The sequence below is a fragment of the Acomys minous genome (genome assembly GCF_964271855.1).
Source record: "Acomys minous genome assembly, chromosome: 3".
Lineage (NCBI taxonomy): Eukaryota > Metazoa > Chordata > Mammalia > Rodentia > Muridae > Acomys > Acomys minous.
The window spans coordinates 116742419-117030776 of NC_140485.1; the positions used below are offsets into that span (position 1 = coordinate 116742419).

A 288358-nucleotide genomic window follows, 5' to 3' on the forward strand; every position below is an offset into this window, starting at 1 on the left:
CAGGCTGGCTGTAAACATGGAAGCTGGAGCAAGATTGCATAGTGTAATACTAAAAGACTTAGCTTGAGAAAAGAATTCAAAAGAGAATTGAAAAGTAAATATAATGAACTTCTCTCTCCCAGAAATCCCTTCACCTCAGAAGCTGCCAGGAAAGAGAGCCCCAGAGAGTATGGCCCCGCCCACCTATTTCTTCAATTTAATGAACTAGTAGAACCTTAAAGTCTGATCGGTCTACACAAAATTACTCGGCGAGTATTTATTCATTGTAGACAACCAGCAGCACAGAGCTTTAGATTTCTGTTTATCCTCATTTGTTCTAGTAGTCTGTCATTCGTAGACAGTGGTCAACCTTGTTCCTATTGAGGCTGGCCTTTAAAACTTCATTCTTCCAGAGCTCAAAGGATTTGGCTTAGGAGCTAAGGAGGAACAATTGAGTGACTGTAGTTTTGGAGACCTGGGTGTGCTTCCAGCTGGAGTTCAAAGGTACACTACCAGGGTGCTCAAGAGGGTTGCTGTGGAATTAGTTCTCCAAATACCCAGCCCTCTGTTTTCTTTTCTTTTGGAGAGTAGTGCTGGGTGGGATGTAACATGCTAGTTTGCTTTTGAGTCTTAAAAAAAAAATCTGTTCTTACTAAAATGATGGTATTATTTTTCCCCTTAAGGTTGCTTTCCAATGAAATTAAGATAAAAATTGTGTTTGGGATTTTGTGCTGCAAGAGTGTTTTGTTTGTTTAATTTGACTTATACAAGACTGCTTGCCAAAAAGAGTGCTATACACAACTGAAAAATAAACACCAAATGCTAACTGTGGCTGTGCCTAACCCCAGAGGCACAGAGCAAGCGCAGGGAACAGCTTGTAAGTATATCTTACATTCTCACTGTTTTTTTTTCCTAAGCCACCTCCTCCCCAATATCTTTAAAAAGAAAAACCAAAAAAAAAAAAAAAAAAAAAAACCAAAAAACAAAAAACAAAAAACAAACAAAAAAACCCGTTTATAGCTATTCTAATGCTGGTGCAGAAGAGAACCTGCAAGCTTCTGGAGTTCTCCCTGAATTCGGCAACAGGTGTCTATCTGACCTTGGGATTCTTTTTTGTTTTCTCTCAGGTCCTCTGGGTGCCTGGCATCTTCTACTCATCCAGCCTTGTCCTCCTAGTCCTCCAATCCTTGCCCTCCAGAGCTCAGCTGCAAGGACCCGCTGGGCCAGTCCTTACTGTTGTCATGGTGTTACCGAGGCCTCATATGAAGAGAGAAAAGGGAAGAAAGGAAAACAGGACAAGTAAGTAACTGGTAACTGGTACAATCTTTTAGAGAAGACTTTTTTTCCTCCAAAAGTTATATTTATAAGTTGTATTTCCCCCAAGTGAAATAGATATAAAACCCTCCACAAAAGATTCCAATTTTTAATAGATCCTTCGAATATATATATATATATTGGAAAGAAGTTGAATAATGGATGAAGGAACAATATCTAAAAAGTTACTTGTAAAGCTGCTGAGAGAGCTGGCAAACGTGCTTGCCGCTAAGCCTAAAGATCTGAGTTCAGTCCCTGGGGCTGACAGGGTGGGCAAGAGGACTGACTCCTGGGAGTTTCCCTCTTTTCCTCCATATACTTTCATTGGCACACTGGCTGCCACACACATACTAAATATGAAAATAATAAAAAAAATTCTTAAATTAACTAAACCTTCCTCAACATTTCTTTCCTGTAGTAGAAAGAGAATGCCTAAAAATATATTTTGGGAAAACTGGGTGTGGGGTTGGGGATCACCTAGTAATACAATGCTTTAAACCATCATTTCTTAAACTTATGTGAGATAATTTTAGATAGTATAGGAAAAAAATCTACTATTTCTACATTATAAATTTATTTATAGGGTTGTCTTCTCTTCTTTGGTTTCCACTTAGAGTGACAATAGAAAGTTTTCCTTTTCAAATAAACTTATTTAATAAAAATAGATACAAAATGACAAACATACACCTATAACCATATTGTGATTAAATATTTATTGACTACTATAATGCAGGGTACATGTCAATAATCATAGAATTGTTTAATAGATGCTAGAAAAGGCTTTGTTTGAGCGAACAACATACAGGACTTTGCCTTGGCAACAGTAACCTTAAAACTCAAGATTCCTGTTCAACCTCGCACAAAGGTGGACTGAACACAGGGCAGTTTATTTACTCCTAGATGGCATCTGTGTAACATATGCATATGTAAGTACTGTTATTAGGAGATCAAGTAAAAAGTTGAGTGGTTAATATTATCAAATAATTCTGAGGTTTCCGAGGGATAACTTCACAAATATATTTTTAGGAAAATGTATACGAAGTTAGGAGGAGGAAAAGTAATTGCAAAAGCCATTGTGCTGAAAGTTTAGTTTAGAAGAGAGCAAGGAAGCACACAACCTCTTCCCCCCCCCAATAATTTATTAAAACATCAAATTTTATTTAATTATGAACCTTCCCATATGTTTAAAACATAAAGCCAGTATATGAAGTTTTATACCAAAAAGAACTAGAGCCTTTGTGCCTTTTGAGGAGAATGCTAAATACACAACCCTTCTTAGTTCTTACATAGAATTTGCTGTGTTCATGTGTGCATACAGACTCGTATGTATGCACTGTTTTAAAAAGAATCACCGTTTTCCTGACCACCACAGCTACTAAAAGTATCACAGAGGCTGAAAAGTATGGATTGTCTCAAGAACGGGTTGAATCTCAGCTTTGTCATGGGGAACCAAGCTGCCAAAACAAACAAACAAACAAACAAACAACAAACCACTTTGAGCTATGGGTTGGAGACAATTGAATTAAGGAGGTTTTCTTGTTGCTGTTGTCCCCAGAGTGGTACTTCTCTGTGCTTAATTGGTAAGTCTGTTCAAACCCGGGACTGTGCTTTGGATGTGGCAGCCCAGGCCCCCAACCTATCACCACTAGAAACCTTTCCACCCAGAGGACTAGAAAAGGGGGACATTCTGCCTGACAGCTCAAGCTCTCAGAAACTGATCTGCTGGAGGGCCAGGCCAATGAGCGAGCAGAGGGAAAGGTGACCTCCATCAGCTTAAATCTGAGGCCGAATCTTTCCCATATCCTGCCCATCCTTGCAGACAAAGCCCCACTCATTAAGAACAAGTATTCAGAGTGGCTTTTCCTTTTGCCCTCGGACAAGGCTCCTGCTAGTAACCTAAAACCCAAGCTCAAGCGAAGGATGGAATTTGTTTCTGAAAACTTTTCAGAATATAATTTAGTTGATAAAAATGTTAAAACTAAATTTTCCGGGGGAGGGGTAGTTTTTCATCTCTAAGGCCACACCTAAGGCAGCAGCGTAGGGGGGGGTTCTTGAACCATGAACTTTGTGGCTAGAGGCCGGCCACTGCTTGGTTTGTCTTGGGGGGGGGGAATTATTTCAATTTTTTCTGGCCTTGTCTATCTTTTATATAGGCTTAATTGTTCTTGGGAAATTAATCAAACCAACACACGTGAACCATTAAGTGACCACTACAAGGACTGACAGTAAATTCGAAGTCGCAGGACAGATGTTGCTGAAATAGATGGTGGGTTTTAGGAAAGGAGTCTCTCTGTGGGGGTGAAATTTGGGGATTCTCTTTGCTTTGAGGCAGGAGTGTGACGTTTAGATTTGTCTGTGTAGAACGAAATCCTACATAGGTACGTAAGGCACAAACAGAAGGCATGGGCTAGAAATGTCATTTCAGCAATGTGCCCTGAGCAGCTCTGACTGGCCCTTGGAAGTCAATTCATTCCTGTCTGACCTTTGGGCGCCTGGGAGGGGTGCCTATAGCTGCACCCAGCGCTGGAAAGGGCCCAGGCACTTCCCAGGGCTGCCTATCTGCACACTGGTAACTCTTTCATCGCTTACATCTCCACCGAAAAAGCTATTCCCACAGCCCAGAGAAAGCTCCCGGCGCTGGTGTTGGTTGGTGTTTAACTGTTAGAAGAAGGCAAGAGTCTCTTTTGCCTCCTACCTTGGGGTAAGTGACAAGAAGTCCGACTGAGGGGACAGGGTAGCAGGAAAGCCATAGCTAAGTCAGGGGACTGCAGCCTAGTAGCAGGTGGGGACTGGGGAGCGCAGCGGCGGGCTGGTCCCTTCAGCCTAGAGGCCTCGGCTGCTTGCGCCAAGCGGGGTGGGGGCGGGGTGGGGCGGCGCAGAGGGCGCGGAGATTACCGCGGCGCCACCAGAGACGCGCAAGGCCCGAGAGCCCCGGAGGTCCCCCCACGCGAGACAGAAGAAAAAACAAACCGATGACACCAGGCAGTTTCCCGAGGTCGAATAAAAAGAAAGAGCTTCTACACTCGCCACGGTCCCTTGCTCTTCCGGAGGCCTGCCCGGAGGCCCCCAGCGGCCACCCTAGCCCAAAGACGCAGGCAGCGACGTCCCCTCTGCCACTAGGCTCCAGCTCCGCGCGCAACTGAGAGGCTGTCTGAGGCGCGGCGCACGCACCAGGCGGCTCCCGGCTTGGGCGCAAAACTTCCATCGAGTCGGTGCCCTAGAGCTGGGAAGGAGCTGGGGGGACCTGCGGAGAGACGCCGGGCGACGCGGGGCGCGCGCTTTCTCTTTTCTTCTACTTTCCCTGCCGCTCGGCAGCCAGGACTTTTGGCTCCGCTCCTTTCGTCCTCCCCCCCTCCTCTCAGCCGGCTCCCCCACCCCGCCCTGTTTCTTCCCCACTTGTGTAAGCTATTTGTTAGGGGGTGGCCGAAAGGGATGTCCTGTTTTCACCAGAGACACAGCGCGAAGGGAAAACTTAGACACTGGAAGGAGCGAGACTAAATACCCAGATCGGACCTGCGGATCAGGGACTGGGACAGACAATTGAACTTCTGGAGCCCAAGGCGGTCCAGGCCGCCAGAGGTTAGTGTCTTCCTCTCTTCATCCAACCGGGTTCCTGAAGTCCGAAGCGGTTCCAGATTTGGACGACCCTCAAACTGTCCCCTAGAAAGTGCTACCGACTTTGTAGTGCCTTGTGGGGAGCTCTAGGGATGAAAGGCGCGCGCCGGGAGAGTGTGCGAGCCCAGGAGTTCTCCCAGGGTGACCCGAGACTGGTGTCCCAAGGCTAGGGCCGCTAGGACCTCAGTGGAGCGCTCCTCCAAGGAAGACCCTCAGCGACCCTAAGGTCCTCAGTCAACCCTCTTGTCTCCTGCTGGGCGGCTGAGCAGAGGGAGCGGGACCCGGAGGAGTCTGGCCGTATCAGGGGTGAGGATCCTACCTGCCTGCATCCCGCCCCTGTGTCTCCCGGGAGCCTGCACCAGACTTTTCCCACTTCCACCGGGTGACATTTAGTTCTTTGTAATGACCGGTTACACGGAGTAAGGGTGCTACCCCCAGAGTCCCCCTAGAGGGCTGTGGGCGCCTGGATGTGAGAGGAGGCCGGTGCGCGTGCACTCAGGGGCTGAGCTCTGGTCCCCAGGTACGGGTCTAAATAGCGGCCACACTTTAATAGTTCTATGTGGCGTGGACGAATGTCTCCAGCAGTGTGCCAGGGTCTGTGAAATTAGAGGCGCCTTGTCAGAGGAGTCGCGTTCATTGGCTCCAGGGGAGGATGCGGTGGAGCGATTCTAACTTCTCCAAACCAGAGGCACCGGCTGGGGAGAGCAGGTTTCTCTCAGATCTCTCTCCCCGGTCTGGAGAGGCCTTGGGACGCCAAATGCTTGTAGCCTAGTGAACAGGGAGCCAGAGAGCATGAGCCTGTTTCATTTTGCACGACAAAACCTTTAATTTTATTTTTCTGTTGGCATTTTTCTTTTCTTTCTTTCTTTCTTTCTTTCTTTCTTTTTTTTCCTCTTTGTATTCGAGATTCAGAGTGACTATGAGAAGAACTGGGGAGTTTTTGGCTGAGTCCAGTGGCTGAGCGGTGGCAAACCAAGAGGGTGACGTTTGGGCTTTTTTGTTGTTGTTATTGTTGTTTGTTTTTTTGTTTTTCTTTTTTCTTTTTTTGTAACCTTCTCCTTGTTTGAGATGTTAGCGCCTTGTTTCGCTGGCACCCATCTTTCAAGTTCCAGGGAGGCTGAGGGGCGTTGCGATTTGAGTGGCCACCTCCTCCACTGGATAGCACAGGATGATTCCGGAAGCCTCCTGAGCCAGAGGGCCCCCAGGAAGGTGCGCATCCGCGCAGGGGACAACCTAGGTGGCGGTTAGCTCCAGGAGTGTGTGTGTGTGTTTTGGTTTCCGTGCAGCTCCACGTGGGGCACCTCCGTGTGCGTGTGTGTTGTGTACTTGATCTGTGAGGAGGTAACTGGAGTCTCGTGTTCAAACCCAGTGGGCCCTTGGCCATTAATTTGCTTTCCTGGCTGTCATTACAGACACTTCCAAAATCTGATACCTAAAGAGATCCAACAGGTTGGGTTTCACATTAAGAGCCCATACTTAACAGTTTTCTTTCTCCCTTACCCCCTTTGGCTCCGCACTCTGGGACCAACGTAATTGTTGGAGCGAAATACATCTTCTCGAATATGGCATTTTGTTGCTCTTCTCTTAGCGACCGCCTTTTTGCACCTTCGGGCGTTTGTCAGTTTCAGCGTGAGCTCCTGGGGGACATAGGTGGGAGTCTTTAGGAGCCTTTAGCAACCACGGGCTCCCATCAACAACTTCTGAAGTTTCATTTACCCCTGGGTGACTGACAGCATTGAAAGTGGACCGTGACTTTTTTGTTTGTTGAGTTCTTCTCTTTTAATTTAATTTATGTTTTTTAAAAACGACTTCTCCAAGACAAGACTTGTATTTGATACAATTCCCCGGCAAAGTTTGATATTTAAGAAGAAACAGTGCCTACTTTTTTTTGGTATTTTTTTTTAATAACATGGGGGGTTTTTTGTTTGTTTATTTTTTGTTTGGTTTGTATTGTTTTGCTTTTTGTTTTTTGTTTTTGTTTTGTTTTGTTTTGTTTTTGTCAAGTTTATAGCTGAGAAACAAAAAGAGGCCGAGGGGAGAGAATTTTAAAACAAAAATAATTTGAAGCACTTTACTATGAATTTAAAGAGATTTACATTCAAAGACATTTACATTTAAACAATTATCTCAAGAAATAGAAAAGCTACAGCAACACCAGGCAGACTGTTTTGCAGTAATACCCAACACAGATAGAAGTTCCCCACTTTTACAAACAGTAGAAATAGTTTGCTCCACCTGATTAAAGGCTGTAGGTAATTCAAAGGCAAACATTTTTTGGTGATGTCTGCACATGAATGTTAAAAAACAAACAAACAAACAACAAACAAGCAAACCTTTTACAGTAACAGCTTTGGCCATAACATAGTTGAACCGGCTTGAAACTTCAGAGTCTAAGTAAGGACTGAGGACTAGTCTTTATCCTAACCACTAAATGAGAACCCGATAAAAGCTGGTTTTCGAAAGAAACGCCTGTTCGCCTTTGTGAAGTAGGTGAAAATAAATACCCTTTCATGTTTTAAGACCACCTCATCAAAGGGAATTTCACAGTTATAAAGGAAAAAGTGTATTTAATTTTTCCCCTTTTATTAGTGTTTATTTCATTGAACATCACAAATTTTAACTTTTCATAACTCCCAGTATGGGTGTTTGTAAGTAGCATAGTGTTAGCTAACACAGTCAAAAGAAAAAAGCTTCAAAACCCTATAACTTGTGTAAAAATAAGTTGATTTGAGAACAGTTTTATTCTCATTAAGGAATACAGACATGGACGCTTAGGCATTTTCTAGAAGCTGAATGAAAAAAGTCTTTGTGGAAAAGTTTCTTTTTGAAGACAGATTTTCAGATGGGTGGTTTGCAAGTTTAGTATTTCTTAAATCTCTCTGGGTTAAAAAAAAAAAGCATATTCTCCATCACTAAATTGTCTTTTATTTATATTGTGATTTATGGTGTAAATAAATTTCACATGGCAATGTGAGGTACAGTGTCCAGTTTCATGTTTTCAGTCACTGATGCAAGTTCTGCATGGCTGAGGCCATGTCTAAAAATATATTTATGTGGCTTGGTACTTCATTTGTTAAATGTGATGAACCCAGAGTTAAATTGTGTAGAGATTTTGAAAGGGTAAGATGATAGAAAATTCATGGCTGTTGATAGGAAAGTTAGAGTTTTGGAAAAATATAGTCTAAACTTTTAGATAATAAAATTAAGCCTTTCTCCCTTCTCCCCCCCTCCCCCACTTATTTGCAGTGGGAGTCCACAGGTTTTATGTGGAATTACAGAAGAAAGTTAACGCCTTTTGAGATCCGGTGAAGTGCTATGTAATTTAAGAATGCAAGCATTTATTATGCTTTTACATTATCTTTTGTGTGTAAACTTTAGAATACTCAACGTTCAGTAAAAACAGCCCCCCAACCCCACCCCACCCCCTTACAGGGAGTTTATTCACCATAGTTCTGTACTGCAGCTGCTGATCATATTTCACGGAGCTGTTAAAGCACTTAAAACCTAAAATTAGGTACTGTCTGGTTGTAAATATTTCAGATCACTCATTTGAGAAACAAACAGAAAAGCCCCGTTATCAAAATATGGGGTCCTATCACAGGAGAGCCCCCGGGCAAACCTTTACCAAACCCCTAGTTATTTTCTTGGTGGGAATACAACCCTGACAGTTTCTTTTTCCGAATGGGTATTAACCTCCCATATTCTCAACTCTTGCACAGTGCGTGCGCCTCAGTAGAGTATCTTAAACTAATTGTGTTGAGAAGTACAGTTGGGGATTTTGTTACAATGGTTACTGGGTGCAGGAAATCAACACCACTCGAAATGGGAGGCAGTGGTGGGTACCTGCTCCTCTCATGGAATTTTCCTGGTGAGCTTAGCCATGACAACGTGTTCTTTCAGGCATTTGCCCTCCAGATGGGTTAGGTGCAGAGGTGTCTTTAGCTGCTCCTGTGTTCCATGCCGCAGCATTTCACGGCTTGGCGTGTTTGAGTGCGAGGGACCTGAATATTCATTAAATTGTGCACCGGAGCCAAGCTTGGCGACAGTTAGCCTGAACTTGAGTGGAAGAAAATAAACAAGAGCCACATATTCAAAAGTATCACAGGCCACTCTGCTGGCTTTAAGGGGCCTGAAGACTTTGTAAACATTACCACCGTCACTTAATATTGCTCTGGCACGGACATTAGCGTATGCCCTGGTGATGCATCCCTTTCCTCTGAACTTCCTGTGGATTGTTCTTACTCTGTCCATGTGTTTGCTGCGGAGGGGTGCAAGGAAGTAAAAATGAACATGCCCCTGTCCCTACTCTCACTTCTCTTTTCCTGAAAAACAGATGAAACTGAATAATTAAAAACAAAACAAAACACAAAACAGAAGCCATTTTGACCCATCCAGCTCACATTTATAAAGAGCTCGAAGGCAGTTTTCAAAGAGTCGCCTCTAAGTCTCAAGTAACCTTTTCTGTCATTGGAAGGTGCTAATTGATCTTAACACTGACCTAATAGTACAGTTTGATATTTGAAACCTTTCAGTACTGGTTTGGCCTTTTTTCTCACTCTTCAATTTTAGTACATGATCGATTAAAAAAGACACCCTATAAAGATATCAGAAAAACTTTTCAGTATGAAACATTTACATAAAATATGTTCGCGATTTAAAATGTTTGAGCCATTTTACTTTAACAAGCTTTTGGACAGACAGTGGAAGAAAGAACCATGTTGTCCTATTAGTAAATTTGGGTCATTATCTGAGAAGCAGTTTTATTGGGTTATAAGACAATGTCTGTCATCACATTCGAGTATTTTCAAACCAAAGTCTCATTACAACCGTACAAAGTAGATACCATGAGGATTTATATCTAAGATTGCATTTTCTTAAGTACATTTATGCCTTTAAGGTGTGCTTTTAAATAAAAGCAGTCTTCTCAGAATGGTTGCCTGATAACTCTCAGCTCAAGTCAACACCCTATGGGCTCAAGTGACCTTCCTGCTGGCCTATCAAGCAGCAATATGGGATCTAGTTCATGCAAAGTAAGTGGGTCTCGCTGCTCTTAACCTTCCGGCTGCGATGTGAACCAATGATGACGATGCTCTTATTAGTCCCGTCTTATCTGTGAAAAAGGCTGAGATCCAGCTTTACAGCAGCAGAGTGGTGGCAAGATCTTAACATCTCTGTCCAACCCTTCTCCTTCGGCATCAGGCTAGGCAGTTGCTCCCACCAGTTCTGTGTGGGAATCTTGCCAGAAGGGGTATGATGACATTCGTTATTCGTTACCTAAGAGGAGCTAGATCTTAGGAAATTAAGGTTAACTGTTTATTGCACCTGTGATGTCATAGAGCACCTGTGACGTCATAGATAATGTTGTTCAAGACAGTCCATAATAATGTACTAAAGTGAAACAAATTTAAATGCCCATGCATTATCTTTTTATTTATGTGTGTGTGTGTGTGTGTGTGTGTGTGTGTGTGTGTGTGTGTGTGTGAAGACAACTCATGGGAGTTGGGTCTTGGTGGTAACTGTCTTTACTCACTGAGCAATCTCACCAGCCCCTTAAGTGCCCATGTAAGGAAACAGCACGTGGTTGGCCCAAATGGGGTATGGTGGTAGTAAGCACCGACCCTGTGAAACCTTGGGGGACATTTTGCAGTCATCAAGACTTCATGGCCATAATTCCTTTTTTTGCTTTTCAAGCTTTAGGCCTTCAGTTTTGATGTTACCAGTTTTTGTTGTCGTTGTTGTTGATGTTGTCCATTTGTTTGTTTTTGTTTTGTTTTTCTGCTTTGCTCTTTTTTCAAGCTTGCAAGCTGATTAAGAATCAGTCTTCACCTTTATATTAAGTCAATTCACTAGGAACAAAGTGCCTAAGAGTATGCAATGGGTTCCTAGAGGAAGGCTTAAGTGGCAAAAGACCCAGGCATATTTCAGAAACACTTTCAATTTATATGGCTATTATACTTTACATGTGTAAATTTTCTCTCCAGGTGAACATTTTTCCCTATTAGTACCTTTTTTAAAACTTTAATTTTTTTTTTTGTAGGAAGTCAGTGGCTCTCCCTGTTATGTGTTTATCTGTTTAGCAAGAGGCCTCATTTATTCAAATGAGAGATGTCAGGGCTCTGTGTGACTCAGGAATGCTTAGCCTCAGACTTACTGACCACACTTATCTTTTAATGTTAGGGCCTCTGCAATTCTCTACAAGAAACTTCAGGTATATGAAAATAACTGAGACAATGACAAGTCTTTTAATGACACTTGAGAGTACCTGTTCTCGCATCTATACAGTGTGTCATCATTACAGATTGGTGGTGTGAGCCTCTAGTTACAGCCCCTGGAGAGGCTGAGGCAGGAGGATCACAGGAACTAAGGTTTGACCTCATGAATTGGGGCTTTGGCCTGGGGGCATGTTAAGAGACCCCGTGTCAACAAATAAGCAAGCACAGAGGCTCTCACGTGCCACACGGATGTAGATCCACCATAGTGTTCAGCGAAGGCTCTGTTCCCTGAACTACAGCTAAGCTGTTGTATTTGCTCCTCACCGACTGCACTTCATTTCAACTCTGAGAACATAAAAGTGAGTGCAAACATCGAATGTTCTCCACATGTGCTTTCTTGCCTTGCTGAGGCAGAACACGAACCTAGGTACCTCTGTGTGGGCTCTCCTGGCACATTTCTTCTTTAAAGGCTTTCTGAAGAAATGCCATCCCTGGGCTAAATTGATTTTTCATGTAAATTATTGCTACTGTCTCTGTTATTCTTTCCCCCAGGTTCTTTATAAAACTAGAGGGGCATTTCTCCCAAAAGACTCCAATTAAATCATAGAAGTTTACATTCATATGCTATTAAGTTTAAGTCTGTTCACGAAAGGGGCAGCATCAGGGTTGAAATTCCATCTTTAATCAACTAGGTGTAGCTCACACTGAGGAGGCCTAATCTGCACAAGGTCAGATATACAATTCGCAGACCTCTGCATACTCCCAAAGGAGTGATCTTTTCATTACATTTCACCCCTGGCTTTGAAATCCCTAATGTTCTAAGATTTGAAAAGACCCCAGTGTTGTGATTAAGAGGTTGGCTATTTCTAATGCAATGTTCCCAGCACGCTGAGAAGCAGTAATGACTTGGAAAGCCTACAGGCCTCTTCTTTAGCTAATCCTCTCCCCCAAGCTTTTGGATCCAAATGCAAATGTCTATTCATATGTGGGTATTACTTAGGAAATTTTAGACAAATTTAATCACAATGTGGGTAAGTCACATTTCAAATTTCCTTCTACAAGTCTGCCTGTAAGCTCAGACTGGGCTTCGGGTAGGCAACTAAGAATGTACTGGGGACATATCTCAAAAGAGGAGCTGAGTTAGACCATCTCCGGAATCCAAATGAGAAAATGCAGTGTGGTGTGGGGTGGTGGCACGCGTCTGTGATGTCAGTGTGATCTCACCTGTCTCAGGCAGGTAGATCCACAGATGACAGGTGACTCCCTGGAGGCTTGCTAGCCAACCAGCCTAGACTATTTGGCAAGCTCCAGGCCAATGGGAGAGACCATGACTTAAAAGAATGCATGGTGGATAGTACCTAAGGAATGACTGTCCTTTGGCTTTCATACATGTGCATCAACAAATGAACTTGTACCTGCATGCACTGGAACATGTCGTACACACAAACTAAAACTGCAGTAAACTTGAGAGGTTTTTTTTTTTTTACATGAACGTTAGGGGTTAAGATAATGGTAATGTTTTGTTTTGATTGAATCAAAAGAACTTTAATTTAGCTGTATTTTATATCATTAGTTGCTGCCTTTAATTATTAAAGGCTTTCTTAACAGAAGTTTTGTTCCTAGGAAATGCTTATTCAGTGCTTTTAATTATTAGTACTACTGAAGACGTGAAAAATTACCATGAGACAAAGAGGCCCAACTGCCTATACTCCACATTGTTTTGAAGACATCGAGCTTTGGGTGTCTTGCATACTTGTTTTCACATCTTTCTCTGGAGACAGTTAGACACTGTAAGCAACTCAACAGGTTCAAACCTTGGTCATTCATGTCAGTACCTGATGGACACTCGTTCTCTATGGACATGGCCACAGTATTGTCATAATAAGATGCCATTGTAATTATGACATCTTAACACTTCTCTCGGAAGACAGTTCTGTACCATGCATCATCATATTCCTCAAATATTCACATTGGCTTACAACTATATTCAAGTCTTGTCTATAGTTGCATTTCTGTACAAAACTTTGTTGCCTCCAAGGCAGGCTCTAGAATTCCCTACGGGATCTTCAGTGTCCTTCATACTTACAATTCTGACCAGATCACCATGTTCCTCTTATCAAGAAGCACTCACAAGACACTTCTTCTCCAGCCACAGGGGGAGCTGCGTTTCTCAAATGCATTTTGGTCATTCCCTCTTTATCTCTTTGGGCATGTGGTCCAACTTCACAGTATCTTTTCTTTGCCTTCACAACTTCCTTTTCCATTTCTTTCTCAAGATTTGAAATGCAAAGTACTAACTACCTCCTTCAGAGCCCAGGTTGGATAGGTCTTTTTCATTCCCCCCCAAAGCACACACTTTCTACCTTTAGCACAGCACTTAGCACGTTGACTGGAAGAACACTGCTGTGTAAATCCTACTCCAGACGATAGCTGGCTGGAAGGTTTAGCTGTTCACTTCTCTATCACCAGCTATGGTGCACCGTTTGACAAAAAAGTCCGTGCTCACTAAACTTTCCTTTGAGTGAATGACTAAAGACACTGTGTATGAGAGCAATGGGACTGAAAGTTGACATCCATCACTGCCATGAGGCTGGTTGCAGTGGAAAAGAAGCATTGCATGGTTGGAAAACTTCAGAGAGACCTCAGGGATTTAAGATATTAACCCAGTAAAATTGGAGCCATGAATCCATATCAAGACCCAGACTCTCTCTCTCTCTCTCCCCATGATATATATTACATGTGTACATAAGTGTGCACATATCTATGCATGTGAATCAATGTGCACACACATGCATGTGTGAGCATGTGTATGTGCCTGTGTGTGTGTGTTGGGGGGGTTGTGCACATTTTCTTTTTACCAAAGTATCGTTAACTCTATGCTTTCATGGGTAAGAGAAAGATTCTGAAAACCTCTGGAGGTGTGGGCATTTTGTAGAAATGTGAGGGATCCAATTCCTAATCAGAATGGGGCCACAGCAGTGGCGGTTTGGGTCCAAACACTAGCTCTTACAAACAGGCATCAGAAAAGCTAGTTCACACTTCATGTGATTTAGGTTGGTTCCTTGTGTGTCATAGAGCATACTGCAGGAGGGTGTTTGTTTGTTTGTTAATAAGAATTCTGTCAGTCCACCTATGTAGCCCATTAAGAACGATGTCTTATGTGAGTAGACTGATTTTGGTTCTACTGTTTGGTAGAATACCCTCAAGTGATACAGGTAATTAGAGTTCAAGGGTTTTTCTTTTGAAACCTCACATTGTGACCCATAATTCGCCTCTAATTATAAAACTTGAGCCTTCCAGGGTCACTTTGGTAAATCCGTGGCTGTATGCAGAGGCCTAGCTCTCTAGGCAGGCATCAGACCTTCTCAAAATGCAGCTTGACTAGCTATATTGTGTTATATTTCTTTTATAAAACATTTAAATTACAATTATCTTGTTATGCTTGGACTTGCATTAATGTAGTTCTTCAACTGAGCTAAGCAATTATAAATACACCATACAATGATACTGTTATTTTATGGCTAACACTTGTGCCCCCACTTGCTTTCTGAAGCCCAGAGGTTTGTTTGATTATAAGTGAAGATGAAAATTTTCAAACATTCATAGACATGATGAACTCCATGTAAAATAAAATAAAATAAAAAAACCTTTAGCTATTGCTATGATTCTTACCTCACCTCCGACAGCTAGAAATTATCAACACCCCTACTTTTAGAATTTACCACTTGGTCATTGAGTTGAGATATGACAGACAGCAAGATGAAACGGAAGCAAAAATGGGGAGTTAAATGGCTGACTCTCAAGGTGCAGTACCTGACCCATACAAATGTGGTACCATGGATTCATTTCCCGACGTTTAAATCTTAGTTTCTCAATCTCTGATTACAGGGCCTGGGACAGGGGCACTTGTTCAGGGGGTGTTCTTTTGACCATGGTAGAATGTTCAGTAATGCTCTGCTTTTACATAGTAGATTCCAGGAGACTCTGCCTCCTGCATGACCGCAGTCTCCAGACACTATCTAGTATGCTCCAGTAGAAAGGAATTGCTCTCAGTTGAGAGCACACAGCCCATGCAGCTCTTCGTATCTCTTGATATTGTGACAGATGCCCAAAATTCTATCGAAGAGGATTGTTCTACTCTCAGTCAAGTGTGGAGAGTCCTAATTCCTTCCTCCTGAGTTTAAACACAAATGCAAACAATTCTCATTGGTCTGTGTTGATAGATGCATTTCACACACAGAGGATTTACAGATAAGCTCAGGCAGGTTGAGAATCACAGTGGTGTTTCCTTTTTCTGTGTTTGTGTGGGAAGAAAGGCAGACTTCCTGGGACAATAGTCAGTAAGTAAACATTTATCTGAGCTACCTCTGCTATTTCTTCTTCTCATAGTCACTATTATTCTTCATAGGAGTCTTTTTTCAATTTTCAGTAGTGACAATTATCTAATTACCTATATCATTCTATGAGTAAAAATATTCAGTAAGAAAATTTTACTTTCTTTATTGTAGAGTATCCTAAAGAAAAAAAATTTTTTTTTACTGATAGTACTGTCTAAAATTTAAATACTTGGTGCATTGAACCATTCATTTATTTGTAATGAGAAATTTTCAAATGGGGGCAAGTGTGACTCAACGGTAGAGTCTTGGCCTCTGAAGAATGCTGATGTCACAGGTATATTTACCACTACAGTGAGCAGAAAGAAGTTTTTGAACAAATTTCCTCTTAGCTTTCAGTTGGTACAACGAGTTTGGAAATTTGAATTTAGTAACAATTATACAACTCCGAGGAAAGTAATAACTAACATTATTACATGAAAAAAAAAACCCTGTCTATTGATGTGGAACCAAATCTCGGCTTTTACTGTGCAATTCTGCTGGGCTTCTGTTTAACGTACAGTTTATATGAGACTGGTGTGAGTTGACTGGAAGCTGGGGTATAGTCCGGGAGTTGCTGCCCATGAGCTGTTTAGGTGCAGGAGAAAGATGTTCTAGAAATCACTTCAAATGCAGAAAACAACCTGTGATGTCAAACACAACACGAGGGAGGATGACAGGATCTCCATCTCTGAGCTGAGTGTCTAACTGTGAAACTTTACGGTTGTAAATTCAGGATCACACGCATACTCCTATGAACTCTGAGAGGTAGATGATTACTCTTTTTACCTTATAAATTAGTGGCTGAAAGGGTTCCTGAAGTCCCACAGGACGTGTTGTCTTAAGGGGATTTACTCTCACTGTGTGGGGTCTAAGAGCCATGCCACAAGGACAGAACCAGGCCAACCTAGAGATTGCAAGTGACTCACTAACTGATACTCATGAACAAGCTCATGGAGAAACTCAAGACAAAGAGAGAAGGGGGTAGGAGGAAAGGAGAGGAGGAGAGGGAGAGAGGGAAAGGGGGAGACAGAGAAAGAGCGTGGGATATGTCCTATGGCTTATAATGTAATTTTGGATATAGCTTTAGGGGAGAAAATCATGCAAACTGAGTTCACTTTATGTGGCCAAAACATCTTCCTAAGGGAAGCAGGAGCCTGCAGCATACCTGCGAGCAGGGAGGTGTAGTAGGTGCTGAAAACCCCCAATGCTGATGGGAAGTGGGGGGGGGGATGGGGGATGAGGGATGGGGGATGGGGGGATGGGAGGGTGCAGGGTAGGGGGGTGGGGGGGTGGGGGATGGGACCCATGGGGGTCCTTTTTGGAAGTGTTGGATTGGGAGTGATTTAAGTGAGGGGCTGAAAAGATAAGACTTTCAGTCTGTCAGTCTGCGAGGAGCCTTGTGCAAGGACAGGAAGCACGAAGAAGACACAGCAAACCTCCTGCCCATCCAGGCACTTCGTGCCAGACATTGAACAGGAAACCTGGTAGCCGCTTAGGTACTGGAGAGCAGCCAAAAAACCCAGAGATTGTGTTCTTCCAAATGAGCACTTCCCTGCCTCATAAGTCAGAGAATACCCCGGAGTATTTGAGCCCAGTATCTACTTTCTCAGGCTGGTTCTTCACTCTCTAGTCCTGAAGGTGGTGGGACTTACTTATTCATATATATATATATATATATATATATATATATATATATATATATATATATATATATATATACATATATTTTTGGCATATAATACAAGCAGTCACTTCCGTTTCTCTCCCTGGGCCTTCCTCCCCTATCCCTTACTCCGCTGCCCTCCACTACCCAAACTCCCTTAGCCCACCTATCTGACCAAAAAGAAAAATATGTCATCTGTCAAGGCTTAGCTCAAATATCCCCTCCTAGGGGAAGCCTTCCTTGATGCTTGGGAGGACTGAATTCTTTTTCTGTGTAATACCATAATACTCTGTTTGGGTTATTAATACAACTGCACATTGTGTTGGACTTAACTGAATTCGAATTTGTCTGCTGGAGAAATTCTGAGTCCTCTGATGAGAGACCACATCTTTACCCCTCTGTAGCCCCAACAGTGGAGATACTGACGGCATTTGAAGAGCTGGGCTAGTGTATACAGGCCTTCTAAGAACATATGCGAAGATAGATAGCCACAATTTATGGTTTAGAACATTAATTCTCTATTGCTTCTATTCATGGAGACTATTGGGTACTATTTTAAATTATTTAAAGGTTTTTTTTTTTTAAACCAAAATAGCGCTGTTTTTCTAGTGGGAGGAAAGAAGTTCCTAGCATGAAAGATTTTTATTTGAGGAACCGCAGTGCCCATACTCCTGGTTCCCTCTAGAATCGAACACTGACCTCGCCAGTTGCTTCCTGACAAAACAAAACACACATTATGTTATTTTAAAGGGCAAAAATGCCCAACCTGCAGAACTAAGGGTTTTGTCGGGGAGAAAGCATGCAATTCGGTCAGTGTTTCTGACCTGGAGCCCAGACCTCCCCAATGTGTGAGAAGCCCACGAAGCCCATGGTGAGAGGGATGAGGTCTTTGTTCAGTTGCAGTAGAGGAAGGACCTGGTTCTGTTCAAGTTTCTAGTGGTTTGGGTTTTTAGGGCATTTTCCACATAGAGATGAGTACGATTCTTCAAAACCACAAAGTTGCTTATGTAGGAGGGAAAAAAAGCCCTTCCCACGTCCAAAAATAACATTAAATTAAGACTATTGTTTCCAATAGCCTCAAAAAAAAATTGTGGTTTGATCTCCCTGTCTGAATCATCTCGGATGAAGGTCTGCATCACAGTGACGTGTGGTTGCTCGCTGTCAGAACAGGAGCAGAAGAATGGGTGGAGCCTAACCCTTCCATTTTTCTTAAGATACTTGAGTAAGTGACAGTAAATAAATCTGTAAACAAATGGAGCTAGAATAAATAAATATAGAACCAATGTCTTAGACACCATGTATAATGCTTTGCTTGTGTCTGACACAGAGTCATAGACTGGAGTTAAAACAACTGTGTGTATGTCCAGACTCTGACCCAGAGTTGTACTAGGAACAAGCAGTGACATTAGCAATAGCTGCCCCTGGAACTGAGAGATGGGACAACTGAGGTCACACAGGGCAGACAGTTGGTACCGTACCAGGGTCTTTTTCTTGAAACAATTCATTTGAATAAACTAATGAATGTATTTAATATTCCAGAGCCGGGGGGCGAGGGGAAGGGGGGGAAACCAATGCACAATCCATGCTACCAAAGCAAGTTTCTTTACTGTAGTCAGTATATTAGTTATAGTTGATTTAACATTGAAACAAGACCAAGAAGGGTTACCTGTGAAAAGTAACTGGGAGGGGACAAGGGATAGGGTCCTATGGTCTTGTCTTAGTCTGTGTCCTAGTGCTGTGAAAAGACATGGTCATTATGGCAACTATTATAAATGAAGGCATCTGGGGCTTGCTTACAGCCTCCGAGAGTTAGTTCATTATCACGTGGGAGCACGGCAACACTCAAAGGCAGACATGGTGCTGGAGAAGGAACTAGAGCTCTGTATCTACATCCCCAGGCAGCAGGAAGAGAGAAAGCCACTGGGCCTGGCTTGAGCTCTAAAAAAAACCAGAGCCCATCTCTAATGACATCTGTTCACTGATACGACCACACCTCCTAATCCTTTCAAATAGTTCCATTCCCTGGTGGTCAAGGATTCAAGTCTATGTACCTGCAGGGGGCCATTCTCACTCAAACCACCATCTCTATAGGGCTCACGTTCTTGTTCTTGGTTTGCTAGCTGGTGACATAGGCTTGTCTATTAAATAAAAACTCAGCAGCTGTCGACTTTATGTATTTTGTGTGTGTGTGTGCGTGTGTGTGTGTGTGTGTGTGTGTGTGTGTGTGTGTGTGGACACACAGGGAGAAATCAGCTCAACCTTCTGCATCATTCCACTGTGGCTAACCACCTTGGTTTTTGAGGCAGGGTCTCTCACTGAGACACATTGTGAACTTGTCACTGTCTCCTCAGAGCTGAGGTTGTAGGTGTCTGCCACCATCATGGTCATGTTTGTCTTTTTATGTTGATGCCACGATCAGAGATTCTGAGACTTAGGTAGCAAGCACTTTACTTATGAAGTTAGGACATTGACATTTGATTTGTGCATTTTGTTGTGTATGATATATATATATACACACACATATACACACATACACATGTATATGTATACACACACATATATATGTATACACATACACACACACACACACACACACACACACACACACACACTTTTATGTACTGGGATTAAATCCAGGCCTTGTACATGCTTCATGGGCACACTCAGTGTGCTGAATTCCAGCCTGTACCTCTGTGTGCACTTAGCAAATTAACCTATGGTTAAATAGATAAGCGTGGATCAGTAGGTGAAGGTGGATGTACATTTTGCATAGAGATTGACAAGAGGCTGTGTCGGAAGGCTATCGTGCCTGCCTTGCATTCCCTGGGAAGAACCTGGAGTCTTCCTCAGAAGACGCAACTGTTGCAAATATTTATATATTGCTTAACAAGTATGTTTACAGAAGTGGATTCTTTGAAATGAACATGCTCATTGGAAAAAGATTAGGACGAATAAGCTTATTAACCATTCACACAAAAATATGCATAGTAGGTATAATTGCTAACATAAAAATGTTTATATTTGGCTGCATAAATACCCATTGCTTATATTTACATTTCTTAAACTAATTGGTAAGAAATAAACATAGCAGTGTATGTCATACCACAGTTTATATTGAACACTGCATTTATCAGAATATTTAGAGTTGTCTCTGAGTGATATGAGTGGTGAGAATTTATGAGGAATTATATATTATTGTTCTATTTATAGCCTATTTAGACACAGTCGAAAGCACCATATGTATAATTTTTTGCTTTATCTTATAAATATGTAGATATGACAGAAAAGTGACATTTCCTCATTCTGAGTGTGTTAATAATATTAGTATATATGAAACTATCAACCACATTGTATTGGTTAATTTGTGAATCTGAAAAGGCAATCTTTTCCTATTAAAGTTAAACTAATGCATCCAAATATGAAAAACTGCTGCTTACTCTTGGCTATCAGAATACAATCAATATACAAAGTTAAAAGTGATACATGTTAATGTGTTCCTTGTGGTCACATGCTTATGTTAGCTTCTTTATAATCAGACAATTTATTTTCCACAGCTCTGATTAAGATTATAGTTGGCTTTCAGTGGTTATCTAGTGCCTTTAAAGATCCATCCAGCTCAGAGTAGCTAACGTATTCCTCCAGCGTTGGAAAAATATGGCTATCAATTTTTGTGTTTTTTCTTTCCTGCAGAATTTCCTGTTATTCTAAGGGATTCACTAGGACTTATGCACATAAAACTGAAAGTTATAGTCCTGTAGGGAGACGGCTCTGAGCCCCCGAGAAGACATGCTCTTGCTAGCTTAAGTACCGTGTGTATGTAGAATGGCTAACATTTTCCTCCCAAGAAATTTCATGTATGCAGTTAAAACACTCTTAAATTGATTAAGGATTTGTTATATATTTCCAGCAGCACTCAAGAGTACTTTTATGGTTATAAGAGTGGAGTGCATTAGAATGCCAGAAACCAGCGAATACGCTGGAGGCCCTCAAAACCGTGCCCAACATTCCTGCCTCTACCATATAAACATGTGGGGTAGCCTGGAAAAACAAAACAATTCTCTTTGCTCCAAGGTAGGAGCAGCCTATGAAGATAGGATTTTCACTGTCTTGAATATTAATTTGATACTTTCTCTGTCAGAAGTGATTTTTATTATTACTTAGTGAATGGGACGGAAGGGCTATAAATATGACTGCTATTTGTTTCTCGAGTAAAGTATTATTTTACATTGATCCAAGCCGTTACCTTTATAACAACTATTGCAGTATTTGGCCTATTAATCAGAGAAGCTAAAGAGCATTTTATAAATGTTGAATCAAAACTCTCTCCACAGCGAGAGAATTAAATTTCAAGCAATATACTCCTTTTTATGGGGTGAGAAAATGAAGTAAGAAGAAATTACAAGATTTTCCTAAGGCTGTACATTGAGTCATGGCAAATAGAAATGCATGCTTCTGTTTGCCTCATTCAATCTGAAACTCCTTAAAATGATCCATTTCCTGGCCTTCTCTTGAGTAGTTCCCCCCTATTTAGTAATTCATCCATCTATTCGTCCATCTACCCACCCATCCATCCATTCACACATACATTTAAAAAGAATCAGTGTTTTTGTAAGATTTCGGTTCCAAACTCCAGCATAAAACCTAAAATATTTGTATCTTCTGTATTGTTTCTTGAAAAGAATTGTTCAAGTATGGGACTTATTAATGGCCGTCATCGGCAGCCCTAAGCCTTTCTCTGTCACAGATACAGACTGGCCAAGTGCCTGAGCTACAATTTAACAGCAGTGGTCCAGGGTAGGTGTGCAGGGAAGTGCCGACCTGGAGATACCAGGACTCATGCAGAGCGTGGAAGGGCTAGTGTCCCCACCACTAAGACCAGGTGCCTTTCGAGGGTTGATCTAACAAACAGGGAGATAATTATTGCAGTTCTCACTCTAAGTTATCCTCACTTACTTTGATAGAATACCAAAATGCCATTGGTTGTGATAATATTGAATATGTACACCATTTCCTTGTTTTTGTTGATTCCCTAGCTGCCCTTCTCTGTTCCCTCTCCCCTTTCCTTCTTTCTGGTCTCCCTCTTTCCAAGTTATGTCCCTTATACACTCTTCTTCCCCGTCTCTGTCTCTCTGTCTCTTTCTCTATGGTTTTACATAAAACGGAAAAAATGTGACTTTTGGTTTTTCTCATTTTTGCTTCTCACACTAAAAAATAAAATTCACGAAAAATTCACTTACTGTCATCTTTTTTTACTACCATTTTAACCTATATTTTCCAGGCTTTCTTTGTCTTTCCCCTTTCATTCATACAAGTTGGAAGCTCTTGTTAGAGCAAGATTTCTATTTCTGTGGCTCTTTACCTCTCCACTTCTCTATTTCCCTATGGAAACTGCCATCAAGGAACTTTAATAACATCCCAGGAAGACAGGATGTAGCAACTGGTGACACAGACGCCTCTAACCCATGCTCCAAGGTACTACAGATGTGAGCATCATTTTTCTACAGACAGGGAGGCAGGGGCAGCATCTGCTGCTTGCTTTCTTGTTCTTTTAGTGGCTCCTGTTTAAGGACCCTTACAGCTCTTTCTTTGGAAAATTCCTCTTCCAGGAGTTTGTTGGATCAAGGGCCATCTGTAACCCTGGAAATTCAATCCACAGATTGTTTAAAATCAGCCTTAGCTTACTCTAGTGTGAGGCAAACCAAACCTTACTGTAGTTTAAGCATGAATATCATTTTTTGTCTTTAAGTTTCCTAAGGAACAATTTAGTCTTATGTGAACTAATTAACCTGGTTACCAACTAACTAACTAACTAACTAACTAGCTAGCCAACTAACCAACCACCTAACAAGCCAAAGAAGCATTCTTACTGCTTTGAAAATTTATTGTTATTTCAACCAATTAGTTTGCTTTCGTGTACTTGTTTAAGTATAAATGTGATGCTTGGGCATACATTCCTGTTGACCTATATCCGTACAATATCAGTTTATAATTGAGTGACCTAAAAATAATGATGTACTATGGCCTAGTTCATACCTACCTTTTATTTAATGCATTTCCTAGGCAATTGTGTTTTCGTGGTTGACTGGATTTGCCGTGATTCCTGTTGGGAACCAAATATTTTAAGAATTTCATTAAAGATGTGGTCTGGTTAAGTAGGGGTATGTAAGGAAAGCATGATTTAGGGGCGGCGTGGGTGAGAGTAGGCTTTTAATATCTCTCAGCCTGCCAAGCCTGTGAAGGCAAGATTTGGCTTTGTGATTGGTGGCTCTGGTGGACAGAGCAGAGAGTGGAAGCTCTGACAAGTGTGTTTTACACTAAAACATAAAGGATCCACTGAAACCCAGGATGGAGAGGAGGAGGTGGCTTTGCTCCCTGAAGCTACAACATTTTCTGTATTATATATATATATAGATCTATATGTTTGTCCTGTAAACAAGTACTTTTACTCCCCAAACAAAAAGCGAGGATTGAACTGTCCCAATCACTACAATACTATCTTTTCTCTGTCGGGATTAACTATTTCTGTGGGGATATACCATGGCCAAAGCAATTTGAAGGAAGTCAGGTCAGGAACTTAAGCAGTGCAGAAATCTACAGGCAGGGGCTGACGGCAGAGGCCATGGAGGCCAGGCTTACTGATGCACTTCCCATGGGTTGCTCAGCCTCATTTCTTATTGAATCAGGACCACCAGCCCAGCGATGGCTCCTCCCACAATGGGCAGGGCCGTCACATCAATCACGAGCTAATGATGGTCCTAATATGCTTTATTGAGTTCACTCTACAGTTTGAAATCTGGGTGATGACTACTTTCCTGCTGCATATGTTTGTGTCTGGGGTGAGTTTTAGTTGATTTCTTTTAGAATCCTTTCTGTCCTGTGGGCCAGTTTTGCTCTTGTTTCTACACAGTCGTAAGGTCTTAGCCCTCTTGGTCAGTCTCGGTTTCATTTCTCCAGCATGGAGTTTTTCATGTCATGAAGCACAACTTTAGAATTAACATTCACGTAAGGCTGAGGAGCTTCCGATGATCCCTCTCACGTGTTCTCTTTTTTCCCCTCCTCAAAGGCTGCCTTACAGGATCAACTCCCATGCTGAGCCTGAGGGAGTCTGAGTTTTTCTAGCCTTCTTTCAGTCAAAGTAGCAAGGTTTTCACACACTTGTTTCAAAGCATCTCTCTTGCCTAAGCTGGCCTGATTATCTCTATGAAAAGATAATGACTTGACAAAGTGTAAACATAAACACGTTATGTCCTTCCTCAGTTTGACCTCACTATCGCGACATGCGCACCCCTTAGTAGTCATACCTGACTTTCACTTACATTCCAGAGCTTTCTGTGTCCTATTGATTTCCTTCTCATGTCTTCTCCTTATCCAGTCTCCTCTCAGCTGAGGCGTCATTCTGGGTTCCCTTGGCAAGCTCATCTGCAATACCACAAATCAAAATGTAACAGTAGTTAATCATTTTCTCTCTTTCACATTCATTCTATTATTGACCATTTCACCATTTCGTCCTTAAAGAAATCCACTTACAGTTTGAATTTATGTAGAATGACAAAGTTAAAATGATGGGGAGGCCTGATGGCACTACCAAGAAGAGACTTGATACTCTATGAGCATATACAGGGGGAGGAGGTCCCCCTGGGTCATAGTCATAGGGGAAGGGAGTAAGGGGAAAATGGGAGGGAGGGAGGAATGGGAGGATACAAGGGATGGTTTAACAATTGAGATTTAATATGAATAAATTAATAAAATATATTTAAAAAATGCAGGCAATGAACCTAGACCCCCTGTTCAGATCTAGCCAATGGAAAGCACATTCTCCAAGGTTGTAAGGAGAGCAGGGACTGACTCTGACACGAACTCTGGTGCCTCCAATTTGATCACTTCCCCTTGGTGGGGAGGCCCAGTGGGCACACAGAGGAAGGGGAAGCAGGCTATCTAGATGAGACCGGTAATCATATGGTGGGGGAGGGTTATTCTTAATAATGGGAAGAAAATGTAAATTCTTAGCCTCGCTACATAGTTGGTGCTTTACAGAACAACTTGAACAGTAAAGAGAATTGAACTGAAGACTATGAGGACGGCCAAGGAAACCCTAGGAAGATCGGTGATAGGGTCCAGTGACAAAAACGTCCAGCTGCTCATGGTGCCAGGATCTCTCCAGCCCCACTCTTATTCTGCTTTGTAAGTGGACTCCTTCTGTCCCTCCCTTCAGATCAGTATTTTTCACACAACTCTAGAAAGCTCCCAAGGTCCACATTTTGCCATGGAAAGAGGACTAGCTTGATATTCTCAAAGGTTCGTGTCCTTAGCAAGATGTGTCGTCAGATACAACTCATTTGGTGCAACAGGATAAGCCCTGGGGAAAAGCCTCGACTTATTAATGTGAATATCGGTCTATGTAAGGCACATACAGTATGGATATATAATATACTCCCATGTGAGCAGCTCTTAATTCCTGGTTTATTTTCTTCATTTGAGCCACAGTCTCTCCGGCCTCAGATTTGCAATTTCTCGCTTCAGCTTCCTTAATGCTGAGACTTCAGGTATGTATCGCCATGCCTGGCTATGAAATTCAAATACTTTCCCCCAAAATATGTTTCTGGACTTTTGCATGCAGCTTGAAAATCTAAGTGAAAAACCACAGATGAGCCGTTCTTGACGTCATAATGTAATTGAGGGGTGTTTTCCTTTGACCCGGGCAACTGTATAAGTACAAAAGATTCGTCAGAATGCCACTTACATCACAGGGCCTGGGTCAGACATGATGCCTCATCCATGCATGTAACTGCATCCCAGTGTCTCAGCCAAGCTGCAGCAGAAGTGTGGGTATCTTGTGGCCTAAATCTCCTCCTAAGGCTGAGTTAGGAGTGGAACACGGCTAAGGAAATCAAGGCTCCTTCTTTCCCCTCTGTTTTCCTAGAGTGAGGGGCACACATCGCCTCGTCTGTGTTTGCATTGTCCAAGATGTTCTGCCTGTATAGCTCTGACTTTGGTTTCTGGACGTGGTCCCTAGGGAGAAAGCGCACAAGACCCGTGGGCATCCTTCGAGGGGCCTTTTGGCAGAGCGGTCATTTGAGATCAATTCCGACACAGATGCAAATGGGACCAATGAAGGAGTAATGATTTGTCTGCAGGGTAGAGTCAAGTTCTAAAGAGGTTTCAGAGAGTAAAAAGGAGACAGCCATTGTAGAACTGTCACTCTGGCTGTGTGTGACCTGTGATGATCAGAAAACAGGAGCGGGGACAAGCTGCTTCTCTTGTCGAGGCATGTGTCTATCGTGTGTCATCTCTTCCCATGGTTGAGGGGAGAGAAGGCAGTAGAGGGATGGAGCAAACCCTGGGATGGATGCTGAGGTCTCGGTGATTCCTTGAATGTAAAAAGGACTATGCAGGGGAGTCAGGGGCACAGCCTCTCGGTGCCTGGCTTCCTTGCTGGTGAAATGCAGTCCCACCTGTGTGCACACTCTGGTGGTGCACGGTTCCCGGTGTGTGGTTCTCGTTTTTGGTGCCCGGGTCCTGGTGTGTAGTTCCTGTTCTCGCCCCATCCCTTGCAGAGATGTTCATCTTCCTTCTAGCTGGGCCATCTGGTCCTGACTGGAGAGCAGCAGATGAGGGAAATTGCCCTCATTCATTAGGGCCGAAAGCCCCCTGATCTCTACCGTCTGGACCACCCTGCGTTGTCTTAAATGCGTCTTAGAATTCCTAATATCACACACACATATAAGCATATATCAGACTATGTGTTTGAATTAGAATGATCACTGATTTTTTTACTCTAATTTTTTTACTTTTTTTATTAATTTATTCTTGTTACATCTCAATGGTTATCCTATCCCTTGTATCCTCCCATTCTTCCCTCCCTCCCATTTTCCCCTTATTCCCCTCCCCTATGACTGTTCCTGAGGGGGATTACCTCCCCCTGTATATGTTCATAGGGTATCAAGTCTCTTCTTAGTAACCTGCTGTCCTTCCTCTGAGTGCCACCAGGTCTCCCCCTCATTCCATTGACCAGGGAAAATGGTCAAATATGAGGCACCAGAGTATGTGAGAAAGTCGTATCCCACTCTCCACTCAAGTGTGGAGACTGTTCTGACCATTGGCTAGATCTGGGTAGGGGTTTAAAGTTTACCGCCTGTATTGTCCTTGGCTGGTGCCTTAGTTTGGGTGGGACCCCTGGGCCCAAATCTGCCTATCATAATGTTCTACTTGTAGGTTTCTAGAACCCTCTGGATCCTTCTACTTTGCTATTCTCCCATGCTTCTCTAATCCAGAGTCTCAATGGGATGTCCTCCCCTCTGTCCCAGTTTCCTGGTAAGTGAAGGCTTTCATGGGACAAAATTTGCTCAACCATGTTCATAGCAGCCTTATTCATAATAGCCAGATCATGGAAACAGCCTAAGTGTCCCTCAGTAGAAGAATAGATAAAGAAACTGTGGTACATATACACTATGGAATACTACTCAGCTATTAAAAACAAGGAATTCCCGAAATCTGTGGACAAATGGATTGAGCTAGAAATGATCATAATGAGTGAGTTAAACCAGAAGCAGAAAGACTCAAATGGTATATACTCACTTATATCTGCATACTCTAATTTTTAAGACGGAAGAATATATAGGTCACTTCTACATAAGAGCTTAGGAAGATGATTTGATGAGTTCTCTGTAACTACAGGAGAAATAACCCCACACAGAGCTGGCTGCTGCCATTCTGTCTAAAATTCACCTTTCTGGAGGACTGGCCTGCCTTAGAACAGATACCCAGATTCTTCCCTCATTAAGTAGCACAGGGTTACTGTAAGCCCTCGATTTTATGTCTTTATTATATGTTTATTCTTTTTTTTTACTTGATCCGAGGAGTGTTCTCATCTTTTTCCTCATATATTTGTGAAAACTAAATGTTAAAGGATTTAGTGTAACAGCCATTGCTAAATTATGATGTAAAACAATCCTGTGCCTGCAATTAGCCAGGGGAGTTCAGCATGGTTCAATAATACAAAGTCACTGGGCTCGTAACATTTTAGGGCCCCAAGTGAGTTTGGTAAAGAACAAAAATTATGTTAGCATTAAAACTCAAGCAAAGTAACGATTAATCTCAATTTCAAGGAAATCTAAAGCAAGGCACTTTGCTGTGACATGGAACACTGACACAAGTAACTCCCCAGTGGAACACTAAGTAGATTCTAAACTGGTGGTTAACCAAATTAAATAAATAAATAAATAAATAAATAAATTAATTAATTAATTAAATAAAATATAAAATAAACCAGGAAGTTTTTGTTTAGTTCTCCAGTGAACCCGTATCTGTTCTGAAGTCTTAGCTTTAATTTTGCTCAAGATAGTCACATGGCCTGCACTAGTGGTTCTCTGGAAGATAGCTGTTTCTTGGCCAGTCATACCGCTCTCAGTTTACTCTACAGGTGGCCTCTCTGGCTATGTAGCCTTTATGCATTCTGATCACATATGTAAAGTAAGTTTGTATGGTAATTGGACATGTGTTATGGTGAAGTTTTGTGTTTAAAAGATATGCCTACATGCCTACATCCCAAACCAGAAGTCTGCGAGTGTTACGTTCTTTAGAGTTCAGATGTTTGTAGATCTAGCCAAGTGAAGATGTACTCTTAATGTGTTCAGAAGGTTCCTGATCCTATGACTGGTGTACTTGTACAGGACAATTTGGATACACACATAACACACACACACACACTCACTCACTCACTCACTCACATACCACACCCACGGACAATGAAAGAGAGAGGCAAGGAGAGCATCGCATGAAGTAGACCCAGGGTTGTTGTATCTGTAAACCACAAAATGGCAAGGAATGTTGAAAGTACCAGCAGAAGCCAGGGGTGGAGGTTTATTTGTTTTCCTTTTTTTTTTTTTTCCACTACCGCCTCCAGAGGGACCATAGATCTGCCTTGGTTTAGGGCTTTTGGTTCATAGAATGTTTCAGAATAAATTTCTAAGTTACCCAACTCCTAGAAATTTTGACACAACAGGCTTGTTTGGAAATAAATGCATTTAACTGGCATCAGTGGTAACTTCCCTGATAGTACTTCTTATGAATAGGACAGACGAGTAGGGAATTGTCTACTGATTTCCAATACTGACCTTTATGAATAGTTAAACCATTCTGCTTAGTAAATAATCTTTCTTTCAATATTTCTGTTTTATTGCCCTAACACAAACCAAGCTACCCAGACAACTGGGGTGAGACAGAGTCTTCCCCAAAGAGCCATGTATATGATAATAACCTTTCACCGCCAGCTGTTTCCTCCCTCTCCTTCCCTGCATCATCAGCTACCTCCTGAGGGCTGCATTTGTCATTCCTGCAGTCAACACATGGAACAGTGAGCTAGTGAGCTAGTCGCCCTGTGTAATGCAGAGGAGGACAAGCCTTGCCTCCCCCTACAGAAACTACTCTAGCATCAAAAGTTAACGTTAGAATGAGCCACGGAGGCTTTGGAGAGCCTATTTATAACATTCAGCTTTCACTGTGTTCTATAGTTAAAGCCATTTTTTTTAAAAGCATTACTGGGTCTTATATATTCATTCAAGAGAAGAAAGATGAGAACTTGGAGGAGTATTTGGCTTTTTTTGTATTATCTTATATTGCTACTATTATAAAAATCTGCTTGTATTTTGGGACCTAAAGGCATATTTCTGCTTGGCCAAGAAAAAAGTATCATACGGTGGGGTATAAAGACTAATTTTACCTTCTGAGTAATTAACGGATTGTGTCGCTGTAGTTTATGGAATACTTCTCTTACTTATCTCTCTTAAAATAATTACTTTCCTAGTCTTTTTAAAACTGTGTCTTTTGACACATACTAGCTTCCTGTGGTCCTTCTGAGCCTCAGTATCATGCTTTGTAGAAGAGATAGTTTAGCCGCAGTTTCTAATTCTAAAAGCAACAATAGTAAAACACATTGTACTTTCCAGTTTGTATTATATAATAATGATTAATGTGGTTCACCCCCTTTTTTTGTCTAAGAAAAATAGTGTATTCATTATTTTTAACAACCTGTGTCTCCAAAGTTGTCCTCAGACATTTTTCTTTAGCTGAAAGACATCTGAGGAGCTATTCACATAGATCAGTTTCACTATTTTTTTTTTACAAGATCATTCTTTATGTATGATATGGAAATAAACTAATGTCCCACTTCTTTCTTTAAAATGCTCACCTACATCCTACGTACTGCCAACTATCTTGCTAAATCTTTGTGTGTGTCGATGAGTCTGAACATGAGTACAAATAATCCTTTTCTTTTCTATTTCTATCCTTTTTGTTTTAGATAGTCAATTTTGAGTTCACGGACTGCTGCCTCTGTGTGGGAGTGGCAAGAGAAGCCAGAGAGCCACATGGAAGACACCCAGGACCTAAATGAGCAATCAGTAAGTCTTAACTTAACCTCAGTCCTTCTTTGAAAAGAGGTGGTAAGACTAGCCAAATTATTGTTAGAAAGGAACCTATTGTCAGCAGTAAGGCTTCCGGTTGAATATATTTTGTTGATTTTTGAATTGTCTTGTAAGGCCATAAAATAGCTCTCTGGCAGTGTGTGTAGTTCCTGCTGAATGATGACGTCACATTTTGATGTCTCCCTTGATGCTCCATTTGCAGAGTCTGAGGCTGGAGGGCTAGGGGTGTTGAAATCATGCTGTGTGTTTAGACAGTCTGAGCAATTTTATGCGCTTCATCTGTTATGTTTTGTTCCAAGACAGCTGGATGGCTCATATATTGCTGGCTATCGGAGTATAATAGGAGAGAGGATATCACTGGCCAATTGCTCATCTCGTGCATGGAAACCACAGTACTCAAGGGCTCTCCTTATTTCACTAGATTTATCATAGGCCCAAGAATGTGGCAGCTTGGTTACAATCCTATTAAGATTCTGTCTTCCTGTAGGGAGAGGCTTGGTCGGCTTCTCCTCCTGACTCATTGGTAGGGTCTCAAAGACATTAATTCTATATTGTGTGCCACTAGGGGCCTGATTTCTGAAGTCTATCGCCCTGGTTGTTCCACACACAGGCAACTAGTGCGGCCGTAGGGAAAATGATATTTATACCACCAAGAATGCGTTCCATGGAGTAGCTATTTCTCCTTAGCTTGTAAGAGCATGATTGACCTTAAAGTCTAAGGTTTTCCAGGGACAACCAAGGACAAGACACTTGCATACAGCAATGGCACTAAAGAAAAGATGTGTGCAATGCATTCCATGTTAACACAAAAACCAATGTGTGTTGTGGTCAAAAGCTGCTATTCTAAACTGATTTCATTTGTTTTCTAGCAGATAATTAAGATATATACATCAACGTTCTAGAGTCCGCATTTAGAGGACACCTTAGTACGACTTTATTACATAACTGTAGCACTACTCACTTCCTGTGTCATCATCACAAGGAACGCATGGTGAGCAGTCACAGTGCTGTGATGCTTGAAACTGACCAGTAGACAGGGGAGTCTTAAAAACTGATTTCATGGACAAAGCTGACAATGACAGGCAAAGGCTTTAAAACAACTTCCAAAAGTAGAACTCGGGCAAGTAGGTTCCAGTCATCATGATGGCTGCCTCTCTCCTACACGCCTTTGTATGATTGGTGCCTTTTGCTGGGATCATATGTCTGTGAGTGAGACCGTGTGCCTTAATGTCAACAGTGAAATGGTTATGTCATCTGAGGGCTGTGATATGTCCTTTGTTCTAACACTCTGAGATTCACTTAAAAATCTCTCCCTCTCTCTCTCTCTCTCTCTCTCTCTCTCTCTCTCTCTCTCTCTTCTTTCTTGACTCACCAGTTATTCTATGGAATACATCCAAATGAGAAGGATTATGTACTTTATTTTCTAATACATCTTCAATTAAAAAAAATGTAATGTGATTATATCATTTTCCCACTTCCCTTCTTCTAACTCCTCCCATGTACCACCTTACTCTTTCTAAAACCCATTACTTTTTCCTGTAATTGTTAATATATATGTAATTGTATGTATTAGTACATATCTATTCTTAAACATATAAATGTAACAGAGTGTCTGCTTTAATGCAGTTAAAGTTAAGGAGGACATGTAGTCACACTTAATGTAAGGCTGAGGTGTCACTCACAGTCTAGATCACCTTTGACAAGACAGTGGCCAGCACTTGTGAATTGTGTTTCTAAATCCTTCCAGTGATATTTCATGGTTGAAATATTGCTTTGGTTTAAGTTCTTGGTGATGTATCTGTGCAGCCAAGTGCGAGCCAAGTATCTCAGTGATGTCTGCGGCTCTGGTATGACCTGTTTGCTTCTAATACATAGACTGCCTTACTCATCTCAAAAGTGTGCAGATTTGGGCTTCTCATGGCATTGTGTCTGGGGGTGGGGGTGAGGATCTTTCTCCAAGTCCATGACTTTCTTCCTCATCTAGCTATATCTGACAGCGAGACATTTTATATTGTGTCATCCATCATTATGGGCAAAAACAAAACAAAACAAAACACCCCAAAATCTAAGACTTGCCCCCTTTAAAATAAAAATAATTATTGATATTTTAATTAAATCATTAAATAACTTTAAATCTTGGGGATTGCATTAATTTCTCAAAACTTTTTGAAAAGCATGGTATTTATTGATATATAGAATGAATGGGATGGAATTACAAGTCATAAGGTGGAAATTCCAGGGTGTGGATACAATTGTTAGCGTGATTCACGCCGCCTGCACGCGCCATCCAGGGCTTTGCACACGTTCTTCTTGATCTTCACCATAGCCTCGCACTATTAATCTAAAGGCTGATTACACAGATGAAGACATTGCACAGAAACTGTCAAGGTCAAGCAGCAGTTAAGGACCCAGATTTAGAACTGAACGTGCATTCATCTCACTCTAAAACCTTTAAAGGCTTTTTCATTATGCAGTATTGTATTGGTAGTCAAAGGCTTGGGCTGTAGGGCCAGACATCACTGGCAAATACAGTATAGACATTGAGAAATCACTTGAACTCATTCTCATCTGAAGAGTTGGGGGAATGATAAATGCATGTTGCATGATGTGCCGGTGTGTGTGCTCCACCAAGTATCCGTTAGGATTAGTGCCTGTTCTGAGGATGGCTCAGTCAGTAAAAGGTCTACTGAACAGATGAGGGCCAGAGTTCTGAGTCCCAGCACACAGATTAAAAGCTCGATGTGGTAGCTTGCATTGATAACTCTGGTGCCATCTCTCCGGCATCTAAACACACTGTTCTTGATAACTGTGAAAGCTGTGAGTTTAGTTCATATTTAGGAATGCTTCCCTTGATAATGTGAGCTAATCGTATTCCTGGAATTCAAATAAAGAATGGACAGCTTGTAGCATTTTCTATAACACCTGTAAGGTCATTGCACACTAAGCTGTATGTGTAGGCATTCTGTAATGATGGAGTGAGGTATCGCTGCTGGTTTTATAACACCTGTAAGGTCGTTGCACACTAAGCTATATCGGCGTTGATGGAGTGAGGCATCGCTGCTGATTTTATAACACCTGTAGGGTCATTGCACACTGAGCTGTATGTGTAGGTGTTCTGTAATGGTGGAGTGGGGTATCGCTGCTGGTTTTATAACACCTGTAAGGTCATTGCACACTAAGCTGTATAGGCATTGATGGAATGGGGTATCACTGCTGATTTTATAACACCTGTAGGGTCATTACACACTTAGCTGTATAGGCATTGATGGAATGGGGTATCACTGCTGGTTTTATAACACCTGTAGGGTCATTACACACTTAGCTGTATAGGCATTGATGGAATGGGGTATCACTGCTGATTTTATAACACCTGTAGGGTCATTACACACTTAGCTGTATAGGCATTGATGGAATGGGGCATCGCTGCTGGTTTTATAACACCTGTAGGGTCATTGCACACTGAGCTGTATGTGTAGGCCTTCTGTAATGATGGAGTGGGGCATCGCTGCTGGTTCTTCCCCCCTTTCGTCTCATTCATTCAAACTAATGTGATAAAGTCTGGCTTGAATTTATGATATAACACAAAATGCTTTGAATGAATAGACTGTTCTTTATTTCAAGCCTATAACTTGATCATCCAAAATCAACTTTAAATACTATAGGTTACACAATGGCATATCAGTGGGTACTAGTGAAATCAGGTGAGTAAGTTATAGTTCACTGTAGAATTACTTCTTTAAATGTTATATACCCAGGGCCTCAGCATTCCTGTCTACCTCAATGTGGTCACTAGCTCAGTCCACTCTCATGTTAGGAGCATATTTTATTAAATACTGCTTTTGAAACTTTTAACATTTATTGTTTATGATTTTTTTTCACAAATACCAAACTGGAAATCAAACAGAGATTTTAATAGCGTGACATTTTTCCACATTTGGAAAGCCATCCTTAGGAGAACCTACTGTCAGCGGATATCCTTATGCCCAAATTGAGGTTGCTCTCATCAATTGAAATAGGTGCCTTGAAGTAGGTATTAAGAAAATCAGTTGGATTACAGTTTAGTTAAATGTCAATCAAATGTATTAAATATGGGTCTAGGAGAGAAGTGTAAATTACACCTTTTTATCATTATAATCACTATAATTATAATAAAATTATAATCATGAACCAATTGCATAGTCTTCATCGGTAAATGCTTTAATGAGCAGCTCTAAGACTGTGAAGTGTATGGAATTAAGTAAAATTCAACGGTCTCCACAAATAAGTATTTATGGATCATGTGCTGATGTCTAGGAAGCATGTTCAACTTTAAATGAAAAGATAATGCCACAGAATTTCTACCTTGCCACACAGTTGAGTATCACACAAGTTCGTGTGCTATTGTGTCGGTCTCCGTTCTGTAGTTGTTTTAAAGTGGATTTGGACAGTTAACAATTAATTTATTAAGTTATTATTTATGGAGTACTTGGTAAACAAATCTAAAAAACATTACAGTTCCTGCAATTTGTTGTATTCTGGTGTAGGGTAAACCATTAAGCAAAGTATGCAGGGAATAATAATGTAAGGGGAAAAAAATCCAAATAGGTCAAGAAGGAATGCAAGAAGTGCTTAAGGGGCAGATTGGGTAGGTGAAGGGCTGCCATAGTTTAGGGAAAGAGTCAGAAAAGTCTAACTGAGCAGATGTCATGTGAAGACCCAAAGGGAATGAAGGAACTCGTCATGTGGACATCTGGGGCAAGGGGTTTGGGTTAGAGGGATCAGCAATAGGAAATCTTCAGGGTAATAGTTGCCTGGCACTTGGGATGAAGGCCAACCAGTGCTGCTGGGGTGATAGACAAGGGCAGTGAGGGGCCATAGAGATTACTTCCACGGCAGTGTGGAGGTGCTTCCGGTTGTTCCAGGAAGGTCAGCATCAGTCTAGTGGCATCTAAAGCCGTGGGATGATCTTGAGCTCAAGGATTCCTTCTTGAGTAATTATCAAGAAATGGGAAAGTTTACTGTGATGAATGTGATGTAACCTGTTGGAAAAAAATATGGCAAAGGGAATAATTCACTGATAAAACAAGCTAACATTCTTTGAGCAGCACCATGCTAAGAACTTTTAAGGCCACGCTATGACACAATTTTTTTTTTTAAAAGATGACCCTGGATTTTGGTACAAAATTGAGTTACCAGAAGAGCATTAGAGGTGGTGAGTAGTGCTTGAGTCAGAAACTGTTGTAAGGACAAGAATAAGGTGACCTCTTGCTGATGCGTTGGTCACACACTGTTGGAAAAAGAAGGGAGTCATGGATGATTTCTTTGTCCTGAGTCCTGAGAGGGACATGACTGACACTGACTGAGATGTGATGCCCTGAAGGGACTAGTCTGGAGTGGAGATCAGGAGCTGCATCCACCTCAGACACAATGCTATTTTCACTAACCTTGTTCTACAGTCTTCTTTCCTCGGCTGTCAGTCTGTACACGCCAGTCTTCTTCCACTAGGACCAGACCACATAACACGTTCTGCTCTGAAATAGAGGAGCACGGGGTATTGGTGTCATCTCCAGGCTGAGACTGTGAAAGCTCCTACATAGTCTTGTGGTTCATCTGTGCTCCTAATTCACAGCCTGTGGGGGTTTGTATATCAGTTATTATTCTTGTCAGGTAGTTACATTATGATTCATAACAGTAGCAGCAAAACTACAGCTATGAAGTAACTTTATGGTTGGGAGTCACCACAAAATAAGGAACTGCATTAAAGGGCATTAGAAAGCTTGAGAGCCATTATGAGTGAGGAAGAATCTGGATTGCCAAGGCACTGCATGGGGGAAAGAGTCTCATTAAGCTGATGGAGTCATGAGGAAGTCTCCTTGCTGTTAGCCATAAAGAAGAGATGTTGGTTGGTCATATACTACCATGTGGACCTCAAATAAGGAGGCTAGACTGCACGTACAGAGTTGGGGGGGCTTCAGGGTATCAGGAGCAATTAGAGAAAGGAAGTTGATGGAAGCCAGCAAAAGAATTAAGTCTAGAGAAGAAAAGCTAAACGGATGAAATCATCAGTTACTTCAAATGTAAGGATAGTGGAGATGGCATTATATACAAAATATAAGATAATTGCTCAGACCTACTGCACAAACTCATAAGACTGAATTGTTCCACGAGAATATGTTTCCACATGTATTGACTTTTGTTTGTTGTGCTTCCTTCCAATATTTGTAGTAACCACATACCCAGGTTTTAGTTACTGGGCTCATCTATATCTCAGTGTAGGGAGGAGCGGTGTAGGCATACATTTATGAACACGTGCTGATACATCATTCAGTTCAAAATTTCCATCAAAGTAACCAGAACCATAAAATATCTAGGCCGAACTATTTCTTGTCAGAGTTATCATTTCTTATTAACTACATCTGTCCATGTGATATCTAGACTTTCTGTCTTGGCAAAGAATTGGCCACAGCAGCATGGTCCTTGACTTTCCTCATATTTGAGCTGGTTAGCTCTGTTGTGGGGTGGCAGCGGAGGGACGGTCTTGTACAAGGTATGATTCCTAGCAGCATCTCTGATATATACCCACTAGATGTCAGTAGCAGCCCCTTCCTTCTTTTTGTGACAATTAAAAAAAAAAAAAGGTTTTGAGACATTACCAAATGTCTTCTGCAAAGGGAGGGGGTATCAAGGACCATGATCTGTAGCACTCCTCACTTCAAGGAGTTACTTATTTATAATCTTGAATGTAGTATCTAAAATACTACATCGAGTTAGATTTCTTGACCTTTTAATATACCATGTTGTAAAACATCTTTGAGGGACCTAGGATGGGGAGGCAAAGATGTAAAAACAGACTAGAAGAAAAGCAAACAAAGTGTTTTAACAGTGGTGGATTAGAATCCACTGTGCCCTGTCCGACCACCAGGAAACTCCTCTGCAGGAACACATCACATCTGGAACTCAGACAAGAACACATTGTATCTGCGATTCAGTCAGGAACACACTGTATCTGTGTTTCAGCGAACACATTCTGACATCTCCAGGAGCTCTTCAAATGGTGGTATATCTTATATTGGCCACAAACATGGGGGAATGAATACATATCAGAGGTACAAACAGAAGGGGGTAAGGGTTTTGTTTTGTTTTGTTTTTAATCAGTCCAGGATGGACTGGGATTTCCAAATTAGAAGTTCTGGGAGTATGAAGATGTGGGGAATGGGAAGTACAGTGGAGAAGCAGAGACAGACTAAAAAGAACTTTAAAGTCAAACTGATGTTCCTGGGCAGCCATCCTGATGCTCTTACTGTACAACATACCGAGATATATTAGATGATGTCACCTTCTGTCTCTGCATTGACAACTCAGACATGATTATATCAGTTTTGAGTAAGAAAACAATATAGTATTTTTAGGAAAATTAAGTTATTCATAGGAATGTAAATGAAGAATGGCAGGTTTTGTTGTAGGGTTGCTTCTATGGAGAAATAAAGTCTAGGGAAATGGCAGGAAATGAGATTAAACCTAGAAGGCTATCAGACTTATGAGACAGGAGTAGGAGGGTAACTTAGGGAGTCTTAAAGCTGTTTATGCATGAACTCAAATGACCTGAACTGGGGAGGGGGGCAGGGAGGTCACTCTTAAAGATTTTCCCTAAAGGAAAAGATCATATGTAGTAGTTTTGATTTTATAATCATAGTTTCTATATGAACTAACAATTTGGGCTGAAATATGAAGTCGGCCATGTATATCAATTTAATACACAAATATATTGTGATAGAACCTTAATAGAAGCAGAGAGCAGACTACTATCCGTGTTCTGGTAGTCTATGGTATGAAGTAATGACCTGACAATGGAAAAAGACAAAGATTAGGGGGAGGAGCTTGAAGAGGAAGCAGTGCTGAACTTGGTACCTAACTGGACTGGGTTACTAGAAGAACGTGTAGGTATAGAAGTGGACACAGAAAAGAATTGTTATGAAGTTTAAGTCTCTGGAGATGCCATAAACAGAGTTCAGGAATGGGAGTCAGTGACATAAGGAAAGAGATAGGTGTGTTGGAGTATAAGTTTTCCCAGAAGATGTCGAACTATCAACTAGTGGAACTCTGTTGGGCCACGTCAGGGTGCCCGTAGGAAGCAGAACAGTCCTTTGTTTCAGGGATGCTTCTGAGAAGGACCAGTGTGTAAGACAAGGACAGAAGAAGGAACACAGGCATAGGAGACTTGCACACTAATGAAGGAGCAGAGCACATGAACTGGGAGAGACTGAGATGTGCTGATGGAAAACAAGATAACTAGTGGGACAGAAGTTCCCAGAGCCATAGACCAAGAGAACTTTCTGGAAGCATGGCTCCTACTGTATGTTTGAAGAGGTCAAACAGATGGTGACTGAGAAAGAGACTTTTTCACAAGTTGATTGACAGGTCAGCGGTGGCATTTCAGAATGAAGTCCCATTAGAGATGTGGCCAGAAGGCACATGGAGGAGAATAAGGAAGTAAGAGAGAGCTTGGAAGCTTAAAGAGAAGCAGGGTAGCAATTTAATGGAGACCTGTGTAGAACTGATAACAAGGCTTGAGAAGCGATCCAGATCCATCCACGGACAATGTAATCAGGTTATTGCCTAAGGGGAACGAGTCTTGATGAAGAACAGAAAGAAGACAAGGTTTTTCACACTCTGACTCTGGGAATGTTCACCCAAGCATCCTCAAGAATTCCAAGGCCCTTTCCCATGTGGCACTAGTATTTCAGCAATGCCGAAGCCACGTACATCTGTTCATACAAGGTCAGGGAGTGCATGGGAGCAGGGTAGCACCGAGGGCTTAAGTAGTATAAAGAGGATTTGCAATAGCCATTGTCTAAACATGGTAGGCGATTTGAAACCCAGCACATAAATAATTCAGGTGTTTTCAGCTTCAGCAAAATCATGTCGTTGGAATCATGTGCGTTGGAATCGAAAGGTTTATGTATTTGTTTTTCATTGAAATCACAAGAAAAGAGAAGGACAGCTACTGAATAGTGAAAACATTGTTGTCACCAGAAGGAGCTGCTTGTGTGATATTTGGTGGACATCAACATCGATAACAAAGGCGACTGTTTTATTGATGTAACTGAATCAAGTTTGATGGAAGTATGCCATATGCTACTTGACGTAGACTTACAAGGTGCTCTTCTTACAGCAGTTAAAATGGACGGGGTTGGGGAGGCAGCCTCAGAAAGGTAAACTTGTTGCAGAGCATGTGTTAACTTCCTTGGCAGGAGTTAAGATAGCAGAGTGGAAGAAGGTTAGGGAAGAAAAACAAACAAACTAGGGTTGAAAAAGAGATCAAACATCAACTGCTTCTCCTGCTTGGCTTCCATTTAGCCTCAGCTGCAGCAGGCCTACATGAACAGTCGTACACCTAGGGTCTGAGCCCCAGACACCCACGCTGACTTTTATGTTGCATGCAGTAGCTGCCATGGTCTTTATCAGTTTTATAAGTAAATGTGCACATAACACATGCAAGTACATGAACTTGTTTACTCACCACCATTTTGATCACGTGGGCATCGTTGCTGCCCCCTAGACTCCAATCCAGAGGGCCATCTTGCTTGCAAGAAAGGTAGAATTTGAACCTAAGAAGTCTTGCTCAAGAGATGGTAGTCTCCAAGCACTACAGAGCTGCATGGAGGACGCTTCCTTATCTTTTAATTTCCCAATCCCAAACTGCCTTTAACAAAAGATCTTTAGCAACGTTATACATATTTTATATAGAAGATGGAAAATATTAGATCTGAATTCATTTTTTTCCTTATTTAACCTTTTCTTCAATTCATAGATTTGTCATACCAGAAGCCGTGTGAAAAAGGCAAAATGAGGACAGCGTGAGATAGATCATGTTTACTTCTCAATTTACTGGTTAAATAAAAAGATATTAGGCAGAATTTAGAGTACACAGCAGTTTTTCTACAAGATGGAAGGTTCAAAAGCACCCTCTCCTTTCTTTTGCAACACAGTTCTTGCACGGTTTATCTCCCTCTCTTCTTTCCACACTCGCGAGGGCTGGAGCTCTCGTTGCATAGGCCAAAGGGGTCGATTACCTTCTCCAAATTTTGTATTCTACAGAGGCAAGTTAGACAGACAGTGTCTTTGCTCCCTATCATATCCACAGCAGCAAGGTTCCTTGATCGACTTCAACACCCATGCAAAGTATCGAACAGTGGTTTGGCTTAGGCTTTCTTGATATTTGGATAAGGCCCTGTAAAACACACAGACAAACTCCTGCTTCATATAAAGGCTTATTAAATTATTATATTTGAACTCTAGCTGAAATTGGCAGCTCAGGGTCATTTAAAAACACTAAAAAGGTGTGAAGCATCCTCCTTGGTGTGAAGCGTCCTCCTTGGTGTGAAGCATCCTACTTGGTGTGAAGCATCCTACTTTATGTGTTTGGTTTCCCCCCTAGTTATTATTTACTGCTCAATCAGCATTAGCAGTAGACAAATAATTTGGCTGCTAAGTTACACTAGTATAGAATTTCAAAGGACCTTATTAGAGAGAGATGTAATTTCATCCTCTGGACCTTTTATGTAACAGAGTGTGTATTTGGGTCACTTCATTTTGACCCGGATTTAAACAATACATTTAAATTGTGAACAGGAAGTTAAAATATTTACTCAACAAAAATTTGAAAATTTAGTGTGATTGCTTTTGAAGTTGCCAAGGATGTCTTTATACTTCATAGCGCTACACTCTTATTTTAGATGACTATCCTATGAATAGACCCAACAATTCTGAATCTGTAGGTTTATTTTAAAAACTCATGTAAAATATATACATTTCATAACTAATGCATTTAATTGGTGTTTAACAATAATATCTTTGTAAAATTGGTATATATGTATATGATTTTACACGTTGCTTAACTATAATGCCATAGTTGAGGGATGATGTTCACTAGAGAAAATGTAGAATAGATGTTATGTGGTAACAATGCTTGAAGTATTAATATTATCCAGTGAGGAAGACAAATTTTAATATCATAAAATGTGCAGCTCTGGGAGCACATGCAGTGTTCTGTAGAGCCAGAGGAGGCACCCCACATGAGACTCTGTTTTAGGAAGATATAAGTAATTTTCTTCTAATTTCCCAGTCAAATCCATAAATATGAGTGTGGGCAAAGGAGAAGGAGGAAAAATAAAAGAGAAGATTGCTTTAGAATGAAGGACTAGTGTATCAGAGATGATTGGCCATGTGTAGTACACTAGGAATCACAAACCGGAAGATGTATGGAGTAGCCTGCCAGGTCAGATCTGAGAGGGTTGTATGTGCTATAGAAAGGAACATTGAACTCATGTTGTAAGACACCGTAACACAGCAGTCAAGTGTATGTTCTAGAGTGTGGGTTTTGTTCTCGCCTTTTCATTTCTATGAAATTCTACTGCCTCCTATTTTTCTCACATGTAAAGTGGAGACATGCCTTTCCTTGATTGGCATGGTATGCAACTATATGATAAAGACCTTTATCCAAGACAGAGAAAATAATATTTCATTCTCAGTTAACATATTACCCCAAAACAGCTATAGAAGGAAAGATAATTATCTCTTGGCAGATAACTTTTAGCACGTGCATTCTCAGTGCAGCCTCTTTGAAATTCTTCTTAGCAGTCTACTGTGCTGGCTATGGTTATACAGTGTCCATTCGTACCACCAGGGTACTTGAGCACATCCAAGATTGTAGCATCAGTAAATAGAAACCAGGGCTGTAGTTTTCCATTAGACTTCCCTTTATATATTTACTCAGGTAGATTATTCCAAAGAATAAATATGTAAGAAAATAAACATAAAGAGGACATATCTCCACTACATAGGCCTATCATCATTTGAAACCTTTTTAAGGAATAGCAACTTTTCTCACAGTTATGATATGGTGTATGTGTGTATGTGTGTGTGTGTGCACGTGTGTGTTCTAAACTGTATTAATGATGTTAAAAGATTCTATCATACTTGTTGACCCTTTTCCCTATTATGTAGAAAGTGCATTTATATTATACCATTATTGTCACAAATTACAAGAACAGGGATTAGAGCAAAGATATGTTAAATGATTATCTTAGTTAACTAGCAGTTTAAGTGAGAATACGATGGTTTGGCTCTGGAAGTCATGCTCTTATGGGGTGGAGTGCACAAGGTTGTCACAGGATGAGAAAGAAGAAGAAGAAGAAAAAGAAGAAGAAGAAGAAGAAGAAGAAGAAGAAGAAGAAGAAGAAGAAGAAGAAGAAGAAGCAGAGGGAGAGGGAGAGGGAGTAGAGAAGGAGGAGGAGGAGGCAACAACAACAACAACGATGTGATGGAAGGACTTTAGAGACCAGCTCCTCACTTTGTATGTGATAGAACTGGTAAGCAGAATAACTTTCTGTAGCCAGTAACTGGTAGAGCCAGTGCTACAATAGATGTCCTTCATGTTCATTACCCTGTGCAGCCTTAGTTTGATGAGCTCTTTGTCCCATTTGAAAGTTTGTTCCCCTGTGGGGGGGACATTTTTTTTATTCTCTCCAGATTTCTGAGCAACTGAATATTTTAACATGGTGACTTGTTAAAAAATTTATATTAAATTATCATATTCAGATTATGAATTATATTCTTACTCTTTGCTCTCCAAATTCTCTTCCCCTTTCTTCTCAGTAACACAGTGTTATGGCCATTGACACATCTTACAATGTTTAACACATAGACTGATGTATTTATTTAAATAGTTATTTATATTTAAACAGTTATCCCTATAAGCCAAATATAAGGGATAAACTGTCTCATTTATAACTCACTTGAACTTGTCATAAAAGTACTGGACTTGATGAGGATTCTCAGTAGAGTCTTGAGAAGGAAAATAAGCATCATGTGTCATTAATCCGTGCTTTGCAATCACTGTAACAAAGCAGAGGATGATTTATGTACAAAGAAAATATGTTTTATTATTTTCCTAGTAGGACATTTATTGCATACACAGTAAGTGTTAGAACCCAAACAAATATACAGTTGGGACATTGCATTTAAATTACCTTCTGTCATGTACTATATAAGCCAACAATAGTTTGAAGTGTATTTAAGCCACCATCTGGGACAAAGCGAAAGCTGTTCCAAGACCCAGCGCATGATGAATGTGAGCTGAGTCTCCATAGGAGCCTCCAGCACATCTCTCATCTCTGCATCCTGAATCACTTCTTCCACGCTTGGAAAGAATTCCAACATCCGTCCTAGCTCCCTGAGGTTTTGAGTGTTTTTTATAGATCGTGACATTCATCCTGGCTGCACAAAGAGCTAAACCAATGAAGTTAAACAGTGTTGTGTTCAGGTTTCCTTTCAGTCTTGGGAGATAAAGTTCAGAGTTCCCTAAAAGCATCAGCAGAATGTGTCATGTGCTGTGCTGGTTCTTAGTGGGAGTCCGCGGCTAAGCACAGCCACCTCTCCTTTGGAATTGACTTGTGTTCACTAAGAATAGACTGGGAATGTCACTAGGCTCTTCAGCCTAGTGCCCCTAACCTTCTATGAGTCAGAGGCAGGTCAATCCTCTACATAGCCTAGCTGGAGGGATGGCTAGGTAGGCAAAGGGCTTGTCTTACAAAGGAAAGAACTTGAGTTTGATTGCCAGCCTTCATGCAAACAACTGGCTGCGGGGGGTGGGGATGGGGGTGGGGGGTGGGGGGTGGGGGGGGGCTGGGACATGCATCTGGGATCCCAGCAGGAAGCTGCTGGGGAGCTAGTCCCAGATCCCCATAAGAAACCGGTTTCAGATCTCAAGGGAGAAGGCTCTTGAAGAATGACACCCAAAGTTGACTTTGGGCACAAGCACACCCAGCCACCCATACATGCTGAAAAAAATTCCAGCCAGTCTTGAATCGTTATGTGGGTTCACTTGATTTCACTGTTTGGCTAGACTTTTCTCCTTTTGCCACCGTGCTTGCACCATTCCTACACAATAACAATACAGCAGTAAGTAGTAGCTAATGAGCCATTTCTACAAGCCAGGCATCATCCCAAGCACTAGCTATAAACTATCCCACCAATTTACACTTACAGCAATAATCTCAGGAGAGAGACATCCCTACGGTCACCACTTTTGCTTACTAGGGAATGCAGTACTACACAGAGTGTGTGTAAGTCTTCCCAGTGCTCATGGCTATGAAAACTTTATCTCCTTTAATAGGCGGTAACTCTGAGACCAAGGAGAGGAAGGAAGCCATTTAAGTCATAGATGCAGCATGGGAAAGCAGGCATTGAATTTAGATTTTCTGACTCGGAGTTCAATACTTTACATAAATGCATGGTGTTTTATCTTAAAAAACTCCTTGTCTCTCTGTATAAGTTCCACACTGCTTCTAAAATGCTCAAAACAAATTTAATATATCATTTAAAAGGTCCTTTATTGAGTTTTGGCTTCAGAATATTTTACTTAAATTGAATCAGAGGAGATCTAAGACTGTAGTTATGAATATAATTTTTGTAGTTAATAGATTTTTTATGGTTGGACTGAAATATTATGTTTACTTTTAAAAATAAAATATATAAAACCCCACAAAACTATTTTTAAATATTGTCTTTAAAGAGACTTAAGTATACATTTTTCTATAGCTTCAACTTAATATTTTTGCTTGACCAGAACAATACATTGTTTTATAAGATATGATAGTCCTCAACTTGTAGAAAGTAAAGGTGTTTAAGTTGAGAGTTCACAAGACACTATCACAGCTTTAGGAGAGAAAAATCATTATCTTAGAGCTTAAGCAGAATAAGAAAATGGACATATAGCAATTCTGAAATGTATATATTTTAGGCTGATGAAAGCCTCAAAACTAAACTGCTTAGTGAACTAAAATTACTTATTCTCTTAAAATATTTAAAAATCTTTACTTAGACCCTTATAGCTTCTTGTATTCACCTTTAAATGTAATGAGAATATAGACTTTTTGTTGTAAAGCCTTGTAAACATTTTCCAACAAATCTTTGTTTCATGTTTTGATTGATAGTACTATTTACAAAAATGCTCAGGAATGGTTCCTAATAATTTGGTATAAACCACACCTTCTGGCTCACCCCTTCAATAGATGGCCAATAAAACCGTGCATGACGTTTAGATAATGTACCCACGTCAATGTTTATTTTGGAGCTAGATCTTTTCCAGGCTGACATTTGCCAATCTTGGGGGTTGTCTACAAGGAAGGCAAGTAAACTTTTCTCTTGGAATGGCGAGCTTAGTCACAGTCACTGTGGTGGGTGCACTGTCTTCCTGAAAGCTGTGTAGTATTCACTTAGGTTCCAAGGTATGTGCACTACTAGTGAAGAGAGAAGCAGACGGACGGGTCTGTGGGCAGCGTGAGTGGAGAAGATCAGGAAAGCCCTGAGGACTGGCTGGTTAGCTTGTTTTAAACAATCTTCTCTCTGTGAGAATCATCTGGAATGGCCAAGGGAGTATTGTATTCACATCATTTCCTCTGGAGTGATACAGCCTGGATGAATAGCTAAAAGATACTTACCCACCAGCTTAGTGGGAAAAGCTAGCATGGAAGCACTGTGCTGCATTTGGATTAAAAATTGCTTCATAAGTTGCAGAAAAAAAAAGATGGCTCAGTGTTTAAGAGCACATGATGCTCTTGTAGAGGACGTATTGGCTCACAATTGTCTACAACTTTACTTATAGGGGATTGATGCCCTCTTCTGGTCTCTGAGGGCACTGCATGCACACAGTGCACATACAAACATGCAGATAAACATAAATTAAAAATAAAATAGTTAAAATTGCTTGATAAAATCTTTAGTAATTTCTACCTCCAAAAAAAAATCACCTCACTTTTAGCAACATATTAGCTGATCACTGGGATTTCACATTCTATTTACCATCTCACTCTGCTTTGGAAGCAGTTTAACTTCTACATATATGTATGTTAAATTCCATACATATGCAATTATTTCAAATATAAATAATTATATAATTATCTCCTACAAATGTTATTTTATCATATATTTTTGCCCTCATACAGCCATCAGTTCTCATTGTAAAGTAAAAATATCATACAAATATCCTATGCTTCACATGAAAAATTATTAACTATCCCATGGTAACTTTGGGGGTTCTTATGGGCCAAGATTTTGGTAATAGTATTTCTATAGATTTTTAGACTTCAATGACTCTACAGACTATTTGCAATAGTCCTAGGACATGACTAAATATGATAAGCCCTGAAAATATTATTTTGTGAGACCAGTAAAGGGTTTACTAGTGGATTCCATGGTAAATCCTAATAAAGATGTGTTTGAATAATCACATATTACAACAAAATCATTGGCTACATTGTCTAATGTTTAGCCAAATCTAAATGAAAAATATATTCAAGAATATTAATTATTAATTTAATGCTCAACATCCTTAGTCATAAGGGAAATGCAAATCAAAATGACTTTAAGATTCTATCCAATACCCTTCAGACTGGCTAAGATCAAAAACTCAAGTGATAGCACATGCTGGCGAGGATGTGGAGAAAGGGGAACACTCCTCCATTGCTGGTGGGGGTGCAAACTTATATTGATTTTTCAAAATCATATTTTTATTATTATTTTAAAGAAGCTACTATATTTTTATCTTTTGAATTTTTCTTTTTATTAAATTTCTATAATGTATACTGTTTTTTAATTCAGTTTTTAGGATATTTTCTTTTGATACATTTTGACATGTAGTAAAGCTCTTTTTTCTATTATACCTTTTACTCTATAATTTTTGAAAATTATTTAAATTTTTAGTTTTTAATTGAAAATTTTTATTCATAAAATGTATTCTGGTTGTGGTTCACCTTCCCCATCTCCTGCCATCTCCTGTCATTTCCTCCCATTTCCTTCCCAGCAATCTAACTCTAACCTCTTTCTCTATTACTTTAGGAGACAGGCAAGTAAAATAAACAATCCAGAAGAAAAGAAACAAAAACAATAAAAATACAATAAACACACACACAAACACACACAAAACTGAAAAACATAATATACAAGCAAAGACAAAAAAGTCAGACAAAAAATATACCCCCAAAGCAATATGGCACCAAAAATCCACAAAAAGACCATCCTTGAGTTTGTGTCCCATTGGCCATCTCCTGCTGTCCATGGGGCCTGCCATGAAGCACGGTTTAGATACCCAGAAAGAATCCATTGCATAGAACTCTCTGTGTTTCCTGTCTGTGTGTTATCCTCTTTCTTGTTTCAGTCACAGTACCCTCTTCTTCCTTCTTATGTGTTCTTTACAATTTTTATTAAAGGACTGCACTCTCAGAGTATGGTTTTAATTCAGGCACTACAACAAAGTTATGCCATTTTAGGAAAATTTATAGAAATGCTGTTCGGTGTGTTATGTGAATAAGACAGACTCACATAAGCACCACATTATTTTGAGACAGAGTTTCTCTCTGTAGCCTTGGCTGTCCTGGACTCACTTTGTAGACCAGGTTGGCCTCAAATTCATAGCAGTCCACCTTCCTCTGTCTCCCTAGTGCTGGGATTAAAGGCATGCACCAGCACGCCTGACTATACCCCATTTTAAAAAATCACATTCAGAACTCAGAACATGGGCTTAAAAACGAATACACGAAAGTAGAAGAGGGAGGGCCCCAGTGGGGGAGAAAGGAGGGGACAAAAGATTTAGTGAAAGTATGATCAAAGTATACTATATACATGTGTAAAAATAGCATGACAAGTTCTATTATTTTGTAAAACAAATGCACAATAATAAAATGCTTGAATATTAACATAGAACAATATGACTTTCTTATATACTTCTACGGCATCACATATAACCACACACTTTTGTGTTTACTTTGCATCTCCTTGTGGAGTAGGGCTATCTGGGGTTATATATAGAGTTATTTATTTTTAAAAAATCCCCAATATTTGAAGATTACTATTTTTCTCTTGATTCATTTTAATGTTTTTGTTTATTTTTAAATGGCACATAAACATGATCATTGTACACAGTATGGTGGCACCATCTGATGTTTCCATAAGTGTGTACATCTTGTACCATTTAAACCAGTGCGAACAGAGCTACCTCTTGAAATAGTTACCATTTCTTTATGATGAGCAATTGCGCAGCTTTTCTTCTAGCTTTTTGTATACACAGTAGATGCTGCTTGGGACCCTCAACTCCCCATGCAGTAGCTCCCCCGAGTGCCTTCCTCCTAACAACTGTTAGAATCCACTCTCCCCATCCCCACTTCCTCCTAGTCTCACCTCCATTTTTTTACCTATTAGCTTTTCATGCTTTAAAACTCTTCCCATAACTCATGCATATCATGTTTTATTCGATCTTTCTTTTTCTTTTTCGAGACAGGGTTTTTCCTCTGTAGCCTAGGCTGTCCTGGATTTGCTTTGTAGATCAGGCTGGCCTCGAACTCACAGCGGATCCACCTGTCTCTGCCTCTGGAGTGCTGGAATTAAAGGAGCACACCACCACCACCACCCGGCTTATTCCTCCTTTCTTAAAGACAAAGGTCCCACTCTGGATGCATGTGTGTGAGAGAGTATGAGGGTGAAAGAACTTGGGGGCAGCTTTTCTTTTTGGGAGCTGGAAATTCTCCCATTCTCGTATGGTAAGAAGTTATCCTCAGCCTCGGGAGATGGGGCGAGTGTCCCAGGATAAGCGTCTTCCTGCGAGGCCTTGGGAGACTGCCTTCCAGGCTACTCCTATTCTCCGGTAGCCTTCAGGTAACTATGTGAAAAGTAGAAACTGTGTCTCTGGTCATCATATATGCCTCACTTCGGTTCATATTTAAAAATTGCTGCTATTATTTTAGATGAAAAAAACCCTTAGGTTGAAGAAATGTTCCTTTATCTTTGTATTCTGGTTGCTCTATGGTATATATTCTGGCTTTAAAAAAAAACAGATGCAAATTGGGATAATTTAATTAGTCATAAATCTTTCTGGGACTAATTTTTGCTGTTCAATTGGAAAAAATCCAACTAATTTAAGTATCCAAATGCAAAATTCTGTAACCAAAATTCAGTTAGTCAGATACATTTGGCTTTCAACAATTTATTTTTATGCTATAATTTTGAGCTCTGTTTTCCATTGTTTGTTACAAAAAGGTCTGCAATAACCCTGGCTTCTTCCCCTTTAACAGCTGCTAGTTTGGGGCACTGCTTGCTATGCTCTTCACCCATTTAATTATTTTATTCTAAGCCTATTGAGGAATCAGCTTAGCAGATGTAGAACATTATATTAGAATTATACCTATTGCATGAATATATAGGCTCTTTGGGGGCTGACGGCAAGCTATGGAGGAACAGTTGTTTATTCCTGTTGAGTTGACCTCGTCATGGTTTTTGTAAGATAATTAGAAACCAATGCCAAAAAGAAAATGTAAGTAAATTCTCCAGTGCTTTCCACGGAGATCTATCTTCCTGGGGTCATACTTTTCTAAGTCAGGCTATGTTAGAATGCTTATTGTTCACCCTTCAAAATAATTTTTATAAAAGAAAAAACCTACTAAACCTTACTGAGTTCGAGGCCAGCCTAGTTTACAAAGTGAGTCCAGGACAGCCAAGGCTGCACAGAAAAACCCTGTCTCAGAAAAGAAAAGAAAAGAAAAGAAAAAAGAAAGAAAGAAAGAAGGGAGGGAGGGAGGGGAGACAGAGAGATGAAGGAAGGAAGGAGGGAGGGAGGGAGGGAGGGAGGGAGGGAAGGAAGGAGGAAAGGAAGGGAGAGAGGGATGGAAGGAAGGAAGATGTTTTTGGGAAGGACAAGGGCTTGCTATGTAGCCAAGGCTTGCCTCAAACTTTTGACAATCCTGCCTCAGCCTTCCTAGTCCTGGAAATACAGGCATGGGCCACACTGTGCATGAATTAACATCACTCTTTTGAGCAAAGGAAAGCTTATAAGGTTTTGTGATACTATCGAGTGGTGCTTTTGAGTGCGGTGCGTGGTTAGAGTGACGGAAGCATACATTTGGCAAATTATTCATCTGTTACAAATTACTCATGACTTCTGAGTTGAATTTCAAAAACTGAAAGATAATTTGAGTATTATCTATTTAATGCCAAGCTTTGGAAAACACACACGACATGAGTGTGGGTAGCAATACTCACGTCTATGTGTGATTGTGTGCTTGGGGAGTGATACTGGGGTGTCATGCACAAACATTATTGACATCCCCTGAAAGCACTTTGAGAATTTCTAATTTCTGCTGTTGATTTTTAATTTGTGGACTTTAGGAGGACTATTTAAATTTGTACTTAGAACAAACCTAAAGACAAATTTCCATTTGTAGAAAAAATGGGACCATCTCTGGCATCAATTTTACTTTTAGGCTAGCCATACTAACTCCTTCCATTGGTATGCATGCCAAATTTAACTATTGTTGGTGTCATTTTCATGAAAACTTGTATACGTACATGTCTACTTTTATTATTCTTTACAAAGAGGAATAATTTTCCTACATAATAATAAAATGCTAAGCTATTTATTTTCTTTTTAACCTCTGGGAACAGTAATATAAAGCTGCATTCTTCATGGAAACCACATTTTCAACTAAACTTAACAGCAATAGAAGTACCATATTAATAAATGCTAATGTTAAAAATGGTTAATTTTTATTTCTATTTTATTGTCTTCACCATGTTTAACTGTTAAACATTTTAAGCCCATAAAATGTTTTATAGGAAAGTATAAAATACTCCATAGCTCTTTCCTTTTGGTAGTTGGCGGTAGGAACTTCCCCAACCATTGGAAATTTCTAGCCGAAGTTGGACTTTACAGTGAACCAACCTCAAAGTCCCCCTGTTTTCCTTCCTTGTCCATTACAGTGTGTAATTTGGGCTGGCGACCGACTTATTCATAGAACTTTAAAGATCATTCTATATAAACGATGGCATCTCGCTAACTACTCCCAGCAAAAACCACATGTTTAAACTGAGGGAAAACTTAATCCCATGGAGAGGAGGTGGCTCATTGGAGAACGAGGTGGGTGGGACACTTCAAAACAATACTGATCTATGATCCCCAGGTCCTTTAGGCTTTCAGTTTCAAGGCCACTAAGCTATGTTTGGCCAAAGCCGCTCAGGATAGCTGCAGGTTGGTGACTGTAACAGCCTGTTTTTTGTTTCTAGAACATTTTCCTAGCACTTGTAACTCGTTAAGTGTCTTCCAGGATAGTTTTCCCCTCTTAGGACAACTTCAACCTTCAGGTACAGTACTCCTCCAGTTACACACATACTTTGTTTTTTAGTTGAGAAATTATACAGAAGTAATAATTTTATGGAAAAATGCTGGCCCAGAATAAATTTTGCTGTGAGATTTTGAAGTTCAGAACATTTGCCAAATTCTCCCTAAAAACGGTAAAAGAGCAGGGATGCAAAATACATGTAACTGATAGAAAAGAGGAGGAAATATTTTAAAAAAATGTTGAACATAGCAGCAATAAAGGTGACTAAAGTGGATTCATGGGGCTTTGAAACAGAAGGACTGAGGCCGGGCGAGGTGGCACACGCCTTTAATGCCAGCACTCGGGAGGCAGAAGCAGGCAGATCGCTGTCAGTTCAAGGCCAGCCTGGTCTACAAAGTGAGTCCAGGACAGCCAAGGCTACACAGGGAAACCCTGTTTCGAAAAACCAAAAATAAATAAATTAATTAATAGAAACAAAAGGATTGAGCACCAGCAGGAAACATGTGGAATTGGGATGTGTTGAAAAATCTGCTCCCAGTAACCTGGACTGATTCACACTCTTTTGTTTTGTTCTTGTTTTTCTTTTTTGTTTTTAGTTTTTAGTTTTTTTGTTTTTTGAGACATGGTTCCTCTGTGTAGCCCTGGCTGTCCTGGAACTCACTCTGTAGACCAGGCTGGCCTTGAACTCAGAGATCTGCCTGCCTGCCTCCCAAGTGCTGGGATTAAAGATATGTGCCATGACCACATGTGTTTTTCATTTACTGATGTTTGGATTTTCCCTACTGAAAAGATGTTTTACATAGCAGAACTTCATATTGCGGTACAGTAGTGACCAGAATGGGGGCATAGTGTTTTTACAAATGGCAACAACAGATGTGACAAAAGCTGTGAAGTTCATCAGGACACACCATGACAAACACACCTTCCTTCTCCTGGGGATCATGAGAACACCAGCAAGGCTGATGTCCCTGTATGGGCGAATATGGGTTTTTATTACAATGGGAGCCTTTTCTACTTCTCACTTCAGTGATTCTCTTTTAAAGGTTGGTGGCTTTCTTTTCTCCTTAGCAGAATGTTACTAGCCATGTAGACTTAGTTGGAGATTCATTGGATATTCTAAATATGTACTGATAATCATAGAAAACTGTGATTCATTCAATGGCTCCCTTAAGCCCTCAGGGATGGAATTCATGAGCTGCCTCTCCATTGTGATGATGACTATCTGAGAGAATCAGTTTATAAAGAGAACTTCGTTGTTTGGGATCACACCAGGGAAGGTGCAATCTACAGCTATTGGACTAGTTGCTTTGAGTCTTTGGTGGCACTTCTGTCAGACATGCAAGACAGGATAAGACAAGGCCATTCTCCTCATGGTTATGGCTGCAAAATGAATGAACAGACCAGGGTTTCACAGTCTTTTTTAGTTTAAATCCCCAATGAGAAGAAGACTCGCTATTGGGCTCTAACTCAAAGTCTCCTCGATGACAGAACCAATCTGGTGCTTCTAATACATGGTCCTTTGGGGGACACTTAGCTCTAATGCGACATGTGCAATATTCACATGCCATGATTACTTCCCAAGGGGAAAATCTCACAAGCTTTAATAATGAATGGTTCTAGAATTAAATCACTAAACACATTTCAACAAGACTGTTGATCAAAGTAGGTGCATACTAGGATATTTTCTGAATGGCATAAAGACATGCTAGGGCATTTTCTCAATGGTAAACTTGTTTTATGTATGTGTTGAATAGTGGAATTCATGGAAATGACTTGATAATTTAGAAAAGAAATTATGCTCATCACTCCTATCATTTTGTTGTTACTTTCCATTGACTTTAAAAAAAAACCTTGCTACCTTTGGCACTTACTTAAAGATGGTTTCATATTAAATTTTTTACTCATTCTACACTAAGAGGCTCATGAAGTGTCCATCTATCTATTTTCCTTTTAAACTGTCTGGTCCAGGCTTTCTTTGCCTTGTGTATGTTCATGTAGTGATTTTCCCCCCACTAGTTGCCAACTGCCTTTGGATGTTCTCGATGTCTCTTGAGGCAGTAGGCATCAGCCTTTTCTCTGTGTCCTTGTGGCTCACATAGTGTTCTGCTTTGGCCTGTGTTGAACTATAAGATTACTTTATTTATTTTAGATCATACAGTATAGGCATAAGGTTATTGTGCAATTCAAATGCTGGTTTCTGTGTCTCCTATATCTGTTTGTAATCCTTGTTCTGAGAATCTCCTGCCTCAATGTTGTGTAAGCACTGCCCCTGACATGGCAATAAAGCATCTTATAGCCGATCACTGAGCAGGGGAGAGAATAGGGCTGGACTTCCTGTTAGCCAGAGGAGGAGGAATTAGTCGAGAAAGTAGGGTATTGAGCCACAGGCAGATGTCCAGGCAGGACCAGGAGAGAGAGAGTGAGAGAGAGTGAGAGTGAGAGAGAGAGAGAGAGAGAGAGAGAGAGAGAGAGAGAGAGAGAGAGAGCTCAGCAAGGAAAGCTACAAATTCCAAGTATCTCTGGGATGTCAGCTGGAGGGAAGCCAAATTAGCTTAGATGGTTAAGAATAGAGCAATAACTGCTCAGTTCTTCTGCTGTAAAGCTTGTTAAAATAATATAAAAAAAGTCTCAATTATTTGTATGACAGCTGGGTTAAGAGAGACACTGAAAAACAAACACAGTTATATAAAAATAACTCTAACAATATAAACCCATGTAAATTGTTTGGTTGTTTTGAATAAGAAAGAAAATGATAGGCAGAAATTGAAGTGAGAGAGATTGAGATTCCACAAGGTAGTGCCATCATCCTTAAACAGCTCTTCCAAATTAAAATGCTCCATTCATTCCCTAAGGCCAGCCAAAGATCAAAGGCTTTAGAGAGTTAAGAAATAAAACACCTACAGGCAATTCATTTACACACACACACACACACACACACACACACACACACACACACACACACGTCGCACAATTGCCAAATAGCAGGTGTCTGCCAGCCTTCATGGTTCTCCATAGAATTTCAGTCCCATTTGAGGACAGGATTATAATGGCCCATACAGACAGATGCTCAAAGATGACTTGAGTTTCAAGACTAGCTTTGACCAAACTGTGTTTGTCATAGCAAACTCATCCATCGCGTCTCTCAGGCCAGCAATGAGAGCAACGGACCTTCCACACCCTCTCTTTCTACCTCCCTCCCCCCTCCCCCAGCCCTCTCTCTGTCGCTTTCCGCTCCCCCCTCCCCGACAGAAATATATAATACCAGTAATGTCTATTTGGTTTACCACTGGAATTATTCAAACAGTTCAATTCTACAGTTATTATTTGTTTGTTTCTCCTTTAATTTGGTAAATGTGCTTGGATTGACAAATACATAAATCACTGCGAAATGCTGCATTAGGTTTCGGGGTAAAACTACTCCTCAGTACATGAAATGAAAGAGAGATGTGTTTCCCCTTCATATAGTCGTTTCCTTCCTCTGGGGAAGCGCCCAGTAGACTGCTGTGGATGCGTCTGAATGTCCACACCATCATTTTCAGTCTTACCCTCAATTCTCTAACAGCCATTCATCCATCCGCAGCAAGTACACACACACTATTATTTTAGGATGAGTCTCAGAGCATGCGTTTGTACACTGTGTTTGTTGTTCAGGAGGGGGATGTTTTGGTGATTTGCCAGCAGCAGACGTCATTGTGGCACCTAAACATTCCTATTTACTCCTGCCCTTCCTACTTGATGCAGTGTGTGCTTGCTTTATTCTATTTCTGTTCGTTTTGTACTTTCATCCATATTCCTCTTAGTTCAACAAATCCTTTCATCACCCCAAGCCTGCTCAGCCAATCCAATCGTCTCGGCAGTTGTGATGCCAATGAGACATGCCGTACAGCAGGACGCGCTAGATGTCACCATTGCACGCCCTTTTCGTCATACTTGTGATATTTGCACTCAGGTTTATTTTAACCTAACATTTCCCCGCTAAGTTATTCCAACTTGGAGTCTCCCTACAAGTCATAAAGTGGGGTTCCTTTTTCTTCTTTAGCTTAATTCAGGATTTTATGCCATTATGCTGTACTAATGTGATCACTCGAACATATAATGTTTCCGAAACTTTTATAAACAAGTGGAGTTCCATCCAAGGAGAGCGTCTACACACAAGAAGTCACATTTACAGCATTCCACGGAATGGCCTATGCAGAGGTGACGCACAGGCCATCACGGTATCTAGTCCATCTCTGGCATGCATGGCGAGCTTCATATGTGCAGGATAAAAACCCACCCCCTCCCTTGGCCTCTCCCGTCAGAGTTCAGAGTCAGAGAGCCTCGCCTCTTTTCGCTGTAGTTCTTGTCTCAGAGTTCTTAGCTGTGCACGCTGAGGATGTACGTGGGGACGCTGGGGTCTGTATCAGGGCACTGCTCAGATAGCAAGTCAAACCCTGAGGAGTTCACCAGCAGGGGTTCTGCCTCTGAGATGAAAACCACCAGTCAGAATGTGGATGCGAGCAGACTTCATGTGCGTCCAGGCGAAGGGAAGTCTCACGATTGCATGGGTGTTGTTTCTGAACTTCCGTTTTGCTGCGCATGCAGGATGCTGATAGTGGGCTGGCTTAGAGGCTTCTCGGTGGGGCTTCCCCCTGGCTAGGGAGAGTGGTCCTTCTTAGGAAAGTTAATGCTTCTTGATTTGAACTGTGTGCTTGCATATCGGCATTTTTGTACTGGATTTCTTACGGTGGGTGGTAGATGATTATTCCTTTTTGAATGCCCATGTTCTCATTCGCTTAGTATGTTTTAATGGTTTTGCTTTAAGGCTGTATCTTATAGGAAAAATAAGTATTGCTTATGTTTGCTTCATGGTAAAGTTTACTTACTAAGATTATGTTAAGGGGCTGGAGAGATGACTCAGAGGTTAGGAGCACTAGCTGCTCTTCCAGAGGTCCTGAGTTCAGTTCCCAGCAACCACATGGTGGCTCACATCCATCTATGGTGTAATCTAATGCCCTCTTCTGGCTCTCAGGTGTAAATGCAGGCAGAGCACTGTATACATAATAATAAATAGATAAATCTTTAAAGAAAAAAATCAGAGAAATGAATGCAAATACTTAAAAAAGATTATGTTACTTTGAATTTTCTGTTAGTATCCTACGTTCTCTTCTTTCTAATATACTGTGGTAGCTTTATTCCAAATACAGGCATATTTGTACACATGTGCACAAGGTTTACATTTTTAAATAAAACTTTTGATGAATATTTAACTGTTATGTGTATTGGAGGTGGGGTGGGTGGAGCTAGCCATTGGTTTTCTAGCTCAAGTTGCTGTATCACTTATTAGTTGAACTGAAACATGTCTGAGACTGAAATGTTGAAACATTTCATACATACAGTGCCTTAGAAATGACTACCCTCTTCCTAATGAAGGCAAAACATTTGGGATTCAGACCATAGAATCCTCCCACGGATATCCTTACCCAAGGCTACAGAACAGCTTGTTCTGCAAGAAACATTACTGTTACATAAATGTAAAAAATTTAAGGTCTGAAAATTTGGTGTGGAAGGCTGCTGGTAACTGTAGGTTGTCTGTTATCTGAAGCTCATGTCATTTCTGAATTTATTCAATAGATACATATGATTTCTTCAAAAATATGTATGGAATTATATCTCCTGGCTGAAGAGTCTATTTCCCAATAAACAGAGGGGAATGTTGGCAGTAGGGTGTGTGTGAATGTGTAGACTTACATTGGATGGTAAGACTTTCTCTAAGTTACTGTAGTGAGTTGCAATTCGCAGTGTATTGTGTAAACAGACACCCAGGAGAAATTCCCAGCTGTTGTGTCTGTAAACATTGAGTGACCAATGACAAGTGACCAGTGACAAGAGTGTTCTTCTGGTTCTTTTACTTTGAATTAAAGCATAGAGCAGAAAAGGATCATAGTGTACAAGTATATTTTAACTTTATAGGTTCTCTGTGTGCCACACATGCTGCTACTGAGGAGAACCTGTTACCAAACTGGAGAGGTGGCTCAGAGGTTAAGAGCTCTGGCTGCTTTTCCAGAGGTCCTGAGTTCCCAGCAACCACATAGTGGCTCACCACTATCTATAATGAGATCTGGTGCCCTCTTCTGATATGCAGAATAAAATGTAGTCAGAGCACTGTATACATAACATATAAATTAAACTAAAAAAAAGAATCTGTTACCTTTAAGGGCTTATGATTATAACCTCATGGCAAGTTTTTCACCATATACTTCATTGTACACATATGAATACATATATATTAATACAAAATCCACATGTGTGTCTGTCTGTTTCTCTATGTGTGTATATATGTGTCTGTGTGTGTCTCTCTCTGAGTGTGTGTGTGTGGGGGGGGGGTGAATAAAATTCACCTTACTTCTTAATTTCTTTCTTTTAGAATAAGATTAGGCCAACATGTTAATCAGATAGAAAACCATATCATCTTTGTTTTGTTAGAGAGTTTCAGTTATTTAAAAAGTGCAAGTAATTAAGCCATTAAGAATTAACATCCCTCTTAGAAGAGTTAGGAGAGTTAGAGCTGTGGGAGTGTTGCCTAGGTTTCTGAGTTTGAATTTCAGTGAATGTGACAGGCAGCTGTTGGTTGTTTCAATATTTTTTTTAAGTAAGAGAGAGTAGGTTGGCATCTTAGTTTCAATTAAAGGCAGGAAACTACATAAACTTCAGGTATCTAAACATTGTATTAGTTTCTGTTTCTTACATAAGTTGGAATTATTTGTGCCAGTAAAAATCAGAGGAAGGACAGCAGGTTACCAAGAAGAGACTTGATACCCTATGAGCATATACAGGGGGAGGTAATCCCCCTCAGGAACAGTCATAGGGGAGGGGAATAAGGGGAAAATGGGAGGGAGGGAAGAATGGGAGGATACAAGGGATGGGATAACCATTGAGATGTAACAAGAATAAGTTAATATAAAAAAAAAGAAAAAGAGAAAAAATAAACAAACTAAAATACTTCTAAAAATATGCTTATATATATGTATATGTGTGTACACGTGTGTGTGCATGTGTGTGTGCATGTGTGTGTAATATATATATATATAATAACATAATAGCAGATAGTTCAGTTCCAACAGAACTAAGGATCTTTGTGCACTGCACATGTGTATGAGGAGAAGGAACAGGAGTGAGTGTCTGTCATGGATATTGTTAAAACTTCATTTCCCAATGATAGTTTTAGCATGCGGGTGCACGCGAGAGCAAGGAAGCACTCCCCAGTGGTGCTTCTGTAATCTTACAGTGGTAGGCAGCTCCCACACATTGCAGGGTCCACCTCGGCAGAGACTCAGTGAGGAGAACACGGCATTCCTAATATAACCCTCACAAGTTAATTGAGTACTATATAGAAATCTGAGCGGTCACTCTTGTTTACCACAAAATAAAATAATTTTTTGAAGCAAAAACTCACCTTCCATTAAATTTTCAAAAAGTTCATCTTTATTTAAATAAGTTTACAGATTATTGATTCTTCCTATGAAGATTAAACCTTCATGGTTTTAAAGACAATTGAAAAACAAGCTACCGGTCAGGCCAAACATAGGGCATGTTGACTGTCCACTACTCTCAGAGCTCCAGTCCTGTAGCGTCATGGTGACCACAGCTTCTGACACTGGAAGGAAATAGACAAAGTTTAAAGCATTTGAAAATCCTCAATTCCTATTGTCTTCCCCGACACTGTGTTCAATAAGAAGGGTGATGAAAATGCCATCACTTGATTGCCCCCACTTTACATTTTAAAGTATGCCCAGTTTCAAAAGATCTTCTTTCTGACAGAATATATGGTTATAGTTATTATTTGTTTTATGAATTACTTTTTCTCTGTCAGCACAGTAAATCTATGTAATTATTCAATGTGCCTCAAGTGTTAGGAAAATGAGGTATTAGGAAAGTAAAACATTTGAAAATAATAGCAGACAGTTCCTGATACACGGGAGTTCCCAGCAGTGTATCTCAGACCCAGGGTTAAGTCCTTACGAGATGCACACTCCTTAAATGGGGATTTATAATAACATAATAGAAATGTTTTCATCAGAAATCAGACAACATCTCCCCCAAAATTAAATTGCCAAACCACACCTCCCTTTTCACACTTTCCTAGTTTTTCTTGGAAACACACTCCACATATTTCAGGCATGATTTCTACAGAACAGTCTAGTCTCCTAAAGCAATCAGTACGTGTTCTGAACGCCAAATTAGCTCAGGAGGGAAAAGGTTCATTGTGGCACGTGGAGATCCCCATGTGGGCAGGCGGAGTGTGGTCAGTGCTGCATCACTGTTCAGGTGAGTGGACTGTGAAGAAAGGTTTAATATTCTAAAAAGAGGATTGGTAATATGTGGGAAAAGGTAAAGATAACGTTGGAGTATTAAAAACATGGATCTATCAGGTGGGTGAAGGTAGCACATGCCTTTAACCCCAGCTGTGTGGAGGCTGAAGCAGGTGAATATCTGAGCTCAAGGCCAACCTGGCTTACAGGGCGAGTTCCAAGACAGCCATGGCTACACACAGAAACCATGTTTCAAAAAAGCCAAAATAAATAAATAATAAAATGAAGTTAAGTAATAATAAATCTGTCATCTCTCATCTACCTATCTATCATCTGTCTGTCTGCATGTCTGTCTGTCTATCTGAAGAAGTGGACTGTTGTGGACCATTCAATATTATCAAAGTTCCTATTGTTTATACCCTCAATTCTGTGATCTGGCCAAGTTGGTTTCACTGGGTAATAGTTGTAGGTTGTATCTTTTCTAACATTGCCATTGAAATCTTTCACTATTACACTTATTTTTACATAAGCGTTTACATCTAGAATGATTGCTATCTCTTGGGTAGGAGTCAGCTGCCTTTATCTGGAATGGGCCGGACGGTGGGAGTTTGTGCTGTAGACTCTTAGTTGCAGTTACTCAGCTCTGTGGGAGGAAAGCGCCTACCTGCAGGATGGCTGTGGGTGAATGTGCCTTCGGATACCTGTCACTTCAGCACAGGTGGGCTTTAGTGCAGATCCTCCTGCAGTGTTCTCTCCTAGGAGGCGTTGGTCTCCTGGGCACTTCTACTGTAGTGTAGAGCCTGCATGTCGGGTGGACTGCCATTGCCTCCTGTGATTCATAGATCCACCTCTGGGAAGAATTGGACAAGCTCTTGCTTGGTTTTCCTGAATGATAATTCTGCTTCCAGAGTGTGTTTTAAAATGCTTCTCTGATTCGGTGAATGACCATGCGTGAGACTGGCAATGCTTTGGCTTTCATATGGAACATCTGTAAGGCAGAGACCAAGTGATAATGCTCACTGATTCCAAAATGACTGCACACAGACGGCATTCTGCGCATGTGACCAGAGCACTCCATGCCTTGAGGCCAGGTCACAGACCCTTGCTGCTGCAGTCTGGGTAGTAGAGGGTAGACCAGTAGGACGGGGAAATATGAAGATTTGGGCCCAGGGGTCCCGCTCAAACTAAGGCACCAGCCAAGGACAATACAGGCTGTAAACTTTAAACCCCTACCCAGATCTAGCCAATGGTCAGAACATTTTCCACAGTAGAGTAGAGAGTTGGATATGACTTTTTCATGTACTCTGGTGCCTCATATTTGACCATTTTCCCTGGAGGGGGAGACCTGGTGGCACTCAGAGGAAGGACAGCAGGTTACCAAGAAGAGACTTGATACCCTATGAGCATATACAGGGGGAGGTAATCCCCCTCAGGATCTGTCATAGGGGAGGGGAATAAGGGGAAAATGGGAAGGAGGGAAGAATGGGAGGATACAAGGGATAGGATAACCATTGAGATGTAACAAGAATAAATTAATAAAAAGAAAAGAAAAAAAAAGAGAAAGAAATCCTGGAAACTGAGGACAGTATCCTCACTTCCCAGTGGGTCACCCTGCCTGGTGGGCTTCTGGGAAGTCAGGATCACTCACTAAGCCAACCTAATCTTCTGGGTGAACTGTCTTGGGGAAGGCAGCTGTTTACCAAAAATATCAAGGGATCCAACTTACTAACACCAAGGCCCAGGACTTAGTAGTAGGAAGATGATTGAGTCTTATTGTACCCAGTTTTCTCATGATAGCTTAGTGACGCTAAAAGTAACCACTGACAGACAGAGTACATTATTTAAGGACTAGAAGAGATAATACGGGTTAGGCATTTCGAACAGTTAAAATACCATTTAGAGTCACATAGATATAGGGTGTTAATGCTGGCTTTAACATTTACGAGCTATCCAGCAGCGAGCATATTAATTAAACTCATTCAGTAGCCTTTCGCTCTTCATGAGGGTAAATGTTACCTGTTCTGTAGGATTCATCCAGATAAGTGTAGTCAGCCTTCTAACTTATGCTTTCTACTCATGAATGAGAAACACCCACTATCATTCTCTGGAGAGAGACACCTGATATAAATGACCAGGCTGCTGCTAGGAAGAAAACACACAGAGAATTAAAACATTTTTTATGACATATCATTTATTTAGATTTTCAGTTGTCATCTAGACCAATATTATAAAATATAATCACTAATTAAACACGGTTAAGTGTTTTCTTTGCACAAATAGCTAAGAAACGTTAGAAAGTGTATATGGAGCTGTCCTTCAGAGTCCCACTGCCTGGGCTGGAGAGACGGATCAACAGTCGCATGTTTGCTACTCTTCCAGGGGGTCTGAGTTTGATTACCAGTACCCATGTTGGGTGACTCACAGTCACATGGAACTCCAGTGCCAGTGCACCCAGTGGCCACTTCTAGCCTCTGTAGGCACCTCCACATGTGTGCCATATGCATGCACATGCTCAAGCACACATGTGCATGCCATTGCACACACATAAGAGAGACAAGCACACAAATGGTTTTTTTTAAAGACCCGATACTTGTGAGTCTTCAAATCCTGGAGGTGGCTTGTTTTCTCAATCCCCAGAGTTTAAGAATGTACTATGTTGTCACAGGTGAACATCTGGCTTGAAGATATAAGCGCTCCGTTCGGCGTTAACTTCCAAAACATGGAAATGTGAGTCAGTTCTACACAGAGGGCTTCTGGGTGCAAAGGGATGCTCCCCCCTCCCAACATCCTGACACTATCCTGTGCATCGTCTTCCTTTCCTTGTCTAAGCCTTTTAAGTGCATTTAGTGAGAAGCTCATGTTAGGACTTGGAGTGACACGGTTGAGTTCTGGAGGCCTTTTGCTTGTGCTCTAACTTACCTGAGTGTCCGTGGTTGGACCAGCCAGAGCACGATGACTACCTCTGTGCTTACAACATCCAAACCTTTCAGTGTTGTCAGGCGGTTCCCCCTTTCCACCTCACGTCCACCTTCCTCATCAATAAGACACATCCTACGACTCGTGTTACAACAGCAGACCCATCCAGCCGGTTGAGTTTCAAAGCCCTTGAGTAGCTGCTAAGAAAATTTCACTAATATTGGGAAGGAGTGAAAAAGTGACACTTTATAATAATTTGTGAAAGAATAACATCACATTGCAGGTAGAATTTGGAGTGGACAATTCCCCTCCCCTGTCCCCCAGTCTATTGATATCTCTTTCATCTCTTTCAACCTAAAATAATGTAAATGCTCTTGAGTTGAGAATGCACAGGCTGTGCACACCAGTTGATGGGAATCGCTCAAGGGCAGCCAGTCTTCACTGGGTTATTAACCAGTTATTTCTATGGGTCATGTGCTCCCATGGTTTTATCTTTTTACGTCTTTGTGTCTGGTTACAAAACTGCTATGAGCTCTTTTTGGTAGACTGAAATGTCATGGTGCTTGCTACTTCTCAAAAGTCCTGGGTTTTCAATTAATTTATCAATTTTCTTCCTCTAGTGAATGCTTTGAAAATGTAGCCACTAAGTCTAGTTTAATTATCACCAGATTCATAAACAAGTAAGCAGAAAATACAAATTCTAATACACTGTCTGGGTCTTCACTCTGTTTAAGACCATCACCATAGTAATAGAAACCTGTTTATGAATTACCATATTATAGACATGAATTATATATATATATATATATATATATATATATATATATATATACACACACACACACAACATATATGTATATACATATACATACACACACACACACACACACACATATATATATATATATATATATACACATATATATGTATCTATATAATGTTTTCAAGACAGGGTTTACTTGTGTATCCTGGCTGTCCTGGAACTCACAGAGATATGGCCACCTCTGCCTCCTGCTAAATTAGTTATTGAAGTGAATGATTATTGTAGCGAAGGACCTGGGTTTGATTCTCAGCACCCACAAGAAGGTTCACCAGCTCCCAAGCACCAGTGCATGTGGTGCACAGACACATACGAAGGCAAAACACTCATCCACATAAAATAATAAAAATAAATAAATAAAAAGGGTGTCCACTTACTAGAGGTTTTACAGGGAAGTCAGACACTGGGTAAGGAGGCAAAGTAAATGTTTTCAAAGTTTTTCTAGCTCTGAGATGCTGTGACTCTGATTTTTCCCGCAGGTGAGGCAGCCAAATGCAGTATGTGTATGCTATGATGGGACCAAGTGCTTTGTGGTCAGTCACAGGTTATCTTCCTGGGTCAGAGTGATTAAGTTTTAGGGATTCATAAGTAGAACAATGCTTTTATTTTAATAAATAAAGAAGATTATTATTATTTTATTTAAACTTCACTTCTTCCCGTATCTCACATAAAGTAAATTAGAGGGAAAAGTTCAGAACTTAACTCCAAGACAGATTTTAGTGTGAAGCACCCTGGGTGGATGGGGGGACCTGAATCACTAAGAAAAGAGTAAGAGTCATTCTTATGATCTTTGTATGTAACAACTGCTGGAAAGGAATCAGTCTTGTCAGAAACCATGGCTTACATAAACAAGCACACAAGCTGTCAATGGTGTAGCTCCGGGGTGGAGTGTTTATCTGCCATCTACAAAGCCCTAGGTTCAAATCCCAGCACCAGAAACACAACAAGACAAAACCAGTCAAACAAACATATAAAAAGGTACTTACCTTTATTATTATTATTATTATTATTATTATTATTATTATTATTATTATTATTATTAATTTATTTACCCATAAACACAGAGAAACCCTGTCTCAAAAAAACAAAACAAAAAAGAAAAAAAAGTAAATAAATAAATGTCTTCTTGAGCATTTTTATCTCTGAGAGTCCAGTGGAAGGTAAACAAGACATGACTCTCCTGTGCAGTATAGGAGCGAAGCACTTAGTATTAGAACCTGAGGCTTAGGAGGCCTTTCAGGAAAAAAAGAAAGAAAGAAAGAAAGAAAGGAAATGGCGGGGGTGGGGGGGGGGCGGGGTGAGCAGGCGGTGGGGTGCGGGGAACCTTTACTTAGGAGGCTTTCCAAGTTATTTCACGCAAACAAATCAAGCAAAATTCCCAAGTTCTATTTGTAATGCTACTTGGCTCGTTTGCAGAGTTGAACTTATTTGAACCAGAAACAATGTTGTAATTACAATATCCTTTCTCTTTCCTTTGGAGTTTCAACTTTAATTCTCAGATCCCTTGATATGCTTATTCTATAAAATTCATAGGCTCCTTGAGTCAAAATTTCCACTAACCAACCCTCCCACACCTTTTAACGAAACAGTTAACAAACTGGAGAGCCTGAATTTCCACCAAAGACTTGTGAAAATATCAGAAATCTGGGGCAAGTGTGACTTTGGGGAAGGTTAATGCATAGTTGTGAGATCGATAGCATTTATTATCAGCAGAATGGCAGGAGCCAATAAATAATTCACTCTCTCGAGGCCCCACTGATACCCAGCAAAGCCTCGTGTCATCATCGGCATTATTTAAAAGATGGCATGGAAGGTAGCATCTGGGAGCCAGTTCCTCATTTAATTAAATTATCATGTAATGAAATCTTCAGTAATGAGATTAATTTTAATTATTCATCGGGAGTTGACATGGGCACAGGCCGCATGAATAACACATGAGCACTTTGGCTGCTCGTCTCTGAGGAAGGACCCACTTCACCGCCACAGCGCCTCTTCACTGAGTCCTCACAGTGCGGTCAGTCGCCCAAGAAGCTGGCCTGATTTTCACTTCGAGCTGGCTAGTCCCTGCGGATTCAAATTCCAAACCTGTACGTTCTTAGCACATTCGTCGGTTTTGAATTGAAGCAGTTTCCAGTTTTTAAAATACTTGAAAGGTGACAAAGATAAAAAAAGATGTTCATAGAGCAATTTAGGGGCTATTTCTTCTTGAAATACATCAAAATTTATAAACGACTAAAAGTGGTAACTACTCACACATTGCTATCGGCCTGAATTGTGAAGCTAGGTTTGGATATGGGTGATTTACTGACAGAAATTTATAACACCAGGGTGTCTGCTCCCAGCCATGTCGACCCAGGTCCTGACAGACAAGACAAGGTGGGTTATCAGATTTACCCACAATGCACTGGGCCTTCTGTAGTACCTCGCAGTATCAGCCAGGCAACTGAAGCTAAGCCACAGCAGCCTCCTGATGATGCCGGCTCTTGACTCCTTTTCCCTAAATGACATAGTTAGAAGTCGTCTGAATCCTGTTCTTTGGAAAACAAACAAGTCTTAAAGAGAAAAACAAACTCTAGTTGATTATTTCAGCCTCTTGGATACAGCTTGTTTGTGGACTCCTCGTTCTATCCCCACTGACAGGGTGAGCCAGGCGAAGCTCGAAGAAGTTCTTCCCTACTTTACCTGTGCTTCATTCTCACACCTGCGATCCTCTCCCCCCTCCTCCTTGCAACCCTTTCATCCCTGCTCTCCTCACCCCTGGCCGGCCTCCCATTTCTTTCTACCTCTCACCCTCCTGCCTCTCCCCTCTCATCTGACTGGCATCTTTGTGTCCCTGTACTATTATTTTAGTCACCCGAAGGGGCTGGGGCTTTTGTTTGTTTGTTTGTTTGTTTGCTGTTTTTAAATCTCCGTTCATTACTTCACCTGGATGCCTGTGGTCATGCTCGTGGTCTTAGCTGGAGGCTGCTTCCTCTCAGGAGCCTCGCAGAATCCTCCCTGACTCTTTTCACTTGTAACACTATCTCATGGCATCTTTTTGAGCTTATGCTGCATTGTGTTAAATCATCTTAGGCCTTCTCCGTATTCACAGCGACCTTCTCTTTCTTCCTTTTCTTTCTTTCTTTCTTTCTTTCTTTTTTGTTTTGGTTTTGGTTTGGTTTTTTGAGACAGGATTATCTCTGTGTAGCCTTGGCTGTCCTAGACTCACTTTGTAGACCAGACTGGCCTCGAACTCACAGCCACTCGCCTGTCTCTGCCTCCCAAGTGCTGGGATTAGCCACCAAGTCCAGCCTGGCCTTCTCTTTCTTTTCTGTACTTCACCCAAGTATTAATTAACTCGATGGTGGTTTTCTGTGCTGACTAGTTTCTCATTCCTGTTGCACTGGAGGCATGGAAAAGGCAAAACGCATTTTGGGAGCCCAGCACAGTGCCGAGGACATATTGCCAAGATGATCTGACCAATGAGCAAGCGCAGCAGAAATGGGATTCTTAGCCTCCTTAGTCTGTCACACACTAGAACGATCCAGCCGAAAGGCCCTCTTCAGTAATAAGGAAATTTGAAATAGGGGAGCTAACTCCCTTATGGGCTTGGCCCCGGGTGGATTTAAACACCAGAACAGGAACCAAAATATATAAATTAAACATTTCACTTTAATTCTGTATACTGGCCATTCTGATGTCTAGAAAATGATAAAAGTAGATACAAGTCTTACATGATCAACAAATATCTGCTTTATTAAAAGCGTTCAATATTTTTAGAAAATTGGATATTTAGGCATTGTGTGAAAACTAAGGTATAGGTAGTCTTTTATACTTGTGTTTTTTCCCTTTTCACTGCCTGTGTTAGCAAGAACATTTAGTATTTTGGATAGCACTGGTGTATAGATGAAGGAGAGGACAGTTGTAGACAGATCACATTCTAAACATCTCATTCTGTAGAGTTATAGGTTTTTGTGTGCTCAGGCGTAGTGGTTCACACCTATAATACCAGCACTCAGAAGCCTGCAGTAGGTGGCTAACTACAAGTTCAAAGCCAGTCTGAGCTATGTATGAGTTTCAGACCAGCCTGAAGTACAGTGCAAGAGCCTGAATTAAAAAAAAAAACTAATTAACAAACTTAAGATAACCAAGTTAACTTTGTTTTCTGAAGAAAAAAAACCCATTACTTTGTTGTTAATAATCTTACCAGTGGTTTAGCCACATGTGGTGGCACATGCCTTTAATCTCAGACCTCAGGAGGCATTGGCAGGCACATCTCTGTGAGTTCAAGGTCAGCCTGGTCTACAATGTAAGTTCCAGGTCAGCCAAGGCTACACAGAGAAATCCTGTCTCAAAAAACAAAACAAACAAAACAAAACAAAAAAGAAAAAGAAAAAGAAGATTCTTACTGGTAGGAATATCTATCTATCTATCTATCTATCTATCTATCTATCTAGTGTGTGTGCCTTGGGATGTGCTCCTGTTTTAACTAATTACCACTGGACTCTAGTAAGTTTCCAAGACTTTGCTGGTTTATATGTTTGTCGTTTGGTTGGATTTTTGTACATAGTTGTTTTTCCCCCAAGTACTTTCATTCTACATTTGACACTATTCACTATGTTTTTTTTTGTTTATTTCTCAGTCACCCTAATGTATGCTAGAAGCTCTGTCTTATAATACATATAATACATTATATGTGTGTGTGTGCATCTTTTAATTGGCAGTATTTCTTCTCTTTCTCTCAGCCTTGATCACTTAGTGTTATTGATAAGATAGACCCCAAAACACTGAGCTCCAAGTTCTCTAGCCTAGTGGGCTGTTTCAGTGAGCCCCAATCCGCTGGTTTGTGGGGAATGTGAATCTCAAACTGTTTTAGAGTATGAGATGTGTAAGACAGCACACATGTGAGTTTATAGATGCACAAGCTGAACTCGCAGCATCTTTTACTGTGCTTGCACAAGACTGAGTTGTCACTGATGTACCCCAAGGCGACACAGAGAAGGACCTCACATAACAGTGACCTCGCACCTCTTGTGTGTGTAAGAGGAGCGATCCAAGCTTTTAATGTTTTGCAGCCCAGGATGGAAAATTTCTTTCAACCGAATCGGTTCATGTGCAGGTTGGTAGCAAAGTGTGGCTCTCAAAGCGGAAACTGTGCTGTGAGTACTCTTGACGGGCACCTGGAAGTCACATTGGTCTGCCTGGATGCATTTTTCTATTGACCTCAGTCCAGTTGGCATGGGCACCAGGGCTGACCATTTTAGCACAAACTAGAAGTCGTATTGCGTTTCAGTAGTTTTCCTACATGAGGCTGCCTGTGTTTGCCAGTTCACCCAGCTGATCCTGCCTGGTGAGGACAAAACCAAACCGAAAGCTACTCATCGTCACTAAGTTCTTTGTAAAGTGAATGTGCTCTTTCATCCGTGATCACCCTGTCAAACCCACCTTAGGTCCTCTGGAGGTCTTAGTGAGTATACAAACATATAACTATTACAGGAGGTGCCCATTTAAAACATCTTGTGGTCTGTTTCTATTTGACTTGGGGATTTGCTCCTTTGCTGAAATGTTGCAACATAGCCAGCATAAGAGCCACATGTAGCTCAGCCAATAAGCAATAAGCGTTAGCTACATGGGGCATGAGAACGTCGTGCAGGCTCCAATTGTTCATTTAAATGCAGCTGTTTTTATAGATGCTGCATGTTTGCTATAATGTAGAATGCCTTATTTCACAAACAAACAAACAAAAACAAAAACAAAGGAAAGGAAAATTATATTCAGACCTGGATGAAGACTTGGTAGGACGGTTGGCCATTTTTGTGTTAAGTTCTTTTCCTTTGTGTCCTTTATTTTGAATGACTGTAAAATAAAATGGTTATTTGAACTGCTAGAAAACTGATGGGAAAAAAAACATACCAGTGAAAACTCAGCAGTGAGCATTTGTGTGCCTTGGGTTATGTTTCTGCTTTAGCGAATTATGATTGGACTCAATGATAAGTTTTCAAGACTTTGCTTGGTAGTTTGTATGTATGTTTGTTGTCTGGTTAGTCTTTGTACATGTTTATTTTTCCAAGTGCTTTTATTCTGCATTGGGCACTATTTACTATGTATTCTTCTTATTCATAAAGTCACAGTACTGTATGCTAGAAACTGTGTCTGGTAAAGAAGCAAACGATTTTATTCTCATTTCCAGTCAAGATGGGGGCAGAGCAAAAACCATGCAAACAAGTATAAAATCCAACCATCTTAAGTTCTACAATGTTGGGTACGTAACCCTGCTCTGAGGGCCTGTTTGAGAGAAGACAATAACTGATGGGCAGAGCAGAGGGAAGACTATCCCAGGTAGCATATGTTTTCCATAGGGGTAGGAAGCATGCATTGGCAGTATGACCCTGCGAGCAAAGAAAGGCATTGTGTGTGTGATGAGGCTTTCCAGGTCAGGGGGACCTCACCAAGGGGCTCCTGTAGGCCTCCATAGGAAGTCTTTAAAGCACTAAAGTGAGACTATTCGAGTGAGACTCACATCCGGAGAAAGTGACTCTGGCTGCTTCCCAGTGCAACTGATTAACGGGGGGTAGAAAATAATGATTGCGGTTCATGGTAACTGTTGGAAGAAATGCAAATCTGTACATGTACAAAGATGCTCATGGCTAGAGTGGCATCCGAGTCAGTTTCTGCAACCATGGAGATATCTGAGAGAGGCGGTGTGCAGACAGAAGAGGAGCCTTAGAGCCTACGCTTCGGAAGTCTCGGGTCACTGTGTGGGGCCCTGCTGCAGTTTGTGACAGGAGCGTGTGGCATGTCAGAAGTGCTCGCCCCTTTCCTAGAAGTGAAAGTGAGGTGAGGAAGGTGCTGGAGTCTTTTCTTTCACCTTCATGGCATACTTCCAATTGTTCAAGGTCGTCCCAATAGGCTTCATCTTGTAAGGGCTCCGCTACCTCCTCCCAGTGTCACCAAGCTATTTGGTGACCAGATATTTACAGACATTAGACAGACACAAAAGACACGAAGTTTAGCAGGCAGAGTGGAGGAAACCTTGCTTTAACATGAAAATGCCAGTTATTCTAAATAGAGGAAATGATGGGTCCGTAAGATAGCAGACGATGGCATAAATAACAGATACTGAAACCATTAAGTAAATATTTATTGGAAAGAGTTCTCATTGGTTCCTAAGTTGCTAAAACTTCAGCCTGAATACTATTTCCTAATGAGAAAGTAAAATAAAATATAATTTTAAGTGGTAGGAACTGGAAGTCACCACTTTAACTTAGTGATTAATCTTTACAATTAAACTTTACAAATTGTAGGAAACCCTGGAGCAGCAGGCTTGAGATGTAACATGAAGCCAAATACCAAACCTCACATAAAAACTAATTATGCAGAAAAATGAATATTCTATTTAACCTGCCAGAACCCAGCTCTAGATTAATAAGATGATATGAAAACTGGAGAGGGAAATAAATAACACCAATAGGTGGGTCCTGGACAAGAATTCTGGCCTAGTTGTTTCTAAAGTTTGGTATCACAGAGAAAAAGCTCAGGAAGCCATTCGGTATTAAAAGGGATTGAAGAAGCATAACAGTGAAATATCTTGTGGAAATCTTGATCGTATTTTGGCTTTACAAAGCTCTGTGAAAGTCGTTCTTTTGACATGTGGGATGCTGGGTAAATAACAGTTTTACATGTTGTATGATGAAGCTATTCTTGTGGCGTGGCATGTTTAAGACGAAACATGATGCATACGGCATTCTTCCAAATGACTTAACAACAATGGTGATAATGTGAACTACGGTGACATTATCCGCCTCAGCACGTCATTCTCTTCTAGAACCTTCGATCTGCCTCGGTGTCGAGGACACGTGCTAATAATGCCAGTAGTATAAATACGATGTGTGGTAGCTTTGAGACTGTGTGGACCTCCAGTGGGAGCCAAGGGCATGGAGCTGATTGCAGCACTGTGAGCCGCTTGAAATAACCCAGAACAAGGGGATCTGGGACACTACTGAGGATGCTGTTCCAACAATCCTGATATTTGTTAACACGATAGCTTTGTACCGGGTTCAAGGTGATGAGAGACAGGCTAGAGGATGTGAGAAATCAATAATTTATAGGAGGTAAGAAATGATCAGGCCTAATATTAGGCTGTTAATGGGGGTGAGAGAGCAGCATAGGAGTGACTGCTAGGTTTCTGACTGGATAATTAGAATGTTAGTGTCAGACCCAGAGATACAGAGCTCTTTTTTTTTTAACACATTTTTATTGAAAAAATAAATAAGTCATATTACATCTCATTTTCTATCCCATCCCATGCATCTTCCCATTCCTCCCTCCCTCCCACTTTCACCCCAATCCCCCTTCCCTATGACTATGACTCAGGGGGACCTCCTCCCCCTGAATATGGTGCTAGAGTATCAAGTCTCTTCTTGGTAGTCCGCTATCCTTCCTCCGAGTGCCATTGGGCCTCCCCAACAAAGGGACATGGCCAAATATGGGGCACCAGAGATCCTGTGAAAGTCAGTCCCCAGTCTCCACTTAACTGTGGAGAATGTTCTGTCCCTTGGCTAGATCTGGGTAGGGGTTTGATGATGACTGCACGTTTTGTCCTTAGTTGGTGCCTTACATCAAGCAGAAACCCTGGGCTCAGATCCACCCATCATAATGTTCCTCTTGTAGGTTTCTAGGACCCTCTGGATCCACCTACTTCCCTATCCCCTATATTTTTCTCACCTAGAGTCTCAATAGGATGTCCTCACCTCTATCCCACTTTCCTGGTAGGTGCAGACTTTCACCAGTAGACAACTCTGGGGGAAATGACGGAGTTAGTTTTAGATATCTCAGGTTCTGATACATTTACAGAGGCAAATAGAAACGTGTCAGTTGATCATTTTGTGTAATGAACAGTTTATCAGGAAAGAAAAGTAGAAGGAAATATGATGCTATTTCTTTTGCACCAAACCAGCTCTGATTTGATGTATTTCTATTTGTGTTCTTACTTAAGGCGAACAACTACTTTGAAAGTAGGGCCTCACACAAGCTAGATAAAGGCGCCATCTCCATTCCTTATTATTCATTTACCTATTTACTTGCTTATTTATGTATTTATTTATTTTTAATGAGAGACCATCTCTCTGAGCTTCCTTGCCAGCCGGCCTTGAACTTACTCTCATCCTGCCTCAGCAGCTGCCAACTGCTCTCCCTCTCCTCCAGGGTAGCTGGCACTACAGTTCTATGGGACCAAGCACAACTCACTCGCAAAGTTAACTCTTCATTCTGACATGGGCAGGAAGCACATTCCTGCATTGTTTATTCTCTGAGAAGCTTCACCACATTAAATAGCATATGAACTATTTTTTCCCAATTTTCTTCACCTACAAGTGATGGATTTTGTTTTGATTGTTTGTTTGTTTACAATTAGAAGGAGAGTGACATATTTATACTTTGGAGCATTTAATTACTCACCAAGTCACACTATGATATTCCTACTGTAAGTAATAGACACTTATTTTGGAAGTATTTGCAAAATTCCAATGAATGAGGAAAAAAGTCGCTTGAACATCTAGTAGCATGTGGCTCACATCATGTATGCATATCTCAAGCTCAAGTTACATGACTAGCTAGCATGTAATTAAATGGGACAATTACCTTTTAATTATCTGTGAATATTTTACTGTATTCACTAGACAAGAGGTTTCTGGATGGTTAGTTCAACCTTATCTGTGTATGTGTTTATCTGTGTTTTAATGCTCATTCTGTTGAGAAGGCATCTATTTATTTAAACTGACAGAAGTTACCAGAAAGGAAACCTCTTACCTCTTGTTGACAGTGTAGTAGTACAACCATTCCCCCCTGGCTGAAGTTTTACTGATGAACATAATGATTCATCCTTTGAGATATGGCCACAAGCCTTGCTACAGATCATACTTTGGTTTTCCTCTACTTTAATCATGACCCCCAAACAGTTGCCTAGTCAACATTCTGACAGCTCTCCTTGCTGGTGTTTAGTTTAACTAGAGAATGATGAAGAAGTAGCAATTCTATTCCTTGCTAGAGCTCAACAGAGCTTTGTAAATATAGAATATACACACAAACAATATTAAAAATTGCAAAAAAGTGTTATGTGCTGTAAATGGAAGCCCTTAGGAATTGTGCGTGTGTTTTTCTTTTCCTGTAAGACGATATGTAGCCTTTATTTGGCTCTTTTGTAAATTGGTCATTATAGTCACTTTCATTGCTGTCATGGAATATTATGAGGTGCTGAAATTAATGCTGGGGGATGAGAGCAAGGTTCTAGAAGCCTTTGCTAAGGGAGGATCTGTGGGGCAGATGTTCCTGTTGAGAGAAAGGGGATAAGCCAGATGAATGAGAAGAAGCCATGCCAGCTTCTGGAGCATTGTTCTCTGAAAGGGTGACCATCGGGGTTGTGGGTACCTAGTGAAGCTGAGCAGACAGAAGGGTCATCTCTCTGAGGCTAGGGCAGAATGTCCAATGGGAGTGAGGACAGTGGACAGCTGATAGGTACCCTCTACATATGGGCTTTTGTTGAGAGCTGAATAAGTCGATTAATAGCATGCTGTGAAGGTCTGCGTAGGTGTTGTTTGGAGACTAAAGGGGAGACAAACCTGGAGGACCCCAACAGCTAGTAACATGGCATTGACCGCTCAAGGACACGGACCGAGGATGGGTTGCAGAGGTGCGTGAAGCGCATGCAGAAACTGAGTAAATTAGGAAGTCTGTCATGGCTTCAGTTGCCAAGTTGATGCACCAAGAACTTTCCCCCACCAGACTGGGCATTTTCTTGATTGACGTTGAAAGGCCTAGGCCACTGTGGGTGGTGTTGTCCTTGGGCAGGTGGGCCTGAGTTGTATGAGAAGCCAGAGGAACCGAGCCTGTAGGCAGAGCTCCTTTGCGGTCTTCACTTCAGATCTGGCTCCAGGCTCCCGCCTCGATGTTCTTTGATGACAGACCATAACCTGTAAGCCAAATAGTCATCTCCCCAAGTTGCTTTGGCTAGTGTTATGCCACAGCAACAGAAAGCACTAGGACAAAGCCTGAGCCTGGGACTGGCAGAGTTTAGCCACCAGTGGAACTAAGTTAAGGCAGTGGGAAAGATTAAAAGGAAAAGGAAAGTTTTGGGCCCTCATACTAGTAGCGGTCATAGGGGTTAAAAATTATTTCCAATGTGAAAACAATACATGGGATTGATACGCTAGAGAGAGGGTGAGAGGTCACTCCACAGCCCCGCTGTTTGCTGGAGGGGTTGTGATTACAGATAGAGGATCAGAACTGAAAGGAAAGAGAATGTTGTATCACACTTGACAAACTGATTTTCAACCAGTCCTCTGGATCCAATAATTATTTTTCTCCCTCTTTGACCCAATAACTGTGCCAATCAAAGGAAATGTCTAGTCAAGCCATTATCAAAGTCGTACTAAGTACTCTCCTCTCACTCCCATTATATGATTTACTCAGGTAGCATATATAATCACAGCTTCATTTTCTAGAAACTTCCTTGGAAGATTATCTCAAAATCAATCAATCAACCAATCTCTCTCTCTCTCTCTCTCTCTCTCTCTCTCTCTCTCTCTCTCTCTTTCTCTCTCTCTTTCTCTCTCTCTGTTTCTCTCTGTGTGTCTCTGCTTTGCCTGTCTGTCTCTGTCTGTATGTCTCTCTGTCTCTACCTCTGTCTCTCTCCTTCCCTTTCTCTTTTTCTTTCTCTCTAAACTTCCATCCTTTTCTGATTCATTGACGGTATAAGCTGATCTTGATATGAACTCTCCTGCCTCACTTTTCCAAACTTTAGGATTGCAGGTATCATGCAGCAGACTTAGCTCAGGACCTTCTCCTAAAATGTACATATGTTCAAAACCCCTATTTTAATATCCTGAGTTCTTAACATGGTCTATTCTAGAGCATATGCAAATAGGGCAGCCTTCCTAAGTTTTTCACACCACAATAAAGGATTTCTATTTGAAACCTAGTTCACAGCAAGTTGAGCTGTCTCTGCATTGTAGATCCGCCCATGTTTGGAGCAGCCCTCACTCCCCCTAACTGTACTTGATCGGCAGCACAGGCTGGCCCTGTTCTTTCTTACACAGCACCAATTCTTTTCAAATGTTATCACATTGCTCTTGCCTTGTGACTCACCCTGGAAGCCAAGGTCTTTATTGGCCCCACAAGGCAGAACAGCAGGACTTTCACCTCTTCCACTGGTCTTAGCTCTCAGGTCATTTTCTTACTCTTCTCTGCCTCTGCATAACTTTCCTGCTGCTCTTAACTGGGATGCCCACCTCCTGTGTGCATGCAGAATCCTTATGTGTCTGAATTCTGTATAATCTTACAAGAGTCCACCCCTGCCCTCTGGCCTCCTTGCCAGTCACACTTTCTTTATGGTCCCTCAGTGCTATGCGTTTTACTTCTTAACCAATGTTTCTTTTCTAATTCTACAACAAGTGTAAGCACTACCGCATAGTTTCTTATTTGTTCTGTTTGGGTTTTATCTCAGGGTGCCTGCAAAGGGCGTCGAACGTGGTGGGTACCCACAAATAAGAGATTGAAAATGGACAGGTGAATGGCTTTAGCCCTCATAGCAAATTAAATTATCAAGATGAGCAGAAAATTCAGGATTGACACTCGATGTCTCATTTTGGCCAAACCCACCGTTCTTTCTGTTTTACCCTGTGAACCGATCTGAGATGTGTGGATGAAATATCAATAGCAGAGTTTTGTTTTTTAGGAAGTATCCTATTGCAAGAGATTTTAAATCCCAGCTGAATTAGGCTTTATAGATGTCCAAAGGCAAATTGCCTAATAAATTGTAGTTTAAAGGTGTAACATCGAACAGAATTTAGAGGATTCTTTTCTGTGATTTAAACAAAGAACTTTTGCAATAGTTGGATCAAGAAAAAAAATACCGACTCACATACAAGTTAGGGGAGAGGGAGGTTTCTAGATAAGCAGAAGAGAGATTTCCAGTGTTTCTCACCAACTATGTAGCTAATGGGGATGATGGCTTCAAGCCAACTACCACTTAAGGGAAGAAAAAAAACCCATCCAACAAGTGAACTGCTGCAGGACGGATAGCATCCATCGAAATTTGATATCCAAGAGTCTCCCCACGTGAATGAATAAAGTTTTCAATCTGTTTACTTATGGAACATGTCTCCTCCTCATCAAATTCAGGGTTAATTATATGGCAGGATTGGTTTAATGTTATGAAAATTGTCTCAAAGATATCTTCAATGGTGATGTGAAGCATGCAGTGGCGGGAGGGGGGGACCCTAAAGGAGACTACTGCTGTAGCAGCCATGGGCCTGAGCCCCAAATCCAAATCAGAAAACGAGCTGAAATTGAGACCACTCTAATCGGGGACCCATATGTGTTGGTTTTTATCCAGGACAGGGTGAAGTCAGCTACTGATATTATACAACAGTTCGGATCATAGCTGATAGGAATCTAAAAGTGCAGTCTAGCCAGGAGGTAAGTAAGGTAGAAAGGGTGTGCAGGTCCCTAAAGGCCTTCACATAGTCTGGTGTTGTTTTCAGGGTCCAGCCAGGTGGGATGAATGTCAGAAGGACTTTATGCACTGATCTGAGGGACGGAATCACAGCTTGCTCATGAGCAGCAGGGGACCTGCCTCAGCTTTGGCCATTCAATACCCAGATAGGACAATGCATGGGTACATCCATACATCACTTTTCTCTATGTTAAGGTGTCCCCTATAATATATGTTACTCTTAGTATTCTCCTGGGTTTAACTGAGCTTACTGTGTGGAATGATTTGGGCTCAGTGATTCTTTATAATTTTTACATTTGTCTAGAGGGAGCAGTTCCCATGGAAGCATTGGGGGATTTCTGAAAATTTCCTCTGGTACCACAGCCACCTAGTAGCTGGATATGAACTACAACAGCATTGACTTTAATGGTGAAAATTTCCCAGTGCTTCAATGCTTATGTTTATATATATTTGATTCTTTGATATATTTCTTAACAGATCTGCACTGTGAACGTGTAATCTATTCGTATACTAGTTGTATTGATTGCTGTGATTTGATAAAAGAAATTTATATGTAATTCACTCTATATATTATAGAGAAGGGGCAATATGCTGTAATTATGAAAACCTGGACACCAGTGGTTAATTTGAGTTCTTTGATTTATTTTCTTGGTTTCTACTCTGAGGACAGAAAATAAATCGATCTCTGAAATTCTGTACGGATAGTTCTAAAATTCATGCAGGGCTCTTGGAAAATGAGGGGTGGGCTCCCTTTATGAAGAGATTTGTATGAGTTCACCTGAAATAAGAATAATTGCGAGGCAGACCAGCAGAGCAAAATCACGTTCATTAACAGAGATGGTGACCATACATGACCGCTCAGCTGATTCCACTGCAATGGGCCTGTCTCTTCTCTATTTTGTTTGATTAAGATGCTTTTGAAATAACTAGTTCCAATTTATATATCCATTGTTGTTGCAATTAACTTATCCGTAGTGCCCAGTAAGCCAATGACTGATACAATCAGAGTATTTTAGAGCTGCAAACCCTACTCTGGGCAGAATCTAAATTACTACTAATCTCTTAGTAAGCTAAACCAAACTCCTGATTCTATGGCCTCAGAACCTACATATATCCCAATCACCTGCCAATCTGATCCTCCTCCTCCGGCAGCTTCTCTTCCCAACTCTCAAATGTCCAGCCACCAGCTCTTCCCACGCCCTTGGAGGCACCGCCTTTCATGTCCTGTCCCTTCCTTCTGTCCAGCTGATTATCTACACAGCACTTTATTGACAACTGTTGTATCCACTGAAGGCATTCCTCCACAATCCCCCCCCTTTAGTCTAATAACCCCCCCACTCCCCATACTCTCTATCAACCTAAAAACACCTTAACTCCTAAACAATTAAGCTTAATTGTAAACTAAACTATATGTCTTCAACCCCATCAGACACTTGAGAAGGAATAAAACGATTTATCCGAGTAAACAGGAAGTGTAGATTAGCAGCTTCCAAAATTGAAAAAAAAATGACAGTGACACTTTGCTGCTTGAATAGTCACTCAAAACTCTGTCTCTCTAACACAATGGAGCATCATCTTCAGCCTTCTGGCCCAATATATCTGACAGACATATTTGTGAAGCAGGACTAAACATTGGTTTAGAGGTTTGTCATGTCTGGTTTAAAAAAAAAAAGTGAGTTTTTATTCTCAGCATGAGAAGCGGGTACAGAAGATTCCTCACTCAGGGGAAATGGCAGTGGAGGTTGTGGCCCAGAGCATCATAGTAAAATGGAAGGGCTGTGTTGACACTGCGTAAAAGTTAGGCACAACTCCATGCCAAGGGCACTAATCTACAGGTCAGGAGACAAAAGTTTGTCTTGGGTGTTCCGTCTCTATTTGAAATATACTTAAACACATCTTGACCTCATTGACTTCAAGTACCTGTGACAAGAGGTGCCCACCTTCTTGGTTTATGAGGAGAAGTTTATTTTACAGCTAATTCTCAGTGCCTGAGAATTTCACTTTTTCTTCTGTCTGTAACGATTTGTTAGTTGTTTTAATTTAATTCGTTTGGTTCAGATTTCAAGTAGGAATGATAATATATTTGATTTGATTTCACATATGCTTTAATTTTAAGTGGCAGGCCAGTTAGGAAAGAAAACTGCCTTAGACAAATATCATGAAGTTAGAGATTTCACAAATGATGCATATTTCAATATAATGCATTCAAATTTATTTGCAGTATACTTGACTCCACTTGTGGATTTTAATAAATATGCCTCTAAGTGTGTCAAATTGTATCTTTTCCTTTACTTATTTAATCTTCATGTTTATATTTAGTATTGTGTTTATATTATATTATTTTTAACATTTTATTTTCATATTTAAAACATTGTGAAAGATATAACACTTTATGGTACTTATGTAAATAGCTGCTTCATATATCAATCACTAGTTAATAATTACTCAACTAGTAACATATCAAATAATTACTCCAAATATCAATATCATCAGAGCCGAGAGGCTTACTGAAGGAAGGCGGTGATGCCATGTCTTCCTTCTCTCCACATACTATGGTTAAACAGGTGAGTTGTACTTCAGAAAACAATAGTATTTTAAGAAAAGATTAGATAGTTTTTGAAGTTTTTTAATTAGGTATTTTCTTCACTCTTGATACGCTGCTTTCATAATTATGTATTCACAGGACAACTGGTTGCAGCTATGCACCGCTTAAAAGTAAATAATTGCAGCTGAACAGCTTGAGACAAAACAAAAACTACGTAAAATGATCTATGAAAGAAAGAAAAACACTAAGTATGTGTTTTCAGTTTATTTTGAGGTGTTTACTGATTTAGTGGAGGAAAACTTATAGAAATAATAGTACCTTCATCTTACTTATTGTTAGCTTTTAAAACTGAAGGTCTCAATGAACAACCAGGTGAATATTTGTATAGAGTAACTAGACTTTGGGCTCTGGGTCTTAATTTATGTATAGTCATGGGGCCTAGAGCATAAAATTTACATATGATGCAAAGAGGTTTCCTTTTATTTCAGATCTGTATCCTATGGCAATAGATACCTTGTGATATGAAGCCAAATTATGCCCAAAGTATCTCTGCTAACATTGACATTGTAAAGATGAAGACCTGGTTTTTGCTTTGAGAAAGTCATGGTTATCAGAATGACTTTAAGGCATAATTGTAGCTTATAAGTCCCAGAGAGGCTTAGTAAGTAAAGTGCTTGTCACAAGCAAGCATGAAGGCATGAGTTAGGATTCCCAACACCGAAGTAAAGGCCGAGTGTGGTGTAGTGCATGCCTATGATACCAGCGCTATGGGAGTAGAGGCTGGTATATACTAGAGGTTAGCTAAAAAGACTTCCACATTCACTGAGACACCCTATCGCAAAGAATAGAGTAAAAAATAATAAAGACTTGCAACACTGACTGCTGCCCTCCACATAAGCACATACCAAAATAAATTAAACAAACAAATAAATCAGTCATGAAAAGGGCGTCAAAGAGGAATGGATGCCTGGGATTAATGGAAAAGAAGACTTCCCATTACTTTGTATGATATTCTTTATGTGATTTTACTCATCATTTAATGATAGCTTTTTAAAGTTAAACCCACACAAATCGCTGATCATCATGCTGTTTTTTTCCATATTTGGCATTTCTTTCCTGTCTTGATATTTGTGCGCTTTTGGTGTAGATGACATTTGTGTGGTTTAATTTTCTCCTTATGAATGTATAACATTTGTATTTTAGTTTTTTGAGATTCTTGAACAATGATTGTTTTGTATCCCTTTTTCATCTTTTCCCCTTAGTATAATTCTGATGCGTTTCATTCTTTTAAAGATGGGGACCGAAGATTGCTTAGTGGTTAAGAGCATTTACTACTGTTCTAGAGGACCTGAGTTCAGTTCTCAGCACCCACATCAGTGGCTCCCAACTGCCTGTAGCTCCAGGTCCAGTGGATCTAACACTCTCTTCTGTCTTCTGCAGACATGATCATGTAAATTAGGTTATATTTGAGAAAGAGTCCTCCAAGCAACTTTGTAGGCAAAGTATTAGCAAGGAAGCTTTCACTACACATGCATACCATAATACTTTAGTTTAAATAAAAACAACTATTAGGCATGGAGGACTCTCATGTTTTATTTTCTGTTTTACTGTGTTGAACTTCTAGTCTTGATTTGATGACTCATACCTTACCATTTATAAAGCAACGTGCTGTAGAGGAGTTCCTGCTTTACAGACAAACAGTGGCAAGTCGAAAGTAAAAGCAGGGGATTGTGGATGTAGCTCAGCGATGGTGTGCTTGACTATTGTGCACAAGGTCTTAGGTAGATGGATGATGATAGATGATAGAAGATAGATGATAGATTAGATATATGGTATATATGTAGGTAGATAGATAAGAGATAGATGAGATAGATAGATAGATAGATAGATAGATAGATAGATCATAGATTAGATAGATGATAGGTAGACAGACAAATGATAGATATATAGCTAGATGGAGAGAGAGAGAGACAGAGACAGAGAGACAGAGAGAGACAGAACCCAGAAAAAGCACACAGAAGGTTTCTGCAATAGGAAGAGAGGTACATTACAGTACCTTAGCTCAGGGCTAACAGTGTGCTGATGAAGAGAAATATAATGAAGAAGGTGGAAAAAACACAAGACCCTTTTTGAAAGATCAGATTTATATATAATAATTTACCTGAAATAAAATGTACCTGTTACCACTATATTTAATGTGTTTGACAAATGTATACACTCATGTAACTGCCAGAGTAATCAAGATATAGAACATATCCATTCTTTCAGAAAGTTAGCCATTCTTGGCAGCCAGTCTCCTCTCTTTAAACAATGATAGATCTTACTGTAACCATAGATCATTTTTGACTTTTCTAGAAAATCCCCTATGTGCACCTGGGTGTGCTTTCTTTTGTCTGGCTTCTTGCTACCAGCATGATCTTTTGGTGCTACAGTGTATTCTTGTGAGAATCAGTGATTTCTGCATTCATTTGCATAATGCATAATTGTGTGCCTCTAACGCTATTTATGGCCTTACTTTTCTTGAATAGATACTAAAGTTATTGGATCATATGCTTAGTGCATACTTAGCATTTTAGCATCTGCCAAGTTAAGTTTTCAAAATGGCGGTTATCTTTTTACATACCCAGCAATATTGTCTGAATTCCAGATGGTCCACACTCTCGTTAACATTTTGTGTCAACTTGCAGAGTTTTATCTGTGTGTTGCCATTTACGTTGTCATTGCTGACAATGCCTTTTTTTAAAAAATGCTTCAGTTTGTTTTACCTTCAAGTTTCTGATATTTCTACCCCAATGTGCCATATGCTGCGAATCCAATTCATGAATTTATTTTTACAAGTATTATATACTCTCACTTTAGAAATGCCACTTTGTTGTTTGTAAGGATGCATTTAATTTCTTCTCACTTTTGGTCATGGTTTTACTTAAGTTCTAACTTATTTATGATAATTGTTTCAATGTAAATTTCTCCAAATTATATTATCTCTGTTATTTCTAGATCTGTGACTAATAACTAATACTTCATCTAGTTACACTTTCTTTGCATAAGCAGAATCATTTTATGGATGCTGAATATAAATTATTGACAATCTAGATTTTATCATCTTCCCTCATGGACTTTTAAATCTTGTTTTTAAATGCCATTAAGTAATTTTTGAAGTAGTCTAAGCTTTAAAGGTTTGCATTTTTAAGTTAATCAGAGTGATTTTACCATATTCTTTTTTTTTCTAATGCCAGCTTTGAAATAGCTGAGAATATTCAAAACCTCAAGTGAATGTCCCAGAATGTGTGTGTGTGTGTGTGTGTGTGTGTGTGTGTGTGTGTGTGTGTGTGTGTGTATGTGTGTGTGTGTGTGTGTGTGTGTGTGGTGTGTTTTAAACAATCTCATTTCTGTGAATTTACATTGTTTTTTTTTTTCTAGACAGGGTTTCTCTGTGTAGCCTTGACTGTCCTGGACTCACTTTGTAGACCAGGCTGGCCTCGAACTCACAACGATCCGCCTGCCTCTGCCTCCGAGTGCTGGGATTAAAGGCGTGTGCCACCACACCCAGCCTACATTGTTTTTTTTTTTTTAAACTTTTCATTAGTTCTTTATAAATTTCATATCATGCAGCCCAATCCCACTTATCTCCCTCTCCCCTCCTACCCACCCTCCACCAATGCAACCTCCCCGACAACAGAGGAAAAAACCCTATCACTGTGGAAGCTATAGTGCGTCACAGCGTGCCCCTCAGTATACTCTTTTACCTACACTTCTTTGCTTGCAAATGTTCATTGCAATGACTCATTAGTTTGGTAGAAGCCCTCTAGCTTCTGCTGAGACTCCTTTTGGATAGCCTGTTGTTGCCCTGTGTCATGGAGATCTTGCAGTTTTGGATCGGTAGGATTGGCCCCTTCATGCACTCTAGCAATTCTGCAATGGGGTGGATTCAAAGCCCTGGATCTGAGCCTGAGAGGCATCGGAACAGGTCAGCCTGCTGGCTCTCCTGCTCCCACACTCCTTAGGACCATCTCAACTACAACTCCACAACCAGGCCCAGCTCTACCCTGCTGCTCAGGTGAGGTGCAGGGCCTGCTCTCCCAAATGTTGGAGCTGGTGAGGGACATTACCAGTTCTTCCACTCTCACGAACCCAAGGCCATCTCTTTCATCTGCTCTATCTAAATCATGCAGGACAAGGGAGGGAAGAAGGGCGCCCATCCCTCCTCTGTGCCAACACCCAGCACATAAGAGGCAGGACCTGCTCACCTGCAACCCCACAACCAGGGCCAGTCAAAGTGTAAGGCCTGCCTTCCTGGGTGCTGCAGCAGGTGAGAGGTAGGAATAGTTCTCCTGCTTTCATGACCATGCTCCCTAGCTCTCCTGCCTGCCTGCCTGCCTGCCTACCATAGGTGACACAAGGCAAGGATAGGCAAAGTTCAAGCTACCCACATGGCAGACAAGTTTTTAGGCCAGCTCTCCCATTTGCAGACCCTTGGGACCTGCTCACCTGTACCTCTGTCATTAGGGTCAACCCTAGTGTACTGCCCAGGTGAGGTGCAGGTCCTGCTGTCCTGTTCTCATTACTCTGTTGGGGCCAACTCTTCTTCCTGGTGGTTTGGGCCAAAGGAAGAAGAGGTGATCTCTCCAAGAAGCAGGGCCATTTCTTCTACACTCATGCTCATAGGGCTGGCTTATCCACAGCTCTACATCCAGGACCAGCTCTATTATGCTGCCCAGGGGAGGTGCAGAGCCTGCTCTCCCAAGTGCTGCAGCAGGTGAGGAACAGGGACAGCTCTCATGGTCTCAAGACCCCAGAGCCAGTTCTTCCACCTGCTGTAGGCAACAAGTAAAGGGGCCATATTTTATTTGCCCAGGTCTGCACACGATAGAAAAGTGGCATATTTATTTTTAAAATTGCACACAGGGCTAGGATTCAATACCAGGCCTTCATACAAGTGAGACAAACGGCATCTCCAATCCCATGAATTTCCACTCTTTGTGTATGTAGCTTAGTTTTGGACATCTGTATAGTTGAGACCCTGTCAAAATCTCTGACACTCATTTGTCTCCAGCGTCTTTCCCCAGTGCATTCAGCATAACCTTTCAGAGCTATGATAGCTGCATGGCTTCTCAACTCAGGCTCTATAGGTCATGTGTTGCTGCTGACCTACAGTGGCTCCAAGGAAAAATAGGAAGGTCTACATGCTCACATTTTTATTCTTCATTTCTGGATGGCAGTCCTCAGGTGGTTTTTTTTTAAGGTCTTAGAACCACCCTTTCATATATTTGTCTCAGCCTCTCTGTATTTCTTTTTTTTTTTCATTTTTTCTCCTTTACTAATTTATTCTTGTTACATCTCAATGGTTATCCCATCCCTTGTATCCTCCCATTCTTCCCTCCCTCCCATTTTCCCCTTATTCCCCTCCCCTATGACTGTTCCTGAGGGGGATTACCTCCTCCTGTATATGTTCATAGGGTATCAAGTCTCTTCTTGGTAACCTGCTGTCCTTCCTCTGAGTGCCACCAGGTCTCCCCCTCCAGGGGACATGGTCAAAGGTGAGGCACCAGAGTACGTGAGAAAGTCATATCCCACTCTCTACTCTACTGTGGAGAGTGTTCTGTCCATTGGCTAGATCTGGGTAGGAGTTTAAAGTTTACCGCCTGTATTGTCCTTGTCTGGTGCCTTAGTTTGAGCGGGACCCCTGGGCCCAAATCTGCCTATCATAATGTTCTACTTGTAGGCTTCTAGGACCCTCTGGATCCTTCTACTTTGCCATTCTCCCATGCTTCTCTCATCTAGAGTCCCACTAGAATGTCTTCCCCTCTGTCTCAGTTTCCTGGTAAGTGAAGGCTTTCATGGGACATGCCCCTTGGGCTAATATGCAGATATAAGTGAGTATATACCATTTGAGTCTTTCTGCTTCTGGGTTAACTCACTCATTATGATCATTTCTAGCTCAATCCATTTATCCACAAATTTCGGGAATTCCTTGTTTTTAATAGCTGAATAGTATTCCATAGTGTATATGTACCACAGTTTCTTTATCCATTCTTCTATTGAGGGACACTTAGGCTGTTTCCATGTTCTGCCTATTATGAATAAGGCTGCTATGAACATGGTTGAGCTATTCCACTCCTTGGAATATACTCTCTGTATTTTTTTATTTTTAAAAACTGAAAATAAATTTTTTTCATAAAATATATTCTGATCACTTTGAGCTTTCCCCTCAACTGCAACTCCCAGATACTCACCCCCTATACTCAAACCCATCTGCTTGCTTTCTTTCATCAGAAAACAAAGATGAAGGTAACAGCCGAGACAGAAGCCACCGAAGAGAATTCTTAGAAGTCATGATAAGGATGCTAAAGAGTAGCTCCTTACAGTTGATGGCTCCTGACAGGGGTGCAGGTGGGGACGTACTCAGTGTCCTTTAAGGGCCTAGCCACTGACCACAATCCAATGAGTATATGAGTAACACACATTGGATGTTTTTTCTTTTTTTCTTATTATTCTTTGGGGTGGGGTAGGGGTCATGAGGGTTGGAGAAGCATATTTGTGGGAAACCAGGAAGCCAGTGTACTCTGGGTTCATGATGTGAAATTCCCCAAATAATCAATAAAAGTAGTATGAAAATAGAAAAAAAAGATATTTTATTACAGGCAACATTTCTGGTACAAATTCTTCAGCATCAGGAACTGCATGACTGTCCTTTTCTCATAACATTTTATGACGGGCAGTCTGAAATGCTTACAAAAGTGGCAAAAGAACTCCAGTGAGCACGACCTGCATCGTGACCTCTAATCAAAGAGTGGCAGCCTTGTTTGCCTGACAGGCTTTCTTGACCCCTCACCTACCTAAGTTATTTCTAAATAAATTATTGGGAATAATTTAAGAGACTGTACACTGTATATAACTGCCAAAGTATAAAATTTTTAAAAAATAAATAAAGTCTTCCTTATTGTAAAAAAAACAGTTATATCTGTGTTAAAGAAAAAAAAGTAGAGAAACCAGTATTTATGAATCTTTTATTTTTTATTTGATACTTATTCTTGAACAATGGTTTGTTAATCTGTTATTTCAGAAAATTTATAGCGGGTCTAATATTTTAGGGGAACCAAGTACTTTTAAAAATATACACTTTGAATGTGTCTATATTGTGTTACTGCACAGCAGCTTTGAAAGAGGTTAATCATCAGACCAGTTTGTGGACCTTAAGGATTGTCTTGTGCATGTGTGACCTGATTTGGCTAAAACTGATCACACAGCAGAAGCTCACATTCATAGATGCTATGGGTTTACCTGTAATTTCAGGTCCAGGAGGAAATTAATGCTGAATATTTAATGAAAAAGAATATTCTAGAAGTTAAAAGGCAAACATAAGACATCATGGAAAATATGATATAATAATGATATAATAATAAAAACTAATAATTGTTAAAGAATTAATTATACATATTGTCACAAATTCTAATTTGTAGCATTTATTCAACATTTTAAATAAACAGCTAAAATGTTGCATGCATACTTAAAAGTGATGTAACATTTGGAAAATATGGTTTCTTTTCTTTTCCTTTTCTTTCTTTCCTCTTTTTTCTCTATTGTTTTTCAGTGCTGGAGTTGAACTCATGGTATTGTGTATTATAAGCAAAAACACCACAGAGCTATAGTTTCAGCCCTTTGGAATTACCTTAAAAGGACTGTAGACAGCGATAATGTGTATTTTTCTAATATATTAGTGGTATATATGTATTTTTAAATTCCCATTACCAACATCTCATTAGTAAGTTCAAAATGAAAACAAACAGAAAACAATAGACCTATTATTAGCAAACTTAAGTATGTTTAACTTCATGATTGGCTGTAATGAGGAGAGAAACACAACTGCATCTAAAGAGGTGCAGTAGACAGAAGCCTCAAGTGAGAGCCAAGTTTCACAAAAGGAGGAGCTTTGCAAAACAGAATAGAAATTGGAAGGTCAATCAGCCATAGCTAAACCAACAAATTCAATACCTCTAGGAAAGCACCAGATTTCAGTTAAAAACACCACAGTTGACATTTGGGAATAAGTTGTTATCCCAACACCAGTGCTATTTAGGACATGTATCTACAAGTTCATGATAATGAGTCCATAGAATATTATAAATGAAAACATATTAAAAGGCAGTTCCATTGTGGGCAGTAGTTAGATTATTTTGAAGTAAGCTTTACATACCATTTTAAAAGATCATGGCTAGAATTTGCAACGAATATATCAGTTTCTCCTGAAATGGGGAGAATTTTCTAGAATAATGTGTTGGGAGTGCTGTTGCATCATCTCCCATATCAATTTGAAACACGAAAATTTCAACTACTTATTAATCAATATCCCATTTTTAACCTTTTCTCAGAAGGTAGCATTGGCTTATGAATATGCACTTGCTTCTGTGGTGGGTTTCTTTGTGACTTTGTAAAGTGTGTGTGTGTGTGTGTGTGTGTGTGTGTGTGTGTGTGTGTATAAATAAAAGTTCCTTAGTTCTGTTCATTAATACTTAGAGATTCTGCTGCCCAGCCTAAACTTTGGTTCAAGCAAAAATGAAGGAAGCAGCAAGCAAAATTCTGCCATATGTATAGAATCTTGCTCTACATTATCCAACATGCAAAAAATTGTTTCCACAATTTTCTCCATAGGTTCTAAGAAACTTTATCACCAAGTCCTTTAAGAGGTTGTGAAAATGGCAGCTAAGGCAATTTTCAAAAGCCCACATAGGATTCCCTGCTTTGTGACCATCGTTAGATGATACAAGGGATGGGATAACCATTGAGATGTAACAAGAATAAATTAATAAAAAATAAAAAATAAATAAAAATTTCAAAACTTCCACATTTGAAGGACAGGGTCTATAGGATTCCACGGTTTCTATACTTCATGTGTGTAAGTTTGGAGACTATGGGTACAATGCTTTGGTGATCAATTTCCTTTCCCTATTCTCAATCCCATCCATGTGTGCCCATTTCTATCTGTCAGAGTCAAAAGGCCAAAGTTTTTATCAATGAAAAGCCAGGCTTCACATGAATCCTTTAATTGTTATAGAGTTGCTTGCTAGTGAAGGTTTATAAGCCAGAGACATGCAGTACTCACCCCAGTGAAGTGATGAAATGGTGCCTCTCCAGTCCAGTCTTTTCTAGAATCGAAATTACACTGGCATCTAAGCATTTGGTGCTAATTCACTGCATTTTCCCAGTATCTTAATGAAAGTTGGAGGTGTGTAGCAGCATGTTTGCATTATGAAGGGGTAGGTTGTATAGGTTGGCTATCCTGAATGTGAGAAAACAAAACCCATGCTCACTTTAGCACTGGTATTGAGCCCAGCACTATGTCCATAACCAGCAAGCACTCTATGACAAGTCTTCTTGACCCGCAGAATCCAAAACCTTTGAGTGTGACATTATGCCATAAGCAGAAGATTTGACACTCTAAAATATGTGGTTTATGCAAAAAACTAATATTAAAATATACTAAATTCCTATCATGCTATTCATATGAGGTGAATTTGAAACATAAATGTGAATTTCATGTCTAGATTTGGATTCAATTTTTAGAAAAACTTGCATCCAGTAATTCCTAAGTCTTAAAACATGTTTTGCCCCAGATAGTTCAGGTAAGCGAGGTTCAACCTACACATGCTTCCAAAAGCCTAATCCTCAGAGTCTGTGAGCAAGTGTAACCCATTCTTAGTGTGTTGTGTAAGTAGAAACTCCAAACAATAATAATATTTAATAATCAAGGAGAAACATCCCACAAATAAAATAGGTGTACCACCACCACCATCATCATTTGAAACTGTGGGGGTAATGGATGTCACCTTTGAAAAGTTGTAGTGACGATATTAGTCGTAATAGTTACGGTAGAACAAAAAGCAAGGCACTAGCTAATGTCATTAAGTAAGTAAAGTTTTGACATTTTATTGTAATTTTTGTGACATTACAGAATGTCACATAATATGACACCAGTTTTTTACTTGCCAATCCAAAATGTGTACACATTTCCTCTCCCTTATGCTGTTTCTTTTCCACCAAGTCTTTTTATAAGAAATTCCACGAAAAATTAAAACTAAATCCTGAGAGGGCTCTTGGAATGAGAATGGTTTATAAGGAAGAAAGGAACAGAGTTCTGCAATGTATTAAAAGTTATGCCAGGGAAAAAAATAAAGATGTGGAAAGCGTTTCTGTTTATGGAGTTATTTAGCTTCTGTATAAAGTGAGAACACAAATCCATTGAAAACAGATTGAGCTAGGGTGTGTGTGTGTGCATGTGCACACATGTGTACACGTGTGTACATGTGTGTGCATGGTGTGTGAGTGTGATGCTTTGGAGTAAATCTGAAAGCAAGGCTTTTCTCCAGAACTTAGCTTCTTCCTAGAGCCGACCAGCTTCTTCCTAAGACAATACTTCTCGACAGTGAACTAGACAGTGTACCTTTTAGGTCCATTCATGTCCTAAAAAAGATTACAGCAAATTGTTTTGAGCAAAAATATCTTCAATGAAAATTCATTTTTATTCATATAATTGAAAGTTTAAACATTACCTTCAGAGTCTGTAATATTCTGTATATTAAGCACAAACGAGCTTCTTGCTTTGTTTTGAGCTTCATTCTGGTGCATTCCATTAACTAAACATAAATGTTTCAAAAATGCATAAGCATCTGAAATTGCAACCACTTCTGATTCCAGAAGTTTTGAATAAGAGATGCAGTTTCCTTTTAAATTTTGTTTGATAATTTCATTAATAGATAGATACAGATGATATGGAAATAGCACATTTTGGTCCTGGCCTGTTCATCTCTCTTCACTGTTAACTTCCTACCCACTACATCTCCTGTCACCACGTCTCCATCCTGCTTTCATTTTTTTTCCCTTTGGCTTCATTTTTCCCTTTGTAGCTCAAATTTAACCAAGGCTGCTCACTTGGGCATGGGAGCCATCAATGGGAGCACGAGTAACTTGCCAGTGGCTGCATTAATGGAGCCAACCACTCCCCAGCAGCCCTTGCTGTGAGCTTGCTAAGGTTGGCTTGTTCTAAAACTCCCTTTGGTAAGGTCTCTAGAAATAGCACCCACATGCCTACAAAAGCAAAACGGCCAGGGTGTAGAGGGAGAAAAAGGAAAGAGACCTCGGAAGAAACCAACCCTGCCAAGACCTTGACTGTCAATATTTATGATTGAAGATTGAAGTTCATGTGTAGAAAAATATTTTAATATTTTATCAATTTTGGATCTTGATTATTATAAAAAAAGCAATAAAGAGAAAACAAAAGGCATGCTTTTATCAGAAGTAAATTCTCAATGATGTGTCCCAGTGTGTAGTTGCAGACTGGCTTGCTTGGCTCGAGGTGCTGTCCCAACATATCTTAGCTGGGTTTATACAGAAGCTTACTCAAGGATTGTCTAGTCCACCAGAAACCAAAGCACCGCGCACTATGCTCTATGGAGGGAATGGAAGGCATTGGTTATGAGAGCGAGGGATTTGTTTCTAAAGGAAGAACTTCTATAGCATTATGTTACAATTAATTTCTTTTTTTAGCTTATTTATTTATTTATTTATTTATTTATTTATTTATTTATTTAGAGACAGGGTCTCACATAGCTGGGGCCTGCCTCATACTGGCTGTGTAGCCAAGGCTGGCCTTGAACTCCTGATCTTCCCGTTTCCTCCTCACAAGTGTTAGGATTACAGGCATGCACCACCATACCATGACAGATGTAACAGAGCTTTAGTAGAAAAATATATAATAAAAAAAACAGTAAATGCATACCGGACAGTACTCACTAAATCATCTTAAGTATTTATTGTAGTTAATGTGCAGTCATTTGTTTGTTTTTCAGAAAAAAAATAAACCTAAAATTAGGTTAATGATGAAAAGAGTCTTTGAATAGTACAATCAGTTTGTATAAATTGTGATTCTGGACACACATTTTTTTTTTAATTTTTAACTTGTCATTTATTGTAACCTTGTTAAGAATTACTAAAGTGGAACCAGTGTGTGTGTATACTTCCTGGTTTTGTTTTGCTTTCTTTTGTTTTTTTATGTATTTGTGCTTAAGCAGCATTTGTTTCTTTGATTTTTTCCTTTTGTTTTCTTGTTGTTATTTTTGAATTAAGTCTTTCTGTTCTCAGGCATCTTGTTTTAGGCATTTGCTTTGTATTATAACTGGACAGACACCATTTTACATGCCCCCTTTTCTAAATAAAGGCCATGGCAGTTTCATGTCCTAACCAATAAAATGGAAGAAGTTACACTCTTCTCAAAGTGAAGTCTGTTTTACAGATATATAGCAGAATGTTGTTAAAATAGCCAAATAATCATTAGATAAAGAACTTTTCTAGTGTAACCAAACTGATATTTAACACTATTGCAAGGTAATTTTTGATCTGGAGAAATTATTGATATTACCTTCTGTAGTGTCTTAACATTCTTATTTTATACTTTTCAGAACTGACACAAACGCAAACAATTCCATTTCCAGGTCAGGTCAAAGATCTCAACTGCTCCTTAATCAGTGTTTTTCCAAGATCCAGGAACCCACTATGCGGAGGCTGTATTCTGGCTAATGTGCATTTCTTCTTGGTGGTAGTCACACACCAATGGTCTGCCTTTGTGGGCGTTGTTTGTTTTGTAGTTAAAGGAGGGACAAGGCTTAAGAAAATAGTCTTTTATGGTGCATAGATTTTATATGTGGTTAATAATGTCATTTAGATAAAGTGACATTTTAATATTCACGGAGTCATGCCGCTATCATATATTGGGGAAATGGTTATGTAGTACATCTGTCTATGTGTCTGTCTATCCCTACACATTACTGAGCCCTGTTTACATGAGGCAGTGTCAAGTCTTGCTGCCATATAATTTTCCTTTCAATATGGTTTGAATTAAGGCAAATGAACCCCACTATTAACTTCATAGCTGCTGTTGACTTACTGTAAATTTTATTGAAGTTTGTGCTTAAACGCAGCAGAAACCATGTGTCTGAAACTAATTTGAAAGTAAGAAACTACAATGCTCTTACATATTTTTTTTCTTAGCAAAGCCTTCTTTAACTCTGATCTAGAATGCTGGGCTGGCAGGCGCTGGTTTAGATTAAGGGAACCTAAATTTGGAGCTTAAAAATTTTTGGTGACTTCAGAACTTCACTAAACATCTAAATTTCCAAATAGTATCTTTAGTATAACTGAGGTAATATGACAAGGATCAAATAAAAACTAAATAGGTGAATCTGAATAATTTTTTCATCGTTAGGAAATGTATCTGTAGCTACAATTCTGTGTCAACCGCACAATGAAAAGCAGTTACTGGTTTTAACTGGGGCTTCACACACTGCAGCCTTAACCCATTTAACGCACCAAACATGTTGTGTTTTAGTTGAAATGCTGAATTTATAGTTGAGTGCTTCTCAAAAAATTTTTCATATTTGTCTGCTCTGGGGAATATCATTATCTCATGTTTATGCATTTGTTCCTTCAGTTATTAACAAACAATTGTTGAATGCCAGGCACGGCTCCAAGAAGAAAGTTGACAGAATAAAGAGGAGGCCAGGTTTGCACAGAGCCTGTGAATGACAGGTAGGGAGACACTAAACAGGTGAACCACCAAGCAAGTAAGTAACATTCACATTGCCATTGCTAGGAAGGAAACCGAGACGGCATTGAGAGCCGGGGGAAGACTCCTGCAGGGCAAGTGGTCAGGAAAGCAGTTTATACAGAAGTGAAATTTAAGCAGAGATCTCAAGCATAACAGAGACGGTCTCACCCCAAACGTGTCCCAGGCTTTGCAAGGTGAGAAAAGAACACTTCTTGTTTTCAGGGTGCTGGCAGAACTCAGCGTGACTGGAACCCAGCACCCCAGGGAGGGAATGCTCTGGCATCTGGTGCAGAATTCCGAAATTTTTAAAAGCATATTTATCATCTTAGTTTCAATTCTGTTGCTGTGATAAAATATTTTGACTGAAAAAAAATCAACTTAGGGGAGAAAAGGTTTATTTTAGCTCATACTCCGAGGTCACTGTCCAGCACTGTAGGGAAATCAAGGTGTCAGGAACTCGAAACAGATACATCACAGCCACCGCCAAGAACAGAGATAAGTACATTCCTTCTTGAGTCCAGCACTTACCCTGCTCTCACTTTCTCCACTCTTATATAGTCCAACGCCAATGCCCACAGAACAGCGCTGTCAATAGCAGGCTGGGTCTTCTAAAGGCAGGAAACACAACCAGCAGACCCTGTGTAAGCATGCTCAACAGGCCAATCTGTTCGAGACAAGTCACTCACGAGACTTGTCCCAGTAACTGCAGTGTGTTGAGCTGACAGTGAAACTAACATTTGTAACCAACGGAGATGCAAATGACTGGTTTCACGTCCATGGGCCGGGGTGGGGAGTGGCAATCGTGTGGTCCTGAGGACAGATATTGAGGACGAAGGATGACTTGTCCAAGTTCCCCCTGACACTAAGCAAGATAAGAGCCCTAGTCTTGGTCCCCTTGACCTAAGACATCCTCTGACAACATCCAGCCTGCGTGGATGCCCAGAGCTGTCACAGTCAGTTAGCAAGCTGAACCCTAACATAGAGTGGGAGCTTGGGGGTACAGTTGCCCCTGCAGAAAGATCTTATGTATTATTATAGCCGAATCCTGGGCTTTCTGCTCTTGACGGCTCTCTCACTTCTTGTCAATCATTCCCTTGTCTGTTTGTTTTTTTTTTTTTTTAAGAAATTGAAATCAACATATTTTGTTTTCCAAATGTGCATAAATCACCTGTGAAAAAGAGGCCTGTGTACTGCACTGTTGGTATCTTTCCTTGACTGCTTTGTTTTGGCTCTTCAGAAGCTAACCTTGGCCTTTGTGTTCTTCTCCTTGTACGCGAAATGTAAAAGGACCCAATGTTAGATATATAACATGTTTTTGGCATTCTTAATTAGAATTACATATCTCCCAAGATCTTGTTGTCTTAATACAGGAAACAATGATGCGCAATTTTTCTTAGCTATAATATGGATTTTACTTTGAAATGTTTACCTGTGAGATAAAGCATAGTCCGATGAGGGACGTACTATTTGTGAAACTGCTTACATTTAAGGATTTCCTTATGATTTTCTTCAACGGACTGTGAATAGCTTCGGAATGTATTGTTGGTGATGGCAGATAACAGAGCTGTATTGGAAGCCAAGACCTAAAGGAATCATGCTTGCTACATATTTATCCAAACTGAGCTTAACAAATACAATCAGGCCTCTGTCCTCAACTGCAGAAGATGGAAGACACAGTGCCACCACCTTGCAGACGGGGACCATCTAGAGATGATAACACCATCAAGGGCTTGTTTATTCTGCTAGTGACCTTTTTCTCTTAGTATCACAAAGAGAGGTGTAGTGCCCAATACTCACAAGGACGTATTTATGTTTTTAGAACGGGACATCAGTATGAGCAAAGGAAACAAAAAGTTCCCTCACTATCACGGCAGTGTCAAACCATTTGCTTCCATTTAAACAGTGTTCCGTGAGCAAGCCCTGTGTTTTGTGTTAACACTGGGTAGATAAATCCAGCAGCATGGTTGATGGGCCTCGGGGCTGGATTTCCTTTCCTTGCTCTGTTACTGAGGACAATCCACAGCCACGTGATGAGCACTGGTCTCCTCATTTGTCATAATGAGCATTATAAATACCTATTCAGCCTGAGAAAAACAGATGTCTGAGGAGGAGGATGGTGGGAGAAAGACGGTGGCTCTGAGTCCACTCTATGCTAACTACCCCTTCCAGGATTTCTTCAGCAGATCACACAATAGCCATTTTCCAAGCGCACATGACATTTCAGTCTCCGTCGGTGCGATAGATCGCAGCAGGCACAAGTGACTTTTGGCCTACGTCTTGGCGGTTGACTTGGGGAGGTGTCGTGTCTGGGGATGTGTTTCTCTGCTGCAGGCTGCTCTTCACCTCTCACCTGAAGGCCACCTAAATCTCAACCAAGCCAAGAGTTTAGTGGGCCTGAAGATCCTTTTTTTTTTTTTTTTTTTGACTCACAGGTCTAAAGTTTCTGAAAAGGAGATCAGGATGCTCAAAGGACACAGGGAGAATATAGTTTCTTGAGCGTTTTGAGACAGGGCTGTGATATAAAGCGGATAAGGAGACCACCAAACTGTTTGAGGCTGGGATATTATGAGTGAAGCCATGAAAGACCACACCCTCTTCATCTCTTACGTTCCTGCGTGTCTTGTGATGAAGGCGTTGCCTATCTTTTCAAGGATGCTTGTGCAGAGCAGTAAAGATACTGCTTACTTGTGGAATTAAATAGCATGCATGGCCACTGACCATTATAAAATGTATTTGAATTTCCTAACCTCAGTGTTGCTCTAAGAAAGTCCAACACACACACACACACACACACACACACACACACACACACACACACACACACACACAGTCTATATCTATGCCATATCAGCATTGGGAATGCAATCTTGGGAAACATCACAGAAACTGCTGATCTTCTTGCTTCTATTCTTGATGTGTGTAGTAAAGTCCCTGGCTCAGAAATCTTGCACCTCTGCCAACATCTGTGAGATTATGGCTGCCTTAACTGTTAGCTGTGGACAAGCTACAGCCTCAGAGCCATCTCACTTTTTGGAGTTTGGTGACAAAGAAAAGATGCTAATAGATTTTCTGGAAGTGAGAAGCCTAACCACGTGGTCCAGATAATGAGATCTGAGGAAAATCTGTCATCATAAGTGAACATGTGGGACAAATTGTTTGATACATTGGGAAATACAATGTCTATCCACCTTACTGTATTAACAAGGAGGAACAGGAGGTTATGTCCACCTTCCTATACTAACAAGGAAGAACAGACCTGGTACTGCAGCTGTGAGATGTGGATGTAAAGATGAATTCTGGGAGTCTACAGTGAATAAAAATAGTATTGAACATGTAAAACAGTATTAATTATCTAGAGAAGTATGGCATTTCGATGATTTGGGGCACTTAAGGTTTTGGCAACAATCCCACCTCTCCTTAATCTGTTTCATTATTTCAAATTATCACGTGTTTCACCAATATTCGTTGAGTGTGTCAGTCTTAAAATGAAAAGAAGATTAAACAAGTAGCAAATATAACCATTGCACTGATGCCATGTTGTGATTGTTACCTAATGGCATAGTCATGATTTTCTGAAAGTTTATATATAAATAAGTTTCCATATCTTGCATTTATATCATATAGCCATGACATTAATACCTGCTCGAGGAAAAGTGCATTCTTGTGGTTACTATTTAGTTTATATTCACACGATCATTAGGCACTTTATTGTACATGTATCAAATTTCAGTCATTTTCTTCTCTGTCATAATTTCTAATTGCTGTCAAAATTATGTGACTATAGTTTTTTTCTCTGTGCTTTTGCATGATAGTTCTACTGTAATCTCTCAATTTCAAGTACCTTTTCTTAGAATTGTCTAGAGTTATGCCTTATAATTAATTGTGAAGCACTATAAAAGGCCTTGAAGATATTTGATCATTTTTGGAGTGGAAAGTTATCAGGTAATCCAAATAAATAAAAGAGTGTCACAAAGTGGGGAGAACATGAGGTACATGAAATACGTGGGTACCTACAGTATTCTGCAGGTAATGGATGCTGAGTAATGAAGTGGATATAAAGGAGCCATGCCAGGGTCTGTACTAAATGATTTTTTTAAAAAGCAAAAACCATTAAGACTTTGCTCAAACCTAACAGGTATCATAATTGACTAGACTACTTTTACTTTGCATATTACTTTGAAGGAAAGTCCTACATTTGACAAGTGCCAGGGTGACAGGGTGACACTCATCACCTGCAAGTCACTGCCACAGCTGTCAGCAGTTTGTAATTGTTTTACCATTATCTAACGTAGGGCAAACCTTCACCTTCGCTGACAGGATGTGAGTCATTGGCAGATGGAATCCGAAGGACTGTATAATTTGGGGAGATGAGCGTGGCAGTTTCGTACTATAAAATGTAATAGAAAGCGAGCATTTTACCTGTAAGAAGGCCTCACCACTTTAAGCATATCTGGTTTCTTCAGCTGGGGCTCCTTTACAAACTCCCTTGCCCCTACAATCTTATTATAATTAGTGGCATTGATGCATAGTTTTGAACTGAGAGTGATGAGAAAAATATTGTTCAGTGAAACATTTGGGAGATGAAATCTTCAAAAATCTCTTGTTTATGTTGAAAAAACTAAGTAGGCTCCTGTTAGCAGTTGAAACAAAACCCACCATTTTGTAGGAGGGCAACTAACACAGAAAAGAAGTGTCCTTGCAGCACACTCCTGTCACAAAGCGTTAACAAAAATCAAATGCCAATTTTCCTCTTTGTTATCACGGCAGCACGAAGCATGCTACGATGCAAACAGATAAGATTTCACTCCTCATCAGAAAGTTTGTGGTCATTAAGAAGATAAACGGCCAGCGACTCGTTTTCATGCCTTTACTCATAAAGTGTTTGAGTCCACATCCCCTGTGCTCGCCCCTTTCCTCCTCTTCCATGGGGTTAAGGAAGAAAAATGACAACCCTCCCAGCCACCCTTAAAGCACGGACAGCTGACTTTATCCTCCCTAGAGTTTTAGGCATGGTTGAGTGGGTCCCTATTGTACCAGGAACAGACATATTTTGCTCCGGTGAGTGACGCCGGAGCTCATAAATATTCAGCAAATATCGAATGTCTTATAATCCCTTAGGAAAGTAGACGTCTTAAAAAGCACATTCTCCTGGACTTAAAGAAATATAATTTATAGCGCAACACCCAAGAAGTCCTAACTCCTTGAGAAGATTTGGATCTCAGGCATTGTTTTCAGGCTGGGAACAAAGATCTGCCTTCCTCTAGTAGGCTCTCTGGTTACTCCCACAGAACGGACGCTTTTCATGAACTTGAACACAGTCGGTCAGCATGACCGATGTACAAGTGTGGAGGCTGAGGGTGGAAGGTACTCCCTTAGCTTGCCCAGCTCTGTAACTGCAGCAGCAGCAGCAGCAGCAGCAGCAGCAGCAGCAGCAGCAGCAGCAGCAGCATTAGTCTGGAGACAGCACCTACACTCGTCACTGAAGAGCTGTGGTTTCTGTCTCAAGGCCCAGAGTTGAAAGAGGGAGATGCCTTTTATCAGCTCCTCCCTAGAAAATGAGATTCTCTAAAAGTGATACTAATAGATGAAGCCATCGACTCCCTGCCTGGAGGGCATGGAATCACTTAGCACTTAGCTGTAAAGATCAAGACAAGTGAGAGGAAAAGAAATTATCTGAAGATTATGTAAACAGCTTGGAGACAATGATTCCCTCAGTGCCTATAAATGCTGGGCTGTAATTTATGAAGAACTTAGGGACTGGATTTATCTTTATTTTTAGTTACATTTTTTAAAAGGGACGAGTGAGATGCATTTTTAAAGAGATGAGTGGTGAACGTGATGTGTTACTTTCTGCAAAGAAAACAGCGGATCTCGTACACTCTTAGGAAAAGAGGGAAGACCGATGTTCAGGAATAAACTTGTGTAGAATTCAGCTGTTTGCTGATCTGTTTTCATGCCTACTCAAACTTAATGCGTCCCTTCTCTTTTGTAAATACAAACAGGTTTTATCTTAGGAAACTCTTAAATAAAAGGACGACCTTTTACACATAATCCCTAATTGCATGAATCTCTTCTGCATCAAAGCAACATACATTAAGGGTGAATTAAGTGAGAATATAATTATTCTCCCATTTTGTGGCTTGTGTACTAAAGGGGACAGAACTTTTTTTTGTGAGAACTGGTGAGGATAACAAAAGTGAACTCTTACAAGATTTGCCCTCCTTCCAAAAACAAGCTCAAATGTCAATGTAGGTTGGGGCTCTAATTAGTGGCATCCTCACCAGGGTCAACATGCCATAAAATATGCTGCTTTAAGAGAAATTTAGAGTGAAATCTGCTTTTGTTGAAAATGGAATGCAGGGTTTTAATTCTGTCAGATAGGACAACAATGGGCTGTGCATGTGTCAAGTGACAGCCGGTGGACAGAGCCTGGGAGTCAGTCCATCAGGACATGTGGCTTTGTCAAAGTCCCTCTGGATAAATGTTTCACATCAGATCCTATAGGGATCTGAGAGCTGTGAAGAGGTTGGCCTTGGCCAGCAAGTCATCTTATTATACACAGAAGGGCGTGGAAAGCCAGTGGCCTGAGCCAAGTGTGTGGAGTCTCCAGGCCTCTGCCTAGTTAACCTACATTGCGGCACTGTTCAGGGAGCTACCTGATTGTTGTCTCAGGACCATAAACTTCCCGGTGTTCTGTAGTCCTCGGGCCAGGCTTTATTTTTCTGACATTGCAAAATGGAATTTATTGGCTGTTGAACTTCACACACACACACACCTGCACAAAATTCACTTGCAAATACAACTGGAATCTGTTTCAGGTGTTTGGGATTCGAGGTAAGTTGTAGTTAGCTTCTGACAGAAGCATTTATCCGTGCGATTATTCTGGGGGCACAGCTAGACCTCCGTTTAACTGATGGGCATTTCTATTTCAGAGGCAGATTATTATTATTTTTTCTAGTAAAGATGGATATGTTTAGGACAAAGAGGATAGGATAAATTTGTCTAAAAGTTAGGCAAAGAAGTCGATTAGATAAAATTCTTAATCCATCCATGCTTAAAGTAGAAAATATAACGTGTCTTTGTTTACTCCAGAAACTCTAAGAAAGGCAGGAATGGTGGCAGCTGTAATAGGTCTCACCACCACAGTGCAACTGTGACTTAACAGTGGCAGGTTACAAGATTTTAAAATCTATTCCCTGTCATTTATGTTGAGAATGTTTTTTTTTTCTAGGTAATATGTTTTGGAGTCTCGAGAGGAGTTTTGACTTTCATGAGATCTGGGACACGTTCATCTCAATCATTAGCACTTTATAGGCTTAAGGAAATGGATGCTTTCATCCATTTATGATATTTTATTGTGTGCGTTTTTCTGGAACTGCATTGTAAGAACAAGCTTAACTTCTAACATCTTAAAATATTTCATTGGCCTTATTTTTTTTTTAACCTTCATTTGGATATAAACTTCAGCCTGCACGTTGACTTAAGACCTTGATGTAGAAAGTTTTGAGATGCTTTGTCTTGAATCACTGAAACACAACCTTAGGCTTGTAGGCCGCAGATGTGAAGCACACAAACTGCCTGTACGAAAGGGGGAAGAACCAGGTGGATTATCACAATGGAAGGTGTGTTGTTGGTGTTCTTTTTCAGTCTTTCTGTACACAAATACACACACATATACACATGCACATGTGCGCACTCACACATCCACACATATGCATGCGAGCACGCACAGACACATGCACACGCACATGTGCACATACGCACATGTTCACACAGGCAAGCACGTACGCACACACATTAGACATGCATACACACACACATGCACTCCCCCCCCCCTGCATCCACACACCATGAAATATAGTTCAAGAGGAGAAAGTGTCCTCTGCTTCTAAGTATCCATGAAAACTGATTCACTGCCAAAGTCAGAGTGTTTAGGGACCTTACAGGAGAAAGGAAAAATAAATTAGTCAGCGAGTGAGCTTTCACACGTGGTATGCAGCAGGGTCCACTGAGGGGCTCCCACTAAGCCCTGCTGTCTCCTGCTTCTTTCTGAACTGAAGTTGCTGTTTTCAACAAAACAAAACAAAACAAAACAAAAAAACAAAAACTCTGTGACATTATTTTGATTTTCATCTTGTAATCAACATTTTACTTAAAGTGTGCTTATCAAAATGACTGCAAAAAGCAAATACCAACAGCTATCTATAGTATTGTATGGTATAGCGTCCTTGGTCTTTACGTTCTAAGATGGAAAGGGAGAATGAGACCGGCTGATCTCTTATCTGTACTTTGATTTTTGGCTCCCCTCCTCGGCATTCTTTAAAAATGTTCTTGGAATATTTAAAAATTAAATGGCATAACTGTGGAGCAAAGCACCGCCACACAGAAATTTAGAAAGGTACCCCTGTGTGGGCCCAAGGGCAGCCACACCATTTACTTTAGGGAAACGGGGCAGGGCGATTTTTAAAAGCGATGCAGCTGTTGAAGCAATACAAACGCCAGGTGACCCCAGGAGAGTGCAGTGAGGAGAGCAGAGAAATCGCTTTTAGACCCAGGCCTCAGAAAGCCACTTTAATTGAGGTAAAAAAAGAAAGAAAGAAAGAAAGAAAGAAAGAAAGAAAGAAACAATTAAGTCTACCTCGGTCACTTATTAGGCTTTACCTAGAATGAAGCCTTCACAACAGATAGACTCAATATATAATTCTTCTTCTCTGTCACCTTTCAGTCATTCTACTGTGGAGATATGTAGTGCGGTTAGGAGGCGGTGTGTGCCCAAATATTTAGGATCGAAGAATATTTAAGGCATGAAAAATTGTGGCGTGCACTGACTGACTTCACTCCACCTTATCTGACAGCTCCCACAGCTAAAGGGTTTTGCAGGAGGCTGCTTGGTGCTTTGTTGAAGTCACCAGGCTATTGATGTTCCCTTCTTGCACCCTAGTTGTATCTGTGAAATATGTGTGTCACGGAAACTGTTTCCTTTCACTCTTTTTTTTTTTTTCTGGCAGGCAATCCAAATTGTTACTTTAGTTTGATAGAAAAAAAAGGATTCAAACAGAAAACACATCATCTGTGGTTTTAGAGTGTAAATTACACTATCGTCTGTGTTTTATTAGTTCTGTCAATGAAGAATTTCATTTTTTAGATTAGGACCTAGGGAGAAAAGGTTTTTTTTTTTTAAATAACAATTTCCATGCAAGACACATTTAATGAAAAATTACCTTAGAATAGATTCCAAAAAATTAAAACAATTCATAATATTGCAGAAAGTTAGGCTAAAATGTGCCATACTGTAGGTACATGCTTTTTGTGTACTATGAATTTCAATGTAGGAAACACGGTGCTAACAATTAAGATTATTTTTAATAGCTATTTTAATAGATCAAGAACACAAAATTTGAAACCACAGGAGTCTTTTTGTTTGAATCAATACCTTGGAAATCAATGCTTGCATTGCATGTAAATAAATGTATAAATATGCAATTTAATGTTGCCTTTAAGTTTTTGTTTGCATTGTGTCAACTGGTTTTAAATGTTAAAGCGTGTCCTGGTTGCTCTCAGAGTAATGATGTTTACATTTGGTGCATTAAGAGGGCTTTTAAATGTATCATTTGACAATGTAGTTTTTCAAAAACCACACAAGTGAGGAGTGTGGTATGTGTGTGTGTGTGTGTGTGTGTGTGTGTGTGTGTGAGAGAGAGAGAGAGAGAGAGAGAGAGAGAGAGAGAGAGAGAGAGAGAGAGAGAGAGAGAGAGACAGACAGACAGACAGACAGACAGACAGACAGACAGAGAGACAGAGACAGAGACAGAGAGACAGAGAGAGATTTGCATATGGGTTCAACACTGTTATAATTCCCCAATAGGAACCTCCTCTTAGGCAAGTTGCTCACATTGGGAGGGCCAGTTATCAGTTACACACACCAGGCAAGTGATGTCAGGTGAACTACAGCATTCTACACAGTGATTGATAGTTACCCTTCTAAATGTGGTGGCTAATCTGTGCCTGTGGCCAAACTCTCTGAATCTTCATGAGGAAAAGGCGCTGGCTTTGTTAAGTGGTGGAGGGCTGGGTTGTTTGGGGTCCTGTTGTGCTTGGCAGCTCATGATAAATAGGAGTTTTTCTTAACCTTGTGGCCATAACATTCCACTATCTTGAAAAGGGCGTGGCTGGGTAGAAGACATTGCTAAACATTACCGAGTTTTCTCTACTTAGGGGTTGGGGATAAATTGTTTAGATTGTTTTAAAGCATCAGTCCTTAGAAACCATGTTTTCCCTTCCACAGAGGAAAGCCTACTCATAGTGGTGCTGGCATGTAAGAGTGGGGGCATTATTCTTCGCTTGCTCCTCGTGATTGCTCAGGACCATGAGCAATATCACTTCAGTTGCAGCAGAGTCAACCAGTGCGACATCACATTCATTACACAGCACTTGACAGTGTAGGCAGAATGTCCCATTTTGATTCTTTTCTTATGATACCTTTGTACCTTCCTCATGACACAGGACTTCGAAAAATAATGAGTGAACGTTAATCAAAGCCTTAAAAGAAGACAAGAAGCAGGATGGGACATGGATTTGATATTTATTGTGCATATTTGTAAGGAGAAAGCAGGTCCATATAAAAACACTTATCTGCAGTATTTATTATGTAAACTGTTAAAAATGGATGACCCAGACTTGTTTCCAAACTTGGGGGCTGGGGGGTAGGGACAAGGAGGGGGGGCTTTCCCCTGAGCATAGCACAGTGTGTTCAGGCATCTCTTGGTTCCTCTTGTGGACGTTTAAATAGTGAGTCACCTTTGCCCTGCTGGGTGACAAGGAAACAACATAGCACTGGGAGGGGTTGAAATATTTCTACATAAGTCACAGCGCATGTGGTATTTCTGGCAGATGACAAAGAACTAAGGCATAGCCGAGGAGAAAATAGATGTGGTAGGAATTTTTAAAGGCTGATACGGTTTGACATCTGGTTCCACGCTTACGGACAGTACATAAATAATTATGCTTTATTTTCCTGTGGTGTTAAACTAAGTCGTTTTTCAAACACACGCAGCAGCCTTGCAACAAACTCTCAGACAACTGGAACGTTGTTGTGATGGTTGCAGTTGATCGAGAGTTATAGACTGTAGGGCTTTTCCCCCCATTTAAACATAATTTCTCCCCAGTGTGTAATTTTGTCTAACCTCCCTCCCTAAGCCAACGCCTCTGTACAGAGCACCAGAAACAAGTACTGCAGGAGAGAAAAAACTTTCACTCCGTTATTTGTTAGCTTTCTTCCCCCACTGTTTTTTTTTAGGGGGGGGTTGGTTTTGTCTTTTTTTTCTTTTCATGTGTGTGTGTGTGTGTGTTTATATGTATGTGTATGTACCTGTTTGTGTCTATGTGTGTTCATATATGTGGGCACACATGTATGTGCAGTATGCACACACACATATATGTAACACTAGTGTTTCTAAGATTTATACTTCTTTTGTTGAAGGTTGTACTTAGAATATTCAATTGTGTTTTTGATAGAGCACTCAAAGGAAAGCATGTCAGTTTTTCTTTGACTGAAACAGATGCAGACATCCAATTACACACTAGAGATCACTGGCTATTACAATAAATGAGTGGCAATACACAAACTGGCCTTTAGTGGTGCAAGATGGGATTTGGATAAAGCCTGGTAATGAGCTTTCAAACTCCATGAGACAGACTTCAAAGATACATGTGATTAGGGCTCGAGATTTGGGTATCTCTAGAAAAAATATGCTGTATTAAAATATCTTCATATTATGTCATAAATAGATTTTTCAGAGTCTATTTTTAATTGTTATGTCTACCAATCGACAAAGTGGCATTTTCCCCCATGAAATGCCTATCAAATGTCTGTGGCTGTTTTAAAACAAACTTTTCAAAGTTCCTCATAGCAGTCTGTGTTCTGTGTTTTGAGTCATTCAAGATCAAAGAAATGAATGGTGACATTTCCTTTAAAATATCAGGTAGATCTTGTGAAGAAATGCTGACATGTTTCAGGGTTGGCCAGTCAAGATTACACTTCTCTGAGTTAATGCAGGCACAGATCTGGGAGTTCACCAGTCATATGACGTGCTTCCCAAGAAAACTGTGATGCCCAAATGACCATAGGTCATCCCAGGGACATGTGAACATCTGCTAAGCTTTAGGTTAGTATCAATTTGTATTATATTTGGAAATGCACATAGATTTTTTTTCACTGATTTAAGTAAAAGTTGAAAGGCCTTTTGGAAAACACCTATATTGTAAAATTAGGTATTGGTACTTAAATGTGTTGTATCTGTATTCATATTTTCTAATGTTGAATGTACATCTTGAGGCAGGATAAAAATGACATATTTTAATTAATACTTACTAAATTCTATGAATTAGAGGCCAGAGAAGCCCTTCAAACTCGAAAGTTGGTTATCAGTTCTCTAAAGAAAAAACAATTAACAGTAGGTCAATTGATTTAGACTATTAACTGAGAGAACACAGTTCAGCTCTTAAAGGAAGATGGGATAATTGTTAACAAATACTCTAACGTACAACCATCTCACTTTAAAATTTAACTAGCACCAACTTTTTTTTATTACGAATTAAGAAAAAGTCACAAAATCACTGTTTTTATTTCAAGAAATATAACTTTCACTCTTTCAGAACATAAAAACATTAGGGTCATTGCTGTTATGCTGTATTAGGCTACTCTTCAAAAACTTTATTCAACCCAGCCATAAAACATGCATTATAAAGTGTGTGTGTGTGTGTGTGTGTGTGTGTGTGTGTGTGCATGTGTGTGTGTGTGCACGTGTGTGTTTGTGCATGTGTGTGAGCTTGCATGAGTGAGTGTGCAATTTCTGTTTTTACAGTGTCCTCTGTGTATAATTAATTCAGTCAGATTCACACTTAGAGCATTCATATTTGAACTGGAAATGGAAGCAAAGCTTACAAGCTTAAACTGTTGCTGAGAGTAATTTGTATCTTATTCCCTTTTCTTACAAGGAGTTTTGCACTCAACAGTCTACGTTTTCATAGGTTTGGAACAGATTCTCTCCAAGGCCCCCACTTTCTCCCTCCCTGTCCCCTGTGTATCAACAATGTGTGTGTGTGTTCTTCATTAACAACACGCAAGAGTGTCATTTGTGCTTTAATCCCCATGCATGTCAGTGAATAGCTACTGCCTCATACGCCACCCACGAAGGTACAAACAGCAACTTGTCTGTCGTATTGAGAAGCTTTCACTTTTGCCATTTCTGTCTGAGATTTACAGCTGCACAACTGACCTTTAGTTTTCTCTGTAGAAGACGTTATGAGATGTAAGGTTGACTTGAGAGCCCTAAAGTTTGAAAAATGATCTTTCTAAGGTATCGTTTTTCTTTATTTCCAAAGTTATACATTATTGTTAATGTTTCAAGAACTGGAAACAGCAAGATAAAGTAAAAATAACTGTGATAATTGATTCCAGCTTTCTAAAAAAGATAATTAGTGGTGTCAAAAGTTTGTTTTTATTTATTCACTTTCTTAGGAATTGATTTTGCTTTTACTGGAAAGACTGTGAGTGCCTCAATGCACCTAGTGGTTAGAAAATGTGAAGAAAATATTTAGACTTTAAAGTGCTTGTCATAATATAAGACATTCTAGAAATTAGGATTTTTCCTAGCTATTAAAATACTGTTTGTAATATCTAATCTCACATTCTCTACAACTTATTTTATATCATTCTTATGTTATTCGTGTAAATGTATCCTAACATTTCTGAACAGTAAATTGTATTTGAAACAGGAAAATGACTTTATAAATGGTGATTGTCTAGCTAAAATAATATTGGCTGGCTTGGATTTCTCAGGCCAGTTGTTTTCTTTGTTTTCATCTGGGCTCTTGGCCCTGCTGCCATTGTTTCCTTTCTTTATTGCTCACCTGTTCCTCATGCAGCCCTTCCTGCAGACTGCCTGACCTGTGTAGACAGGCTCATGCTTGTCAAGGTTAAGGCTACTCAGCCAAAAACTGAGGCAACCACAACTTAAACTTTCTATGGCTATATGATAAAAGTAAGAGATAAAAAGGGAAAATGCTTTATCAAACCTAATATATTCAAAATATCATCTCATTTACCAACGTAAAAGCTACTGTGATATTTTTACTTTTTTTTCATAACTTAGATTTTTGAAGTCCGGTGTGTTTTTATGCCGAGATGGGTTAGTTCAGTCCAGGATGTGAGTTCTCAGCAGCCCGTGCCATGGGCTGCATGGTTTTGGTGTCCACTCTGCTGAGCTTCTGGGATCCTGTCCATCTCTGTGCATAGAAGGTATCTGGTGTTTCTAAGGCTTTCAATGATGTCTTGCTACATGAACACACTTAGTTAGGGTTTTATTGCTGCAAAGGGACACCATGTGCAAAGCAACTCTTTATAAAAAAAAATGTTTTTCCATTGGGTCTGGCTTACAGTTTCAGAGGTTCAGTACATTAGCATCATGGTTAGAAGCATGGTGGTGTGCAGGAAGATGTGGTGCTGGAGAAGGAGCTGAGAGGTCTACATCTTGATCTGAAGGCAGCTGGAGGAGAGTGTCTTCTGCAGGATGCCAGGAGAAGGCTCTGACTCCATACTGGGTGGAGCCTGAGCATAGCAAACCTCAAAGCCCACCTCCTACCTTGACAGTTTCTTCCAAGAAAGCCACATCTCCTAACAGGCCCTCTCTCTCTCTGGCCAAGCACTGAAACACATGAATCTGTGGAGGCAAAACCTATTCAAACCACCACAGGGAATGTGTTGCTTTTCACACCAGACCTTGGCTGTAATTAACAGGGTAGTGGTGGCAGTATGGTAGATGCTAGAGCTACTCAAGGTAGTTTTCTAAGACTCCTTTCTTCTTCTTTAAGTGGAATTTTGATGTTGCCAGCCCTTGCTTTTTTTTTTTTTAAAGCAGATATTTCGGTAGCCTAATTTAAAAGATGGTCTTAGAGATGGATATGTAGTAAGAAGGAGGAAATACGCTTTTCTTTGGAAAATGGCCCATGGGACTTTAATTCTAATGCGAGCAGTTTGTGACTCAAGGGTGCAGAGTTTCCATTGGATAAGATGAATAGGCACTCAGAGGAGGGACAGCAGGCTACCAAGAAGAGATTGATACCCTATGAGCATATACAGGGGGAGGTAATCCCCCTCAGGAACAGTCATAGGGGAGGGGAATAAGGGGAAAATGGGAGGGAGGGAAGAATGGGAGGATACAAGGGATGGGATAACCATTGAGATGTAATATGAATAAATTAATAAACTATATTAAAAAGATGAATAAGTGCTCAGGTCTGCTGTACAACATAGTGCCTACAGCTAACAATAGTCCGCTATACATGTAAACACTTCCCAAGAAAGAAGATTTAAAGACACGAGTAGGAGGAAAGCTTTTTTTGGAAGTGGTTGACATCTTCATAGTAGAGTATGATGGTGACATCTCAGTTATATTCTTGTCACAGACTCATCAAATTGTCATCATTAAATATGTACATGTCTTTGTATTGAAACAATATCTTGGAAAGAAAGAAAAAAGAAGGAAGGAGTGGAGGGAGGGGGAAAGAGAAGGATGGGAGGGAGGGAGGGAAGGAGGGAGAAAAGAAGGATAATTTGAAAAAATAACAACTTGCAAACGTGGAAGGAGAGGAAAAGCTTGATGTACTTTACTTCTGTTTACCGGCCAGTTAATGTTAGTGCTGGGATTTGGGCAAGTTGTTTAACTGTAATTCAGCTTTTTATTTTATCCTTCCTTTTCTCATTCCTTTTGTATGTATGTATGTATGTATGTATGTATGTATGCATGCATGCATGCATGCATCTCTCTCCATCTACCCATCTATCTACCATCTATCATCCACCTATCAACTATCTATCCATCATCTATTATGTATCAGTCAACTATCAATCATCTATTATCTATCTACTCATTTACTATCATCCACCTATTAACTAACTATCTATATCTATCACCTGTCTATCTATCACCTATCGATTCATCTATCATCTATCTACCTACTTATCTATATCTATCTACTTATCATCTACCTACCTACCTGTCATCTGTCTATGTATCTGCCTAGTTATTAATCTATCTATCTTTCTTTCTTGTTCTTTCATTGGTTACTTAGTTAGTTGAGGTTTGGAGCAAGATTCTTACTACATATGTAGCCCATGCTGCCTCTGAACTTTTGGGTACCCTATGAAAGCCAGTATTTGCACTGAAATTATGACCATGAACTTCAGCTTTATTTCTTGTCCTGCTTGTTTCCATATTGTTTGCAAACAATTCCAAAGTCAGTTGGAAATTCACTGGGGACAGAGGTGGTGCGTTCTATAACAACATGCTTGCTGTCATAATACGTGACTCAGAAGGCACAATCCAAGGAGAAGAGTGAGTCCTAAGCTAGTGAGCTGTGCACTGGACGTCTAATTCCACCATAAAGAAATGTAGTAAACTTTAGTAAACATCTAAGGTTTTTGAAGTTCCATTTAACTTTGTCTCCATTAATTAATAAATAAGATAGAGGCTGGGTATGGCTTAGTGGTGGAACACTTGCCTAGAATGCCCCAAGTTATAGGTTCTGACAATGCAACTGAGAATAAATGAATAAATAAACAAGTAGAAATTAGAAGTCATCATGAAGTAGAAAAGGCTTTAGACTTTGGTACAGCTATAGTTTTCCAAGGACAGATACAATTTTCAGATCACATTAACACTTCAGTCAACTGTGATATTCAGTCAGTTTTGCTCAGAAATGCTGGTACAGAATGTCCTTTCATCACCCCCTTGGCTCCTATTTCAGCTTGGATCTTCACTGTCCTCACTGTTGAGCTGCTGACTCACCTAATGAGCAAGCATCTACTCAGTGTTAAAGGTGCAATGTTGGCAAGGTCAATGGCATCCGTGTATGCATGGAACCTAGACCCTGTGCTCTGGTGGATGGCTTGTTTCTGCCCTTCACCATTCGCTTTGTCCCCTTTCCACCTACCTTCCAGGCCATGCCCATTCCAAATGTATCTCAGACCTCTCAGCAGTCTGCTCTGCCCAAAGGCAAACTTCTAAGTCCTCACCTGTATAGGAGCTTTGTCACGCAATGTGTCTGGCAAACCCTGTGTTAGCAAAGTATCTGCCTTGGGGTGTACAAGCTCATCGTCTGCAGCCTTTAAAGCTCAGTTCAGGGGCCAGGCCCCCTGCTTCTTTTCTCATCTCCTTTTGGCAGAGTTAGTTTGTTCCCTGAGTACCCACAATGCATTTGCTCAATTCTTATACAGTGCTTCCACACCCTAAGGGCTATGTTTCTTTTGCCTGACCATGAGCAGACCTGATACACTATTAATAATCCCTGAGGTGGAAATATAACCCGAAGAATTGTTAAAGAATAGCAAACTCCTTCTTGTAAGTTATAAGCTTGAAAACTGTGTACAAGTTATCTGTCTCATGATTGAGAGTGTGAGTCTCCAGTGATGGGTTCTAAGGCTTCTTCAGTCAGCCCCAGAGTTATGGTCTTGAGGAAAGTGGCGTCCACTTTGGTGTAACTTCTGTGTGTTCATCTGGTACCTCTCTACAGGCTCTGGTAGGGGGAAAGTGTCAATGTAATAGGAAATCGGTATCATGATCTTCTTATGTTTAGTCCTTCTTTTTCTTGGACAATGAAGCTGTCAAACACTTTATGATAAGCTTAAATACCCATTTAGTTTTTAGAAATCAAATTAGCCATTTGTGTTTCAGAAAAAAATAACTTTGTTAACCAAGTGTGTTCTTTGGTAATCTCATATGTGTGTTCTGATTAACTCCCACCCTTTCTTATCTCCACCCTTGACTTTCAACCACCCATTTAGATAGGGAGAAAAGCTGAAAAAAAAAAGTGTCATTCTCCAAGGCATTGTACAGGGGGAGCAATGTTCACTGGGTCTGCACGAGATTGGCCCTGTCAATAGTTGTGGACGGGGACAGGGCTCACAGGTCCCTAACTCTCTCTCTCTCTGCTGATTTATTGTTTACTGATATGTTCTCAGAAAGTGAGTCCTGGTCTTTATTTACACATCCACTTTGAGCCCAGGCTCCAGTGGACAGTTCCACACCCAGTGTCACACAGACAGCCCTGGAAAAGTATTCCTCTTCTTCCTTTCTTCCCGTGTGCATTTTCTCTTCTTAATTATTTTGAAGATGATTCTTCACCTCTTGGTCTCCCGGTGCTGAAGTCACCCAAGAGGACAGTACGACAGTCTCTCAGCTAGTCAGTCTTATTTTCATACAGAGAAAGGAAAACAGAGTAGAATAGAGCTGATCCATTTTGGCTTCCCTGCTAACAAAGACGACTAGGCTGAGAAATGAAGCAGGAGTGTAAGGCTTTGAGTGTTGGAGTTTTAAGTGTTCCTTCTGCGTCATCAGAGGAGGAAGGAACCAGATTGTGAGCTGGAAACCAGCAGTGTACCTTTACAGTCAAATAATGTCTTGTCAAGCAGAGCCATTTATTTCACAACATACACGGCTCAAATGTAAGCACGTTTGGCACTGAGTAGACATTTTCCCCGCTCCAGGCTACACATTTGAAGTTAAAACCCCCATGATTCTGTAGGTTGCACACAAAGCCTTTGAAATGTACATCATAATGCATGACAAGGAAATGTATGTTAGACATTCCTTATATGAACCAAAGAATTTCTGAAGAGTCTTCTGACGCAAGTACAGCATTCTTATAAGACCAGAATAACAAAGCTGGGTGTGGAGGCACCCACCTGCCGTGCCAGCATTTAGCTGGTAGAGACAGGGAGACAGCAAGTTCAAGGTCATCCTCAGCTACATAGCAAGCTCTGAGCCATTTTGGGTTCCGTGAGACTGTGTCTCAAAAGCCATCCCACATGAATCAGGCAGGCATCCATTCTTTAGGTGAAGTGTAAAGGACAACGGATTTATGATTTGCTTTACTTTAGGCGTGAACTGTATACCTCTACATGGAAGTGGATGGCAGACCTCTGGGGGGGGGGGGAATTGCTATTTTCATTCCTCACCTATATTGTGGGTTTAAGAACCTCAAAGTTAATCTGGAGTTTGCGCATGGGACTGCCAACTTGTGTGAAAAGTCCAGGAGCAGTGTTCAAACTTGATTGACATGCCAAGAATGTATAAGATTCTCAGTCAGGATTGAGACGATGGAAAATTAACGTAAGAATGATTTCACTAGCGCCATGTTTATTATTGCATGCTTTGGTCGGAGACAGAAGCCATGTCCAAAATGGTCTCAGAGGGCTGAAAATAGGGAGATTTTGTGTTCCTAACTGGGAGACTTAGTTCTTTGGTTTCTTTGTTCCCAGTTCTTCTGGTCCCTGCCTATTTTAACCAAACATTTTGCATGGTAATGGAACCTGGGAAAGTACATTTGGCAGCCGTTCCTGTGACAATAATGAAATTTGGTACCTAGTGCTGTGCGGTATTGCTGTAAAGTGTAGGGAGTATTTTATAGAGATGTTGGTGAGCAGAGCCGTAGCCACCGTGGATTTAAAGAGCGTGTGACCCTGAGTGAGGAAGCTGTATTTTCATAAGAGAATAACTAGTGTTCTTTTCCTGCAGGTAAAGAAAACGTGCCCAGAATCCGATGTTTCAGAACCTCAGAATTCCAGGTACAGTAATAAAAATCAGTACTTCATTAAGAAAAAAGACAGTTTTTGAAAACTATCAAGTTGTTGTGTTCTACACGTGATATATATCACATATGGAATATATATATATCATATATAGAATTTATATACACATATGTGTGTGATATAGAAAGAATATGCATATCTAGCAATCGACTTGTTAATCACAAAATTATTTTTTAAAAGAGCTTGGTTGAAGTCAGCTTCAAAGAATAATCCAAGCTTCTCTAGCAATACTTCAAAAATTTCCAACAGATATTATTTTGAAAAACTTAATTTTTATTCTAATACTTTCTTATAATGTATTTGTATCCAGAATTATACTTGGCAATGAATAATCATTGACTCTGTTTATTATTAAGCCTTGTACTTTTCTTTCTAATGAAAAGTGACTAGGTTTTGAGAAAACTAACAAATTTAAAAATTTTAAATTAACATTCTGTTTATTGTTTGGGGAAAATGGTAGAAAAGATTAATTGGGATTGTCAAGCCCTTCATGTAGAAGTTTAATGGTATTTAGTTGTTGTGGTTGGGCCAGATGCCCTACAGATTTGTTCTAGCCTATGCATTGTCACTGCTTTCTTTTCAAAATCCAGGATTGAATTTTAAATGGACAAGTAAAAGTATTGCGAGTACATTGGCAATAAAAGCACATGTCCTTAACATGCTAATGGTATGACTTAGTCTATGTCACTATGACTCTGCTTGTTATGACACGGGTAATAGTGTACTGTGACTTTTTTTCTGCATAGAATGGATATAGTGATTTTTCTCAGTATACCAAAGCAATACAGACCTCATTAAACTGCTAAGGCTACCATGTTTTCCTTTTGGAGAGTCAATGCACACCATAGACCATCTGTTTACCACTCAAGTCATTCTTGGATGCTATGATAGTACTTTAATTGAGTCTTCTAAATACTAAGTTATTGTATGTACTATTTTTCTTTAGATAATTTGTGGACCTATGTTATGCCACAGACTTACTTGACATCTGGTCTTTTGTCTTTAAAATTAGTCAAAATAGGATTGATATTTGTTGTGTTTCAAGGCTTTATATGGTAGATGAGTCATCACATTTTTGCCCAAAAAGCAAAGTAATCTAGAATATGTGGGAAGGAGTCTCGAGAATCTGTTCCTGGGGTACTTCCTAATAATTTCACTGCATCTGTGACTAACATAGCTATAACTTATTTTGCAGGAATTATATGTAATTAGATAACTTTTGTAAGCAACCTATGGGAAGGGGGAAAAGTTGGAAAATAACAATGAAATTACCTTTATTATCAACATTTCATGTCAAATATTTTGTACTTAATTCTATTTAGAATCTTTTGACATACAATGTTATCATTAAGTTGAACATTTTAAGTGATCAGAAAGTAATAGCAACAATTTACCCTTGGTTACAAATGGTATCACTGAGTTAGAAAAGGATCACACAAATACAAAGTTTAATGATCTTAGTCCTGGACCGTTCTTTACTATGTGGAAAATACCTGACTGTGTGCCAATGAAACTCAGTGGTAGAAGACTTCTGTGGTAGGCTCAGTGCTCTAGGTTTGAGCCCAACATTAAAAATATATATATAGTAAGGCATAAAAGGAATACTTTTGCTTTTAAGATGAGTAATTACTATTTTGTAAAAGTGCTTAAAATATGTGCTATTATTTAATATTATATACATCTCTGAGTTAAAAGGTGCTTGGCTTCCTTAGAATTCACAATTGTTTGGCATGAGTAGGCTATTTCTTTTCTTTCTTTCTTTTTTTTTTTTTACTCACTTTTTTTTTAAATAGATTTTTATTAATTTATACATATTACATCTCAGTTGTTAGCCCATCTCATTAAATTTATCTATAAAATGGGTAAATAGGGAAATCAGTTTCTATGAACTCTAAGGTTTTTAACAACTGAAAACAAATGAAAGAAACAAATCTTAGTAAAACTTAGAATGTAAAAACCTTCAGGACAACCTAGAGACATTTTCAACTCAGGGGTGCCAGACATTTTATTTATGGCTGCCATTTCTCCTGACTAATCTCTGTCCTGTTGACGCCCAGTGGCCACCAGCTTCCCTTGAAGTCTTAGGAAGTGGGAATGCCCAAACTAGCACCTAGTTAATACAGCAATGAGAGAGAGAGAGAGAGAGAGAGAGAGAGAGAGAGAGAGAGAGAGAGAGAGAGAGACAGACAGACAGACAGACAGACAGACAGAAACGGAGACAGGAGACACACACACACACACACACACACAGAGAGAGAGAGAGAGAGAGAGAGAGAGAGAGAGAGAGAGAGAGAGAGAGAGAGAGGGAGAGAGAGAGGAAGCATTATGTTCAAAGTGTGCTAGTTTCAGGTTAAATTTTAGGGTATAAGATTTGGTAATAGTATTCTGAGGATATCTAAAAGACTTGGAGTCCATATGGAACAAGGTATCACATAAAGTGTGCACTGGGGAAAACACTTCCTGACAACATGTTGCCCTACTTAGAGCCTAAAGCAAATGTACATTCATGTGCTTCGCCTGCTTTACTGAGTGTTTATTTTGGGTTAGTAACAATTAGGATAGATGCACATGGGAAATGTTTTTACAGTGGGGGAAGTAATTAAATTGCATGTGGAGACTTAGGAAGGAGTATTCTTGGAGTGATATATATGTATCAGCGAATTCCTTGTCTTGCTTGGCCTTAACTTCTCTCTTGGAAAGAAGTGCTTTGGCTGCAGATGTAAGTGGTAGATTGGGAAAAGAGAATTTATAAATGCATGCAGCGCAAAGTGAAGCAAACTTGGAATCGGTGTTACGTGTGTGTACCAAGAGCCAGACTTCAGGGACTGCACTTGCTGATTCCTTAAACCATAAACCCGATGTCACAGGGAAAAGAGTAGCATGCACTTCATAGAAAAATGTACGTTCCTTGAATACCTGCCGCTGCCATCTGTGTCGCTCGCTGTGTCCTGGGCACACTGTTCTTCTCCTGTATTCTTTTTTCCTACTTTTTAACCATAAAGTGGGTGCATGGAACAACGAACCTAATTTTTTCCCTCATGTTTCACAGTACTCTATGCTAAGCATCCTACCAGATAGACTATCTTGCAACAAATGGAAACACTATTTTTAAAGCTGTTTTTGCTCTACAGTCACGGTGTCTTCAGTTGTGTAAACTTGTGCCTCTGTTGGGTCTCTTTGAAACGATGTCATTCTTGTTAAATACAATAAGTAGCTCCTAGACTAATGATTATTGTTTAGTTTTTTGTTTTTACCAGATGTTTCCACAAATCTCTTGTTTATAAAGAAAAAACAACAAACAACACCAACAACCCCCAAAACATATTAACAAAAGTCAAAGCCTTCTACTTTCATTCCCTTTTATTCCTGGTGAAGCAAAGGAAATAATTTACCGTGTTATTTAATTGCGTTTGCCTCCAGTGTCTTAGAGGGCCGCCATGTTAAAGCAGCCCCTGTCACATCCTATAGTTCCCTGTTTTGATCTTCTGATCTGCCCCTCTCTGCCCTTTCTATTTTGAGACTCTGACTGGCAGAAGCTTTTTGCCAGGAAGAAGTCAGAGTCATAGGAGGAAATACAATTAAAACAAGGCAATTTTGTGCAGTGATTATTCTGTTATTTAAGATATAGTGGAAAGCTGGGCTGTCAAACGACCTCCAGGAAGAACGTCAGCTGCCTTCCCATGGCACCTTGGTCTCACTCAGTACCATCTCAGAAACCCACTAAAAGGATCAGAGAAGGATCATTAATACCATGTTATAGAGGAAGTGAGAGGAGAAGATATTTGTAGTGTAAAAGAAGGGGTGGAGTCCTCGGGGTCATAATGAGAGTTGATTCTATCCCACTTCATGTGTTAAAGAAATTGTTTGCTTAAAATTTAAAGACTGCCTGAGCTCAGAAAAGACCTTGGCCCCTGTCTGCTTGACCCAGCTCCTTCTAACTGTGTGTTATTGGGAGGAAGGGAAAAATGGACAACGAACTTTAAGGATGTGTTGAAATTCGTTTCAGTTTAGTCGCTATTAAGAAGCCTCAATGAGTTTATTTATTCAAGGGTCATATACTTTTCAAAGTATGTAATTCATCATATATTTAAAAAGATATATATATATTTATTTATTTATTAAACTTCTCACATATTTTTACTACAAGTCTAGCATTTCTCAAATTAATAAAATTATGCACCTACACATTTTCCACTTCACAACTAATTCTGTCTGCTGTTTTCAAATTGTAATTTATGGCAACCCTATTCTTAAAAGTTTCTTAGAACCAAAAAAAAAAAAAATAGTTAACAAAAAGACAGTTATAATGAAAGCACTTATAAACATTTTATTTATTTATCTATTTATTTTACATCCCAACCACAGTTTTTCCTCCCTCCACACCTCTTGCCCCCGCCCACCTCTCATTTTCCCTTGATTGACATCCCCTCCATTTCCTTTTCAGAAAAGAGCAGGCCTCCAAGAGACAACAGCCAGACAGGACAAAACAAGACACAATGAGACCAAGCGAAAGCTCGCATAAATAATTAAGCCATGAAGTTCTACACTTCTTTTTTTTTTTCTAATAAAGCAACTATTTCAGTGTTTCCAGAAACCTTAACTCTTTATATGGATATAATTGCCTACCTAAAAATTAAATGCTATTCTGTTTTCACAGCATGGAAAACGGGGAGGCTTTCATGAAATTGTGGGTAGGATTTATGGTGGGTAGGACTTTTACCATGTCAAACCAGCAGTCCATGTAGCAGTTCAGTCTCTAATATGTATCTAAATTCATTATTGATAGTCTGTGTTTCCTTATGTCTTGATACAGTCACGGTAACCTAAGTTTCTGTCCATAACACAATGCAGCTTTAGAGCCCCCATGCAATCCTGAAACTATTTCCAGGACATTGTTGCATTATTAGAAAACGCTGTTCTTCAGAATCCGGAAAACTCACTAATTAGGAGACAAAGCATTACACCCTTCCCACTTACTTAAGCCGCTTCTTTGACACTGTAAAGCCGACTTCCCTGGAAATGCTAGATGACTGACGGATGGATAGACCCTAAGACTGAGGTTTCATTCTCTTGTGGTTTAGTTAACTCAAGTCACAACACAGCTTAATCCCCTTCTCCCTATCTGGGGAATGTTTTGTCTCATTTCAAAGTCTGACCTCATGTGGATTCCCCTCCATTCTTTTCATTATTTTGGCTGGCATCCGCTGGAGGGTTTTTAATTCATTTTGCCTTTTCTGGCCTGTGTTGACAGATCCTTCCAGGTGTGGATGCAGCTGGAGCCAGAACGAAGATGAATGATGTGTTCCGCCTTGTGGAGCATTGTCCCCATAATAACTAGCATATCTTGACCCTTTGGTCATGGGAGCAAACTGAGCAGATTTCTTAGGAATAAAAAAAGCATCTATTAAATCCCTGGCGTCAATCCTAATTGAAGATTTAAATGTGCTTCAAAACTCAGATTTGTATGTGTCATTTCTTCTTAAATGTCCATGGAAGTGTCTGGTGATTTATCTTCGCAGGCCAGCAGAGTGTAGTACTGGCCTTGTATTTGTTGCCTTCCTTTTAGATTCAACCAGTGGTTCTCAAACTGTGGGTCGTGACCCCTTTGGGGGAGTCAAATGACCCTTTCACAGGAGTCCTGTGATACCATCAGAAAACACAGATACTTGCATTATGACCTGTAACAATAGCAAAATTATAATTATGAAGTAGTGGCTAAGATAATTTTATCATTAGAGGGTCACTATTAACAAGGCACAGCGTTAGGAGAGTCGAGAACCGCTGGACTGAACTCCTAGCGTGGCCTTTCCAAGACTAAATGAGCAGGGTTTATTTCTTGCGAAGTCTTGGATGATTCACTGGTTTTCGGTAAGACTAATCTGTAAACACACTGAAGGAGGAGGTAGTCTACAACTCAAGCCGTATTCTCGGTGTCTCAACTCACATATTGTTGCTTCGTGGTTCTCAGACTCCTGAGTTTTATGCTTAGGGCTTGGTTTTCCTTCCCTTTCTTTCCTTTTCATGTGTATTCTCTAATCAGACTCCAGACACAGCTCAGGAGACCCGCACGCTCTGCTCAGCAGAGACTGCAGTGAAAGCGCCATTGCATACAGCCGAACAGTCCCTCCTGCATGGTGACGAGACTGCAGAGGAGGCTGGAGACCCGGAAATGAGACAGATTGGACAGCTGCCTGGGTCCCTCCTTGTATTAGTTTCTCACCACTCACTGCTCAACACTGCAAATATGAGACAGTTAAAGTAGAAAAGGGGACACTAGAGTTTTGCTTATTCTGTGTTTTGTTTTCTAAGCCAGAGTATAAACTATTTGAGAACTTGAGAACGGGCTGGCTCCTTTAGAAGGTGGATGGCCAGGCGCGAGCCTTTCTGCTCATCTCTCCTCCATGCTCTCTCAGCTGCCTCGGTAGCTCTGTCTGTCTGGGTGCAAGTCACACAACCGGAATAGTGTGAGGAAAAGGCTGGCATGACACTGATCCTGGTTTTATAAGATTTTCCCAGACATTAGAACTTCTTGTTCTTGATGTGCTATACATTTTTAAGGAAATAGAATGCTACCAAAGAGGCAGCAGCATCAACACTCACAAATGTGGCCAATAGAAGCTATGAGCCCATAATCCACCAAGCGTTCAATCTACTCCTTCCCCTCCAGAATGCACAGCCTCCTACTTATCAGACACCCACATCCACATCCTTTACTTTATGTCCTCCAGTTTATGCAAAGGAAGCAGAAGTGGGCAGGTTCTTTTCGGCAAGGTACGACTCTATGACCCATCATCCATTTCGCTAGGATGGAGACATTGCATATGCCAGACATCTGTGGACCGAGCTATACAGAGCAGAGGTTGCTCAAGGCACGTCCTTAAGTGACACGACAGCCAAAGATGAATGTAGGAACTATTTTCTTCCTACATCTTCATCTGTTTCACTTTCTGAATCCACCTACACTGACCGGTTATTATTATAAGCCAGTCTCCTGCTTTAAAAAAAAAAAAACAGTCTGAATGTAAATTACTTTCTCCATTTCCTGTAATTAATCTAGTTATTAGATTGTCTGATTAATGCGCTTCATATTCTGGTTTAAATCATTTGACTCTCTGAAGGTAATTTTGTCAAAATTAATATCAAGGCTTGGACCCTATTTTTCAAACGAACCTTTAAAGACTCCCAGTGTTTGACACAAATACAAAACAGCCAAATTTTTAAATCATGGCAAGCCTTCTTATAGTTATGAGGAGGTCACCCATGGGTTTCTGATCAGGTAATATCATTATTGAATTTGTGCCTGTGGTGACAGATCAGCTGTGGCTCAGATTCTCAGAAGCAGGGATGCCAGCTTGGGAAAGGCAGTAGGTACTAATTTTTTTTTCTGGTTTAGCACATTTTATACATTGAATATGCATGTCTTTTGTCTTGAGACACACACACACACACACACACACACACACACACACACACACACACACACTGAAATCATCAATTTGACCTGAAAGAGGCATGATGAAAGATGGAGACCTCTGGCCTTCTGACAACTTGCATTATTCTCCAGCAGGGAGGAAGTGCCTGCCCTTCCCACGCATTATTAGTGCCTGGTCAGTTGCTGGAGCTAGGAGAGGGCTCTGCTTCTCTTCAGGCGGATTGTTGAACTAGATGAGGTGTCGAGCACCTCTAAGAGAACACCGCGCTGGCTGGGGATCTACTTGGAAAGCTCTGGCCACACCGCAGGCAGGCAGGGCATGGCTGGCACACTAGGAGCCCAGTGTTTAAAGTAGCAAATAGCAGGAGCACCCTACAAAGACCTAGTTCTTGTTTTTCCCACATTTTGAAAATATTTGCTAGGGATTTAATAAATGAGTTGCGGATACTTTTTTTTTTCTTGACTAATTGGTAATAACTTCACAGTAACACTCCATCTATCAAGTGCTATAAAATGGAATTATGCCCCAGCAGGACAGCTCTCTGCCACACCCATTCATATCCTCAACCCCACAGCTCTATTCTGAGTGGAAGGCTTCAGGCTCCACCCACAAGTGCCTCACCCTTTGAAATACTAACACTCTAAAAGTTGCCATGTAGCATAGTTGAGGGCTTAGTAACAATTCCAAAAAGTTGGTTTCTAATGATTCAGAGACGCCGCTCATTGTGTCACCATATAATTATCATATTTCGGTTGTCTTAGTGGCCTGCCGTGCTTTCATTTGCCTTTCAATAATCCAGTGGATGAATGAAGGGTCTGTTCCTGTGTGTAGGAATTTTGATCACCTGATACCTGGTGTGTTTGGATATGCTGACTATGCCAAATAACTGCCTTTGGGGTCTTAAGACTCTCGTAACTAGAATTAAACTAGGTTTTGCCTTAAGACGTTGATTCCTAATGAGAGGATACTCAACCTAACAATAGTTGGGAAGATTCATGTATATAAACTTTGAGTTTTAATGCTTTCATGTTAATGGCAATTAATTTCCACACACTTGGCAACCCCGTTTATCTAACAAACCTGTGCCTTCGTTCAGCATGATGATTCCAATGTGTGTTGCTCACTCTGGCTCCCTCAGTAAAAACTGCACAGGTTGGCATCATCACATCTGACAATTATCTCTAACGCAAGATGAGCCACTGTTGGCTAGACCTTTGCTTCTTAAAATGAACAACATACAAAACGCAGGTGCGCACTAATGACCAACCCTCAAATGTCATGGACTTGCTCAGGGCTGCTCAGGGTTGTAGAACACCTTGTTCTGTCCGCTAGCAGAAATAACTCAAGGGTCTGTCTGGCTCGTTTGGTTGTTTTTAGTTTTGTTGTGGCTTGGTGTTGGGTATTTGGTTAATTCGGGTCAGGAACATAGCATACCAGCTGGCGCATCGTAGGGATCTCGTCGGTTAGCATTATCATAAGGACTGAATAAGCAGCTGGTTTGTGCATTTCGTGGGTGGGAAGAGCCACCTAGATCTTCCTACACGATTCCATCTAGGGTATGTCCCTACGCCCAATAACTAAGGAACTTTCAGTGCTATATGCAAACAAGGTTAACATGGAAAATGGCCTCTAAGTTCTCCACAGAAGTAGGGTCACTCTACAGTCTAGCTCACTCTAACTTACTGTCCTGATCTGTACTTGCTCTCCCTGTGTCCCTTTAGTGAGGCACACTTGATTTTAAAGAGAACAACAGATACAACATTAGGGTCACTGTAGTTAAAGTCATCGTGGCCTTAGCAAACATTCTTAGAGAAAAGTGAAGCGATGGGGCAGTTTGCCCTCTCCGACCATCTTCTTCAGTCCTCGTAGGATAACATTGGTAATAGAGTGTTGTTCTTTTATCTTCAAAACAGGACACCATGGGAAATGTTCCTTAAAACACAGGAATTGGGGTCAACATCATTGTCTATGCCTGCCCTTTACTGCCCAAACCCTGTGGAGATAAGTCAAAGGACATATCATGGATACTGAAAGTTCGGGGGTTCCTGGGTTAGAAGGAATTTTGATAATTTAGCTTTGGAGGGCCCAGGATGAGTCATAGTACTTTGCTGCTCTTAAAGGTGCTCTCCTCTGTGGCCTCTAATAGTTAACTGAGTCATGGATGCTCCAGACACCTGACACTGCAACAAGGCCACCTCGTGAGCTGCAAAGCACGGCCCATCAATACCTCAGAAAAAGCATTCAAGGTCACTGTCCCAGTAACAGCACTTGACTGTGGGTGCTGCTTAGAGAGCCAGTTCCTTCCAGACTGTAATATCTGTCTCTGACCTTGGGAGAAAAATATCGTGAGGTTTCAGAGCCTTCTCCCCCACCCTCCCCACCCCCCGCCCAAACCTATTTATCTAGCATGTTTTCATTCCTTACATTCAGGTGTAATTGATTTGTAGTTGATTTTTACTTCACAGAAAATGTATTTTATTTTATTTATGCAGTAGAAAGTAATGCTTTTTGAGGAATATTGAAAGTAGTTTGCTTTTCAAGTAATTGACAACCTCATGATTTATTGTTTGTTAGTACACTACTCTAAACAGGGTGGGAGAATCTTTGGAACTGGCTTGTGAGTGAGTGAGTGTGTGTGTGTGTGTGTGTGTGTGTGTGTGTGTGTGTGTGTGTGTGTTCAGTGGATTCATGGTGCATTCAGGAAGGCCAGAGGTTGGAGGCCAGAGTTTTGTGTCTAGATGACTCCCCTTAATCACTTTGTTACCTTATGTTTTGAAACAAGGGATCTCAATGGACCCGGAGCTTGCTGTGTTGGCTACAGTGGCTGGCGAGCAAGCCTGCAGGACCCACTTGTCTCTGCCTGCCTGCCCTGGCCTTACATCCATGAGCTACCACGCCCAGTTTCAGAGATTTTGTTGGTGATGGTGATGGTAATGGTGGTAGTGGTGGTTTTGGTTGCTGGGAAACCAAACAATTCTGAACCATTTTCTCTACCATAGAACTGACTTTTATAAAATAAACCCTGTTTATGAGCCAGCTCCCTATCTCCACGTGTTTTACATTATACTTGTTGTCCTCCATGGCCATATATATTGATTGACCACTTAATTAAACAATCAAGTAGAACCTATATTTATTAACTTTTCTGATACCTGTGACCAAGTAGCCAATAAGAAGCAACTTAGGGTGAAAGGTTCTATTTCCTCTCACTAATTGAAAGTGCAATCCATCATGGAAGGGAGGCAGGGTGGCCTGAGCACACTGTGGCCACTCCCATTTTGTCCTGAGTCAGGAAAAGAGAGAGCTGAAGGCTGGTGCTACTTGGCTCACCATCCCCAGCACACGGGATAGCATCACTCACATTCACGATGGGTTTCCCCTCTTCCATTAAACAGGCTCATCTTTCCAGATCCACAACCAGCCCTGTGTCTCCCAGGCGATTCTGAAGTCTAATGAAACACTAATGACGATTAACCAGCACAGTAGAAACTTAATGCTTTCTAGTAAGCAGAGAAGTTAAATTGCAATGAAGAGAGTGGGACAAGAAATCAGCCTTGTCTTCATGCAAGCCAGGAGCCAGTTAAAGCATTGCTTGCTTGTGAACAGGCTTTAAAGCCAGAAACTATGAATTAATTGCATGCACATTGTAGGAAGTACTGAGTCAATTTGCTGGAGGTATTTTGATATTTGTTTTTTTTATTGCTTTCTTACTTTCTCTAAGTAATCTTACCCCTTTTCTTATGGGAGATGAAATTTTATGGACTAGATTTGTATTCGATTGAATTTTCACAGCCAAATTGAAGCTGTTATCAGTTGGTTGGGCCTTGCCTACCGCATAAAGGATGAAGATAGATCTCAGTTTCTTCTTGTTCAGGATGCCTGATGCTTTTCAGCTGTTCCTTTTCTTTCCCTTTATATTTTGATGTTGCTTTGACCCAGTTGACTCTTCTGTTTATTTTGCCAGTAATAACGTTTAGAACCTTTAAGTCTGACATGTGTTTTTTATTTCAAAGTCCTTTTCTAAAAACTCCTGCTTCGCATGTATGCTCTGGGAGGCTGGTTGAAAACCTCAGGAAGAATGAGGATTAATACCGACCAGAATTCCCCTAAAATGGTTGGTGTTTTCTTTGGTAAATGGGTCAGTCTGTAGAATGGGAGAGGCCACTTTTTAAAAACAAGGTTCCTTATGGCTGTATAAAAAAAAATGCATTTCAAAACTGTAGTTAGTAAAATCTGTCCCTAAGGGAACCTGGTGTGTAATGCATGTGGAAGAGAAGCTTGCTAACTGGTGCAAGCTTTGAGAGGACTGAGAGACCGTGGATGACTCCTAAGGCCTGTGGGCAAGCACGAGTGACATCAGTGTAAGCCCAGCACTCTGTGGTCTTGCCTGTCCATCTTCTGTTTAGACCAGTTCCAGCTTACCTCAGCCAGTGCCCACAACAAATAATGCTCTCCTCAGGTCAGCATCAGAGAATAGTCAGCCTGCTTTACTAATGGACACTTTGGACATAATGCATACATGCCCAACTGTTCTTTCTTTGTCAGGCTCAATATTTTCATGCCAAAGCTTTCTTTTATGCTCATAATATATTTAATTTGAAACAAGCATGATTTCGTCCCAGTGAAGCACTGGCAAACCGAAGAAAATTACTTTTGGTAAAATAGTAAATTTAATATATTTGATCCCCTTTCAAAACGAGGGAACTATACCCACTATTATTATTATTATTATCTGGTTAGCCTAAGATGTTGGTGGGTGGTGGTGAAAAGGGAGGCAGGACAAATAGTTAAGGACAGGTTGATACAAGCTGAAGAGGGAAAAACAACTGGAGAGGCCACTTATGTTTTAAATCAAGAATGTGTTTTCAGTGAAAATATTTCTAATGATTCACAGGAGAATGCTGTCAGCGTTGAGTACATCTGCTGGGAATCAGGCTGTCAGTTGTCCTGCACCATTGAATTCTGGCAGGAATTTGTACTCGGACATGAAACAAAGTCCCCATCAACTGACAATACGTTTGTGCTTTCTGCCTTTAAAAGCAGTTTCCTGACTTGTAAAAATGTTAATGGCATTTTTCTTTTATATTCGACAGCATGCCTGTATGAGTTTAGAACAAATTGCTGAAAATAATTTGGACATGCAGGTAATTGTTTGATGTTAGCTTGTAAAATATTGCCATGGTTTCAACACAATTAGTAGGAGAAAATACAAAAAAAAAAAAAAAAAAGAGGTACTGAATACTGACTGGGGCCAGATGAAAAGATCATTAAACAGAAAGTGCTACAAAGATGGGAAGTGGGTCCCACAGTGCTCACGCAAGGCCCTGCTGCTTTCGCGCTTGCTTGGTTCTGAATTTGCACAGCAGAAGGCAGTAGTTTCTCTACTTCTCTTCTACTTCTTGTTTGCTTCTATGTCTTGACCCGAAAGACATCAATCTTTTCTCTCCTCTGTGGGATGCACACTTTAAAATGTGCACGTGCACATACATATGACCTGAAAGTGGAAGCAAGAACTATGTAGGGAGGATGACACCTAAAGAACGAGCGAAAGGACTATGGAAAAGAGGAATGGGGAAATCTACCATTTTCTCTTATGTACAAAATGTATTTTAAGTAATATATACATAATTTTATAACAGGTAGAGGTATATAAGAAAATGCGTGAAAGCAAAAAAAAAAAAAAAAAAAAAAAAAAAGAACCTACTACGGGGATGAAGGGGACCAGAAACAAAGGAAGGAAGGATACACTAACAAAGTCGGTCATGTGAACAGAGTACAATGTGTATATGTATGAAATCCATTAGTTTGTGTGCTAATTTAAAGGGTGCATGTTTCCTGCTCAAAGAAAAGACCTAATACATATTACACATGAAGCATTATGCTATCGATGGATGCTTTGTAGGGGTGAGATTCTCACAGCACATTGGTAGTCCATAGTTATGAAAGAATACGCTGTTCTAGATACAAATTAGAAGGCCATGCCATCCCTCTTGTGAAACATCAGATGTGATTTAGGAGAAGACTTGAAAACAGAGCAGATATTATACCTTGGGCAGTTGAGTGCAATTGCACCCAAGGCTAGGAATATAGTTACTCAAAGTATTATTGGTTCTCTTTCAGCAATGTCATCTTTTAGGTACGTAGATGCTACGTATTCTGGTTTACATTTAAGCTAAATCCGGTTAACATTTGCCCTTTACGCTAAGTGATGGGGGTTTTCTTCCTGGGTTGACACACGTTCTAATTCTTTGCATGACAATCAAAACAACCCAAAGTTATTCATATGTGCAAGTTGGGTTTGAAATCATACTGGAGGACACAGCTTATGTTTTCCTGTTTTGTCCTACAACTCTTTTAGAAAACCATGGAATAAGAAAGTTTAGACACCAAATATCTGAGTTCCACTGACATCCCCTTACCTACTGACTTGGAGTTTTACATTTTGTTTTGGCGTCGTCTTTCATTCCAGAAATCTGGGACCTTCCTCTTCCCTTTCTTTCATGCTTACTGTTTGGTGCATAGCTTGTTTAAGAGAAGGTTGCTCAGTTGGTATGAGGTTGGCTGCACAAACATGAGGATCTGAGTTTACTCCTCCAGGCTTCCTACAGAAAGCCAGGTATGGTGGGCCTGTGGTCCTATCTGGGGGAGCAGGTACAGGTGGATCTCGGTGCTTCCTGGCTTAACACTCCAGCTCAATCAGTGGGCTCCCAGTGCAGTGAGAGACCCCGTCTCAAAAACTAAGGAGGAGGGGGATCTAGGAAGGGACCTGATGTCAATTTCTGGCCTCCACATGCCAGTGCACTCACATGTATGTGTTCATACATATGTGTGTGTCACATGCACACAAACACAATGCACTCACTCACTCACTCACACACTATTCCAAGGGAGAGTCTAGCTAAATCAGGAAGCTTAAAATGCAAATTATTTAGTTATGATAAAAATGTTGATATAAGTACTGAAACAGATTGGTTAACTTTTCTCTGAGGAAACTCACATTAGTGAAACACTATAGAATATATATATATATATATAGTCTGGAATCACAAGTCATTTGCTTGCATTAGTCTAATGATCCAGGGGTGTGTGCTGTCTTTATTCCTGTCACACAGAGCCCGAGGAATCACTGGGCATGGCCTTTATGTGTTAGTTCAGGCAGTAGTAATTAGGGTTCTATTAGGTAAGCCAGAAGGAATAGAATCCAAAACCCGAGAGAACAGAATAAATACACTTGAAATCATAATTAAATCTCATGTTTACAGAGGAGCAAGCAGGGAGATGACAAGGAACAAGATTGGAAACAGCTGGGGACAGGTGGGGATCACAGAATCACTGTTTCTGTTCATTGGGAAGTGGCATGGTGCAGTGCTGAGGAGGGGCATGGCCTCGCAGGCGGGGCAGGAGTGGGACCCTAGCTTCTCCGGCACTAACATGGACCTTGGGCTTTTCTCTCAACCTCTCACTGTCCAGCTCTGGAAAAGAGGTGGAAACAGGCATGTCAGGGGACTCGCTAGCCAACTAGTCTCTCTCCGGCTTCCCTGAGAGGTCTGTTCCTAAAAACTACACTGGGAAACAGTGGAGGAAGATGCGTGCACATACACGGCCATAAGTACACACACAAACACACACACACACACACACACACACACACACTTTTTAATAAAGAACTTAGGAAGAAAATCTAAAGTAAATTCCAAGGACTCTTCTTGGTATTAAGAAATTTAAGGCCGGGCGTGGTGGCACACGCCTTTAATCCCAGCACTCGGGAGGCAGAGGCAGGCGGATCGCTGTGAGTTCGAGGCCAGCCTGGTCTACAAAGCGAGTCTAGGACAGCCAAGGCTACACAGAGAAACCTTGTCTCAAAAAAAACCAAAAAAAAAGAAACCAAAAAAAAAAAAAAAAGAAATTTACTTTTAGTGATTGAACTGCTTTAAAATTATTTATTCAAAGTTGAACACATTTGTATTATATTTCCACAGAGGTTTGATGAGAGCATCTTTTTATAAAATAAAGGGAGCCACATTCTATGTATTACTTCAGAACTTGAAAAAATATGCCTGGTCAATATTTGTTTGGGGGAAATGGATGGGATTTTTATTGTTGTTGTTGTTGTTGTTGTTGTTTGATTAGTTTTCAAGACATGGTTTCTCTGTGTAGCCATGGCTGTCCTGGACTTTGTAGACTAGGCTGGCCTTGAACTTCCAGAGATCTACCTACCTTTGCCTTCCCTGTGTTCCATGGTGCTTGGCTCTGGTCAATATTCTTGACAAAAATGTCTCAGGATTTTAACCCCATGTCTTGGGGCTGATTTCTCTGGGCTTTTGTTTTGTTTTGTTTGTTTTTGCTTTGTTTTGTTTCTTCTATGACTAGCTAAAAAGTGAAAATTAGAAGAAAATACAAAGGAAAAATGTTTGGTTTTCTGTTTTGTTGTATTTTGAAACAGGGTATCCTGTATTCTGGTCGGGCCTTGAACACCTAATCTCCATTTATTGTTTTCCAGTGTTGATTTTAGGGTAAATTCGGATAAGACACTTATTGCTGAACTTCTATGGGTCTTCACTGGCTCAGTCCCTGTCCAGCCAGTCCTTACCATGAGCCCTTTTTGTCCTGTCAGCATGCTCCCTCACACAACACTGTCCACTGTTAACTGGGGTGGGACAGAAGAGGCTCCTAGTTCTTTCTTTCTTTTTTCTTTCTTAAAAACATTTAGAGCTGACTGATTTAATACTATTCATTTGGTATGGCATAGAAAATGTAGATAGAAAACACACGCACCTTTATTACGTAATGTAAAAACCATTAGCAGTTCCAAAGTTCCAACTTCCCAATCTTCAGTCATGGTGAACAGTGTCAATAGCCATCTTAAAAAAAGAATAGAATTTATTTTGATTTTTAACATAAAATAGGTGAGACAGTAATTTCTGGTGTGGTGAGTTACTAGAAGATGTAGTCACGGGCTCACGGCTAACAGAAGTCGTTTTCCTTGAGCTGTGGAACCCTCCCCATTCACAGGTAGCCAATCTTCTCCAGCTATCTTACAAGTCCCTTAGCTCAGTAGGTGTGGAAACAAGGAAGCTCAGTTTCCCATTCCTGCCCTCTGGAAGAGGGAAAAACCTCACTTTGTTCCTCATCTGTGAGCCCAATTCACCCAGAAGCAGTTCCTTCCTCTTGTGGGTGGGAGGCACCTGCCTGCTAGGGTGTCTGCCCTGTGTCCCCCGACTTGGTTGTCTTTATACACTGTGCTAGAATGCTGTGACTTCCGCCTTGCAGGCCGACTTGGAGTTGGTAGCGATGGTGGTTTTCACTGTGTTAGATGGAAACTAGCCATTTTCTGGCACATGAAAGGGTGTTGCTCATCTGTTGCGTGAGAGAATGAATGGATCAGTATCATTTTGGCAATGTCCTTTCCAAACAAAACCCCAAAATGAAAACACCTCTTTGAGTCCAACTGGTTCTCATTGAAATACACTATGTATATAATTGAGAGTGGCCGGGTGTAAGTAGCAAGCAGTGGATTTGTAAGATGCCGAAGACTGTTTACACCCTGCCCCTCCGCCCCGCCCCCCGCCTCTTCATGGCAATGTGACTGGTCCACTGATGCCAACCATCATTCTCAGGAGTTAACTGGCTACTAGCTTATTGTGGCATGCCAGCTCCCTTGACTCACGGCTTTCACAAGCTAATTCAGAAGCGCATAGGATGGTGGTAGAGCACACTGGGAAAATGTTTCCCTGTGGGGGATTTACATTCTGATTAAGAGAAACAAATGGTTACAATGACTGCTGCACTGAACAAGACACTGGGGATGATGAGTGCTATTGACAAAGCTATATCAGGGGAAGAAGCGAGTGTGTGAGAGGCGGGAGGCGCCCACTCTTCATTGCTCAGTCAAGGAAGGGAAATACGAGGTAGAAGAGGGGACGGTTTTGTCTATGCAGACACCAAGGAAAGAGTAAGCAAGAGGAGAGAACAGCGTGTGTGACGGTCCTGAGAGAGCAGATGCTTGCGTTTTAGGAGCTGTGCGGTCAGCTCAAGAGCATCGAGGATGAGAGGGCAGGGCATTTCAAATCTCCTCTGGCTGAGCTAAATGCCACTGAAGGTCTGAGAGGTGAGAATCAACCAGTGTCAATATTTCTAGTAGGTTCGTTTTATTTTTGTGGTGGATGATGCTGTCTTAGTAGAATTTCTAACACAACACTGTCCTTCAGATGTGCTGTCTGGAGCAGTGGACACTGGCTACATTTGGCCAATGAGTCTTAGGCTGATGCAGCCGCAGGTGGCTAGGGTTCACTGTACAGCACAGGACAGAAATAGGAAAAGCTGAGGGGAGGCCAGTGAAGCTCACACCAGCGTCCTCCTAGGTTTTATTTATACACTGTGCCAGCACTCAGACCAAATGGACATTCCTGCTCCTCTTGGTTTGATCAGCTATGTTTTCAAGCAGCCCAGGCCCACCTGCCTAGGTATGACACTGCCCAAGGTCGGTTGGGCCCCCTAGATCCATTAACAATTGAGAAGTGCCCGGCAACATGCGCACAGGCTTATCTGATGGAGACAATTAGCTCAGTTGAGCTTCTCTCTTCCCAGGTGTATACTGATTATTTTATGTCTCACTATCTCCTCATTAATCCATTCATGGTTGTTTACTTATTTTGCCATCTTGGCTATTGTGGATAGTGCCTCGGAGAATGTTAAGATGAAGATTCCTTCATGAAGTCCTGGATTCATCTAGCCTGCAGTGTTTCTCTGCCAGCAGGTGCTCAGCTTCTTGCATGAAACCTGAAAACTACACAGAGATCTAAGAACCAATAAATCCATCAATCCTATTTCACTTACAATTAAACCTGGAGTGAAAAGACATTTCGAAAGATCAAAGTCAAGCTAGTGAAAGTGATTATGATTATTATTTTACTACTTACCAAGGAATTAAAGTTGTTCGTCACTGGAAATGACACAAACCTCCATGCACATGATTAAAACCAGCATTAAACCACTTGACAACTGAACTGAACTCAATCACACACCTACGGGGAGAAGGAACACGGGTCGGATGAAGGTTGTGACTAATTCTCATGTCGTGACTAACACAAGTGACCAGTGGCTGCTAGGCAATGTCACAAAGGTTCTGGTTCTGTAACCAAAGGTGATCGGGAGCTCCTAGAGGCGAATGAGATTGGTAATGTTGAGCTTACATCATTTCAGAATGGTATGCCGCACCTGAAATTAAAAACCAAAGGATCTTCCCTGAATCTCCATCTGGCAGGCGGGAAGTTCATGCAACAACTTGAGCATGTTGGTTCCTGGCTTGACCATGACTTTAGAATGCCTTTGTTATGCAACCTCGTCCATTTTGTCTATAACTAAAATCCCACTAAGAGTCAGTCAGCCTTATCTGAAGATTCTAGAAGTCACACGGCAGTGTTTCTTTTTAAGCCTCACACAAGTCATGCAGGAGGCCGAGGCTGGACAGACAGTCCCTCTGCCATGTAACCAAGAGGGAATTCTCAACAAATACAAACCGTTTCCCAAAGTGGTTATGGAGTTTGCCAAGGAGACAGAAGTCACCCTGGGAGACATGCCTTTCCTACTTCATAAGTGAAATGTTGAGGACATTTCCCCTCAAAAGTCAGAGGAGCGATGACCTAACCACCACACGGAGACCAGTTGTATGCTTACCATATTGTTTACTAATAAATCCCTAGCTTGTTTCATAAAATTCTCATTAGCAGGATCCAAAACACCAACAGCAATGAAAAACACACTGTAAAGCCATGTTTGCTAATTCTGGGGAGGTCTGTGTCATTTCTCAGTCAAAGCTTATCTTAATATCGTTTTCGTGTTTAGTTTTTCACAGAGTCCAATGTGTTCTCTCTCTCCATCAAGTCCTCCAGAGAGCACTAGAGAAAACCAGGTGTTCACAGGAAGCAGCATTTGATTTTCTGGCACTCTTCCCTTTGGAAAGCAAACTTGAACTTCATGACAAATAGTAGTCTAGGAATGTGAGAAACATGGGTTTGATTTCAATAAGAAATACCTTCACAGGGAAAACTAGAAACAAAAAAAAGGAAGGAAGGAAAGAAGGGAAAGAAAAGGGGAAGGAAAATAAGCAAACAAAGAAAGAAAAAGAGAAGGAAGGCAGCAGCTATGTTTGCACCCCACCACCACCCATTTTTTTTTCTGGAAAAAAGTGAAACAAACACTGAAACCTTACATTTATATATAACCTTAAATATATATATATATATATATATATATATATATATATATATATATATATATATATATATATTTAAAGGTCACGCTTTGTTTTACAAATTCCTAGTAGCCTCCACTTAATTGAACCTAGGAAACTAAAGTCATCAGAGTGTAGAAGGGTTTTGATTGCGTTTCATACGAGGAACAGAGGAGTTGGGGGCTGATAAAGAGTCAGGCAAATCTGCTGCTTTCAAAAAGCTGGCTAAACACTGAGGTCTCTAGCAAAAGAAGGATCCAGAATAAGCAAGAGCAAGTCTGTCACTGGCAGCTTGGAACTGTGTCAGATTGTCTCCTTCTATCCCTTCTTCTCCTTGAACATTTAGTCTAGTCTTGTCTCAATCTAGCAACCACTAACACATTCTCAAACAGGACTAAACACTCCACCACATGGAGGATGGAAACCTCCCCTCCAATTAAAAACTGGCCATGCCATTGCTCATCAATGAGCCTTCATCAAAACCTGAGATATCACGTGAGTGAGGAAACTGAATTAGCACCTCAGTGGTGAACTTAAGTAGTCCAGTGTAAGAGCTTGAATTAATGAAGTTCCTAATTATAAAGGAATTACAAAATCCCTTTTCTTTCTAAATGTAAAGAAAGAGCATCTCTATATTCCATTGACATACATGCACATAACATAATAACCCTGTATATAAATTCTACTCAAGAGAAGCAGAGTCCAGCTAACGTTAATGGTCATAGATATAGTATTTCTTTAATATATTCTCTAATTACACCTTAATTTTATATCACTGTCCTTTGCTCTTTATTGTACTTAGAAAAATTAAAAAATTAAGAAATAATTTTTTATTAAATTTAAATAAAACATTAACATTCTGATCATCTTATTGTACATAATGCATTTGTGATCGTGGTCACACCCATGGCTTCCTCTTGGCATATTCTTACTCCTGTTGACCCCTTCTTTGTTCCAACTCAATCGCCACCTGTTGTCATGTCTTTTTTAGTTTTGAAGCTCAATGAATTTAGTTAGGGTTGTTTCCATGAGCATGGTTATGGGATTATTTATGGCAGCATGGGCATTTTACTAGTTGCTGCACCATTGAAGAAAAATATATCTCCTTCTGCAGCCACCATTACAGTCAACAGCTCTTCCAAGATCCGTGAGTCGTGTTCAGTTATTAAGTTACACAACCAGTTAACAGTTCTACATTTGAATAACTATACAGGCTACATAATCTAATTGATGTATATTACCATTTAGCCAAGAGCCAGTAGGAATTTTACAGACTGTAACATCAAATGTGTGATAAACCTTGGAACATTTTTAGTGAAGATAGCCTGTATATCTTAGTGAAGATAGCACATAGTCTGTGCTGTACTCACGCAGAACATTTCCAACACTGACTAAGGTCTTTCCATCCAGTCTTACTGGCTGATCCTTTTTTCACAGGTGTTGGATTATGGCTTTTCTTATACTTTCATCATCACAGATGATTTTGTTTCAACTGAATGCCTCTAGGGTGCAAACAGTTGCCACCTCTTTCAGGAAGTCCCGATATCATTCTCTGCTATAAAATGTCTGCCTGCCTGTGTTCATTTTCTTATCTTGGCCCACAGTAATAGTAACTCTTATTCTCCTGATGTACTTGTCAGGAGCTTCCTAGCTCCTTCTGAACTCTGGCTGGCTGGTTCAACTCAGCTGTTCTGGCTCAAACTCCTCTCCAAGATGACTGATTTCATCTGGCTTCTCTCAGCTTCTGACTTAATTAAGTTCTGCTTGGTCTCAAACTATCTCTGGAAATCTGTTCTAATCTTCTGTCTCCTTCTTATTCCCTCATTTCAACTGCCTCTGCTGACCAGCACTGAACTGCATGAACTCATGAACAAACTCAACTCCACTGTGCTGCACTCAATGCACTGACTCTCACCTGGCTGCCAACTGACTAACCTCAACTACACTGCACTGTCTGCTGCACAGAACTCTCTACTGTACTCAACTCTGCTACTTTCTCTACTGTGCTATCTTCCTACTGAACTCTCTACTATATTCTACTCTTCCCTCTCTCTCTCTCTCTCTCTCTCTCTCTCTCTCTCTCTCTCTCTCTCTCTCTCTCTCTCTCTCCCCCACACACACACCCTACTCTACCACTTCAACTCTACTGTACTTCTCTTAAGTAGCTTCCCTTTCCTGTCTGTTCTCATGAGAGCAGGGCATATCCTATCTCTGACTTACTCTGTCAAATCTTTCTCTGGCTCATCACTTTGTCTGCCCTTGAATTAGACATCACCTTTCAAACATGGGTGCTGCCTTTCACAAACTAACTTTATCTTCATTATTTGGGATTAAAGATGTATCCTAAGGGCGTGTTTGTATTCCAGCCAGAGGGATTAAAGGTGTATGGCGTTTCTGCATTCTTGCTGCATCACACCGGACATAGAAGGTCTTTGGATGTGATTCCTTATGTTGCTTGCAATATAAAAAGTAGCTAGTAATATTTATTATTAAATTCCTGGATTATTATGGTGGTGTTATCTAGCCCACTATCATAATCAATAAAAGACACAAGACACCTGTTTTAATTTAGAATAAGCCTTAAATTACCTGAGGCTGGACAGATATTAACCTCCTAAACTACATCCCATTATCTCCCAGCCCCCATCCCATGCCATTTGCTTTAATTATTTATACCTGTGCTACTTCCCATTTATAATCCCAAAATACTTGCTTATGCTGTATCTGGGCCACTTCTCTCCATGTAGATCCTCAGAGTCAATTCCTCCAGGCACGTGGCTCTTTATATATCCCATCATGACTCTCCTTCCTCCTCCTCCTCCTTCTTCTTCTCTCTCTCTCTCTCTCTCTCTCTCTCTCTCTCTCTCTCTCTCTCTCTCTCTCCACCCAAAATCCTTCTGTCCCCAAAGCCCTTGGACCTTTGCTCCACTCCTCACTTCTGCCCTGCCCAGGTGTAGGCCTTGTTTTCAGCCAATCAGAAATAATTTCTTAGGTATCATTACAAACATCATTTTTAGGGTACATGAGAGTCTGCTTGTGAAAGACAGCAGGCAGAGCTTGGGAGGAAAAATAATTAACATTAGGTTGCATAGCACCAGATCAACCCCCAAACACCTTGCTGGAGAAGCCTTGTTACTGGATTGAAATTTCTCTACAGTCTACGATCTGTTACTTTGTATGTTTGCGTCTTACGTCTCCTGCTACTCTGAAACCTCTTTGAGGCAACAGCTATGTCTAGTAGATTTTAAAGTACCTTCAGTATCTAAGACAGAACTTGGGCCATGCTATGTGTTGAACATTTGCTTGTTAAATTAATGAACAGAAATACCCATTCTGTTTCAACACAGCAAAATAAAATAAAATAAGTAATAACAAGTCACAATGTGCCTCAGGTTGGAGGTACTATATTGTTTTATATGGAAGAATCTACTTATATTTTAATGCAAATAGCATCCTATTATGTTAGACTAGTATTTAGGAAAAGAAATAATCCCCGCACTAAGGAGGCAGAGGTAGGCAGATCACTGTGAGTTCGAGGCCAGCCTAGTCTACAAAGTGAGTCTAGGACAGCCAAGACTACACAGAGAAACCCTGTCTCAGGAAAAAAAAGAAATAAACACTAATAACATAAAATAACACATTGTATTTCAGAAATGAGTTGTTTATTCTTCTTGTAGTGTATTCAGTGGGAAGCTCGTAGAGTTGCAGACTTATTGGCATGCTTATATGAGCATTGGTGTACACTCCTATCCTCTCATTGAAATAATTACAGAAATTGAATCAGCAAAGCTTAGTAGCACTGAAGATACTTGGGCCACATCATACCTATATTTTACCGTCTTCCTAAAAACCAGCTATCTCAGCATGGTTCTGGAATTGAGGTCTGAAGCCTTGCAAATTCTACACAAGCGCCCCACCACTGAGCTGCATCCAAGGCTGTATGGTTTTCAAATACTAGCTATATGTTAAGTCCTAGTTGTGTCGGAAATATTCTAAAGGCCTAACAGCCCTGTGCCTTTTAGCAGCCATTGAAATGACCAAGAAGAAGGAAGCAGAGAATTTTAATATATATTTTACTGTATACATGCGAAGCAACAATGATTTTAGATGTATATAGAAAAATGATATACTCAAAGCAAGTAACATGGTCTTCATTCTGTTTAAGTGCCCTTTTGTCATTGTTTGGGTTGGCTGGTGGATTGAGCACTCACGATTTATATTCTTAGCAAACTCCTAGTATGATACAATATTGTTAGCTATAGTCTTCATGGTGTACATTAGCTCTCTGGACTTATTCATCCTGCATATCCACAGCTATATTCTTTGACACACATTACCTCATCAGCTTCCTGCTCCCCTCTGCTTGCCATTTTTCTACTCTATTTCTAGTCAACACTGTAAAACACGTAAGGGGGATTTTTAGAATAATTTGTCTTTTCTGTGCCCATATCACTTAGCACCATGTCTTCTAGATTCGTGAATATTGCTGTAAATTCAGGATCTCCTTACATTTTAAGACAAAATAACATTTTAATATACGTTAGAATCATTAATATTATCAGGATATAAATTAGAATGCTCTTCAGCCCTTAAAAACATCATATTCTAATATTCGAATATTCTGTTACATAAAACTTGTAGTAGTATTCTGCCTCTCCTTCCTCAGATATGAACCACCATGCCCAGGTTGGTGTTTCTTAAAGACAGAATACTCATTGTGTTTATGCAACTTGATATAAACTTTAGATTTAAACTCAGCATGAAGAGGATAGAGCGAAAACACACCGTCTCAAGAAAGTGTTACTGAATGGGATATATACTTAGTTTATCTAAGGACCATATATAGTTCTCAATGAGTAAGTTTTTTTTTTCTAAGAATTGCAGTTTATATGAATATTTTACAAAGGAAAAGGCACAGTCAGACTCTGAAGGCGTACCCCCTGCCTTTCCTCGCTGAAGTATGATGATGTTAATTCATTCTATCCGTCATGTGCGTCCCCCACTCCCATGAAGGCTCCCTACTTTGCCAGTGTAGGCACAACCCTCTGTTGGCCAGGCTTTCCTCTCGTCCTTGAGCTCCCCCGCAGTTCACTTCAAAGTAGACCTCAGTCCCCCCAATCAGGTGGGTAAATTATTACCCCCAGGTGCTCACTCACCTTTCTCCTTGTTGGATTTTGCCTCCATTGGCTTTAAATCCTGGGGGAAACAGAAGGGTGTTGGAAGGAGATCAAAGTACCCGGGGCTGGAGTTGGAGCCTTAGACACAGAGCTGAGACCTAAGCCCACTCCCCCCGCCCAGCCCCAAAGCCACCTCTCTGCCCTTCTGCCCTTCTCAGGCAACCAGAAGACAGAGTGGGCTCTGTGGTTGGGCTGTATGCTGTGCACTTAGACAAGCTTTATTTATACCTTTACATACAGGCAGCCAAATACTGTTTGATGTCGGTTTCATTTTATAGCGTAATTATAGAAGACAGATGATTTTTGATGGCGAATGCTTGAGCACCTACTTCTGTTCTTTGGAAGGCACTGTGGGAGAAGAGCCTGAGAAGTGAGAGGGGCCTTGTTCCGAGGCAGCATGGGAGTCAGAGAGTGCTACGAGGTCCTGTGGAGCAGGACACAGCTGTTATTCATGTTAGAAGTAATATGAAGTTTCATTTTTTTTAAAGTGAAAATGTGATAGCAGGATGCATTTTTAATCAGTTGTCAATAAAATATTTCATGTTCTTTCCAGAGAATATACATTGATTAGACTAAAAACAGAAACACTCTGCTGAGGGTCAAGCACACTTTGGCCCATCTCCTCATATATTTTGAAATAATACTGAACATATTGGAATTCAGATATGTATATGTATGTAGAGTACTGAACACTAACTTCCTATCCTGAGTTTTATACTGTACAGTATGCTACAGATAATTCACTATAAAATTGAAAATTACATGCATAATATCGTATCACATGGCACTTAATAGTTTATATAATCATTTCCTCACTTAGGGGTACTCCTGGTCCTTTCAAGATCTTCCGTGCAATAAATAATCCACTGAACATATCTATGCACAAGTCTGCTGGCATTACCTATAGTTTTAGAGTGAACTTCTAGAAATATAATCTAGGTCCAAGCTTGTGCCTGCTTTTAAAGCAGGAAGCTGTTCACCCATCTTGTGTCATCTAAATCAAGGAAAAACACAGGAATTTTTGTTTTATGTGCCTCATCATTGAATTTTAATATATATATTTCTTTATTTTGCAAAATAGTGTTTTCATTGCTTTGATATATATAGCCAACATTAAGGATGTTTGAAAAGCCATATTGCTTTACTTAACAAAACAAAACAGACCCTTATTTGGTAATAGAAACTGGTTTGTAGTGTTTAGTTTGCTTGATTTTTAACTTATATATTTGAAGCATAATAACATACAGAAAAGTGTGCCTATCATCAATGTGAACCTTTATGGTTTATCAAAAAGAAACCTGTAACACCCATGTAATGACCCCAAAGAAGACCAGTTCCAAGACCTGCCCCTCATGCTCCCTTCTCCATAGCAAAGAACCTTTAGCCTTGCTTTAGATACAGGTTTGTGTAAGGGACATTTTGTGTGGTGCTAATATTTCCTGTGTCTGGAATCTTTGACGTGCATTGTTACACATTACTGTGCAGGGCGCACAGTGGCTCTGAGGCTGAAGGCAGGCTCATCAAGGGGCCCAGTGTTTTAGCAGCATGCCTTCTCTACAGACCTTCACCCGTCTCCTGTCCAGCGTTTAGCCTTTCAACCTTAGGCTGATAACAGTCTTAAGTCCTGCCTGTTTTTCTTTTCTCATGCTGCTTAGGTGCACCTGTGTGCACCTTGCTTGGCATCTGTTTTAGGGCCCCGAAGGTTGGCCCTGCGTCTCACCATATCCAGGAGCAGCGGGAGGTAAGGCTGGGAGGAACAACTTGAGTGGACAGTGCCCAGCACCTTACTGTCCCAGGTGTTGTCTTCAGGTCACACGTCTCTACCTTGGTTCTTCTCTTCTGCACAGTCACCTGGGAACTTCCACGAGAATTACGTGCCTCCCTGGATTTTCTCTTTGGCTCTCAGGAGTTGCCCTACATTGCTTCTGAGAACCACTGTCTATTCTACTCTGTTTGATCTTATTAGTTATTTGGGGGGTAAAAACATTATCACGTGTGTAGCTATTAGATATGGTTGGCATTTAGGCAAATGTTTCTTCAGTCAAAAGATACCTCAGAAGAGAAGCTAACATTTCTTGACATTTTCCTTTTTTCTTTTTCTTTCTTTCTTTTTTGTTTTGTTTTGTTTTTGTTTTGTTTTGTTTTATTTTATTTTGTTTTGAGACAGGTTTTCTCTGTGTAGTCTTGGCTGTCCAAGACTCATTTTGTAGACAAGGCTGGCCTCGAACTCACAGTGCTCCGCCTGCCTCTGCCTCCTGAGTGCTCTGTGGAGAGCTGCGAGGTGCCGCGCCTTAACATAGCGCAGGCTTCCGCCTTCCGCCATCCAGACGGCGAGCGCTCTCTAAGATAAACAAGTCCTTATATGGCAAAAGGCTGTGCAAGGGTAACTGGTGATCTGATGACGAGCAGTCCTGCTCTGACACGGACCTATGAGGAGGTGGCACCTGGCATGAGCTGATTGGCCCTTGAGTTGTACTTAAGCTTGGCCCTTCCCTTCTTTGGGGCCATTCCCACTGAACTAAATCCTGAGTAAAGATCTTGAGAAGAAGTCTGGTTGTTGGCGTCTTATTTCCGCTGGACGGTGTGGCACCAACAGTGCCGGGATTACAGGCATTTTTTTTTTTCTCTCCAATTTATTTCACTCTGTTTGAAAACCCTTAATACGTGACTTTCAGACGAACAAGAAAGCTCAGAAAAGTGAAGTATCTAATGGAAGCCACAAAGCTAATGACATCCTAGTTCAAGCTCAGCCTTGAGTGCTCTGGAAGCAGCTTCCTCATTGGCACATGGGTTCGTAAACTTCCGACTTCTATCTGTGTTGATAAGCAGAGCTCCAGAGTGAATCGGAGCCTTGGTCCTGACATGGGGCAGGCCATACGTACTTACTGATGTCCTACTTCAAAGCTGTCTAGTAGGTCCATTTGGGTCCAGGAGTAAAGGCCCAACAACTCAGAGTAGCTCAGATGCGTGGCCAATCTATGCCCCCACTCTATGTCGGACATTTTTCTCATTCCTCTCACTTCCTCGTCTTTCCAAGGTTTCCGCCATCCTCACTTTCTCTTGAACTTGCCACATGTATCAGTGCCTTTGCTTTTCAAGGCGTCTTCACAGGCTGAGCTTTCTTTATAGAGTTCTCTTCCCTCTAATCTCCTTGTGGTCCGTTCCTATACCAGATTCAAGCCAAGGTTTTAAGATGTGTGATATTTGCTGAGTCCATCTCTGATACAGTCTTTTTCATAAACATTTGCCATATGACTCTGTAGGATATTATGTCCTCCTTTTTGCACACTGCTATCTCCTTTCCACTCAGAACGGTGACTGGTACTTTGTAGGCGACCAATTGATCTCTCTTATAGTGACTGGTGCTTTGTAGGTGACCAATTGATCTTTCTTTCATTGGTTAACTAATTAATGTTTAGGGCCCTAAGCAAGATGAGGCATCTCTAGAAACTTATAATCAAAGAGGAAGGTGCAGACATACACATAAGATGGTCTGGTGAGGCGATAGGAGACTCTAGAGAAAATCAGTGCCCTTTACTAACTTCTCACATTAACTCAGGGAGTGCTGCAAGGAGAAGGTAAGGCCTTTACTAACTCTTTAATTGGGGTCACTTAGTTAAGGAGGAAAAACAGAGCTTATTCCAGGTAGAATGGGTCTTTGTGCAAATACGGGAGTTAAGAAACAGCAAAGTTGTGTTGTTCTTGTTACATGGAAATGACAAAGCATTGCATATACCTAGAATCGTGTCATAAAGAAGAAGAACTAAATATGTATGAAAATCTGTGCCTACCTTTTTTCATTGCTACTAATGATGCCAATCTTGCTTATTATAATTTTCTTGGCAATAAGCACAGAATAAATACACTTAAGATGAAATTGCTCATTTTAGAATATCCCACTACTCCTCAAAAAAAAAAATGTTGGCGTAAACATAAATGGGAGAATAGGATAAAACATCCATCGTCTCATTCTGGTATTCAGACTGGACTTCATGGAGCTTATGAATGAAGATGTCTGGGGCCAGCTGCCCACTGTACTAATGTCACTCACTGTGGGTAGAAGGACAGATTTGGGCACATGCTTGGCACCAGTTGTCCATGTGGAAAGCTGCAGAGCAATGTGTGACTACATCGCTGTTCCTGTCCTGACCCTTGCATCATTTGACAGAATGGTCTTGACGGGACTTCAACAGTGGTACATTGTGGCATTTTAAAGTTAAATATAAAAATAAATACATTCCAGAGAGAAAGCATCCAGAAATCACTTAGAGTATAACTGCTCAGCTCATATGTGGAATTACTGAAAGACAGAGAATGCAAAAGGTTTGCACAATATTTGAGTGGATTGCAGGCAATCCAAGGCTAAGCTTGGCTCCCACTTCAGTTCCTGTGTCACTTCTCTCCATGAGCTATGTGGTGCCTAGAGAGATTCACAGAGGTGAATTGATTGGCATGCCAATAATCAAATCAGAATCAAGGCTCAGAGAGATTAACCCTTTGCCTAAAATCACAAATTAGTAGGTAGCTGGGACATGGAAACAAGTTCCACGATTAAACCTCCATCTTTTCACTGAGAGGCTTTTTGCCCACAGCATGTGTGCGTAGGGCTTTTTGAACTCTGCTCTGATTTTGAAACTTAGTACGTTGACATGTATTGTAGGCAGTGCATGACACTCCCGCTTACAAAACCAAATACCCCTCATAGTCTCTTCTTTGTTTCCAGGTTGATTTGAATGTTACCGGCTTCTCTCCTGTATTGTGTGTTTGCCAGTTTACATGGCGGTGCTTACAGACGTAGCTCATCCTGGTCTTAGCGCTGCTTCCTGTGAGCTCCTCATCCTTAGCAGCCAGCATGGGTTTTGCTTTGTGAGCCTATCAGAATGCTGCAGAGTCAAGCCTCCCCTTCCAAGGCAGGCTGGAATGCACGATGGGTGGGGGTGTATTGTGAGAGCCTGTCCTTCCACTGTGGCTCAGAGCACCAGCTCACATTTTTTATCATTATTATTTTTTTAACCAGGGGAATGCGACAGCTGCGGCTGATCCGTCATCTTTGTTATGCACATGCTCAGACTGTTAGACGTCACACAAATCTCTTGTCCCCACAATGCCCACCACAGTACCACACACACACTAATTGCTCAAAACTATGCATGCTTAATGGAAGTTATTTTGGGCTTCATATACTGCAGCATTTTTCTCTATAACACTGAACACATGTTACAATGGCAAAAATGACCGGGAGAGAAAACATTTTACTCAACATTGTCCTGTGGTAGTTTTTAATCTTGATCTGGACTTTGCTTGGATATTTTCAACATTCTATGAGCTATATACACATAGGAAATATTAGCTGGGTGTGGTACCACACCCCTGTAATCCCAACACTTAGGGAGGCAAAGGTAGGCAGATCTCTGTGAGTTCAAGGCCAGCCTGGTTTACAAAGGACAGCCAAGGCTACACAGAGAAACCCTGCCTCGAAAAAAATTACTGTTCACATATATGTGGATATATTTTAAGTGCACTAACTGAAAATGCAGTATACCTATAAACTATGTAGAATCTGAAGCACAAATGTGAAGTTATTTTTAAATTAGCATTTTCTGTTTTGAACAGATCATCCAAGAAAATAGTGCTACATAAACTGAGCACAGGCATGTAAACAAGGGTACCAAGTAGATATAAAAGATAAATTGTGAAGAGCTGAACAGATGACATATTGGCCGTTGCACAAGCGTGAGGACCTGAGTTCGGGTGCCCAGCACACAATTCATAATGCGTCACTGTGGCAGCACTCCCTTGCAGCCACCGCATCTTCGGGAGAGCAGGGACAGAAAGCGCAGCGGGGGCTTGCTGGACAGCTAGTGTTCTCAAGTTGATGAGCTCCAGGTTCCCTGAGAGAGCCTACCTCATAAAATACAAGTAATAGAGGAAGGTGTCCAAACTCAACGTCAACCTCACCGTCACATGCACACTCCCACACATGCCCCGGCAGTAAACACACAAGAACAAACATATATTCACACACCACACACAGAGCAGGAAAGCGAGAGAGAGGAGTTATGTCTGTGGATGTATCCCAATGGTATAAAGTTATAGGGTTTCTAACTTTTCCATTGACTGGTTAGAATAATATAAGCATATATTTGAAATGTACTTCAAAAATGAGGAAAACGGTTCACTTGGGAGCAATAATTTCTGAAGAAATAGTCATTTTACCTAGTGTGAATAGAGCTGTGCGGCACTGGCTTGACCTTGTCTCTGGGTTGCTCGCTGTTCCTGTTGGCGTCCATCCATACTCAGGATACTGCTCTCCTCTTTAAAGGGGTAGAGGTTTACCCAAGTGTTTGACTGTTTCTTTTATGAGTTTCTTCAATTCTGAGATGCCGGGTGTGGTTCTGAAAGGCCACAACTCCACAGACTCACGGTGACTGAAGGACAAGGGTTAAAGGAAAGTCCTCTGGTGCAATTTCACTTGTGTGTCATCCAGCTTTGTTCTCTGTGACAGTGAGACATGTAGCTCCCAAAATATTCTGTTTTCCAATAGAAACTTACTTCTCATGCTCAAAATCTTGCACCACAATGTACTGTAACTTTACTTAAGACTCTCTCTTGTCACTTGTCCTTATCTTTCATAGGACGTGGTGATTTTTATCTTTCAGAGGCCCCAGGATACATTTGTCTGCTCATCATTTCTCAGCCTCTATGATATAATCTATATCATCTTTCATGTTTGAGTATTTGACTGATCTTCCTAGCCAAACCGTGAGCTCTCTTGTTGGAAGTGGATTATCAGTTATAAAACTTGCCTCTGATAAAGTAGATTTCAGATAAACATACATAACTGAATGAGGTGCTTTGGTCTTGTATGAAAAAAAATTATGAGATGGGAGATAATATGCAGATAAATCATAGATTGCTACCTCTTTGTGTAAAAGAAGAATCAAACCACAACACGTGAAATTGACTAAACCAAAAGGATTTCTGTCATGTTGAAAGGAAAGCAATATAGCCCAACTATGTCAGCAGCCATGGCAGCGTAAGTAGTTTCAATGTCATATAGGACACACACACACACACACACACACACACACACACACACACACACACACACAAGTTCTTCATCTTGTACCTCTGGTACTTAGCCTAGCACAGAGGGAGGGCTCAAAACATGAAGCCTATGGATGAATGAATGAATGAATGAATTGAAAACTTATAAGATATTTTTAGTGCATTCTAGCTTAGGGCCACACTGAGTTAAGTCCAAAGATGGGAATAGTGTCAGGGTAAACTGTGAGGGTTATGTTTTTGAGGTGGTTTATTACATTGAAGAAGCTTCCAGGATACACCTGGGAAAATAACTTCACATTATAAATCAAAAACAGGGCTGCAATTCTTCTGTTTAGAACATCACCAACACACACACACACACACACACACACACACACACACACACACACACACACACACCAAAAAACAACCTCCCACTAGCCAGGCATAGTGACACACATCTGTAATCCCAGCATCTGGAAGATGGAAGTAGGTGGCTTTTTGTGAATGCAAGACCAGCCTGTTCTACATGGAAAGTTTGGGTTATCCAGGGCTACACAGTGAGCCTGTCTCAAAAAGAAAAAAAAAACCAAACAAACAACAAACACCATAGTATATTAGACAAAACTCTTCCTATACTTAAGACATGTTCCCACCTACTCACCTCTGCGGTAAAGACAGTAAGTAGGCACTCACCATGACCATCCTTGCAGGCAGCTGATCAATGGCACATGTAAAAGCATCCCAGGCAAGTCTAGGTGCTGTAGAAGATGGGCTGCTTTCTGGACAATGCTTTCTTATCTGATTATTGATTTTTTTCCTTTATCACAACTATAACAAATAACAGTATTTTCATGCAATGTACACTTTAATAGTATCTTTCTAAATATACATCTGTCTTCACTCCATCTTCCTTGTTAGGCAGTGCAAGGAGTATTTTCTGAATCTTATGTACAGGAGAAAACTGAAGTGCATACTGGTCCAATTAATGTGTTCATTTAGGAAAAGTGTGGCTGAGGAATAGCACCATGTCCTCCAAGCGTGTTCTTTCTGCATGCCCAGGTGGACTGTAAAATATATTTACTTGATTTATCACTTTGTGCATCTGTGTGTGTGTGTGTGTGTGTGTGTGTGTGTGTGTGTGCATGTGTGTGAAAGTGCCTTTGAAGACCAGAAGAGGGTGGCAGATACCTTACATCTGCAATTACATGCAGTTGTGAGCCACCTGACATGGGTGCTAGGAACCAAACTCCAGTCCTCCAAAAGGGCAGAAGGCACTCTTAACTGTTGAGCCATCTCTCTAGCATATTCTTAACTTTTCTTTTTACTATAACAGTTTTAAAAGAAAAGATACTGATGACCTTGGACAACTTAAGTAAACTCCCTGCCTCCACCCTAGTCAATTTTGACAACCTTGTGGTATCCCTGAAGGTGACCATAAGCTAAAAAGCCTTCTCTATGGTTTGGCTACACTGGAATGACACAAAAACCATTAGAGTTTCTGTTAGTCCTGGAAGGATCCCCAGGGACTAAACCAACTCCCTTTCTGTTGGTTTAGTTTTATCTGAGACGAGTCGGCCCTGCCACAGCTTGGGAGATGGAGTTGGTATGCAGAAGTAGCCACAACTTAATGGCCTTTTCTGCCTCACATTTCTTCTTACTACTATTACTACAGGTTTGTTTGTTTGTTTGCATGAAGAAGATGGGCAGAAACTTCATTCTTATGTTTATCTGTCCTTAGATAGTGCATTTTCCCAGGGAAGACAAGGTAAAACATGCTCATCATACTGGAGCAGACCCATAGGACAGAGATGTCAATCACATAGGAGCAGACCAATAGGACAGAGTGAGATTGCTGCCTTTGCTGCCTGCTTGCCTGTGGATGTGCGAAGCAGTAGTGTCATATAGAAGTGTTATTAATGTTCCGTCCACATGCTGCTTATAGTTGCACCTGGAATCATACCCAGTAGAGCTGTCATTCAAGCTAGCTTACCTCTTCTATCCGTATATTACACAGATGTCAGGAAGAGGTGGTGAGGTGGCCAGCATGTTAATCCAAACATTCCAGGGAATCTAAATAAATCAAGTAGTATCACATTTGGGATAAGGTTTAACGCACGGAGCTCATGACAAGCCATGATGTTTTGGATTTGTTCCATTTGCCTAAAATTGGGTTACAATATGTTTTATTTAACGTGGATTCTTAAGAGCGGCCATGCTATTTATCATTTAGTATTTGGGTGACCCTTCTCAGCTTCTAAGTGACATTGAGAGTAAAAGAATTGCAGAGTCCAGACTTCTCTGAAATGTGGGGATCATATTATGGGATAGGATGGAGCCATGTTTATTGATTCTTTTGCTAAGAGCTAACTGTGAACAAGAACAGGTTCGGCCTATAGGGACAGCTAAGAGCTGAGCCATGTCCACGATAGCTTAAGCAGGATAAAGCTACGGACAGCCACATGCTTTCCCAGTGTTCATAACCTCATAGGTGAGGAATTAAATTAGGAAAGGAAACTGAGCCACCTTGTATTGCCTCTGTGACAAATGAGAAGCTCCCGATTGCTCACGACAGCGAAGTTTAAAGCTCTTGTGTGTGTGCGCAGTGCTAACATTTTTTTTATAATTCTTGTATTTAAAATGAAAAATTAAATCATTTTAGTAAAAATTCTTTTTTACTTTGAAAGGGATAATATCTGTGTTTTTAAAATGTACTCTTTTCTTCTTTTTCTATTATCATATCTCAGATAAGTACATTTGTATATCACTTTCAATCTATTCATAACTTTTCTGTGTTCCTTTTAGATCTTAAATGTAAGTAAGAGAGAGTCTGTGAGAACAATGCTGTGACCCATCCACCTTCTCTGTGGGGAAAAAACATTATCCTGAACTCAAAAGTTCAGGATATTGTCCACATGTGTTAGCATATATTTATCAACTTAGAAACAATATATATTATGTTATGTTCTTATTAAATATTCTTCTGATGATCTTCAAATCAACAAGTCTATAAAATGGTATATATAATTTCACTTTGTGTTTTACCTAATATTACATTCTATACTTTTATTTATATTAAGTCATGTAAACCTACCTATTTTTGTAGCCATCATATAACATTCCACTGTGTTTATGAGTGCTTTTCTAGATGAATATTTAATTTTTAAAAATTCTTCACTTTTACAAATAAACAATGCTAATAGGCTGAATTTTCTGTAGTTTAAACAGAAAGGAGAAATCTAAGGGTTTGGCGTGTGGGATCTGTTCAGCATTTATTATGTAACGCAAGTATCAGCGAGCATTTTGAGTATCAAAACATGTGAGCTCAATTTAAAAAAAGCATTTTCTAAACTAAATATTTCAAACATTTCAATAAGGCGATGTTAACTAGAAACTATACACTTATAAAATATCCCTCTAACCAAGACAAGTGAGCATTCCGTTCTCCCTGTCCTTAGTTCCCTCTCTCCAGAAAGCCAGCCCTTGGAATTTCCCATTCCCTATCTGATTTGCTTAGCCCTTGGCCTTCTGTTCTTCCACAGCAATTATGCTGCTAGGATTAAGTTCCTGATGGTGTGGCTCAGGCAGCAAGTTTTCCATCTCTTTATGCCTACCAACAGATTGCTCCCAATCCCAGGGCAACCTGGATCAGCTGAAGACCAGATCTTAGCCTTTTAGGGGAGTTAGGTGGGTGGGGAAGGATTAAGGAGGGCAAACAGAAAGCAAAGATGCAAGAGCCAGTGGTGAAATGACCCAGACATGCACACTTCTACATTTCTTCTAAGCAAACATTAAGGGTACATTAATTCCCTCTGTTAACTCGGGGCCCAAGACAGTGTCTATCAGAACTGAGATTACTCATGTCTTTCCCTAAGGCCCTCCACTGATCACTGCATCTCCAGACCAAATCACTGTTCTTTCACTGAAAATCTTTCTCCTTTTCTTTTGTTGAATTCTTCCTCTCTGACCATCATGCAAGGTGAATTATTTCTGAAATTCCTTTGTCCACGTCTAATGAGCTTCCAGGCTCTGGCCGTACAGCTTCCTCCACAGTTCCCAGTGCTATGTCTCTGCTTTCATGTAGGCTTTGACCCTGCCTCCTTCGATACCCCAGCAAGCTCTTTTCTCACCTCCTGACTCCACTTTGCCTGCGTTCATCCCCTATGTGTGCTCGACACACGTATTTTCTCAGAATGGTATCACTTTGATCATCGCGTTTAACCTCTTTTTGCTGCACCTGAAATTGTTGAAAATAGGTCTAATTGGGCGTATTTAACACAGGCAGTGACGAGACCAAGTTGACACACGTCTATGCCTCTCAACTCACACTGAACTGAACTCGTTGATTTTGTCACTGAATACAAGATGTGCCCAAGTTCTGTGATGCAGAAATACTTAGGCTTAAAGGAACCTCCTTGAATTATGTTCTCACACACATCCTTGCCATTGAGGGTACCTGTCTTTCCATATCCTAAATCTTTCTCTGGACAGGAAAAACCTCAGAGCTGTTTGAGTTCAGCAATCTAGCGCACCTGTGTTGACTCACATAACCCTCCCCCGGCTCCCCGCCCCCCACCCCCCCGCTCGCCGTAACCAACAGCTTCTTCCTTATGCTATAGTGACCACTCACTGCCCTGGCTCAGTGCTTTTCTAAACACCGTCTTCAATGGCCACGGAAAGCACAGATCCCAGGGTTTTGTACCCTCGGATCCAGTGACAACTAGGATGCCATTACTTAATAGGCGCCCAATAAGCTTTCCGTGCCCAATAAGTTCACACAACTCAAAGCACGATGCTCAGTGAATATGAATTCGTTATGGGTGACTTAACGACTGAGTCATAGTCCTCTAGTCAAAATATGGCTAATGCCTTCCACTTATTTTTAATTCTGTCATCACATTAGTCAAAAAAAAAAAAAAAAACCACTTAGCTTCCCGCTTGAATTGTTGCAGCAGCTTCCTACATCTTATGTCAACGTTGTCTGCGTTTTTTTCAGAACAGCACTCACACAGATTATCTAGATTAGTCTGGTACAAAGCCTTACATTCATTCCACTTCTCTCCTATCATATTCCACGGCCTGGCTTTCAAGAGCTGCAGCTACGCAATGCATCACCGTTAATTATATTTACTCTGCTGAGTGCTGGGGCTCCACGACTTGGTTCTCTTACCAAGCGACAGCCCCGTACCTGTTGATGGACCCCTTCCTTCCCCACACCTCCCCGGGATTATTCTCTGCAATTCCGTGAGGTCAGTCTTTAGATTTCGGGCATTCGAGCCCCTTTTCCTCTCTTCTCCATCTGTCTCAATTCTGTTCCTAATTGTGCCTTGCCGAAGCTGTATAAACAGCAGGAAGCCACAACGGCGGTCAGGGTTTGCTCACCAACATTCATATATGTGAATAATGAGATAACCCAAGGCAAAAGTATTCAAAGCCAATAGCAATTACAATGGGAGCAAATTCAATTTTCTCCCCATCCCCGACACTAAAATACCTGCCTCATAAAGCACAGAAAATGTCTTTTTTTTTTTTTTAATCCAAGGGCCTACATAGTTGGGTATTTGTCAAGCAATCTTTATAACTGCAAGGGGAAAATGCTGTAACATAAAATCATTTGAGAAAAATCTCTCAATTTTAACATCTGCTATGTTTTCAAGGTGGTGTCTTAAATAGATTATGAAATCATCAAACTGCTGTATTAGTTGATTTTAAATGCAGCATCTAAATTCTGAGCTTAAATCAAGTGAAGCTTCTCAGTGCTGTAACCCCAGCCGCCCGAAGCTGGCCCAGGTGGATATGATGAACCCAAGACAAGCCTGGCAAGCGGAGTGAGACTTCGTCTCCACAAACCTGAATTAAGTAATTCATTGACTTTGGGCTGAAGAAAATTTTCTGTGCCCAACAATGAGAATAAAAAAACCCACATAGAATGTTTCTTTATTAATATAGGTTAGAATTAACTTGATAGACTCTAATACAAGTCTAGACAGGTGGAACATAAAAATATGAGAATATCCTAGCTCAAAAATACATGCCAGTTCTAGTTTGGTGCAGCAAGGATACATATATTTGCCAAGGTTGAGACTATGTCTTTCCTAAATCACATGCATATATATGTATATGTATGTATGTGTATGTGTGTGTGTGTGTGTGTGTGTGTGTGTGTGTGTGTGTGTGTGTCACAACCAGGTGACTGGAGCAATGGCTTGCAAATAAGCAAAATGTCTTTTTTTCCAAAAGACCCAGATTCACCTCCCAGCAGAATTGTAGCTCTAGTTGTAGGGGATCTGACCATGTGTGGTGTACAAATATACATGCAGACAAAATATCCATTTACATGGAACAAAATTAAAAAGCTATTAACTCCATGTCACTTTTCCACATCACATAGCTTTGAAATGGAAACATAGAAACTACTTGTAAGATATTTGATTTGGGACCACAGAATACTTATTCCTCTTAGGCTGAGGAGAAGAGAGATCTGGTGAGGGAAGTGACATAGTTTATGTATGAACTTGGGGGAAGAAAATCCTGTAATTACATGGGCAGTGAGATGCAGAGAAGACACAGGAACAAACAGAAAGCGGTGTTTGCTTTGCTTTGTCGGTATGTAGTGAGAGCACCCATTACAGGGTGTGCTCTTAAGGAAAAGTAATGGCTAATACGGATAGTTAGCAAGAATTCACATGTGCTATGATTGGGACAGAAGGGATGGATGCTGTAGAGTTCATTTAGGTAACACCTGTTTTGATGTAGATGAACTGAGTACAGACTGAGGGCTGGAAGGCACACACAGGTTTTTTTTTTTAATTTTCATGTTCAATCTAATAATGCATCTACCTATGAGTGTGTGTGTGTGTGAGAGAGAGAGACAGAGATGATAATGAGGTCAGATGTAAAGGCATGAAATTAGAAGAATCTGAAAAATCCATGCAGGCGACCATTATACAACTGGAGGTAGGAAGACATGGATTTGTGTTCAGAAAAGAGGACTGATAAAAGATAGACTTGGAATTGGCTGGAAAACAAATAACAAGAACAATTCAAAATGAGCTTATGAAAACATAAATACATGTATATTTTCCCCCAAACGGTGCTTCCACTAAGTGAGAAGACTGAATGACTTAGTCTGCAAGATAAGGACATAAAAAGGTCAAGATGACGAGAATGTCCCTCAAGAAGTTTGGAAATTGATGGCCAAAGTTGACGTCAAGAAACCAAGGAAGAACAGCCGTATCACTTGAAAAGTTTTCAAATGCAAGTAATGGAGAAACTGACCCACCTAGCTTTGAACAATGAGTGATTGTTACATATTGCTCACATACCCAGAATTCCAGAGCCCAAGTGGCCTCCAATAGCTGACCCAGGAGCACAGTGATCTCATCAAGGAAACACTCTCCTTTGTCTCCATCCGCCCCGCCCTCCACAGTTTCCACCAGCCTTGTGCCTCTTACTCCTCTCACGAGAGAATGATGACTGACTGGAAATAGAAAGCGGGGCCATGTGCTCCTCATTCACATGTAGCCAAGAGACAGTTTGACAGGGGATGTGCTCGCAGGAGAATGAAGACAAACCCACCCGTCCCCAGTGTACCCCTTAGGTTCCATCGGCACAGACTGAGCTACCTGACGACGATTTCTGAAACATCCATTTAGGACTTAGGAGAAGAATTAGATTTCTGTCTTCTAGAGCTGATACTGGATTAATTTTACAGAAGCGCTGGTCTTTGGTAGTACAAGATGAACGCCTCTACAAACTCAAGATTTTCAAGTGAAAGAAAATGGGAATTGGACGAGGCCGTAACAAGTCAGTGAGGCTCACCGCCTAAGGATTAGATAAACCTAGGAGCCTGCAGTCTGAGAAGTCATTGACATCAACATCTGCAGGCGGTAAAGGGAGAAGTCAGAGAAAGAATGAAGAGAGCTGGACAAAACCAAGTGAGATTTCATGTTAGGTCAGTAACTGGGAAGTAACTACCCCGGAATCTTTTGCAGTATTTTTCATTGGGTTGTGATAAAGACTGTACCAATGAGTAGTTGCGTAAAATCTGTCACCTTCTCAAGCTCAAAGTTCCCTAACAACTGAGGAAAGAAAGGGCAGGAAGCTAGTTTTTAATCTCAGAAAATCGGGAGAGGCAAGTGAGAGCAAGAGCGAGAGCCAGAGCGAGGAGGGGGGGGAAGAGAACTCATGTTTAGATGCACATGAATGCAGGTACCTATAGAGGCCAGGTGAAGGGGTCAGATCCTTACAGGCAGTTACAGGCAGCTGTGAACTGCCAGATGTGAATCCGGGGAGTAGAACTCAGGTCCTCTTCAAGAACACCAAGTACACTTAACCACTGAGCCATCTCTCCAGCACCTACAGAAAGATTTCAATATTGGTACTGGAGAAATGGCTCAGCAGTTAAGAACACTTGCTGCTGCTCTTGCAGAGAACCCAGACAAGGTCCCCAGCCCATGCAGGCAAGCCTACAACTTTGTATAACTCTAAATCTAGGAGACACAACTTCCTCGTCTCTCCTCCTTGGGTCCTGCATACAGATGGCACATATACATACATGCAGGCAAAACACTCAGTGCACATAAAATAAAAATAAATTGGGTCCTTTAGAAACCCAATAATATGGAGCAGTACGATAAGATGAAATAGCCGGGTCTAGCTAAATCGTTTTAATGATGTTTCTGGAAATTTTATTTGTTCATCCAGCAAATGTTAATTTAGCACCAGCCCAATTCAAGCTTTTGTAGATACAGCAATGAGCAAGATCTCCCTGACCTCTTGGGATGTACATTCCAGAGGAAGGAAAGGGAAGGAAGAGAAGATGGAATCAACAAATATAAAATATGTCAGGGTGATAGTTGCCATAAGGAAGGATGAAATGGGGGTGTGGAGATGCTTGGCAGCTACAACGTGATATGTGATAGGCTGCTGTTTTAAATACTGGTGGCAGGGAGAAATCTCTGGACAAAAGAGATCTGAGAGTAATAGAGCCCATGTTTTAGGGTGGGGCAAAGTGGAGCTGGTTTAGTCTGGAGATGCATTGGGAAGGTTTGGGGAAGAGCATGTATATATGGAGTAGGGGGTGGAGAGCACTTGGAATTCTAGGAGGAGGGGAATCACTTAGAGGATGAAGTCAAAGAGTCAAGGCATTGGGTGTGATGTCAGGAGTAAGGCACAAGAATTTGGAATGGCTGTAAGAGATGGAAAGACTTGATGGTGAAGAAGAGAGGCCTGGCTTGAATCAGTCGGTGCCATAATTACCATGGGAAAATGGGCTCTTCTAAGGTACGTGTGAGCCTAGAAGATAAAGTTAAAACATTGCAGTTTGTTTCTGTTTTGCCTAAAGCTAGCCACGCATGGAAACAAGACAAGAAACATGAAAGGTATAGGAAAAGTGCTATACAATTTGGAAATCAATGGTCCCCAGTTTATAGCGGTTTAACTGGAGAGGATTTCTTTACTTTTTAATGGTATAAAAAAGCATGCCGACAGCCCAGCCACTGTGTTGTTTCCCATATAATAATCAGTGAGTTACAGAAGATGTTCAATGCTTGATATAAGTTTTGGGTTTCCTGGCCTTGACTACTCTCAGTGTGCTTAAGGTAGGCTAATTCAAGCTAGGATGTCATTCATTAATTATATACATTTGATGCGTTTTTTTACTTATAGTATTTTAGAATGTACAATGAATGTATTAGGACATCAACCCATTCTAAACTGAAGAGGATTCATAATAGTAACAGTATCTCTAAGTCAATTTTAATAAATAGCTAAATTTGCTTTGCATTAGCACCACTCTTTGTGTAGAAATACCCTGTCCACGTTGCCTGGCCACTTCTCATCCTCTAGTTGGCTAATTCCACTTTGTGGTTGATGGAACACAACTGCACTCTCCCTGCTCCTCATTGACAAGTTGTCACAGACTGTTGAGGCTCATGTCCCTAAATTGCAAGGCAAAGCAGTGTTTATGGTAAAGAGTCACACACTAGGTTTCTTGCTGTTAAGGTCTCAGGAGCTATTAGACGGTTTGAGCGTGAAGCACCCTGTGTGCCCCTTAGATGCTCAGACGTAGGCCATATCTGAATGTCCACACTACTCAAATGCTTTCGGGGTTCAGAGATATGTGAAACTGTGACCCAAGGTTTCTCCCATCTTACATTTGGCATGCCTACTTCAGGTTTTACAAGCTGCCGTTTGTATTTTCCGTGGAGAAGTTACAAAGTAGTCTTGTCTTGGAAAAGAATAAAAAATTAAAAATTGGGAGACAGGAGATCAGAAAACTGAAGGTTGCCCTCAGCCACACTGTGAGCTCAAGGTTCTGCTCCTACAGCCTGGGCTACAAGGTGGCAAATAAATCTAACGAATTAGTCATTCGTTTGCTTATTGTTATTATTGGGGTTTTTTTTTGCCAAGATCTTCATCATGAGGGCACATCAAAGCACTTTATTCCACACCCACTGCAAATCATTTCCTAAGGGGTCTTAATAAACGGAAGTGTTGGGTTCTCTGCAGGCAAAGGTGCCTCCTACCTGGGAAGACACAGCTCTGTAACGGAATCCCAGCAGCACATGCATTATCTTCCCTTCTGCCTGCCCCTGCGATCACACAGCAAATTAAAAGGTCTCCCAGGCTCAGGCTGCCTTCCAGCTGCCAGCCCCTGGTAGACACGGGGGAGCCAGAAGGGACCAGGTGGAGCGGTGTTGAGTTGCACCAAACACACAGCGCAAGATTGGCCATAGCTCCCCAATTGAATATTTATACCAGCCCCATTTCTCATCTTGCTCCTTGGCACCGACCACAGTGCTGAGCTCCTGCTGATTTCAAGGGTGCTGCATTGTGTTGGATCTGCTCCGTGAACTATTACGCCAGATGAGAAATGGGCCACAGGGTCCTATTGCTGAGATGGCTTGGTGACTTTTTTTTTCTCCCATGGAGACTATCCTGTTACAGTGTCCTAAGGAAGGGGCAGTGGGGGGTGGGGACAACATTTCCTGACATCATCTGCCACTGCTGTTCTGTGAATCGTACACAAACTCCATCACTGCCCTTAGGAGAATGGAACGTACCTGCAAGTGACAGTAAAGACCACACAACGCTCGGTGTGGGGCATTGCTGCGTTTCCATCGCTTACTAAGAGGCTTTATTTTTGCTTGTTAAGGTCAGACACTTATCACAGGGCCCTCTCATCACATTTCACATTCTGATTCCTCGTGGCAGGTGCTAACTTCCTAGCGCTCAAAGTGAATGGGTTGAGTAACCTCATAAAGATACAAAATGCCTTGGAAGGGAGGAGAGAATGCCTGCCTAAGGGAGAAGGCTCAGGGTTACTAAGTAAGCCTTGGAAACCCAAGAAGCTGCTTGGAAAACCATCTACACACACACACACACACACACACCCATACACTCACACACACACACACACCCATTAACTTTTTCAAGGCAGTGAGCGTGTACTTAAACTCACGTCCCACTTTTCCAAGTCAGGATTGACGAGGTGCCTTCCTGGTGTGCCTTTTATCCTCAGTTTTACTTAAGAAAAACTCTTCGCTGTTTCTTTTTTACATAAAATATTAGGGTTCTAAGGATTGTGTGTGCAAGTACCGTATTTGCATCAATCCACCCCTCAATTTTCCTCTCCAACTCTTCATGTGACCCACACCCTCTCTGAAGTTCAAGACCTCTTCTTAATTATTGATTCCCCCCCTCTCTCTCTCCCCCCATGTGTGTGTATGTGTGTGTTTATGATATACGTGTACCCTACCAAATCCATTCAGTACGTACATGTGTTTAGAACTGAGCACTTGGGCTTGGACAACCTAACAAGAAGCTCGTTCCTGGAGAAAACAGATTCTCTCTCAGCAGCCATTAGTTCCCTGTAGCTCGAGGAGTGGAGCCTCGTGAAATTTTTCCCATCTACATTGTCATTGCTGTTTCTTCATATGACACAATAAGTTGCCCACCACTGTATTTCTTGTGAATTGCTGACTCCAAAGTAAAATTCTTGAGTGGCTAAGAATAAATCAAAAGAGGGTGATAATCCTGAGGCATCAGCGTAAGCCCCTTAAAGAGAAAGCATACCAAAACAGCTCCCTAGTCTGATGGTAATGCCAGAAAGAGAGAGTGAAGGCAAGCATTCTAACACAGAATTTAACAGTGTGTGCATATGCGGGGTGTGTGTGTGTGTGTGTGTGTGTGTGTGTGTGTGTGTGTGTGTGTGTGTGTAAGGCTTCGTTAGGAGAAAAAGTTACCACACGAACTGAGTGCCAGAATTTGTGTTACACCACTGCCTTCTCTCAGAAGGAGTGGAGTCTTGTGGTGAACTTCTGCTGCCTTCAAGGCCTGTCCTAAAGGGGGATTGCTCATCCCCTTCATACGGAGAAGACATTAATGACACAGGGAATAAAGCAAGATCATGGTAGTGTAGCCCTGAAGAAGAGAACACTGAGTGCAGAATTGGGACTTAACCAGGGCACAATCAAACAGTAGGTTCAGTCCCACCCCATGGCATTCCGAGGAAGGCACTAAAACTATTGATTTAAGTGCCAAGTGTCAAATGAATGGGTGGTGGTGGATTAAACAGGGCTGTACAGCATCTGCCTGGATAAAGGTGTGGAGACTTCTGTGGCCAGAGTTAAGACTGTTAGGTAAAAGAACTACTCAGGCAGATCCCAGGTGACAGTCCAGAGGGAGAGCCACCTCTGGAGGATTGTAACTGTACACCTACATAAACTATATATCCACAGATTACTAAGAGAGCTGATAGCCAGTGAAGCCTGTAATGGCCCCAGAATGCTGAAAGATGGGGAGGTGCCCCACTGGACAAGGGAAAGTCACCTGACATGACTTCTTGATATTAAAAGGTCTGTTTTAGGAAGGAAGATTTAGTTTGACTTGTGTCAAAGCAGCTGTTTTCTTCTAAGTTCCAAGGGAAATGTGGATACAAAATTCTCTAAGACTGAATGTTGTCTGAAAGTGAGATAGGCTTCTTAATAAGTGAGTGGCTTTCTTTCGTATGTTTTCAGACAGAGCAGGTGTGTGCTGCCAACAGTGAGGGAGTGACTTTATTGAATGCAAACACGTGTTAAATCCGTACTCCACTAAATTAAATGTGCCCTGCAAGGACTTATTTATCAGCAGTGGATATTTAATATTCACATTAAATTATATTTGATCTACTTATCAGCTTCAGTTTTGAGCCTAGGATCCCAGGATTGGTAAATTACAGAGGTGAGGTTTAACACTCAGGCGAGGGTTGACAATACCTGATCTTAACCCTACACTTAGCCTAAAGCAAAGTTTGGTATTTTCTGTTGAAGACCATGGTTTATCCGGCAGAAACAGAACTTCATTTTAATAGGTAACTATCTTCATTTTTCACACTACACGATGCTCTGTTATTGTTGGTTCAGCACTCAAGGACTGGAAATGTTTTTTCTATATAACATTTGAAACTCCTGGCAGAGCATCTCTGAACAGGAAGAGTTGATATATTTCTCGGTGTAATTGATGGCATTGAATGTTTTGGCTGTGGTCCTATGGCTTTACCCCGCTACTTGCTAGGGGAAAATAATTTCCTGCTTCATTAACCATGGTTTGTAACTGATCGTATAGAAATTTGACTCCTACTCCATTCAAATAATGCTTGAAGGATCTGGAGGGTTTTGTTCTTTTCTTTGTTTCCCAAAGAAGGGACTCTTTTCAAAACCAAAATTTAGACATGCTCCCATTAGTTTGAAGTATTTGCTCACAGTTTGTAGAGGTGGGGTTGGAGGACTCGTGTTTTATCTGAATAATCTGTTGGATTCAAATGAGAAAGAGAAAGGGGGGGGGGAGAGAAAAGAGAGAGAATGTTCCAGGCTTCAAGTGGAGAGTTTTGAGGCCTGCAAAAATGGGACTGTAAAAGTACCCAGAGAAGAGTATGTTCCCGCCTTTATTTGCTTTTATTTGCTTTGTCTCCAAGGACTGAGATCACTTTGACCAAAGAGTCCCACATTGTGAATGCCCACGTTGGCCTTTTGTAAGGCAGACATGGGGGCAGTTGTAAAGGCGCTGGAGAGCAATCCAGCTCTTCACTGTCTATACTCTCTGGTCCTTCTCACTAACGCTCGGAAGTTCTTGCTCATGTGGTTGCTAGTTAGCACAGCTCGCTCACTCCGTTCTAACCATGTTTGGAGAAATGAGCTGGTGAAGGCTGCCTCCTGGGACTGCTGGTCCACCAGAGCACAGGGTCTCAGCATCTGACTCAGGGGAATAGCTGGGCCAAGAACACCTAGACCCTATTCAGAAGTGTGTTAGTGTTGGTGATCTGGTGCTGTTGCTGATATTTTCATGGGCCTGTGCTTTTCTGAGAGAGTGAAAGCTGGTCCTCAATCTGTTGTGCTCTGCTGTTTTCCTAGACATCAACTGACTAAGTTGCTTTATTAGTTTGTTTTCATATGCAAATTATTTTGTATGTATGTAGAAGCATTATCTTCCCACTGCCCCCCCTCCCTCCTCCTCTCCCCACCCCATTTCTTTCTCTGAAACGCACGTGCATACACATTTTGTGGAAATTTCAAGGTGTGTGTGTGTGTGTGTGTGGGTGGGTGGGTGGGTGGGTGGGTGTGTGAATGTATACATACACATACACATATATCCATCTGAAAATTCAACACACATTTGCATCATAGGACTAAACCCCTCTGTTTATTAGTAGCCTAAGAGTTCCTTGTGTCCTGAGAACTTAGGACACCCAAGCAGAGTTCACTAAACTACACTGAACTTGATTCCAAGTAGCTTGAGTCTCTGGCTCAGGGTTCTTTTCTATTGCTCTGTTATCATTCAGGCATTATCACAGCTAGATATTCTGTGTCCTCATGACAGTTGGGGGGTGGGACAGGACACACAACAGAAACAGTCCCTGCCATAGTCGAATGAGAAGACTCCATCACCTCTCCTTTTCAGGTAGGGGGACTAGGAGGTCACACTGTATAATAAGCAACATTGTGGGCAAAAGCAAATACCAAGCTCACACCGTTGTATGCATCCACCGGGTGGCCAAATTGCGGTCTTTCTAGGTAGACACTGAGATCTAGAACCTTGCCTCTGCAGTGCCCATTTCATACAAAGAGAGATGCTGGTGTGGTGGGGTTGTAGAGAGTCTAGGACACTTGCATTCCTTGGGTCCCTAACAGCTGATGGAGGGCCTCTATAAATAAACAGGGTCATGACTCATTACCAGGATCTGAAAAGAGTGAATCACAGCATCTGAGCTGGAGTACATTCTACAGTACACAAACTTAAGGCTTGCCCTACCTTAGGTTTGAAGAGGACACCAGACGATTCAAACCAAATTCAATTTGCTCTACAAACAAACAAACAAACAAACAAACAAACAAACAAAACACTCTAGAAAAGAACCAAGAAATGACTTCCTGCATCGTGGAATTCTCTCATTTCTCCTTTTTAATGAGCACGTCAGACTAAGATTGAGTTCACTTAAATTGTCCAGACAGATACTAATGTTTAAAAGCCTGATGACATAAGCCTTATGAAAATGGAGTTGAAATAGACATCCACCTTTAAATGTAATGAGCAGTGTTAGATGGGGCAAAATAGATGTTTGTGTTGACATTAGTAATTTTTGGAAAAAGAATATTCTATTACTATTGAACTTTCCAAGCACCTGAAGTTTGATGATGAAATGCTTTAGAAAGCAAACACAAGAGATGTCAGGAATATGCTTCTGGACTCGTGTTGGGAATGACGAATTTCTGTTCGCTAAAGACTCCTTTACTTGTAGGAGGCTTCAGCCCACTAGAACAAATATGACTGAGGAGCTGCAGTGTAGAAATCTAGATAGCTGTGTCTTCATTTCCTGTGGATTGGACTGCAGCACACCAGGACTGTGTTCATGTCATGGGCTGTTTTGTTGTTATTCTTGGTTTTACAGAAGCAACATGTTTTGTTTCTCCTCCGCTCCTTTCTGTTCTGTATGCTACGTTCTTTCATTCCTGACTGATTATCCTGGCTTACACATCTTGCACATGATCCAAACTGGCTAGGAGCCCCACACTACTTTAGTCTTCAGTGATACCTCTGACCAGAAGTCTCCCTTGAGGTCCTTTATTTGAACCAATCAAAATCCAGCTAACAATTTCAGAAAAAATTTTCCCCTAACTTTTTAAGCTTGCATTACCGACTGCCCCATCAGTTGGCTGCTGATATTCTAAACCTTAAATTCTAAGGCAAAGGCTCTCATAGAAAAGACTTTGCTTGCGGGTGAACCAGTTAAGACATCTAGTAGAAATCTGTGATTGTCAGGTTATCACCGAGATGGTCCCCCACTTCAGCCTCAGGCTCAGTGATTGGCTGAAGGAATTGCAGAATGCAGACATACTGACTGATTGATGACTGTGGCTTATTACTGTAAGAGGACCCAAATGAAAACCAGCAGATGATGCAAAACCCCGTGAACACAGCATCTGTCTGCCGGATAGAGCGGTGACCTTCCGTTCCTCCTCATATGCCTATTTCATGCTCCCTTTACTGTTCCTCATGTCATTGACCATGTAAATACATTGTCTGGACATTGTGCAACACTATTTAAATTTCTGTCTTTAATTACAGAAGATAGAGGAATTAATTTCTACTTGTTTTCTGTCAGTAGAGGTATATAGCAAGTGACAACATATACAAACAATACTGCCCTTCATGGAGGCTGCATCAAGTGTTGTCTGCTAATGCACTTTCTTTCCACTAGGGGTCAGGTTGCTCTGATTCCTCACAATAGTTAGAGCTTTCATAAGCAAACTCAATTAATTCAAAACCATAGCATTTGTTTTCTTTTGTTAAATTTCCCCAAGCACTAGCCCTTACTGCTACAGAGCAGTTATGGCAAGAGATCTGATCCTTCAGAATCTCGTTGGGCTAAGCTGAAACACAGTCGTACCATGAACAACTCAACTTCCAACCCCCAACCCCAACCCCCACCACGCCCACCCCCCACCACACCCACCCCCCACCACGCCCAGCCCCACCACGCCCAGCCCCACCACGCCCAGCCCCACCATGCCCAGCCCCACCATGCCCAGCCCCACCATACCCAGCCCACCATGCCCAGTCCCACCATGCCCAGCCCCACCATGCCCACCCCCACCATGCCCAGCCCCACCATGCCCAGCCCCACCATGCCCAGCCCCACCATGCCCACCCCCACCATGCCCACCCCCACCATGCCCAGCCCCACCATGCCCAGCCCACCATGCCCAGCCCACCATGCCCAGCCCCACCATGCCCAGCCCACCATGCCCAGCCCCACCATACCCACCCCCACCATGCCCAGCCCCACCATGCCCAGCCCACCATGCCCAGCCCCACCATGCCCAGCCCACCATGCCCAGCCCCACCACGCGCAGCCCCACCATGCCCATCCCCACCATGCTCAGCCCCACCATGCCCAGCCCCACCATGCCCAGCCTCACCATGCCCAGCCCCACCATGCCCAGCCCCACCATGCTCAGCCCCACCATGCCCAGCCCCACCATGCCCAGCCCCACTATGCCCAGCCCCACCATGCCCAGCCCACTATGCCCACCCCCCACCATGCCCACCCCCACCATGCCCAGCCCCACCATGCCCCCAGCTTTTGCATGAGGTCTGGGATTTGAACAGTTTCTCATGATTGCAGAGCAGGCATTTCCCTGTCTAAACTCTTTTAAAGCCTCATCTCTGGAACTTTCTTCAATTGATAATTAGTCTGGGGATTTTCTACATTCTTACTAAGTCCGATTTGACCTCTTTCAGAAAGTTCACCAGTTTTTTCAATCCTTTTGAGGTCATTGACATGATTTATAATGTCTTTCCATCCTTTGAATACCACCAGCGTCTCTAGTGATCTTTTGGAATTAAAGATTATTTGGATTGACCTAGAGTTTTCTATTTCAATGATTTCTTCCCCATATTGTTTCATCCTATTGATATCTGTTTTTTCTTCTGTTTCTAGTTTCTTGGATGGAAACGTAGACATAGGTTATTGAGAGCCTCCCCTTATGTCCACACCACTGAGTTTGCATGCCACATTTCAAATTGATGTATTTTCACTATTATTCCATCCTATATGCCTCTTTTATATTTATTTTTGAAATTTTGTTTGACTGATGTAAGATTAGAAGTATAACATTTAATTTGCAAGTGTTAGGGTTTTACATATATCATACTATCATTTTTAATGACTTCATTATGATTGGATATCATATTCTATAAGATTTACATTTAAAGTCCTATTAGTATTTACCTACCAGCATAATCCGCTTAGCAGTGTTCCATATGTAACTAAAAACAACTTACTTCTATAGTTATTATTAAGTCTTATAAAGTGAGCCATATTACTGATATTACTATACTTAAGATTTTTATTTATTTTGGAGTCTTTAAAGGAAAACATTGACTTTTGTTAAATCATGTTCTAGGTGTTCCAACTGTACTTGTTGCCTCCCTCTTCCTTTAATTTTGTCGAAAAAATAGTTCATCCGTTCAAGGTCCCAAATTTATTGGGCACTCCAATTCTTTCATATTCTCAGAAGGAAACATATGTCAAAGTCTCCTTTTTTCTGGGTGGGTGTTAGAAATGTCATGACTGTAGATGTCAGCATCGGGTTTGTTTTTAAGGCACTTGGATCAAGGGGGTCACTAGAATTTTCTCTGCTTCTGAGTTCTGTTTATTTCTGCTGCTGGTTACTTCCTCATTGGTGACAGGGGCTGTCAAGTTCTGGGAGTTAAACAATTACCCCATCCCTCTGTGTGGATAGCAAAAATGATGATTTCCATGTCAACACAGACAGCCATGACCAGAGACCTTTCCTTTGCCTCATTGCATGCAATGCACATGTAGGACTGCGCAGCAGAACAAGTCATGTGTTCTCCTTGTGGAATCTAGTCTTATTTTTAGTGCACAGTCACCGACACACATGAACATGCAAAGATTTAGAGAAAAAAATAACTTAGCTGAAATTTCAGTTTGATCTCTGTTGTTCGTATTCTAACAGGTCTATGGAAATGCAAGACCTAGCCAGCCCCCATGCCTTGGTCGGAGGCAGTGATACACCTGGAAGCTCCAAGCTGGATAAATCCAGCCTCAGCAATACTTCAGTCACAACAAATGGGACAGGAGGTAAGTGCCATCACAAGGATGCCCAGAGGCACATCGAAGACACATCAGGGGTTGTCAATAAATGGCTATCTTACTATCGATGCCATGATCACAAGTATATGCAAGGAAATCCAGCTAATGTATTTATTATTAGTGTTCTACTCATTTCAGAAGTTGAATGCTATGAGCATTCAGAGAGAACATATATTCCTCAGAAACACTTCAAAAGACTTTCAAAAGGTTACCATTTTCTGTTTGTCATTATAAATATTCCACATAATTTAAAAGTTGTGGATAAAAGACATCACATATATATGTGCACAAGTTTGCATATTCAGTATTTTTGTTTTAGCTTAAATTTTAAATAAAGGTTTTACCCCAACGTTTTTCATTAAAATTGTATTTGATGCAATTAATTTAAAATACAGTAAAGTGTTTATATCTGCTGCATTTTGTCTTCAAAAATAATACTGTGGTACCCAGCACTGATATGAAAGAGATTTGCATTTTCCAGAATTTTTTCTCATTTTAAAGTAATAACTGTGCTAAAACTTACAATAACATGTAAGTCATTATTTCAAACATCCCCCGTTATTTTTCTATGAAATGCATTCATCTTGTCAAAACATATGCTCTGAATGTGTAAAATATGCATATTTAGAGATACTACAGCATACACACATACGAGCAATATGCAATTAATTATTAATAATTTTAAATTATCCACCATCATGCTGAATTTTGTAGAGGCAGCCCAGGTACCAAAGTTCAAACTCATCCAAAACCTGTTTTACTCAGGAAACTGCTCATACTGCCAGATATCAGCACTTGCCGCATCATATTTTCTTTTAAACTTTAAATAATCCTCCGTGAGACTGATAAACCCTTCCCAATTAATCTGAGGCCCCTGGTTTTCTTTGTCAAGTTGTGTGCGTTGCAACCTATCCTGCATTTAATAATCTGTTACACCAAACCCTTTGTAGATTAACACTTCCCCTTGTTTATTCGTCTCTAAACACGCATCTATAATTTCAGCTAATTAATGGATATTGGACATTAAGGGATATTTCGTCATAAGCACTGGGGCGAGAACATTTACCTTTGAAGTCAAAGCTGAGTACAGATAATAAGATTGAAAAGTTCACGCACTCTGAGGGAAGACTTGGAGTGCACATCTCACATTTGTTTGGGAGCACCAAAGCAGACCCGATACACTGAAACACGGGCGGCACACGGGACACTTAGTCTTGCTCAAAGGAAACTGGTGCCGGCCTTCAGGACTGCTCAGGTATACTCAGCACGCCTGCAGACAATGAACTTTTATACTGTTCCTGTTCTCAGGGGACAACATGGCTGTCTTAAATACAGCAGACTGGCTGCTGAGTTGCAACACTCCCTCTTCCGCAACAAGTATGAGAGCCGATGGTACACTGCATGCGTTTGGGTGTGTGCATTTGACCTCTGCTTTGCTGTCTTGCTGCCGCCTCTATGTTTGGCCCCTCTTTCCTGTGTCCTAAATGTATAAGCAAAAAGAAAAGAAAAGTAAACAAGCCTTGTAGCTGTTCATGTTCGGCAGTTGGCTGCAGGTTTCTTATCATTTATTACTCTAATCTTATATGCTTAGATCAGTGGTGGGAGTATTCTTAGATTTTTGCCTAACTCTTCACCAATGGGGATTATATTGCCTTACAGCTAATTATTAGTTTCTCATGTGGTTCTTTCCACCCAACAAAGTCAGGTCAATCAGAGCATTCTAAGCCAATGAGAACTCATAGAGACCTAATTATCCAATGACCTACTTAATTCCCACGGTTTAAACTCTTAATGCTGAAACAAGGTTTTTTTGTTTTGTTTTGTTTTGCTTTGTTTTTTGCATTTGCAGTTTTATAGTCTTTGACAAATATTCCTAAGAACCTAAAATTGAATTAGCATCCAATATTCTACAATTTAAAAAAAAAGTACCAGTAATGAGAGCTGTGCTTATAAAATTTTTAGCCTAGCATAGTGAAATATGCCTGTAATTCCAGCTGTGTGGAAGGCTGAAACAGAAAATTAACAGCTTCAAGTCCAATAATAACCCAATCTCAAGTAACTGAATAAATAAACAAATAATAAAATTACAAATTAAGTCTCCTCAAATGTTCTGATCTACTGATATCACCTGTGTTCATGTATGCAAACATGTAAGCGTTCTCCTAGAATAAGCAGTAAAGTGCAATCAAAAGTTAAAGCAAAACCTTCACAATCCTGCAGAGACTCCCGCTTTAGGATTTAAATGGCATAGAGACAGTTTGGCTGGACACTGCTCCACTTCAGATTAAATTAAAATGTATGACAAATAAAAAGCATATTCTATTATGTTCATTATTTATATTTTCATAGTTTGAATTGCAAATACTTTCCATTTTCATGCTTGAAATACACTTTTCATGCTTAAAAATTATTGCCAGAATGTAGTTATTCTTGATTCTTTTTTGGTAAAGAGCCAGATAGTAAGTGCTCTTCCATGATGGTAGGTCAGTCCTTCGGTATGTGCCAACAGTATCTCATCTCCGCTGGTTAGAAGCAAAAGTAGCTCTAGGATATATGTAAATGAAGTAGCTCTAGGATATATGTAAATGAAGTAGCTCTAGGATATATGTAAATGAAGTAGCTCTAGGCTGTACGTAAATGAAGGCGCATGGACCGGTTCCAAGAAAACTGTATTTATAGGCCCTGAAATTTAAATTTCACATGTATTTCTTGTGTTACAAATATTTTGTGCCACAAAATATTCTGATTTTGCTGGTTTTTTAAAAAGCAATTACAATGTAAAATTCATTTATGGATCAATGATATTTGTTCTAAGATGGCTACAATATAATCATGTGGGATGCAATGTTACAACGGTGAACTCAGGGCAATGTATGCTTCATCCCATCCATGTCATCCCACCCAGAAGCATCGTCCTAAGAACAAAGCATCACTTTTCCCTGGTTCCTAGTGCTCAGGTGGTAGCTGTAAGAGCAAGAATATACAAGGCAGAAGCTCAGTGGATCTGGACCATAGCACTCAGCTACACTGACTGGCTGTGTCACCTTGAACAAGTTCCTCATTCTTCCTATGTTTTTGCGCCTTCATGATAAAGGGAGGTTGTAGCCTTCCTGGCAGGTGTCTTTGTTATAAGATAAATTGGTTTGCCAATAAATACCACTACAGTTTTATTTGAGTAGATAGTTCCATAATAATTAGGCAATATTTTTTTAAGGAAACTGAAAACGATCATTGCATGAAAATGAAATTTGTCATTCTATAAATCCTCTGGATTTACAAATATGTAAACTGGACCAAAGAAACCAACTGTACTATCAATGTATTAGAAATACTTTGATACCATTGTTAAGTGGCAATCGTAACAACTAAAGGTAGAAATGGTTTGGCATACTGATAGGAACATTTTAATGAATTTTTAATGACTTCTCAGCAGTTCTTTATGACACAAACTAAATGTTTTCTGTTTGATGTCTCTTATTGGGGATGAAGTAGTTTTTTAAAGATTTATTTTCATCATTATTTTTAGTTCTGTGTATGCACACGCATGTGTGTGTGTGTGTGTGTGTGTGTGTGTGTGTGTGTGCGCGCGCGCATCTGTGTGCGTGCACACGTCCCAGAAGCAGGATTTACAGGTAGCTGGGAGCCCCTGGATGTGGATGCTGGGAACTGAACTCAGGTCCTCTGCACTTCCCATTGGCAGGCCATCTCTCTGTCCCTACATGCTTTATTTTATTGCTGGTTTTAGTATTAGAATTAGATCCTTTGATAAATTTATTGTAACAAAACAAAAAGAAAGACTAGTAGCTTTTTCCCAGTTTTTCCTCAGCATTGAAACAAGTTTCAACGACAAGCTGTTTGTGTAAGTTGAGACATTGCCTTAAGACTCTGACATCTTGTGTCACTTCAGCATGTCCTCATAGTTCTTAACCTGAATTAAGACATTATATCACCTTAATTCCAATATATCAAACTATCTGAAGATTTAGGCTGAGACTTACACTTTCACCTCAAGTTTCTATCATTTGTAAAAAGTCAAATGTAAAATGTAGGAGCCAGGTGTGGTACTATATGCCTATAGTCCTAACAATGAGGACACTAATAGAGGAAGGGAGGGAGAAAGGGAGGGAGGGAGGGAGGGAGGGCAAGAGAGGGAGGGAGGGAGGGAGGGAGGGCAAGGGAGAGAGGGAGGCAGGGCAGGGAACTTAGCAAATGAACCAACCAGTGGTGAGACTTTCTGGGTTATATGGACATGTGATTATTTCAGCTCTGCTGTTAATACGTAGATGCAGCCAAGAGCAGTCCCTAAATAATTGAGCTTGGCTGTGCTCAAATAAACTTGACTTTAAGACATGGGGGTACAGATTTCACATCATAAACCATTCTTCCATAGCATTATAATCATTCCCATCCCATAAAAAAAAAAAAAAGAAAAAAGAAAAATACAGGCCATGGGGAAGATTTGGCATAACGACTAATACAAGTCTACTGATACACTCTAGATTTTAAAATCTTTTATCTGTAGGCATCCGAGAACTTTCTCCCAGAGATAGGTAACTTCTGATTCGAATTTTAGAAATAGTGTCAGGAGCCTAGACTCAGTCATATACATGCCGTGTACAAAAATACCTAAATCTGTCAGGCACACTTAGGACAATGGGTAAAGAAAGTAAATTTTATTTTCTTATTTAATTGAATCATGTCAAGATCCAATTATATTCCATCGTCTGTACTAGAAAATAAGAACCCATTGCTATAACCAATGCGCCACTGGCCATTCACGCACCAAAACACTGCACAATGAAGCAGGCATGAAAATGACAAAGTCATGATGTGTCGGAGCTGCGTGAGCAGCTAGGGTGCGGAGCTGACTTAATACCTCGTGGAGCTTAAGAGGTCCTGAAGTAAAGATCTGGGCATCAAAGACAAGACATTGTCATAAGCTGTATTTTTTTAAATTTGAAATAGTTATCAAGGAACCTTCCAGAACTCTTTTAACATTTAGACAACTAACTCACATGTAGTAAATTTGTTTCTGGATGTCATTTATTTGGGAAAAGAGCCCCCTACTACTAAACTCTACACTTCTTGTATTCTACAACTATATTCTTTTTATATTTTGTAATAGCACCATGTAATAGCTTAATGTTAAAAAAAATGTATATGAACTTTATATCACAGAAACAAAAGCAAGACAGACCAAAAAAATTTAATATAAACCAACTATATTTGGAAGCTCAGTAGATAAGACACCCTTTATTAAGGATTATTTATAATTTTGGTGTAATGTATATTTTCTGTTACTTAACATATTCTAATGTCTCTTTCTAATGTTTTATGCCAATTTTAATGATGTGAAAAGTATTGATTTACCTTTCTGAATTTTCTGCCATTAAAACTAATTAGATTAGTTATTATTACAATGGATAACAACCAAATAGCTTAGCACCCCCTTTAGTACCTCAAACAGTTTGCCAATAACCATATAATGTAAAAATAACTTATCTGTTGGGAAAAGATAACTGACTTTATTCCCTTTTCTGTCACCTAAAATTTAACCAGGGACAGCTTTGCTTAACTCACAAAATTAGATAGACTCCACAGGGCTGTGGCCATAAATATACCGCTTTCTATTTTATACTACCCTTATCTAAAAAGAAAAAGTCATTTGATATTAATGTTCACATTTTCCCTCCAAACGTTGATATCAATTTTGTTGACTTGTTACTTTAAAATTAGCTCATTTTAGAACACTGAGCACCTCCTGACGTTTCTGCATTTCTTCACGTTCTTTCTAGCGTATGGCTTTTCTCAGTAAAATAAACCACCTTTGTCCTGAATACAGGCAGTTTAAATTAATGAAAGATGTTACCAGCATTATGAATGGGGCCAAACCTGTCTTTCTTGTCTTCGTCCTCCTTCTGACTGCCTGAAGCTTTCAAGTGCAGGAAATTATAATCAAAACCACTGCTGAGTAATGCTTAAGTCAGCTTTCAGGGTTTGTATCCAGCTAACAAAACCAAGCACCATCAACATGTCGGCCTTCTAGACCAGTTCTGTCAGACTCGGCTCACTTCCTGCCCCTCCCATCTCACAAGCGAGACATCTTAGTAGAGGTGTAATAAATCTCTTTTACAGTTTTGTTTATAGATATAGACATGTGTAAATGGGAACGTGGCCACATTAGAATTTGGAAGCTCTAAGGTGCCTGTCGCCTTCACGTGGCAGAAGTCTCTGGGCTGCGCTTTTCGTCATAGGTGTCAGAAGTAAGACGTGGGGCTTGAGTCACACAGATTCCCACCCCTCTAGAGCTACCCCTGCGTTATCTTTACACAGAAAGAAGGGAATCCCATCGAACTGATGATGCCTGCGGGCAGTCCAGTGCATAGGGGCTCCTGCAGGTTCACTGGCTAGGGTCAACCTCGAGCTCTCAACAGCAATGTGATCAGGACCAGTTAGTCTGGGTTCTGTGCTTCAGTCATGTGAAAAGTGAAGATGGTGATAGTGTTTGCTCACAGTGATGGGAGTAAGTTTGTTCGTCATTTACATGACACACTTCCACTCATCTGGAGTACCTGGAATGCGTTAGGTGCATTTGGAGTATGTGCTCTTTCATCCACTTCCAGCCGTGCTACTTTTTTTTTTCATTTTGTTTTAAAACAGTAGTCCATGAGGAAAAGACACATAGCAACAGCTTAGTAGCCTACCCTAGTATTTTGGAGTTTTCCATTACAGTGAAGTATTTTGAGTTATTCTAAAAGGAAATCACGTTTTGTTTTGTTGTTTTGTTGTTGTTGTAGTTGCTGTTGCTACACTCTGAGCAACCATCTGGCTATGACCCACAGGCTACTATGGTGCACAGACCATAAATGTTAAGTGCAAAGATCCCTCGGGATTCCAATCAAGCTTTGCTGAACACACGTGTTCTAATACAGTCACGTGTGAATGCGTAGCAAATAGTCTCGTCGTAATAAGTACTTTTTGCAGTGGTAAGTGTAGATCAGGTATATGGGTTAGAATGTAAGTGCAAATTACTGTGATAACTACAGAGTCATTATTATCACGCAGATAACTAGACTAAAGAAGATTGTTGTTATTTTTGAAAAAGAGGCTAACCTTTAACTTCCCTTCTCCAAAAATAAGTAATTCTTGTGTGTGTGTATGTGTGTGTGTGTGTGTGTGTGTGTGTGTGTGTGTGTGTGTAGTGTGTGGTGTGCTTCACTTCCTGCATTCAACCTCTACAGTTCTCTGAATCTTCTATCAATTTGTTATCACTCAACTGTGTACACTAAACCTAGGCCTCAGTGAGGGCTTGGCGACCTTGGCTACAGAAGTGTCTGAGTTCCCTGCATGCTTCCCTGTGGCCGGCAGCTTCTCTAACAGGGTCACATCCTCCCTTCCGTGGTTGATGGGCGCAGGATGAACCTGCCTGTCGTTTCCAGCATGCTGACTCACAGTTGGCTACCATTCGACGACTCTCTCCTCTAGCGCTCTGCTTCCTGCTCTCCTCCTGCTTCTAAATTACTTAACTGTACCAGCCCACTTACTACCTGGAGACCGAGGAGGTGCCAAATAGAACCACCTTCGTCTATTCCCCGACTCCCCTGATGTACACATGTGGCAGGGTTTTACCAACAAAGGGAAAATATGGTGTGACCAAATGGGTAGAGGCTTTGTCATTGCCCTCCCCGTTTGCATGTGATAATGATGACGACGTGTACCAGCCTGCTTCAGCGCCAAGGGGGGATTTTGCCAAAATTACATATGGCAAGCACTTTATGAAGAAACTTGGAATGCTGTGGGCATCATCTCTCATTCAGTGCTTATCTCAATATCATCACAAATGTTATGCTGTTAAATAGAAAATACCCCAAGCTTTAAGAACCCTTTTGTGTGTGTGTGTGTGTGTGTGTGTGTGTTATTTGTTTTGTTTTCTCAGAATATTTATTGAGTGCCTTGGTTTTTGTCTTTCTTTTTTGGCTTGTTTTAACCTTTTGTGAGAACAGATTCAGGCTTTCCTGGATTTGAGTGATCCTCCATTGGACTCTTATGCAATTGTCTCTAAATATTTTCTTGGGAAGACTGAAACCTAAGGTTTTTAAATGTCTTTGCTATGACTTAAGTGTGGTGAAGATCCTGACGATTTCTCTTCCATCCTTCCATCTGTTAACTGTGTGAAAGTGTGCTCAAGAGAGTTTTAAAAATGCAAATCTAAGTGTTGCTGTTTTACTTTTGAAGGCTCGCTGCCTTTAAAAGCCAGACTCTCAGAACCAGCCCAGCCAGAGGGTTTTAGAATAAATCCTCCATAAATGCATGCCCGTTTAGAAGCTAAATTAACAAAACTTTCCTGATTCACTTCTCGAGTTTTCTCTTGCATGCCCATGATAGCTAGAAAAGTATATATATAGAGAGAAAGAGATATAATCTGTCCCCAGCAGTCAGGGGCTTTGCTACGGACTTAGAAATAAAACTCACATGTCCTTATTCTTCCACGTAGTGTCTCTTCTTGCAGTCAAAACAGAGCCCTTGAACAGCAGTGAGACCACAAGCACAACCGGAGATGGAGCGCTTGACACTTTTACGGGGTCAGGTAAAGCCTTTAGCTCGTGTCTCTGTGTCCACGTTGGGGTCCTTACTCATCCTCCTCCTTGACAACAGCACTGGCCCAAGGCCGCACGAGTTTTCACCATCAGAAACTCAGCCAGAAACCCACTTTCCTGAAGAACTAATTGTCTTAAAATTACGTGTCTTTGGAAATGGTGTTTGGAAGCCTTTTGCCAACTCTTCAGGCCGCACTGTAGCAACCCCCATGACTTTCTCATTAGCAGAGCCAGCTTTCTTTATTATTTTATACACTGCTTGATCAATCTAGTAATTAGGTCCATAATAGCTAACTTTGTTCCCCCAACTTGCCCGTTTAAATTACATTTAAAAACTGCCTTCTGTCCACCCCTCTAAATGTAAAACTATCCATTTGATTCCTTCTAAATAACCTTGTTTCCTCTCCGGATTTAAGAAAGTCCTCCTGTGCAGGCAGCTGAATGACAAGTATTAAAGGTTAATGTGTTTCTGGAGAACACATGCTGGTGACATTAGAGCCCAGCCCAGGAGAGTAGACCTCTGCTTCAAAGAGAACAATAGTACGTCTTTAAACACCAATCCTTTTTAAATATAAATACCTGATAACTCCCAGCTGGGCATAAAGGATACAAATTAAGTTGACTCAAAGGCTCTTTTTAAATTACTATTTTCTGCGGCTTATTATCTAATGAATAGAAGTTTGGAAACCAGCCCGAAAAAAGGAACGTGTATGTCACAAAGATAAACACGAAGCCCAGAAAAGCGTTATGGCAGTTAAATCTTGGTAAATCTGTAATTCAGCTGTAATATATTTTATGTTTATCCATGATCTCATGTGCAAGGATTTTTATGTGGGTGTGCTTTGTATAGAGAGAGTTGAGGTGTACCTTTGAGTCTATGTAGTGTTATGAAATACATTCCACTTTTATGGAGACAGATGATCCAGCTTTATCAGTTCACACCAATTGGAGCAGTTGTCATATGTGCACCTAAATACTAGTGCTCCAGGCGGACATAAATACGAGTGAGCCAGCTTGGCATGGAGACTCATACATGCTGACGGGCATTATTTTCAGCAGCTCACCTGCCTCACAGGAGATAAACAGGCACCAACATATTACAATGACTCTGTAGTGCCCACTAACCATAACTACTACTATTAGCTTTCTACAAAATAAGTGTATACGAGTGATCTGGGGGGAATGGGCATGAGGTTATTCAGCAATTGCTATTGTGCTTCAGGAATATCCAGGCTATTTGAAAGATGAGTGGCCAGTGCACGGATTGGTCTCTCCAGACATAATTTCAGCACTGCGCAGTCCAAATAGGAATGCCTAAAGTCTTCAGGGACATCCAGAGTGCTGGGGCAGCATATTCCAGCATAGCTGAGTTAGAGCTACATGCTGATAACAGCCCCTCATTGTGGTACTGCATTGGAAAATATGATGAGAGAGAATTTACACATAAGCAACCATCCCACTCGTGGTTCATTCATGCCGCCTCGAAAGACGCTGTCTTAGTTTTCTGCTAAGAACTCTCCAGGGCTCTATGGTCTCAGTAAAGTAGCCACTTCCTATAGATGATTATTTAATTTCAAATAAATTAAAACTCAGTGCAATAAAACAAAATTTGTTTCTGGTTAAAGTAGCCACATTCCAGTTATGTAGCTTCTGCCCCACGTCTGGTGGCCACCTGTGAGTGAAGAGTCAGATGCAAACGACACCTAACACTTTGAAAACTCTACTTGGACAGCAGCGGTCCAGGGCTGGACCTTCTCTACCAATTTTGAGGATTTCTGCAGTCTGCATCCACGCATCCATAGTACCCTGACTGTGGTATCGTGAAACATCCCCTGCCAGACTAAATGTCTGATTCTCTTCTTCATGCTAAGTTAAAAATAAGAAAAGTCATGAAATAGAGTAAGAGCACTAAAATTTCTTGATCCCACCCTGTGAGAAACTGGTAATAGGCATTGCAAGTTGTGAAATCAACTCTCAAGGCATCCCAAGGTAACCGGCTCTTTGTCCTTCTGCTTGTAGAAATGATAAAATATGACAAATGTAGTAAGTCCAGTGCTTTGAAGAACGTGTATGAGTCACTACACAGCAGTGAGGCACAGCGCAGAAGTTTATAGATTTTTTCACAAAGCTGTCTGCAGATCTCTCTGGCCAGAGAGCATCTACAATGATCAACACAATCTCAGCTCATTGTAAACAATTGTCTCTGCTTAAGCTCTCTAGAAATTTATTGTTTGAATAAAAAAAAAATATAAGATTTTGTGAAGAACTTTTCATTACTTTCATAATCAACTTAGTTTTCTAAGCCAATGGGTTTGTTTTCTATCTATTTTATAGATATTAATATAAAATTTCAAGAGTCAATCGAAGCCTCTCCAGTGTTTGGAGTACGTCATTCTCCTAAGATCTAGGCTCATTCACTGAAGGGAAAATGCAACCTATATATTCAGGATGGTGTTCATGTCTATGGGTCTTTTCTGCAATATAGAATTCTGCCTTGTTTAATTTAATAAAGGATGTTACAAGTTAGTATTTCTTGTTATTTTGTCTCATTTGAAGTCCCTTCAGTTTTTCAATCTTGAGGATGGCCAATCAGGATGGATTGCGCCAACATGGAGTCCTAACAAAAGTCAGGAAAGGAACATGGAATTAAGCCTTTCTTAACCTGGTTTCTATTCATAATATTTAATATTGTGGAAATTTGAGAACGTAATTTAGTGTTCATGGAATATAGTACAAAGGCCTTTTCTCATTAATTTGACTTCCAGTTTTTTTTTTAATTCTTTCTAGTTTTGAAGAAACTAAGTGGAAAGTAATGTTTTATTTCCAACCACATATAGAAAATTCACTTAAATTCAGTTCCCAAAAATGTCCAGCACTTAACACCTTTATGGTCACATTTGATGACTTTCAAAATTGATTCATAGCATTGGGGGACCATATGCTTGCTACACTACTGCTTTGGAAGATAAAGTTTGATTTCTGTATTCTGCACTTACCAGGTATATAGCACTTTAAGCACATTGCCTCGTGTCCATGAACCACACTGGGGCACTTGATAGCAGCTGGACATGGGAACAGATCATATTGCATGAGCCAACCAGCAACCTAAACCTATTTGTCACTTCTTGCCGTTCTAAAAGTTTGGCTCCAGAATTCACATGAACAATTCAGAAAGGATGTATTGCTTTGAAGTTTAACTATGATTGATTAGACTAAACTCGTGCCAGCACTGTGCTGTGTACCACTTTAATCTTTCTGAAATGTGAATGAGCAGCAGATGGCCTAATAAAGACACTCTGTGTGCTTGCCCGGTACGGACTGGCCTGGAGAGAACTGGCCCAACACATTAGAATCCATGTATGTACAGTACATCTGTCTTAGTCAGGGCGGATGGCTAAAGGGAGGAAGAACTTCCAAACTGTCGGGTACATTCCACTGCGGGGTGCATATTTGGATGAGATATTAAAATATCCTGACTTTGCCTTTTAAGGTCTTCTCCAAAAAATATTGTCTTTGATGGTTCAAAACAGGGTTGAAAATATAATTGGTACAACATTTTACATGGCTTAAACAGAAGCGACTCATCGCCCGGGCCGTCTGTGCACATTCTTATGACTAGAACATTTTTACTGTGCTTTTCTTAGCACCCATCTGATTCATAGGATGGAAGGAAGTTAGAAACAGTAGCGTTTTTACAATCCAGGAGTGAAAGTTTGAACCTCAAATTTCTTAACCATTTTTATTTTATTTTCTTATTTTATTTTATTTCATTTTATATAAATACAGAACCAGTGTACCAGTATCATACTTGGGTTTAAGTTGTAAAGTTTGCACACTTAATACACTGACTTTCATACTATGAAAGCCTGCCATGCAATCAAAGGTATTTGCCAATAAGCTCTCAGCGCAGAAGTGCGTGGCACTGGCGTGAGAAATTGGAAGACTAGCAGTGTTTGTGGGAGAAATGGATGGATGCTTTATACTTTTGAAACACTTCAAAACGAAGACAGTTTCTCATGAACTGCTTCCTTATGAAGTGAAGTTGAGAAAGTGAATGTACCGTAAGAATTGTGTGTTTAATGTGCAGTTTCCTTGAGTAGGTTGTGCCCTCTCTAGTGAAGATGCGTTCATGAGGCGATGCTTGTGCACTGTCGTTTTGTGTTTTATAGTAATAACAAGTAGCGGCTACAGCCCCAGGTCTGCACATCAGTACCCGCCACAGCTGTACCCCTCCAAGTAAGTGCCCAGCTCCTTCAGTTTTGCTAGAGATGTTTTTGAATCTACGTGTGCTAATTTTTAGTCTCATAATATGGCAACTTTAAATTGGAAACATATGTGCATACGGCTATTGATGCTGGATAGATACAAAGTTAGATTAGAAGTGAAAGAGTGTGTACCTTACAAGAACTGGAAATAGACACATCCCATGTATCGGAACCATTTCTCTCACCCCTAGTGTTTTCATGTTCTGAGCTAAACAAGAAGCACGTAGACAAACAAAGCCTCAAAATTCTTCAAACCAGGACACTTGAATGTTCTTGCTGTTTTAAAATTCAAGCATTTGATGCACACATTTGAATTTTGTTTAAAACATACCGGGCTTTCTACTATACAAGGTTTTCGCTTTAAATGTTTAGTATGTAATGATTTTGTATGCTACCTTGAAGATAAGTAACATTCTTTATTTGATGCTAATTACAAGATCTGGGCCCATTGGGTCCTGCTCAAACTATGGCACCAGCCAAGGACAATACAGGAAGTAAATTTCGAACCCCTACCCAGATCTAGCCAATGGAGAGGACATTCTCCACAGTTGAGTGGAGAACAGGGACTGACTTTCACACGAACTCTGGTGCCCCATATTTGACCATGTCCCCTGGATGGGGAGATCTGGCGGCACTCAGAGGAAGGATAGCAGGCTACCAAGAAGATACTTGATACCCTATGAACTTATACAGGGGGTGGAGGTCCCCCTCAGTCACAGTCATAGGGGAGGGGAGTAAGGGAAAAATGGGAAGGAGGGAGGAATGGGAGGATATAAGGGATGGGATAACAATTGAGATGTAATATGAATAAATTAATAAAATATAATAATTAATAATAACAATAGACAAAACTTAAAATGTATTTGAGCATTTAAATGAATATGCACTGAATTTGGATTTTAAAATTAATGTATGCTCTATTTTTAAGGAAAATTCAAGAAACAATAATTAGTTAAAAGAAAATATATTCAGATCATATTTTACCCAAACATCAATATTTTACGGAAATATTCTTAAGGGTTCCAAGTTTCGATAAGTTACACTTTTGAGAATTTGTTTGTTGTTGTTGTTTTTAACTAGCATAGTCATGTGTTTCGAGCACTGGGCAGATAGTTAAAGATTTCAAGTTTAGCTATATTGGACCAATGGGTTTTTATCTGAATTTACTTATTTAGAGATACACCAAGATTCAAGTTTCCTTATGCGTGCACATTAAAATGTTACCCCACATCCAGGATGCCTTAAGTATAGGCTAACGACTGGATTCCAGTTGGGAACATGCACAAAATGGCCCTGACAAAGAGAACGGCATCCTATTTCTTTACAGAAAGGCACTTCCCTTTTTTCAGATGTCCAACTTAGAGAAGTAAATTCTTAGAAGGATTGATTGTTCTGTGGACTTTTTAAACTGATACGTGTCACCAGGACGCTTGTAGTGTCGGTGACCATGCTGAGTACAGTCACTGGCTGGTTTGTGACCGTTCTTCCCCAAATGTGCACTAAACAGAGCGCTAGTGTAGATGTAAACAGAAAATGCAGACCCAGAGAACACTCTCAATATGCCGTCTAAGCCCAGTTGTTTAACTGCTTTTATTAGAGATATGATGTAGTCCAAGCCTTTTAAGTTATTTTTCCAGGGTCATCAGGCTAGCTTGTGTCAAAGCCAGGGCTCTGTTTAAAAAAAAAAAAAAATCAAATTTTCAACTTTTATTCCTTTCTAACAAGTTGGGGATAAGGAGGGGGATTATTTCCTGGGTGTTAGAGGATTTCACTGACGCTAAGCTGTCTGAACTACTATGCTACTATGCAGTCTTTGTTGCCACAGTAATGCTATTTTTCTGATATTTAGGCCCTATCCACACATTCTTTCTACACCAGCAGCTCAAACAATGTCGGCCTATGCAGGCCAGACTCAGTATTCTGGGATGCAGCAGCCAGCCGTGTACACAGCCTACTCTCAGACAGGACAGCCCTACAGCCTGCCTGCTTATGGTAGGTAACATCTGCTCTCTTCTCCGCATGAGGTAGCGCCCACTGGTCCGTAGCTCTACATACTAGTGGAGGTTCCAGCTCAGAGGAAGACTGTCTCACTAACCAAGTGTTTCGCCTGTGTGTTTCCTAAGCAGATCTTGGTGTGATGTTGCCAGCCATCAAGACGGAAAGCGGGCTTTCCCAAACTCAGTCCCCATTACAGAGTGGCTGCCTCAGTTACAGCCCAGGCTTTTCTACCCCACAACCAGGACAGACACCTTACTCTTACCAAATGCCAGGTAAGTGGCCAGCCATAAAACATGTTCTTGGGAAAATAAAAATAAAAAACAAATACACAGACTCTTTAAATGAGACTCAGTCTAGACCTAAAAACATCTTAACCCCTAAACAACTAAGCTTAATCGTAAAACTAAACTATCTGATCTTCATTCCCATCACAGACTTGAGAAGGAATAAAATTAATTACCTGAGTATACTGGGAGTGTAGGTTAACAGCTTCCCAAATGAGAAGATGACGGAAACAGTTTTCTACCTGAATAGTCACCCAAAACTCTTTACAATGTTGGAGCATCATCTTCAGCCTTCTGGCCCAATATATATGACAGACATATTTGTAAGGCAGGAACTATTGAGGACTTGCTTACCTTGTCTTGGCGGAGTTTGGTCATTGACTCTGCCTTCATCCAAGCTTGTCCATTTTTAGACACAATCCTGTCTGTGGCAGAAACAAGGATATTTTGTTCAGTGGCTTGTTTGCCACATTTGAAGCCATCTCCATAAGGAGGTTCTTTGATGCTAATCATCCTCTTAGAGGTAGGCTGGGTGTTGCTAGGAATTAACCCGTCTCATTGTCAATGATTCTTTAAAATAATAAAAACATCTTTAAATGCTGTATTCTGATGTTTTTAGGTCTAGATAGATGTTTTAAGTTGATAATGAAGAAATATGATAGATATTGATTTACATTCAGAATTTTAGACACACCAAGATAGGAAAGATGTTTTCTTCAAGGTTGCCAAATACAAATCGCCAAAACATTAAGAATGCAACATTTATGTAATTCCTGATTGTTTTGTAGTTCTTCTTGCTATAGGTAGTTTATTGTATATATGTGTAATAATATGTGTATATGTAAAGCATAGTAAAACAAAATGTTACTTCAATATTATATGGCCATTATAAAACTAAAAATAAAATAAAAATGTAAATATGACTCAGTGACTTCAGACTTAGGAACAGTGAGTCACAGAGACAGTTTTCAGTCTTACCATAGCTCACACAATTTCCTAACAGAAGACAGGTACTTAGCATGATGAGAACGGCTGGATCCAAGTGGAGAAACCTGACTCACAACAAGCACAAAGACTTCAGGTTAATCTTGGGCAGGAAATGAAAGGCCAGCAAAGAATCCTGAGGCCACTAGGCCTCCCTGGAAGGAGCCTGATGTCTTTCCAGGTGAAAGTTACGAGCGCTGAGGACAGCTTTATGGGTTCCCTTAGAAATCCTTGTCTGCTCTCAGCATCGGGCTTAGAATTGGGCACAATTGCTTTCAGATCTCTCAATTTCAAATCCCGGCAGCTACAACAAAACTCGAGTAGTAGCTGTCTCAATGAATTCCATAAAATGAAAATTTTTAATCATGTCACAAAAAAAAAATGACCTAGCTAAATAGAAACTCTATTTCCTAAATTATATTTAGTAATTGTACCTATTTCCTGAGTGGGGGAGCATGTTACTTTGACATATATTTTAATATGGTTTATCATGTAGAAGGTATATGCAGAGTTGTGTGTTTGTGTGTGTGTGTGTGTGTGTGTGTGTGTGTGTGTGTGTGTGTGTGTGTGTCTGTGTGTTCTCAAACTTCCATAATTTATTTGTGGTGAACACATTCAAAATCCTTTCTTGCAAGCTATGTTATTCTCAGCCATTGCACAGTAGAGTATCAGCAGGTGTTTCCTGAGCTGCTTGGAGCCCCTGGCTACCATGTCTACCTGCGCTCTCCGCACTCTGACTCCACTGCCCACCAATGTCCTCTCAGCTCCACTGGGATCAGCTTTACCTGGGTTCTACACCTGATGGAGATGCATGTGTTATGCGCCTTTCTGTGCTTGGCTTACTTCACTTGACGCAGTGTCCTCGTGTTCTGTCCACACTGCCACAAGTGACTAAATTTCATTCCCTTTTACAGAAGAATGAATGTGGAAGCTGTTAAAGTGTGTTTTGTCTTTCCTTCCAGGCTCCAGTTTTGCACCATCATCTACTATTTATGCAAATAATTCCGTTTCTAATTCAACAAATTTCAGCAGCACACAACAGGTACGGTAGTTTCGCACTTTTTAAAATTTCTATGGAAGATTTTAGGTTTCTTCAACTTACAAGTTTTAGTTATTTATAATGTGTAATTGCTTATGGTTCCTTTATATGCAGATTTAGAAGAGCCCTGTCTCTACTTTCTCTGAGTTCTCGGGATTGAGAAGGGTCATTTTCATTTATTCTTCAATTTTTTAAAATTTGTTTTTATTTTTGAAATTAAAATATAATTATATCACTTTCTCCCTTCCCTCTTTACCTCTAGTCCCTCCCACAAGGTCCCCTGTCTTCCTCTCTCACAAATTTATGGTCTGGTTTTCTTTAATTCTAGACATATGTACACATTCTGCTCAGTGTGTGTGATCTTACCTGTACATATATTAATTTAGGGCTGACCATGTAGGGTTAGATGCACAGTTAGGAGGCTCTTTTTTTTTTCAATTCTATTAGTTCTTTAGGAATGTCATATATTTATATTTTGAACTTAAATAGTTCTTTTTGGTTGCCTTGTAAGTGTACATGATCTAAAAATTGGGTTCTTTACTTAAAACTAAGATAACAGTTCAGCAGAGTAAAATATTACCTATTCAGAATTCCAGGTCACTTATTATTCTTGTTGGCTGTTAAAGGTTTGCCCATTAAACACCTGAATGTCAGTCATTTTAATCACCTGTCACGTTATTATGGGATCCAGTTCATGCTTTTATCTTAGTAGAAACAGTTTTATTTCCCCTGATAGAAATTGCTTATGTAATATAACATTACTTAATAAATTGAACTAGAATCAATCATAAGATTGTGATGTAGGCTCTAAGACCAAATCTTAAAACAGAGCAGTGGTAACTAAATAAAAACCTGGCAGAACTGCTGTTGGCTTTTTGTTATTCAGATTTATATGTCTTTTAATAAGTATTTGATTCCTACCTCTCTGGCAGGTCTACTTTTTTCTTTGGTCACTGAGTCTTCCTTTAGCCCTTAATTCTTCTCCTCCTCATGTTTTCATAGTGTTTTCATGAATTTTAAGATCTATGATGATAGAATTACATCAGGGATGAGAGTAAATGTCCCTATGTGAGCATCCTGAGCACACACAGATGAGGCTGATCATCCTGAACACAGATGATTCGTCACTATGTTGACACTTTATGTCCTTGTTTGTGTCCTGATTCTCAGTCATGTTCAGAATGACTGAGTCTGAAAGGAAGCTGATTTTTGACATATAATATACTCTTTTTATTTTAATACAATTACAGGCACTATTTCACAAATGCTTTCTCTTTAGATTTAATAAAAAGATTTCTATTATTGCCTTCTTGTAGTTTTAGTAACATAACAAAAGACACAAAGGGATTTTTGTTAAAATAGCATGTATTTAAAATATTTGAAAGATCTAAACTGTATAATTTGGCATTAATTTAAAACTACCTTCTAGCACTATACTTTCTGGGGGAAAACTGATGATTTTGCTAGCTTAATTTTACATATTAGCACCGCAGAATATCGCTTGATATTCCTCATAGTCTTGACTGGACATATAAAGATCAAAAATAGTTAATTCTTTGTTTACTGGTCTCTCAAAATGCATATGCTTTCTGAAGAAACAGACAAGATACGAAACAGACAGAAGGTAGACCAGATGGCTATAGTCACTGAGGAACACACTTGACACAAGGCTACATAAACAAAACACTGCCATCCCTGAAAAGACAAAAAGGATACATAAAGGAGATGAAAATGTTACAACATTTTGATCACAAATGCATCGAATTCTGTTTGAGGATTTACAGTAGATCTGCATACCCTATGATGTATTTTTAGATTGAAGTTTGAGTACCAATTTATCACTTAAAAATGTTGAGTACCTGATAAACCCAGGAAAGTCCGTACACTTTGGGACCCGAGGATGGTGGCCTGACTGCACAGGCTTTCTTCCTGCCTCGTGGAATGTTCAGTCTACAGAGAGAAGTAGACATCAAACTAGCAGGGAGACAAAAGACTGTGCTAAAATGTTCATCTGATATTACACAGGAGTGTATTGTGCAAAGGCTTTCTTATGGGAACCATGATTAGATTAGGACTCCTCAGAATGAGGTCATGAACCGGGACAAGAAGTCATAGGGAGAAAAGGAGGAAAGGGTCAATGTGATCTTGAATTGAAGGAAGTCTGGCATCTAGGTCACACAGAAAATGGTAGGCTAGGTCCAGTCACATAAGATCCTCTAAGCTTCCTCATGGGAGAAGACCAGGCCCAGTCCTATAGGGCCTTGGAGGCTTCAGTAAGGGTTCTGACTGTAGTCTTGGACCACTGGAAATACATTAGTGCTTAGGAGAATGTCATATAATTTGTGCTTTGAAGCAGTCACTCTGAAGAATTAGCAATGGAAGTGTGGCAAACTAGAAAACATGCACAGTAGCTTCAACAAGAAGTGAGAAGTGTTTTCATAAAGGCCATAAGAGTGGAAATAAGAGGAGCGGGTCTTGGAGATATATCTGGAAACAAGAGGCCATCACTTTACCCAGAGGCCACTGGCAGATTTCCCTGGTGTATGTCATCCTTTTCTGGAGAGGCCAAGCAGACCAGAAGAGCTACAGCACACGCATGCTAAATTTGACTGACGTCTCGTGTTATAATTCCAGCCTAGAAATCCATGCGCTGCGTGGCCAGGATGTAAGTCACTTAAAGTTCAGTGCCTTTGTAGCTTTTGATATAAAATGGTAATTATGATACCACAGACACGGTTCTGAGTGGCAGGTAAGCAAGTGCATTTAAGCCCTTAGAACAACGTCATGGCCCAAAGCCAGCATTTGTTTTTTGTCATTACTGTTTCACTCTGGAAAAGAAGGGTTACTAAAAAAAAAATCTTTGTTCCAACATTGAAGTTTTCCATTTGGCTCACAGAATGTGACAGGGAATGTCAGATCCTGAGATGAACAGACTAGTAGAGTTTTAGTTTTCTCCCGTATTACTTAATGCTTCCTGGTAGTACACGTATTTACTTATACAGAGAATTTTCTCCTTTTGGAAATGACATCAAATACTGATCTTTGTTTCCTTCAGAACTTATCACAACAGGAGATCTTCATCCTGACCAAGAATTTGTCATCACTGATAACATTCTTGGCTAAACCACACTAGATATATTAAACACCATTTATCACAAGTCTTTACTCATCATCTTAATATGTAAAAGGCTATTGAAGAATCATTTCCCATCATTGTAAAGTTTTTTTCTTTAATGGAAAACAGGTCAGGGGAGTTGGTTCAATGGTTCAATGCTTTCATTTTTATATGAAACAAAGGAAAAAGGGTAAATGTTTTTTAAAAACAATACTGAAGACTATAAGCTAACCTGTAGGTAGCAAGTAGCTTGTGGTGGCTATGGATCCTGTTTATTTGCTTTAAAATGCCTGCCAGATAGACAAGATTAAAAAAAAAAAAAAGTAAGGCCAAGAAGAGGAACAAAATTGATGGAAAAAATACACATAGAAGTTTGTGTAGAAGCCAGGAAGACACGTGGCTCCTCCTTGCTGATGGCATTAGGCAATGTGTAAGAATGTAAAAGCTACATAAAAATAATAAAATTTAAACTTTGTCCAAAAAAAAAAAAAAAAAGAATGGGTTGAATGACCGTGAACTGACCAGATCTCCTCTCCCTTTCAGTGTATAAAACCAGCAGGATAAAACCCCATCAGGTTCACACTCATGTATAGACCGTGTTTACAAGCATAATAGAGAAATTAATTATTGCTGCATGTGTGAAGTGCCCAGAAGGTGGGCTCCACTCATTAGCACCAACTCCAAGCATGGACTGGAAAGCAAATGAAGCTGAGCACTAGACTTAGTTACCATTATGACTGTTTGCTTCCTTGAATTATATTAGATGTTAACTGTTCTCCTGTACTCATTCAACCCATTTATTTGTTTCAGGATTACACATCCTACACAGCCTTTGGCCAAAACCAATATGCTCAGTATTACTCGGCATCAACTTACGGGGCGTATATGACATCAAACAACACAACTGATGGCACATCATCATCAACCTCAACTTATCAGCTGCAGGAATCTCTCCCAGGACTGACTAGCCAACCAGGTACAGACCTTCACCCAGATGAAATACTTTTAAGTGTCCTGGGCTAGCTAATAACATGGAAGAAAGTGAACGTTGCAGAGACATGCCTGAAAGAGCCAGACAATCCTGCTTATGATTAATGAATTTCAGCTCATAGCATAAGACTCCTGGGAATTTCAGAAACCCCCTTCTTAGTTGTAAGACAGACAGGAGATTTTAACCTCAAAACCATTATGTGTGTAAGAATTATCAATACGGGTGAATGACTCTTTTGCCAGACCCATTCTTTATCCCGTGCAAAACTTGACAACAAAGAGCAGCTGTAACACTATGCCCCTTGAGTGTAATTGTGGGTATTTCCTTTTTGCAGGAAGGACTGTAGAACTCCTTTACCTTTTGAGTCATCAGTAACTCTAGCCAGTCAACATTCTTACATTCTTAGGATGTGTGGGATCAGTGGTAGGAAGTTTAATATCTTTCTCTGATCAGTGCATATTTAAAATCCATGGTGGGTTTTTTTTTTCATTATCTAAAGCCTGCCGTCCTCTTGTCGGAATTGCATTTGCTACCCAGACTTTAAAGCTTAAAAACCAGCCTAGCCAGCACTCAGTATCTTCCCCCATCAAAATCCCAATCAAATATCCTGGAGGAATTAGAAAGATAACTAATTCTAAAATTATAACAAAAAGTAAAGGAATTTGAATGTACATTTACTTAATTTTTATTAATTTATTTAGTTTATTTATTTATTTTAAATAAGAACAAAGGTTGAATAGTATTACCTGATCTTTAAGGACTTGTTTGGTACAATAACCAACACTCCACACTGATGACCAAAGCATACATGCACAGACAGTTAAAAGAGAACAGAGAATCCAGTAACGGATCCAGACACACACTGAGAAATGATTGCTGAAAGTTGTGTGGAAATTTTCTAGTGGTTTTTCAACAAGGTAATAAAAGAGCTGGAGATCTCTGTACAAAAAAAAATCACAATTCATACTTTTGTATAAAAATTAAAGTTAATCATTATCTTTGTATACAACACTGCTAAAAGAAAAATATTTAGGAAACCTTTGTGATCCTGGAAAAGCAAATATTTTCTTAGGTATTATAAACAATTCTTAAAATTACAGCTAAACTTTATAAATTTTATAAAATTCTAACTAAACAATCCTTAAAATTATAAAACGATAAAGACATAGACAATTCTTAAAAGCAAAGGAATAATAAATTGGATTTAATTAAAAATTTCTCTTTGAAAGGCAATGTTTAAATAAAAAGAACCAAAAGACAAGCTACAGTTGCAGACAGAATTTTTGTTTAAAAAACATGTCTGATACAGGACTTCAAGTATAATATATATAAATAAAGGATCCTTAAAATTAATTCAAACATAAAACTGATTTTTTTCATGTTATGTATATGGTTGTGTTGCAAGCAATTATGTCTTCACACCATGTGCATTCAATACCTGCAGAGGCCAGAACAGGTCACTGGGTCCCCAGGACTGGAGTTAGAGATTGTTGTGAGCAGCCATTGGGTGCTGGGAGTTGAACTTAGATCCTCTGAGACAGCAGCTGGCGGGTGTTCTTAACTTCTGAGCTGTCTCTACAGCCCCGGAATCTATGCTATTTTATAAATAATATTAAATTCAAAGTATATTTGGGTTTTTCTGAATTTATTTATTTGTTTATTCACTTTACAGCCCAACCGTAGCCCCCTCCCTCCCCTCCTCCTGGTCCCACTCTCCCTCCGCTCCAGCACGTCAAGTTGCATCAGGGCTGCTGCGTGCATGCTCTTCCCCAGCCAGGGGAAGTGATCAAAAATCAGGCAACAGAGTCCGTGTCAGAGACAGTCCCTGCTCCCTCACTAGGGGACCCATTTCTGCTTTCTTTCTATCCAGTTTGCAAGAGGGAAAAAAATAGAAATATGTTCAAAATACTGTAAATTGTGTCTGGCTAGAACAACGAGACCCAGACAATCCAGTTACATCAACCAGCAGGTATTTAGTCTCTGTTTGGCCCCAACTGTGTGCTGGAAAACAGTACTTCACCGGAGACCAAGGTCTCTGCATATGAGTAGTTTAAATAAGAAAGCATAGAAGCAAATAGCAGCGAGGATGAGAAGAGAAAATCTCAGATACTAGTAGAAGATTAAGAAGTAAATCGTTTTAGATATAATGAAGCAACAATGACTCTTATGTCATGAATTGTGACATGAGCACACTAATCTTGGTCTTGTGTTTGGGACAATGAAGGAGTCTGCCATCCATCAGTTTCTGTCTGTCATCGCAATTAAACATGCTTAGTTGAAGTCCAACATCACTAAACAGACAAATAACAAAAATTTGAAGGGAAGTTTTTTTTTTCAGACTTGTTAAATATTTTGTTTTATTTTTAAATAATATCTATTATTGTGCTTAATTTATGACTCAAACTTTATCATAGCACCTACATGTAGAAATGTTTAATGACTTGAAGGGTCTGTGTCTCGTTGCGGTAATCACAGGAGACATGACGTCATCATTTTTAGACCTCTCTTTTTAATCACCGCAATTGTTCATGTGTCTATGTGTGTTTACATGTGTGGGCATGCATGCAACACACGCAAATAGCTCATGCTGACAGGCACAGCATGCTTGATGAGCTCAGAAGACAACTTGCGGAAGTCAGTTCTCTCATTGTGTCACATGGGTCCTGGAAATCAAACTCAGATCATCAAATCTGGCCACAAGCCCATTACCCACTGTGCTGTTTCCCCTGTATCATTTCTAGCTTTGGACCCAGCAAATTTATCATCATGGAGTTTGTCTTTGGTGACCCTACACTGCAATCTGTGTCTCCTTTTTCCTCTTACATTTTCCCTTTTATGAATACACATCTCATCTTGATTTCCTGGCCCTTGTTTCTCTTAAATCTTCTCTCCAGGCTTTTCTCCATCCTCTGCCTCTCGGAACGTTTGTTTAAAGGCAGAGCCAGTCCCAAGCTGAGGCCAGTGTAGCACCTAGGGCTCCAGGCCTGAGTAAATGCTCAGTCTCGAGATCTTTCATCCTTCTGCCCTTTGAGCCTCACTTGATCACCCCAGTCTCAGTTGTGCCTTTGTCATCTGTCAGCCATGATTTTCTCAAGAATCTGGTCTTAACCGAAAGACTTAAGAGAATCCAAGATCAGTAAGCAATGAAAATACTATAGGCAAGAGGGTGCTTGCCTTGTTCTTCTAAAGCATCAGAGAGATTTCTCCATGGTGAATGCATGGCGGAAAAAAAATATCACAAACCTGCTTATCATCAGACTCAGAGACAGAAACCAGACAGCACGAGGTGGATGTATCTGAACTGACAAGACGACAGCTAAGATGAATGAAAACTCTTTGCACACCCAGCATGTATGCTGTGTGAGGTGTGCACCTTTCATTCAAGTGGCTGTCTGATCATAACCAAGTTTCTCCTCTGGGGATTTCATTCCCAATAGTCAGAATCTTCCCCCCCCCACACACCCCCCGCCTCTCTCTCATCTCTTTAAACATTAAGGAAATACCAGGTGCAGGCAAGTGTTCCTGCTGATGGCAGGCTGTGAAGGTGGCATATTCCAGTGCAATATTGCTTTATGCACTCCCAGAGTGCAAAGCTTTCTTCCTCTTCTATTGGGTACCGTTGTCAACAAATACAATTTGACACCATTTTCAGATTCCATCAGATTGAACTTAGAAAGGAACTTGTTTCTTCAAGTAGCTATTATTCTCACATGTGATTCTTGTGGGATTTTATAACCTCAGATCTAGCCATACTTTTATTTTAGCCTTTTTCAGGTATGGCATGCATCCAAAAAGCAAGTAAATTCATAACTAGATGCTTTTTTTCTTTATTAATGACGAGAGCTGATGGATTTAGTTCAAGGGGCAGGCAAAGAATTTCCCATGAACCCATTGTGCATTTTTTTTTGGGCTTACAGACCAGACCTGACAAGTAGGTCCACAATTTTTTTATAGAATGTTCACTGTGGACTTCCATGTTAAAAACAGAAACGCACTTTATCCTTACGTTCAGTAAATGACAGCTGCTTGCTCTGATTTACAGATAAATCTAATCGAATAAAGTTGAAGCTAAATATCCAAAACCTACGAAGGGCAGTTCTTCATCACTGTACTGCTTAGAGGATAATTACTCAGTTACCTAGAAAAGCCCAGAGCAGCTGGTGATGGCTGATGCTATTTAGAAATTGCAAATAGCATTCGGTTATCTACTTCACCTTACTAAGCAGTTTGAAAACGGATTTAAGGAGACACTACCACACTAACTAGAAGCGCTCATTTTCTAGCTCGTTCTAGATGAGTTTATCTAAGGTAAATTATGGCTTTAATTTGCATTCTAAAAGTCAGCAATGAAGACGAAAGATCTACTTACAAATATTTTGCCCATTTCAAAATTAAGTATGGCTAGTCATATGTAACAGCGTTATCCTTAGCAAAAGACCTTGACTAGACGCTGTAGAGCATTGGGTAAGTGAACTTAGCAGTGCTAAAGTTGAATGAAGGAACCAGTAAGGCCCTTCCCTTTCAAAAAGGAAGCTAGCTTCTTGGCCAGGACTTAACAGCCCTGGAACAACTTCCCAGAGCAGAGGGCAACATCCTCCTTGTGATACTGGCGAGAGAGTAAGTGTACACAGAGAGGACCACTCAGATTTCTTTACTGGACCACATTTGTCGCATATGGCTTGTTACTGTGCCATTGTGCGGCTACCTGAGTGAAACTGGCAAGGACGGCAGATATGGCAGCTCAGTCACTCTTAAGCTCACACTCCTGGCTCTGTTCTTCAGTGGGAGAAGGCAGCCGCTTCAAAGATTATGGAGGTCAGTGTGCTTGCAAGTGGGTGTTTACTGTCAGAGCCTAGGCCTTCCACAGGAAGGGCCTTTTCAAGTCTGTGAAGGCCTTTCAATTAATGTTTGCACCTCCTCTCTCACATACAACAGTCAAAGCCTATAGGAGTCCTCTGAAAGCTTTTAAATTGGAACTTAAACACCTGCCCATATTTATCAGTCATGGCATCTTGTTTTGAAACTCGCATGCGCAACGAAGCAAATGACTACATGCAGGAAACTAATATATACAACACAATGCTTTCAATGCTCTCTTTCTGTGCTGACTATACTTAAATTTTAGTAGCTCGGCAATTTTCAAAACCACAATACATTGAAATTAGAAGAGTTTCCATGTGGTACAAAACAATAAATGTCTTGAACTTAACCGTTGTCTGACATCTCTCCTTTAACTGCCCATCCCCACTCCTTGTGACCACGGCCGTTCTACACTTTACTTTGACAGGATCAAGTTTTTTACACTCCATATATAAGTGAGGTCATGTAATATTTGTCTTTCCATTTATGACTTACAATACTTAATATAACACTCACATTTGTATGTGAGTGCATGTACGCATGTATGTATGTGTATGTGTGTGTGTGTGTGTGTAGGTATCTTGTTGGGACCCTATTTCCTCCCAACTATTTGGCAATTTTATTTAAATTATCTTCATATATATGTATGTATTTTAGGAAGTTTCTACTGTATTAGACTTCCATATGACTCCTCAAATGGCGCTTTATTTTAGTTGTTCTCTTCCTAGTCCTCTATCTCCTCCCCCTGCCCTCTATTTATGGGAGAGACAGCTAAGATATGCTTTTGATCCTGTATCATATAGTACTTTCAAAATAAAATGTCATCAAAAGAAATGGGTAAGATGTTAGCTTTATAACAGTTGCTGTTTCTCAAAAACAAGGCATGTTTAAGGTACCATTTATTCAGAATTACTTAATGTTCTATAAATTGTTGTATTATATTTTAATTTAATGATGAATTAAGATTATTATATTACTTTTTCAAATAATCACATTATTTAAATTTACTGCAGCTTTCTACCTGACTTGCCTAGAGATTTTCACTTTATACATATGGTTTAAATTAAATCCAAACCTGATTCATCCTCAAAAATTTTTAAAAGATACTTATCCAAAATTCAATGTGCATTGAAACTGAATCCTTGAAGTACTATTGAAAGTCCAAACCGACTTACTAGGCTGTGCCTTGCGTAGCCTCAGTTTAGCTCAACACAGCCTTGCTACTGGTCAGTGCTTTCTGCCTGCTCAGATCCATGGTCACTGACTTTACATGAGTCTGGATTTCAGGAACCTGTACAGTATACAGAAGCTAACTAGATAAAGTGTCTGAGACAATCAGATGATGGCTGGGTGGAGGGAGTGACTTGCTCTGGGTCCTCATGTACAGAGGTATTTAACATAAGTGCAGAGTAGGAAGACAAGAACGCTATAATACCTGTCCTGAGTGTGGCAGGACAAGAGACTCTGACTCTTTTGTAGAAAGACACTGGAGAGAGATTAGAACTGTCCCTCCCCAAACAATAACTCTGGTGGGGGATATTTAATAGGATCAAAGATATTGCCTGTCTAGAAAGATAAGGGCTGAGCCTGTCTACTGAATTTGTCAATCTGGTGGTTATCCAGGGCTCTCAGTAAAGTGTGTGTATTTGAGTTTTGGTGAACAGAAATTAGACTTTAGTAAATTAGGTATCAGGGAGTAGAAGGAATTGTACCATACAGTAGTGTAACCATCATCCATTTATAGCTACGAAGCACTTACAACTCAGATATCACACATTAAATAACTGTGATATGCACAAGATTTCAAAAAATTTGTTATAAAACTAATAAAGGTAAATTTCCCATGAGAGTTTTTGTATTGATTACATGCTAAAATAATGTTTTGTGTATGTCTAATTAACATAACTGCTAGAAAATTTAAAACTGTATTTTCAAGCTTATGGCTTTCATTTCTTTTCATTGAGTAGCACTACTAATATGGAATATCATCTTAAGACAGTTCATTAGGAAGGGGAGGCGAGCAAGGGATGAGGTGATGAGATGTGGCTGGGAGTCAAGTTTGTAGGTGAAATGTGAGGTCAACCAGAAGTCTGAAGTGATGAGGCACATTCAATAAGTGGTGTGTCTGGGAGTCAAGTTTGCAAGTGGAGTGTGAGGTTGACCAGAAGTCTGAAGTGATAAGGCACATTCAATAAGAAAAGTCAAGTTTGCAGGTAGAGTGTGAGATTGATCCAGAAGACATAATATTCTCTGGAATGTGACCCAAATGGAAATGAGACTAGACCTAAGCAGATTTAAAAAAAAAAAATGGAAGTGAAAGCGCAGGCAGAAAGCTAAAGGTGTTTGGCATATAAAAGGCATTCAGGTTTCTATGAGGAATTCATGTGACCTATAAGTTTTTTGATGAAACTACAACTTTACATACTTGAACTATAATTTTTGTCATCAAGAGGTCACTAATGTATAGAAATTTGTTAAGTAATGTGAAGTCTTGTAGCTGTTCTGACTTTACTGATCTTGTTGAAACAATCATGCCATTTGTAGGAGAGTTTGACACGGTGCAGAGTCCGTCCACACCAATCAAAGATCTTGATGACAGAACATGTAGAAGTTCTGGGTCAAAGTCTCGAGGAAGAGGCCGGAAAAATAATCCTTCCCCACCTCCCGACAGTGACTTGGAGGTATGCCTACTTATTGCTATGGGATGGAAGGTACTTGATTTTACTATGTAATAATCCATACCCTACACATATAGTAAGATTCAAACTTTGTCTTAGGTAAGTTATATTTGAATTTTGAGAATTCTGCCCATCTTAATAGCAAATTTTAAAACAATAAAATCAAGGGTAAGAATACTTTAAAGACAAGGACTAAGATAGTTTCATTTTTAAAATTCAAACTGACAAAAAATTGAAATTAAAGCTACTAATGGTGGGATAATATCCTGATGAAATACATTTTTAAGAAAATAAAAGGAAAGGAAAATAGTAAAAATGTCAATGAATATATAGTTATAAATATTGTCATATTTGTAGACTTTTAATGTATTCTCCCATTTGTGTGCTCTTGAGATATAACTACATTAAGCAAGTTGAGTTTCTATCACAAAACACCAAAAAAAAAATATGTCCTTACACAATCATATAGTTTAACTGAAGAAAATTAATTTCTAGATGTAATACAATCATTTAGCACACACGTGTCTCTTCCTAAGAGGTTTATATGAACATATGAGAGAGATGCAATGATTATGCAGCCTGGCGGTGGACATGGTGAATGACAGCTAGGAACCATAATAGACAGAGATCATGGCAGAGACACTGGCCCACTCCAAAACATTCACCATCCCACACTCTTGGATTTGTCATTTGGCGTGGTTAAAACTCTGGATTCTTTTCCAACGTTAACTCCCTGATACTTGGGTGGAATATTCTAAGTTTGTAGGGGACTGTCTCTGACTCTTTTACCTGCTCTTGGGACCCTTTTCCTCTTACTAGGTTGCCTCATGCTTGACATGAGGGTTTGTGCCTAGTCTTTTTGTAACTTGTTATGCTGTGTTTGGTAACTATCCCTTGGAGGCCTGCTCATGCTTTTTATTTAAGGAGAATGGAGAAGAAGTGGTTCTGAGGGAGAAGAGAGGTAGGGGGAGGAACTGGGAGGGGTGGAGGGAGGAGAAACTGCAGTCAGGATGTAATGTGTGAGAGAAGAATAAGAAAAGAAAAAACTCACAAAGATAGAAATAGGATTGAATTTTCTAAAGCAATAAATAATGGAAGGGGATGATTTTTTAATAAACCAGTCAAGTTGTCACATATAGCAAGAAAGAGAACATTTTTGTTAACTGTAAATATCTGTGACCTTAAACCATTCTGACACTGGCCTTTTCACTTCAGCGTGTGTTTGTCTGGGATTTGGACGAGACCATCATCGTCTTCCATTCCCTCCTCACGGGCTCTTACGCACAGAAATATGGCAAGGTAAGGAATGGGGCACTTATCCCAAGAAATGTTCAGGATGTCACTGGTTAAAAACCCAAGGTCTGCTTTAAAGGACTTTGTTCTCACTACAGCCTGTCAAGTCTTAGGATAGCCATCTTTCTGAGGAAGCTTATGGCTCTCTAGTGTTTACCAGCATTGTTTCAGAGCTAATTACACGTTGCCTTTACTTTTTTTTTACAGGAACTTTTATATTTTCTATCTCAAGACCAAAGTCTTACTCTCACATGTGGTAACATCCTTTTGCTTACACAAAGGCTCACCCACTTCGCCACCTCACCATCTCACCACCTCACCCTCTCACCACCTCATCATCTTTCTGTCTTGCTATTGCTTCTGTAGTGAATTTCTTAAAGCAGCATCACACCTGTGTGAGTTGTATGCTCTGGACTGATACAGCAGTGGGAGGCTGCTGTGATGGAAGCATTGGTCCTTAGGCCATCATTGGATTTGATTCTTGTCAGAAGGATTCACTCTAAACAGAGTCTGGTGAGACCACATTGCACTGGCTTCCACTGCTGTATTAAAATGCTTGGTTGACTTTGGTTCTTCAACATTTCACCGTCACAACTAGAGAAATGCCTGCCATGCCTTCGCAGCATGACACATTAGTTAGTGCTTGCTCATGTTCTACCAGCATGTTACAAAGCAACTGAGTTCTTGCTTCATTCCAAGAGGCTACAGAACCTTTAGAAAGAAGAGCATACATAGCAAGCAGTAGAAGCAGGCCTTTGGGGGTAATAGCAAGCCTCTGATTTCTCCTTCTGTCCTCCTTGACAAGACCTGCCCAACACAACACACAGTCCTACCACTGTTCTGGTCCAGTGCATGAGATAAAGTGACTGTGAGGTGAAACCAGGAGCCAAAATAAATCCCACTTCAAACACAAAGGGCACAGAGCAGCAGGAAAGCTCAACTGACTTTCAATTGACTCACAAGCTGGCTGACTCTAAGAGCAACGGAGAAGCAAGAGCTCAGAGGGTCTCGCTCATCATGGGTGCATCGCTAACAAATCTCAGGGATGCAGAGGCATGAGGAATTTTCTAAGTGTTTCATCTTGGTTAAAAAAAAAAAAAACAAAAGTCCAGTTCTTAACATGTTAATTAGTCGTCTTTAAAGAAAGTCCAGTGTGATTTGATGTGAGGGATGCTTATAGCTAATGCTGATTCAGTGCAAACTATATTATCAAAATAGCTCTGAGATAGTTGATGAAAACAATCTTCTAGTGAGAGCAAGTCTGTCAGCTCTCCAATGGCTTTATGGGCTGGTGGAAATGAAGTCATTTTAGCCATTAGTCGAAAAGAATAGTTTTCACTGCTCTTAACAGTAGTAACTACGATGGAGCTGGAGAGATGGCTCATCTGTTAAAAAGACTTACTGCTCAGTCTCCAACACACACGTGAAGGCTCTCGACCATCTATAACTCCAGCCCAAAGGTTCTGATGCCCTCTACTGGAATTTGCAGGCTACTGTACACACATAGTACACATAAACTCACAAGGACACAGAGTCATAGATATTTTTAAAAGTTAACTAGGACTCAGCCAGCCTAAGCTGTATGGTAGGTTCCAGGCCAGCCTGGGGTACATAACAGGACCCTATCTCAAAAATAAATAAGTGGTTTTCAACTTAAAACTTAAAAAGAAAGTATTGTGATTGACTCCCTTGTTGGAGTTAGTGGGTGGGTTAAATGAGATTATATGAATAACAGTTAGCTATCAACAACAGTGTCTGCTTCTCAGATCAAATAAATTTAAGTAACAATACACACTCTTCACCGCTAAGATAAATAACTAGAAGGTGCTTTCAGAGATGCAGAAGGTCTGGGTTGGCTCTCGGGTATTTATGGCAGAAGTGTAATTGAGCCCGAAGTGGAGGGTACACCCACCTACCAGCCTGCCTCTATCTCTCCCAGACCTGTAGGTTGTAGCAAGTGTTACCTTTGGCTTCTGGCAGCATGTTTGCCTGCTCTAGGTACATCCTCTTCAGTGCACTGCTCACTACACTTGTCCACATAGTCTCAACCTCTGCTCTGTGCCACTGAGGATGTACAACATATTTTTGCAAGTGGCCCAGACAGCCAGAACTTGTCTCTCTGACATGGTCTTAAGTCTCTGTCTTCCTTTAGTCTCTTGCTGCCACATGGGACCTGTGCAAATAAAATTCATAGTCTCCAGTGCTCTAGAAATGTCATCATCTTATATATTCTCCCATGTAATTAGTTTCATTTATTCACTTAAGAACACTTGTTGAAAATTCTACAACCACTTGTAAATAACATAAATTGTCCAAGGTTCTTCTTAATGTGCTATCATTTTATGATTCTGTTCAAATGTCACCACTCCCTCTTCCAAAGCAGAACTATTTCTGGCTCTTTCTGAGGGTGGCAAGGGCAGGCTCTGATGCCAAGAGGCTGACGATCAGTTCTGTGGCTGTTGATATGCCTAGCTTCATCACTGAAAAAATCTAAAATAGGAGTTCATGAATTTGATAGGATGGCACCCAAGCATCATCTACCATCTGGGAGTTTATGAAGATGGTTCTGATGCTGTGAATAATTGTGTATATTATTTTTTAAAGATTTATTTATCATGTATATAATGTTCTGACTGCATGTGTGCCTGCTGGCCAGAAGAGGGCACTAGATCTCATTATAGATGGTTATGAGCTACCTTGTGGTTTCTGGGAATTGAACTCAGGATGTCTGGAAGAGAAGACAGTGCTCTTAACCTCTGAGCCATCTCTCCTGCCCCTTTGTGTATATTATTTTAGCTAAATAACAGTAGTTCCTTTTTGCGTGAGAGAATACATATTAACATTTTTTGCTGTAGGGATTCTATTTATGTGAGAACACTAATGACTTAATCCCCAATTATTTGAAGCCATTCTAATAGCCCAAGTCAGAGAAAAGACTAAAGAACAGTGAATAACTTCATTTTAATTGTGATTGTAATTCAAGTTTCCAAGGAGATTTGTCTTTATGAAACAATGTGTATGGAAGAGCAGAGCTGGGCAGGGGGCGGGGGGGACAGGTAATACACTCATCAGAATAAACCACCTGGTTGCTTTTGGACTGGACCATCTACACACTCCCATAGAAACAGGACTTTGAATGTAGCACTTGCTGAGTTTTCTATAGCATCGTGAGGAAAGTGGTGTGTGATTTCGTAGGAAGTGACTGGTGTTGGTGACTGACTGGAACTGTGGATCTGGAGCAGAATCCAGGGCAGTTGGTACCATGGCCACTAACTCCCTCTGAGTGAAGAGTTTATACACCTGAGTGCAGATTCTATCTCCACCTCTCAGCTCAGTGACACCACAAAATTTGTTTACTATGTGCTTCAAAGGGATTTTTGAAAATTGGGCAACTGGATGCTTTCCAGGAAATATGGTTCTTCTATCTGTATCTGTTACTCTTCCTTTCAGTAAAAGACTCTCAGTTCAGTGACAAGAACTCAACACTAATAGTCCAGTTGGGAGGTACATAAAGTAAATTTGAATTTGTAAATGTCAAAAAAAAAATAGAGTCATGTGTGGTTGTATATTCCTTAATCTAAGCACTGAAGAATCTAAGGCAAAAAGAATTTCTATGAGTTCAAGGTCAAACAAAATGGGGAATATTTTTGTGGGTGCTCACAGCATGTTCATGTGCCCATGTGTGTAGTGCATACATACAATAAAATGTACATACACAGAGTAAAGTTGAATCCAAGGCACTGATGTATGTCAAAATCTGTCTGTGGGGGGTTGAGAGGGAATGGTAGCTATTGTCTTCTTTTGAGAGCTTTTTATCTGATACATATTTATTTTAGAGTTTTTTTTCTGCTAGGTTGAATGGGTCTAGGTGATATTATAAAATTCTAGGGCTGGGGAACTGCTCCTAAAATGATTTTGATGCTGGGGTGTGTGTATCTATCTGTCTGTATCCGTGTGTCTGTGTGTCTCTGGTGTGTGTGTGCATGTGCATGTGTGACTGTGATTAAAAGTTATTTCCTCTGATGAGAGTATTAGAGGAGAGCCATATCCAAGCTTTTCTAATACATGGCTTGGACTGAGCCCAGAGTGTCTCTATCTAACTATCCTTAGGCCAAACTCTGGAAGCTTCTAGCCTCCCTACAATCTAATGTAGGCCTAGAATGCTTACAGCCTCTGAGACTTTACTGCTGAATAAGCTCACCCTTTCTAGCTCTTTTTTAACTCTGTCTGCCTGTTCAACTCAGCTGTTTTGGCTCAAACTCCTCTCCAAGCTGATTGATTCAAACTCGATTTTCTCAGTTTCTGACTGAATTGTTCTGCGTGGCCTCAAACTAACTCTAGCATCTGTTCTAATCTTCTGGCTCCTCATTCCCTAGCTTGGTCTGTCTTCACCTGTGTCTAGCTTGTCCTCTGTCCAACCTGTCTCCGTACAACTGTCCTGGTGAAGCTGCCTCCTCTCTCTCTCTCTCTCTCTCTCTCTCTCTCTCTCTCTCTCTCTCTCTCTCTCTCTCTCTCTGTGTGTGTGTGTGCTATTCTCTCAAGACTTCTCCTTCCTTTCTGTTCTCATGAGAGTTGGGTGTATCCTATTTCTGACTTATTCTGTCAAATCTTTCTCTGATTTGTACTTTGTCTGCCCCTCAATTAAACATCACTGTTTAACATGGGTGCTTCCTTCTATAAACTAACTTTACCTTCATTGTTTGGGATTAAAGGTGTGTGCTAAGGATGTGTCTGCATTCCAGTTGGATCACACAGACCTACATCTGTGTGTGTCTGTAAGTGTATGTGTGTGTGTTTGTGTGTGTGTGTTTGTATGTGTGTCTCTGTGTATATCTACGTGTCTCTCTGTCTCTGTGGGTGTCTATGTGTCTGTGTGTGTGCATGTGTATGCATGCATGTGTGTGTATGTTGTATGTGTATGTTATGTGTGGTGTCTCTGTGTATGTGCATGTGTGTATTTGTGTGTAGGTGTGTGTATGTGTGTATGCTTGTGCATGTATGCATTGTGCATGTGTGTGTGTGTGTGTGTGTGTGTGTGTGTGAGCACGTGCGTATGTGTATGTGTACACTCATGAAGGCCAGAGGTCATCCTCAGTCACTGATCTTCAGCAACTGTACATTTTAACTTATTGTGTGAGGCAGGGTCTCTCAGGCTTGGGGTTGGAGCTCACTGGATTTGAGTCTGACTGGCCAGGAAGTGTGCGTGTCATTCTGGCACTGACTATTTGTGTAGGTTCTGGTGATGAAACCTGCATTCGCACAATTGAGCTACAAGCGCTTTACCAATAGAGCCATCTCTATGCTCCACCCCCTCCCCGCAAGAGACTCATCTCTGAGCTGCCACACATCACTATCCTGCATCCTCCCCTCCCCTGTACTACCTGACACAATATGCTGAAGTGACACAGGAAAGGCCTTTTGAGCTACATTCTTCCCGGTTGCTTTTCCCTTTCTCCTCTTGTCCCCAAATTACAAAGGAAAACCCTCATCTATGGCCTGAGGAACAGCTGTGGCAAGGCACATGGTCTTTCTCTGTTTTCCTTACTGGCATCTCTTCTGTGTGCATGATGCTGGTGAGCAATTGAGCTTCCTTAAAGTACTAGCTGCCCTTGCCAGGCATGAGCCCCACCGCTCGATGCTCTTCCCCACAGGATAGGCACACGCTTACCCCCAACTGCCTGTTTCCCTTATCACATCTGTGTATAGCTCATTCCCTGACTTTTTCTCTGGTCATTAATCCTCCTGGAAAGGGGCGTCCCTTCTTGACTTTACGTTGGCCATGACAGCTCCCCTCCAAGGTTCTGTGCCTACTTACCCAGGTTTCTTTCCGCTATAAAGGTATCACCACCTGAAATATTTACCAGGCTGTGTGTTTATCAGCTATGTCACACAGTATTGATAATCAAAGCCCAATTTATCGTGTGTATGTGTGAGTTGGGGGGGGGGGTGCTTCTGTGTACTTGTTCTATGAGGAGTGTCCATGTGTGTGCAAGTGCACATGGAAAAATGTGTGTGCGTACAAGCGAAGGCCAGAGGTCAGTTTAGGGCATCTTCCTCAACCATGCTCCAAGTTGTTTTTTAATCAGCAAAAATATTTTTATTATTAGATTAATTTTAAATTTTCATATGTGTGCACGGTATTTAAATCATTTTTCTTCCCTTCTTCCCTCTACCCCTTCTCATAACCCCATTCCCTCTCATAATTCTGAATTCTTTTTCTTTACTTACTATTGCTACATCTATACAAATGCATAAATATGCAACAACACACATATACATATACATGTATATATCCAACTGGTATTAAATAGTGACTGATTCCTGGGGAAGGGTAACTCTCTTCAGTTAATCAGAAGTCATTAATATCCTGCAGCCCTTCATCTAGACATGCCCCCACCCCACCCCGGTGTGAGCTTTCCTCTGTTCATAATGACAAGTAAACTGGGTATTTTCCTTGCGCGGATCTTGTTTAAGACAGCTGTACTGTTGAAGTTTCATGAGTGTACCTCCTCCGTCACATACATTAGACACAATGTTGCAGTAGATGTCTGGTGCTCTGGCTTCTAGAATCTTCCCTTCCCCTCTTCTGTGATGTTGCCTGAGCTGCAGGTGCAGGAGCTCTGTTTTGGAGGGATCAGCTAGAGCTAGGCACCCCCACAGTCCACTCTCCGGATTTGGCCACTGGTGTCTTTCTGGAATGGTCTGGTACAAAAGGAGGCATCTCAGATGAGAGGCGAGGGCTACTAGACTAACTTGGGGGAGTAAGGATCAGCATTTAGAATGTAGTTAGGAGTTATATTCACTTAGAATGCGCTAGGAAAATGGCCATAGTAGATTTCCCCCACTAAGAGCTATGACCTTACTAGACACTAGTATTTGGCTAGGTTTTTCAGCACTGGGCATGATTTCCGTCCTGTTGAGTAGCCTTGGTTACTGCCAAGACTTCAGTGCCACTATTGTATCTTTAAGGATATTGTGCTATGATTTTTTTTCCCTCCCTTGTAGCTTGCACAGTGACTTTCAGGATTATGAAACCTGGTCGTCACTGAGGAGACTTTTGGGTCAGATTCAACTCCATTTCTTAGAGTCCTGTGTCTGACACACGTGGTGCATTGAGTAGTAGAGACTTGCTTTCAAACTCTGGAGATAACCAAGCCCAACAGCGACACCCTGTTCTGTCTTATGATCCTCTTGGACTCCCTTGACCAACAACTCAAAAGGAGTTTTCTCATGCCTCGTCATAGGGTTTTTACCAGCTAGTGTGTGGCCCTTGGAGACAATACTATCACCTCAAATGGCACGACTTCATTTAAACTGAACTTATATGCTCATACGCTTATTATATATTATGTGCATTTTAGGTGTGTTATTATTCCTTATGGTACGCGATTCATCCTTAGTGATATTTATCTCCCCTTCCTCCCTCTCCTGTATTGACTTCCCTACCCGTTCTCCAATTGAGTCACACATCCTTTCCCCATGAGGGGCAGAGTCTCGCCCTGAACCTGTGTCTCACTGGTTCATCTATTATCTGACACGTGAGCTCCAAGAGTCTTTAGTCTTTGCCTCCCTAGCAATGAAATTATAATTGCAAGCCCAGCTTGTCACCTGAGTGCTGGGACATGAGCGTAGGTGAACCATCTCTTCAGCCTTACTTTCCTTGTTGGTTTTGTTTTGTCTTACTGCTCCCTTGCCAGGATTTGAGCATGAAAGAGGCACTCAAGACCATATGAACAAATGATTGATAAAGGAATGTCTCTAACAACATTTTCTAACCCCCTCTAAGAATTCCCTCCTCCTCCTCTCCCTCCTCCGCCTCCTCCTTCTTGCTCCTCCCTTTTGGAAATACTTGGAGTTGAACCTAAGGCTTCATCATACCCTACTAATCAAACCCTCAAGCACTGACCCAGAGGCCAATGCTTCCCTTTAAGAACTCTGAAAACTACTTCTTGTTCCTCAGACAAATAAGTCAAATACAGTTTCCCTTACAGTTCATGACTGGATTTCATTTCATCTCTCACTTCTAATTAGAAAAGTCCTTGCATATAGAGAACCCAGGAACAAGCTCCACCTTGGCTCGTGCAGCTGGCTCATTGTCCTTTTCAGTGTGCTCAGGCATCTTCTGTCCCTTGTGTAAGAAAAAAATCTACAAATATGCTTTAGGTCCCAATGGAATAACTGGTCCAAAATCCCAGGATCTTAAAAAAAAAATAGCCCCTTCCCCGGTTCTTTAAAAAATACATAATTATTGCCTCTCCCAAGATATTTTTTATAGTGTTTCCCTAGAGGAGGGATTGCAGCTGATGACCCAGTGCGGGGCAGAGACCCACAGACAGACAGTCTGGCTCCAATTTATGTCCTGTGTTAACATGGCTAATAGGCATTAGTATTTTGATTTAGAGAAGTGCTCTACTTGATCCTGACTTGGGTGTATACGCTGGTAACATCTGGCTTAGAGTCACACATTTCAAGGCCGAGTGCTGTTTAGTTTTCTTCATCTTCTCCCTCTCCCTCTCTCTCTCTCTCTCTCTCTCTCTCTCTCTCTCTCTCTCTCTCTCTCTCTCTCTCCTCTCTCTCTCCTCTCTCTCTCCCCTTCCTTCCACTCTTCCAACAAAATGTCTTGGGAATCATTTCAGTGTTTTGATGGAGCAGCAGTACACGGCATAACTTGGCAGACATTCCATTTGCCCCGTGTTGAACTCTGCTGGAGACACACTGAACCTTTCAGAACACTTATACATGTGTAATATGTATCAGAACATTCATACGACCCTGTCTGTGCCTTTATTTTCCCACTCTTTTTCACTCTGTCCAAGTCTTTGCTATCACTTCATTTTCAATACTAAACTCAACACTCACTCCAACTAAGTGGGGAAAAATGCAGCAAATTTGGATTCCTAAGACACCCTATAAACATCTATGAAAATGAGTGAGCATTTCAGTGCAAGCCGTGGGTTCTCTCCAGGTGTATGTCTCGCTTGTGAATGCTTGATAAAGCAGTGACACTACAGCGACTGGTGGCTCCTTCCTAGCCAAGAGTACCCACCATGACCAGGTTCTGGGAAGGATTCCCCCCACTTAATGAACAGTCCTCCTTCCGTGAGTCTGAGATCTGCGAGTCCTTCAGATGGAAAAATGTGATGCTGTACTCTGCTTACTTCAAATTATCTATCCTAGTGACTTGGTTCATTGGAAGTGGGGGGGATAAAATTATATATTTGAAAAGAAGCCCTCCCCAAATAGTCTCCATGGGATAAGAACACCACCTCCTAACTTAGTTTTCCTTGGCTCGTGCCACTGATGACTGAAGACCTCTCTTTCAATGGGCTCACCCTCTGAAAACCTTAGTAAAATTTAACCAATTCACACCCTGACAAAATCCAAATCTAGACTTACCCAGTTAAGAAATGGGATTCCTTCCAGAGTGCTTCCTAAGTGTTGGCTGTAGTAGGGCGTGTAAAGTGCAAAGACCACAGCTTGCAAAACAAGTGCTTGGCCCTCCCAGTGCCATGGGGGTTGCATTCCAATGGAATGCTCAAATGCAGTTTCATCATACCATATGTTGTGCCTGCTGACTAGAAGAACCATGCATTTAAAAAAAAATATGCTTGTCTACATGCTTATCAGATGCCCAGAAACTGCATTCTTCATGGATTTATTTTTCCATCACTGTTTGGATAGCACAGAGGGGGACACAGTTCAGAAGCATGCTGTCAATGGACATATCAAGCACAGAGCTACTAGGTTTCCTCCCATCTTCCCATAAATCAGATCTACAAATGCGAAGAATGTAAAGAATGAACATGAAATAGCCAGTCATTTTATTGGAAACTTTAAAAGGGAAACAAATACCACTTGGCGGGGGGGGGGGGAGTTAAACCAACTTAGCCTCCAAAAGAAAAACCTTAAGAAGATATTTCTGTATCTCCCCCCCCCCATCTGAAATCAATATCTTTAGGGCAGAAATCAGCAGAGTACTGGGGGCAGGGTTTGGGGGGGGCTCCCCTTACTGTCTTGCATCCTGGGCATTCCTCAAGAGCAGAGAGCGTCACTAATGGAATTATATGTTTTCATGCTGTGATTACATTTGATTTTCCTGATATTTCTGTAGACGTTTTGTTCATGGGTCCATGACTTAGCAGAATATTTAGAAGTTCTCTGCAACATTGTCCTAATTAAGACCTACTTCATTCCCTCTGAAAGAGAAGATTAGCTAGAGAAATTTTTTTTTAACAGAAGAAGAAGGGGGAAAAACGTGCAGTTAAAAAAATTATTCGAGCTTCAGAGAGTTCTTCCAGGAGTAATGAAGGCTATTAGCAACAAAGGAGAGAGTTATATAATGGAAGGCAGCACAGTCAGGGGTCCTTCTGAGTTCTAAAATGGCCTGAACCAAAAAAAAATATGGGGTACACAACATGCATTTTCTTTATATTTGAGTGAGTATTTGTTAGACAAAACAATTTGATCTTTGCCTTGTGTTGAGCTCTATTGTCGACCCTTTGAGCTTTCAGAACCCTTATGTATAGTATGTATCAGAGTACCCCTACAACCCTGCTCACGTCTTCATCACCCCATCTTCTTGGGGGCAGGGGAGAGGATATATTGATCCAAAGTAACTTGTCACTGTTGGCAGATCAATGTGGCAGTAGAGCCCAGGTTTGGCTGGCAAAGGACCTGCTCCACAGTATGCATAATCTGAATAGGATTTTGTCAACAATCTTTAAAAGACACACACACACACACACACACACACACCTTCTAAGGAAATGGAAACAACTCAGTCAGTACTGGGGGCCCTACCCCCTCTACACCTGCTGACCCTCATCCTCACCAAGCCTTAAGTTTGCTCTGTATACCTCGATATCCCGTTCACATCAGTTCCTATTTATTAGTGTGACCCTCCTGTTCTCTATGCTCCGAAGGCTACAGAGCATGGGAGGGACACTGGAAATGTGCCTACACGCTAGAGTTTCCTCTAGATGCAGGAAGAAAAGTTGGCCGGTACCACCGAGGAGCAGCTACTGGCAAAGGGAGCTGGTTAGAGGTATAACTGAACTCCCACTAGGCCCAAGACCTGGGTTGGGCGCGCTGGTCTGTAATTGAAGTGAAGCTGCCTACACATCTCCCCGTGTTTAGTACATGTCCTAATGTGCCACTTATTAGAATGTGGAGATCCGCATCGCAGTTGTCTGTTCTCAAATCCCCACAGCTCATGGCTGAGGCCCACATCACACGCTGAGGTCTTCCCACACAGCATTCTTGTAGACTTCTCAGCTTTTTTCCAACTCATTCTCTTCCCCCCTGAAACATCCATGTGGTTTCAGATTCAAAGGAACCATCTCTTCTTGTTTCTGTATGTTCTACATCTCTCCAGGAACACCTGTAGTTCCTTGGATTTCGTTCGACCTCTGATCGTTTCAACACAAACTTGTGGATGACTGCTTACTGGTCCCTTAGCATCTCTCCTTGAGTCTCAGAGTCCCCTGATACTGGGACTCAGATGCAGGTGACCATGGTAAAAGAACACCCCTGCCCCTGGTTCTTAATACTTTGCTGCTATGTAAGATGTGGGTCACTGTAAGCAAGCATGGGATCGTTTTGACTTCTTACCAAGCCCTCCAGAGCTCTAAATCTTTAAAGGCATATGTTTTCTACATGGGCTGTGTGTAGTGCATGAATATCCTTTCATTCGCCACTTCCTGAAACTTCCGTGAAATTCAAGTTAGAGCACACTGTACATATAATTAAATAATCTGTTACCCTGTCAATCAAAATGCAAGTCATAATGAAGTGGCAACTGTGCCATTCTCTATCTGCTCTTACTATCTTGACTTAGTGCATTTGCCCTGTAACATCCACTTGGGCTATTCTCCTCCTACTGTAGTTTAACTGTGACCACTCCTTTTTTTTTCTTATCTTTTCTTTTTAATATTATAATGTAATTATAACTTTTCTCCCTTGCCTTTCTTCTCTCCAGATCCTTCCATATGCCTCTCCCCAGTCTCCTCTCTTTTCACTAATTATCAGTGAATGCATAAATATAAGTATACATATATTTATATACATATATGTCTAAATATAACCTACTTTGTCTATATAATTTAAGTGAATATCCTTTCAAACATTTAATTAGTTTTCTCTGTTCTTCAGCAGCCAACCAAATACCAATAGGTATAAATGGCATATATCCAAACTAAAGTATCTGAACTAATTGGCTTTCAGACTTCTCTTATGAATGTACTGATTTGGGTAGATAAATTTCTATTACAATTCTTAATCATCTCTATATACATATAAATTTCTGTAAATTACCAGATATATCTTTGGAGATCCATGTTTGAGAATAATTGGTAAGTCATCTTATACATGCATATATAATTAGTTAAATATTATAAATGCCATAATTGTGTGTGTTTGGGGTATACTATGAATTTCAATACATGTATGTAATATATAATGATCAATTGATAATTAATATTTCCATTTCAACCATTTATCACTCTTATGTTTGAGAACATTCAAAATCCTTTATTCTGACTATCTGGAAGACTACAGTAAATATTGTTAACTGTAGTCACTCTATACTATCAGCCACTAGGACGTTATCCTATTTTTAAATATTTCGCAATTCTTCAACTCCTCCTTCCCCTCTGGAAAACGCTTAAACTTCACTAAAAAATAATTTAATGTTTTCCTTATCCAACAATATGTACCTAAAATATTTTATGAGTCACTTTGGATATTGAAATTTTAGCTCATTTTATATGCATTTTCTTTTCAGGATCCGCCAATGGCTGTGACCCTCGGTCTCCGAATGGAGGAAATGATCTTTAATCTTGCTGATACACATTTGTTTTTTAATGACTTAGAGGTAAGAAAAAGTCAAGGATAATTATTGAAACACAAAAACTCTCAGGTGGTGTCATGTATGCAGAAAACCTTAAGAAACTTGAAAAAAAAATGGATACTCATCCAACGAGAACTGTGGTTCTTGTCAGGTGGGGAAACTGCACAGAATAGTATGAGCAGAGTCGAAACTTATGCTCTTGAGTTGTATATGTTTCTGGATACATACTATGGACACACATGAAGAACAGAAATGTCTTCAGAAGAGCAGATGGTCTCCTTTGTGGCTTGGGTCAGAAAACCCCTCATTCTGTCCTTGCTATTCTCATCTTTGATACCTTCAGCCTTCCCAGGTGACTAATCAGAACAGGACTTATGTTATTCACTGGACACTTACAGATCCCCTTCCCAGCAGAACAGCGGATCGTTGTGTGTTGCAGTGTCTCTGGACAGGCTCTCACTCTTGCTTTCTCTCCTTCTGGGTTAAAGAATGCTGGAGCTGTTTGCATAGCAACAGCTCGTGAATAATGCATTGGGTCCTTTCTTCTCTCTAGCTTCTATTCCTAATGTAAACTGACAGCACAGTTGTCTGAATGACAAACAAGAGACAGAAAGTAAAAATCAGCAGAGTGAAAAAGCACAAGGAAATCTGGCCTCAGAGCAGCTACATCACACCATGATAAAGAATGTAACTCTGTGCCAGTGATCTGGGGTACCCAATGTGCAGAAAGTGGAGTATGAAACAACTAAGTAGTTTAGGCAAAGGACCCAAGTACCTTGTGGACAAATACAATTGGGATAAGATAGAGATTTGTCATTAAAAAAAATAATAATAACATGCTCAATTTGTATTTTTATTTTGTGATTTCACAATGAGGTTTAAAAAAAGTTAACTGTAGTCACATTGTGAACAAGGATGATTATTATCAGGACTCCTTATGAGGTTCTAGACATTTTATGTTAAACTTCCCACTAACTGTCAGGGCTTTGAAACAAATTGGTATATCATTTTTCAGGATATTACTTTTCAGGGGACAAAAATGTAAGTTCAACAGAGATGGATGGATGGATGGATAGATAGATAGATAGATAGATAGATAGATAGATATAATATATAATATATCAACATATTATGCATTAGTAATGTGTATATGTGCATAATATACACATGTACGTGTATGTGTCCTATGTTATCAGCTAGCTCACTGATAAAATTGTGATTTTAAATCAGGTTTGAGGCAAGAGAGCATAGACTTCTGCCCCCTTACCTTGATGAAATTAGGGTGAACAAAAGAAAAGCCACATTTTAGTGCTGACTTAGATAAGATTATAGGTCAATACTTGGTTACATCAGAATCACGCGGTGAAAACTGCAGGGTTAGACATGGTCAGTTGTTGTTTTCTCAGCTCTGCTCATGTTTTCATTGAGTGTAAAATGTCTGCTCAAAACAGCTTTATATGTTAACAAACAATATGAAAGGTCATCTAGTTTCCATTTTGTATGATAAGAAATTCTAATGGCCCTTGTAAAAAAAAAATCGACTTTAGCTAACCCACTGCTTATTATTCCCAGGGGTACAGAAGGCTTTGACCACGATGCCTACTAATAGGAAACACGATTGAGCTTACAGGAAACTTGTCATCTTAAATACGGCGATAGCCGTGTGTTAGTCTTCTTGTCCTTCATATGGACGAGTCTCAGCTTAAAAAGTGTAAGGTGACTAATGTTTTCATAGTCGCTATAAAAATTGAGACGTGGGTTTATGTGGGTTTTGTCCCAGTTTTATGATGTTTCACTCATGTGACTTCTTTTTACCAAAAGAAAAATCATTACATGGAATAAATGAAGTTTTAGCTTTTTTTGGTGGCATATTATAAACAGGGTGTAACAGGGCAAGCTAGGGTTATCAACCTAGGGTTAGACTCCGCCGTGAAGGAAGAGAACGGGCCCCACACAAGGTGTCCTCTGAACCTCCACTTAGGCTCCATCGCATACACACTCCCCCAGGGGTGCATGCAGGCAGGCACACGCGTATACGATGTTAATAAATAAAAATTCTTAATTGAAAAAAATGTTCACCTTTTAGCATCAGAACATTAAGCTGATAAGGGGGGAAGTCTTTTACCACATACCACAAGTATGTAAACATTTTTACATGCTTGGAGTAAATGTCACAACATACAGGGGAAAAAAGCCATGGCTAGATACAGTGCTTTAAGGTTTATTTGTTCGTTTTTTATCTTATGCTAGATCTCTTGGTAAAGGTACTTTGTAGATACTGGCTGGGATCGCTGACAAAAATATTAAACTGAGAAAATATTGGTGATGGTGCTTCTTTCCAAGGTGTCTGCTAGAATGTCACAGAGCCATTATTTGACTTAAATCCCACAGTTCAGTTGTCCAACTGTATTCCATGTGATCAGTAAAGGATAAAGTTAATCAATCAAGTGGCACATTACACACAATGGGCTGCAAGCAGTTGGCGTGTGCATACTCAGTATGCATGTGTGTGTGTACACGTGTGTGTGCACACTCGTGCATGTGTGCGCACATGCGTGTATATGTGTGTGTTTGTGTGTGTGTTTGTGTGCGTGCATGTGAGTGTGCGTGCGTGTGTGTGTGTGTGTGTGTGCACATGCACAGGTTGATGAGCCCAGGAAACACAAAAGTGTATTTCCAAGTTTTGTGGAGTTCCTTACCTACATGCCTACTTTCCTATGTGGCTAATCTTGAATGTCACATTTATGTCAATGACCCTTTTGCCAGCCAACTTTTTACAAAGGTTCCGTAAGAGGAATTAAGCCAAGCCTGCTTCCGCTGACATGCAGGGTTGCTCAAGGCAGCACATATGTCATTATCTTATTGTGAGAGTTGTTTTGCTTGTATAGTTAATCTCTCAGGGTCCTTTGTGGAACCCAGATGTCTATTTGCAGCAGATGGAACATAGTGGGCAACAACAGCTGTTCCTCTCAAACGTCCTTAAAAGTCCCAAATCTGAAACGGGCTACTCAACACTTCATTGCGTTCTGCCCACCTCCAACCCAGCAAGAGAACGCTCTCTGCTCAAAAAAAAAAAAAAAAAAAAAAGTTATTTCAGTTAGAATAACTTCCGGAGGGGAAGGCACCAGGGAGTTGGGGTTCACGAAGGCAAGAGAGGAGCAGAGGAGCACTGTGCTTATAAACTGGAACAGATCGGAGACAACTCTGTGGTTATCGGATAAGACACATTTAAAGCGTTTCTGATTAACACCAGAATTAGCTCAAGCATTTGAGGTCTTTGCTAAGCTGTGTTCAAAACCAAAGCACTTGAATGTTTCTGGAGTATTAAGTTGAGGTTAAAATGACTCCTGCGTAGGTTCCTCATGGTGAAAAACTAGTTGATGAACAATTATTTATCTTTTCCCTTAAAAAAAAAAACTAAGTAATTGAAGTTCAAATTTCTTTCACTGGACTGTAATCCTTGGGCAACTGTCCAGAGTCAACACAGAGAGTTCCTAAGCATAAATATAAAGAGAAGTTAGGTCTGGAAGACCCTCAAACCAAACTTCAAATACACAGTGCATGGTCCAATAAGTTTGATATACTGTTGTCCTCAGGAGTAAAAAATGAAGTTTGGGGCAAGTTATGTACAAATTAATCATGTGAGTTAATACTTGAAATGTCAGGGGAGCTTTTGAAAAAACAGAATGAAGAAGTATTCAAGAAATAGCTTGCAGTGGTTAGAGGGACTCAGAGAAATCCCCCCTTGGGGGTATTTAAATCAGCTTATTACATAAGAGGTGGGGATTGTTTACAGGAGGGGGAGATGTTGGAAGCGCAGAGAGGGAGGAGCTTCAGGTATTTATTTCATTCTATGTGCCTCCCAAGAATACCACTGTGCCTGAGCCAGAGAGATGCGTCAGTGGCTCAAAGCACTAGCTGCTCTTCCTGAGGACCTGGGTCTGACTGCTAACACCCATGCGGCTGAGGACCTGGGTCTGACTGCTAACACCCATGCGGCTGAGGACCTGGGTCTGACTGCTAACACCCATGCGGCTGAGGACCTGGGTCTGACTGCTAACACCCATGCGGCTGAGGACCTGGGTCTGACTGCTAACACCCATGCGGCTGAGGACCTGGGTCTGACTGCTAACACCCATGAGGCTGAGGACCTGGGTCTGACTGCTAACACCCATGCGGCTGAGGACCTGGGTCTGACTGCTAACACCCATGCGGCTGTGGACCTGGGTCTGACTGCTAACACCCATGCGGCTGAGGACCTGGGTCTGACTGCTAACACCCATGCGGCTGAGGACCTGGGTCTGACTGCTAACACCCATGTGGCTACCCACAACCATCTAACTCCAGTTCCACAGCATCCAAGCCACCTCTGGACTCAGCAGGAACCTGACACACAAAAGGAACACAGATAATGCATATAGCCGAAACACCTACACACACCGACATTTATTTAGACACTTTAGACATGGTGATGGACCTGTCTAAAGAACAAATGCTTAGGTCACGGAGTGCTACCTCAGTGCCTCCATAGTCTGAGGGAAAATGGGCTTTCCTGCAGCTTCCATGTTAGCTGGTTAGGTCACTTTAAAGCCCAGTGCAGCAGGTGGGTATACTTGCATCTGAGAGTGTTTTTGGAGGTACAGTGCCTGCTTCCGTGACAGAGCATGCATTTCCCTCAGCTTTGGGGACCCACCGTGGCTCAGGCAGCCTCAACTCCTCTTTCATTCCTTTGCTTCTCCCTGTGCCACCGATGACACCCACACCTTCCCACAAGCCTCGCCGTCTGGGGTATTAATTTATGTCACTATAACTTTGTGCTAGAAACTCGAAATGAGTGTGAGCGTGGCAACCCTACCAATTACTATTGTTTGCCTAGACTTCTGACATGTAGTTAAGAAGCAATTCTTCAGTTTTTTAATTAGGGTTTTGTTTTTGTTCGTTCTGTTTTTGTATACGCTCATCGCACATGGTACCAAGTTCCCTAAGAGCTTTTCGTTTTGTTTCATTTTTCATGGTGTATCCCTGGGCTGTCTCAGGACTCCCTCTGTAGACCAGGCTGGCCTCAACCTCTCAGAGATCCACCTGCCACTGCCTGCCAAGGGCTGCGACTGAAGGTGTGTGCCACCACTGCCCAGCTATGCAAGGACATTTTCAAACAAGTACTTTAAGACTACTCCTCATTCCATATTCCCGCTTCCTTCCAGTTTTTAATTGTTTTGTTCAAGCCCTTCATTCTCCAAATATCTGGGGTTGATTATTTTCTGTCTCTAAAAGATGCCTTTAAAAAAATCAGTGTATCCCGACTAACTCTCCCAGAAGCACCCACAGGTGATCTCTAGGTAGACTGAGCCTCCCCAGCCCTTACCTGTGAACATAGGTAAAGCTTCATTCAAAAATTATCAATCCCATAACTTATGTAAACTTGATGGACTATTAAAATAAGTATACATACATTTTTGACTAATTTTTTTTTTGTTTTCGTTTTGTGTTTATGGGTGCTTTGCCTGTGTGTACGTATGTGTGCCATGAGTATGCAGGGGCCATAGAAAGCAGAAGTGGGTGTTTCCAGCTGTTGTGGGAGTGCTGGGACCCTGGGTCTTCTGGAAGAAGAGCAAATGCTTCAAATACATTTTGAAGTTACACTCCAGCATTTTACTGGCTGGGCTTGCCAATCCGTTTTGTGGTTTATTGTTTATTGAGTTCACATTTGTTTTATATACCCGGGGAAAGATGCGATTCACATCAGACACATGTAGAAATCAGAGGGCAGCTTGCAGGACTCACATCTCCCTTTCCGCTGTCTGGGCTCCTGGGCTCAGACTCAGGTCCTCAGGCTGAGCCATCGCCTCACCCTCCAAGGCTCCCGAGTTAACTGCAATGCGATAAATAGGCTCTGGTGGAAGGCTGAAGGCTAGATTTTCAGGCCTGCAACAAATTTGAGGTCAAGTCGAGAGTTTTTCATAATATGAAATATTTTCAAATTTAATAATTTTAAAACTAATCTTTGAACGGTAAGCACTACTTGTAGCAGCAAAATCGTAGGGAATAAGTAAGATAATCTAAAGCTGGAGAACGTAGTAAAGTAGTAAAGCACTTGCATAACATGCACAAAGCCTGCTTCAGTCTCCTTCTCTCCCTCCCTCCCTCCCTCCTTCTCTCCCCCCTTCTCTGTCACTGATTTCTTGTGAATTTTAATAATTTGTAACTGTTCATCATGGACTTATTCCTCTAAGGGCTAGGCATTTCAAATCTCAACAGCAAATTTCACCTTAAAGACTACTTACAGACTATTTAAACACAGAACAGGATTTTTTAGAACCCCAAAGAACCCAGTTCTCGTGTGGAACCCACTATTTGCTTTAAGCAAACTCTGAACTTGAAATCAGATCCAATGTGGACAGTCGTACCAAATTTGTTTTCCTCGGATACCTTTGGGTATGTAAATCTTCACAATCTTAATTTTATTCGCTGAAATTTTAAAAATGCTAAATCCTGATTAAAAAAAAAAAAAGATGTCAGCTTCCATGGCTGCTAACCTCCTTCTGTGTCAGAAAACCAGGACTTGAAGTAAAGTAACACGCCCACTCTAGAGGGGAAAAAAAAGGCAGGAAGCCCTGGGAAGCGACTACTTCAGATGTTCAGTCTGGAGGCATGTTAGGTATTTTCAGATTAGCAGGGACACTGATCTGGAAGCTTCAAGAGCTCTTCCTATCAGTGATGTTAAGATTGAGTTTACTTTTCAAAGCACTCCATTTCCAGACTGCTTTATGTGACCTTATGGATTTAGATCTGAGAGAAGTGGAACCATTTCCCTCTGTGCATAAGAAACTGAGCCTCAGAGAGAGGGAGGGAGGGAGGAATGGGCCCATACTGCCATCTTGTGGCCATAGCCTGATGCCACGGGAAGATGGAAAACCCTTTCCGGTGCGACGTGCTCTGGAGATAGGTAATGCCTGATGTTTCCATCTTCCCAGGAGTGTGATCAAGTTCATATCGACGATGTTTCCTCAGACGACAATGGTCAGGACTTAAGGTAAGCCACGCCTTTCCATCTTCCATTTCCTACAGAAATTCAGCCATGGAGTTTTGCACATGTAATTATTTCTTTTTAATGTATTTTGGGTGTTGCAGTACCTACAGTTTTGCAACTGATGGCTTCCATGCAGCTGCAAGTAGTGCAAACCTTTGTTTGCCAACAGGTGTGAGAGGAGGAGTGGACTGGATGAGGAAGTTGGCTTTTCGTTACAGAAGAGTAAAGGAGTTATATAACACTTACAAGAATAACGTCGGAGGTACGTGCGGCCTGCTCCGTCCGGGTCAGCGCCCTGGGTTTGGGTAGAATTCAAACCGTCGTTTCACAGTGTAGATCCGGGAAAACACATCAGTGAGCCTGCATATTTGCTCTCTTTTAATTACTAGGGGGAAATTAAATGGACCCTTGTGAAAAGGCTTGGCCATTTTTATTTTTTATTTATTATTATTATTATTATTATTATTATTATTATTATTATTATTATTATTATTATTATTTTGGCAAAACCTTGTGTTCCATCAAGATTTACAGCTGGATGCTTTCTCTGCTTCGACCGTATTACTCTGACATTATCATTAACAGCAGACAAATGAGGGAGACAGTCAAAGGACCCTTGTAAAGATGAGAGCCACAATTATTAAAAGAGTCGGTGACAATCACTGTAAGCATTCACAAGTGGCAGCTTGTGAGAATTCAAAATGCCCAGCAGATCTCTTTAAAACTCACACATCACCTGAAGATATATCTATCCCACATATGATACAGTGCTCGCTATAATCACTGTGGATTTTAAAAGTTCTAATACTCCTAAGGCAGGGTCTAAGTCACACTATATTTATCCATAGAATTGGAGGCAGTATTTAAAGCTTTAGCCTCAAACTGCAGCCCTGGATGTTTTTCTAGATGTAGGGGGCGAAAAATGAATCTTTTTAATTGTTAGAATCATTTTTAGGTCAACAAATTCCCAAGATTAGGTCCAAAGTCAGGCACATACAATTATCCTAGCAAGGTGTTTTTCTTTTAAAATGAAATGTGTTTGAGGAACAAAACCCCGAAGTAATCCAAAAGGAAGTTATTTTTCTAAGTACGTGCATGCATTCTGCACACGTATGCCATCGAATCAAATAAATAAAAAATTTCGTCCATATAAATACATTACACCCTTGAGGGTGGGGCCTACTTGTCTGTTTTCCTGTATTTGCTAGCATTGACTCACATCAGTAAGTGTAAGAAAACAACAAGGCAGAACCACAGACAGTGTGAACGTCTGGACCAACAGGAAGCTTGGACAGGAAACTCTGCCCTGAACCCTGCAGGCTCTGCATCACTCCAACTCCTGGGTGTAGTAACCTAAGTCACTCTAATGCTTTGTACAAAAGACTTTTGTAAAATTAAATAGATCCTGTAGGTGAAACCAATTGTATGTATGTATGTATGTATGTAAACCAATAATATGTTTAATTTTTAAAAAACTAAATATCCCATTGAGAAGTCTGAGACTTTTTATATTTGCGTAAGCCCCCTTTACAGGGTTTTAATTATTTAAAAATCTAAGCGCATTATTTAAAAATTATATAGAAGTTAAAATATTATGGTTTAAATTATTTTAAAATTGAGAAGACTGTTAATATGTAATCTTATATCATAGAAAATTAAATTAATAATGTGAGAGTTTCTTTTCTGCCATCTATTAGTGTCTTTTATTGGAATGTGGAAAAATAAGACTTTCTAGAAAGCAAAAGTTTTAATATTAAATAGTACCTATCACATATTGTGTGCACTGGCTCCCAGTATGTGAAATACAGCTTAAGTGAGAAGCCTTCCTTTCGAATGAAGATTCATGTAATCTCATTTTATCATGAAATCAAGGTTGCTTTTCTTTTCTCTTTTTTAAATTTTTTTCTATCTTCTTTCTTTTCCCTTCCCTGCTGTCCTTCCTTTCTCCCCGCCCCCTTTTTTTTGGTCAGTGCTGGGGCCTCTTGCATACTAGTCACGTGCTCCACTACTGATGGGTATCCCGACATCTCTAAAATCTAACACACCTACCTACCTCCTCCCACCTCTGCTTATACTTGGATAACACACCTTGGAATTTCCAACATAGCTAATTATGTCTTTTTTTAAAGCACAAAATATCATTAAACGTAGGCTTCGAGAAGCATTGTAACAGCTGCATGGGGATGCTGTTGACACTTCCCTTAAGTGGAACTAAGATGGTGATGGGACAGTAGTTTAGGCAGCACATCTGCGTTCTTGCTGGAGGAAGCCCACCACTCCTGTCTAGCTGATGGTCCCCAGCCTCATCAATGGGATCAGGCCTAGAAGCACCTGGGCTTTGTAGCTATTAGGTTAGACCAGGAGGTCATGGGGATCGGGGAAGGGCAGGACTGGGGTCTCTTTTCCCTGTGTCATATCTCTAAGTGTCTAGCCAAGTGTCTGGCCCCTAAGTGTTGTCCAATAAGAATAAATAAGAATAAAAGAATAAGAATAATGAATAGTTAGCAATCCATTCTGAAAGGGTGAATCCATATTGATAGAAATCTGTTCCCCTTTATTTATGACACAAGCAAATAAGACGTGTTTATTCCAGACAGAAGGCACATCCAACTCCACAGTGCAAAGACAGTGTTCAACTCCTGACTGCAGCTTGTTTCCTTGGTGTTTCAGGACTCCTAGGCCCTGCCAAGAGGGATGCATGGCTACAGCTAAGGGCAGAGATTGAAGGCCTGACGGATTCCTGGCTAACGAATGCACTTAAGTCTTTATCAATTATTAGTACTAGGTAAGTGGGACTGTTACCCTGCCACTTCAGTTACATGGACGGTCTGGGTCCAACAACACAACAGAGGAAAACCGTTCCAGTTCCTAGCACTTCACCACATCCAGTGATACTCAGTGTGTGCATCTATGTGTGCTTGTGTGTGTGTGTGTGTGCGCACATGCATGTGTATGTGTGTGCATTTGTGTGCCTGCACATGTGCATGTGTGTATGGGTGCTTGTGTGTTTGTGTGCACATGCATGTGTGTGTGCGTGTCTGTGTGTGTGCACATGTGTGTGCGTGTCTGTGTGTGTACGTGTATGTGTGTGTGTGTGTGTGTGTGTGTGTGTGTGTGTGTGTGTGTGTTGGAACTGTAGGAGGGCTGCCACTTCCAGAGCACAGGAGATCACTTCTTTGAACTCATATGCCATCACAGTACTGATAGTATCACAGGTAGGTCACATAACTTGCTCTGAGAAGGCATCAGTTCTGTGTTGGTGACAAAGCGGAAGGATGGCCGCAAAATCAAAAGAAATGTTTTGTAAAAGGATGCATGGTGTAGTTCTAATAGATAATATGCTCCATTTACATGCATCAAAAACTACAAGGAAGCTTTGGCAACCTCTAGCCTTGTGTTGTTTCTATGAACTTGCTAATATAAATGACAAAATTATAAAGGCTAAAAAGCTGTTTTCCAACTTTGTACTATGAATGATAACTCAACAGTAGTATACATTTGGGAAGTGATGGCTGGTGGGTTAGATATACCTTTGGTTTTTCTTACGTCATAGTTTCCTGGCTGAGGTGAACCAATATACAGTTAACCAATATGTGGGTAACACACAGGATTAAAAAGAGGTGTCCTCCAGACAGATAGCAGATATACAAGATGTCTGCCAGAGTAAGAGAAGAGCCCAGTGTTTAGGACATGAAAGTAAATTAATGTGTCAAATCTGGCATGTGGTTCCTTCCTGATCTCATGGCCAGAAGCTATAACAGAGAACCCTTGTTATGATGCGGGTTTGCACTCAGCTTCCTGTGTGAACTGGGGCAGGCTCCAGCATTCTGCTCAGTTCTTAGCATCACACACTAATGGAATCCCCGACAGTCGTAGCATCTCTTGGGTCCAGCTTGGTAGTTCCTGGAAGCTAGTCTGTGGAATCTGCACAGGAGAGAGAGGTGCCAAGAATCCAGCCTCAAGAGTCAAGTGTGGGACAAAGTTTTCCACTGCAAATGCGTGAAATGTTGGGCTCAAAATGAGTTAGATTTTATTCTGTGTCTGGAAAGGTGGAAATTGAGGTGGATGTGTAGGAGTCTTAGGAAGGACATTATAATTTTGTATGCAAGAACTGTCTGACGAATAAAGCTGCATGGACATGGGACTTCAGGCAGCAGGATATCTGTAACTGTGGCATAATCCACCCAAAGGCCAGAGACTCTGGGCCATGTAAAGCTTGAAACTGTGCGCAGGATGCAGAGTCACGTGCATTTCTTTAAGAATTAAGTCAACAGCTTTTTATAGATTTTCTATGACGGCCCTAAATCAAGGATATGTGACATTAAGAAATGAATAGATGAATAAAAAGAAAAGTTCTTAGAAAAACAAGTCCACACACACTGACTAATTAGGTGCTGTGAAACTTGATAAGTTATCCAGCTGTTTCGGTAGTAACATATTGGAATTTCTCACAGAGAACAAAAACATAGGGCAAACAAATTATTTGATAAATTATGTGTCAGAATTCTCAGCAAAGCTGAGTTGTCTTCTTACCGTAAGTGTTCTATCACTAAGGAAGTAACTCCAGGTACTGGGTGGGGTGGGGGAAACAAAAAAAAAAAAAACAAAATAAAAAGCCTCAAGATAGCATTATACACAGTCACGAGAGGCCGAAAACAACCTAAACAAATTTTTTAAATTATGTTGAAACAACTGGTAGAAGTGTTTGTTTGTAGGTAATCTGAGGATAATAGACAAAATGATATAAGCCATAGACTCAGAAAATCAAGGGAGCAGAATAAGAAATTGTTTATGTAGTATATAATTCCTAATGGGAAAATACATCCCCAATGAAGACAGAAGTGATCTCCGAATGGGTAATTAATTATTGCTGCTTCTCACTCCCTTCTTTGCATGTGTCCTTTCCAAGTTTTCTGTTGTAGTGTTGGTAGTTTTGAAAGATGGCCTAAATGCTCACGTGACATAATGAAACCATTTCAAAGCCACGTCTCCAAACTTGAAAAAAGGTCTCCGTCTTAACTCCCCCCCCCCCTGCCTTCTCCCCATCAATAAAAGTTAGATTGAGCATCTTCAATCTGTACTGGTACGAGTTTCTTACTACCAGAAAGCAAATGCCTCCGCTTCATCCCTGCTAGGAGTAACTGTGTAAACGTCTTGGTAACGACAACCCAGCTGATCCCCGCTCTCGCGAAGGTCCTACTCTACAGCCTAGGAGGTGCTTTCCCCATTGAGAACATTTACAGTGCAACCAAAATAGGTAAGGAGACGTGTCGAAGTGCGCTACAAAGTGTATAGTCACGCTGCGGGGTGTTTCACACATACGTATTTATACAATTGTGTATTATATTTCTATTTCTGCATGGGTCTTACGTAATCAATTTTCTATCATCACACCCAGAAAATTTGGAAGAGCATCAAATAACAAAAATCATATATGATTCATGATACCTGTGTATGTTTTTTTAAAAAAATAATTTATTCAGATTCCATGCCGATTGTTATCCCCTTGCTTGTATCTTCCCATTCCCCTCTCCCTCCCTCTTTCACTCTATTCCCCGCCCCTAGGTCTGTGACAGAAGGGGACCTCCTCCTGCAATATCAAGTCTCATCTGGATAGCCTGCTTCCCCTTCCTCTGTGGGCTACCAGGCTGAGAGCTCTTAGCTAGTGAAATACTAAACTCAGTATTTAGACAATGCTAACTCATTCTGCCCATGTCACATACTATTCTAGTATATATTGTCTGAGCATTACATGTTCCAGCTACAGTATTTAATAGTTCAATTAATATGAGGCACAGAATTATACATTTGCATATTCAAATAATACTAATCTAAGGTTCAAAAATACACTATCTTGGCATCATTGGGAAGTCTCATATTAATTCTACAGCAATCAAAAAGTAATTTCAGGAACAAGTGAAAAAATTTCATAAAGCATAGTATGTCATTTTAATATTCATTACATGGGTGTCTGGAATATGCATTTCTTCCCAACACACAGTAGTACTCAAATAATTACAGCCTCTATGGGCCCATCTTAAATATGGTCTGTGGAATCTGACTTCCAGTTACCATGCCAAAAAAGAAAAGAAAAAAGAAAAAGAACCCAACAACTTCAGGTTTTGCCATCTTGAGAGAGTAAAAGATGTGGATGAAGCTCCTGGGAGAGCAAATAGGTTATGCAATGTTGCAATGTGCCCTGCAGGGCAATAAAATTACCTGATGGCACTTTGGCAAGTTCAAAATCCTAAAATCTTCCACCCAACATGGCTAGCCCTAGGTCTTGTGAAGGTTGCAGACATTTGGGGAGAACAGTTAGAGAGAGTCAATGTGCCACATTGTCATGCTCCTTACAAATCAGAGCCTAGATTCCAGTGCCATGTGACGTTCTATGAAGATACACAGATTCTGCTTATAAGATTCACAGGTAGAATGTGGTTTTTTTTTTTTTTTTGAAAACAAAATGATTGCTCTATCCAAATAAACATTTCTTTTACTTAAAGGATGATGTTCTTCCCGTTGGCCATTTTTTCTTTATATTTAATCTGAGAAAATCATTATTATTTTTCCTTTGTCACTAGCATTTTTTTAAGCACTCTGAACTAGCAGAATAAGAAAGACAAAAAAAAAAAATCAAAAGTATCAATGGCTGCAAGATCATTCTTGAAATGAAATTCAGGAAAAGATGCCAATGTTATAAAGATAAGCATGGCTGCTGTTTTCATGGCAATTCCTCAGGGCGCAGTCAGCGACTGGCTTCAGTCACTGTTGTGGCCAGTTGGACAGCATGCTTGATACAATTAATCTGACTATATCTGCTCCCATACATTTTTAAAGGAGTTATTTATCAACATAAATCTCTCTGTCAGTACTCAGTTTTCTCCAACAATATATCCAAGTGACTTGCCTACCCAAAAGACAAATTGGATAAAATTGATTCTTAGGATTAAACAAGTGCTGTAGAAGCTTGTATTTGCCTATAAAGCTGCTCTACTTCTCTTTCAATGGAGTGAAAACACACGAACATTTTAACCAGGTCAAATTCTCAAACCTACTATCTTTCTTAAAGTATCAAAAACGTCTGTTTAATAACCTATCCTAAATTAAAAGTGCATGTTGATTTGTAAATGCAGAGGTCATAGGTCACTCAAATGTTGTTCAAGAGATATTAAGTTAACACTTTGTGACTGTCTAGGCTAATGAGTACTGTGGCCCGAAGAATAAGCAATGCATTGTTTTTCAGGCAAGGAAAGCTGTTTTGAGCGTATAGTGTCCAGATTTGGCACTAACATAACTTATGTTGTGATTGGAGACGGCCGAGATGAGGAGCACGCTGCTCACCAGGTAACTTCGCTCTGAACTTTTTATCTCATTTATCTTCCAGGAAAAGAAAGTTGCTTTGAACGAATAATGCAAAGGTTTGGCAGAAAAGTAGTGTATGTTGTAATTGGGGATGGTGTAGAAGAAGAGCAGGCAGCGAAAAAGGTAACCTGTCTCAAACACTGTCAGTGTGATACTTCTAGTGCAAGCCTTTTTGTTTGCATCCCTGTAGTCTGGCCCAGTGGCAGCTTGACATGTGATTGATGTCTATAGATGCAAATCAACAAGAGCATGAGAGAGTCGTTGTTGACCTGCAAATTAACCATTTGGAGTCTAGCATTTTATGCCTGGAATTTGAGAGGAAATAGAGGAAAATTTATGTATATAAATGCATAAAAATATATTCATACATTTAGAGCATATGTTTAACACACAAACATATGTCCACCCTGTGCACACAGAAGTAGATAAACAAACTCAAGAAACTTACCAGAGGAAGAACTTTTAACAAGCTTATAGCAGAGTCAGTAAAGGAATCCTTGACTCTCAAATACCACGTGTTCCTCCAGTGCCTGGAGACAGGCAGAGCCCTTGATACCAAATGCTGAAGATAAATTGGATAGCTGAAGGAAATCTCACAAGGAGCCTTAATCAGCATGGTTGCAATAGGTACATTGTTTGTAATTTCTGTGCCATCTTGCCTTAGAGTTTCAAAGGCAACGTTCCTCACATCTAGAAGTTTCTCACATGTTTCAGTGATTCATTGGTACTTGAGCTCCATGCAGCTGGCTCTGAGCATTTACAGGAGATCTCATGGGCTCTACTTATTTAAATGAGCTTTTTTATCTGATAACATATTTCTGAGGAGGAACCAGGGCAGTTGTGAGATCACTAAGTGATTGGCTCAGCACTAGACAAGAAATGATATGAAATGAACTTTGTTCTCCACACCAGACAACACAACACTGTGCCCTCTGCTTCCTTCTCTGAAGAGCCATGAAGTAAAAGAAACTGTATGTGACATTTTCACTTATAAAAAGAAAGTTGTCCTCCTTCCCTATAGGCTAATAAACACACACACACACACACAAACACGCACACACGCACACACGCACACACACACACATACACACACACACACACACATCACAGTGTTGGCCCAATTGCTATCTTCTGTAGAATAATCAGAATAAACAGTTTCCTAGAAGAGTGTATAACCGTAACAGAAAGATAACCCAGTCAACCGAAACCCAGCAGACTGGAGAAGTGAAAGAGTTCTACCTGTGGAGGGTTTGCCCACACCGCTGCACCTGCCTCTAGCTTCCCCGTGCTTTTCCACTCTGTTAAGGGAGCTGGTGACATGAAGCTCCCTGGGTGTTAATCAGTGGTGGCTGTGACTCAGGATAGCATGCCACCTCCGGTCCCAAGGACGTTCTGTACGAGGTCAGGCCTGTAGCCTCAAGCAACCCAACCTGCCCTGCTTGAGATGTTTACGTCACACACAGATGCCATCTCTCTGGAGTTTATGAGCATCTGGGATTCGCGTGGTTTTAATTTTCCATGTTGGAAGCGTAGTCACACACAGCAAACAGCAGACCCTCAAACAGACACAAGTATGCCTTTAGCCTGGGTGAAATTTATTTAGGGCTAAGACAGAGTAACTAGCACTCACTTTTTGCAAGCCAAGAGCAAGGGGTTTGCTAAGACAGACTAATCAAGCCCATGCTAGCTATGCACGCTGGGAATGACGGACTACGGACATGCATCCTCTGCTTTAAAGCTCATGCTTCTGGGGAAAGTAGCCTGACTCCAAACGGATCAAATCATCAGACAGAATGCTGTTTTCAAATGGTTGTTTAAGTAGGTACAGTTTGGGTGATGGGTGACGGCTATGAATCTATTTGGAAACAGAGGTGGCTGGTTTCCCTGGCTCCCAGAATGCATGCTTTTCTCTGAACGTAGAAGTAATCGCATGTGCAGGCATACTGAATACTGTTTTATTATCGCAAATAGATCTGAGCTGAAATGCAAAACATTACACTTCTCAAGATTCTTGGCTCTAATTGAGCTAGGACCTGTGTTTATGTAATTTAAGAGGAAAAGTAAAAATCAATTCTTAGCAACAGTAGTGATAACCATACTCTCCTGTCAAAATACACAACGTGAGATGGATATGTAAAATTTAAATTTTCTAGAAGCCACATTCAAAAGTAAAAAGAAACAAGTAGAATCAGCTTCAATCATATACATTAATTGGCCCAATATATACCAAATATTATGTATCAACATCTAGTCTATATTAGAAGTATTGATGTGATGTTTATATTCCTATGTTGGTCTTAGTCTGGTTTTGAAATTCAGGATGTATTTTAAATTGCACTAAATATATTTCAAGTGCTCATAGCCATGTGTGGTTGGTGGCTACCATGCTGAGCAACAAAGAATTGTGTAACAACAATTATTATGATAAAACTTCATGTTATAATTTCTGCTACATACAAGACTACATTCCATTCATATATGTCCTAGAAGATGTTCTAAGTTCAGGCTAAGAAATTTATAATTTACTAAAGAACATTTTTTTCAGTATTATTTCCAATGAGATATTATTTACAATAGTCTTTTCTGTAAACTCTGAATGCTACATCTGTCATGCATACTAGTACAGATCCGGAAGGCCACAGACCAGCATACCGCCTAAGATTATCTCTGCCCACTTGGGAATGGTATGTCCCTGTTCAAACTGTACGTTTGAATCCTCTCCCTCACTCTGTTGTACTAGTGAAACGAACCAAGCCACCTGCCAGCTCAAGTTGCTAGCTATCCTAGACAAGTAAGAATATTAGCAACTCTAATATTTTTATCTTATTTAATCCAGTTCCAAATTGTTTTTTTCACATAGGTAGAAATTCATTCTGTTTCCCCCAAATTGCCAAAGGCCTATGGGTTTAGGAAGTTCATAGTCTAAATTTATCTTATTTTTAGCCAGGAAATGAACTTTCAGAAGTGGCATGCTGTCCCTCAGCCATGCAGGATTCCAATGCTGACTTGCTTTCCCCAATGTTGACCTTGCTGAAACTGATTACAGAGTAGAAATTAAACCATGTAGGAAACACGGTATTGGATGTTATACCATTATAATCCAGTTCAGATCTATTTCTTTATTCTTTGGGAAATTCCACCAGACCTCCACCTATGGTCATCCCTCTATTAAACTCCCACCCTTGAACCTGGGTGCGCAGTTCATCCTGGTGTGTGCAGGTGTCTCCGTGGGATGATGGTTAATGTCTGTCTGCATCCTTCATCCCTACCCTCTCCCTCTCCTTTCTCTCCTTGTCTCAACCGCACAGCACAACATGCCTTTCTGGAGGATATCAAGCCACTCGGACCTCTTGGCTCTACACCAAGCCCTGGAATTAGAGTATTTGTAACTGTGTTCTCTAGCTGGGGATCCACTTTTTTTTTTTTAATATTTCAAGTACACTGAATTTTTATGTGTGATCCAATGCCGCTGGCTTCTTCTACACATATAAACAACGGTCTTAAAGGATGAAATCATACTTGGAAGGAAAACTCCAGAGTGAAGAATTCAGGTTGCTGAATGGAATTAAACTTTAGTGCTACAGCAAAAGGAAACTCTATGGTCTTATTATCTTTACAATACTTTCATGGTTTGAAAACAATCTGTGGAGGTTGCTGACACACACCAAATGAGTCCTAACTGGAATTAACAGCTTTAGTTAAAGAACTCGAACCCGCCCGAGCCACAGCACCTGTTCTGCCTCCGACAAGGTGGTCGAAAACATTCCTCAAAATGGGAGCTCTTCTCAACCCTGAGGTTTGAATATGACTTTTAGCCTACCTAGCCCAGAAAATCTGAATTGGAATGCACTCAGACTGTGTAATGACAGTCCTATCTAGACCTGTAATTTGTGTAAATTATTGATGGAAATAATTTACTGTGACTTTATTAGCAGCTGACTCTGAAAGTGGATGCAACTTTTATTTGTTGGGGCGGGACAAGGGCTGGGGAAATGGGAATATAATATTGTCTCTCTTTTTTTTTTTTTAAGTTTGGCAAAGAGAATGTTCATACGGATGTGTTGTGCCTTAAAGACAAGACAGAGTTTGTGTGTTACAAAGTAACTTTGCTTAAAGTTTCTGTAGATAATGAAAGAAAAAAAAAAAACCAAAACAAACAAACAAAAAAATGTGATAATTCTTCACATGACCAAATTTAAAATTCAGGCTATATCATTTTAATACCAAATCATTAACAAACTGAAGCCTTGTTTGAATGAGAAACCAATAACAATAACAATACAAGAAAGCTTGCATTTTATTTCGGCTCTGAATAATTCCAGTAATCAGTATGAGTCAACTATCTGAACATCTGATCATAACCAGAAGGTTTGGGAGACTTTGGGCTCTTTGTTTAGAAAGTGAACTATATATTGAAGTCTCACATATCCTTTCTTACAGTTTTCTGGAAGAAAACTAAGAGCCATATTCATGTCAACTTACCCAATCTTAGTTTAAGACTGGATATGTGTCAGCTGCTTAGAGGATGATATCACGGTGCAAATCATTAGCAAATATCATCTAAGTCATCTTGAGAATGAGTTATGGATGTAGCTTAAAATGCACATTGAGTAGACACAGCGAAGTACATTTGTCTTTCATGCCATTGAAAAAATGAGTATCATCTGTGAGATAAGGCAAGGATACCAGATATCTCACAAGGAAAAAAAAACCCCTGAATCTATGAATGTTTTTATATAACATCATCATAAATTAATTATCAAACAAACTAGATCTTGACAGTATCACAAGGTCACAACAACAGTCTCCTTGGAATACATCAGTCCAGGATCTGCCCATTACAAACAGGAATACATTGCTTCCTCCTGTATGGTTGCTGCATAGCGCCTTCATTCATGGGCGGGCCTGTCATCACTGTGTCTGCATGTCTTTCTGTTTTGTTGCTGTGTAGCCCATATTGGTAATGCAACACAGATTCTCCTCTCATTTGCAATGACATGGTTTGCCCTGTGGAAGTTTAAGATGCCAAGAAGTGAACTATTTTCGTGGGGCGAGCACCCGAAGAGCTCCATGTTCTGAATGGCGTAAGGTGGGCCCTAGAGTCCACTTGTTAGTCACTGGCCCTCATCTGAGGCTGGCTCATCAAAGCCCCACACGAGACTTTACACCTTAAGTAAGATCAACACTTTGCTCAAAGATCACAATGAATACTCTGAAGGGCCATGTTTCTTTAGAGAATGATGTGGCCCTGTTTATGAAGGGCAGAAAGAAAATGAGCTAATTCTGCATAAGATGGGGACTTCTTATAGAATCCTTACCTTTTAAATGTTGTGGGTTTTGGTTACTCTTTCCCCCAATGCTTCAGTGACAAATTATGGTTGGAATATTTTCATACTAATAATATTAATAATAAATTTTACACTTCTGCTGGTCTTCAGCTTGAAAGTGGCTAAAAGGTCAAAGACTTTTTTTTTTTTGAATTACCACTACTCATTTGTGCACTTAAACCTTAAGTACTTATTACTACGACTAAAACAAATTCAGTTGGGCCAGTTTCTTTCATCGATAGACTTGTGCCCTTGGATCAAAAGTTGTAATTCTTTTTGAAGTCTGATGCACAAGGCTTCTTACACTGTTCCACTTGAAGGTCAGACATACTCACCTTTTCAAGCATCAAGGACTGGCTGCTGGCATCCTCCCGGCTACTTCTCATACATCCCTTTTCCCCTTGAGTACAGTCTAGGGGAAGCAGCCAGTGTAACACCTACAAGTGATGTTGACAGAAAACAGATTGTGTAGCACAGCCATGGTGACAGCCAGAGAGCTATGGGCCCAGCCTGGTTATTTGACTTTGAGCAGGCTCAAGCTACAACTCTTCCTTTCCCAGCTTAGGACAGGAAAACCCACTTTCCTCTCTAAAGACACAACATCAGCCAAACAGCAATAAAGAAAACCAGCCCCAGGGGCAGTTCCTACATTCTATGTTTATGTAAAATATCGTGCCTTATTATAAATGAGTTTGAAAACTGTTCTCCAACTCAAATGGGTTTTGGGCTATTACATATTCAAGCTTCGTATGATATTAGAAAAAAATAACTGCCTTATATTGCACCTTAAAAATATCAAGACCCTATCACTTGAGTAATAAAAATAGGTGGCCTGACTACAATATTATAGTGTACATCTAAAATGATTAAAAAAAAAACCTTGAAGAAATGTGTAAATCCAATTCAGAGGTGAAAATAAGATTTTAAGAGTATATGGTCTGTGCACAGAAATAGGTATTAACTCTCTTGGGAGCAAAGGTCAAAGTAGCTCCAACAGCATGCCCTACTGTGAAGCTTTTGTAAACTACTCACATGTGACGAGCCTACATCCTCAGCATCCTCAGTGAATATGGTGTTTAGTATTTCTCTTCAACCTAAGCCTCGTGAGCCAAAGCTGCATTTGACTCCCAGCTACAGTGGCGTTATGGGGATCTCACAGTCAAAGTCAAGAGTTTCTGTTAAGTATGCATAAAGGATAGATTATCGGGGCATACATAATTTAAAGAAATGTAAATTAATATTAAAAGCTTGTAAAAATATGTACATCTTTACTATTTCTCAATAAATACCTTTGCAACTGTTTTTTTTTTTTTTCCTTATTCTCTTCATTCTTCCATTTTGTAGAGATTTTAATGTGCATATATCCGCTCGGTTCTAAATAGCATGAAATTCACACTTAGGTCTCTGAATGTAGTGTTTCCTTTGTGTGTCTATGCTGAAGCATTTTCATCGAAGGCAAACTGAAATATAATACAGTAAGTGTCACAAATGAGCACTGCAAAGTGGCTGGCTTATGAAAAATGTCGGCTGCCTGTAGGAACTCTCATTCATTCAAATATAGCCATAACACAGCCAAAATGTGCTAATAATTAGATAATGTCTATTAGGATTTGTACAAATTTACTATACTTATATTCATGTGTCTGAATGTGTGTGTGTGTGTGTGTGTGTGTGTGTGTGTGTGTGTGTGTCCCTTGTCATGTCCCACATGCCCTTGTCGGGGGTCAGACAACAACTTGTGGGACTCTGTTCCACAATTTGGGTTTGAGCTCAGGTTGCCAGTTTGTTTCTTAACCTGCTGAGTCCTCTCTCCAGCCCATAATAGAATATTTAAAGAAACTCAGTGGAGCGTGGCTGTAACTGTTATAATCTATGGTTCACTGTTATCAGCATCTTCCAAGGTAATAGAAAAGTATTTTAACAGAATGAATTTAGCAGCTTGTCATCCCATGCATGGGCTTAGTTTCTTTACAAGGGTATTGCTTACAAGAAGATCAAAGACAAATTTCAGAACTGCTTTTACTCATTCACAACTCCTAAGAAATGGCTGGCCTCCAAACATACAAACTGTGGAGGGAATTGTGTGAGGGTGCCCTAGCAAACAGTGCACGATCCCAATGTTCAGTAAAGCCCACCAAACCCAACGAGTGTGCTTAAGAGTAATTGAAGAGATGAACTTCTTCCTAGTCTCTCACATCTAATTACTACTGAAAGCTGAATTTTTGAGAAATATTAAATTTCCCATCCCCTGGGCTCCAAACAAGTATGTCTCCTTGGCCCCTTCAGTATACCTACGTGGATGAAAGGTCTCAGACGAATGTACGCACACCTCTCCCAGCCACATCGCATCTCTCTACAGTTACCATTTAGGCCATAAGCACCATTGTTTTCCACTTGTGCCACAGTTGGCCAGCCTCCAGTTGAGTGTCCTGATTGGGCCCTCACAAGCCTTGAGTACCTGTCATTACAGCAGCCAGAAAAGTCATTGGAATCAGAGCATGCTCTTCTGTTCCAAGAGGCAGCTACCAAATGCCCGCCCACCTCGTTCAACATAGGCACCGTTGTATGATGACTTATGACACCTACACCAATGGTCCCATGGTCCCAAGTGGTTCCTCTTCCCGTTTCACCCTGCTCCCAGTTAATCTCCTACTGCTGAATGTTTGTATTCTTGGCGCACACTGGCAACCAACGTCTGCAGAACTTCACCTCTAGTATTTCTCCTCCTCTAGAAGATTCCTACCGGGACATGTCCACTTCTTGTCTTCTAACACCCCTTCAGGTCTTTCCCTCAGTGTTATCTTATCACTAACAAGGTTCTAATCCCTGAAAGCAGATGTGTCTCCAGGTTTGTATTGAATAACATGAGCCCTTTGCTTTGTCTAGCATATTGTGTATTTGATTTGCCATTTGTACGGTGTCACTTGGCCACTAGAAGGTATGCTCTGTGAAGCCACAGATTTTTATTTGTTTCCCTCTGCATTTGCCAAGACGACTGGTACATGGTAGGCACCCAAAAAGGACCTGTGGAGAGGATGGCTAAACCATGGGACACATGTTCATAATCACCATCCTAAAATTAAGATGATTTCTGATGATACAACAAGATCTGAAGGAGTGGGAGAGAAAGAGAAAACACAGGTAGGTTGGATGAGACCAGTGTAAGCCTCAAGGCTATTGGAGTGCTCGGAAGCCTGATGCTTTATGAAAACAAAAGCAATAGAAAGAAGCAGTAATGTATCTGAAAATCTTTTTTTTTTTAAGTCTTCTAATGGTTCATAAATTGCTTGCTTCCTCTTTAAGTTTGTTTTTTGTTGGGGTGTTTTTTCACTTGTGTGTGACAGGGTCTCCCCTGTCGTCCAGGTTAGCCTACAGCTATGTGTTTCAGGTTGGCCCCAAACTTGTGGCAATCCTTCTGTCTCAGTCTTATAAGTGCTGGGATGATGTGCGTAAGTCACCACATTAACTTAAAAATGTATTAACTATTAAAAGGTATATGAAATTACTGCACCTGGTTAGATTACAGTACTTAAGTAAAATCATGCACAAAACACATCTCTCTGCAAGTTCTGTGATTCATAATTCTTAATTGAGTTTGAAAAAATGTTTTCTGTGTATAAAATCTATTTTGACTGTATCCAACCTCTTCCCTCCAATACTCCAACTACCCAGCATGCCCCGTCTCAATTCTCTCTCTCTCTCTCTCTCTCTCTCTCTCTCTCTCTCTCTCTCTCTCTCTCTCTCTCCCTCTCTCTCTTTCTCTTTCTCTCTCTCTCTGATAGATAAATAGATGGTAGATAGATAGATGATAGAAAGAAAGAAGAAAGATGGATAGATAGATAATAGATAGATAATATATATATAGCACAGAGTTTAATTAGTGTTGTTCATATGTTCAACACTGTGAGAGCACCCACTGAAGCACAGCAACCTTCCAGAGTCCACAACCCTGAAGAAACGTGATTCGCCCAGCAGCCATCAACTGCCAACAGCTCCCAGGTCAAGGGTGGGTCCTCATAAGCACGTCCCTCATATGTGGTGGAAATTTGACTAGATTGATCTCATGTGAGTATTGTGTTCCTGTGGGCTCGTGATCATATTGGCCACATCACACCCAGAAAGCCTTTCACAGAGCTACCCCACATCTTCCTGGTCTTTCCATCCCCATGATTCCCTGAACCTTGGCCAGCGGTGACTTTTGCCCAACACTTGGGCCAGTTCTGAGGGTCTGTAATAGCTGTTGCCCAAGGCGTAAAGAAGCTTCTGACTGCAGTTGAGAGCGGCACAGATCTACAGGTGTGAACATAAATAATATGTATGTGGCAATCTGACAATAGGATGATTTGGCAAATCAACAACAGGTTCCCCCCCTGGGTCCTATGTTCTCCCTAGTCATGGACTACAAAAGCTGACCACTGTGCAGAGTAGTATCTCAGTGGTCGTCAGGAATTCTGCTACCCTTGTCATGTATCTTTGATCTTTCTGCCTAGAAGCTGCTCACTAATATCAGTTTATTACTCCAGCAAACCTTCGATAAACATGTGCAATGGGGAAAAAAGGACATACACCCGGGGAAGCAGAGAACTCAAGTATGTTTATCTCTATGGAATCAAGGCAGAAACTCCACACAGCCTACAACATGGAGGATCTACACAGTTTACTGAGGAGACTTACGATAGTGGGTAGGATTGGGGTACAATGTTAAGCATGAGGTGCATGGTGAATTCCTTTGTAGATATATGCCTGAGGCACTTCCTAGAGAAAATTATTTCCACAGTGAATCTTCAAGGGCAAAATGAAGGCGGGAGATTAGGGCAATGGTCAGAGGCATTAGACAAAGTAAAAAGTACACAAGAGAAAGAGGAAAGAAGAAGGTTGTTACGTAGGGGAACTATAAAGGGTCCCTCTTTTTTAAATTTTATTTATTATTATGCATACAGTGCTCTGCCTGCATGTTCACCTGCATGCTAGAAGAAGGCATCAGATCACATTATAGATGGTTGTGAGCCACCATGTGGTTGCTGGGAATTGAACTCAGGACCTCTGGAGGAACAAGTCAGTGCTCTTAACCGCTGAGCCATCACTCTAGCCCCCAAGAGTCCCTATTAATGGAACACTGAATGAAGGGGAACAGTAAGAAATGAGACTCCGTTATAAAGCAAGCTGGAGTGGGAAGCTTTCCAACATCGCTGTTTTATCCTAGATGAGAAGGCACCAAATGAGAGAGAGGTGTGTCCAGATTCAAATTTCACAACAGTTGTCCTGGCCACACCATGAAGGCTGTGGGAGCCAAGAGGTTGATACAAAACCCTAAAGTAGTTTTGGTTCTTGAATAAGATTATTGCCACAAATATGGAAAGAAAGAAATGGAGTCAATGAAAGTAAGGCCTGGCAGCCAGTGCTGCTTCTCCTCTGGTCCTCAGGTTCAGTGCCCCTGATCTCTGGGTTCCTGCTTGGGCAGTTCAATAGAATGTGATGAAGCCGCCAAGAGATCAGAGACAGAAAAGGAGGCAGAATGTTCTGGTTGATGCTTTTATTGGGGCTGACTGCTTGCCTCTGGCTGGAGGTGAGTCTGGAGAAGTATCCATCTGGAAAAGCCAGTGCGTTTCAAAGCAAAGTTGTTTGCCTAGTTGAAACTGCAGCAACTTCCCTGTTGTTTTGTAAATGCTTTGCCAGATCACAGCTAAACCACTCTGAAAGCAGTAAGTAAAATCTGAGGTAATTTCATGAAATCACATCAATTATTTGAAAAACATGGCTCAGAGAGTAAAGGCTGTAGCCAAGACTGACCACCTGAGTTCAATCTCCAGGACCCACATGGTAGGGAAGAAATGACTGTCATGAGTTGCCCTCTGACCTCCACAGTCTTGCCATGGCATGAGCACGTAACACACACACACACACACACACACACACACACACACACACACACACACACACATCTATGTATGAACTTAGGTCCTCATGGTGGAAATACCAGGAAGCAGGAATAATACCAGCAACATATTTGTGTGTGTGTGTGTGAGTGTGTGTGTGTGTGTGTGTGTGTGTGTGTGTGAGTGAGTATGTGTGAGTCTGTCCAAGTGTGTATGTGTGTAAGTTGTGTGAGTGTGTGTGTGTGAGTGTGTGTGAATGTGTGAGTATGAGAGTGTGTGTATGTGTATGCATGTATGTGAGTGTGTGTGAGTGTGTACGTTTAGGAAAGGCATTATGGAGAATGATTTGGGCATCTCCAGTTCATTTAACATTAAGTTTTTGTATCCTCTGCTGGACTCCAGTTTCAAAAAGATAGAGTAGTGAGTAATATGGCTGGATTTATAGCCTCTGTGAACTTTTCCTTCAGGGACTTACATATGGAAGATGTTGCCAGCTTACGTCTGCCTGGAAACAAATATGACACTAATTTGTTTGGCAACTAAATAAAGCATTAGCAAAAAGCTCCATAACAGAATGACACATGGTTTAGTCACTTAGACAGACTAATGTATTCAAAAATATGGTGACCATTAAAATACAAGTTATGATGGAATAAATTATTTTCTGAGAGTAGCCAGCAATTTCCAGTACATGAACAGAAAGTAAAACAAATGACAAACACACACCTGTAAAATCACCGGATTTGAGTCTTTAAATTGTTTCTCCATCAGTTATAGAAACAGTTAAGGAGTAGGATGGGAGAGACACCAGAAACAGTGCTGTGGGAAAGTGGTAGGATGAAATCTTTTAAACGTGGTTGAGACCCTTGCCAAGGGCAAATGAGAACCTACTTATTTTCCATATTAAACCTACCAGCCCAAAATTGGCTGTATATATCATTGCTATATTTGAGTCGAGAATCAAGTTTATTTTTCATCGTATACAAATTATTTGTTTTGCTACAGCATCTTCACCTTTGTGTCATTACATTTACTCAACTCCAATTGGTTCCCTTTCTTCCCTCAACTAGTCCCCAACTTCTCCTTCCTTGTTACATGTAAAAATAAATGTTTTTTTTAAATAATCTATTCAGATTACATCGTGATTGCTATTCCTTCACTTGTATCTTCCTGTTTTCCCCCTCCCTCCCTCTTTCACCCTATTTCCCTCTCCTAAATAAATGGTTTTAAGGAAGAAGAAAGGTGGCATTTTTCTTGCCACTGCCGAGATGATGCACAGATGCCTGGTATCTTGGCCATCCTTGAAGCCTTTGTTGCTAGTCTTGTTTAAGGTGTCTAACTCCCAGTGGTGTCCACTGGTTAGAGACCTGGTAGTGCTGTAGCAATGCACTGAGTGGGAAATTGTAGGGGGTGGCCAGACCTTGATTCAGGGCCTTAATTAATATCATGTCTTAGCCATTGAGTGTACCACCCACAACAATTAAGTACCTTCATCTGTGCTGCCAACACTCCCATACCCGCAAAGCTGAAACCATCCACTGAGAGGCAGAGAGATGGCTCAGGGGTTAAAAGCACTCACTTGCTGCTCTTCCAGGGAACCTGGATTAAGTTACACACACACACACACACACACACACACACACACACACACACACACACACTACAGTTCCAACAGATCACTGTACTGTTCTTATCTCCAAGGGCACCATACATATACATGGTACACATACATACATGTAGACAAAACACTACACATAAAATACTTCTAAATAAAGAACACATACTGGATGCTGAGTCTCCATGAACCCTCTAGCTACCTTCACTCTGCTCCCTTGACCCTGATGGACTGTGTGTTGTCTCATTCTTATCCTGTTCAACAGAATGTTCTTAGAGGCCACCCTTAGATTGTGTCAGTTTCTTTGCTTTGGAAGATACAATTGTATCTTTCAATTTCTTTTCCCCACATTTTCACCAGTACTTGTAGTTTGTTGTTTGCTTGTTTGTTTGTTTGTTTACGAGGATCCAGCCTAATGAGTATAGTGGCATTTTATTACGGGTTTTGCATTTTCCTAATCATTATAGTTTATTGGTCATTTGTGTATAGAAATATCTGAATTCTTTCACTTGTTTTGTAGTTTTGTAGTTATTGAATAAACCCCTTATCAGATGCAATGATCATCTTTTCCTCCCAGCTGGAGAAGTTACACTTCTCTATAGAAAGTATAATTGTTGTGAACTAAGTCCTAGATTTGTGGAGAATCATTATACCCTTGTGTATATTTTAACCCTAGCCAGTCTGCAGATTCCATCCTTTTCACCACAATAGCATACTTGTCTAAGCATGGGTACAGGTTCTGGCCTGTAAAAACACATTCCAAGAATTTTTTTCAAAGCCATCATGGAAGCCATTCTTTCTAGACCAGAAGTCTTGGAGTCTAGGTCTGTACAGAATTCCAGAAACATCTTCCCACCTCGCGGAGAGAAATTTTGACTATTAAGTCAACACAGGAGGGATGTGCAGCCAACACATCCAATCGGTAATGTTTGTAGAGCTTGTAGTTTCAGCATGTCAAGAAAAAGGACTTGAACTCAGTAACTGTGGCGGTATCTTTAAATGTTTACCTATCCTAAGGGTTCTTTCCTCTTTTCATTAAGTTTGTGCAACTGTTTCTGCCAGGCTCAGTCAAGAAAATGTGCAATCGTTTTAATTTGGAAATGTTGATTCTTAGAGCCATGGACCCGTACAATGCCTGCTGATCAATGGTGGAGACAATGTAACGGATAATAATTGGTCACTGTGTTAATTAGAGGTTCTCCTGCTGTGATAAAACACCACGATGATAAGCAACCTGGGGAGGATAGAGTTAATTTCACCTACACTTCTACTCCACAACTGATCTCTGAAGGAAACCAGGGCAGGAACCTGGAGCCAGGAGCTGATGCAGAGGCCGTGGGAGAAATGGGGCTCATTGACTTGTCCCCAAGGCTTCTTCAACTTAGCTTTATATGGCGCCCAGTGCCACCAGCCCAGGGATGGCATCACCCACACTGAACACACTGAGCTGGACCTTCCTACAACAATCATCATGCAAGAAAACACTCTGGAGACTTACTGCAAGCCAGTCATATAGACTTACTCCAAGCCAGTAGTATGGAAGCATTTTATTAATTAAAATCCCTTCTTCCCAGATGACCGTAGTCTGTATCAAGTTGACATAAAAACTGAGCAGCACAGACACTCAAACTCAATAAAATGGTTCTTTCCTTTTCCACATCCATAATCTTCCCTGGGCCTTTGGGTGTTTCCAACAACAATAAAATAGCCAAGACATCTGTGTCTAGAACAACCATAAGAGGTGAGGACTATTTAAAAACTATCTCAGGATATATTAAACATATTACTTTACCATAGCTAAATTATGGTATTATGGACGAATCCTGACACTTCATTTTATGTCACCCGGAAATTTCCATACCCTTTGTAAACATTAGAATTTGATAACTCCTTCTACCTTCTCTGACCCAGAGACCATATTATCTAGTCATCTCCAGAGTGCAGTTGAGAGTTTACCTAGTTACGTACATCCTTTGAGCAGCCCCCTCACTTTTATTTCATTAAGAACCAGTTTACCTATAAGCCTACATCGTTACAGTCCTATTTACAGGCAAGCAACATGCTAGAGGAAAAGGTGCCACTGTAGAATGTGTCGCCTACAACACTCCATTGAACTAGAACACACATGGCAGTTAAAGGTTTGCTGTAATACGTCTTGGTTTCCTCTCAAAACTTCACGTCCTGAAAACCTACGCCCAGACTGTAAAAGTAAAGGGGAAGGGTTGGAACTTGAAAGAGTAGAGTTTGCTGGGAGGGCATTGTGTGTGACACCACACCAGAAAAGTAGAGCTTGCTGGGAGGGCACTGTGTGTGACACACTGGAAAAGTAGAGCTTGCTGGGAAGGCACTGTGTGTGACACCACACTGGAAAAGTAGAGCTTGCTGGGAGGGTACTGTGTGTGACACCACACTGGAAAAGTAGAGCTTGCTGGGAGAGCATTGTGTGTGGCACACTGGAAAAGAAAATCAGGCTTGTCTATAGGAGTGAGATCTCTGGAGACAAAGCTGGTTACATAGAGTATGAGCTATTATAAAGCAAGTTTGCCTTTCTCCGCTCAGTCCCTTCATCCTTTCTTAGGTTTCTCACCCCCCTCTCTCCCCTCTCTCCTCTCTGTCTCTATCTGTCTCTCTCTCTCTCCCTCTCCCTCTCCCTCCCTCCCTCCCTTTCTCTCTCTCTCTCTCTCTCTCTCTCTCTCTCTCTCTCTCTCTCTCTCTCTCTCTCTCACACACACACACACACAAACACCTGTGAGATGTATTAAAGCGAATGCAAATTCTCAGAACCCCAAAACTTTAAGCTAAATAAAGCACCTTGTTTTCAAATAAAGTACTCAGACTCGAGTATTTTGTTATAATAACACAAAATGGACTAAGATAAACTTGCATGCGGTTACCTGAGAAAATTCAGAAGAACACCTTCTGTCATACATGATTGTCAAGTTTTCAAATCAACTGGAATCCATTTCTGCATAACTGGTAATAAGCAATGAAAGCAAACTTTTCCATTGCAAAAACTAGCAATACAGGGCAATACTTTAAGTTTAAAGTTACTTCTTAGATATTTTATCTAAGAATTAGTTGTCTTCCTACCTTGACATGCTGTTCCTTAACTGATGACCAGGTTGTACATAATGGCTTGTGTTTTGGTTTTAAATAGAGTATATCAACATTACCTGGTAAACACTTTAATCATGTCTATTAATTGTATTAATTGGCATATCTAACCACCAAACATTGTATGCTGAGGCCACCTCTGTTTCTTTCGAGAAAAATAAATGAAATGTCTTCAGCACAATCTTGGAAAAGCTTAAGTTGCTTTCCCTCTGGTTTTCTTTTTAATTAAAACAAACTAAAATGTAATAAAAAACAAATCAAAACAAAATGATCTGCAACAGCAGAGGCCAGGGGGACAAATTTCTACTGAAAACAATGTCTTCATGAAAGTCTAGGTCCTGTCAGCCTTTCACTGCCTAACACTGTGACATGTTTACAATGTTGAAAGAAATCAGGTGTTTTCGTGCCAAATGGAAATAAAATTTATGTACGGCTATGGCCATTCCCTTTGCTTGCCATTTCTCACTCTATTCATCATTGGAAGCTGCTCAATAAAATTCGTGCAAATGATATGTCAGGACAGCATACAGTAATGGCTCAGAATCAACCGTAAGTGGCCTCGCACTGGTGCTTTGCAGAGGTCAAGGACTTAGGCAGCATTTGTTAGCTAGTTGTCCAGGAGTGAAAGGAGAGTCATCTCTTCTCTGGATCCTTATTTGATACACTAATGACAAAGCTGGGACACTGGGAGCCACCCACCACCATCTGGTAAGTCAAAGCAATCAGAGGAGTCTTTGGAGACCTAGAGATTTTTCTGACCAACCTCCTGGAGAAAGACTTACCTACAACTGTACTAGTTATCCAGCACTTGGTAACAAATTACCCTCAATTGTAACAACCTAAAGCACCAAGTATTTGTTATTTCTCCTAGTCTTTACCATCACTGAGTTGAGGACTAGGTGGAGTAGCTCTAGATTACTATTCAGCTGCCTGGCCTCTATAGTAAGATCTAGGCCCATTTGGACTCCATAACAGGCAAAGAAACAAAAATGCCCTTTTGTTGTAGTCAAGTGCTAAAGCGGCAGCCCCCCAAAAAATGACGTTTAATTTCCAGTCACCTGACAGAAGCAAGAAGAAACTATAGAAGTTTCCCAAATTTAGAAGATCTTCCAAAGATCCGAGCCTGAAGTGCAAAGCTTAGGCAACAGCCATTGGGAGGAATGATAAGAGGAAGCTATGAAGGTCACAAAGTAAGCAAAGGAGGTCGGGTTGACAGAGAGAATGACCCCACCCACGCTGAACAAACACAGTGGGAAAGAGCACGTGACACAGTTGGCCACATGGGCACTCACCCCCAGAAAGGTGGTCATCAAAGGCTGAACCTGGAAAAAGCATCCCAGAAAGATCTACAATAGAAAGTTAAACCTCAGCAGGTAGGAAGAAACACCTGACGCAGGAACAAAGTGAGTGTCATCCAAGGTTCATTGAAAAACTGATTTACATGGAGGCAGAGTTGGTGGGCAGGGCTTGAAAAACCTTTTCTCGATTTCTTTTGGTAGGAACCTGTAAAAATGAAGCACGTGAGCTGGAAATGACAGCTGCCAATATATCTTGCTGTTCGGGGGATTCTGAGAATCTGTAGTTGATTGGAACTTGGAAACAAGCATAATAAAAGAAATGTATTACTTTGGTTTCTGGTCACAAAATACTTTGACATCCGTCATCAAAATGACATTTTCTCTTTTCAGTAAACACATAATGAATGTCTATTTCATGCCAAAAACTCTGCCAGGCTTCAGGACCAAATGACAAAGAGAAGTGGCCCCTGAGGACTTAGATGCTTAGGAACAGACACTGCCAGGAATGAAAACCAAGACAGCATGTTGTAGTTGTGTCCCGATAAGAATGCCAGGGTGCAGCATCTGAAATTGAATGTTGCTTCCAATGTGTTTAAGGTAGAATTCCTTTTGAGCCATGTTAGAAATGAAAATAGCTACCATATTCACACATATATAAACAACAAAAAGTATGCCTTCTGTTAACCCATGGGAGAAGGCATATGGGCTTAGACATGTGTGTAAACCTCCACCAAGCAAGCTGCCTGTCCATCTGCAGGGACCAGAATCACAGCTGAAGCACACACAGCCCCAGACACAAGAAACCAAATGGTTCTGCTGTGCTGCCTAGTCTTATGTCAACTTGACACAAACGACTTATCTGAAAGGAGGGGGCCTCAACTGAGAAAATGCCTCCATAAGATTCAGATGTTTAAGGCGTTTTCTTAATTAGTGGTTGATGGGGGAAGGACCAGCCCATCCCCCATGGTGGGTGGTGCCATCCCTGGCCTGGTGGTCCTGGGTTCTATAAGAAATCAGGCTGAGCAAGCCATGGGGAGCAAGCCAGTAAGCAGCACCTCTCCATAACCTCTGCATCAGCTCCTGCCTCCAGGTTCCTGCCCTGTTCGAGTTCTGGTCCTGACTTCCTTTGGTGATGAACAGCAATGTGGAAGTATAAGCAGAATAAACCCTTTCTCTAACTTATTTCTTGGTTATGGTGTTTCACTGCAGCAATAGAAACCCTGACTAAGACAACTACCAAAAATTTCAGATTGCTGAGGAGAGTGTCAGGCACAACAAATTGCTGACAAACAAGATCCCCATAATGAGGAGACATGACTCCTCTGTTCAGTAAGATCTTATGGCCCTCAACTGCCTCCTGTGGAAAGAGAGTTTAAATCTTCCCACAGGGACAGGTACTGAAACACCAGCAAAGTTAGCAACGTACAAAGGTGCTTCAGATCACTGCCAAAGGATGACACATTATTTGATAAGATCATATAAAGCCAAAGTATTTAGCAGCTTCAGAAATAGACGTTTATTTTTCTATTGAAATCAAGAAAACCGAGGAGTTGCTGGGCATGGTAATGCATACCTTTAATCCCAGTATGCAAGAAACAGAGGCAGGAAGATTTCTAGGCATTTGGAACTAACCTGGAGTACATAGGGAATTCTAGGACAGCCAAGGCTATTTGGACAGACACTGTCTCAAAATAGCAAGTGAACAAACAAACAGAACAGAATAACAAGAAAAAGGAAAGAAATAAGAAAGCTGAGAAGCTTAAAAACAAAACAAAACAAAAACAAAAAAAGGAAAGTTCTCTCATCATTTTCATACCAGTGACTTGATGAAATAAGCTAATGAGCCAATTCTGCATTGCTCTCATGGTCATTGAGAATAAAGAAAAACATTGGTCCCTGAGCTCTCAGGAAAACCATAGGAGTTTATAGCTTTGCCAACAAGTAGCAATCAGGAGCATCTTTAAACACTGCCTTCTGACCAACACATTTCCATTCAGAAGCCGTGGTAACATCCAAATGGTAAGCTGATGTTAAAATTCCTGACTCCATCTTGTTGGCAGCTTGCTGCAGTGATTCCAACTCTGAGAGCCAACCAATCAGAAGAAGCCCAGCATTCCGAGAATCAGAATTGGACGTAGCATGCTCTTTTTATTTCCCTCAGCATGACACTTTTATTAATTATTTGGGAATTTCATACAATACACCCTGAGCACACTCACTTCCCACTCCTCCCAGGTCCACTCTCCCACCTCCCACCGCTGCACCTTCCTCCCACCCCACCCCCCATAAAAGAAAAAAAAAGCCAAGTCCAAGATATGTTGCTCATGTACTCACTGACTGTGAAGAACCACAATTTAGCATCTTTATCACAATTTTGTAAGGACTCCCTTCATGTCTGGACTGTTTTATTTTTGTTTGTTTTGGGGTGTTTGTTTGTTTTGGGATGGAGGTAGGGGAAGAGGAATGTCTGTCATTCATAGTTCTAGCCTGTGTTGACCGATTGCTTCTACACTGCAGATGCACATGAAATTGTGAGTTAGGGCTTTTATTTTATTCACTTTGTGCAGATACCACCGTGATAATTATTTTACTTAAGACACATTGTTTCTGAGAGATAGACTCAGGCCCTGTCAAATATCTACCCACATTTTGTGAGTTTATCTTTACTGACATGTTTTGCGCTTACTATCTCTGAAGTTCCGCTTTTTATATTTTTGGATGTGAGCCTCGCCTTTCATGGCTGAGCCATCTCTCCACCACTGAAGCTCAGTTTTTTTATGGGAGGCCTCCAACCGGCCTTTCTCTTCCTTCTCGGCTTGTGCATGATGTCCCCCAGATGCCAAGCTTGGTCTTACCTTTCCCCGCTTCTTTCTCTCTTCCCTTTCCAGGCCTAAACGTACTCTCTGACGAAGATCTTGCCTACTGTTCACACTTAAGATCCTAGCCTTAGATTCTAATCCCTTTTGTCAGGATGGTAGCAGCATTCAGTCATAACCAGATATGTTTAACCTCTGATCCATTCCCCCATGAGCCCACTGGAGAGATAAAAACATAGAACCGAGGTCTGGTGTATTGTGCCTTCTTGCTACCAGATGTGCTACTTGACCACCTAACAGCAGCTGCTCCCTTTACAGCCCATTTATTGCTTTACAACCCTTTCATCAGCGAAGGATAGAATCCCGTCCTTTGTGTCCATATTCAATGTTTTCCATCTCTACTAGAAATATCTGAAGGCCAAATGTGGAGTGTTTTTCCTCCGAGTTTTACTAGCAAGAACCATGGATAACGTGCAATAAGGTTTAGTGAATGCTACTTTTAAAAGATTCCATTTATATGTGATCTGATATCTACATGTAGATTTCAACACAGTCATGGGATTTACGGAATTTGCTCGCCGAAAATTCTTCCTGCTGTTAATCCCCTGGACCCTGACCCCTCAGCGCTGAAAGCCTGTGCATTTCTGTGAGCAAATGTGAGTCTCTGGTTTCATTTTCCTCTCCTCTGGGCTGGCTCTGTGCTATTCTTACAGGAGAATGCCTAGGCATTCCACAGCGGAGGCTTGCACTGTTTCCGGAGGAATGTGCCTTGGATGTGGCTGTTTTCGCTGGCAGTTTAGAGAAATGGCCCCTTCGATGGCGGCAGAGCTACACTATTGCCTTGTTTGACTTGGCCGGGACCAGCAATGACTTGGCAGTTAGTCTCCAACCTCCTAGTTTGGGAAACAGAAATTTAAAGAAGCATTAATTGGATACTGATATTATTATGTCAGTTATCACGCTAAAAGATGTGAATATAAAGACACAGCATACATTTCAGGTTCAGGAAGTTGTACCCATGGACATGAGCTCCATGGCTGAGCCCGATACAAATATGGATACAAAAGGCATAAAGGGTCACCAGTGTGGACATGGGCGTGAAGAACGAATTCCTATAGCTAGGGACACTGAGGAGGGCTTCCTGACTTGGAGCTACGTGTGTACCTCCACATGTGTGTGTCACACAGTCACTTACACATTGCTCGAAGAACACATTGAAAGCAGAATCCTGGGGAAGATAAGAAGCTTCTATGTATTGTCTACCTTTCTTCTCACTGTGAAAAGAAAACACGTGACAAACGAAACTGTAGGAGACGTTGATTTTGGCACATGGCTTGAGGGAGTCATGGAAGAAATGCCGGAGAAATCCAGCCAGGGTTCCTCACATCTCAAAGGACAAAGACACCCAAGAAGCCCGTAATCCCTAAGACCTGCCTTAACTGTAGTCTTACATGTGCTGGTCGGTGTCCAGAAGGTTCTGCTAAAAAAACTAAACCAGCAAACAAAGATCAGGTGTGCAAAGGTGTGGGGCAGTGGAGAACAGTTCACACCCAATGCTCTGGAACCAGGACAACTTGGGAGACTCTCTAGAGTTAGATAGCAGCAATAATCAGAAAAATGGAGAAGCCATCAATCTGAGAGGGTGAGGAGGGGCACAGTGGGGCTTGCCGGGAAGAATGGGAAGGTGGAGTAGAGCAATTACATTTTAATTTTTAATTATAAAATGTCAAAATGAGTTTCGTTTTTTTTTTTTTTCCTTCATGGGCAATTCAAGTGTACAGATCTGTTTGCTTTGTTCCGCCCACCCCGTACCTGCCATATACAACGGTACCACATTGCTTTAAAGTTATCGTATTCTTTGACAGTTTTAGGCACGCATGTATATAATGCGTTCTGGTCAAACACGTCCCCCCACCTCCTTATCACCCCACTAACTCTCACACTCCCCACTGAGTCCAAGTCCCACTTTTCACATCCTTTTGTCTGATTTTGATTTTGTTCTGTGATCCACTGGGTTTATCAAGGACATCCTGCTGGGCCATGGCTGTGAACTACCCACTGAGTATTAGTAGCTGACCAGTGGCTACGTCACTTAACTCAGTGGGTCTTCTCCCTGGATAGACCTTTTCAGCATGAGCCATGGGGCCTCGCGAGCCTCTCCTCAGTTCAAAATAGAATACTGACTCATTCGCTCAGGCTTCTGCAGACACCATGAGGCAATCACAGCCCATAGGAGGCCATACATGCCCCAGCTATGTCACAGCCATATGACGACATTTCATGCCTCTCCTCCCCGTTGTCCCGCTCTTAAGTTATCTCTGACCCTCCTCCAAAATGTTGCCCGAGGCTTGGAAGGATTGACAGAGATATCTTATTTTAGGTTAAGCACCCATCAATCACTGTTCTGAACGTGTCGATCAGCTACAAGTTTCTGCCTTAACCACTGTTCACTGCAAATGAGCATTTTTATGGTCAAGGCTGAGGTGATCATTAGTCTATGGGTTCAAACATAAACATTTAGGAGGCAATTTGATACGTCCACTTGATAAAATGAAAGCAGTAGGTTTACCCCTGACACCTGTGACCTCAGCGCTGGGTCTTTGATAAAGTCTGCATTACCAGGCATGAGCTCCCTCCTATGCAATGAGCCTCAGATTCGACTTAAAATCAACTGGTTATCTCTACAACAGTTGTGCCACTATTGCATCAGTAGGCACCTCTTGCCTGACAAACAGATACTGTAGCTTGCAAGATCTAAAGCTGGGAAAGACCAATGGTGACTCCCCCACCCCCGACCCAGTTGCCTGTCTGGCAATCTCTGGCACTATGAAGCCATCAGGGAGGAAACTTCCGAGAAAGTTTCAGATATTTTTTTCTTGTGTCTACCACACCTCATTGCTATCCCAATCTTCCTGGGCTGGCGGAGGCATTGTAATATGTGTGTGCACCTAAAGAAGTATCATATCTGTCCACCATTTTGAGCCACACTCCAAAGACACTTCCAGTTGTTAGTATTCACAAAGGGATGGGATTCTGAGAATGGGCTGGCAGCAACAAGGAAACGAGTGAGCATCGTGGATGTGTGTCACTTTCGATTGCAGTACCAGTCCCTTGAAAGGCTTGTTGACCGTGCCATTGTGCCCACTTGGCTATCACATGGTCAGTTTTGTGAGTCAGTGAGAGTACTCAGATGCTCCCTGCTGAGCTCTGACTATTAAATACTTGTTCCACATTTTACAGCCTTGGGGGCCCCACGGCAGAGGAGCTGATCCCGGCTTGATGCCAGGCGCCCAGCAAAACTGGGATTAGTGAAACCTGTCTTGGTGTAGCCAAGGGCTCTCCAGCTGCTACTTGCAATTAGACTTGTCATCATTCTCTCAAGAAGCCCCTGTTGATGTTTAAATCCTAATTGGCAGGAGACACGTGTTTCCCACTGGAAAGGACTCAGGCCATTGCAACAGCACAGGAAAGAGACTGAAGAAAGCACGGGACCTCTTTCTCTCTCTTTCTCTCTCTCTCTCTCTCTCTCTCTCTCTCTCTCTCTCTCTCTCTCTCTCTCTCTCTCTCTCTCTCTCCCTCCCTCCCTTCCCCTCCCCTGCCCCTTCTCCTCCCTCTGCTTTAGTTGTATGTGTTTCTGATTTCCTTCTTCCTTTACTCCTTCTATCCTGTCCAGAGCCTGGCTGCTCTTTGGAAACAAGAAAGCGCTGGGCTCTGACTCTTTCCTGGAACAAGAACTTTCCACTGGCCCTCCCTTGGGCCTCCTCTGTATCTTGCAGCAATCCTCTCTTGGCATCAGTGCTCCTCCCTGGCTAGTTTGTTTGCCAGCGACCTGGATGTCATTCTTTCTGGTATTTAGGTATTCATTAATTGCCTGCACGGTGCTTGAATGTGTGTGTGCTTTGCTTCCTCCTCGGGAGAGCACTGGGTGTATTTTTAGTTCCTATCTTCGCGGAGCTTGCATTCTCCACACAGGGAGGCATCAGAGCTGCATTTAGCAATGCATGTGAAATACCCCTATCTAAAACAATGTCTGTATAGATGGGGGAAACTGGTAAGGGGTCCTGAACAGCGACTTAAAAGCCACAGCGTGTTGGTTTTCCTCAACCCTCAAAGGTGTCAGACCGCCATGCCAGATTTCGATCTTGCAGTCCATGTTGCCGCCTATAGAATCTACACAGGAGACACACACAACCGAGTTACACGGAAAACTCTCTTGTGCTGTTTTAAGACCTTCACTATTGTGTGTTGACCAGTGCCCACAGCACATCCTCGGCAAGTTACAATTTTCACTGGTGAATTCAGGAGCGTCTGAAGAATTTTCTCTCATTCTTCTCTTAATACTGTGAGGTGTCTGAAAAGTCATCAGTACTATTCGCCTCACACTCACAGCTGAAGGAGGTTGTAGGGTAGCAAGATGAGAGCAAGCACAGACACACGGGGAGGCTATGAAGCTGTGCGAGCCATGGCCAGCCGACTCACGGTTCTCATTTTCAGCCAACCAGCTTTTCAGATGGCAGCTTCTGCTTTAGCTCTTTGCCACAGTCAAGGCTTCAACTTGCTGGGTAAGAACTTCCTCTCAACAGAACCTTGCCAGTCGCCAGTAAACTCCCCAGTCAGCCTTGCCATACCCTTGTGGGCTTGAGTGAAATCAGGCAGCAGCAGAGCAAGACTTATCCCAGAACCCACACCCACTGAATACCAGTGTCACTCAAATGCAATACAGTAAGTCCTGACAATGCCCTCTGACATTGGACGTATAGTTTTATAAGACTCAGTGGTGTCTTTCCTGGCATTGGTCACTGCTGTACAGAAATTCAACATCAGTTCTGCCTTCTTGAAGAGCCATTATCCCCAGGGCATTGGTGACAGCTACTCTTCTCCCAGGATCCCGGAACCTAAAGGTGGCAGGTCCCTTCCATAAATGGAGCAGTATTGTCGTAAAATGTTCACATGCCCTTCTGTACTTTAAATCACCTCTCATTACAGTTAATGCCTAACACAACACTCACGACATGTTAGTGGTTGTTATACCAGATTATTGAATGAATGATGACAAGAAAAAAGATCTGTCTGTGTTGTGTACAAAAGTTATTTATATCAAGCATACTGTCTCCCATGTGCAGTTAGCTGAACCTGTGGACTCAAAAATCTACGGGTAAGAAAGGGACAAATAAGACCATCTTAACAGCAGTTGAATATATCAGTCTCTACCTTTGTGTATTGGCTATACTTAAAAAGGTACTCTTGGGTCTTCAACTTTTGACAGTGCCTTTAATTTCCAGGCTTCTTCCAAAGATGGGTCCTTGACCTCTGCGGTGCAGAGCTAGGTCATTACCGTATTAGGAGAGAGGTGTACTAAAGCCCATCTAGGATGTTTGGAACAAAGTGAGAGTTTGCAGCCTCTGTGTGTTTATGAGGTAAGTAGCAGAGCAGAGCAGCACAAAGAGCTAAGGGGAAGATCGGTGATTCATTCAGGAAGAAATAGCTTGCACCTGTGAGAGCTCAGGAGGTGGCACTTGGCGTCCTTGGGGTGCTGCCTCAGCTGGAAAGCAGGCAGGCCCTGTCCTCAGGTGAACTAACAGCTTGTGGCTCTTGATTGGCACTGGGCCTCTCTCACTTTGGGTTTTGTTGTTGGAGTGAAAGCAAGCCTGTGATTTTCACGGGAGGTGTGCGTGTGCGCCTAGCAGCATTCAGGCTTGGCAGGAGGGAACCCCTGCTTGGGATGCGACCATGGAAGCACGTGTTCTTACAGTATGCCCCACAGCCAGGCTGCCTTATCTTCAGTAATCCCAATCTATGTCCCAGAATCACAGTGTTTGGCCACGGCTCAAACTCTTTGTATTTTTGGCTGGGGCGGGGGGGGGGGGGGGGCACGGGGGGTGGATAATGAAACATGATCTCAAGACAAGAAAAGATCAGAAGCAGACAGCGGCTCCCGTGGCCCCCAGCAGCGTGACACTAAAGCCAACACCACATCAGGAAAATATATTTAACAGATGGGTAGAGAAGATGAATGCTGCGTTCCAGCTGTGGAATACTGGCCCGGAGGTTTATGATCGCAGACAGGAACAAATTGATGTGTTAGATAAAGAAGCCCAGAAAAGAGAGCTTCGGTGACTGTCTGTCACCAGCAGCCATGCCTGTCTATTATGTGTGTCACTCAGGAGGCCATTCATCAGGAAGAGCCCTTTAGGGGGACAGTAAAATGAAAAGAAACAATAGCTTGTGAGGAAAGAGTATTGACGGGGGGGGGGGGGTAGGGGGGAAGGGAGACAGAGAGACAGAGAGGGAGGGAAACAGAGACAGAAAGAAAGAGAGAGAGGGAGAGGGAAAGAGGGAGACAGAGAGAAGGGGCAGAGGGAGGGAGGGAGAGAGAGAGAGAGAGAGAGAGAGAGAGAGAGAGAGAGAGAGAGAGAGATGGAGAGAGAGGGGGGGAAGGGAGGAAGGGAGGAAAGAGAGCTTCTTAGGGTCTTGCTCTTCCTCCTCTGAGAAAGGCCTGGTTTGGGCCATGATCTCACTGACCTAGCAAAGAACACAGGGGAATGCAGCCTACAGAAAGGCTCCAGGAAGATCAGAGATGAACCCTTGTGTGGCCCCTGTGACTAAGGGCAGCTGGGGGTTGTAGTATCCTGGTGCAGAAAGGCCATGAGGTTAAGGCTAGCAGAAGCTTCACAGTGAAGACTATAGTTTTTAAAAAGGAAAGTGCAGTCTCTGCATTCTCTACTGCAGAGAGAAGTCATCTGCTGTATAGAAAGCCTGATTCTCCTACTGGGGATCCACACACAACGTACACGCCGCCACGCTTAAGAAAGGATCTTTCCCGAGTCCTTCCCTTTGGCTGTAAGACCGACTTACACTACAAAGAGCTTTTACTCAAAATACAAACTATCCTATGATCAGTGTTCATAACGAGAACACATGCATAAATTAGATAGAAGCCTAGCAGCCAAAGTCGAGCAGGATGGCAGAGGTTGGGTAGATGATCCTTTTGACTCTCTAGCGGTAATGAAGCTATAATAGAGGCACATGTGTCTTGTTACCTTAATGCCACACACTACTAAGTGACTCCCAGATTTATATGTGAGATTATATATGTGCGTGTGATTTTATTTTATTATTTATTGGTTGGTTTGTTTGTTCTTCTTTTAAATATTACATCCTGACCTCAGTTTCCTCTCCTTCTTCTCCTTCTAGTCCCTCCCCTCCGCCGCCCTTAGGAGTAGGCCTCCTACGGACATCAACCAAACTTGGCATGGCAATTTACAATAAGGCTAGGTACATAGTCTCATATTAAGGCTGGATGTGGCAACCTGATAGGAGGAAAAGGGTCTCAAAAGCAAGCAAAAGAGTCAGGCAATCCTGGTTCCCACTGCCAGGAGTCGCCAAGAACACCAAGCTATAAAGCCATAGCATATATGCAGAGGACCTAGCTCAGACCCATGCAGGTTTCGCGATGGCTGCTTCTGTCTCTGTGAGCCACCATGAACCCTGCTCAGTTGATCATGTGTGTCATGGTCTTGTGGTCTCCTCTACTCCCCTGGCTCCTACAATCCTTCCTCCCCATCTTCCTCGGAATCCCCAGAGCTGTCTAATGTTTGGCTCTGGGTCTCTGCGTCTGCTCCCATCAGGTGCTGGATGAAGCCTCTCTGATGACTATTACGCTGGCTCCAGCCCGCCAGTATTGCACACATAGGGACCCTGGCACTGACTGTTTGGTTTTATCCAAGGTCTCTACCCGGGTTATGGTTCCTGGCCCTCCAGACAGTATGAGGCATGGGTCTCAAGTCAGACTAGACACTGACCGGCCACTCCCCCAAGTTCTGCGTTGAGAGATGGCTCAGCTGCTAAAGGCTAGGCTCACACCCCCAAATATATTATTTTAGACTACATTTGACTCTGCCTTTCCAAAGGATTCTTTTTCTTCTTTATATTTAGAAAGAAAGGTAATGAAGCGATTTATTTTTCACTAAGTAGCCAGCAACTCAGATGTTTCTTCTGTGGATAATTTAATTGTCTCAGGGACAAAATAGAACAGATAGTTAGACACAGTCACCCGCTGCCATCTGCTGGTGTGCTTCGGCATAGTTTTAGAGTCTGGGTTTTAGTGGGGCTCTGTCACATGGACAAGTCATCAGTGGTTCTTAATTTTCAGCCGGTACCTGAATCACACTGGAAAGCATGAAAGCTCAGAGCAGTGAGCACCACCTCCAGGTTCCAAATGCCATGCTCTGGGTCAGCCGTCCAGAACTTACATTGCTGACAGGTCACAGGGATGTGCCTGTTGCTGGCCCAGACCCTGACCTAGCAGAAATATGCAGCATGCCTTGATCGCTAGTCTGACAAAAGAGTTTAGCTTCTGCAGCAGCTCCAAATGGACTGACTCTGCTTCTTATTTTAACCGACGCTGTAACCCACACGGGAAAGAGCCAGATATAAAAGCCAAGTACAAAGAGACTGGATCAGAGAGTAGCCAGCCCTCCGGGCAAGCATGTGGCTGCTGTGCAGAACAGCTTTGGATGGATTGGATGAGAGAAGATTGTTTACGTAAAGAAATAGCTTGGCTTGGAATGTGAAAGGTCCACATGTGCTGCGCAGAGAACTGCTTTCAAGCTGAACGGACACACAAGCCCTTGAAGGGCTGGGCAGGGTACCAATTCCTGTGCTTTTCTCTCACATGCCATCTGTTACTTCATCTTTCGGACCCATTTACTCTGAAAAGCAGATGGCTAGAAGTGTGAAGGCTTGGCGGTATTAAGTCCCATCATTTTTATCATCACCGGGGTCATCAGTGAAACTGGAGTCATCGCTGACTAAACAGCTCCACAGCACAAAAGCTGTGCTTTGAAGCTCTGGGGAAGGGTGTGGCTTTAACTTTTTTTTTTAAATTGTGGTAAAAAGTCATATGGTATTAAGCTTCCCATGCCAAGCGCTTTTAGTGTGTGGTCTAGTGGCACTGAGCGTATTCACACCGTCATGTAACATGGTTCCAGAGCTTTTTCACCTTACAAAATTGGAATTCTATACAGACTAAATATCATTCATTGTGTCCTCTCAATACCCTGGTCCTTGGCAGCCAGCAGTCTAAGTGATGTTTCTATGATGTGAATACTCTGTGTGCATCAAATAGCATAGTATGCGTCTTTCTATTCACTTAGTGTAAGTCCTTGAGACTCACCCATGTCATAACAGTGAGGTAACTTCTGTCTTTGTTAGACTGTATACTCTCCTGTGGTATATAAATACTGTGTGTATGTGTGTGTATGTGTGTCTGTGTGTAAGTGGCTGACCAGCAAGTCCCCTGGATCCTCTGTCTCTGCCTCTGCAGTCATGTCCTTGCCCTGGATAGAACTGTGTCTGATAATTTTTTTTTTTTTGCTTGAGTCCTGGGGATTAGAACTCAGGTCTTTGTGCATGCAAAGAAAGTCAGCTGGTGACTGGGCCACCTCTCTAGCCATTAAATATGTTTTCTATTGATAGATACTGGGGTTGCCTCCACTGGCTCATGTCTGTTAAAATCACAATTAACAAGAGCGTGCGAGCATCTTCTTAGTCCTCTGCCTCTGTTCTGTTTGGCTACATATTCAGAAGTGTGGCTGCTAGATCATCACGGGGAAGGGTTCTGTAGTTCTTTGAAGAGCCACCGTGCTTCTTTCCACACATAGGAGCTGGGACTTTACAGTCCATGGCAGTACCACACAACCATCCCGGTTTCTCTGCATTCTTGCTCACATTTGTAATTCCCTGGGTTAGGCGAGAACTTAGAGTTGTTTTAACCTGTAAATCTCTAATAATTAGAATATTGAGCATCTTTCCACATAGACCTGTGGCCATTTGTATTCTTTGAAAATTTCCTTTCATTTTTTTCTCCACATTTAAATTGGATTATTGTTATTATTTCATTGTAACAGATGTTTCTCATATATTGTGGGTAACTAACTGTCCTTTATCAGAAATAAAGTTTGCAAATCGTCTCTAAGATTCTGAAAAGATTCTCATTTCTTTGGATGCACGGTTTTAAGTTTATGAAATTTCATTTTGCTTTTATACACACAGACACACAGACACACACACACACACACACACACACACACACACACACACACACACACACTAACCAGTATTGTGGAAGTTTTGGTTTCTTTGTAAACTCAGTTATGTTAAGTAAACATGCTTTTGTTTTCCTCCCTAGGGTGGGATTTCAGTTTGTCCACAGCTGATAATTGCCTTGTGCAGGGGCGTGGTCTTTGCCAGCTGGAGTTAGTTGAAGTCTGAGGACTCTGAGGGGATAAAATAGAGCAACAAAAGGGCGAACAGGCAATGGAGGGCTGCCTGCTGGGTTTTCTGTGGACAAATGAGCTTGGCATGCCCCCAAAAGGTCCCAAGGACTCTACCCAGGCAGAAGTAAAGAGGTCTACATCCCGTGGTTTCTCCTTCTAACCTTCTTTCTCTCCAACCTAGGGTGGGAGGAGGGGTTGGTAGGAAGGTAAAGGCATTTAAGAACCCTAAATAAAGTAGGTTTGTGAAAAATCTAAGCCTACACACCTGCACAGATTTATGAATACACAACACACACATACCTGCAAACACACACACACACACACACACACACACACACACACACACACACACCAGCTCACGTAATTTATTTGATTAGATTTTTTTTTTCCTAGATAGCAATTCTTTCTTGTTCCTAGTCAAAAATATGCACTGATGTACTGAGGTCTGTGTGTTTTAGGGAAGCTTTTTTTTTTTTTAAGTAATGGTGACAAAAGGAAAAGATCTCTTCAAAAAGCATGAAATAGAATATTTTTCTACTTTATACCTATGCAACCTGAAGTCAGAACCTGATTAGCCTCCTTGGTGCTGAAACCAGATTTTCTGTGAAATCAATTGTACTTCAGGCTATGGAAAACCTTTTAAAGAATGGTTTAATTTTATGGTTCACCATGCCCTCTTCTAAATCCCATTTTTTTTTGTTATAATGGGCCTATTTATTTATTTATTTATTTATTTATTTATTTATTTATTTATTCAAGCCCCTAACTCAAACAGAAACTTGTGGTCACCTGGCTAGCTTATGTAAGAAGGGGTTGTGGCCTCAGTTTATCCAGAGGCCACTTAGTCAAATCTGTTTCTATTGTTCCTTAATTCAACTGAGTACATCACTTTTCTGAAACACATATGGTCATGGATGCTAAGAGACACAGTCTCTGCTTTCACGGGTGTCCAAGACTGAGAGGAACAGATGAAACGAGCCCAGCTGACACCGAATGAACACACAAACAAGTGTTTCAGAGAACACAGTGGAGATGTTCATATTCCCTTCTCATCTCAAAGGCACCAAAACAAGAGGGCAGTTCCGGATGCTGAAGCCATTGTTTATTTATCTGTAGGATACAAAGGGGAAGAGGGCATTTACACCGAAAGAGGGAGAGAGCAGCCTTGTCTTCATAAGACAAGTACATCCTTCATCCCAGAGCTCTGGGCTCTTTGAGTTTTTAGCCACCTGGATCTGAAGTCCCGGTTTTCCTTGGCAACATGTCAGTTGCCACATTGAAGCATGCACAGCAATGGAACAGAAGAACGCAAGCAGAGCCCTGCCTCTGACTTCCTTCTAGATTTGTATTCATTGAGACATTTCTTTTCAAGACCAAATGAATTGCTTTGGTTCAAATCTGGAAAGCAACTTCTCCCTCTTTTTAACTTAAAAACAAACAACTCTAGGTTTTATGACCAGTGTGCTAGGATCCTGCATCAATGCTGACTTTAAAAACTAGCTTCTCCCAGGACTGTCCACTCCAGCCATAGCATAGTGCCAAGCCCAGACCCCAGGCACCAGGACACTAGGGAAATGTATCCTGTGTCAGCCCCTAGAAGGCTTCCATTGAGTTGATCCCAGGCACAGAGCTTGCTGTGGTATTGTGACACATTTTCCCGGGAGTGTCTATTTTTATCTTTGCCATTTTCTCTTTCCTACTGCAAGTCTCCCGAGCTCTCATTGGGCTCCTTGATTGATGCTGTCAATCATTTCTCCTGGCGGCCTATAGCTTCTGTTATAATACCCATGTAAACAAATGCCACTGCCTCCATGGATTCAATGCTGCCGATCTGTTAGTCACTGAACAAATAGAAACACAAGTGTCCAAAGCAGTGGGCTGGCTCCTATTGCTCAGAGCTGCCCTTCGAATAGCAGCAATCTGTACACGTGGGACTGACAGGCATGTGGACTTGATGCGCAGGCGGACGATCGCTCCTGGGAATGGTTCTATATGGAAACAACTTAGAAAATAATTATCAGATACACCCCAGGACTTGTAAATGTTTGAAAAGTGGCGGCACTCACCTAAGAGCAGGGCTTCTCTGCTTACCTTCAGTTTGCTGTCTGTGGGAAATGAGATTCAGAAACTCCTCAGCAAAAGCAGAGAAGGTTCCAGAACAGGGGACAAAATGTTAAGTGGCCCCTTCCCCCCGTGTATTTTGGTATTTAATACAATACACAACACATCACAGAAGCTCAAAAAATATTTTTATTTCACTAGTAACCACTGCTTTGTGAGACCACACAAAAAGTCAAAACCTTGGGGCGATAAACAAAACGGCTCAGGACTGAAGAAAAACGTAACGCAAATCAGCGCCAACCAAACACCAAACCCTACGGTGTGTAACGATAAAGACGCCCCTCAGGTGGGGGTCACGAAGACCTCACACTACTTCCCTACAAGTAGGACTATCACTGACAAGAAGACATCTCTTTACCTTCCTCCTGGCTCCATGGTCTTCCCGTGGGCAATACTACAGAGGACCACAAGGGGGCGAGGGCGATCTGTCTTAACGGTTCCGCTGCTACCAAGAGTCCCAGTCAAGATCAATTCTTGAAATAATCCTAGGAAAGGTACGCCCTGTGGGACAGCCGTGCCTATCGAACGTTTTATTTCAGAGGATTTATGCAAACCGTGTGAGTACTGAATTGCTCCGAACCTAAACCAAATCACCCGGGAAGAGGAAACGTTTGGACCTTTAGCGTCCTCTAAAGGAGCTTCCATTAGAGAGCAGCTCTCCCTTGTGCCAGGCCTGGACACGCTGCCCTCACTCACTCTTGCAAAATATAATTAAGTAGAGTTCACGTATGTGGAACTCAAAAGCGATAGAAGCAAGCCCTTACAAAGCAGCGCTCTGGGTCCAGGGTTGGGAATTAGGAATCGATGGTTTCATGGACAGCACCAGGGACTGGGCTGAAACAAAGGAACGGAGAGGGTGAAAATGTGTTACACCATAAACCTTCCTACCCACCTTCCTTCCTTTCTCCTCCTTCCTTCCTTTCCTCCTTCCTTCCTTCCTCCTTCCTTCCTTCTTTCTTTCTTTCTTTCTTTCTTTCTTTCTTTCTTTCTTTCTTTCTTTTAATGAAAATGTCACTTTCTCTGGTACCTCAGGATTGGTGAAGAAAACTGACCCTCTGGCATTGATTGAACTATTGCTAATTTAGACTTCTTTTTATTCCAATCTTCTTAAAACCATATCAGAAAAATAATAGGCCCTGTGTCCATAAAAAATAACCACCCTGAAAGGTAAGCTAAAATCACTATTTCTGCCCCCTCCTCAAGACCTGTTTATAATACTGATACAATATCCAGAATTTATCCTACATATTACAAAACACAGTTGACTCAAAACGAGCTGATGGTTAGAGGGATTTCTACCTGCAAACGCTTCTCTCTCAAGTCTCAAAACATTTAAAATAACTGTAGAACATTTGGATTTTTTAGAAGGTAGTTTATTGAATTCAATTTCTTATTGCTGCTTGTCACTAATATTGGCAAAAAGTGGTGTGCAAATCAAGTCTGTGAGAGACTGAGATCTGGGAATGACATGGTTATACTTACTGTAAATAAGGCCACAAATACTGTAGCTAGGAGGTCTCACACTGACACACAATGCCTTACGAGCTACACTAATCAGAGATACTACTTCCACAGAGAAATATATTTAGGATGACATGGCAAAAACTGTATTTCCTCATCAGGACATTAGAGGTTTGCGTAATTTCTAGTCGAGTATATATTTCTTGATTATCATCCAACCTCTAGAATCCTGTTTTCCTCACCTGAACCAACAATTTTTAAAAGGGAGAAGATTATTACATAATTGATACGACAATGTATTCCTCCTCATTACCAAAACAGTGTGAGTAGAAAACATTAGAAAACTGAAATTATTTAGACATCAACAAACTATCTAACTTTACAGAGGACACCATGAAGCCAGGATGATTACATATTGGTAATTTTAATAAATATTGGAGTCATTTGAAAAGCAGTTTTATAGGGGGAGTTTAGTAGACTATCAGCATCTCCAAGAGAAAGATTCAGGGGCTGAAGCACAGAGGCTAGCCAGAAATGCCACCCTGCCTGGTCCTCACATTGCTTGTACTTGAACACTATTTTTAATGGGAAAAAATACACACACACACACACACACACACACACACACACATATGTACACTTCCTGACCTGAACAATGGAGGGACAACAGTCAAACTTTAGAATGGCAACATTCTACAAAACTAAATAAAACAACTTAAAAAAAAAGAGTTTCTGAGACAGTTTTTGGAGAGAGAGAGAGAATATGAATGAATGAAGTTGATCATGTGTCCTGAACTTTAAAAAGGCTATGTATTGGAAAAGTCTAGAAAGAAATACTAGTATCAGAAGATAGAATTAATTTAGTATTTCATGTATTGATTTCCACTATTTTTCACAGAATTTATATAATAATTTGAAATCCTTAATAAGTGAGAAAATTGTATCTTTTTCCTAAAAAGCAGCATCATATTTGGTGTTCCTTTCCCCCCACAGTTCTGAAGAGTCTCACATAGATAACTCAAAAACACAAATAATTGGAGAAATTCCAATTTGCAAGTAAAGGCTTCTTGAGTCTCAAAATACTTTTAAGTAATTTAAAATAGTTTCTTCCCAAACTAGGTTTCATAAGCATGCTCTATGACTTTCTAGCTTGAAATTTAATTATTTGGAGAAATTATTTCGCTTTAAATCTCTTTTGCTACTTACTAAGCATTATCTACAGATTCTTTTGGTTTCACATTTTTATGTGTATCTCCGAGTCATTTTCATCAATACTCGAGGGTCTCCAGAGTTTGGAAATGTCAAGAAAACAGATGTTGAACTGCACTGAATCTGGTAAAAATGGTTTGTAAATAAAAGACGTATTTGCTGTGCTGGACGGTTCCTTGAATTGTTTCTTTTTCCTTTATTTATACTAAGATTAGTTTAATAAGACTTTTCACTTGGAAAAAAAAAACTTTCTTCCGATTCTTCTCTCTGTGAACCAGAAAGACTGACTTCCCTGAGGAATGTGAAGACACAGTTAGTTTATTGTGTTTAAAAGAGACTTAGGGAGGAGCTGATAGAGCGAGCGGCCTTACATCATGAGAACAGTGTTGAAATCCAGAATGATCCACCCCGGCTATACGGAGAGACGGGCCAGGACACGGACACACAGGAAATGTCCTTTTCCTACAGCTCTCCAGCTGGAGAGAGCATCCGCCATGGGAAGAAGGGAGTGAGCAGTGAGGTGGACGTCATCGCGGCCCAGAACCTCTGAATCTGAGAAAGGAAAAATGGCTTCCAGTTGTGAGAGGATCCAAGTTCTGCTTGGACTTGTTTTTGCTACTTTGTCTCCTCCGGTGAGAACAGCAGTAGACACTCCTTTCAGAGCTAACCAATAAAGCCTGGTCCAGGTTGCCAAGAGCTTTGAAGCTGCCCTGGGAAGAGCCCATGGGGCTGACTGGAGACAGCAGGCTGAGACTGGCCGGAACCGAGTGAGGACGTTATCCGTCAGGTCTTATCTGTGGTGGGATGAAGTCAGTCAAGTCCACCACTGTGAGATGAAACACGCCAGCTTTGTCTCTTTTTCTCAGTATCACAGTCCATCTTTTATTATTTTACCACGTTCAAATATACAAAGGTGGATTATATATTTATCAGTAAAAGGCATAGATCTCAACCCCAAGTATTATTCTCTCAACTGCTGTCTAGTTCCTTGAGTTTGTCCTCTTATCTAAATAATTTAAACTCACACTTATTGTCCTTGAAGGAGACATTTCCTATAACGGCTCCCTCTCCCCTTTTCTTGGTAAACAGAAGGGAAACTATCTGAAAGAGTAGATAATGTGGCTGAATAAAGACGCTGCATGAAAGGTGTTTTATGCATCTGATATTGGTATATATATTTCACTTTAAAGATGCTAGTATAGAATTTGCTACCTTTTTCTTCCTGAAATACATTGTGTAGTATTACAGGCATACAAATACAAGTGGATAAGAAATTCCGTGGGGGAGGAGGTCCCCTGCTGTCAGAGGTCTAGGGGAGGGGAATAGGGCAGAAGAGGGAGGGAGGGGGTAACAGGAAGATACAAGTGAGGGGATAACAATCAGGACATAATCTGAATAAGCTATTTGAAAAAAATAAAAAATAAATCAAAATTTTACCTTTAGAATTAAAGACTCTATTACATATTACCTGTATTTGATCAAATCTTCTTTTTTCCCCCAAAATAATCACTCTCTTCTCTGTCCCTTTTATGAACTTTCGATGACTAGAATATTTGCACCTGTGTGGTTCACGCAGGAAGAAAAAGCAATCAATGAACCTGGCGGTTGTAGCCAATTGAAGGCAGAAATCAAAATCAAGTCTTCTTGGGTTACAGGGTAACTCAAGTTCATGGTAACTTAGCGAGTCTGTTTTCTTTTTTTTTTTTTTTTTAAGAAAGAAGAGAGCTGGGCATGTGGCATGTAGAGCCCTTGCCTAGCTTGTGTGAGGCCCTGGGTTTAGTGGTCAGTGCCAGGGAGGAGGGTGGGTAGGTGGATAAAGAAAATCAACGAAATAAAAAGTTCCTCGAAAAGACCAATAAAATTGCTAAACCTTTCCCATTTGCTAGCAAAGAAAAAAAGACAACACTGCCTCCAAAATTAAGGATCAAATGTTGAAATACTCATGGACCAGTGCCTTGCTCAGCCATCATCAGAGAACCTTCCTCCTCTGGCAGCAGATAGGAGCAAATACACGGACCCATGGCCACTTTACACATAGAGTAAGAGACTTTGAAACAGACCTAAATGAGACGTCCCATCGAAAAAGGAGGAAAAAAAGGGTGTAAGAGCCAGAGAGGGTGGAGGACACACACACACACACACACACACACACACACACACACACACACACCAAACAAATCCCCCCAAAACAAGGTCCTATAAATCAACATGAGCAAAAATTGTATGATCTCACAGAGACTGTAGCAAGCATGCCCCAGGGCCTCTGCGTGAATACTCCAGCTTCCAGGTTTTATGGTGCACCCGAGTGTGTGAACAGTGGGTCTCTGATTCCTGTGCCTTCACTTTGGCTCTTTTCCTTCTATTTGCTTGTCCTGTCCAACTTTGATATAAGGATCAAAGTGAAAAGTAAAAAGGATCAAAGATGCTATCCCTACAGAGCTTGCAAGTGAAAAGTGCCAGGAAAGAGCACAGTAGTGCTGTGGGCACAGATGCAGCATGTTAGGAGGTAATGGACCTTTGATGCCTTGAATTAAAAAACAAACAAACAAACAACAACAACAACAAAACCCTACCCAGATGACCTAAATCAATTTGGCTCAAAAACTGTTCAATACACTTAAATCATAGCTTTAATTTTTTAAAAAGAAATCGTCTGATCTGCATAATTTTACTCTACAAAACACAGGGGAAGAAAGACTTCCACACAGTCTTTGCCGAGTGTAGAAGAAACCCACATCCAATGCAGACAAACTGTGCAGCATTAGCAAAGCACAAAACAAAAACTAGCTTTTACTCAGTTACAGCGAAAGTATCTCCCATTGAGTCATTTCTGTGTATTATAGTGAAATATGAACTGGTTGGGGAGTTTTCATTCAAGAACTTTATTGCTATATGACAGAATTACATATATATATTTTTTTTTTTTCAAGGTGGAAGGTACATAACTTATAATGCATCGAGTCACAGGTGCTTACAGATCTGTAGTGTGGTGTGAAGGGAGGGCAATCTGACTTAAGGCTTCTACAAAAACTCAAAGGATGATGGGATTTCTAGAAAGATGGGGTGATTGCAGCTATTTCTGTTTCCCCTTCTACATAGGACTAACTAAGAATCCTGGAAATTTCATTAAAGCAAAAATAGAAGATCGTGAGAGAAGGTGGACGTGAAGACGGGCATGGTGGTAAGTTACTTCAATTTATTTATGTGTTTGTTTATTTATTTATTTATTTATTCATTCATTCATTTATTTATTTATTTATCTCAAACCAAAAGCTGTAAAAATGCAAAATTCCAAACAGCCCTGACAGAAAAAGCTTCAAGATAGGAGAATAGGCAAGAGGTGGCCTGCAAGACAGAACTAGTTCTGCTACAGTTGCACACCCTGATTGCCGGGTGTCCACTTCCCACATCTGCAAAGTTAATAATGAACATACACTCTCTGGTCTTTTGCAACTGTAACAAGGTGCCTCAACTTCCTCTCCCCTGCAGCCTGCATCCCTTCCTGATGGCCTCCTTAGCTGAGTGGGGAGCTGGGTTTTTGATCCCTGCTAAAAAGTCACAAAGTCATCCCTTGCTGAAGTGTCACTGGAGGCCACAAGAGGACCTTGGAGTTTCCTCTTTCAAGGACAGTGACCATCACCCAGCTCCACACTATCCTATGCGGGGTGTTGAGAGAAGAGGGAGGGCAGAGAGTTAGAATTTTACCCCCACCAGCGCTGATGAGGCCTAGCTCCTACCTCTCGGTGTCACTGTGGGTCCTGTGAGGAACAGCAGCCAAGGGCTTCTAGTCCTTCCAGACAGAGAGAGCAGGTAATAGAGGTCCACTCAGTCATCGTACGCAAAATGCCTATAAAATTGTTACTCTGATAACTAGGAAGATCTTGAAGTCAATGTAAAAGATGACCAGAGATGTCAAACTCACTTAGCAAAGGGTTTAAAAATACCCCCAAAGATAAATTATAAACACACAGAAAGAAATAACATTAACAAACAAACAAACAAACAAACAAACAAACAAAACAACTGCCTGCGCAGGAACAGAAAACACACAGAGGAACCCTGTGGAATCTTCGTCGTTGAAAAAACACTAAACTCTAAAGAATCCATGGGGTGAATTTCATTGATGTCACATTCTGAAATGTTAAAGTTCTAGAAATGGAAGACAGATTAATAGTTGACAAATTTTAGGAAGGGGGTGGGGAAAGAATCGGGTGTGTTTACAAAAGGACAGTGCAAGAGCTTCCCATGAGGACTGAAAGATTCTTGTTCGTAATAGCTCTATCCGTACCAGTATCCCGGCTGTGGTACTACACTATAGTTCTCCAAGATGTTACTACTGAAGGGAATAGAGTAAAATAAACAGGAACTCTCTCTGTATGGTTTCTTTCAAGTGTGTGTGAAACTATAATTACCTGAAAACGGACAACTTAATAAAAAAATAAGATATTTCAGCTCATACATTGTGGTTTCTTTTAAGTCAATAAGTGGCTGTATACTATTTTTAGTACCACATCTGACAACTAAGCTCTCAAGAATAAACTCCTGCCAATTTAAAATCCATTGCCCTTGACACAAGCAGACACAGAGATTCTGAGTAACTCGCTGGTCATTTTAAAAAGATGAACTCATACCAAAAAATATTACCCCCCACACACACACACAGAAAGAGAGAGAGAGAGAGAGAGAGAGAGAGAGAGAGAGAGAGAGAGAGAGAGAGAGAGAGATGTGCTATGTTCTTTGGGCCTTTGACTAATTTTATGAAGCATTTGAGAAAGAAACTGCATCATTACCTAGAAGTTTCCAGAAGACAGAAAGCAGGGAGAGACCCTTCCTTGGTGAGCTAATTGGGCCAACATAAGTATATAAGCCCAATAAGAAAGCTAACTGTACAAAATGCTATAAAACCAAGTGCAGTAGTATTCAGCCTCCCAAAGGATAATGCAAAGCACCCAAGTACAGTTTATTCTGAGGATTTGGATTCTGTTACATTATGGCTCCTGATACTTTAAAAAGAGGGATTCCCAGATGGTGAGGCCTTCGATTAAAGAGGTGTTTAAGACCAGGATTGAAGAACTCTTTTCATCTCCTGGCTCAAGACCTTTTCCCAGTGTCTTTATTGGTCATATTCCCAGGAGTAGTATTGTTAGACCATATGAAAAGTCTAATTTTAGTTATATAAGAAAGCTCCATAGCTATTTCCATAATGGCTTTACTGATTTACACTCTCACCAGCTCTGGATAAGGGTTCCTTCCCCCTCCCGCCCCAGCCTCACCAATGTTTGTTGTCACATTTGTAATAATTATTCTGGCACTGGTAAGACTTTCTATTTCTTTGTTGATATTTTCATTGTGTTTATCAGTTTTTTTTCCTGACGTTTCTCCTATATTTCACTCTCTGGGCATCTTCATGACAGTTAGTCTTTGTCTGATGTAGCTGCTATCAGGTCTCCCCACCTCCACTTGAAATACCTTGGTTTTTCTCATGTCTTTATACAAGTTGTGACTTAGTGTGGAAGGCTGGGTGTTTGTATCTAATAATACAGTAAGATCAGAGTAGAATCCTCCCATTTGCTGGGATTAACAGAAGTTCTCTTGTCTTGTTGGTTTGCTGCTGTAGACTGTCTCTGCTGTGCCTTCTCTGAGACTGTCCTTCTGCCTGTGCCATCTTACTTCAATTAGCCCATTTTACATATGCTCACGTTTAACATCTAGATCCTATAGGAAAAAAAAGAAAGAAAAGAAGAAGAGTGGATATAGTGTTTTGTTTTGTTTTTTAAATTATGTTGTTATCCAGAAAAATGGATGGAATTGGAGACCATCCTGTCGACAGTAAGAGCAGTAATCTCCAAAATGGACAACAGTCAAAAATGAAGACCTTGCCCTGTCTGTCTGTCCCAAGGTCCTGACTGCAAGCACACAGACTTATCGCATGCAACCATCTCTGGAAACCACGCTGTGGGGCCTGCAGACCCTGACTCTGATTTGAGAAACGAGGCCTCCGCCTAGAAGCACAGTGTCTCAGCGGCGGAGATGGACCTGTCCTAGTCAGGTCTTACTAAATCGTAGGTTGCAGGCTCAAGAGTGTTTTCTCCTAAAATGACTTAAGGCAACAACAAAGAAAGGAAAGAAGAGAAACAGCAGTTGGGGAGCTGAGGAGTAGAGAGAGGAGAGCTGGTTTCACCAAAAGACAGACGTTACAGAGTGGATGACGGTGATGTTTTCACGCCACCCTGAAAGTAGTTGCTATCACAGAACTGTATAAAAACATCAATGACAGTCAATCTCACGTTGGAAATATTGGTGGGGAGGGAGAGGCCTTCAGCTAGAAAAGATGTAGGCTATTTAGGATGAACTTCAAATGGACCAGACATCTTGGAATTCTCCAGCCGAGAAGAGGCTGAAATTGACATTTTTTAATAATTCTAAATATCTAGAAATAAATCTGAGTAGTCATTGAACAGGGGCCCTGTTTGCATTTGCAGCAGTGCGTAGCCCATAATCCTGCCATTCCACTGTGTAATGACATATTTTCCTGCTCCATAGATTGGCCATTTTTCTGGCCTGCGTAAGACACAGCAAGTATGTCCTGACAGCAAGTAGCAGCTAAACTGGGGCTCTTTGGAAGCGATGTGGAAATGGTTTCAGGGAAGGGTCAGGGGCATCAGCGCTGAGGGAACTTCTCTTCTAGTCCTTGTGAAGTGATCTGCGGGCTGAGTTCCAGCGCGAGAAGAAATTAGTTGGTTTAAAAAAGGGGGAAAAACCATGATAATCTAAACAAATTAATAGCCAAACGCAAGCAAAGGTCTGCTGTTTTTGTTACACAAGAGGTTTTGCTGAGGAGTTTTGTCTTGTTTTTTAATTCCTGTCCTCATAATAAACACTGGTGTTTATTTTGAATGGTATGGCGTGCAGGGCGGGCGTCGGTGGGGAAGTGAACTTATGCAGTTGACTATAAGCTGTCTCAGCTAAATCAAATGTCTGCTCTGCCAATATTTTTTTTCATCATGGTATTTTTAATTGACATTTTTTAGTATTTTGGACATCTGGCCTGGATGCTGTCCTGTGTGTATATTGGTGTCATGGGCATAATGAATCTTAGACATATGATCTACTGTCCCTTTGAAGTCCCCCAAATTCTCTAATCACAGGTACAAGCCCCACACATTTTCCTGCAACTTTTATCAATAAGGGGCTTAAAGTCTTCAGAACACAAAAGCCCAAGAAAAGGTTGAAAAGATTTCCAAGAATCAAGTGGGGAAAATAGCCATAAGAAAACTAGGATTGGGCTTTGAAGTTGAACATCGCGTTGCCTCACCAGGAGCTATCACAATTGACTTCCCTCTGGTCGTTCTGCATCTGCCCTCACTCCAGATTCTGGTATGTTACTCGGGCACAAGCCACCCTTCAGCTTGTAAACCATCAGCCCAAGGTTCATTCTCTGGAGAATAAAATACATATCTGAGCCTCAGTTTACCCCTATACCAGCTTCCCCTTAGAGTCCTTCAGTCCCATTACCTTTATGGGCCCAGTGGCCCAACCAGCCAGAGCCAATCTTGTTGTATGTGCCTTCCAGAGACTTCCCCGCCTCCAAGTCTTTGTCCTCTTGTCCCCAACCCTTGAAGTTACTGTGTGGTTCACAAGCCTAGTTCACATGCCACCTGTGCCTGAATGTGTCCTGTGTCCTGTGTCCTGTGTCCTATGTCCCGTTCATGTTCATATCACAGGTTAGAACACTAACCTCCAATATGATTATCTGAGGCCACAAGAGCCTTCAGGAAGGTAGCTGTGGCTCAGTGAGGCTGTAAAAGTGAAGCACTAACCCAAAAGGAACTTGTAACGTAAGAAGGAGACTCTAGAGATCCATGTGTGTTTCTGCACACAGCACGAAGTTGGGTGGCAGAGAAGCCACACAAGACGCAGCTTTGCCTTACCCCGATGATGGACTTCTGGCCTCTAGCACTGTGAGAAACAACTATTATTTAGCCTTTGCAGACAACTCCACTATCTTCTTGGCAATCTTTCCCTGGTCGCCCTGCATTTCCTTTCTATGTTCGTAAGGCATTTGATCTATTTGATCTACGGTGATATTTAATCTATTTCCCTATGATAATACTTTTAACTTCCCAGCATCATTTCCAAAGAAGCTTGATGGTTATCTAATATAAAGTAGTTGGGATGTTCGTGGCTCAACTCTGTGACTGACCTGTTCTGGGGATTCTGCCTCATTCTGTCTTTCAGTTTGTTGAGTCCAGTACACTCATCCTGAAGGTCAGCTGATTGTTCAAGCTGGCTGATAAAGCTCAAGTCACTCATGCTCCAGAAACAGGAAGAAGGGGATAATAAAAAGAGGGGCAACAGTAGTTGCTCTCTCTGAGTTACTGGCTCTTAGGAAGCCTCCTCAGAAACCGCAGCCAACCAACCATTCAGCCCCATTGTGTGCAACACATAGTTCCAAGCCGTCTACTTAAATGCTAAAAACAAAAATGGCTAGAGGACAATTTCTACCATGTTTGTATTCATTTTTGCCACTGCTAGAAAATGGAGCACCTTATGAACATCTTCACTCGTTGTGTCTTGTGCAATTTTAATTGTGTTCCACTGACTTTCGTGCATGTAGAATACTAGGAAAGAAAGATCTGAGTGTGTTCATCAGTATTAATTTACACAGACTATTTTTCTAAACTCCTCTTTAAATAGTATGTATGTTTGTGCATGGTGTGTGTGTGTGTGTGTGTGTGTGTGTGTGTGTGTGTGTGTGTGTGTGTGTTATCAATGGAGGCTAAAAGAGGGTGTTATAGTCCCTGGAGCTGGAGTTACAGACAGTTGTGAGTCACCTGACATAGGTTCTGGAAACTGAAATTCCCTGGCCTTCTAGATCAACAGCAAGCATCTTAACTACCAAACCATCTCTCCAATCCTTATTTGTCCAAACTCTTTTTGTCGATAGGGATGACATACCCTTTCCTTCTCCCTCTGATTTTTATCTCAACCAAAGATCATGGATGGCTTGGATACTACAAGCAAACCAAATGCCTTGTGTGTTTCCAGATAGAAAATACCTTTCTCTTAAACACCATCAATGTTCATGCTTTCGTCTTCTCTCGAGACCATGGTGGCATTGACTGGGCAGAATGCTGGGGAGTTTGTTTGTTTGTTTGTTTCCTTTTTAGCCATTTAAAAACCCTACCCCCTTGGTCTTGGGATGATATTGTGTGCAAAGCATTCTCCCTGTTCCTTTTATTCTCTTCTGGCAACTCTTGTATCTTTTTTTTTTCCCTCAATCTTGTTCTTCATTTTCCAAACCTGTGTAGTGATGTGAGATGAGACCGGAACTGGCCAATGTAATGACACGGAGGATTAATCCCACTCCCTCAGCCCTTGTCCCAGTCTGTGAAGGTCCAGGAGACACGCAGTCACGTCCAGCTGACACACAATTCAGTACCAGAAGCAACATCCTGAAACTCCCACTTTTCCTTCAGTCTCAGCAGTAGAAGGGAGATGCGATTACCACAGGCAAGTTTTAGGATTCCCTTTAAAGCCCCAAGTCTGCTCACAGGGGTCTAAATCTCTCTTAGACTTCTTGTGTTAAAGAAATCCCTGAAACACACAAAACAACCTCCCTGCCCTTGCTCTGAACTCCACTGTGCCTTTTTTTTTTCCCTGTGAGCAGTTAGCACAGAAGCATCCATACCTAGCAAGGAACCTGCCAGGGCTAGCAGAAACACCTAGAGAAATCAGGGTATCCGTTTGTTTATCCTAACTCTTCCTTGCTCCAGTGTATCCAGGCAAAGCCTATGGCCAAAGCCAGATGTTGTTAGTAACATAGTAAAAGCCACTATTATGCCCATTTTCCCAGGAGTGCAACTGAAGGATTTTCTGTGAATCTGGTAACAAGTGACAAATTGTTCATGTCTATTTTCATGAAATGTTTTGACTGCTGAAGTTGTTCCATAGCAGTTCATTAAAGGACCCATAAAATATGTAAGTTTACATTTTATAAAAAGATCATCAGGAATTTCTTGGCTGATAGTATTCCTTCTATTAAGCATCTGTTTTCTATTTTCTAAAGGCTTTTCCAGCGGGAGTTGTCCAACTGTATATTAAGAGCAGTCGATTTCAGCCAGATGAAAACACTGTAGCCTCTTATTAAAGATTAGCAACCCACCAATGAAGCCTCTTTTGGAGGCAATGAGCAATGTGTATGTAGCACATCTGGCTTCGAAATATTAAAAAATGATAAACACTCACCGATGCAACCCATCTGTTCCTCCATCTGCACAATTGTCCTATTTTTAAAATAGGGCATGCACTGGACTTCATGTTGCACAAAGCTGAAGACTTTTTGCTGCTCGTTGTCCAGGCAGCGGTGACTGATGGAGGGTGATTCTGAAGGAATGTCACATTGATCCTTGCACATGTAGGCATTCTGGGACATAGTGGAAATGAATTCCACAATAAGGCAGGATAGAATAGTGAAATTCACAGGCTAATATTTTTTATAAAAGAGTGTTAAGAGTGCAACATTTAATACTTAGTAGCAACCATGCTTAGCCTGTGTCAGGTACCACACCAGCCACTTCTATGCATTATCTCGGCATGTTTCATAACTGTAATCTTGCTACTGTTGTGAATTATAATGTAATTATCTGCGTTTCTCAATGCTGTTAGGTGACTCCTCTGAAAGGGTGACTCGAACCCCCAAAGAGGTTGCAGCCCACAAGTTGAGAACCATTGTTCTATAGGGTTAAGGAGAAGCTGAGAAAGATGGTTAAGACATTTCCTTTGGCTTGCACAGCCTCCCTTCAATATTTAATACCAGGGAATCAAAGTCAGGATTATCGCAGATATGAACTTCCGGTTTTATGCATTCATTGTTTTACGAGTTGTCAAATTAGCAGTGTTTGTTGGCTCTGATTCCTTAATAATTCTACTTTATTAGTAATTTATTAAAGGAATGTACCTCCTTTACAACCCAACTACCCTAAACAGGAGGGAAAGGAGATTAGGGAGAACAAAAGTGAAACCTTATGGGGATCAGTTCCGCCCGAGGGACAATTCCCCTGGCGTAATTCACAGGAGTCTGGCAGATCCTCTATCAGACAGAAGAAGCCGCACCATCCATGGCAGAAGTCACCTGCCAAATCCTTCAACTCCCCACACCTTGGGCAGGAACCTCTGATTTTTCTCCCCATGGACTCCACAAAGTCCTTCTCTTCCTAATCTGATGGTCCTTTTTGCAATACAATACCCCAGGTGGAGTTGCCTTAACTGGAGCTTGTGTATTCTCTTGGGCTAACACTTCCTCTCTCTGAGTCTAAGATCTTTATCAGTTTGTAGAGACAAAGTCCTCAGTGGGGTCAAGCCACCCAAGACTGCTTTCACCTTGGGCCCAGCCTAAGGCAGGTTACATTCTCTCCACAAAAATCTACAATTTAGAATAAATTTAAAGAAGATATAGCTAACAAGCAATTTCTATTACACATTTGTTGACAATTCCATCTTGCTACATACATAATTTATAATATAAAAAATATACTATTTTTAAAGTCAGTCTTAGAAGCCCAAAACAAGGAGCTTATTTCAAAATTACATTTGTACTGGAGCAATTATTCCCCAGGTAAAATCATCAAAAAGCCAAACAGCAAACTGGCCCTTCGGTTTCCTATGAAGGCCACAATCAGTACGTTCAGTATAAGCAGAATGAGAGTTTATTGTGACCGATCTTAGACACTCCCTGTGCGCTGGTTCACGTGGGTACTAAGGGTCACACGTCACCCTAAACAATGGTTTTCTTCTTGGTAATGCAGTGAAGGTTCCATCCCTAACACTGAACAAAAGAAAACAAACAAGCTGAAGCAGCCTACGGTCCTTTGCCTGACCTTCCCTTGGATGTAGATGATCACTTCCAGGTCCTCTTGTTGGGAGGAGAGCTCACCCAAACCACCACCTCTGTCTCCAACAAGACACAGACAACTGAGTCCCTTCCTCCTTAGTATGACCTCTTTACCATTGTGTCTGCCATGGCCTGAATCTGCCACGTCCTCCCAACGCCTTGTGTCGAAGAGTCGTTTCCCAGGGAGGAGGTAGAGTGAGGCTGTGGAAACTTTAAGAGGTAGGATTACACTGACAGGGAATGGGATCACTGGAGATACGAGCCCTGAGAATACCAAGGGACATTTTTCTCTGGCATTCGCTTTTGCACACTGGCCAGAAGGTGGGCAGCTTCTCTCTAGCACACAACGTGTGCTGCTCACCAAAACAACAGACCTAGCCAACCGGGGACATAGCCTCTGCAGGAAACCTTTTCTCTTTATAGTTTTGTTATCTAGTATTATTTGTTACATTAACAGAAAACTGACTAGACCACTGTCCTTTATAAATGAAGAAGTCTTCAGAAAAGGAAACACACAGAGTGGATAAGTCGCCCCGGCCTGTGAGAGCCATTCTGCCTGGAGCTGAGGACTAGCATGTCTTGATTACCACCTCAACATTAGTCATTGCTCTGCTACCTCACTCCTTTTAAAAGACACTTAACTATAAATATACAAAGCTTCACAATGTGTGTTTCTAAGCACAGCTCCCCAGGCAAGTAAATGAGGTAACAAGTGGGCATTTATTAGCTGAGCCCACAGACCCTCTGCCCGGAAGCTTCCTCCAATGTCCTTTGTGGACTCTCTCATGCTTTAATGTCCCCATTGCTAGTAGAAATGAAGAGTTTTATGGAAAATTGTACTTGTAAATTTCTTCAGTGAGAGAGTAAAAAGCAAGTGTTCACTGGTTTATTGATGAGTTGGTGCCTGAATCCTTCTGAATTGTGTGTCATTTTGATACACTATGAAAGAAGAATGGAACAGGGAGTGAGGACTTTAATATTGTACACAGACTTGATATTTATTGCAGTTTTCTCTTTTTTCCCACTTTTTAACCTTCTTAAAATTCTTCTAGTTAAAGGAAAAATATCTTAAATATTAATAGATAATTTGTTAAAGTTTTCCCTCCACAAAGCTTCATATAGAGCTATATGCGATAAAAATAAATAAAAAGAATCAATTTGCATTTTTCATAAATCATCAGTTATCTTTATTAGCTATGCATGTCACTCTTCCCCAAATGCCAGTCCTTCTGTACTCTGATTTGGCACATTTATACTAACAGAATGTAGGTGGTTGAGTCATAAAAGACATGCTTCTCTACAGCAGAAGTTTGATTTCAGGAAATGGACCACCAAAGCTTTTAGTTAGAGAAAAGCCATACTTTGTATTTTCTCTGTACACGATTGCTTACTGAGTGCACTTCACGCCTGTTCTAGTGTTAGGTCTCAGAGCAGGTGGAATTCAAAGGCTTTCGAGTGTGTGTTAGGTACATTAACTTTTCCCAACGCAGGAAAGAAAGAGAAGCACATTTTCCATGGCATCTTTCCTGCCCCTGTCCTTATACAACGCACCACGCGTCTACTCTGTACGTCGTTTGTAGAAGTGTCTTCTATTTGCCATATGTAATTGTCACCTTGGAGACATACTGTTTAATGAGCTCACCCTTTCTAGTTCTTTCTGAACTCTGGCTGACAGGTTCAACTCTGCTGTTCCGGTTCAAACTCCTCTCCAAGGTGACTGATTCCATCTGGCTTCTCTCGGGTGCTCACTGAATTTCTCTGCTTGGCCTCACACTGACTCTAGCACTGTGTTCAAGTCTTCTGGTTCCTTCTCGTTCTCTGGTTTCAACCTCCTCTGCAGGAGCCAACTAGACGAAGCCAACTCCACCGCACTGCACTCATTCACCTGCACTGCACGGAACTCAGCTCCTCTCAGCGGAACTGGCTGAGCTGATCCGAGCAGCAGCCACTGCACCACCTCTCCACGGACTGCCAACTGGCTGGCCTCAGCTCGACTCAGCTCAACTCAACTGCCTCTTTCTCTTAAAGCTATTCTATTTGCTGTATTTGCAAGACTTGGGCATATACTATTCTCTCAAATCTTTATCTGATTTCATCACTTTCACTTGTCTGTCCCTTAATTAGATGTCATTGTTTGGGATTAAAGGTGTATACTAAAGGCATGTCTGTATTCCAACCAGATTAAATCTTTATACAGAACTAACAACATTTTTTTTAAAAAACCCTGCTGGTCACATGAGTATGAAAATAGCTTTATCACACAGACTTCTTTTTGTAGATGTTATTTGAGGGGGAAAAAGTCATTCTTCAGACTTTCACTATACAAACAAAATTTGTTAAATCTTCAAAGCCTTAAGCCAGACACCGGTACACTTTAGGGTAGACTTTAGACTTCCCTGAGGGAAGTCCTGTGCGTCCTCATTCACCCGTGCTAAGAACTGTCAACTATAATAAGCTCATAAAAAAAATCCTCTGTGGTGTGTCTGCATTCCAGCTAGATCACACAGGTATTTGGATGTGATCAGAGCCGCCGGATTGCTGAACAATTCTACAGTCATTCATTTGCAGAACCAAGGAGTCTAGTGCTGTGTTGAATCAGCTAAGGAAGAACTCAGATGATCTGAGAACTTCCGTAGTCCACTTGGACTTGGTGACGATTTGTGTAAGGAATACTGAATACATCTTAGAGAAAGAAAACCGTGTTTGCTGTAGAGAAACCAAAATATATAACAGGTCAGGTGGGGTCCAACTAGCAAGTCTACGTGACAAAGGCAGGCTTTCTTCATTTACGGCATAGTTGGTGCTCAGTGGGTCGTTGTCAGATGAACCATTGTATGAGAGTCATAGACATAAGGTAAAAGCAGCAACTTCTAAAAATGACAGTAGAAAATATGGCACACAGGAAGTGCTGGGTCCCACAGAGGAAGTGCTGGACCTCACACAGGTGCCAAGCCTGGGAGCTTTTTAGGATGGATGAGAAATTATCAGATATGAGTTGAAGTTTTCTTTCCGTAAAGCTGCAGGATGTAATGAATGGCTAGTTCATGGTTAGTGCTGTGTGAACGTTTCCTTCCCTGACAGAACAAGAAAGCTGCATGAAACCGCAGTCAGTTCTCTGCACTCCTGAGCATGTGTACGCCCAGGAGTACAGCTGAGCAACTGTAGCCACTCCAATTGGGAGGAAAAAAAGAAAATAAATTTTTTTTAAATTCATGGGAAAAATCTAACAGTTTTAATGGTACTGCAAGACATTTTGCTGATGTTTTAGCTAACAATTTTTTTTTTAAAGAAAAGAAAACTACAAGAGAAAAGCTGAGGTTAGGTCCAGGATAAAATGAGTCATGTTTTAATGACTAAACAAAACTTCCAGATTATAGGAACACAAACACACTCATATCAAGATTTGTGGACTGGACCAACTACACCAGACAACGACTGCCTTGATAGGCTTCCTTTTATTTTTATTTTTATTTTTTTTCCTAACAAACCAATTTTGGCTTTCCATTTACTACAGCAATTGTTATTCTTGTAAAATGATCTCTGAAAAGTAGCATTTTCCTTGTCTTTGTAACCTCACATTAAGAAAACACCCATATTTCTCCTGCAGTTATCACAGAGGAAGCCTCCCAACTTCAGAGAGAACAAAGTTACCCCTCTTCCAAATACATGGGTGGTAACTTGAACTTGACCTAACAAAGTCAAGCTAGCAAGTAGCCTAACTTCCAGAAAGAATGCACAAGCTAAAGATAGAAATGCTAGACAGTGCTGGAGCACGGAGGTGGCATGCATTTTCCAAAACATCTGGGAGGTAGGTGGGTCAAAGATGGCCATGAGGTTCAATCTCTGTGTCTGGTGTTTTTATTTTCTATACATTAGTGAAAGAGTTAAACAACATGTTTGAACGGAACATTTAATAACAGAAGACATTTATGATGTTTACTCAATGTTCTGGACCATTAAGCATCAATGACATGAGTTATTGTACATACTATCTGGCCAAAAATCTTTTGACCAGGCTGCGTTTTACAGCTCTCGGGGCTGCCAGCATCCCAATTTGAAAAAGCAATCTGTGGTCAGACCCTTATTTTCTCAGAGGCCTTTGGATTCGAAAGTATCTCGTGTTGCCAGAAAGTACCTTTTGAAGTTTACATTAAGATGGATATTTATTTATTTTCTGCCTATAACAATGACAGTGGTTGAGATAAACTGTTTAATTCTAAATAGAAAACACATCTGCTGTGTCTGCATTGTTTGTGGTTGCTGGAGGGGTGACAATTTAAACCAAGTAGCACACATGACATTTTAAGTGAGATGTTCTATGAGTGATCACAGCTGCCGACATTGTCCTCTTCTGCTCTGTGGGGCCCGGTGGGGGTACCAGAGCCAAAGCCCCCATACGCAAGCCTACTGTGGATGGACAGCCAGTGTCCTCTCAGGATTCAACCCCCACACTTTCCCTAGTTGTACGTGCTGGTTAATTTCTAAAAAATAAAGCAACAGGCACTTTCTCAGCCTTGTTTCCAGTTTGTTTGAGCATGTATATATTGATCTAGAAAGTGGATATCTTTATACTCTTCGATTTTTTTCCTCATGTTTCAAAAAAACTTCAAAAATGTCTTCATGTAGTATTACATAATTCGTTTACACCTAATGCCTAGGTGTTGAAAAAAATAGTCATTTTAAATCGGATGTAGCCTGTTATAGGGATCTTCATCATGGCATTTTGTTTATATGAAGTGGAATCAGTGACTTGACTGTGAGTTTCTAAGCAGTAGGTGGACTGAGTTTCCTGTTAGGCCTGATTGCTTTTCAGTCGATATGGTGGAAAGACATGTTATGTTATGATAATACTGCTTGAATGAGACTCTCCTTATTGAGTTCTCCTTCTTCAGCCCGTTGGGTAGTACTGTCAATGCAGTAGAAAATGATGACGTCAGTCGGCTTCCCGATGCCTTTACAACACGAAAGCTAGTCGACTTAGGTTAGGAATGGTGTCTCTTGGCCGGGCTTTTCAGCCTCTGTCACCTGGCTCCATCACTCTGGGCCTTTGCCGATGCTGAGCACGATGGTGAGGCCGTGCGTGACGCTGGACCGTGCAGTGGCTCACATCATGGCAGCCCAGAGAGAAGTGGGGAGCAGTGGAACACAGTCTCCCCTCCCCCGCAAAGCCATGCTCACAGTGAGCTGATCCTTCCAACTCCTCAGGCTGCCTCCACCACCTCCCAACAGTACCCCAGCTGGGAATCAGGATTCCAACACACAAGCTTGGGGGGACCATTTAAGATTCAGTCACAACTCCGCGTGATTTTCCCCCCTTGATTTCAAAGGAATTTTCCTCTCTTTACCATTAAACCTTGTGTTACTTTAGTTCAACTTATTTATTTTTCAACTTAAAATTTTTAGCATGTATGTATAAAAATGATAAGAATATTTTTAATTACATTTTTAATATTATTAACTATCTAGTCACTAATTGCATCCCTATTCTCTTATGGCTGTCACTGATATTTAAATGTCAGCATCGAAAGGATGGACACCATGATTAGTCAATAATTTTCAAATTCTTTTTGTTGTTATTTTTGTTGGTTTGGTTTGGGCTTTGTTGTTGTTGGTTTTGCTTTTTCAAGACGGAGTTGCTCTGTATGTCCTGGACTCACTTTGTAGACCAGGCTGGCCTTGAAGTAAAAAAAGATCCACCTGCCTCTACCTTCCTGAGTGCTGGGATTATAGGTTCACCGCCCTTCCTGGTGTCCAAGATCAGAACATGCCGTGCCATCTATGGCTCCCGCATGCTGGTAGTTCAACTTGGAAGCTTGTCAAGTTAATCCCTATCTAATATCCTACCTACCTGTAACAAGACTGTACTGTACTCAGGTTGTGATAAGTGCTCCCATAGAAGCTTATGAGGTTGAAAGTCTACTCTGTGGTTATTACCTTAGTCTGTCAGTTTGTCACTCTAATGATACTAGTTTTTACAATTATGTCATAAATTCTTGTTATAGACGGAATAGTGTGTGCCCTGCCCCAGCCCCAGGGTGAAGTCAATAAAATAATGAAACAGTAAAAATCTCCAATATGCTGGATTTTATTCATGAAGACCTCTAAGAGACACTTGGGTGGAGTAATGTATCTGCTCTGTTATTGGTACCTCTTGGGGATGCCAGATACTTCCTTATGTATCTATCAGTTGGGGAATAGGCACACAGAACAGTCTGTTCATTCAGTAAGGCTAGCCTGGTCTACATAGTGAGTTCCAGGAGAGCCTGGGTAATAGAGTGAGGCCTTGGATCAAAAAAAAAAGTTTTCTAGTATTACTTTGAGAAATCCTCATTTTGTTAAACATTCCTTTTTGATACCACAAAGAGCAGCAGCAGAGGAAAATAAAATTTAAAGATAGAAATGGTTAGGTACAGATCTAAACATTAGTATTAGGGTTCTTCGGAAAAGAAATAGAAATAACGGGATATAAATGGTTTCAGATTCAATTCATGATTAAAATATAAATGAACTCCTATTATATATTAGAAAGTATTTATGTATAGACAATGATATCTATTATGAGGAATTGGCTGGCATAACTATAGAGGTAGCTTCATAAAACTGAGCCCCAGGAAATGTTCAGTTCATATCTTCAGTGCAGCAGATTGAAGGGCCAATGGTCTAGTTTAAAGGCAGTCAGGCAAGATTCGTTCTCTGTAACTCAGGAGACGGCCAGTGTTTTTGCTGTATTGGGGATTCAATCGATTAGATGGTGTCGGCCATCTAATCAATTGCTAGGGGCGGCCAGTCTGTTTTATTCAGTCTGTGAGTTTAAATGTTAATCTCATCTAAAGCACAGCCTCACACAAGCACCTAGAACAATGCTGACCTGCATTTCTACGGAGTTGATACATAAAAGTAGCCATCGCCATAGCCAGCTCTTGTAAACGTTAAATAAAGGCAACCCACACACAAAATTTAAAATGCAGAGGACAAACCAGAGAAACATATAAAAATAGAGTTGATATATGAAAGTATGTTTTTAAAATAAGAAAAACAGCCGGTGTGGGCTTACATTTTTCACAAAAACCTACTTTATTTAAGGTCCTTTAGGGCTTCTACCTTGTTTCCAATACATTGTCTGGAGGTAGGAAAGAACGAAGGTTAATAGGGGCAGGGAATGTGGACCTTTTAAAATCTTTTTCCTTACAGTGATTTTAAATCAGCATTTTACAGATACCAGCAATCCAGTCAAATAGCAAGCACAAACAGTAGCTGACTCAGAAGGTGGGTGGCAGGAAGTTCTCTGGAGCATTTCTCTCTGTGAAGTGAAGTGTGGAAAACCGAAGACCAGTGAAGCCATGTGAACGGTTGCGGAGCACAGCAGGGCAAAAAGCGTTCTCACCGTCTGCGGGCTTCTGTTTATATTCTCTTCTCAAAGCCCACCCACGGATGGTTTCAGCTGGACAAAATCACGTGCCTCGTATGAGATAGCTTCTAGCAAAACATCACATGGCACAACTGGGTTTTTAAAGAACCCAGAAACTTCCACTTCCAGCAGATACAAACATGCAAACACTGGGACCATCAAGAAAGCTTAGCAGATGAAGATGCTTCCTAACCTCCCATCAACTCACCCCAGGACATCAAGTCACATCAGGACTGAGTGCATCATCTTCCCCTGCAGCCTGGCAAAGCAGCCCTGTCAGGGACAAGTGATTGAAAAGCAGGCAACAGTGTCCATGTCAGAGACAGTCCTTGCTCCTCTTCCTAGGGGATCCACATGGAAGGCTGCACTGCCTATGGGGCTTAGGTCCAGTCCATGCCTGGTCCTTGGTTGGTTGGATTTGTTGGTCTTCTGGTAGAGCTCCTGTCCCCTTTGGGTCCACCTATCCTTCCCCAAGTTCTTCCACAAGGCTACCTGTGCTTCCTCTATTGTTTTGCTGTGAGTCTCAGAATGTGTTTCAATCCAGTAATGAGTGGAGTATCTCAGAGGACAGCTTTGCTAGGTTCCCATTGGCAAACATAGCAGAGTATCCTTAATAGTGTTAGAGGTTGGCTTTTTCCCATGAGGTGAGTCTCAGGTTGGGCCAGGCATTGATTGGACATTCCCTCGATCTCTGCTCTATCTTTATCCCTACACATCTTCTGGGCAGGGTAAATTTGGGGTCGAAGTTTTTGTGGGTGGGTCGGTGTTGGCCCTACCTCCACTAGAAGTCCTGTCTGTCTAGCAGGTGGTCTCTTAAGTCTCCATGACGCCTGATACTAGGAATCTTAGCTAGAGTCACCCCCATATCCTCCCAGGAACCTGCCCTGTCCTAGGTCTCCAGCTTGTCTCAGAGGTGCCCCTGCCCTCTGTTAACCATCTTTCCAAGCCCTCTGGCCTCCCCGCCCCTGCACTCCCCACATCTGATCCCCACCCTCATTTCCCTCATTACTCCCTTTCCTATCCTGTTCCTTCTCTTCATCCGTTTCTGCTGCCTATTCTATCTCCTCTTCTGAGTGAGATACAAGCCTCCTCCTTCCCTTGGGGGCCTTACTTGTTACTTAGCTTCTTTGGATCTGAGAATTGTCATATGCTTATCCTGTAGTATGTGGCTAATATCCACTTATAAGTGAGTACATACCATGTGTGTCTTTCTGGGTCTGGGATACCTCACTCAGGATATTTTCTAGTTCCATCCTGCAAATTTCAAATTTCATGATTTGTTTGATTTTAAAAGCAGTATTCCACTGCATAAATGTACCACATTTTCTTTTTTTTTCCTTTATTAATTTATTCTTGTTACATCTCAATGGTTATCCCATCCCTTGTATCCTTTTTGTTGAGGAACATCAGGGTTGTTTCCAGATGCTAGCTATTGTAAATAAAACTGCTATGAACATAGTTGAGCAAATGTCTGTGTTGTATGGTAAAACATACTTTGAGTATATGCCCAAAAGTGGTATAGCTTTTCTGAGAAAGTGTCAGATTGATGTCCAAAGTGATCGTACAAATTTGCACTCCCACCAGCAATGGAGGAGTATTGGAGAGGGGGATTTTTTATGTCAGTCTTATTTTTTCTTTTTTTTATTCAGCCCAGAACACCAGTCCCTTTAGTGCTGCCACACACATCCAGGGTGAGTCTCCAGACTTCAGCCCAATTTTTCTAGAAGTCCTTTCTCAGAGCCATGCAGAGGTGTTTCAACAGAGATCCTAAATCCAGCTATAGTGACAAAAATTAACTACCACAACCTGTTAGACAACAGTTAAGCCCTGGGTCAAACAGACGGTGGAGTATGTAAGCAGCAACATTCATGATGTGGAAAGCTATTCATAGCATACCATCAAAAATAAACAAGACACATCCTAAAGAAGCATGTGTAGTTTATCAACCATGTGTGTACATGCATAGGTCAGGCCTTAGATCCAAAAGTTCAGTTGCAAAATTAACAATGGCATCTCTATAGGGGCAGTTTCTCTATAAGCACCCAAACTGATGGGGCCTTTTATTATTATTATTATTATTATTATTTGTTTACAGAGTTCAGCGTTTAAGATATTTCTGATGTCAGTTACCTTGCAATTTGATATACATTACTGATACTCAATATTGTATGTGGAAATAGCCCACCTTTCCCAACCCCTATTTTCTGTGTTAAAAATCACAAAATACCTACCTCAGGCTTGCTTAGACATGGGTCATGTTGGAAGTCAACATTTATTATGTGAGAACTGTGTGCTTGGCTGCAATGAAGACAGAAAGATGGAGAGGGACCTGAAGCAGAGGAAGAAACCCAGGGGACCCCAGTGTGGCTGTGTCTTTGGCAGGGACTGTTGTAACAGGATGGGGTCGGTGGCATGTTTACTGCCTAACTCCTGACAAGTGGACTGGGACATTCCTAAAAGGCCCCTTAGGCCTCAGTTGGCAAGCAGACTCATGGACAGAAAAGTAGGTGCTGAAGGAATGTAAAACCAAAGTCTGTCCCCTTAAGAAAATGGGAATCGAGGTCATGTGCAAGGTGAAACTGGTGTAAGCTACTAACAGCATGGTTAAATTATCTGCAAATGCAACATGAAGAGAGCATTCTTAACATACACTGAAGGGTTCTGACAGCGTGCAGCTCTATTTGGTTCTAGGATCTACTCTGACTAGAAGTGGCTTCTTCCAAGGGTTGTAGGAAGTGCAGTGGGTAAAGACTGAGGGCTGCTCATAATCTGAGACCCCCATCTGGGTAGAGGTGGATATGTTTCTTTTCCTGTTACCTGAAGTTACACACTCAGATTCTCTCAAGACTCCAGATCAGCAGTCTTCAAACATAACCCCAGGTCTGGAAGCATCTGGGTTACCTGGGATATGTTCCTGGGGCCGTCTGCCCACATGCTTAAATCTGAGTTTCTGGCACTTCAGCCAACAGTCCGTGCTTTATCAAAATCTCTATTATGGTATTACTCTAGGTTGACAAAACCTAGAATCACCTAGGAGATGGGCCTCTGGGCATCCCTCTGAGGAATCTTATTGATCATATGAATGTTGTGAGATGCTTCCCTGCACAAGGGATCCTGGAAGGTGTCCAAGTGGAAAGAGAGGCTGAGCATGCATTCACTCCCTCTGTCTCCTGACTGTGTAGATCCAATGCAAACAGCTTCCTGATGCTTTGATTTCCTTCCTGTGGTGGACCACACCTTGCACAAGAACTAAAAATAATCCCCTTTTCCCTTCAGTTGCTTTTCTCAGGGTGTTTTTTGTTTTTGTTTTATTGCAGCAACAAGTAAAGAAATTAAGACACTCACCAAGTAGCTTTTGTCATCAATCCAGTTTGAGAACCACTTGTCTGGAGAACACAAGTTTCAGAAGTCTCTGGGGAAAAGTTAAGATGGTAGCTCCCTCGTTGGCACTTTTATCTACATTTTGAGTTACTTGCATTTACTGACTCTGAAAATAAAAGGAAATTTCAGAAGTGATTTGTGTTTTAAATAGCACATTACGGCATGTGGCTATTTCCAATTAGCTACAGTCGTTGTTATGTGTGCTATGTACGTTTGTACAGGTAGAGAAACGATTGTATGGAGTTAAGTTTTCACTGTTTCTGGCACCCTGTAGGTAGGCTTGGGAGGTATCCCTTGGGAAAGAAAAAACTTCTGTAAGCTATAAAAAATTTCCCAACATGATATTACACATACTCAAGGGTTAGTTTTTAATAATTCTTGAGACATGATTTTATTCCAGAAAATATCTTTATTTTTTCAAATTAATGAATGCCATATGCAATGAAATAAAAATTTATATTTATATATAAGTGTATATACATATACCATTATAACCCAAACTATTCAAAACCATACTATGTATGTGTAGCATTTTCTCTTTTTAATGAGAGAATGCTTACAGTGTTATCATCACTGTCTTCCCTCAGGCTCTGTTCAGGTGGCAGTCTTTAGAAGACGCTTCCCCTCCCTGGCCTAAAGAGGTACAGTAGAACATCTCCTGTCTTCTCAAACCCCAAGGGCCCCCTTTCCATCTCAGAGGAGACCCTCCTTAGCTTCCTAAGAAATAAGAGACATTTTAGAAGACAGTGTGTACTTGCGTTCTGCCTCTGCTCTGTGGTGCATGTGGGAAATTGCTGCCATCCCTGACTCACGCTGTGTCCTTCTTCTGGCTGCCCTTAATTAAACCTCTCGATTGAACCACTGTCCTTTATACATGGACATGCTGTACTCACTACGTTAAAACAAACACGAGCCCCTTTTTACCTCATTTCTCTGTACCATTCTTTATCTATTGCTCCATATTTCTTGCCCCTTGGCCCTGAACAGAACCACATTTTTCAAAGGTCTTATTTATTCTTGCTGCTTACTCTGTCTCCTCAGTCTCTTTTGAAAAAAAAAAAAACACTCTAAATCAGCTTTCACCTCACCCAGACTGCCATGTTTTGGGGGTGACCGGTGCTTTTCACAATCCAAATCAAACAGGATCTTTCCCACCCTTAGGTTGCTCACGTTTTCTCGAGTGTGACATATTTACTGCCTATAGTTTGAAATGCTACCCTTGGCTCTTCTTGGCTGCTACTTTTCTTTCCGCTTCAGTCACCATTTGTGGGTTTCTTTTTGCTTGGATTTTCCCCTCTTTTCCCTAAGCTCCAGACACCAAAAGCATCCAAGGCTGCCCTTTGTTCTTTTCTCCACTCCCCTCCATTTTCCACCCCTCCCTCATCTCCTTCCTCTTTCCTTCATCGACTACAAGGGAAGGGCTTACAGCCTTTGAGTACTTTGTACAAATGACTGCACAAGCTCGATCGCTAGTCCTCACCTCCCTGGTCTAGACCGCTGCCCCTGGAACATGTCTGAAGGGAGACAAGGGGTCCTCGGTCAAGGACGGGAAGAGGCACATGCCAAGATCCAGCTGTTTCCTCATTTCAGAGGCTGTATTCCTTCTCCAGGACACCTCCTACTTGAATTAACCTAAACACGAATCTCCCTTTTCACTTTTGTTTTTTTCACTGTGTGTGGTGTACGTGATGGGGGTTCACAGGGAGAAGGAACACTGATGCCTGTGTACACATGTTTGCAGAGGCCAGAAGAGGATGCTGAGTTTCCTCCTCCACCACTTTCCACTCCACTCCTGTGGCACAGGGTCTATAATTGAATCTGGAGCTAGGCTGGCAGCCAGCAAGTCTCACTCATTTTCCAGCCTCTGCTCCCAAAATGACTGGGGCTGCAGGTACTGCAGCCATGGCCGTGGTTTTTACTATTATTCATTAAGTTATTCATCTACTTTACATCCCAATTGTATCTTCTCCTCCCTCTTCTCCCCCAAGTCCTTCTCTCTCTGCTCTCCCCACTCCATCCACCCCTCCTCCCCTTCTTCTCAGAAAAGGAGAGACCTCCCATGGATATCAGCCAGCCTTGCCATATCAAGTTGCAGTGTGACTAGGTATATCTTCTATTGAGGCTAGACAAGGCAGCCCTGTTAGGGGAAAGGGTCCCAAAGCCAGGTGACAGAGTCAGAGACAGCCCCCTGCTCTACATGAAGACCCAGCAGAATAACTGTTACACATGTGTGGAGGTCATAGTCCTGCCTACACATGCTCTCTGGTTGGCAGTTCCATCTGTGTAGGCCCCTATGGGCCCAAGTTAGTTGATTCTTTAGGTTTTCTTGTGGTGTCCTTGACCTCTCTGGCTCCTTCAATCTGTTTTCCCCCTCTTCCATAGGATTCCCCAAGGTCTGCCTAATGTTTGGCTGTGGATCTCTGCATCTGCTTCAGTCACTTGCTGGATGAAGCGTCTCAGAGGACAGTTACACTAGGCTTCTGTCTGCAAGTACAAGAGAGTATCATTAATAGTGTAAGGGATGGGCTCTCTCTCGTGAGAACACAAGTCTCAAGCTGGGCCAGTCATTGGTTGGCCATTCCTCCAATTTCTTCTCCATCTTTACCCCTGCACATCTTGTAAGCCAGACAGCTATTTTGTTCCTTGCACTTAACTATAAGAGAGAGGAAATATAATAAATAATAAAATGATGTATTTTTAGAGACTCTAGTCAGTAAGAAACAAGCACGGTAAAGAAGGAGAGGAAAAGGAAGGAACAGAGACAGAAACGATGTGAAATGATGAGGTGGGATTTGAGAGATAATCAACATCCAAGAGCTGGTTTGGCTCTGTGGTCCTCCAGCATGCCATTTTTAGGATCCTCTCCACAGCCAAGGCCAGCAAGTTCATATGAAATCTACGGAGAGAAACTGAGGTCAAGTCTGTTCCGACCCACAGCAGACGGTATTAATAGAGTGTGATGAGTCCGAGATGCGATTATAATGATCATGATCTTGATAAAGAAGAGAGAGAACATTCTAGCACCTCAGCTTCAAGAGTCCACATCAGTCATTTCCATCCCATATTAATCTTCTAGTTAGCTAGTGGGGAAACTGTTTCCACATTTCATTACTGAAGCCTAGGAATTTGACAGAGTTCCATAAATGTTCCCACCACCATGTGCTCCAAACATTCTTCCTCTCATATCTGGACCCTTGTAGAAGTACTAGAGTCATTTCTTAGTACATTCATGAATCTATGACATATTTAAGGTGGGTGGTTTATAAAAGCAGAAGCATATTCTTTTAAGTATAGAGGCTACAAAGCCCAAGGTCAAGATGCAAGCAAGGCCTTCCTTCTGACAAACATCTACTCACACTTCCTCTCAAGTACCATGTTTATTAGAGCCTTGGTAGCCTTTTTCCTTCCATAAAAGGTCATTGAGTTCTTTACTTTTTGAAATCCTATTCTTATTGGAAGTATATTCCTTCCTTTTGGGCATTCTCCAGAGATGTAAGAAATTTGGCATAAACAAAAGTCCCATCTAAATTGTCAACTGTTCAGACTAGCTAGGTTATGCCTGATTCTGCACCTTTGAAATACCAGATGTTAATATCAGATGTCACTAGAACAATGCTCAAGACTTTTCCATTAGAAATAAGTTTAAATTGACATAATACAGTAGAAAATTCCTAACACACACACACACACACACACACACACACACACACACACACGGTATATGGAGGTGATCTAAATTAAAATCACCAAATAATGGGATGCAGGGTCCCAATTGGCTATCTCTTGCTACCAAATGAAGCTTCCAATACCAGTATTGGGTTACATCTAATTGAGTTGTTGGCCAACAGGGCCCTCCCTGTGTGAATTCCCAAACAAGCCAGGCTGTAGCCAAGACTATAGGTTGCTCTTTATAAACTGACTACAAGGCCTCATTGATGAAGACAACACCTACACAACTCAGTGACCGTGGAGATATTAATTAAGCTGGTGCTTGCATAAAGCCCTCACCTTTATGCTCCAGAGTCTCTGATACTGGAAGGTACTCTGTATGCTATCATAAGAGAAACATAAGCACCCAGTCAGCCACAAACCTTTCATCTACGATGGTGTATGTCCTATAAGATATGCTACTGCAATAGTGGCACAAAGGGATAACCAACCAATAGCTGCTTTGACTTAAGGCTAACTCCATAAGATGGAACCTATACCTCACACAGCTTGGATGGCTGAGAACTTGAGACTAGATAGCTCAGGACCTCTGGTAAAACTAAATAATACTGGTCTTAATGATATTCTGCTATATTAATAGATCAGTGCCTTGTTCAGCCTTCCTGGGAGAAACTTCCTCCCCCAGCAGATGGGACCCACAGACCCACAGCGAGCAAGAGACCTCGGAACACTCCCCACTAGATGGCATGTCTCCCATCAGATCCCTCCCCTCAGAACTCAGGGAACCCTGTGGAAGAGGAGGAGGAGGCAGAAAGAATGTAAAGGCCAGAGGGAATGGCAGACACCAGGAAAACGAGGTCTCCTAAATCAATATGCTCAAAGGCCATATGATTTCATAGAGTGAAGCAGAATTCGGGCCTAAGTCTGCACCATGTCTTCTGTGTATATATTATGGCTCCCAGTTTAGTGTCTTTACGGTATTGAGTGTTTGAACAGTGCGTCTCTGATTCTTGTGCCTTCTCTAGGGCTCTTTTCATTTGTTGGTTTGTCTTGTCAACACCAATGTGATAAATTTTGTTTTATCTTATTATATTTTATTTTGTTCCATTTTTAAATGAAGAATGAAAAATAAATGAATGAACAAATGGATGGATGGATGGATAGATGGATGGATGAAAGTACCTAGCTACTAGAATAAAGGTTAATGACTGAACTGTTACTTATACCTGCTAGGAGAGAGAAAAATCAGTTTTCTCCAGTAGAGTGACACTGGGTAGATCAACTGCTCCAGGGCAGGCCTCATGTTCAGGAGTATTTGATTCTGAATCAATCCTGAGTCAAAATAATGAATTCTATTTTCTGTGTGCTTTTATTTTATTACAGTTTGTATTTTGCTTTTGTTGTTTGCTTGGTATATGTATAGTTTTTGTTTTCTTGGTTTTGAGGGGTTTTGTGGTCATATTAATTATAACAATATAATTAAAAAGCAGTAAGTTTTAATTGACTTCAGATCTTGAGCACTTTAATATTCTTTTTCTTTAAATATCATTTTATTTTCTGAGCAGGGCAGGAACCTGGAGGTAGAAGCTGACACAGAGGCCATGGAGGGTGCTGCTTACTGGTTTGCTCTCATGGCTTGCTCAGCCTGCTTTCTTATAGAACCCAGGACCACCAGCCCAGGGATGGCCCCACCCACCATGGGCTGGCCCCTCCCCCATTGATCACTAACTGAGCAGATGCCTTACAGCTGGATCTCATGGAGGCATTTCCTCAACTGAGGCTCCTTCCTCTGTGATGACTCCAGCTTGTGTCAAGTTGACACACAACACCAATGAATAGAACAGAACAGAACAGATAAATGTATACCTTTTAATAAGCTTACAAACTAGTGGATTTCTATATGGCTAACCTACCCCTTCCCTACCCTCTTCCCCCAAGTATTTCCTTCTGTCTTCTTTCCTCACCTTTGTGCTCTACTATTCCCTCTAGTTGACTCAGAAGATCACATGCTTTCATATAGCTTTGTAAACATCTTTCATTTTGTTAAGCTTTCTGTCAGTACCTCACTTCCCCACCGTGCATCCCTCTCCACACTTAATATAATGAATTATAAAGGAGTTTCCTTCATCTATTCACGGCTCAAGTTATCACAAAAAGGTCCATCCCGTGGAAATATTGTTGTAAAATGTTCACTATCTTCCTATGTTTGTTTTTTTCTTACTTCATCTTAGAACTCTGTTTCTGTTTTTGTCTTACATTGCTTCATTTTTTACTTGTTTGTAGTATGGGGTGTGTGTGTGTATGTGTGTGTGTGTGTGTGTGTGTGTGTGTGTGTGTGTATGTTGGCTCAACTTGGCCTCCAGTTTGCAGTCCTTGCCTTGACCTCCCCAGTGCTGGACTACAAGACTATACAATCATTCCTAGCTTTTTCTCTCACATTTTATACTTTCCCTTCTTTTGCACTACAATATTTGCACTTGAAACGTAGATATCACCCACTTTGGCCAGTGCCTCCAATGCCACCCACGAACTGTCTAAGCAGCACTCCATGGGAAAGAGCTCTTTGCAAGGAAGTCACCGAAAAGCAGGCCGTGTACTCCATAAAATGTCTGCAGAGCAGCACTGTGCAGCTCTATCATGACTTTTCCATCTTTTCAGTTAGGTATTATTAATTGTTTCAATTATTGTTATTGAAAGAGTCCCAAAAGATTGCAGTGTGATTAGAACAAGCATACAAGCATTTTAGCAAATGTATCAGCTGTTATGAAACAAATTGTTCTTCCGGAGCCAACTTCTTATTGTAAGCCATCTTGTGCAATAAAATAGAAACACCTCTAAATGGACGCAGCCCTTTATCATCCTTTCAAATTAAATTATAACGCTGTTCAAATGATTTTTTTTGGTATGTGTGCTACTTTATCTTCTTTACAAAGAAAAAGACGAGGGTGTGGGTTTTGGAGAAAATGATGGCTTCATGTGGGCACACATAAGTTACACATGGTCCCTTAAAACCCGCTGGTGTGAATCAGATAGCATTTACTAGTGGTGCTTGTTTTAGGGCTACAGCTTGCCCCCAGATCACTTCGCTGCACTCTATTTAACCCTCCTATAAAGTTCCTTTTCTCTGGTGAACTGCTGCTTTGATATTTATCTTGGTACTTTGCTACCAAAAGTTAAATTTTCACCTGCTGTCATTTGCAACTTAACATCCGATCCTTAGCCCACAAGATTCACCAATGGCCTCGATCTCATGTGGCTTTGTCACTCAGGGTGATGATGTGTCAATGCTTAAAGAAGTGAATATTCTTTTTCAAGGTGAATTTATCATGTGCCTCTGTGCTCTGTGCCAATAGAAATAATTAAAGCACAAAAAAATGGTTGTGTTCAATCTAACTATTCTACTATTTTGAAAATAATTTTAAAGTTAAAAAACCCAAGACTGGTATAGTTTAGTTTATTTCATATAATTTATCCACACAGACAATTTATTTGGTGCATGAATTTTCTTATTTATCTTAATAGTTTGCATAGATATGAAAACTCTCAACTGGTCAATAGCTTCCAAAAGTGATTGTTTATATCTCATGATGTCTGGTAAGAAATGACAGTGTTTGGAGGCTGCCAGGTGTTTATCTCACAATTGGATGGATCTGCAGCCTATCAGATATATTAGTATAGGCTTAATGCAATATCATTTTAAATCAATGTAATCTGGGAATAAAATGGTGCTGTTGCTGCTGCTACTGCTGCTGCTGGTGGTGGAGATGCTGATGATGTTGACACTGCCTGGTGAAGATGATGTATTGTGAAGATGGCGTAGGGTGTGGTGCTGGGGGGCTAACCCAGTTTGCTCTGATGGTAGTCTGGTGTGGCTAGGGTGTCATGTGATGCTAGCTCTGATAGCTGGATGGCATGCTGTGATGATGTGGGATGACATGACTACAGTAGCAGCAACAAGGGTGAGACATGTCAACAGTGTGCTGCGACAATGGGATAGCTCGGGATTGTAGCTAGTTCACATTCTCTGGCTCAAACAGGTTTTGTGTGGGGAGACCAGAATCTCAAGGATAAGGCTCTGAGCTGCTCTGGCTTTCCTGGAGTGAGCAATTAACGTGATTTCATTTTAAGGGTCTGATGACTCCTTTCCAAGCTGTAAACGGGGATCAGGCACACCACACTGTTGTGGGGTTAGTAACACACAAGATGATCCAGGCGTGATTGCACATGTCCTTAATCCCAATACTTGTGAGGCAGAGGCAGGTGGATCTCCATGAGTTTGAGGCCAGCCTGATCTACAAAGAGAGTTCCAGGATAGCCAGGGCTATTACACAGAGGAACTCTGTCTCAAAAAACCAAATAATAATAATAATAATAATAATAATAATAATAATAATAATAATAATAATAAGAAGAAGAAGAAGAAGAAGAAGAAGAAGAAGCACAGAGCCCTTGATTTACACATGCTCACTGACCAACTCTCTAGCCTTATGTTATCCTCAGTTAGCTGAATTGCTCATTCCTCCCTACAGATTTCGTGCTGTTCCCTCACATCAATGACATTATGGTGAATAGGCCTCATGGGTACAAAGTAGCAACTGAATGTGTATTGATAAGACATTTGTGATTCAGAGACAGGAAAATAATTTTGACAGAACAACTTAAGGCTGTTCTTCTCTAGTGAAAGGTCTAGGAACTCCATAGCATAAGAAGTTGAGATATTCACCTGGCACGGTGGCACATGCCTGTAATCCTAGCACTCTGGGAGGCAGAGGCAGGAGGATCTCTGTGAGTTCAAGGCCAGCCTGGTCTACAAACGAGTCCAGGATAGCCAAAGCTACACAAAGAAACCCTGTCTCAAAAGAAAAAGGAGAAGGAGGAGGAGGTGGTGGTGGAGGCGGAGGAGGAAGAGGAGGAGGAGGAGGAGGAGGAGGAGGAGGAGGAGGAGGAGGAAGAAGAAGAAGAAGAAGAAGAAGAAGAAGAAGAAGAAGAAGAAGAAGAAGAAGAAGTTGAGATACTCTTAGTAAGTTATGTGATTGAACATGCTCAGGCCACAACCAAAAGGAGAATTTGTGTGGGTGGACTGTTATCTTTAAGATGAAAGTACATCAAAAGCTGAAGTGATTGACATTGACAGCCAAAGGGGAAGTTAGGTTCCTACCAGCACAATAAGGATCAATAAAAATATGTGCATGTGGAAAACATGAGTCAGCTTGAGGAGTCTCTGTGTGTATATGTGTTAACTCTATTGTACTATATTAAACTACAGATCAAGGACTTCACCATGTCTTCTGTTAGCACATTTGGGATCATAGAGAAGATAGGTGACTCATGTTACACATGAGTAGAATGTATGGGCTTTTCCTGTTATCTTTATGAAGATATTGAGCATGTGAGTGTAAGTTCAAATGATGTAAGTGGAAGTCATCCAAGATGGAGGCAGTTGTGGTGGCCAGTCGGCTTTACATGT

General features: G+C 41.0%; 1 protein-coding gene across 9 annotated transcripts; it reads left to right on the top strand.

Moving 5' to 3' along the window:
• Positions 1–3976: 3976 nt before the first annotated feature.
• EYA4 (EYA transcriptional coactivator and phosphatase 4) lies at positions 3977–228055 on the top strand. 9 transcript variants are annotated; one of them, XM_084775148.1, is made up of 19 exons: positions 3977–3994; positions 30457–30556; positions 112959–113008; positions 163947–164071; positions 172578–172670; positions 176850–176916; positions 178795–178937; positions 179069–179215; positions 181174–181253; positions 185176–185341; positions 192761–192897; positions 194110–194193; positions 206969–207058; positions 214009–214067; positions 214166–214326; positions 216735–216849; positions 219200–219321; positions 221308–221408; positions 224735–228055. In XM_084775148.1, exons 2-19 carry the CDS (start codon positions 30524–30526, stop codon positions 224813–224815), a joined length of 1854 nt encoding a protein of 617 aa, XP_084631274.1. In that variant the 5' UTR covers positions 3977–3994; positions 30457–30523; the 3' UTR covers positions 224816–228055. The 9 variants fall into 9 exon arrangements, with proteins under 9 accessions (XP_084631274.1, XP_084631281.1, XP_084631276.1 ...); XM_084775155.1 differs by lacking the exons at positions 3977–3994; positions 221308–221408 and adding exons at positions 4263–4872; positions 221449–221549 and having other exon boundaries at positions 179072–179215; XM_084775150.1 differs by lacking the exon at positions 3977–3994 and adding an exon at positions 4267–4872 and having other exon boundaries at positions 172593–172670.
• The last annotated feature ends 60303 nt before the right edge of the window (positions 228056–288358 follow it).

Coding starts and splice junctions, on each gene's coding strand:
- EYA4 (XM_084775148.1), top strand. CDS start 30,524: ATGGAAGACACCCAGGACCTAAATGAGCAATCA. Junction 214,068..214,165: donor GACAATGGTCAGGACTTAAG/GTAAGCCACGCC, acceptor TGGGTGTTGCAG/TACCTACAGTTTTGCAACTG. Junction 221,409..224,734: donor AGGAGCACGCTGCTCACCAG/GTAACTTCGCTC, acceptor TCAACCGCACAG/CACAACATGCCTTTCTGGAG.